This window comes from Chrysemys picta, chromosome 15 (assembly GCF_011386835.1).
Source record: "Chrysemys picta bellii isolate R12L10 chromosome 15, ASM1138683v2, whole genome shotgun sequence".
In the NCBI taxonomy this organism is placed as follows: Eukaryota; Metazoa; Chordata; order Testudines; family Emydidae; genus Chrysemys; species Chrysemys picta.
Genome location: NC_088805.1, coordinates 1,357,422 through 1,591,014, shown reverse-complemented (window position 1 = coordinate 1,591,014; position 233,593 = coordinate 1,357,422). Strand labels below are relative to the sequence as shown.

The following is a 233,593-nucleotide window of genomic DNA, read 5'->3' as shown; positions in this document are numbered from 1 at the left end:
AGGTTAGAACGACAGCAAAATGTTGTTGCAACAGAGACGCAGGAATGGAGCATCAGCTGCAAAGCAGATAAGATGTTATGTAATATAATAAAAGGAGATTTTTACAAAAAAGGACGGTTAGATTTTTTTTTTTTCCTGTGGAAGATGACAATGCAGCCTGTAACTTTTCTTTTCCAGTTCACTGGCAATTGGAGGGCTCTGAGTATAGCAATAATTTGTACATGTATAGTGCTTTCCACCTGAGGATCTTAAAGTACTTTGCAAACTTGAGTAAGTTAAACTTCCCAGCCCACATGTGGTGGGAGAGGCAAGTATCACAATATGCAGATGGAATAGATGAGGCCCAGAAAATGTGTGATTTGTCTAAGTTCACACAAAAGTCCATGCCAGAGTAGGGAATAAAGCCTAGAACTTCCATGTGACCTTTGTGTCTAAGAGCTTGTGTACATGGGAGAGTTATGCTAGTATAAGGTAAGGTGTGAATATAAACCAGTTTAGTTATACTGCTATAACCCCTTGTGTTTAATATCAGAGGGCTGCCTTTGCTTTAGCTTTTGTTGGCCAGGAAGGATTTTAAACTAAATCAAATCAAGCCACTCTTATTCCGGAATAACTGGGCATGTAGGAGTGTATACTGGTATAACTATATTGGCTCAATTATGCCAGTGTAAGTATACTGGTATAACTGGCAAAACTTTTCCATTTGGACAAGCCCAAAGGCAGAGAGAAACATCCAAAAGTTACTTAGCTTTCAGTTTCAACTGTGCAGTTCTTTTGGGTGCAAAAAGCACAAGGACAATTCTGGCTATCGCAGTAATCTGTAAAGATCTGATCCCACGCCCAATCTGAGAAATCATTTAAAAATAAAACTCCTTTCAGTGTGGCAGACAATTGGAGTATGACTTTTTCTCCAAAGTGTTTGTATCATGCAGATCAAAAGTCTGTGGCTGTGCTTAGTACATAGCAGACTTCATCTTCAAAGCACTTTTACAAACAATTAAACCTCCCAACCCTATTGTGAGGGAGGTGGTATTATCCCCATTTTACAGATGAATAAACGGGAACAGAGAAGTAAGTGTGGGAGCCATGAAAGTATTTAGGTGCCTTAATCCCGTTTTTAGGCATAACTGTTATGCAGAAAAGTCCCACATGACTGCCGTTTAACCCTGTGGGCTACTAAAGTTACTTTGCACCTAAGTTTTTGCAGTAAAAGTTTCCTAGGTGCCTACATTTCTGCCTCTAAGCAACCACACTTGCTGCCTCATTCTAGGCACCTGGGCACTTAGCTCCTGCCTAGCCCCAGAGTGATCCAGGCACAAGGGAACAATAGATGTTTGGCCACCTAAGTTGCATGGAGGGCCTGATCTAGTAGGCGCATTGGAGGCCACCTAGTTCCACACAAAGAGCTGGAAAGAGGAGGTCATTCTAACTCTTTCTCTGTCCCAATTCATAGTAATTTAAAGTGGAATAGTTTCAATGGGAGATTGAGGGATGCCCCCGACATCAGCATCTTCCATAGCCTAGTGCTAGCAAATCCCTTCAAATCTTTTCTCCCACTCTGGCAGAAAAGGGACTTGAAGTGGTGTCTTCTATAGCCTGAGTGAGTACCCTAACTCCTGGACTAAAGGTTACAAAGGGGGACTGCCTCTTTCCCCACACTCATGGCTGTTTCATGTGGAGTTAAGCAGCTGCTGATGGACCCACACACAACTTGGTTGGGTGGCAGAATGCTTCTCTTCACCAGGTTCATGAGTCACAAGCAGAGCAAGGTGCCTCTTTGAAATCTGGATTTAGATGCCCAACTCAGAGAGGGGTGGGCCTTAGCACACACCCCTTTTGTCTGCATCCCCTACTGGCTAACTTAGGCGGTTTGTATAGGTGCCTAGGCGCCTGACTCAAGTTTGGTGGATCTCAGTGCTGTTCCTGTGATTTTCTAGGCACCTAAAAATTAGGTGTTGTGACACTCAGTATTGCAGTCCCTGAGTCCCCTTGTGGATCATGGCCTAAGTGACTTTCCCTAGAACATAGAGGGACTTCGTGTCCAAGTCAGAACCAAAATGTTCCTGGTTGCCAGGCCTGTGCTCAGAGCCACCAGGTCACACTCCCCTAACATCTTTTTTCACAACAACCCTTTCATTGTAAACCGGTGTCACAAATGTTCACATGGAGTGAAAATGCAGCTGGTGTATAATACAAAAATAAATGTCTCCTATTCTGTTACAGGAAGACACATGGGGATCTGGTTACCAGAATGACAGCCAGTGCCTATCATAATCAGATATCTGCAGTTAAACTTTCCACCCACTGATTTCTTAAACTTTGTTTTCTCTCTGGTGTTTGAGGCAATTACTGTACAATACAAGCCTGACCTTGCAGGACAAGTACCATTCTTGTCAGTTAACACATGCCCAACTGAAGTTAAAGAACAGGTTAGGCTTGTCAAGCTTATAAACACACACTAAACCCAGAGGAATCAAATTCCAGAACTAACTTTAACATTGGGGAACCTGTTACAAGCAGCCTTCTGGAGAGCAAAATATTTCCATTTCTGAAAGCTGGATTGTTGGCAGGTCCAATACACTTTTTTAACCAGACACACAATTCTACTGTCTTTGTGGAATTTCAAGAAGTAGTGTTGCAACTGGTGGTGTGAGGAGGAAGAAGAGATATCTGATGATGATGACTAGATGCTGCTGGATGCTGCAGATAAAAATGTTGGGTTGCTGTTGGCATTCACAGAGTATCTTCATGGGGATTGGTGCTTCTGGGGCTGAGAAGAGAGCACTGACTGGTGGGATTGCATCGTAATGCAGGTTTGGGATGATGAGCAGTGGCTGCAGAACTTTCGGATGCACAAGGCCATATTCCTGGATCTGTGTGCCGAGCTCATCCCAGCACATGAACACCAAAAGAGAGCTGCATTGACAATGAAGAAGCAAGTGGTGATCATGCCTTGGAAGCTTGCAACACCAGAGTGCTACAAGTCAGTGAGCAGTCAGTCCAGAGTTGGAAAATCCACAGTGAGGGCCATTCTCATCCAAATGTGCAATGCCATTAAGCATATCCTGTTGCACAGTGCATAACAGCTATTAGAAGAGCCAACCATGGAGCTGTACAGCTAAAGAAGGCCTAAAAAGAGCATTTTAACAGTCAGTCATAGTAGTGTTGTGTGATACTTTTATGAATTAGTGAGCCTAGTGTGTAAAGATCTTAAATATGGATAGGTTATTGACTCTTGTAATGAACTTTGTAAAGTGTCATTTATGCTTGGTATAAACTAATAAATATTCTCTGAATTTCCAAACATATAACTTTATTGTGTGCAAAGAAACAGGAAACAAAGTGCAAATATACAAGTTAAAAACAGTTTAGCAGCACCGTAAGAATATGACTAAGGCTACTATTTTATTACAGAGGCTGCAGAAGTCTCAGAATCTGTGACTTCCAAAGACCTCCATGACTTTAGCCTGCAGGCGGCTGGAAGCTGCAGGATACCCCCGCCACCCAAGGCAGTGGGGCCCCCAAGCTCTGAGGCAGTGGGGGTATGCCACAGCTCCTGGCCACTGCAAGTAGTGGGGGACCCCCGCAGCTCCCTGCCAACTCCACAGTTCCCCGCTGCTGGGGGTGGCAGAAAGATCTCTGGAGCTCCCAACTGCTATGAGTGGCAGGAGGGACCCGGCAGCTCCCAGCCGCTGTGGGCAGCAGGCGGGACCCCACATGAGAGACACAGAGACAGAAAGAGACTGACCTCAAGTAGTTGCATTCCTGGGGAAGATCCCGTATTTCATGCCTCCTCTTGGAGCTTGTCACATTTCTTGGAATGAAAATTCTGCTTTTGTGTCTTAGCACCAGCCAAGCCAGGAGTGTTTTTAATGCTCAGTTGGAATCTAGGAGATTAGTGGTATATATCTGTCAAAAACCTAACAGTGCTACTGAAACCAGGGCACTCTTCCCAGGCTTTGACTTGTGACATCTTGATAATCTCAATGGTTACATTCAGTCCTGAATAATTTCCATCCACCTATGAATTATCTCAGAAGAAAGATCCCTTTTGATAAAAGCCTTTTTTCCCAAAGTTCAATAGTTTGAAGAAGTTCTCCGCTTAGGGTCTGATCCAAACCCCACTGATCCCAATGACTTCAGTGGGCATTGGATCAGTCCCTTAAAAAGGAATTTTTCTGTGGACCTCAGCAGTCTGTGAGCTGTTTTTAATGTTTTGTCATAGATAGACAGACAAACTGGGGCCAGTGGCTGCACATAGATTCACGCTGGACTGTCAGGATTTAAGGGTTGTCTTATATCATTGGAAAGGTGATTTTCCCTAGATATGCAATAATATCTTAGATTTGATCTATGGCTTCAACGTCATCAGGCATTAAAGACCAAAGTAAACAAATGTATTTTTTTTGTTTGTAGAATTGCTTGAATTCTATTCATTTGTAAAATTAAATTCAATTAGCAGAACTCATACATTTATATATCTACATGTCATATTCAGACGCCTTTGAAGGAAAGCTTCAATCGTTCATAACACCATCGAAAGACAAACACATAACACACAGATGACCAGATAAGAAAAAAAAAAGCATATTGAATCAAAATGGACACTAAGGGTATGTCTACACTACAACTGGACACCTCCAGCTGGCCTGTGCCAACTGACTCAGGCTCACAGGGCTCAGGTTAAGGGGCTGTTTAATTGTGGTGTTTGCCAAATAAAATTAAACATTAATAATTCATGTTTTAAAATTCATAATTTAACAGACATGACAGAAGTGCTGCTAAGATTTCAGCTTTCCAAATAACCTATCACATTATTTGAAGGGGAAGTCGACTGAACTTTCCAAGAGTTTACTCTAGTCACACTTTCCAGGAAGAAAATGTTGGCATGTTAATAATTAAATATTGAATATGGAAACATTACAAATGCTAATAAAACCATCAGCTTTTCCTAATGTCCTAACACAAATCATGCAGATATTTAACCCTACACCATCCTCTCCTTCCTATGCCTATACAATGGAGGGCACACAGGATGTGTACACAGAGGAAAACAAATTTCAGACCAGTACTCAAGTGACCTCAGGGTCTTAATTTGCTTAAGGGTAGAAGGCAGACAGTGTGTTTCTCAACTCTCATGGGTAGTCCTGCCCCTCCTCCTCCTCTCCGTCCCTCCCTCCCTGCCCTTGCGAGGGAGGGGCTGGGGGAGGAGTGGAGTCAGTGTACTCGCTGCTCCCAGCGGAGGCAGAGAAGAAGTGGGAGCAGGGCCTTGGGCAGGGCCGGCTCTGGCTTTTTGGCCGCCCCAAGCAAAAAAAAACAAAACAAAACAAAACAAAAACCTGTGACGCAGCCGGAGCGCGGGTGCAGGGGGACCGGCTGGGGCGGGAGGGAGAGGGAGCGGGCGGGAGCGGGCGGGAGAGAGAGAGAAGGGGGCGGCCAGGGCTACAGCAGGGGTGCTGCCACGGGGCCCCTCCCGCTGCGCCGCCTCCTGCCGCGAGGGCTCCGCTCCGGTCGACGGGGAGGGAAGGAAGAGGACTGCCCTGCAGGGCGCTCTGGTTCTCTGCGCCACCGTCCCCTACAGGGCCGGAGCGGAACAAGAACAACAACAACAACAAAAAGTGGCCGTGCCGCCCTAGGATTGGGCAGAATGCCGCTTCGAACAATCTGCCGTCCCAAGCACCAGCTTGCTCAGCTGGTGCCTGGAGCCGGCCCTGGCCTTGGGGAAGAGGGGTGGTGGAATGGGGCAAATCCCCTCCAGCCCCCTGCTGTGAGCATCCGACGACCCCAGCCCACACCCCCTGCCCTCCGCCCTGACCCCCCACACACACACCCAGCCCTCTGCCCTGAGCCCTGCAGCCCAGGACACCCTCCAGGCCTGTGCCCTGAGCCCTGCACCCCGCACACCCTCCAGGCCCCTGCCCTGAGCCCTGTACCCCCCTCACACACACCCAGCCCTCTGCTTGACTCCTTCACCCACCCATGACCCCAGCCCTGACTCTGGCACCCCCACACATACCCAGACCCCCCAAACACCATGCCCTGACATCTGCAGCCCCCTCACATGCCCCCAGCCCTTTGCTCTGACTCTTGCACCCCCCCCACACCCCATACACCCCCCCACATCCTGACTCTTGCAACCCCCACATCCCCACCCCCACCCTGAGCACCAAACAGGAGCTCCTGCACTCCCCCTCCACATTCCCACCTGCACCCCTCGCAACAAATGGGAGCTGCCCAGGTAAGCACTCCACACCCAAACCTCATTCTAGCTCCTGGCTACACCCCAAACCCCAGCCTGCTCCTTCACCCCATGCCCTGTGCTCAGTGCAACAAGCCTGGTATATATCAATTTCTTTGTTAAATTGACAAACTCATATAAGTTTGCAGCATCCAGGGGGCATAACTGGACACTGCAAGACAGAGGTTCCTAGGGTTGTGTTTGGGACCAGAGATATTGGCTAGTGTCATTTGGTTGCACAATCCAAGGAGCAGCTTACATGCCAGAGGGTGTGTGTGAACAGCCCTGGAGTGGGGGTTCTCACTGCAGAGCTGGATGAGGCTGGCTCACAGACTCAAGGATTGGAGTGAACTAGCAGATCAGCGGTCCAGATAGCACCAGAGGAGAACATCACAGGGTTCTCTCTGCAAAGGCTCTGGCGCTTGCTCCCCTCCTTAGTCTGACAGCCCAAATTTGGTGGCATTCCAAGCACACATCAAAAGACACCTGTTTGATATGTTTTTTGGAGACAGTTTTTGGTTTGTAATTTTCACTCCATGCATCTGAAGAAGTGTTTTTTTTACCTACGAAAGCTTATGCCCAAATAAATCTGTTAGTCTTTAAGGTGCCACCGGACTCCTTGTTTATTTTAGCTTAGGGTATGCCTCCCAAAATGATGAACTGGGGGAAGGAATTTTTTAATAGGTGGTCTACTGGCTGAATTCTTGTTTGAGCAATCATTTTAATGCTGCTGGGATTATGTAGTTTTACTAATTATGTGATAAGGTGCCTAAAGTATTTAAATATAAATACAATACATATTGTACTCCTTCCTGGGTAGCCTATGAATGAGACAGCCTGGCCCCGGTGATACCTGTCACCTTTCTTCCTCTCTCATCCTCCCTCCCAGGCCTGTTTTCATTTTCAGGTTTCTTTGATGTAGCTGACTTATTATCATACCAAACACCTTCCCCACTCCCACACACAGTGATGCATGCAGGTATCTCTGCAGCAGAGGATATTATCCTTTTCCTTTTCATGCCCTGTCCATTGCATATTTTTTTTAAGTCTTCGCTGTTATAATCATTGCACTTGGGTATAAACAAGTTTTAAGAGGCTGGTTTTAACTCCTGTTACCTGTGTTCCTTTGAAAGTATATGGCTGACTTACAAATAACATTTGCATTCCCTACCTTCTAGACAATGGTTTGTTGTTGGAAGAATCCCTTTAAAGATGCTAATTAACCTCCTTTCAAATGTTTACTATCCCTGAGCAAAGGCCCTAACCTAGAAAACCATTCACTGCATGCCTTGCATCCCAGTTCATAGATTCCAAGGCCAGAAAGGACCATTTGTGATCGAGGTTCTCAAACTTCATTGCACTGCAACCCCCCTTCTGACAATAGGGTGACCAGACAGCAAGTGTGAAAAATCGGGACGGGGGTGGGGGTGGGGGTAATAGTAGCCTATATAAGAAAAAATTCAGGACTGCCCCTATAAAATCGGGACATCTGGTCACCCTATCTGACAACAAAAAATTACTACATTATCCTGCGGAAGGGGGGCCGGAGCTTGAGCCCTGTTGCCCCAGGCTGAAGTCCTCAGGCTTTGGCTTTAGCCTCTAGCCCCAGCAAGTCTAACATTGGCCCTGGCGATCCCATGAAAATGGGGTCCTGAACCACAGTTTGAGAACCGCTGTAGGTCTGACCTCCTGTATCACAGAATCCATATTCTATGGAATATCAGGGTTGGAAGGGACCTCAGGAGGTCATCTAGTCCAACCCCCTGCTCAAAGCAGGACCTAATCCCAACTAAATCATCCCAGCCAGGGCTTTGTCAAGCCTGACCTTAAAAACTCTAAGGAAGGAAATTCCACCACCTCCCTAGGTAACCCATTCCAGTGCTTCACCACCCTCCTAGTGAAAAAGTTTTTCCTAATATCCAACCTAAACCTCCCCCACTGCAACTTGAGACCATTACTCCTTGTTCTGTCCTCTGGTACCACTGAGAACAGTCTAGATCAGAGGTTCCCAAACTTATTTGGCCTACCGCCCCCTTTTCAGAAAAAAAATTACTCAGCGCCCCCCTGGAAATCTACCTTCTTTAAGCGAACAAACAGAAAGATGCAGTGACAAATTTGCATTCTTTTATGTATCTATATTTCTACCTACGTCCTACAATATAGTAAAGAAAGATGTGTTATTAGAATATCGCCCACGACATCAGGTATACAGTGGTTTTTGCGTAAGACGGCAAAAGACAACCAAACTAAAATAGTAATGAAACTAATAAACTGTGTTTTGTTCTTTGCTCAGTATTAGATATATGTATTTGATATTAAATTGTCAAATATCAAACTAAATTTATCAAGAAATAATTAATTTTAAAAATAATCAATATGCAATTAAAAATCAGTTAATAGTTTTAATTTAGTTTGCCCTTATTTAAATAATTGTCCCTTATTAACACACGCTTTATTTACCAATTAACACAGATGATTCGATAGATATAAATAAATGTTAATAGTTAACAGTTTTTTTACGATTTCATTCCCCTGTTTTCGTTAATATTGTAATAAAAAATATGACAAATATATTGACTGTACACTTCAAATAGTACTGTACTGACACAAGCCTGTTACGATTTTATTATTAGTAAGCACTAGAGACACAGAAACATACGGTAGATATGTAAGAAAATGTATAAAAATACTCACGTGTAAATTGCTGTTTTATTGAAACAACAATAATACAATTTGCTTTGTATGTGATCCGTAATCCGTAAAGATCGAAGGTATCGAATATGAATAAAAAATTTTAAATACTTATTGCACTACTGTTAACTGCTTTTTCATAGAATCATAGAATCATAGAATATCAGAGTTGGAAGGGACCTCAAGAGGTCATCTAGTCCAACCCCCTGCTCAAAGCAGGACCAATTCCCAGCTAAATCATCCCAGCCAGGGCTTTGTCAAGCCGGGCCTTAAAAACCTCCAAGGAAGGAGACTCCACAACCTCCCTAGGTAACGCATTCCAGTGTTTCACCACCCTCCTAGTGAAATAGTTTTTCCTGATATCCAACCTGGACCTCCCCCACTGCAACTTGAGACCATTGCTCCTTGTTCTGTCGTCTGCCACCACTGAGAACAGCCGAGCTCCATCCTCTTTGGAACCCCCCTTCAGGTAGTTGAAGGCTGCTATCAAATCCCCCCTCATTCTTCTCTTCTGGAGACTAAACAATCCCAGTTCCCTCAGCCTCTCCTCATAAGTCATGTGCTCCAGACCCCTCATCATTTTTGTTGCCCTCCGCTGGACTCTTTCCAATTTTTCCACATCCTTCTTGTAGTGTGGGGCCCAAAACTGGACACAGTATTCCAGATGAGGCCTCACCAATGTCGAATAAAGGGGAACGATCACGGCCCTCGATCTGCTGTCAATGCCCCTACTTATACAGCCCAAAATGCCATTAGCCTTCTTGGCAACAAGAGCACACTGTTCACTCATATCCAGCTTCTCGTCCACTGTGACCCCTAGGTCCTTTTCTGCAGAACTGCTACCTAGCCATTCGGTCCCTAGTCTGTAGCAGTGCATGGGATTCTTCCGTCCTAAGTGCAGGACTCTGCACTTGTCCTTGTTGAACCTCATCAGGTTTTTTTCGGCCCAATCTTCTAATTTGTCTAGGTCCCTCTGTATCCGATCCCTACCCTCTAGTGTATCTACCACGTCTCCTAGTTTAGTGTCATCTGCAAACTTGCTGAGAATGCAGTCCACACCATCCTCCAGATCATTAATAAAGATATTAAACAAAACCGGCCCCAGGACCGACCCTTGGGGCACTCCGCTTGAAACCGGCTGCCAACTAGACATGGAGCCATTGATCACTTCCCGTTGAGCCCGACGATCTAGCCAGCTTTCTATCCACCTTACAGTCCATTCATCCAGCCCATACTTCTTTAGCTTGGCGGCAAGAATACTGTGGGAGACCGTATCAAAAGCTTTGCTAAAGTCAAGGAATAACACATCCACTGCTTTCCCCTCATCCACAGAGCCAGTTATCTCATCATAGAAGGCAATTAGGTTAGTCAGGCACGACTTCCCCTTCGTGAATCCATGCTGACTGTTCCTGATCACTTTCCTCTCCTCTAAATGTTTCATAATTGATTCCTTGAGGACCTGCTCCATGATTTTTCCAGGGACTGAGGTGAGGCTGACTGGCCTGTAGTTCCCCGGATCCTCCTTCTTCCCTTTTTTAAAGATGGGCACTACATTAGCCTTTTTCCAGTCATCTGGGACCTCCCCCGATCGCCATGAGTTTTCAAAAATAATGGCTAATGGCTCTGCAATCTCACCCGCCAACTCCTTTAGCACCCTCGGATGCAGCGCATCCGGCCCCATGGACTTGTGCACGTCCAGTTTTTCTAAATAGTCCCGAACCACTTCTTTCTCCACGGAGGGTTGGTCACCTTCTCCCCATGTTGTACTGCCCAGTGCAGCAGTCTGGGAGCTGACCTTGTTTGTGAAGACAGAGGCAAAAAAATCATTGAGTACATTAGCTTTTTCCACATCCTCGGTCACTAGGTTGCCTCCCTCATTCAGTAAGGGGCCCACACTTTCCTTGATTTTCTTCTTGTTGCTAACATACCTGAAGAAACCCTTCTTGTTACTCTTAACATCTCTTGCTAACTGCAACTCCAAGTGTGATTTGGCCTTCCTGATTTCACGCCTGCACGCCTGAGCAATATTTTTATACTCCTCTCTGGTCATTTGTCCAATCTTCCACTTCTTGTAAGATTCTTTTTTGCGTTTAAGATCAGCAAGGATTTCACTGTTTAGCCAAGCTGGTCGCCTGCCATATTTACTATTCTTTCTACACATCGGGATGGTTTGTTCCTGCAACCTCAATAAGGATTCTTTAAAATACAGCCAGCTCTCCTGGACCCCTTTGCCCTTCATGTTATTCTCCCAGGGGATCCTGCCCATCTGTTCCCTGAGGGAGTCAAAGTCTGCTTTTCTGAAGTCCAGGGTCCGTATTCTGCTGCTCTCCTTTCTTCCTTGTGTCAGGATCCTGAACTCGACCATCTCATGGTCACTGCCTCCCAGGTTCCCATCCACTTTTGCTTCCCCTACTAGTTCTTCTCTGTTTGTGAGTAGCAGGTCAAGAAAAGCTCTGCCCCTAGTTGGTTCCTCCAGCACTTGCACCAGGAAATTGTCCCCTACACTATCCAAAAATTTCCTGGATTGCCTGTGCACCGCTGTATTGCTCTCCCAGCAGATATCAGGGTGATTAAAGTCTCCCATGAGAACCAGGGCCTGCGATCTGCGATCTACACAATTCAGAAACAATCTAAATTAGATTTCATACATGTCGCCTATTTATAGTATCGTATTGTAAACAAGTCATTACACGTACGTATTCCTGCCGATGCATGCTGGACTTCCCGACAATGCGTGACACGCTCGCCTGCCAACACTTGCTTGTTAAGAGCTGTTGGCGGACTTGATACCTGATCGGTTATAATTTGTGAATTTATTTGGAAAATAAAGTAATCACTACAACTTTAACTCTATGTTACACAACAGATGAAACATGTACGAACGGTTTTTCAAAATTTTCTTATATTCTCTTCTTTCTTTATGCTTCCACCACCCCCTTATTTTTATTCAACGCCCCCCAATTGTACCTGAGGCTACTACTGCCCCCCTGGATCGTTCCAGCGCCCCCCAGAGGGCGGTATCGCCCACTTTGGGAACCTCTGGTCTAGATCCATCCTCTTTGGAACTCCCTTTCAGGTAGTTGAAAGCAGCTATCAAATCCCCCCTCATTCTTCTCTTCTGCAGACTAAACAATCCCAGTTCTCTCAGCCTCTCCTCATAACTCATGTGCTCCAGCCCCCTAATCATTTTTGTTGCCCTCCGCTGGACTCTTTCCAATATTTCCACATCCTTCTTGTAGTGTGGGGCCCAAAACTGGAAACAGTACTTCAGGTGAGGCCTCACCAATGTTGAATAGAGGGGAACGATCACATCCCTCGATCTGCTGGCAGTGTCCCTGTATCACATAGGCTGTAGCAAGCATTTCTCCAAAATAATTCCTAGAACAGATCTTTTAGAAAAACATCCAATCTTGTTTTTAAAATTGGCAGTGTTGGAGAATCCACCACAACCCTCGGTAAGTTGTTCCAATGGTTAATTACCATCACTGTTAAAACTTTATATCTTATTTCCTGTCTGAATTTGTCCAGCTTTAACTTCCAGTCATTAGCTCTTCTCTGCTACATTAAAGGACCCATAGTGACACAGATTTTTGCAAAGGTTCTCCTGTCCTTTGCAAACAACTCTCACCTGAGACCTGACAAATTCACTACACCAAACACATGTCTTACAGGACATTTATCTGTAAAGAGTAATATGTAAGGTACCTACAGAAAGTTCATAATTTGTCAAGATTAATAATCATTGTGATATGTATATATGGGTAGTATTTAAGGAATAATGTATTTATATTGAAAGGAGGCTTTAGGGACTGTCTGGCAGTAAAAATTAGTCATCAGGGGATAATGTGTCTCGATGATGGCCCATTCAGGCAGGAGGGAGTTGTCACCTGGCCCTGTTTACCAAGTAATGCAATGCAAGGCTCAATTGTTAAACCTTTCTCAATCTCCAGATTTTCAATGGAAAAACAGAGACTACAAACAGTTGAAACCTTTTGAAGGTACAAAAGAATCTTTATAACAAAGTGGGGGTTCACTCTGTCTAGGAATAGAAACAAAAATCTGTTTCAATGTAAGAAAGGAGGGAGAAAGATCCTTTGCACGAAATGAGGTGTTAAAAATTGGATCCTGGTTACATACAGCGCTGCAGTGCTTCTGGTGAAGACACTCTATGCTGACAGGAGAGACACGTGCGCTTATGTCGGAGTAACTTATGTCGCTCAGGGGGGTGGTTTATTCATACCCCTGAGTGACATAAATTATGCCGAAAGCAACAGAGGGTCCTGTGGCATCTTTAAGACTAACAGAAGTATTGGGAGCATAAGCTTTCGTGGGTAAGAACCTCACTTCTTCAGATGCAAGTAATGGAAATCTCCAGAGGCAGGTATAAATCAGTATGGAGATAACGAGGTTAGTTCAATCAGGGAGGGTGAGGTGCTCTGCTAGCAGTTGAGGTGTGAACACCAAGGGAGGAGAAACTGCTTCTGTAGTTGGAAAGCCATTCACAGTCTTTGTTTAATCCTGATCTGATGGTGTCAAATTTGCAAATGAACTGGAGCTCAGCATAATGACATAAATTTGTTAGTCTCTAAGGGTATGTCTACACTACGAAATTAGTTCGAATTTATAGAAGCCGGTTTTATTGAAATCGGTTGTATACAGCCGATTGTGTGTGTCCACACATAAAATGCTCTAGGTGCTCTAGTCGGCGGACCGCGTCCACAGTACAAGGCTAGCGTCGACTTCCGGAGCATTGCACTATGGGTAGCTATCCCACAGCTATCCCACAGTTCCCGCAGTCTCCGCCGCCCCTTGGAATTCTGGGTTGAGATCCCAATGCCCGGATGATGCAAAACAGTGTCGCGGGCGGTTCTGGGTACATGTCGTCAGGCCCCTCCCTCCCCCGTCACAGCAACGGCAGACAATAGATTTGCGCCTTTTTACCTGGGTTACCTGTGCAGACAACATGGAGCCCGCTCAGCTCAGCTGAGCTCACCGTCACCATATGTCCTCTGGGTGCCGGCAGACGTGGGACTGCATTGCTACACAGCAGCAGCTGCTAACTGCCTTTTGGCGGTAGACGGTGCAGTAGACTGGTAGCCTTCATCGGCGATCTGGGTGCTGGCAGCCGTGGGGCTTGCCTTTTGGCAGTAAATGGTGTATTACGACTGTTAGCCGTCCTATTACAAGTCGGGTCATCGTACGTTAGCAGAGTCTTCCCTGAGCAGCCGATTGTGCAATAGGCCTGAAGACCATCGTCATACACCGCCCCGTATTTGCTGCCAAGCACCCAGAAAGATGCCGAGGGCTATCAGTCACGCTGCACCGTCGTCTTAAGATGTAAAAAATAGATTTGCTCTGTATTCATTTGCTTCCCCCTCCCTCCGTCAAATCAACGGCCTGCTAAGCCCAGGGTTTTCAGTTTAATCTTTGGGGGGACCATTCTGTGTGACAGTTGTTTGTGTTTCTCCCTGATGCACAGCCACCTTTCTTGATTTTAATTCCCTGTACCTGTACCTGTACGCCATGTCGTCACTCGGCCCGCCCTCCCTCCTTCCCCTAGTCCGTCAGATACTACGTTTGCGCCACAGCTCAGAGAGCCGAGAAGCGCCTTTCACGCCTTTTCTTTGAATTCTGGGTTGAGATCCGAATGCCCGGATGATGCAAAACAGTGTCGCGGGCGGTTCTGGGTACATGTCGTCAGGCCCCTCCCCCCTCGTCACAGCAACGGCAGACAATAGATTCGCGCCTTTTTACCTGGGTTACCTGTGCAGACAACATACCATGGCAAGCATGGAGCCCGCTCAGCTCAGCTGAGCTCACCGTCACCATATGTCCTCTGGGTGCCGGCAGACGTGGGACTGCATTGCTACACAGCAGCAGCTGCTAACTGCCTTTTGGCGGTAGACGGTGTAGCATGAGTGATAGCCATGGGGCTGGCAGCCGTAGGGCTGCATTGCACCAGCCCCTTGCTAGGAGATGGTATATTATGACTGGTATCCGTCATCGTCGTATTGGAGTGGCTGTCAATCATGGCCACCTGGGCAGACATGCTACCGTTTTGATGATGATGGCTACCAGTCGTAATATACTATTTTCTGCCAATTGCCCAGTATTGTCTGCTAAGCACCCAGAACAGGCTGAGGGCGATGCTGGGTGCTGGCGGACGTGGGGCTGGCAGACGTGGGGCTGCATTGCTACACAGCAGCAGCCCCTTGCCTTTTGGCAGACGATGGTATATTATGACTGGTAACCGTCGTCATCGTACTGGAGAGGCTATCACTCATGCTGCACCGTTGGCTGCCAGCTTAAGATGTAAAAAATAGATTTGTTCTGTATTCATTTGCTTCCCCTTCCTCCATGAAATCAACGGCCTGCTAAGCCCAGGGTTTTCAGTTTAATCTTTGGGGGGACCATTCTGTGTGACAGTTGTTTGTGTTTCTCCCTGATGCACAGCCACCTTTCTTGATTTTAATTCCCTGTTCCTGTACCTGTACGCCATGTCGTCACTCGGCCCTCCCTCCCTCCCGCCCTCCTCCTTCTCCTGTTCCATCAGATACTACTTTCGCGCCTTTTTTCTGACCAGGCGCCATAGCTAGCACTGGGATCATGGAGCCCGCTCAGATCACCGCGGCAATTATGAGCACTATGAACACCACGCGCATTGTCCTGGAGTATATGCAGAGCCAGGACATGCCAAAGCGAAACCCGCACCAGGCGAGGAGGCGATTGCAGCGCGGTGACGAGAGTGATGAGGAAATTGACATGGACATAGACCTCTCACAAGGCGCAGGCCCCAGCAATGTGGAAATCATGGTGTCACTGGGGCAGGTTCATGCCGTGGAACGCCGATTCTGGGCCCGGGAAACAAGCACAGACTGGTGGGACCGCATCGTGCTGCAGGTATGGGACGATTCCCAGTGGCTGCGAAACTTTCGCATGCGTAAGGGCACTTTCATGGAACTTTGTGACTTGCTTTCCCCTGCCCTGAAACGCCAGGATACCAAGATGAGAGCAGCCCTCACAGTTGAGAAGCGAGTGGCGATAGCCCTGTGGAAGCTTGCAACGCCAGACAGCTACCGGTCAGTTGGGAATCAATTTGGAGTGGGCAAATCTACGGTGGGGGCTGCTGTGATCCAATTTGCCAGGGCAATGAAAGACCTGGTGATAGCAAGGGTAGTGACTCTGGACAACGTGCAGTCAATAGTGGATGGTTTTGCTGAAATGGGATTCCCAAACTGTGGCGGGGCCATAGACGGTACCCATATCCCTATCTTGTCACCGGAGCACCAAGCCACCGACTACGTAAACCGCAAGGGGTACTTTTCAATGCTGCTGCAAGCCCTGGTGGATCACAAGGGACGTTTCACCAACATCAACGTGGGATGGCCGGGAAAGGTACATGATGCTCGCGTCTTCAGGAACTCTGCTCTGTTTCGAAAGCTGGAGGAAGGGACTTTCTTCCCGGACCAGAAAGTGACCATTGGGGATGTTGAAATGCCTATCGTGATCCTTGGGGACCCAGCCTACCCATTAATGCCATGGCTCATGAAGCCGTACACAGGCAGCCTGGACAGGAGTCGGGACCTGTTCAACTACAGGCTGAGCAAGTGCCGAATGGTGGTGGAATGTGCATTTGGACGTTTAAAAGCGCGCTGGCGCAGCTTACTGACTCGCTCAGACCTCAGCGAAAAGAATATCCCCATTGTTATTGCTGCTTGCTGTGCGCTCCACAATATCTGTGAGAGTAAGGGGGAGATCTTTATGGCGGGGTGGGAGGTTGAGGCAACTCGCCTGGCTGCTGATTACGCGCAGCCAGACACCAGGGCGGTTAGAGGAGCACAGCAGGGCGCGGTGCGCATCAGAGAAGCTTTGAAAACGAGTTTTGTGACTGGCCAGGCTACTGTGTGAAACTTCTGTTTGTTTCTCCTTGATGAACCCTCCAAACCCCCCCCCGACCCAGTTCACTCTGCTTCCCTGTAAACCAACCACCCCACCCCACCCCACCCTCCCCTCCCGCTTGCAGAGGCAATAAAGTCATTGTTTTTTCACATTCATGCATTCTTTATTAGTTCCTCACAGAAGTAGGGGGATAATTGCCAAGATAGCCTGGGATGGGTGGGGGAGGAGGGATGGAAAAGGACACACTGCATTTTAAAACTTTAACTCTTATTCAAGGCCAGCCTTCTGATGCTTGGGCGATCATCTGGGGTGGAGTGACTGGGTGGACGGAGGCCCCCCCCACCGTGTTCTTGGGCGTCTGGGTGAGGAGGCTATGGAACTTGGGGAGGAGGGCTGTTGGTTAAACAGGGGCTGTAGCGGCGGTCTCTGCTCCTGCTGCCTTTCCTGCAACTCAACCATACGCTCGAGCATATCAGTTTGATGCTCCAGCAGACGGAGCATTGCCTCTTGCTGTCTGTCTGCAAGCTGACGCCACCTATCGTCTTCAGCCGCCACTTGCTCTGTTCATCCCGCGATTCAGCCCGCCACCTCTCCTCTCATTCATATTGGGCTTTTCTCATCTCCGACATTGACTGCCTCCACGCATTCTGCTGTGCTCTATCAGCGTGGGAGGACATCTGCAGCTCCGTGAACATATCGTCCCTCGTCCTACGTTTTCTCTTTCTAATGTTCACGAGCCTCTGCGAAGGAGAAACATTTGCAGCTGGTGGAGGAGAAGGGAGAGGTGGTTAAAAAAGACACATTTTAGAGAACAATGGGTACAGTCTTTCATTACAAGGTCGCATATTTCGGCTTGCAGGCAGCCATGATAGGCCACAGTGTTTTGGCTTTTTTAACCTTCTTAACATGCGGGAAAGGTTGCAAACAGCAGCGCATTTCCCATATCAAGGATGAATTGGGTTGTCCATTTAAAATGGGGTTTCAATGTAAAAGGAGGGGGCTGTGGTTTCCCGGTTAACATGCGGCACAAACACAAGTAAACCACCCCCCCCACACACACGCACGATTCTCTGGGATGATCACTTCACCCCTCCCCCCACCGCGTGGTTAACAGCGGGGAACATTTCTGGTCAGAAGAGCAGGAACGGGCGCCTCTGAATGTCCCCTTAATAAAATCACCCCATTTCAACCAGGAGAGCTTTCTGGAGATGTCCCTGGAGGATTTCCGCTCCATCCCCATACACGTTAACAGACTTTTCCAGTAGATGTACTGGCCGCGATTGCCAGGGCAAATTAATCATTAAACACGGTTGCTTTTTTTTTTGTAATGTTTACAAATATTTACAAAGTTACACTCACCAGAGGTCTCCTGTGTGCCCTGAGGGTCTTGGGTGAGTTCGGGGGTTACTGGTTCCAGGTCCAGGGTCACAAACATATCCTGGCTGTTGGGGAAACCGGTTTCTCCGCTTCCTTGCTGCTGTGAGCTACCTACAGTACCTCCATCGTCATCTTCCTCGTTCCCCGAACCGTCTTCCCTGTGTGTTTCTCCAGTGAGAGAGTCATAGCACACGGTTGGGGTAGTGGTGGCTGCACCCCCTAGGATCGCATGCAGCTCCGCGTAGTAGCGGCAAGTTTGCGGCTCTGCCCCGGACCTTCCGTTTGCTTCTCTGGCTTTGTGGTAAGCTTGCCGTAGCTCCTTAATTTTCACGCGGCACTGCTGTGTGTCCCTGTTATGGCCTCGGTCCTTCATGGCCTTGGAGATCTTTTCTAATACTTTTCCATTTCTTTTACTGCTACGGAGTTCAGCTATCACTGCTTCATCTCCCCATATGGCGAGCAGATCTCGTACCTCCCGTTCGGTCCATGCTGGAGCTCTTTTGCGATCCTGGGACTCCATCACGGTTACCTGTGCTGATGAGCTCTGCGTGGTCACCTGTGCTCTCCACGCTGGGCAAACAGGAAATGAAATTCAAACATTCGCGGGTCTTTTCCTGTCTACCTGGTCAGTGCATCTGAGATGAGAGTACTGTCCAGAGCGGTCACAATGAAGCACTGTGGGATAGCTCCCGGAGGCCAATAACGTCGAATTCCGTCCACACTACCCCAATTCCGACCCGCAAAGGCCGGTTTTATCGCTAATCCCCTCGTCGGAGGTGGTGTAAAGAAACCGGTTTAAAGGACCCTTTAAGTCGAAAGAAAGGGCTTCGTCGTGTGGACGTGTCCAGGCTTAATTCGGTTTAACGCTGCTAAAGTCGACCTAAACCCGTAGTGTAGACCAGGCCTAAGGTGCCACAAGTACTCCTGTTCTTTTTTTGGAGCTCAGCAGTTTCTCTTTGGAGTCTGGTCCTGAAGTTTTTTTGCTGTAAAATGGCTACCTTAACATCTGCTATTGTGTGGCCAGGGAGGTTGAAGTGTTCTCCTACAGGTTTTTGTATATTGCCATTCCTGATATCTGACTTGTGTCCATTTATCCTCTTGCGTAGTGACTGTCCAGTTTGGCCAATGTACATAGCAGAGGGGCATTGCTGGCATATGATGGCATATATAACATTGGTGGACGTGCAGGTGAATGAGCCGGTGATGTTGTAGCTGAGTTAAATTATGCCAACATAGGCTGTAGTGTAGACATAGCCTAACTGAGCTTTTGGGGGGAAATCTACTTTATTAGTCAGGAAAAGGAACAATTGATAAGTGTAGATCCAGGTTTGCATTTGATAATTTTGTTTTGCATTGTAGCCATGTATTTCCATTACTCTCTCTTGTTTCTAATACTTCTTTCTTAAATAAACCTACTTTTTTTTATTATAAGTGCTCACAAGTGCTGTGTGATTTACAGAAGTGCTGGTTTAAGGGAAAACTGATACCTTAGCCTGACCCTGAACATCTACACAGCAATTAAACAGTCCCCTAGCCTGAGTCCTGTGAGCCTGAGTCAGCTGATATGGGCCAGCTTTGGGTGTTTAATTGCAGTGTAGACATACCCTTAGTGTCCACCTCATAGATCAGAAAATACTGCATTAAAACCATCTTCTGGAAAGAGTTCTGTGACAGGATACCTTACTTATCTGTAACCTAGTAGCAGCAGGAAGAAAGTCCCAGAGTTCCTGTCTAATAGATCCTGTCTACACAAATAAATTGGCCAGCATAGCTATTCCAAAATAAGATATTCAGGAATACCCATTCTATTCTGTAATAGAGTGTTCACATGGGGAGCTATTGAAGTAGTTTATTCTGGAAGACCTATGCTGGTCAATTTCCCCATGTAGACAAGGCCTATGATTCTGTTCTGGGAGGCAAGGGTTAATAAGCAAAAATCAAAATCAGCTGGAGTCCATTAACCTTCCAGGAGACCAGCCTGGTGGTTATAAAAAGAGGAAGAGCAAATTAATGACTTGGCTGGTGAGTCAAACAGCTCATGTGATGGGGGGGAAAAGGGTCTCTAAAGCAACTACCTCACTTGTTCACTTTAATCCCAGAGGAAAGGTGACTTTGGAGCTTTAATCCTGAAGAAAGGATGAATACAGGTTCTCCCCCCCCCCCCCCCCCCCAAGGAAAGAGGGGAGGGTGTTAGGATTTGCTTTGTTTGCCTGAACCATTTTCTTAGAGGAAAAGTGATTTTGAAATTGCTTGTCTGATCCTGGAAGAGGGAACTTTAGAAGTGTTTTCCACCCTAAGAAGAACCTGTTTATTTTAGTTCTATAGGTTGCCTGGGATTCTTTCTGGTTGAAGGACTTTTTGCAAACAGGCTCAGGATGACTGTATGGTATGTGTAGTATGAGAACCTTTGGTGGGGACTTAATGGCTTGGGGATCAATACTGGCCTCAGTTTAGAGTTTTAACAGTGCTAATTCAAATCTGGTTTAATTGTCTGAAGGCCATTATGTTTATTATTCTGTGAAATGTGGATCTCAGTTTATATCTTGGATAGGCGTCTATATTACAAAACCACAAACACAAATAACCCCTTTAGAATTATGTAGAGAAGAAAAGGCTTGAACTAAGCTGTGGAAACAGAATTCCTCTTTCTATGTTGGAGGGGCAAGGACTAAATAGGGCAAATTAGGGGAAGGCCATGCTTTGCAGACCACTGTTCAGCACCTTCCACCAGCAGTTAACTTTAAATGTTTAGAAATATATAGTTAACTTTATTTTATTTGCATTCATGTCTTGCAGATTGTTCCGAGGCTGGGATTTTGTTTAATATGCTGGGGAAATTGATAAAACCCCTAGCCTTTTCTCACAAGGGCATCAGTTATTTGTAGAGGCTATTGTACTGGGCACTTATACAAACATAAGACACACTCTACCCTAAACCACTTGTGTAAGATAGCAGGTAGAGACCAGAAAGCAATGAGCTAATACTGGTCAGCATGATGAGTAGTGGTTACAGCACACTAGTTGGCTAACTATTATTGAGGAGTTTTGTAGGCCTTGTGGCAAAGGAGACCTTTTTAACTGGTTTGTAACTGTGTGTGTCCTGTGAGGGTGGAAAAGTTATGGAGACAGAACAATAGGACTGTTGCTTTATGGAATACACTAAAGCTGGGAGAAGAGACCACGGGCTTGTTTTGCACAATTATAGGGGCTCTTGGTTTCTCCTATTCACAAATGTAACACTTCAAGGATTTGGGGTCACACATAACCAGGAGAATAGATGTCACTTGTGATACTATTTGGATAAGAGTCTACAGCTATCCCTTTGCATTCAATTCCCTTGGGGACTGCTGTGTAATTTCTGCTGCATAAAGAATGTGTCCGTGGCCAACCACAGACCTAGACATTTAAATCTCTCTGGCAAGAGTGAACTGGCAGACTGGAATGGCTCTGACAAATTGATCTTGGTTTCTCTAACGGCAGGGGCTGTAGATTTAGTTAGTGATTTTTAAGACTTGTATAAGGGTTGAAACCCACTCAAGAAGCTTTGTTAGTGCAGGAAGTGGCGTTTCCCAGGCTTGAAGAGCGCAAAAAGTAGCGCAAATGTAAGGCTATTCCCTAATCAAAGGGGCCTGCCTGGCTATTTAGGAGACTGGCCTTTGTCCTCCGAACCTCCTGGGCTGCGTAACACGTGCTTTCCCCTCTGATTACAGATGTTGTTAATCACGGAAGCTCTCCCTGGGCCTATCGCTATGGAGAGCCGGAGGGCTCCGGGGGTCGGTGCTTGACGCCCCGCTGTGGGGGACAGGGAAAGGAGCGCCGTGCCACCCGCCTGCGCCGGCTGGGGCTGGGGGCAGGGAACAAACAGGGACAGCTCTGAGGACCGGCCGGGGGAGGGCGGTGGCGGTGCCGGTCCCGCCCCTCTCGCTGGCCGCGCGCCGCCGCCGGTCCCGCCCCTCGCCCTGGCCGCCCGTGCCCGCGCGCTGTGCGGCCGCCATGTTGTTGTGGTTGTGAGGAGGCGGTGGCAGCGGAGAGGAGCCTAGCGACCCCGACCCGTCGCCCCCGCCCCAGGCAGGAGGCCGTGCCCCGGGGCGCTCCGCGCCATGCCCCGTCGTACGGTAAGGAGACACTCGGCTGGGACAGCAGCGGGGCCTCCACCGCCTGGCGCCCGCCGGGCCTGGCAGGGGAGGGAGCTGCTCGGGCTGTCAGCGGCGGCGGAGCGGGCTCCTCGCGGAGGCCGGGAGCTGCGGACCAGGCACGGGGCCCTCCGCTTTCTCGTCCGCCCCCCACCCCGCAGGGATCTAGGCTCCCTCCCCCCCGGGCCCGGTGTGCGGGCCAGGCTGCCGCTCGCCCTGGGACGGGCACGCCCCTCCCCACGTCTCGGCTCCTGCAAGGGGCTCGGGCTTCCTCTCCGCGCCCCGGCAGAGTTGCCCCTTAAGGGGGGGGGGGGCACTGGGCTCCATCTCCCCTGCCGCTCCCCGCCCCTTGTCCGGGGCGGCGGAGAGATTCTGCCTGGGGCAGAGTCATCTCCTGTGCCCCCAAGACCCCTTATAAAGGAAGGTTGGCTTTTCTCTCGCGCGCGGAGCAGGCACCCTCTTTGGGGTAGTGAGGCATGGGCTGCCCGCCCGCTGTATCCCGTCAGCAGCGACCCTGGGGTCCAGCCACCGGGGTTCTGAGCACCTGGCTTTCCCCTTGCTCCTGCACCAGTTACTCCATCGCGTGTGTGCGCGTGCGCTGGGGTCACAGGGATTCTCCTAGAGGTGGGTGGTGTCCAGGCTTCCTTCCCACGTGGCAGAGATACCCCTATGCCTCCTATAGAGCAGTCTCTCTCAATCTTTCCAGACTACTGTACCCTTTTCTGGAGTCTGATTTGTCTTGCCTACCCCCAAGTTTCACCTCACTTAAAAAAAACTACTTGCTTACAAAATCAGATGTAAAAATACAGAAGTGTCACAGCACATTGTTACTGAAAATTTGCTTACTTTCTCATTTAACAATATAATAAAATAAATTGGAATAATCATATTGTACCTACAGTTCAGTGTATAGTATAATATAGAGCAGTATAAACAAGTTATTGTATGAAATTTTAGTTTGTACTGACTTTGCTAGTGCTTTTTATGCAGCCTGTTGTAAAACCAGGCAAACATCTAGATGAGTTGATGTACCCCCAGCAAACCTTTGCATACCCCCAGGGGTACATGTATCCCTGGTTGAAAACCACTGCTGTAGAGGGAGACTGGTGTGTGCCTCTTTATGCATTGGGCCTGCGTTGTCCCCCCTCTAGCCCCTTTGTTTCCCCACCATACCAAGGATCCAGACTCAAGTGGGGGTTGCTCAGGTGTTTATTGCTTACTGTGTGTGGAGCCTTGACTGCCTCTCCCACTTCCCTGAACAGAGGTAACTGTCCCCATGTGTCAGGGGAATCTAAGCAGGCACTCCCTGTCCTCTGTGGGGAGCCTGACTGAGCTGTGGCGTCTGAACTTTTCCTGTATCAGAGATGTCCCTTCTCCCATCCTCTTCCTTGAGGGAGCCAGGGCTTGGCTTCCCTTCCCCACCCTCCCCGCAAGAGACCGCCCATACTTTTCCATCCAATGTCCAAGTTCACCACATGATAGATACCTGGTGAAAGGAGAAGTCGGGTTCCTCAACCCTTTCCCTTAAGGCAGAGATGACATCTTTGTCTATTTGCCACTTAAAAATAAAAAAATAACTTCCTGACAAGACACGCTTTCCCTTCATTCCTTCCACTCCACCTATGCAGACATCCCTCTTTTCCCCTTGTGTGGTAAGCCTGTGATCCATGCACACGTGGTAGGGATGCAGGTTTTGGTTCAGAAGCAAGAATGGGGCCCGCGCCTGCCTTCCTGAATCAGATGGAGTGTTGATGTGATGGGGCATGTGGCACAGCTTGGCTCTGATGGTGTAGATGAGGGAATGTTTGGGAGTGGCTGGGAAAGAGTATTAGCAGAGTACAGAAATGTGAGTGCAGAACTATGCTATTTTATGAGGTGCTATTGTGAGGGGCCATTTGGGGTAGAAAGGGGAGAATGCTTCTAGAATTTATGTGGCACAGGATTGTGCCCCACTGATTGTTCTTGAGGCAAGTGCTCTAGATTACTGTGGTGTTTGGAATGGCAATGTTGTGTTTTCGAGGGAGGGAGGTTGGGCTTGAAAGGGGACACTTCCAGATTGAGTCTTGAGAGGTAGCTTGTGGCATCTCAGTGGTTAGAGTATCATCTGACCCACATGGATTTTGGGAGAGGCAGTGAGGGAAAGGTTGGCTTCAAATTATAAACACTGGGGCCTCCTGTAGATTATTCTTAGTCCAGGTAATAGAGAAGATGGGGGTGGGGAGAACCTCTAAAATAGCTCATGTCAAATATTATAATATGTGTAATGTTGGTTTAGCATTTTAACGTAAAGCTGTAGTATTTCTGTATGTTATGGAGTTTCTCTAGCATTTAGGTATGCAGGTCCCCCTTCCTAAATTCTCTAAAGGGATTTAGATTTTTAGCTTGCTTATTGTTCCTGAAAACATAAGCCTAGATTTTCCCCCCCCCGCCCTCTCAAGTGTTGTTGTATGATCCTACCCTGGAGCTCCATCAGTACTACCCATCTGCATTGTTGCACTGCTTTAAAGATTCAAAGGCCAGTATTTAAGTGGTTACTTCTTATGCAGGGAATTATGTTGTGCAGACTGTGAATGATGTGTAGTATTCCTCGTGGATTGTATTTTCTAAATGGACAACCAACCTAATTCTCAAATTACTGAGGGACAATCTCCACTCGATTGCACAACCAAATCTCTGTACAGCTTTTCATGAGTCATGTACCCAAGTATTTGAATTCTAATTTCTAAACTGTATTGTTAAATCTGTTCACCTAAATTTGAGTTATTGCTGATTATGTACTCTATGTAGCATATGACATTTAAAAAACTAACTTTGTATTTGTGAATAATCTAAGCACTATACCCAGATGTACAGACACTCTTTTCCCAACCTATGTACTATATAATTTTTGTAAACATTAGCTTTAATAAATTTTTTAAATTTGTTGATGGCAGTTGCAGCTTGAGAGAAGTTGTCCATTTATATGGGTTAGAAAATGGCAGTATCTCATTCCAGAAGATATAGGAGATGGGTGTCTCCAAGTTGCTGAAGGTAGAGGTAAAATGCCAGATTATCACAGTATCAGAAGATCTCATCCATCTTATATGTCATTGAGGGTGATGGAGAGGCACTTCTCCAAGAGTCTAAGGAGCCTGGAAGAACAGTGCTGTGTGGTGTTTTGCTGTGAAGGGGGCAGTGACATGGCATGGTGCTCCTATTGCAGTGGTTCCCAAACTGGGGTTTGTGAAATGTTACAGGGGGTTCTCAGGAAAAAAATCCCTAATTGTGGACAGAGCTGTCCCTAGGGACAGCACGGGGCGAGCAGCACGGAGCCCCTGGACTTCCAAGAGCTAAGCCGATGAAAGCAAGCATATCTATCAAACTTCAAGACTCCTCATAAGAAATAGAAAGGGAGGTGGATATTTTTTTGCTGTTTTTAAAATTAAATAGGTAGCTAGTCTCGTTTTTTAAATTATTATGAAGAACAAGTTTAAGCTTCGTTGTAATGTGCGTTGTTTGCCTGGACTGCTCAAGACCTGAATGCTTGTGTAGGAGGAATTCTTTGAGTTGGCTTCTTAAATACCTTCATGCTCTTTCACATCTTATACTCCTTGATGAAACATAGGAGCCTTGTCTTATAACAGGCTCATTCAAAGTGATACAAGCTACGAAAGTGAGATCTTGGAAGAGTGTTGCCATTTTCATAATGTAATAAAAATACTGTAATGATAAATAATAATTAATGTGTAATAAGCAAGTCTTAAAAACAAATTTTATATTTCCAAGATCACTGCCTTTATAATTTATACTCAGGTAAAGGAGAAAATCCCTGAAAATATTCATTTTGAGGAGGGGGTTCGCGAGACTTGACATTTTAATGAAAGGGGTTCACAGGTTGTTAAAGTTTGGGAACCACTGTCCTATTGCTATATTACCAGAGTTAGATAGGGAGGATCAGTAAGTGCTGTGCCATTTCATGTGGTGATAAACAAGGTATTTCTGTTACTATAGGGATGGAAAGGATGGAGCATTTTAAAAAGTTTTACTGGATGTATAGGGAAGGATGCAAAACTGATACTATTGTGTTTTCAGAGCAAAATTGTGGTTAGGCTTATGGGATCACCTTATCAGGTATGAAGAAGAGACATGACACCTCTTCTCTTGCTAATTTAAATTACAGAACTATATTCCAGTGCATGTGACTCCAATTGCTACAATATTGCTGATTATATCAGAAGAGGTGGTATTTTAAGCTAGAGCTACAGGTCCTTGTAGATATACACTGATTCCTTCTTAATTTTGTCTGTAGTTAGCTTAGTTAATAAAGTGTTACTTTGGTTCGGAAACAAACTTTGATTTAAGTATCCATGTTTATATCACCCACATGTTCTTTACTATACTTGTGTACACTTATTACAAAACAAGTAATAAATTCAGCATTTTAATTTTATTTTGTGCCAAACATTTATACTTTGCTAGCTGCTTTGTTTAGATTGTGTGAGGAGTTGGAGGCTGACAAGTATTGATTTCAGAACGCAGTTTTTTGTTTGAGAGTCCGCTGTAACTTTAATAGCCTGACCAGTGATCCCCAGAAAACTGTAAATATAACTTTGTATTGCTCTGGAAACTGCACTGGGGTATGCATTGAACTGAGGAAATGTGCTTCTATCTCTGTAATTCCCTGTGTGGTGAAATCAAATACTATTAGTTATTGAGAACTTGATATCTTTGGTGTGATGCCACAAAATTGCTGGTAGGTTGAGGGTAATTGCCAATAGACACAAGGGTGGTTTTGTGCTAATTCAAACACTTGAAAAATTAACTTGGCAGTGAAAGGCTTTTAATGGCAAGTATGGGTCTGAAGATATCCGAATTCAAGCTTTAACTTCTTTAGGGTGGGATGGGGAATTTCCTGCCCTTATGCTGGCAAAATATCCCTTCCAAATGCAAACTGAATGTAGACTGGCACAGTGATCTGCCGGAGACTGCAGAAAGCCCCAGTGCCTCTGCTTGTAGTTCTGGCAAAGAACAGTAAAGTGAGACTAGACTTCTATTCATACTGGTGTTGGTAGCAGCTGGGAAACTGTCAAGAATATTTTTTTGTGCTCCAGCTGCTCAGGAAAGCTGTGAGTAGCACAGCACTTGGCAATGGAGGCTGGAGGAAGTGTAGAGTAGCAGAGATTAGTTTCCTTTTACTGTTAATAGGGGTGTAGGTGTAGGGTAGTGGAGACTTATGTATCAGTCAGGGAAGTTCTACAAGTAAATAACTAATTTTCCCTTCCAGCTGCTGGGCTAGGGGTGTGGAGGCCTTAAAATGTCCCATGGCCAGAAGCTGAGATGAAAGGCAAAGCCACCTAAGTAGTATCCAGGGACAGTAACTTGATTGGAATCCCTCATCATCCTTCACCTTAGTCTCTGGGAGAAATCTGCACTTTTTTCTTGCCATTTTTTGGCAAGTTTCTTGTGTGCTGGGACCTGGAATCAACATTTTGGAAACTATGGTGTTGGGGAGAGCAGGACTAGGCCTTAATTAGCCCTTTTGAGTCTTAATTAGTTTTTGTTCATCTGTTAATGGACACAAATCTGACATCAGGAATTATAACATTCAAAAACCAGTAGAACACTTTAACCTGTCTGGTCATTCAGTGACGGACCTGCGGGTGGCAATTTTGCAACAAAAAAGCTTCAAAAACAGACTCCAACAAGAAACTGCTGAGCTTGAATTAATACGCAAATTAGATACAATCAATTTAGGTTTAAATAGAGACTAGGAATGGCTGAGCCATTACAAACATTGAATCTATCTCCCTATGTAAGTATTCACACTTCTTATCAAACAGTCTGTACTGGGCGATCTTGATTATTACTTAAAAAGTTTCTTTTCCTCTTACTTAATTGGCCTCTCAGAGTTGGTAAGACAACTCCCACCTTTTCATGCTCTCTGTATGTGTATTTATATCTCCTCAATATATGTTCCATTCTATGCATCCAAAGAAGTGGGCTGTAGCTAGGGTGACCAGACGTCCTAATTTTATCGGGACTGTCCCGATATTTGCTGCTTTGTCCCATGTCCTGACTAATGTTTGGTCGGGACACTGGACAAACAAGAAATTTTGCCCTCCCCAAGGCACACTCCGCCCCCTTCTTCCCCCATTGGCTCCCTCCCCAAATCCCTGGCCTGGCCCCGTCTCTTCCCCAACTATGCGGCATTCCTCCTCCCTCCCAGGCTTGCAGCTGCATGGCGGCGCAAGCCTGGAGGGAGGGGGGTGGTGGCGGCACCTGGATCCTGGAGCTGGTGAGTCAGCTCCGGCACATGGGCACCCGGCGGGCAAAGGGGGGCTGGCAAGGGAGGGAGACAGGGGGGTTCAGCTCTGAGCCCCCCACTGTGCCAGAGTGCTCCTGCCTGGCCCCCGGGCTGCTGCACACGGGCCCGGGGCCTGGAGTGCAGCGTGGTGGCTGTTTCAGCCTGTGGGGCAGCACGGTGGGTCCGGGCGGGGGCAGCGCAGAGCGGGCAGGGGCCGGGTGGGCGTCACGGGGGTGTGGGCCGAATCCCCGCTGCTGCTGGGAAGCCCCGCGCCTCTCCCTCCCGCTCACGGCTGCAGCTCCTTCCCGGCGGGATGTGCCCCATGGCCAGACCCGGGCACATGTGGCGCGCGTCCCGCCACTGGCGGGGAGCCCGGCGCCTCTCCCGCTCGGCTGCGCTCCAGCGGCTCCTTCCTGGCGGGAGGGAGACTAGGTGCAGGGGACGTGTGCCGCATATGCCCGGGGTGGCAGGAGGCGCGTCCTGCCGGGAAGGAGCTGCAGCCGCGAGCGGGAGGGAGAGGTGTGGGGCTCCTCGGTAGCAGCGGGGATTTGGCCCGCGCCGGCCCCTGCCTGCTCCATGCTGCCCCCACCTGGAGGCACCGCATGCCCCTGGGGCAGGCCGGGGGGCGGGAGGCTCCATGGGGAGGGCAGCGTGCGCGGCTGGGGCCTGCTAATGCCCCTAGCCCCTTTGAAACTCCCTTTTTTGTTGTTGTTGCTCCGACCTCCCCACATCCCGACTATTTTATATCTCTATTTTAAGCTTATGCTTAAATAAATTTGTTAGTCTCTAAGGTGTCACAAGTACTCCTGTTCTTTCTGTTTCCTTAATTGACTCTCTTAGAAGGCTGAAATTTCACTGTTCCAAGAACAGCTGTTTCCTTTCATTTTTATTTCTGTTCTATTAAAAGCATAATTTGCCTGTAACTAAATGTAATCCAGTATACAAAATCTAATGTATAGATGTCACATCAGTTCTTGGGAAAAGGTACTTCAAAATCTCTGACCTACAGAATTTGAGGTTAAGAGCAGATGGGTTGGCACACAAATCTAGCAACAGTGGGTCAGGTTGTTGACTGGAACCATATACATCCCACTTCAGTGTTCTCTCAAAATAGTTATTTGGATAACAATACAATATCTCATTTAATGAGCAATATCTCATTTAAACAAATCCTGTTTTATCAAACATAAACAAAGTTAGTCAGCAAAGTTAGTCAGCACAGAACCTGGCTTTAGCACTCTGATAGTCTCTAAAGGTTCAATGAACATGTGTGTATATATACTTTAATGAGACTCAAAAACTATGCTATCACTAACCTATAAGAAAATAATAATATATGGAGATATACCAATCTCATAGAGCTGGAAGGGACCCTGAAAGGTCATCAAATCCAGCCCCCTTCCTTCACTAGCAGGACCAAGTACTGATTTTGCCCCAAATCCTTAAGTGGCCTCCTTAAGGATTTTACTCACAATCCTGGGTTTAGCAGGCCAATGCTCAAACCACTGAGCTATCCCTCCCCCTCATATTTATAATGGATAATATAGCATTCAGTTTGTGGATTCATTCAAACTGTTTGACAAGAGATTCTTTGAACATGATTTAGTTTTATAGAAGCTCTTGGAAGAGGATGGGCAAGCAGAACCGGACCACAAATGACTATTAACTAATTGCCTCTGTTTAAAGCTGTACAGATGAATTTTTGAATTTAAATTTGATACAGTTTGGGATTGATGAGTACAATAACAGGACACTTCAAACTGAAAAAAGTTGAAGTAGTGGTGGTTGGAGTTTATCAAAGTATTAGTTATTAATGGAACTGGGAATAGAGAAATTTGTGTGCAGTATGTGTTTGGGGTTGGCCTTTTTACACAGGAGTAGGGGGGAGTAAAATATTATAGAAGGAAAAATATAATTGTAAAACACTGTATAAGAGTTCAGAGGCAAAGGGTGGTACCTCAGACTACTCAACTAATATTTTTTTAAGTTGATATGTCCCTTAAGTGGTAATGGAACATGCCTCTGAAAAGATAGGAGTCCTTGTGGCACCTTAGAGACTAACAAATTTATTAGAGCATAAGCTTTCGTGGGCTACAACCTCACTGTGATGCTCTGTACCTCAGGGGAGCACCCTGCACCCCCATGTTCATCCTTTATAATATGATTGTATGGTGTCCAATGCAAAGTTTGTCATGTTGGGTGTCTTCGGAAGACTCCGAAGCACTGAGCATTGTTATAGTAATGTTATAGGTTGTAATTTCATGTATATAGTTAGGCTGAAAATGTGTCCTCCTGGCTTAAAACAAGCCCAGGCAAAAACTCTCCAGGAGCTGAGAGGCAGCTCACACCTCATCAGGGCATATATGGGACAAACCCAGCCCAGCCTCGCAGGAACAAAGGATGCTGGCCTAGGCAACAACAAAAGAATCTGTCAAGTATCAGAGGGGTAGCCGTGTTAGTCTGAATCTGTAAAAAGCAACAGAGGGTCCTGTGGCACCTTTGAGACTAACAGAAGTACTGGGAGCATAAGCTTTCGTGGGTAAGAACCTCACTTCTTCAGATGCAAGTCAGATGCAAAAGAATCTGTTAGTCTCTGAGTGAGTCACTCCCCTTCCTTTGGTCATTTTGGGATTGCAATGAGGTAACTCTAAATTTGGAAGGACGTTGAAAGTGTTAAGATCAGCTTAGAATACATTTTGCTTTTATTTTCTTTGAACAAATCTGACTTGTTGTGCTTTGACTTAGATTTTAAGTGATTAAATCTTTTGTAGTTAATAAATTTGTTCGTTCTACCTGAAGCAGTATGTTTGGTTGGAAGCATGTCAGAGACTCCCCTTGGGATAACAAGCCTGCTATATATCAATTTCTTTGTTAAATTGACAAACTCCTAAGCTTGCAGTGTCCAGTGGGCATAACTGGACACTGCAAGATGGAAGTTCTTAGGGTTGTGTCTGGTACTGGAGATATTGGTTAGTGTCATTCGGTTGCACAATCCAAGCAGCGGCTGGCCAAAAGTGCTCACTCCTGTAGCTGGGAGCAGCTTACATGCTAGAGGCTGTGCATGAACAGCCCAGGAGTGGGGGTTCTCAGAGCAGAGCAGGGTAAGGCTGGCTCCCAGAGTCGAGGATTGGAGTGACCTAGCAGATTACCGGCCCGGATAACACCAGGGGAACGTCACAATCACTGAGCAATAAAACATGTACAGTGTTGTTGTCTTGACTCAAAATCAAATGAAATTGTTATAGGGTAAAATAGAAAATAGACTTCTGGTTTCAATTTCTACTTTAAAATATAAACATCAATTAAAATGTTTTGTGAGTTTGCTCCTATGCTGCCAATTGAAATCTTCACAGGTACCCAAAAATACCTGTAAAATTGTAATTAGAAAGCAGTAAGGAAACATGAGGTCAAGGGACCTAGATCTAAAGTAGACTTGCAGTACAGAAACAATCAGCAGGTAAATTTGGAAGAAAATATCTAATTTGGCCTGCTTGCTTGCTTGTCCATGTCTTGCTGTGGTTTTCAGTGCTCTCTCCTGCCTTTTTTAAAGAGGGGGGGGGGGGAAGAGTAATGACAGTGAAATCTCTAACTTCTGTAGCTCTGCAGACTGCCTTGTGTTATCTTTAGCTTTAAAACTGTGTGAGTAGTCATGAACTTCCTTACTGGTGATGCTGGCTTAGTCTTCCTGTTTCTTCTGTGATATTTTCTTCAGATTGTGTTCCAATGTATATGAATAGTGTGATAGTGGCTTGTTGGGGATGTGCATCAAATTCTGTTTAGAGGGATTAGGAGACTAGTCTAAAAACACAAGCTTTAGGGCTGGTCTACACCGGGGGGGGAGCGTCGATCCAAGATGCGCAACTTCAGCTACGCGAATAGCATAGCTGAAGTTGAAGTATCTTGGATTGAATTACCTGGGGTCCAGATGGCGCAGGATCGACGGCAGCGGCTCCCCCGTCAACTGCGCTACCGCCGCTCGCTCTGGTGGAGTTCTGGAGTCGACGGTGAGCGCGTTCGGGGATCGATATATCACGTCTTAACGAGACGTGATATATCGATCCCGGATAAATCGATTGCTACCCGCCAATACGGCGGGTAGTGAAGACGTACCCTTTGTGTAACTTTTTGTCAAGTAAAAGTAGTCCTATCAGCACTTTGCCTCTAAACTGAAGTAGCAACAGAGATCCATGTTCATATAGTTCTAGATTGTTTTGGACCATCACTGGGGACAGAACTGGAAAATTAGATTTTTATTTGGGGAACTGGTATGCAGAATTAAGTGAACATCTGAAATTATTCACACAGATGGGTGAATGCTACTTTGAGATCAGAAAATAATCCCCAATTTTCTAGAGGTAGATACTAGTTTGTGGGCTTACTGTACTTCTGCCCTTGTTCCTATGTTCTGTTGCCACAACTTTATTGTTGACTAAATGGTTAACATATAAAAAATGAAGCTATTCACTAGTTTGTCTGAATTCAGTCTTCCCTACTTCTCCTTAAACAAATCCTTAACTTTTGTTTTCATACACATCCATTTTTTTAATAGCTTGGCTTTTTATTCATTTAGAAATGTTTGATACACCAGAAATCAGATGTAATGGTTTATCTTGGAATTTTAATTAGCCATCCAGTGAATCAGTGTACATATTAACTGCTACAGGAAAACGCTTGTCTTGAAGAAATGTCATTAATGAGCTGTGTACAACAGCTTCTGAATTTGTAAGCAGACTGTGTACCAGAATACTCATGCTTTGTTTCAGCCATGTTTTCTTGGTGAAGCTTCATGAGTAATCTATACATCATACAGTGCCATCAACGGGGCTTGAAATGTTTTTACCCAGTACTTACTGGATAGGGGGACAAACTGTCATCCTGTTCACAATTTTATTATTTTAAATTGCATACATTCAGGTTTTTTAAGTTCTCATTTCTTGCCATCCATTGAGTTAAGTTCAAGTTCAAGTTCCTGGTCTTCGCCTCCAAGGTCCTACATAATGTTGACCTTGCGTACATATGACCTCTTCTCTCCCATATTTTTGCTTTTGCCTCTTGTATTGTACAATCACATTCACCTTGAACAGCGTCTTCTGTTGAAATCCCTCTGCCCTGACCTTGTTTAACTGTTCCATGTTCTCCCCCTACCTGGGTGCCATCTTTCTCTGTCCTAAAGAATGATTTAAAGACCTTTTCTCCTTTGTAAGGCTTGCGTAACTTGCACTATAATAGGAAAAAACTAACTTTTCAGTTTTACTTTTATATATATATATTTTTGGTTTGGGGATTCTAACTATCTTCCAAGCCTATTTGTAACTTAGCTAATAACAGACACTGTAGCATTTGGCCCTTTCCCCACAATCATGCACTCAACTTAAAACCCCAATAGGAAAAGAGGAGATCAAAACCTTAATGACTGAGGTGTTTGTCAAGTGACTGACATGAAACTATTCAAAAGGGTAATATGAACAAAACTAAGAGCATGAACTGACAATACAGTAACAAAGGACAGGGCATGAAGGGAGTTTAAGAGCAGTTTATTTGCACAGAAGGTAATCGTGTGGAACAAACTATTCATGATTGTAGTTCCTATTATGGCCTTTAATATATTTTAAAAACAGACAAATATAGGTTCATCTGCACAGTACATAGATGGGATGATCATAGTTTCATTTTTATCCTCAGATACTGATGTTATTAAATTAACAGTAACATTTCAGATTTTAGTTTTCGATGCACAGAGGGAGTAAGCAGCTGTCTTCACCAGTTGATCCATTGTCCAAATGACTTAATTTGATGGGTAACAATCACCTTTTAGCACTTTAACTTGAGTGTTGAACTGAGGCCTAGTTGTGGCATCCTCCAGCTTTGGTAGCAAATCCTGGAGAAGACTCCAAGTAGTTTTTTCTCTAGTGGGTGGGGACCATGAGCCACACTTCCAGCAGTCTTCCTCATGCTCTCAGAAGTGGTTCCTGGAAGAAGAGGCCAATAGCAGCTTGATCACTTCCTTTAATCCCTTGTGGCAGCACTGGATCTAGGAGTGTGTGCCAATGGCATCTCTGTTCATTGAATTTGAATTGGCAAATGTGTTGCTACTCATTGAAACTTATATCAAAAATAGATGTGGGATGCCACATAGCTTTGCCAGCCTGGTTATAAAACTTTATTTAGGGCATTTATCTGGTCAAGTATATGATGATTGAGACCTCTGCATTCATAGAATCATAGAATATCAGAGTTGGAAGGGACCTCAAGAGGTCATCTAGTCCAACCCCCTGCTCAAAGCAGGACCAATTCCCAGCTAAATCATCCCAGCCAGGGCTTTGTCAAGCCGGGCCTTAAAAACCTCCAAGGAAGGAGACTCCACCACCTCCCTAGGTAACGCATTCCAGTGTTTCACCACCCTCCTAGTGAAATAGTTTTTCCTGATATCCAACCTGGACCTCCCCCACTGCAACTTGAGACCATTGCTCCTTGTTCTGTCATCTGCCACCACTGAGAACAGCCGAGCTCCATCCTCTTTGGAACCCCCCTTCAGGTAGTTGAAGGCTGCTATCAAATCCCCCCTCATTCTTCTCTTCTGGAGACTAAACAATCCCAGTTCCCTCAGCCTCTCCTCATAAGTCATATAGTCATCTTCACATATAGTCAACACTGATTTGTTACAACTAATAAAATTAGCTACAGTGTAGTATGTCTAGAGCACATGCTGTTCTCCTGTGATTAGTTTCAATGCCATTACACTCTTATTTTGAAGATTCTCAGTTCATTAACCTACTTAAAGTTTATAAGGAGGACTAGAGGTGACTTTCATGAAAATCCATTGCTCCAGAGGTGGAGCCTACTGAGTTCAGCTGCACCCACTGTGTCCCAAAGGCAGCTTTGCTGAAAAGTTCTTCCTTGACCTGTATCAGAAGCAATAGCAGGGTTTCTTGGTTGAGCAATAGATCTACAACAGAGCAGGACTGTTGTACTACTTGAAACCTTGTCTCTCTAGTACTTAGACAAGTAATTAAACTTTAATAAACTGGCTGAACCTGTTGTGTTTAAAATGTTTTGATTTACATCCCCACCACATGTGAAGGTCAACAATCATGTGCCCTTGTTGGACGTTAAGTGAATGTATTGATCTGTAGCTGCAGCATTTTTGGCTTTTTTTCATTGTTCTCGTCTAAATATTAAACAGCTTTTTTGCATTTCCTTAAGAATGGATAAATCTAACTGCACTATGAGTGAGTATTCCATGTAATGATCAGAAAGGCAAACTCTCTGAAATCTCTGAGCATATTGGGTTTGTCTTTCAATTATATGGTGGAATGTGGACCTGTTAGTCATGAGTCTAAGCAAATAGCATATTTGGGGAAAGTTCAAGTACTGAATTTTCTCAGTCACCACTGCTGTTCATACTGCTGGTGACAGCAAATTCCAGTCAATGGGTCATTACATTCTGGTTGGATACCCATTATAATTAAATCATCCTCTTTGTCTGTATTCAGTGAACCTTCTTTATTAGACTAACGCTCACAGGAAGATAATGTACCTTTTCATTTTGGAGAGAGTCCTAGTGGTGTCTCTTTGGCAGGGGCAAGGTAAACATTTTGATGTCTGCATTCTAGCCACTGACATTTCTTGTAGGTTTTGGTTTGTGGATTGTTGTTTGGGTACATGGTGCTGCATTGTAGAGTACAGTAGTTTTTGTGTGGTGTGTTTTTGGACTGGAATCTTGGTTAATCCCTTTGTATTCCAATGCGAGCATTGTATGATTTGGAGGCGTTTAGTTCACACACTGCTGCAGAGCTTCTCCTTTCCCTCCAGTTTTGATCTACTATGTTTGAAAAAACTGAATCTGGGAATCTTCAGTCATGGAAATATACACATCTGTTGAATTCTTAATAAGTTGCTTTGGGGTTCCCCTCATGTTTCAGATCTCTCCCGTTTGTAAAAACCTGCATCTCATACAATCATTTGTGATACTAACTTTCTTAGCATTGCAAAACTAGTCTCCTCAGTAAAAACATCTAAACTGGACTTAGAGTGGAAATCTAATTGAAGTTTGGCTCTGTTCATATTTCACATTTCTAATATTTCACTGTTCAAAAAAATTTCCCTTTTCCAGAAAAAGGAGACCACCTGCCAGGTGAAAGGAACATTTAAAAAAAATGTAGTAAAGAGGTGTGATAAATATTATGTTGTCCTTTTAAAAGTGACACTTAAAATTCTATTGCCATAAGTAGGTTTGCACAGATGTAACTGAGTGAAACTTGGTAAACAAGTATGATGCATAACAGAATACAATCCTGCTCTTGTGTTGGCTCTGGAGTTCTAACAGGAGTAAGGCCATGTAGCTAGCTTACACAGCTGTATGCTGTAAGATTGCTTGTGTAGCCACTCTGTGCTGACGGGAGAGAGCTCTCCTGTCCTTATAATAAAACCACCTCAATGAGCAGCAGTAGCGATGTCAGCGGGAGAAGCTCTCCCACCAACATAACGCTGTGCACACTACCACTTATGCCAGTAAAACTTATGTCGCTCGGGTTGTGTGTTTTCACACCCCTGAGTGACATAAGTTTTGCCGACATAAGTGGTAGTGTAGACATAACCTAACTTTGCTTGGGTGAGTACCTTCAATAGTGGGCTCCACTCCTAGGACATCTCTGAACACTGAGGCTGCTTTTTTCCTATTTTTGTGTGTGTTTAAAGTGTAATTAGAGTATGGCTCTTAAACTAAAGTACATGGAGATTGTGGTGGGGAGACTCTAGTCAGTAATGTGCTTTGTACCTTGCTCGCTATGCCAACTGGAGAATCTCTTGCCTTTCCAACCAATGTTTCATTACAGGGCAGTTTAAGAGGAATTGTTTAGCTTTCAACCACTCTGCCATTCTGAGCGCCCTCCATTGTTTGCATTATTGTTTAGGCAATTTTTGTATGAGCAGTTGGGAAGGCTTACAATAGAGAACTGTTATCTGCAGTCCATGCATTGGTCATGAGCTGGGGTTACTTTCTTCCATCCATTCACCCCCTTTGGAAAGGCACCATTCCAAAACTCTGAGCTTTGTTTACTTTTTCATAATGCTATTTGTAGTAGCAAGCTGACCCTGAAACTCCTGTTAGCTTGGTTCATTATGTTGTTGTCTTTCTCCTCTCTGAGCCTTGCATTAAGGAAATGCCTAAGTTGATATTTTAAACTGAATAAAACTTTTTATTGTTAAACTCCTGAATCTTCTCTTTAAATAGTACATATTCTACAACTAGAAATCTTGTTTTGCTGAAGACTTTTGACTCTGCTCAGCCTGTTTATCCTTCATTTTTCTACATCTTTAATGACACCATGATTTTCTGGCACGGACTCTAGTGTTTTCTGCACTTCGTTTTCAATGTGGGTTTTACCCTCTTTTTGTGTCTCTTGGTTTAAGATGTATTGTTGTTGATGTATAGATGGAAGTTCCTGTATTGGTGGGCATAATAGTAGTGTTCTTCCACCAGCTTATTGCTTGTTTGCCTTTCTGATAAATGTAAACCTTGGAGAATTGTCACTTATGTGGCAATCATGTTGTCCTATCTTTGTCTCTAAATTTACAGCTTTATAGAGAAATAGGACCTTTTTCATCTCACAAGTACTTGGCTATGATTAAAGGAGACTATTATCTGAGTCGTGTAGAATTCTGACACTGCCAAGATGTGGTGTACACACCAGTTTTGTACCGATGCAGCTATTTCTATTGGTGTTTTTGTTTTATATAAAAAAAGGCAATATAACTACAGTCCTTAGTGTGCAGTTATACTGGTGTAAAGATACCTTATACCATTATAGTGTGTTCCCCTTTTTTTGTACAGTAATAGCTATACTGGTATAAAGCACCTTTTAAAATGATATAACTGCATCCACACTGGGAGGGTGATTGTGTTGCGCTATACTGGTATAATTAAAATGGTGCAGATTGAGCGTGGAGACCTGAAACTAGAGTAGTCATGTAGAACAAATTAGTTGCATGGGACTGAAAATACTAGAAATATACCAAGTGAAGTAGGTGGCAAAATGCATCAGCTGCAGAAGTTGATGGGACAGCAAAGAATATGTAATTAGCGAGTCAGTTCACTTATAACATTCAGCTGTCCCAAAATGCTGGTATGTTGGCAGCAAATTTGAACAAAAAGCAACTTGTTTTGACATGGAATGCTGTTAGACATATTTACAAATGCCTTTTGCTTCACATGCTCATGTGAAAACTGCTCTCATAAGAGCCAGATAAGGAACTAAATAGCCTAGTAGAGTTAAGTCTCTCTTGATTTTGAGCTGCATGGTGTGTTATCTGCCTTTTGGACAACTCATGTGAAGGCACTTGTCCTCTGGTGCCATAGCCACTAACCACTGTGATTTTGGTGTCTAAACAGCTCTGAATCCAAATGAATACTTAGTCTGTGCTCCTCCCTAATACATGTTGTTTCTGAATGATGAAGGTTTTACTTCCTGGTAATATTCTTGTTGTCATGTGAAATAAAGTCTAAAGGTAAAGATGCATGCTTTTTAGGGATGTGTACACTTATATCAGTTGTCTGGGGATTTAGAAAGGCAGCACAAAGTGCGAGTTGACAAACAGTCATGGGGAAAAGTATTTCAGATCTTTTGAGAGTGCAAGTTTTGCAAAGAGTTGTAACTACTACTAACATCTCCTTTTTGAAATAGAAGAGATTGGGATTCATTGCATGGTTAGTCTGAATTGCATTGAAACCTCCATAGTAAGAGTATACTTTAGTATGTACACATTTGGAGTCATGGCCTGAGGGTCTTCTCTCCTCTACTTCCCCCCCCCCCCCCCCCCCACACACACACACAAAAAGCCTGATCACTTACTTTTTTTTGACAAGGTTGGCTAATGCTGCCATATGAGGACAATGGAAGCATATTTCTCACTTTGTTTCAGGATAGCTTTTTAATAAGCTGCTGGTATATCTTGCAAAACTTAGTCTGTGCTCCTCCCTAATTGCTTGGGTGTGATACTTGGGATGGGATCATCTGAGAGCTTTCACTCAAAACTGAATAATGGTCTTGTGTCCTTCCTCCGGTTGTAGCTATTCTCATTTAGTACTCAGTCATCTTCAAAAATTTACCTGATGCCTACTAGTCTGAGAACTACATTTACTAGTCACGATTAAGGCTACGATTTAGTCACAGGTATTTTTAGTAAAAGTCATGGACAGGTCACAGGCAATAAACAAAAACTCACGGCCTGTGACCTATCCATGACATACTATAAATACTCCCGACTAAATGGGGGGGTGGCACCCCAGGGGCTGTTGCTGCGGAGGAAAGTGCAGTGCTGCTGGAGCAGCTGCTGCTCCTGCTGTGGTGGGGATTGCTGCCAGGGGCCACCCACGCAGTGGCTACTCAGGTGGCCCCTGGAGCCAGCCGCAAGGGCCACTGCTCAGGTGGTGCCGGGGCCAACCACCCTGGCAGCTGCAGAAGTCATGGTGGTCAGGGAAAGTCATGGAATCTATGACTTCCGCGACCTCCATGACGAGACACGGAGGCCTAGTTATGATGGGAGAGGAAATAACTTGTTGTCAAGCCACCTAAATACACACCACGTGCAATCTAAAGGAATACGTTGTGTACTGTTGTGCCCTGTATTTAACTGTTACACATTTCCAACTTTCTAATATCTTAAAAATGCTATGCTATTCTAGCCTATCCCAGCAGCTTGTATGTGTGACTTTGCCACCAGATTCATGGTATCCAGTGCTGTTAACAGGTGGCTTCCCAGATCCAACACCTCCTAATAATCACGATAGTCTCCTTCCTTGAGGTAAAGCTATTGGACAAAGCAGAAGTTGAACCTACAGATAGCACTCCCAGTCTCAAAACAGAATTCAATCCCTACTATAAAAGAGGCATTCCTTTCAAAGCTACTATGCCTTCCACTTTGAGATATCCACTGTAACAGAGAGCAAAGCAACAGATCTAGGGTCATTGGATAGCTACAGTGTAGTCAGACAATCCCCAATTCTAAAATGATGGCTGACTTTCCCCCTCCACTATCTGTCTGATGGCCTGGTTCCCCAGAAACTGACTCTTAATCTCCGTTTTATCCAAATAAATAGCAGTCATGACTTTGCTGGGCCTTTTTTGTACCTGAACATGTCAGGACTCCAAAAGTTAAGATGATAATCCTGAAGTTCACCTTGATAACTTTCTTCAGGTCTGTCTCTGATCAACCTCATGAAAGACTATCTTCATCCTTGCTTTGGTACATTCAAGAAATTCCTCATGTTTTCCCATGGTCAAAATTACTCCCAGTATGTAGCTCTAGCTTTCAGCCTCATTAAATCAAACAATTAATAAAATCTTAGCTGCTGTATTTGTTGCTCTCAGAGAGAGATCCATGTTCACCCATTATTTGGTGTTTTTTTTTTTTTTTTAATAGATGATCTGTATCCACAAGAGTAATCTTAAGACAGTTGTCTCCAAAGTGGGGTGCATGTACCCCATGGGGTGCGCAAGAGGATCCTTCAGGGTGTGCGCCGCTTCGGCAATTCGGGCGCTTTTTTTTTTTTTTTGCGCTTGGGGTGGCGCAGCAGGGTGTGTAAGCTCAAAAATTTTCTTACTGTTGAGGTGCGCAATCAAAGAAGTTTGGAGACCACTGATCTAAGACATGTGTTGCTATTTTCCCCCCACCCTCCCCGCCCCAGACTATGGATTCTTGATCAGTTTTTCAAGTTACCTTACATGTTTTCAAATAATTTAGGACCCTAGTTATCAGGCATTAGGTTGCATAGGATGCTCATCTTGGAGAGATGTCTCAAGATACTGTCAACAATTCATCAGCTATGCTTCCAACAATGATCCACAGTAAAAACCTAGAATCTCCTTTCCCCAGCTATTTGGGCTCAGCGCTCCTTCAGACTGTCAGCTGCTTCCTGCCCTTGGCTCATGTAACACGAAATAATTTTGCCCCATCAAGCCTTTGAAAAACCTCATTGTGGTGGATGAAAGTTTGAGGACATATGTCCGTGTAGTCCAGAAACCATTGTCACCCTAGAGAAGACTTCAGGAACCTCAGTTGCTAATGTGATGAGCAATGAGATTCTGTGTGCAGAGGTACCAACACGCTAATCATGGTGAATACTATGATGGCATTGTGCATCACCAGATATGACTGCCTTATATAAGATAGGAAGATTCTCTTTTTTTAGTTGATGAAGAGAAGCCAAAGCTGGCTGGCTGATCAGACAGTAGGTGGACGAAGAGTGTGTGGAGCACTTTGAGATTCATGAAAGCAAGCAGGCCTAAGAAATTTTAATATCTAAAATCTGTTCCTGTCCCTCCTTACACAAGATCTAGGTGTATTGGCTCAGCAGTTGACTTTGAATTCATTTTCTCTTGTCACGTTCTGGGACGGGGAGGACAAGGAGGAGGATGGGTGTCTGGGCAAGTTTCTAGCATGAAAGCTCACAAAATAAAGCCCTTTCCAAAACATTAATGTAAACAAAAGATGGTTGCTTGAATGTTTATTCATGTGGGGCAAAATTGACACTAGTATAAAATGTTCAGATGGAATTGCAATTCAGGAGTAACTAACCAGCTCATGAATAAACTTTTTCACTATTTTTCCAGCTCCACTTTAGAGGCTGGGCTACATTTTATATACCAGCCTAGTAAAAATATCCTTGAGTTGAAAGTTTGGGACAGTAGTGTGCTCATTTGTTATTTTTACTGGTCACTTGAAACCGTTCTTTTGAGGCTTACTTTAATAAAATGTAATGTTTAGATGTCTGTCATTATCTGAACATTTTGTTTGTCAGAATTTTAAATGTGAAATGGACAAGCTGTGCTTGCATTTTTTCGTTACTGCTTACACAAATGAAGAGTAAAACTTCTTGTCCAGAGACCCTATATTAACAGTATAAGTGAATGTTTATTGATGGACAACATGCAGGGACTTTTGTGATTGCATTCACACTCTTGCAGTGTGAGGTGAAACCCCGTCCCACAACTAAGGATAACCATCTAATATCTGGACATAATAAGGTTACCCTGCCCTATCTATCCTGTTATGAATAGGACCTGGAGACCTTAAGAGCTGTGAATCTCTATGCTAATGGTTTCTGTATACATTATTTTTTATTCTGTTTGAGGCCATTTAGCAGTACAGTATTTATAGATTTGGCCTGCTAAGAGATAAGGCTATCACACTGTTATCTTGATATCTGGAAGGGACTTGAGTATGCTTTTTGGCCTCTGTTCAGAAACCTGCTACAGAGCATAGGCAATGAATGCAAAGTGTTGATAATCCAAACTTGTTTCCTTAAGCAGTGGGGAAAGTCACCAGGCCTAAGAAAATCTGGTCTGAGCCAGTCTTATGGGACTCTTGACACAGTTTATTTTTCTTCTGGTGTTTATAGTAACAGTTCTGCTACTGTTAGTCCTATTTTGTAAGAGGGAGTGCATGCAGTAGAAATGTCATGCCAAGCCGCTGCCTTCCTATCATACTGCTCTTCTTCAGGTTTCCTCAGTCTCTAAGGAGTTCTGCTGTGTTGTCCAGTATAATGCTCTGAAAAGAGATCCTGTCTGGTTTTTGTTTGTCTTATCGTTTATCTTCATTTTTTGTAGGCAACAGTGAAAATGGATTGATTAGTTCTAAGGTCAGTCAAAATATAACTAAATCCCAGTCTTTTCCTCTTATTACTATTGGCATAATCATCTTCAAGGTTTTAAAAACCACCAACAAAAAAACCCTCTGGTGGTAGTCAGAGGTAGACCTGAAAGATTGGATAGGGCAGGTGCACTCAGGAGCAATCTACATTCAGTTCACATTTGGAAGGCTTCTTTTATAACCAAAAGAGATGGAAACCTAAGCTTAATTTGTAAAATCATATAATATTAGGGTTGGAATGGACTTCAGGAGGTCATCTAGTCCCAACCCCCTGCTCAAAGCAGGACCAATCCCCAGACAGATCTTTGTCCCAGTTCCCTAAATGGCCCCCTCAAGGGTTGAACATTCAACCCTGGGTTTAGGAGGCCAATGCTCAAGCCACTGAGCTATCCCTCCCCCCTGGGAACTGATAGTTTAGCACCCAGTATGGAATGTTTCCCTCTGACTACTGGTGAGTGTCTTTTTTTTTTTTTTCCCAAACCTAGCTCTTTACATGTGATTTTTTTTTTAATTTTTTTTTATTTTTATATATATAAAAAATATGTAACTTGGATGCTGACAGGCTTTTTCCAGTAAATATCTTCCACAGAAAAGGTTGGCTGCATCAGAAAAACCATTTCTGTTAATACTCAGCTTCTATTTGGACTGGCTTTGCAAAAGGTATGTCTTCAGAACTGAAACAGTTATAAAAGCAAGAACATACAGTAGCTATAAAACACTTTAAAATTTAATACAAAAGCATGTTTAGCAAGAATGTCGTAACCCAGTCCAACAAATAGGAAGAGTCAACTTCAAGAACAAAGTGTATAGTAGACAGAGGCTTCACACCAGGAACAGGAATTGCCTTCTATTAGCAGGGCCGCCAAGAGGGGGGGGGCAAGTGGGTAATTTGCCCTGGGCCCCGTGAGCCCTGGCTGAGAATCCCTTTCCTGGCTAGAGGTGCCTTTTTACTTACCTGGTGGCGGTCTGGGTCTTCGGCGGCATTTCGGTGATGGTGGGGCCCTTCAGTTGCTCTGGGCCTTCTGCGGCATTTCGATGGCGGGTCCTTCAGTGCTGCCGAAGACACGGAGCAACTGAAGGACCCGCTGCCGCAGACTCGGAGCGCCGCCAGGTCAGTATGTCCGCTCCCCCACTGCCCCAGGCCCCCTGATTCCTCTGGGCAGCCCTGTCTATGAGGAGATAACTGAGTCTGTGGATGAGGGGAAAGCAGTGGATGTTATTCCTTGACTTTAGCGAAGCTTTTGATACGGTCTCCCACAGTATTCTTGCCATCGAGTTAAAATAGTATGGGCTGGATGAATGGACTATAAGGTGGATAGAGAAAGCTGGCTAGATCGTTGGACTCAACGGGTAGTGATCAATGGCTCCATGTCTAATTGGCAGCCAGTATCAAGCAGAGTGCCCCAAGGGTCAGTCCTGGGGCCGGTTTTGTTCAATATCTTTATTAATGATCTGGAGGATGGCGTGGACTGAACTCTTAGCAAGTTTGCAGATGACACTAAACTGTGAGGAGTGGTAGATACGCTGGAGGGTAGGGATAGGATACAGAGGGACCTAGACAACTTAGAGGATTGGGCTAAAAGAAACCTGATGAGGTTCAACAAGAACAAGTGCAGAGTCCTGCACTTAGGACGGAAGAATCCCATGCACTGCTACAGACTAGGGACCAAATGGCTAGGCAGCAGTTCTGCAGAAAAGGACCTAGGGGTTACAGTGGACAAGAAGCTAGATATGAGTCAACAGTGTGTCCTTGTTGCCAAGAAGGCTAACAACATTTTGGGTTGAATAAGTAGGGGCATTGCCAGCAGATCGAGGCACGTGATCATTCCCCTCTATTCGACATTGGTGAGGCCTCATCTGGAGTACCATGTCCAGTTTTGGGCCCCACGCTACAGAAAAGATGTGGAAAAATTGGAAAGAGTCCAGCGGAGGGCAACAAAAATGATTAGGGGCTGGAGCACATGACTTGTGAGGAGAGGCTGAGGGACCTGGGATTGTTTAGTCTGCAGAAGAGAAGAATGAGAGGGGATTTGATAGCTACTTTCAACTACCTGAAAGGGGGTTCCAAAGAGGATGGATCTAGACTGTTTTCAGTGGTACCAGAAGACAGAACAAGGAGTAATGGTCTCAAGTTGCAGTGGGGGGAGGTTTAGGTTGGATATTAGGAAAAACTTTTTCACTAGGAGGGTGGTGAAGCACTGGAATGGGTTACCTAGGGAGATGGTGGAATTTCCTTCCTTAGAGGTTTTTAAGGTCAGGCTTGACAAAGCCCTGGCTGGGATGATTTAGTTGGGAATTGGTCGTGCTTTGTGCAGGGGGTTGGACTAGATGACCTCCTGAGGTCCCTTTTAACCCTGATATTCTATGATTCTATAAACACAAGTTAAGGGAATGCTTTCAGGTAACTTAAGTCCCCCAGATCTAGCTTTTGGAAACAAACTTACAAAACTTAAACTATTTAAAAATAGTGAATTAAATATTTACATTCTAAACATTGCCGCAGCATTTTATTTCACATGAGCACCTGAAAGTGAAATTTACTTGTCTTTTCATCCAAGCTCAGGGGGAATACAAAAATATAAAGAGCATAATCAGCAAAATAAGTTAAATGTTTAAAGCTTTCAGTTTTAACTGGGAATTGTAAACATCTATGGCTTTATGGGAACTTTTCGCCTCACACTGTCCCTTTAACTTTTAAATGTCCTTTATCTTTTAAAAAATTTTTTACAGCTCAGAATACACACAAATTCTGATCAGTTTCTCAACCTGTAACTGTTTAGAAAGTTCTGTTTGTGGATCTCAAAGCACTGCAGCTCTGGTGAGGTAGGTAAGAGTTACTGAGGACAGATTAGCAAACATGCACTGATACTCTGTCCAAAGTCTGTCAGTCTGTGGCAGATCTGGGAATAGGAACCAAATCTCTCAGCTTTAATCATGATCCTTCCTTCCTTCCTTCCTCTTTGCTACTTACGTTTTGTTCCTGCTTGCTATTTCACTTTTTTCTCCCCCCTCTCAATTTTGTCCATTTATGTTTTGGAGACTTGTTCAGCTATCTATGGCATGGTTTGGTGGCTTCTTCAGATGGGTTGATACCTGTGAACAATCCAGGAGATTCCTTCAATGTCTCCAACAGATTAGACAGACTGCCATTTCACATCTTCTCTGCTTAAACAACTGTTTAAATTCCAAGTTGTATTTCTGACTCCAATTTGTTGAGCATTTTGCTTCCACCTAGGGTTACCTGTGAAACTTTCTTGTCCAACTGAAAAATAGTGGATTTTTTGGGGGGTGAAGTGGGAACAACTGGAAAAAGGTTTTTAAAGTTGAATCACATGTGATTCAACTTTCAATATATTTTTCAGACATAAAGGTACAATCAGTACAAATGAAAACCTTGCAATTCTGAAATAAAACAATACCCATGGTTTAGTCTCCTATAAGCAATATAGGCCTACTTATCTTCTCCCCCCCCCCCCCCCTTTAGCAACTTGCTTGATTCTCTCCCCCTCCCCCCCCCCCCAGCCCACCTGATCCTGGCAACTCAACACCCCAAATGTGCTCCATCATAGAGTATGCAAGAGGTGGTGGGCCTTATTGGCCTTGGGGGAGAAGAATCTGTGCAGACACAACTCCGATTCAGCAGAAGAAATGTAGACATCTATGAAAAGATTGACCAGGGCATGGAGGAGAAGGGCTACAGCAGGGACATGCAGTAGTGCAGTGTGAAAATAAAACATCAGCAACAGTACCAGAAGACAAGCGCGGCGAACAGTCAGTCTGGTTCTGTACCACAGACCTGCCGCTTCTACAATGAGCTGCATGCAATTCTCAAGAGCGATCCCATCACTGCCCCCAAATGCAGCATGGATACATCCCAGAAGTCTGAGCCCCAGGCCACCTCAGGCAACAAGGACGAGGGCAGTCTGGAGGAGGAGAATGAGGGACAGGCGAGTGGTGGATCTATTCTCCCCAAGAGCCAGGAGCTATTTTTAACCCTGGACCTCAGCAGGTCACAGGACAGCGTGGTGGCCGAGCATGATTCTGGAGAAGGCACCTCTGATAAGTATGCAATTTTAATTAGACTGTAGGGATTATGTGCACTTTTATATTTTGTTTAATCTGAAGAATAAGTGAGGTGTAGTGGGTATCTGCTTTGTAGTGGCTGCTCCAACTATGTATAGGGTGCCCCCTGGAAAAGATTGTTTATCTGCACAGGGATGGCCATGGAATTATCCTTGGAGATCTCTCAGAAATTTTCACGGAGGTACTCTGCAATCCTTTGCAGAAAGTTTCTGGGGAGGGCTGCCATTTTTCTTCCACCACGGTAGGACACTTTCCCATGCTACTCCAGTATTAACTCTGCTGGCATCATTGCGTTACACAGCATAGCAGCATAAAGACCAAGTCTGTACACAGAGGCATGCAGCATCTACTCCCTTGCTGCCTCTGTTACCCTCAGGAGGTTGATATCACATAGGGTCACCTATGGGAAATGGAGGAAGCTTTCATTACAAGTGCTTGTCCTGCAAACAATAGAGCATGTGATCCACTGCCCATGGTGAGTTTCAGGACCCTCAACCATGCTTTCCCTAACATGCTGGTGATTTGGTTGGCAGGGATCAGCGTTGACCTCAGATTCTGCAAGTCCAGGGTGACTACTACCAGCAGCATTAAGGGGGTAGGGGGTGGGCTTCCTGTGGCCGCAACCCTCCCGGAGCTGCTCTGACAAAGACAGCAGCTTGGGAGGCTTAACGCTGGTCCCTGGTCTCATAGCAACGTCCATGTTGCTAGGCGGAGGGAGCATTGTCCACCTGTAGCAAACCCGTGTCAGGACTACAAGGTTCAGCACAAGGTCCGTCACCCATGTCGCGGGGCCATAGTCACAATGGCTGGTACAGCAAACCTGTTTACTGAATAGCTAGGGATTCTGCGTATGTTCGGCTTGCACTTCAATGTAATAAGGAGTGTGGTGTAGTGGTTTTTTTTTTTTTTTTTTTTTTAAATGACTAGCAGCCTTGCACCAGACTTGTGCTTTGCATGCCTTACGGAGGAAAGCTTGGCCTTTAGTGCATACACCACACTTGTGGCTAGGCTTTTGCAGATTAGAAGGTGGAAAAAGAGGACATGTGATGACATGTTCAGTGAGATAATGAATGCCTCTGGGGCAGCTGAGACAGAACTAAGAGCCTGGAGGATTTCATTGTCTGAAAACTGGACGTGGAGAGCATCCCGGGAGCATGAGCATGCCACGCACGATGAGATGCTGTGGATTATGAAGGACCAATTAAACATATTGAGGCATCTGGCTGAGCTTTAAGGAAAGTAGCTTGAGGCTAGACTCTGTCTGCAGCCCCTGCAGAACTGCCTGCAAGCATCGCCTGTTCTCAATCCCACTCCCCCAAATGTTCTGGGGGGAGCATTCAGTGTTCCTTCCACTCTGTACTGTGGGAGGATACCAAGAAGAAAGGGTGGCCATTCAATGATGTCTGATGGTAAAGACTACTGTACTTTCACAGGCAAGCTGACTTGGTTTCTCCCCTCCTAATTTTATTAGACTGTTTGCCCAAGATTACATTATTTTCCTGTTTTCAGTGTGTGTGTGCGTGTGTGCACTAGAAGTAAATGTTTTGAGAATGAAATGCTCTTTATTCCAATCATGGGACTTAGGGGGAAGTACAGGGAAACTGATGCAATGGAAGGGATGGTATGGGAAGGCAGATCACTGAAACAGGTTTTCATTTTCTTCCATTTTCTCCTTGCTGGCCTCTTCTTATTGCCCTCGTATCAGGTTGGCAGCTAATTTTGAGCAGCCAATCTGCCTCCACCCCCCACCCTTGCAGAAACTTCTCTCCCTTTGCCTTACAGATAACAATGGGAATATTACTTTCACTGAGGTCTAACCTAGCAAGCAAACTCTGCCAGTGACTCTTAGAAAATGCTTTTGGATGTTTAATCACTATTCTGCACTTGCTCAGCCTATTGTTGAATCGCTCCTTACTGCTGTCCAGGTGGCCGCTGTACAGCTTCATGAGCCATAGGAGCAAGGGGTAGGCTGGGTTTCCAAGGATCATTACTGGCATTTCAATATCAAGTTATTTTGCGATCTGGAAAGAAAGTCCCTGATTGCTGCTTTCTGAACAGGTGTGGTTCTAAAGATGCACGTCATGCACCTTTCCTGGCTATTCCATGTTGTCATTGAAACTCCCCCTGTGATCCACCAGCACTTGCAAAACCATTGAAAAGTATCCCTTATGGTTTATGTACTCTTTTGCCAGGTGGTCTGGTGCCAAGATAGGGATATTACATGCCTTCTATTGCCCCAACACAGTTAGGGAACTCCATTGTGGCAAAACCATCCATTGTCCTGCACGTTGCCCAAAGCTGCTACCCTTTTAAGCAGACGTCAATTAATGGTCCTGCATACTTGGATCACAACAGCTCCCACTGTGGATTTACCAACGCTGAATTGATTTCCCACTGACCAGTACCAGTCTGGTGTTGTAAGCTTCCACAGAGTGATTTGCCACTTGCTTCTCTACTGTCAGAGCAGCTGTCACTTTAGTGTTGCTGTTCTTCGGGGCTGCGGAAAGCTCTACACAAAGTTTCTGGAAAGTGTCCTGTATTCAAAAGTTCTGCAGTCAGTGCAGAAAGCCTTCACTGTATATATATCCTGAAATAACTTTTTAGGAAGGATGGATTTTCAAAAGCAGTATGACATTATCAGTGACTGTTTTTAGAAAACTTTTAAAATTGTGACTTTTTCTGAGCTTCTGCATACCAAGCTCAATATTGGAAGTGAATGTTGTGCCCAAATCAAAACCTCCATGACATCCAAAGGTAGCTATGAAACAAGATCTAGACATGATATTCATCAGTAGATGAATGGGTTATATCTGTCAAATGTTTCCATGCTGCCTCTTTTTTTTCTTGTTTTCTAATTTTTTTTAAACCTCAGCTTTCTCAGCTAGGTTGGTCTGAGACACAAGGTTTTGACTTGTACAAAAATCAGTAGTTCATGGTGGTATCCTAGTTCCTAGTCCTTTGCTGAAAGCATTACTACTTAGCCCAGGGGTCAGCAACCTACAGCACATGAGCTGATTTTGAGTGGCACGCTGCCTGCCCACTGAGAGGAGGAGGAGGGGCCGGAAAGTGCCATGCTGGGGGAAGAAGGGGGAGGAGGGAAGCTTGGCTGCTGGAGGACCAAGCTTCTGCCTCCTGCCCTGCCAGGGGAGAGTGGGGGTGGGGGGTCCCAGCCCCCTACCCCACTCAGCCCCCCACCCCCATTCTCCCCAGCAGGGGCAGGAGGCAGAAGCGTGGTCCTGCGGCAGCCACACTCCCGTTTGTTCCCACAATGTGGTGCATTCCGGGCCTTCCTCCTCCCCCCTCTCCCTGCCGGGCGACAGAGCGGAGCCGAGCCGAGCGGCAGCGTGCTCGCTGCCCCGTAGAGGAGGCAGAGAGAGGTAGGGACAGGCCTTGGGGAAGGGGGTGGAACAGGGCATATCCCTTCCAGCCCCCTGCCCTGAGCAGCTCAGGGCAGGGGGCTGGGAGCACCCCCCCCCACGAGCTGAGCACCCCGGCCCTCTGCCCTGCACCCCCCACACCCTCCAGCCTTCTGCCTTGTACCCCCACACCTCCCAGCCCGCTGCCCTGATCTCCCCCCAACACCCAGCCCTCTGCCCTGCATCTCCACACCCAGCCCTCTGCCCTGATCCTCCCCCCCCCCCCCCACACCCAGCCTTGTGCCCTGCACCACCCCTCTGCCCTGATCCTCCCCCCCACACACACCCAGCCCTCTGCCCTGACCTTGAGTTGCCCCGCTCAGCCCACTGCAGGCCTAGGTGAACAGAACCCCAGGCTGGAAGTGGGCTGAGCAGGCTGGCAGCGTAAGATCAGCATTTTAATTTAATTTTAAAGGAAGCTTCTTAAACATTTTGAAAACATTGTTTACTTTACATACAACAATAGTTTAGTTATATAATATAGACTGAGACCTAAAAAACATTAACATGTATTACTGGCACATGAAACCTTAAATTAAAGTGAATAAATGAAGACTCGGCACACCACTTGTGAAAGGTTGCCTATCCCTGACTTAGCCTAAACTAGCTATCAGGTAATCTCCACAACTGTTTCAACTGAAGGTCTTGCACCAAAGTGAGATGAACTGGAAAGTCATAGTACTACTGTCATGCTTTTTAAAAAGGAAATAGTTCTTGGTACAATAGTTAGGGATTTTTCTCCTGAAAGTTCACAGGCTGGAAAGGAACAGCATTTCATTCTGCAGGTCCACCAACCTGACAGTGAGAGATGAAACTTGCATATGGATGTGTGTCAGTATCATTTTTAAGGGAAAGGTAGCAGATCATGTATCCACAGTGATCCCATTTGTTCTAAGTTTATTTTTGCACAAAATGAATGGTATGACACTGAATAAATACAACATGAAATTTACACATTTAGCCAAAAGACATCACTAGTTAGTGGGAGTCAGGTCACCCACCCTCTCGCAAGGACTGGATCAGAGATTTGCAACCAATACTTCTTGTACATAAAACTACCTACAGAGTGGGAGGGCAGATTAGAAGAATTTAATTTACTCTGGGATCTCTTCATTGCATTAACAACTATTGTTAAAAGCTAGTCCTGACTCTCTCATGACTGACCTGCAACTTTGAAGAAAACTGGCTAGTTTCATTCTTTTGAATTTAAAGCATTGGACTTTCATACTTAGTGTGATGGATATGGAATTGCTATGTATTAATGTATGAATTCTGATAATTTTGTGAACATTGTATGTGACCTGGTCAGTGAGGTACAATTACTGTATAACTGGTGGATTATTGGAATTTCCTATATGAATGTATTGATTTGTCTTAACAGGGGTCTGTGGGAAGAGGAAAGGAATGCAAGGGGTCTAGATAAGGACACCCCAGCACACACTTGAAAAACAGGGCAAACTGTTAGCTTCAAGGTGCCAGTCTCCATCAAGATGCATGCCTTGTTTGCCAAACCTAGGAGCTTGGAGATCAAAAGAAAACACTTACAAAGCCCTTCACGGAGCAGGGAGGGTGGCATTTGCCAGAAGCTGTCTAGGGAGATATGCTGCCAGAGTGAGAGAGAAAGTGAGAGACTCTGTGGAGGGAGTCTAAAGCAATTAGGCCTTTCCGGATCCAGGGATTGGTAACCCTTAGGGCAGGGGCAGGCAAACTTTTTGGCCTGAGGGCTGCATTGGGTTTCTGAAATTGTATGGAGGGGTGGTTAGGGGAGGCTGTCCCTCCCCAAATGGCCAGGCATAGCCCAGCCCCCCCCTTGCTTCTCACCCCCTGACAGCCCCCCTGGAACCCCTGCCCCATCCAACCCCCCCATTCCCTGACTGCCCCTGGGACCCCTGCCCCCATTCAACCCCCCATTTCCCACCCTCTGACCGCCCTGCCCCCTAACCCCCCCCAGACTCCCCTGCTCTCTATCCACTTCCCCCCCATCCCCTCCGCTTCCTGCCTCCTTACCACGCTGCCTGGAGGCAGAGAGAGGTAGGGATGGGCCTTGGGGAAGGGGGTGGAACAGGGCATATCCCTGTTCCACCGCCTGAGCCGCTCAGGGCAGGGGGCTAGGAGCACCCCCATGAGCCAAGCACCCCAGCCTTCTGCCCTGCACCCCCCAAGCCCTCTGCCCTGATCTCCCCCCAACACCCAACCTTCTGCCTTCCACCCCCACATCCCTCAGCCCTGAACCTCCCCCCAACACCCAACCTTCTGCCTTGCACCCCCACACCCCCTCAGCCCTGCACCTCCCCCCAACACCCAGCCCTCTGCCCTACACCTCCACACCCCCCTGGGACCCCTGCCCCCATTCAACCCCCTGTTTCCCGCCCTCTGACTGCCCTGACCCCTATCCACACCCCTGCCCCCTAAGCACCCCCCCCCAAACTCCCCTGCCCTCTATCCACTCCCCCCCCCCCCCTCCTGCCTTCTTACCACACTGCCTGGAGCACCGGTGGCTGGCGGCACTACAATCCCGTCGCCCGGAGCACCGGTGGCTGGCGGCACTACAACCCCGTCGCCCAGAGCACCGGTTCAGGCTGGGCTCTGCAGCTAGGGTGACCAGACAGCAAATGTTAAAAATCGGGACTGGGGTGGGGGGGTAATAGGAGCCTATATAAGAAAAAGACCCAAAAATCGGGACTGTTCCTGTAAAATCTGGATATCTGGTCCCCCTATCCGCCGCTGCACTGCCTCAGGAGCTTGCAGCCCTGCCACCCAGAGCATTGCGCCGGCAGCGCAGTGAGCCAAGGCTGCTGGGGAGGGGGAACAGCAGGGGAGGGGCTGGGGGTGAGCCTCCCAGGCCAGGAGCTCAAGGGCCGGGCAGGAGCATTCTTTGGGCTGGATGTGGCCCGCAGGCTTGCCCACCTCTGCCTTAGGGGAAAGCTAGATATGTTTTATTGTTTTAAGATTTTTTTTCTGAACTGTTTTTGTTCTAAACAAATACTGTACTTTAAGGAGACTGCCTGATCACTGTATAAACCACTAACAAGAATTTTAGGGTAACTGCTTGTTAGGCTTGCTAAGGAGATTACAGATTAGTACCAGGAGTCTACTACCTAGAATGGTGGTCCCCAAATTGTGGGATGCAACCCCATAGGGAGACATGGAGGAATGTTAGGGTGGGTATGGCGGGGCCCTGGCTAGCTCCCATGGGGGGTGGGGAGGGAGCTCCACCCAGCCCTGTTCTGCCCCCAGGTCTGCCTTGCTTCTAGCCCCAGCTGCAGCTCCTGCCACCGCCTCGGCTCCTGGCCTTCGCCTCAGCTCTTGACCCCAACGTTGGCCCGGCTCTGGCCCCAGCGGTCCCAGCCCCAGGCTCTGACCATGGCCCACTCCTGGCCCTGCTCCCAGTTCTGGCTCCTGGGCAGGGAGGGTGGGAGGAGAGACAGACATATTCTGTTATGGGTAAGGGGAAGCGTGACCAAAAAAGTTTGGGGACCACTGATCTAGACCCTGGTCTGAGAGTGGGGAGAATTCCCCCCAGAGCTAGATGATGACCAGAGGCCTGAGACCAGAAGGCAGGGAGGGTGCTTTCAAAGAAACCTGGAGGGGTCAGAGGTGCAATTAGGTTGGTAACTGTGATTCTTGGTAATACTATGCCAAGTTTCAAGTAGTTAAGATACTGAGAACTATAATATTATACAGATTCTTAATTTTACCTCTGTGCTTTTTTAATATGTTGCTCTATGTTAGGGCAAGAGAATGATAGAGTTTATGATTTTAGCCTGGGATTTTTAAAGGCACTTTACTTCAGTGATATTTGGGGACTTAACTCCCTCACTCTCCTTTGAAAGGTAAAGCCCTAAACACTAATTCTGGAATGTGCCTTTCGTTTAAAACTCTGCTATGAAACTCAATAAAAATAAATAATAAAAATCCCTAGGTAGAGTCAATGTACCTTGTTAAAGAAATCCTGCAACTCTTGTTCTGTTTTTTTAAATAAAGGAGTGTAACGCTACATTCAAGTGAACAATAACTTTGTGGGTATATGTTTGTGAGAGAGAGGAGGGGAAGTCACTAAGAAAACAAGTTATTTAAAACAAATTACTTGGTGTTCAGACTACAGTGGGTGCTTTTATAAAATAAAACATTAACAAGCTTCAGTGGACTGCTTTGTAAACCCTTTAACCTTTCATAAATACCAAGTAATTGGGCTACATGCAGAAATGAGGGTGGTTGGAGATGATTCACCTTCCGCCCCAAGAGCATATGATACATGGGTTAAGGTTGATTTAGTGATTACAGAGAGTGTGATCTAGTTAGATGAGGATTCCTGTGCCTGCCACTAGGCTCTTCACTCCAGCCTATGTGGATATATAGCCACACCCCTTTTTCATAACCCTGCAGTCTGCTGCTCCCCCATACAGCCCCAGTCCAGGCTTTAAGCAGTATGAAGGGCCTTCAGCTGGTCTTTTGCACCACAAATGAATTTTAACTGTGGAGAAATTTAAAATACCTTAATAGTATCCATATTAAAAAAACCTAGTTTTTAATCCAGTAAATGTTTGTCATTGAAGTGTAGTATATAATTTAATACCTGTACGATCCTTGAGACATGTGAGTAATAAGAATGTAGTTTGCATAGTTGCCCTGGATGTTAATCCTTGTTTATTTTCGGGCTTGTGTATGCAGTGTGGCAATGTGTATGACAGGTCTGATTTCTGAAGTACACAGAAATGTTGTACATTAATTGCTCCATGTAGAGACCCTGCTGATGCACACCAAAAATTCCCCAGTGTGTTAATGTAGCAATAGACAAGCCATCATTAAATGTATTGTGGCAGAGCTCTGACCTTGTCCCCGTGGGTCCTGCGCTTCTAGGCAGTATATGCTAGCCTCAGTGGCTCTCTGTGACTCTCCACGTAGCCCTTCTCTCTCTAGGGCCAGGGTTACAGTCTACTGAGCCCTTTTCATCATAAGCCAGCAAGGAGGTTGGTGAGAGAACTCCCACAGTCTCTGTTGTCCCTAGGGCTTGTTTTTAGAACAGTTTAGCCTCCTGTCCTGACAGGGGGCTGACTTCCCCTCCCAGGAGGTGTTCCTGTAGTGGTGGGTTGGGGGGGGAACCCGGGCCCGCCCTCTACTCTGGGTTCCGGCCCAGGGACCCTAATGGTAGCAGCTGTTGGTAGCCAACCTTTCACTGGCTGAGTTGCTACATTTCCCTGGGCCACTTCCCCCACAGCTCTCCTGCTTCTCCCTTACCTTAGGACTCCCTTATCAATAACTTGAGGGTGTCTTCATTAACCAGTCCTTCAGCCACCCTGGCTCTCCTCTGCCTGACTGGAGTGAGCACTTTTTATAGTATCAGCGGGGCCTTAATTAGAGTCAGGTGGTCACATTAGCTTAATGGCCTCACCTGACTCTTTGCAGGTTAATGTTCTCATTAGCCTGGAGCAGCCCCTGCTCTGGTCAGTCAGGGAACAGAAAACTGTTAATCCAGTGGCCAGTATATCTGCCTTCTGCTATTCTGCTGTACCCAACTGGCTTGGATCTATCACAGTATGTTCATCTCCCTAAAGTGTCATTCATGATCTTCTTAGAAGCCACTGAATGAAATGCAAGTTAATGAATAGCACAATAGAAATTGTTTCATTATATCCAGGATGGAAAAGAGCCATCTAATTCTTGGATGTGATGTCAGACTTGAGAGTCAGCCAATTAGAAACTTACTCATGCTTCCACTGCTCAAACAGCTGCCACTCTGGTGGCATTCCCAGGGCAAGCTGCTCAGCCTGCATTGACAGTTCAACCCAGGCTGCCAGAGTTTTAGCACAAAGCTGCTCTGGTGTCCGTTTTAAGAAGAGTTAAGAGGAATGCACGGTAGTATTGATCAGAAGCTTAAAGGAAGATGGCATCAAAGAGGGAATGGAGACATCTGTAGTGGAACAGGGAGGGTTGTATAAGCAGGTCATGTCTGTGAAAGTTTTAACATGGATCAAGCAAAAATAATGCCATTTTTTTCAATTATTAGTTATTCCATCATGATTTTTATAGTGTTAGGAGGCAAAGATAAAAAGCTGTCCCCCAAATCCACCCTCAAAATGTCCTATCTTTTTCATAATAGTATGACCTGTCTATACACTCTTCTTTTTACCAATAGTCATAGATAGACATTTTTATCTCAAATTAGTTTTTAAAGAGGTGAGAAGCTTGAAGTATGTACCTCTTTTTCTCAGAAGACTCTAACTTGAAACAGATATTATAGGTGGATTCGATAGCAACACATTGTTAAGGCTGACTGACATTTTCCATTATACGACCCTGTTTTCACTTGCTTACAACTTGTCAGAAATTGAGTTGTTCAGGCTGAAATTTTCAAAATTGGGTGACTGCCTCAGGTGGATTATATAAAAAATAAGGGTTCAGCAAACGTAGTCTAGCCATTCTGAGAATGAAGTTAGGAAAAAACGTTACAAAATTCTTATAATTGTGTTGAGACACTCCTGTCTAGTGCCCCTATGCTTGGGAGCAGAGATTCAAAATTTAGCAGAGAAACGCCTTTTGTCATTCCTGAGAAAATCCACCCAAATTTGTCTGAATTGTTAGCCTCTGAAAATTTTCATTTGCCTGTGCTCAGTATAAGTTTGTTAGAGACTAGCAGCAAAACTATCCAAATATTCCCTCTCCGCTGAGCATGTTCCACCCCCAAAGAGGTTACTGGACATGCCCCAGCCTGGGACTGAGCAGAACATTTCCTGCAAATGCTCATCCTAGATGAGGGGCACGCTGTACTGCCAGGCACCAGAACTGAGAGCAAGGTAATTGTATCTCCTGTCCTGTCAGTACTTCCACAGCTAGAGCTCATGCAGTCTTTGAGGAGAAGGATGCAGCCTGATTGTCGTGCAGGAGTGGACAGATTGGTGGTGGGACAGGAATAGCAGGGGGTGGGAATAAGGATGGGGAACAGGAGCAGAAACAGAACAAATCCGGCTGGGGGGAATAGAAGCAAAGGAGGATAGATACAGGGAAAGGGAGGTAGGAACTGACGGGATATGAAGGGGCGACAGGGTTTATATAAACACTCTTCTCCAGAATCTGGAATAGAACTCAGGGTTCTTGAGTCTCAGTGTTCCTCTGCTGTTAGCAAATATTTGTGAAACCCACTGTCAAAGTATATGTCTCCTCTTCCTTTAGTGGCTGACCCACAAGGAGGATATCGACCTCCTCCTTCTCCTATGGCTTATGTGTTAGGGCCTGTGATGTAAATCTGAAGGTTTTTACCATACTGATAACTTGTGTGGGGTCATTGTGGTTCCATATGATATGGTTTTGTTTAAAAAAAAACAAAAAAAACCCATGGTAAATTCATTTTAAAAAACTACATTAAAAGAATATTAAAGTTGCAAAATCAAGCATTCAAAAATTAGGAATGCCAGAATTATAGTTGCTCATACAAATTTAATTTCAGCCCCCTTATGTGTTTGCATTATAATACAGCCGTTAATTACATGACTGATTTTTCCACAGGACCTCTGCCTTTTTGAGTGCACAGGATGGGTGGTGTTCAGGGATTGAATCCGGGTCATGTTGTGAATGAGGCTATTGTCTGTAGGACCACTGCCTTATTTGTTGTGGAAACAGGAAATTATGAAGTGATTGGGGGAGGCAGTGGGGAGAGGGTTGGTCTCGTCTCATGGCTAAAGCATGTGATTGTCATCCTGGAGAACTGGAATCTATCCTAGCCTCTGCCATAAAGTTCCTATATGATGCTGGCCTAGTCATTTAAATAAAAATTTTCCACAGATGACCACTGTGTGTTCCTCATTTTTTGGATGCCTAACTAGAGACATTTGGGCATGTTTTGCAGAAGTACTGAGCACTCAGCTCTATGGGAGCTGTGCTTTTAACATCAAAGTGCTGCAAAAATGTGAAGTACTCTGAAAAAACCTAAGTAGCTTGATTTGGGCACCCAAAATTAGTGGACAGTTGAGATAATTATTCTCTATATCTTAATTTCCTGTCTTTAAAATGGGGATAGTACCATCACTTTATCTCACAGAGATGTTGCAAAGATAAATTAATTAACATTTTTGAAGCACAATGGGGCTAAGATGATGAGCATCATATGAAGCCCATGAGGAAATATCTTTATTCAGTGCAGAGTTTGAATAGTGTGAAGTAATTAAGGCATGGGTTCACACAGTGAATGATGAAGATAGAAAGAAATAGCTTCCCATTCAGTTGAGACCTGACCATCCAGTGCACTGAGTAATGCAGGTGTCCTGTGGAAAAAATTGTATGTGATCATTAAATACTTTAGGCATACACACAAGAGGGCTGAATTAAAAGTTGTACAGGCAAACTTAATTTCTGGCATTCCTAACTTTTTGAGAGCTTGACTTCATAACTTTAGTATTCTTAAAAAATTTTTAATGTACGTAAAATAGAAATTGAATTAATCTGGAAATGTGTATTATGGTGAGTTGTTGCAGTCTCATTAATATACAGATTCATAGATTTTTCATGCAGTCAGCTTTGTGCCTCCCTCCATGTATATTTGCTTCTATTGTGATAGTACCCATAACAACACCAACTTGTAGTCCAAAAATGCATCACAAAAGCATGTCCACCCAACCCCGGATCCTTTCCTGTGCAGCAGGTTCTACATGTTAATGTTCAGATTTGTTGAGCTGCTGTCTATCAGGAAGTGAAATCTGGAAGCAGTGAGTACGCCTCTGTCTCATGTCTTTCCCAGTAGATCTGATATCCTTGGTGCTGAAATGGTAGCTGGAAGAAATTAATACATTGTTTACTAATTTTAATGTTATATTGAGATTGAACATAAAAATTGTTGGTAGCGGAAGTGCTAGTCTATGATTTAAACCAGGGGTCTCAAACTCAGTTTACCTTAGGGCCAGGGCCAGTCTTCAAATCCTCTCAGCGGGCCAATAATGTCACTGAAGATGGTGTTCACGCTACCTCCCGGCCCGTTTCCCACCCTTTTCCCTTGCTCCCTTGGCCTCATACCACCCCTGCTGACTCTGCCCGGCGACTAGTGATGCTGACTCTGCTTGGCGACTAGTGATTGTATCTGTCTCTCTCCCCCAGCCAATGAGAGCTGTGGGGGGCGGCGCATGGCTGCATAGATCTCTCCTCCGCAGCTCTGCCAGCAACAGCAGGGATAGGGAACCACCTGCAGGGAGCCAAGTTGCCTGAGGTTAATGACACGTGCTGAGTGTAACCCCTGGGAGGATTCCAGGAGCAGCAGGATGGAGCAACATTGGGATGAGGGGCATGTGAATCTCTCTTCTCTCCCTCCCCCCCCCCCTTTGGTCAGCAGCCCTGAGGATGAAAGAACTTTTTTAAAAGTTTCCGCGGCCTGCAGTGGGGAGCTTCTTGGGCTGCAGATGGCCCGCGAGCCGGGATTTTGAGACCCCTGATTTAAACAATTATACTAATGGAGATTGTATTTTGAGAGAAAATGACAAGATTGTAGAAAAATGCAGTTGTACAGGTACACCTCTACCCAGATATAACGCTGTCCTCGGGAGCCAAAAAATCTTACCACGTGTTATAGGTGAAACTGTGTAATATTGAACTTTCTTTGATCCGCCGCAGCGTGCAGCCCCCCACCCCCAGAGTGCTGCTTTACCGCGTTCTATCCAAATTCATGTTATATCGGGTCGCGTTATATTGGGTTAGAGGTGTATCACAATTTCAGATCCAGTTGACAAAAGTATACTTCTAGGTGAATGGAAAAGAGATGCAGTCCATGTGGTATTTTAAGGAGCTAATCTGTTCATTGATTCTAATTTAGTTTACAGTCTACTTAGAAGATTTTTCATCCAGGATCATTACTTGGCATGCTTTAGAACAATGGTTCTCAAACTGTGGGTTGGGATCCCAAAGTGGACCTTGAGCCCATTTTAATGGGGTCACCAGGGCCAGGATTAGACTCCCTGGGACCTGGGACTGAACCTGAAGCCTCAGTGCTTTAACTGAGGGCAGTGGGGCTTGGGCTTGGGCTTGGGCTCTACCCGCACTACCTCCCTCCCCTGGTCATGTAGTAATTTTTATTGTCAGAAGTTTGAGAACTGGTACTTTAGAATATAATATTTGGGTGGTAGATTGTTCCCAGGGCAATACTGTACAAGCATTGTTGGTTTCTGATGTAGATCCAGAAATAAGAGTACTAAATTTATATAGAAAAATTAAAACCAGGGCTAAGTAATTTTAGTGTATTATTGGATGTGTGGTGATGTTTCTGCAGTGCTGTTTTGCTTATATATAATAGAAGCAATTTTTCTTAAAATTCTGATATACTGTATGTTTCAGAGGGGTAGCCGTGTTAGTCTGCATCAGTACACCCTAATTGAATTGGCCTTGTTAGCACTGACCCCCGACTTTGGTAAGGCAACTCCCATCTTTTCATGTGCTATATATTTATTCCTGCTTACTGTATTTTCCACTCAATGCATCTGATGAAGTGGTTGCTTCGTAGGTTGCTGACCCCTGGGCTAGGATTTCTACTATGATGCTGTCCCTGGACCCTAATTGTGGACTCTGTCTTTCATATAACCCCTTGGCAGGTAAATGTCAGAAATCTAAGTTTTCCCAGAAATCTAAGTCTTCCCTCCCTCCTCACTTTCCTTTTTTCTGCCAACTCAGGTAGACGAGATGGCATTGGTCACACTCAACTCATATTTGTGGAGTGTTCTTCACAACCATAAGGACTAGAAGCTTAATTTTTGTTTTGAACGAAATGATAAATTCTAAACAAATAGATATCAAGGTGGCAGATATCAAGGTATGCATCCGAAGAAGTGGGCTGTAGTCCACGAAAGCTTATGCTCTAATAAATTTGTTAGTCTCTAAGGTGCCACAAGTACTCCTGTTCTTTTTGCAGATATCAAGGTGTTGGTTCTAGACCGGGTATTTCCATACCAGCCTTTTGCTGGTAGGTGTCTGAAATTTGAGGTCCGCTTTCCACCCTACTCCTCCTGGCTGATGGAATAGCCCTCTTAAATTCCCTCCTCCTTCCCACACACTCCAGAGTTTCCTGACTTATAGGGGAGAGGGTCGTCTGCTAGTCTAGCTCTTCATCTTTGAATTGTCCTCAACAAGAAAATACTGAAAAACATGCTGTACCTAAATAGACTGGCCTGAATATGCATTATATGCCCATTATTGGCCAGCCAGCCATATTTACTCAAAGGTGTAGCTCCATCAAGGGTAGCATCCTCACCTAGTCAACCCCTCTGAAGTGCTAAGGTCATTTATATTAAGAAACCAGAAACATAGATGTGGATTATTCAGCTTCTTTTTGCCTCTATATCAAAAGTGGTCTTGACTTTTTTTAGTTAAAAACATATGCAGTTATGTAGGGAAAGTAAAAATGGACAAATGTTTCCTTAGCTATAATTTGCAATTCATATTTCCTGTAAATTTCATAGTAATGTTTAACTACACATATAGCACATTCCCTAAATTCAGAATTGCATGATAGATGAAATCATGGTTTTTAACATCTGGGTTGTGACACCAAGGATGACTTTGAGTAGATTTCAGGGCGTCATGACCCCCTTCCTTTCTTTATTGCTAGGTGAGAGGGGAGTCCCAAAACATATGGAAGGGAGGGAGGTTCCAAATCTTTTCTGTTGTAACATGAGGGTCACAGAATGGATAAAGTTGAGACCCACTGGACTTAATGTTCCACAAAAAGCTAATTTGATTTATTGCATAGGGCTGTAAGAGCACTTGAGAATATTTAATTGATAAATATTACAGTTTATCAAAGATAAATAATCAAGTCAGTATCTTTAAAAAAAAGTCTCTAAATACATATTTACTTAGCCCTAATTGCTCAAGTAATAGCTGCTTTCAACTACCTGAAAGGGAGTTCTAAAGAGAATGGATCTAGACTGTTCTCAGTGGTAGCAGATGACAGAACAAGGAGTAATGGTCTCTAGTTGCAGTGGGGGAGGTTTAGGTTGGATATTAGGAAAAACTTTTTCACTAGGAGGGTGGTGAAGCACTGGAATGGTTTACCTAGGGAGGTGGTGGAATCTCCTCCCTTAGAGGTTTTTAAGGTCAGGCTTGACGAAGCCCTGGCTGGGATGATTTAGTTGGGGATTGGTCCTGCTTTGAGCAGAGGGTTGGACTAGATGACCTCCTGAGGTCCCTTCCAACCCTGATATTCTATGAAATAATGAGTCTTCAAGAATCACTTAAACTGAATCCACATATGTAAATTTGAGTACATAAATATGCATTTTGCAAAGGTGCCCTAAACACACTTTTTAAAAGTACCATTGGAAGGTTTGGAAACTTACCTTAATTCCATTCCCACAGAAATGGAACACATACACAAACTGTTTAAATATTAAAGGTTTGATTACATTTTCTGAATCCAGAAAATTTAGATTTTACACTGATACTCTGTTCAGTCTAAATTCCTGACTTCGTAATTTAGCTCAGTTTACAGATGTTTGTATATTATTATAGGTACAAATGATTTCCCCTTTCTCTGCCTATGTTGTCATTTATAGGGTCCCTTGTATGTTTAAATTGTTGACTGCTGATAACTATTTTGTTTTTTACCTGCAGTACCTACTGAATGTGTATTTTGGTTGAAGAATTCCACATCCAGATTTGTTATTTAAAAATGATATAGTCAGTTTGTGACGTTTGCATCTGAAAATGTTGTACTTTTTCCTATTGCAAGTAAACTGTAAGATTATTGTAAATAAAAGAGATGGGAAAGAAAAAAAAACACTTATTTTTCTTTTTTCAGTTTCCTTCCATTGTGCATTTTGTGTGTAGTAAGTTTAACTAATGATAGAGCATGCCTTTCTTTCAGCCTGCAAGAGGGGGTGTTTACCAGTGATAGCAGCAGCAGAGTTTAAACTGAAGCTGTAGGGTGACAAGTAAGCAGCAGGCAGCTTTGTGCACAGAGAGAAAAGAAAACTGGTTAGCCCTAGCACAGTTAACTTGAGCTGATGTTGCTCTCAGGTCTGTCTTAAAGATCTTTCAAAGAGAAGCAGAGGAGCAGAAAAACTGTGTGTGTGTAACAGGGTTAAAAAAATAACCAGGACAGGTTTAAAGAGTGCTATATCAGAAAAGAAAAACAGAAGTTGACACTGTCTTTATGAAAAACTTTTCCTTGTATGCTTATATATGACAAGGTCACATGCATACATTTCTGTTTAAAGGAGATAACAGATACTTCTGGTTAAAAGAAATGTTCCTGCAGGGCATTTAGAATTGAAGCAGGCCAAGCAAGTGATGGTGGGCTCTTGGCCTTTTTATTGTAAGGGTGGATGACACTATGGAACAGGTATTTGGACTGATTTCTAGCAAACAGAATGGTTTTAGGGATCTTAATAGAACCAGCCTGTTGCTTGGTTAATTTCCAAAATGCAAAATTTTACTACTAAGTTAATCAGGATGGTAGATGCTCTTGTGATTTCACACTTACTGGCTGTTTGTACTAACTTTTTCCCTGTGAAAGTGACTCTTAACTAATGCAAGGGAAGAGAGAATTTTTGTTTTAAAATTTTATGAAAAGAGAATCCAAACTGTTTTTTTTCATTTGTTAGCTTTTGACTGCTTTTCATCCAGCTTTCTTGTCTGTGTATTGTGATTGTGACTAAAACAATGTAAATGCACAGTACTATGTAAATACTTTGTAGTGGCTTTGGCCAGGCCAAGCATACTTTTTCCATCTATGCTTACATACAGTGGCAACCTTTTCTTTCTGTTATGGTCCTTGCTCCAGTCAGATGATGCCTTTGTCAGCTCCAAGTTGCATCACTGAAATGTGCTGTTGATGGGGCTGGCTATACCTGAAGACAACTTAGAAGATTTTTCTGGTACAAAAGACAGCTCTGTACTTCCTTAACAGTTCCATGCAGGGAGCAGGAGGTGTATGGATTGTACTGGCATTCAGTTTGTTTCCGACTGTAATTCAGGGTGTTGATTTTGAACTATAAATCCTGCTATGGTTTGGGTATTGAAATGCAGATCCTCAGCTGGTATAAGTGGATTTATACCAGCTGAGTATCTGCAACGGGTACGTGAAACACTGCCTTTCTCTCTCCTTGTTTTATCTTGACATTTGGCAGCAGTTGTCATACTCAAACTACCTGTCCCCAGATTCGTACTGCGGAATGATAGGACAGGACATTCTCAGTAGTGGACCTTCAGTTGTGGAATTTCTCTTTCACTAAGCAGCACCGCAGTCTGATACAGCCAGCTTAATTTTCAAGTCATGCTCATCTGTTTGTTCAAGCTTCTTCAGGGAGGTGTTGAGAAAGTATTCTTTAATTTGATGGATGGTACAGATTTTTACAGAAGAAGTCAACTGAGAAAATTAATTAGAAAAATACTAAGGAAAATACTACACTAGGAAAGTGCAGTAATGAATTTCATTATCCTAGAAAATATTTTTACAATATTTCTTAGCATATCTGAATATTTAAAAACTAGCTGTATTAGCTCCCACTTTAAAAAGAGATCAGAGGTCAGATTGTTCAGTTTCATTCAGAGGGCCAGAGTTGGTAAACCAAGATATGATTAGTTCTTAAAGAGGAAGCTTTTCCTTACTGGAAACCTGGTTGTGTCCTTATTTAAAAAGAATAATTAGAGTGTGCTAGAAGAGGACGCAAAGTACATATGTCTATTGTGTATACAACATGAGTTATAGGGTGATTACTTACTTCACATGTTGTAGAACAGTTCTAGAAAGCGGAGTTACTTTGAGCACTGGACGTCCCTAACAGTAACTTTGACTGTACAATTAAATTATTATGCATCTTCTGTAAATCACTTTGTGATGTTTTAGCATATTATTTATTGATCATCTTATAGGTGCACTATACCATGCAAACACACTAAACAAATTGCAGTGGTTCACCAAATCTTAACAGTTTTCTCTCCCCCTTAGACTCTAATTGAAATTAAAAAGGGACAGTGCAAGCAACATCCAGAGTGATTGACAGCTTTATAAAGTTCCAGTGCTCAGTCAATCACATCGCTTGAAATGATTAACATTCCTAACCCTCTAACTTAGAAGAGTGTGCCTTATCCATTGAGTAATGTAAGTAATAGCCTGAGATTGTACCACTGTAAAAATGTGAGCTATGTGTTGTTCAGCATTTGTGAAAATCAGGCCACTTATTTAGGTGCCTGAATATACATTTATAAGCCCCTAACTGTAGGCAACCATTTTTTTAAAAACTTGGCCTAAACCCATCCTCACAAAAATAGCTCTATGAGGAAAGCTCCTATAGGCAACTTAGCACCAGGTACTAACAAAGTCCAGAGGACTCCTCAGAACAAAGTGGCTTCAGAGGCCCAGCATTCTTAATTTAGTTCATTTTCAGATATATCATATTGGGTTACTTTGTTTTAGTCCCACTTCTGGGTTCAAGTGAAATAAAAGCTACAGGAAGTCTGCTCTGGTGTGCACTGCATGCTGCTACTGCAGAGAGAAGCATTTTAGTAAATCTCTATGTTCATCCAGTTCACAGAACGGAAGAGGACACAGAGTGGAAGAGGACACGAAGAGTGGTATTGGAGAGATGGAAAAGACAATGGTTACTGGTGGGCCTGCAAGTAGCAAGCTGCTCCTCCCTCCTCCCCTGATCCTGCTCTATAGGTTGATCATATTTTTAGAGAGAAAAAGAGAGACACTGTGGTTGGGGGCAGGGATGGCACAGGGAACTACTTTGGTGGGGAATGAGGGAGGTTGGTGGAGAAGTGGGAAGAAAAAGGGGTATCGTCTTTCCTCTCCATCTTCCTTCCCCTCTCAGAATGCAAAGCTGGGACACTACACAATAAAGGTCAGGGTGGGAGAAAGTGTTTGTCCCTCTTTCCACTCCTTTACTTTTCTCTCATACTTTTACCTCTCTCCCTTCATCTTAGCTCTGCCCCACTTTGTCCCTTAATTGTTTCTGTCGGTCCTCCCCACCCCCCACTGATCGCCAATTGACTCCATTTGCCCCTATTAACCCATCCTGTCCTCTTCTCACCTTAGAGTCTTCCCAAACCCAAACCCCTTCAGTTCCTTCCAAACTAATCACTATCTGCTCAAAAACATTTATATACCTATACGCTAAGTTCAGATCCCCTCTTCTCCTGTCTACAGGTCAGAACTACCCACACAGTTCTGAAACGTGACATCCCCAGGCTCAGAATGCCAACACAGTGTGAAGAGAGCAGAGAGGGAGAACACAGAATAGAGGACGAGGGAAAAGGAGAAACAACAGAATAGATTAATAAAGAATAAATTAGACCTCCAGTGCCCAGTGGATCTGCAGTGCGTGTCAGGGAAATTATATCCCACTTTGTACACAACTGCTCACATTCACAATACAATATTCTGTTGGCTTCTAAAGTATTGAATCAATGAAAACCGCAAATCATGAGAGAGGATGTGAAATTTCACAGGGGAAGTGAAAGATTCTTCCATTTTTCTGCCCTAATGGAAGCTTGAAGCTGTTGGGGTGTTTTCCCCAGTGTTGAGATGGATGCAGGAGAATCCTGGTACACGGGGTCTTAACTCCAAATAGAGATTTTCTCTAAAGTATCAAAGTAAAGTGGATCTTAGTGTAATCCCATTTAAGGCTGAAATAATTGTTTAGCATATGATTATTTGCGGCAGATTATCAATTTGGAAAAAATATAGATACTTTCTAATGAAGGATTCTGCCTTTGCTCTCCCTTTCCATTGCAATGATAAATTTCAAACTGCTTCTAGCTGTTAGATAATATGACAGTAGTGGTCTGGGCTGTGCTTTTGTCTGACTCTTCTCTCATTTGAATCTTTGCTTGCTGCCTGAGACTTCAGAATTTTCTCCATTGGCAGTTACTTCTGAGTTCCATTTCTTAGGGAGATGTGAGAGGTAATCTCAAATTTCAACCAGAGTGCAAAGATAAATCAAGATAATCATATTAATCAAATGACTTTTTTAAAAATGTGGATTAATGCCCAACCCTAACTAGGAATTGCTGGGAGTTTAGGAAACTATCATATCCCCATTTTCACAGAGTTCTACAGAGAGCCAAATCAGTCACCACTAATGCTTTGAGATTAGCAATGCCTGGATTTAATCTTGAGTAACTGTTGAAAGAGGCTTCACCAAGACAAAACCTTGTAAAAGCTCTTGAATTTGTAGACATAAAATATATTTTTTTCTTGGTGAGGCTGATCATCTAGGAAATTTTGTAGAAAGACAGGAATCCAAGAGAAGTAAAAGGCTCTTTAGGTAGTATCTGAGTTACAGAAATTGCCTAAAACCTGAGTTTGGAGGAAGGAAATGCAGTGTGGCTGAATGCTCTTTGTTCATTCTCTGTCACCCGATTTGTTCATGTGTATATGTCTAGCTACTGGCCCAATGGACACTATTTTCTAAACTGGGAAACCAACTCCCTAACTAATCCAGGGAGGTGTATCACAGAGTAGAACCGTGCTGGAATAAAATAGTAACTATTTCCTGGAAAGCCTCCTGCTTTCCCTCCCTATCTATGTGTTTTAGGGTTTTCTTTAGATAGCAGCCTCAATATATCCAGTTGCAGGAGAAACTCTTGGGTATGGGCCTGCAGATTCAAGGGTCTCTTATCTGCTGCTGTGGTTTTCAGCTCAGCCACAAGACCACATGGAGCCCAATTCCAGAGCTTTCACCATTCCAAGGAATATGTAACCTTCTGATGTTTTGAGGACTTGGAATAAGAAGCTGTGAGGGGAATAGGAGTAAAAGGAAACAAGAGCAGGGGAGAAATAAACAGAAAAGAGGGAAAGTTGAGAGTAAGGAAAACAAAGTGGACAAACAAAGGAGAAAAAGTGGCAGGTGTGCCATTACATGGACAAAAAGAAAGGGGGGAGGTGCCCATTTACCATACTTCCAAGGGATGTGTGTGTGTGTGAGCCACTCCATTAAAGTATTTAAAAATAAGAACAAAATAAGGAACTTCTTATATGAAACCATATTTACATAACATTAGGTTGCAACATAACATGGCACAATGAAAGCAGAAATGCTATACTTGAGCAAGCAAAAAAACCCCAAACCCTTTCTTAAAGATGATTGTCAAAGAAAGAAACAAAATTATGCATCTTCTTTTTTGCTTCTTCATGATGAAGGCTAAACAAGATTTGGGTTTGTTGTTTTTTTTTTTTTTCTCCAAAAGCTCTTCCCCTCACTCTGTCTTGCCTTGTAAATATTAGGAAAGTAAAATCTTGCCTTTTGATTTTTTGCTGGAAGTTTCTTTGGAGGTTCAGAGAAGTGGATTGGGAGCTTCCCGGGCCTTTAATTGACAGGGCAGATGTAGGGTTACCAGATAGCAACTGTGAAAAAACGGGACGGGGGTGGGGGGTAATAGGCACCTATATAAGAAAAAGTCCCAAAACATGGGACTGTACCTTTGAAAACAGGACATCTGGTTACCCTAGGCAGATGGGTTAAATTTTTAACTAAGATATCTTTTCTCCCAACAGTTTGTCAGAATTTGAATTAAATAGCTGTTAACAAAGGAATGATTAACTAAAAATTCCATCTGTTCATAGTTCACTTCCATGGTGTTTGTGATGTCATAATGCTACTATTTCTTCAGTTCTCTATAGAGTCTTTCAGGAAAAACGTGGTAAACAAGACCTAAATTTCTAAATGTAATAAATAACTAGAATAAAAACAGTTTGGCAGGTGGGTGAGGGTGAGTCTTTCATAACTTCTTTATATATCTGAAAGAAGAAAAACAGAGAGAAACAAACTTACTTCTTTTCCTTTACAAGTCATCTTTAACTTCTTAGGGCTCAATCCTACAGACTCTTGCTCATACGAACAATCCCATTGAAGCCATTGACAGTACTTGTTGAAGTTGGACTTCTGCAGGTGAGTAAGGTTTTGTACAATCATGCCCTTTTTTATGCACTCAATTGTGCCTATGTATTGCAGATGATAAGAGACTATCTCTGAAGTTTTAGCCTCATGATAATTAAATTAATCATATATTTTAAGTGTGTCATCACCTGGCCACAGTGTGCATGTAGGAAATTAACACATCCCCATTTTTAACATAGTTGAGACATACCAATCCATAGCATAATGAAAGGTTTCAGAGTAGCAGCCGTGTTAGTCTGTATCCGCAAAAAGAAGAACAGGAGGACTTGTGGCACCTTAGAGACTAACAAATTTATTAGAGCATAAGCTTTCGTGGACTACAGCCCACTTCTTCGGATGCATATAGAATGGAACATATATTGAGGAGATATATATACACACATACAGAGAGCATAAACAGGTGGGAGTTGTCTTACCACCTCTGAGAGGCCAATTAATTAAGAGAAAAAAAAAAACTTTTGAAGTGATAATCAAGCTAGCCCACTACAGACAGACAGTTAGATAACAAGTGTGAGAATACTTACAAGGGGAGATAGATTCAATGTTTGTAATGGCTCAACCATTCCCAGTCCTTATTCAAACCGGAGTTGATTGTGTCTAGTTTGCATATCAATTCTAGCTCAGCAGTTTCTCCTTGGAGTCTGTTTTTGAAGTTTTTCTGTTGTAATATAGCCACCCGCAGGTCTGTCACTGAATGACCAGACAGGTTAAAGTGTTCTCCCACTGGTTTTTGAGTATTTTGATTCCTGATGTCAGATTGGTGTCCATTAATTCTCTACGCAAAAGAATTAATGGACACAAATCTGACATCAGGAATCAAAATACTCAAAAACCAATGGGAGAACACTTTAACCTGTCTGGTCATTCAGTGACAGACCTGCGGGTGGCTATATTACAACAGAAAAACTTCAAAAACAGACTCCAAGGAGAAACTGCTGAGCTAGAATTGATATGCAAACTAGACACAATCAACTCCGGTTTGAATAAGGACTGGGAATGGTTGAGCCATTACAAACATTGAATCTATCTCCCCTTGTAAGTATTCTCACACTTGTTATCTAACTGTCTGTCTGTAGTGGGCTAGCTTGATTATCACTTCAAAAGTTTTTTTTTTTCTCTTAATTAATTGGCCTCTCAGAGGTGGTAAGACAACTCCCACCTGTTTATGCTCTCTGTATGTGTGTATATATATCTCCTCAATATATGTTCCATTCTATATGCATCCGAAGAAGTGGGCTGTAGTCCACGAAAGCTTATGCTCTAATAAATTTGTTAGTCTCTAAGGTGCCACAAGTCCTCCTGTTCAATCCATAGCAGTGTACTACTATACATTATCACAGTATTATAGACTAGAGTATCAAATGAGATGTAGCTTCTTTATGCCACTCAGGTGGGGCAAAAAGGCCAGAATCTGGAAATGGCCAGCAGGAAATTCTCTTGATGGCATGAAGCGGACCCAGCTGGCTCCTATGCCATCTGCCCTCTGTCCCATTGTAGGGGCATATCATAGATCAGCATCAGGGGAGGGTAAGTAGTGGAGTTATGCCTATTCTCCACTGCTATAGTGTCCTTAATGGTATAACTTAAAGCAGCCATGTAGGTGCTCTAACTCTCGTTGGGGTGGGACCAGCACAGACTGGCGTTTAGAATTTGGGAGCTGAAACTAGTTTTCTGGCCCTTTCATCTCCTGGGTCAAATGGAACTTGTGTGCCAGAGAGAATCTGTCAGTATTAATTTCAAATGTGACATTATTTAAATAAACTTTATTATGTTAAAAATAAATCACCAGCTGTAAGAATACTGTATATCCAATCACTCTCATACATCAGAAACTGAGACTGTTACCCTCTCTGCTGGTTGGTATTTGTAAGATGATAGCTTAATTCAGAGTGGTGTTTCTTGGTATAGCCCAGAAGTATAGCCACATCCGGGCCGCGGGACCCTCCTGCCTGGCCCCTGAGCTCCTGGCCCTGGAGGCTAGCCCCCAGCCCCTCCCCTGCTATTCCCCCTCCCCTGCAGCCTCAGCTCACTGCACTGCTGGCGCAATGCTCTGGGCGGCAGGGCTGTGAGCTCCTGGGGCAGCACAGTTGCAGAGCCCGGCCTGACCCAGTGTCTGTGCTGTACCATGGCGTGGCTGGCTCCCACCGGGCGGCGTGGCTGCCTGTCCTGGGCTCTGGGTGGCACAGCTGTAGCGCCTCCAGGCAGCGTGGTAAGGGGGCAGGGAGCGGGGGTGGGGGTGGATAGAGGGCAGGAGAGTTCGGGGTGGTAGTTGGGGTTGGGGGTGTGGATAGGGGTTGGGGTGGTCAGAGGGTGGGGAACAGGGGGGTTGAATGGGGGTAGGGGTCCCGGGAGGGCAGTCAGGAGGGGGGTGGGTTGGATGAGGCAGCAGGTGACAGTCGGGCAGGGTTCTGGGGGAGGTCAGGGGACAGGGAGAAGGGCTGGTTGGATGGGGCAGGGGTCCCGGGGGGTCAGTCAGGAATGAGAGGAGGGGTCGGATGGGGCGGGGGTTCCGGGGGCGGTCGGGACAGGGAGTGGGGTGGGGTGGGGTGGATGGGGCAGGAGTCCCAGAGGGGCTGTCAGGGGGTGAGAAGCGGGGGGGGGGGGGGGTCAGATAGGGAGCGGGGGCCGGGCCATGCCTGGCTGTTTGGGGAGGCACAGCCTCCCCTAACCGGCCCTCCATACAATTTCAGAAACCTGATGTGGCCCTCAGGCCAAAAAGTTTGCCTGCCCCTGGTATAGCTTGTTGTTTTTTGGCTCAAGTTGCTGACTTAGGAAGTGATAACATTTTAGCTGCTTATCTATGACCAGCAGCTTTACAGAGGAATGCTAATGAATCTGTCATGAAGTAGTTTCCAAATACTGCCAGAAATAAACTTCTGTAACAAACTTGGTCGGTCTCCATGTGAAACCAAGTTTTGTGCAACTAAGCAACTGTAAAACTGAGCTTTGTGCAGTAAGCTTGACTTGCTACTTGGTAATCAGGTCGTGTTCTTTTTGCTTCATATGTCACTGCTAACCATCATCAATCATAAAGACTCTGGAATTGGAAATTAACCTGCAGTTTTGCTCAATTGTGCAAGGCATAATAAAATACAGTTTCTCTGTATCCTACTTTAGCCTGTTTGTTTTAATAATTGTGATTATTAGTGGCACATTTATCCTTTCTTGTATCTACTATCAAGATAAAACATTGATAGGGCAAGATTTTTTTTTGTAGCTGAAAGTTAATGTAAGTCTGTGTTCTTCTCTAAAGTATATTGACTACATACTGTTTTGAAACTCCTTGCGCTTGATAGACTTTGCTCCTATGTTTGTCATTTTATTTTTCAGTGTTCTCCTCCCAGCACCTCAGACCTAAAATTAGAGATCCCTGTTTTTTGTGTACTGGAAGTATTATTTTCTTTTTTTATTCTTTCCGGTTGTAAAGCACCAACTAATTTAGACAATACATATGTAAGAAAATAGAGATTTTTAACTAGAATCTGATTGAATCTGATTGAGGGGTATATCTCCATTGATAGAATGTCACATTGATAGACTATTACCATTGGTAGAATGGTATTTCTGTTTAATTTAGATTTTCCTGGCTCATATGCCTCTGGCATGCCATTAGGGTGGTTTAAAAGTTATTGTAAAGAACAACACAAGTAGTTCACTAGGTGCGTGGAAGTGGTATGCCATCTGTTTGGTTACTTTCATTTTTCTAGAAATTGCTGGTTTCAGACAGGAGTTTTAATTTTGGGGGTCCGGTATTCAATTTAGCATACAGTTTTTTAGCCTCATGTGATTTCAGTTGTCAGAGTAATCATTCAAATGTGATGAAAGATGCCTGTGGATACGAGGTGAAGTCATTGGATAGGAATGAGGCAAATTAGACCTTTCACCCTTATAACGGCTGGGCTTTTGCATAGTTGGGGCAAAAATATTTTACATTAATACTTTCAAAGGTATCTGTTTGCACAGTTTTAGGTAACTTAAAAAAATTGAGATTAGGAAGAAATTTCTTATATGGAGATAATTGTCCACTTGGGAACAGAGAGTCCTGTGGCACCTTTAAGACTAACAGATGTATTGGAGCATAAGCTTTCGTGGGTGAATGCCCACTTCGTCGGATGCAACGGCTACCCCTCTGATACTTGTCCACTTGGGGTTTTTTACACTCTCTGTAATGCATCTGGTACTAGGCCTGATCAAAGAGAAGATAACAGATTAGATGGCCACCGATCTGATGCAGTACGTCCTCTCCCATTAATGGTTTTTTTCTTAATTTGATTTTTTTTGTAAAAAGCCAAATCTGTTGCAAGTCTGGTATAGATACTAGCTTTCTAAAAGTCTGTTACTGAATAATATCTTCTAATACTTCCCTGTTGGGAAGAGGGTTGAAAAACAGTTGAGATACCTTATGGGCAACTTTTCTGACCCATACCCTTCCAAGAGTCAGACTTTAATGGGAACCCTGTGTGCTTCATAAATCTGTATGACCCCTTCAAAGCTTGTTGCTTTCACCAATAGAAGTTGGTCCAGTAAAAGATATTACCTCACCCCCCTTCAGGTATATTGAGATCTGGCTAATTATGAGGTCTCATGCAGTAGCTAGCAGTTGTTGACTTTTCATTTTTAAACTGGTAAGAGTTGTGTGGTAATTGAGTTTGTTTAATATCCTGTTTTTGAAAAAAAGAAATGCCTTTTTGATTGAAGACTTTTAAAGTACAGTCTTTGATTTTGCAGCTTTTAATGTGAAGTGTCAGAAAAGCAACATCTGAAACTTGCTGGGACAAAGAAGACTCATTTGTTACCTATCACTATTTGGTAAGTTTATAGATTTTATCTAGACAAGTTTTGCTGCTGGTTTCCACAGCTATGATTGATTACTCTGTTCATGAAATAAAAGAGGCAAACTAAGGTCAACATCCTAAGACATTGGGTAGGATCCAGTAGTTTTTTTTGCAGCTGTGGAACTTACCACAGACTTGTTCTCCAGAATCTTTCACTTTAAAAAAGTTTTCTAGCCCTTTTGGTTGTGAAAAAAAAATCTTCCAAATGTGAACCAGTATAGTTTTCCTGAGTCTGTATTAACAGAGAAATCTAAAGATGGCAACATAAATGTCAGTAGTGCTAACTATTTCACTGCTGAACAGTTTTGCAGAATCATTTAGCAAATTTTAGATGCAGTGGTAGACATCAGGGAGAGGGCAGTAGGACAGTTACTGTTAAGGGTTGCTGGGAGGGAAAACTGGAAATTCAGCCCCCTCTCAAAAATATTTTCAAGTCATCTCTGCCCTCATGGTGGAAGGTAAAAGATTTGTCCTCTGCCCAGTGTCAGCTGTCTCACCTGCCTCTTAGGCCATGTCTACACTACCACTTATGTCGACAAAACTTATGTTGCTCATTGGTGTGGAAAAACCCCCCACCCCCCTGAGTGACATAAGTTTTGCCAGCTTAAGGGGTAGTGTGGTCAGCGCTATGTCAGCGGGAGAGGTTTTCATTGGTACAGCTGTGCCATTGTAAACTTGCTAGTGTAGACATGGCGTTAGATAAAAAAAACCCAAACCATCTCCTGGAGTGCTTAATGCCCCCATCTTGCCACTTTTTTTTATCAAAACCTTCAGTTTCCTACCTGCAACTTCTACAGTGCACTTACGGGTTGTTGGAACAAAAATCTGTATTACACTGGAAATTTTGGGGCAGTACAAAATCTATGTTAATACCAAAATAATGAAATTCAGGTGCTGGGAAAGGAAGGAAGGGAAAGAGTATTAAATACTGGGATCTCTCTCTCTTTCCCTTTTTCTTTCTCTCCTACTTTCCTTTGCTCTCAGCACTAAGCAGATATCTTTACATATCTTTAAATGTGAGATTATAAACTTTACTAGGCATCTTGCTCTTTCAGCCAGGACATGAGGATGGAGAAGGTAATAGGAGAAACATGAACACCTTACTTTGTCAGAAATTAACAGAAATATCGCTACAGTAGAAAGGATAGCCCCATACTTTGAAAACTTTATAGCAGAACTGGTGAGCCACAGAATGAAGTTTTATTTTTAAGAACAAAGATTACTAGCAACCAGCTGTCTAGGAATAGGGATTTGAACTTGAGAGTCAGGGTATGTCTACACTACGAAATAGGTCGAATTTATACAAGTCGTTTTTTTAGAAATCGTTTTTTACAATCGATTGTGTGTGTCCCCACACAAAATCCTCTATGTGCATTAAGTCGGCGGAAAGCAATCATTTCGTGCCTTTTTTCCTGGGTTACCTGTGCAGACTCCATACCACAGCAAGCATGGAGCCCGCTCACCGTCACTGTACGTCTCCTGGGTGCTGGCAGACGTGGGACTGCATTGCTACACAGCAGCAGCTCATTGCCTTTTGGCAGCAGACGGTGCATTACGCCTGGTAGCTATCGTTGTCATACTCCTGGCTGCTCTTTTAGCCGACCTCGGTGAGGTCGGTCAGGGGCGCCTGGGCAGACATGGGAGTGACTCAGCCAGGTCATTCCCTTTTTAAGTTTCGTGTCCTGGAGACTCAGTCCTGCCAGCAGTCGTACTGCACCGTCTTCTGGTGAGCAGCCAGGAAATGACGATGGCTAGCAGTCGTACTGCACCATCTTCTGGCAAGTAGCCAGGAGATGACAATGGCTAGCAGTGGTATTGCACCATCTGCTGCCAGCCTAAGATGTATAAGATAGATGGAGTGGATCAAAACAAGAAATAGACCAGTTTTGTTTTCTATTCATTTGTATTCATTTGCTCCTCCCTCCCTCCGTGAAATCAACGGCCTGCTAAACCCAGGGTTTTGAGTTCAATCCTTGATGGGGCCATTCTGTGTGACAGTTGTTTGTGTTTCTCCTTGATGCAAAGCCACCCCTTTTGTTGATTTTAATTCCCTGTAAGCCATGTTATCAGTCGCCTCTCCCTCCGTCAGAGCAACGGCAGACAATTGTTTTGCGCCTTTTTTCAGCGCAGACACCATAGCACTGGGAACATGGAGCCCGCTCAGATCACCGCGGCAATTATGAGCACTGTAAACACCAGGTGCATTATTCTGCAGTATATGCAGAACCAGAACCTGCAAAAGCAAAACCAGGCGAGAAGGCGACGGCAGCATGGTGACGAGAGTGATGAGGACATAAGAACGGCCGTACTGGGTCAGACCAAAGGTCCATCTAGCCCAGTATCCTGTCTACCGACAGTGGCCAATGCCAGGTGCCCTAGAGGGAGTGGACCAGCAGGCAATGATCAAGTTATCTCTCTCCTGCCATCCATCTCCATCCTCTGACAAACAGGCTAGGGACACCATTCCTTACCCATCCTGGCTAATAGCCATTAATGGACTTAACCACCATGAATTTATCCAGTTCTCTTTTAAACGCTGTTATAGTCCTAGCCTTCACAACCTCCTCGGGCAAGGAGTTCCACAAGTGGACTATGCGCTGCGTGAAGAAGAACTTCCTTGTATTTGTTTTAAACCTGCTGCCTATTAATTTCATTTGGTGACCCCTAGTTCTTGTATTATGGGAATAAGTAAATAACTTTTCCTTATCCACTTTCTCCACATCACTCATGATTTTATATACCTCTATCATATCCCCCCTTAGTCTCCTCTTTTCCAAGCTGAAGAGTCCTAGCCTCTTTAATCTCTCCTCGTATGGGACCCGTTCCAAACCCCTGATCATTTTAGTTGCCCTTTTCTGAACCTTTTCTAGTGCCAGTATATCTTTTTCGAGATGAGGAGACCACATCTGTAAGCAGTATTCGAGATGTGGGCGTACCATCGATTTATAGAAGGGCAATAATATATTCTCAGTCTTATTCTCTATCTCCTTTTTAATGATCCCTAACATCCTGTTTGCTTTTTTGACCGCCTCTGCACTCTGCGCGGACATCTTCAGAGAACTATCCACGATGACTCAAAGATCTTTTTCCTGACTCGTTGTAGCTAAATTAGCCCCCATCATATTGTATGTATAGTTGGGGTTATTTTTTCCAATGTGCATTACTTTACATTTATCCACATTAAATTTCATTTGCCATTTTGTTGCCCAATCACTTAGTTTTGTGAAATCTTTTTGAAGTTCATCACAGTCTGCTTTGGTCTTAACTATCTTGAGCAGTTTAGTATCATCTGCAAACTTTGCCACCTCACTGTTTACCCCTTTCTCCAGATCATTTATAAATAAGTTGAATAGGATTGGTCCGAGGACTGACCCTTTGGGAACACCACTAGTTACCCCTCTCCATTCTAAGAATTTACCATTAATTCCTACCCTTTGTTCCCGGTCTTTTAACCAGTTCTCAATCCATGAAAGGACCTTCCCTTTTATCCCTTGACAACTTAATTTACGTAAGAGCCTTTGGTGAGGGACCTTGTCAAAGGCTTTCTGGAAATCTAAGTACACTATGTCCACTGGATCCCCCTTGTCCACATGTTTGTTGACCCCTTCAAAGAACTCTAATAGATTAGTAAGACACGATTTCCCTTTACAGAAACCATGTTGACTATTGCTCAACAGTTTGTTTTTCTGTGTGTCTGACAATTTTATTATTAACTATTGTTTCGATTAATTTACCCGGTACCAACGTTAGACTTACCGGTCTGTAATTGCCGGGATCACCTCTAGAGCCCTTTTTAAATATTGGCGTTACATTAGCTAACTTCCAGTCATTGGGTACAGAATCGGATTTAAAGGACAGGTTTCAAACCTTAGTTAATAGTTCCGCAACTTCACATTTGAGTTCTTTCAGAACTCTTGGGGCAATGCCATCTGGTCCCGGTGACTTGTTAATGTTACCTCAGATTTGTCACCTACAAAAGCCGGCTCAGGTTTGGGAATCTCCCTAACATCCTCAGCCGTGAAGACTGAAGCAAAGAATCCATTTAGTTTCTCTGCACTGACTTTATCGTCTTTAAGCACTTCTTTTGTATCTCGATCATCAAGGGGCCCCATTGGTTGTTTAGCAGGCTTCCTGCTTCTGATATACTTAAAAAACATTTTGTTATTACCTTTGGAGTTTTTGGCTAGCCATTCTTCAAACTCCTCTTTGGCTTTTCTTATTACATTCTTGCAAATAATCTGGCAGCGTTTATGCTCCTTTCTATTTGCCTCACTAGGATTTGACTTCCACTTTTTAAAGGAAGTCTTTTTATCTCTCACTGCTTCTTTTACATGGTTGTTAAGCCACGGTGGCTCTTTTTTAGTTCTTTTACTGTGTTTCTTAATTTGGGGTATACATTTAAGTTGGGCCTCTATTATGGTGTCTTTAAAAAGCGCCCATGCAGCTTACAGGGATTTCACTTTAGTCACTGTACTTTTTAACTTCTGTTTAACTAATCCCCTCATTTTTGCATAGTTCCCCCTTTTGAAATTAAATGCCACAGTGTTGGGCTGTTGAGATGTTTTTCCCACCACAGGGATGTTGAATGCTATTGTATTATGGTCACTATTTCCAAGCGGTCCTGTTATAGTTACCTCTTGGACCAGCTCCTGCGCTCCACTCAGGACTAAATCTAGAGTTGCCTCTCCCCTTGTGGGTTCCCGTACCAGCTGCTCCATGAAGCAGTCATTTTTAAAGTATCGAGAAATTTTATAAAAAGCAACCTCACCCTCCCTGATTGAACTAACCTCGTTATCTCCACACTGATATATACCTGCCTCTGGAGATTTCCATTACTTGCATCTGAAGAAGTGAGGTTCTTATCCACGAAAGCTTATGCTCCCAGTACTTCTGTTAGTCTCAAAGGTGCCACAGGACCCTCTGCAGAGCACCTCACCCTCCCTGATTGAACTAACCTCGTTATCTCCACACTGATATATACCTGCCTCTGGAGATTTCCATTACTTGCATCTGAAGAAGTGAGGTTCTTACCCACGAAAGCTTATGCTCCCAGTACTTCTGTTAGTCTCAAAGGTGCCACAGGACCCTCTGTTGCTTTTTACAGATTCAGACTAACATGGCTACCCCTCTGATACGAGAAATTTTATGTCTGCATTTCGTCCTGAAGTGAAATGTTCCCAGTCAATATGGGGATAAACTGAAATCCCCCACTATTATTGGGTTCTTAATTTTGATAGCCTCTCTAATTTTCCTTAGCATTTCATCATCACTATCACTGTCCCGGTCAGGTGGTCTGTAATAGATCCCTAATGTTATATTCTTATTAGAGCATGAAATTTTTATCCATAGAGATTCTATGGAACATGTGGATTCACTTAAGATTTTTACTTCATTTGATTCTACATTTTCTTTCCCATATAGTGCCACTCCCCCCCTGCATGACCTGTTCTGTCCTTCCGATATGTTTTGTACCCCGGAATGATTGTGTGCCATTGATTGCTCTCAGTCCACCAGGTTTCTGTGATGCCTATTATATCAATATCCTCCTTTATCACGAGGCACTCTAGTTCACCCATCTTATTATTTAGACTTCTAGCATTTGTGCACAAGCACTTTAAAAACTTGTGACTGTTTCTTTGTCTGCCCTTTTATGACATGGACATAGACTTCTCACAAAGTACGGGCCCCGCAATGTGCACATCATGGTGTTAATGGGGCAGGTTCATGCCGTGGAATGCTGATTCTGGGCCTGGAAAACAAGCACAGAATGGTGGGACTGCATAGTGTTGCAGGTGTGGGACGATTCTCAGTGGCTGTGAAACTTTCGCATGCGTAAGGGCACTTTCATGGAACTTTGTGAGTTGCTTTCCCCTTCCTTGAAGCGCCAGAATACCAAGAGCAGCTCTCACAGTTGAGAAGCGAGTGGCGATAGCCCTGTGGAAGCTTGCAACGCGAAACAGCTACCGGTCAGTCGGGCATCAATTTGGAGTGGGCAAATCTACTGTGGGGGTTGCTGTGATGCAAGTAGCCAACGCAATCAAAGAGCTGCTGCTATCAAGGGTAGTGACTCTGGGAAATGTGCAAGCCATTGTGGATGGGCTTTGCTGGAATGGGATTCCCTAACTGTGGTGGGGCGATAGATGGAACCCATATCCCTATCTTGGCACTGAAAGGGGTACTTTTCAATGGTGCTGCAAGCACTGGTGGATCACAAGGGACGTTTCACCAACATCAACGTGGGATGTCCGGGAAAGGTGCATGACGCTCGCATCTTCAGGAACTCTGGTCTGTTTCAAAAGCTGCAGGAAGGGATTTTCTTCCCAGACCAGAAAATAACCTTTGGGGATGTTGAAATGCCTATAGTTATCCTTGGGGACTTAGCCTACCCCTTAATGCCATGGCTCATGAAGTCATACACATGCAGCCTGGACAGTAGTCAGGAGCTGTTCAACTATAGGCTGAGCAAGTGCAGAATGATGGTAGAATGTGCATTTGGACGTTTAAAAGCGCGCTGGCGCAGTTTACTAACTCGGATAGACCTTAGCGAAACCAATATTCCCATTGTTATTATTGCTTGCTGTGTGCTCCACAATCTCTGTGAGAGTAAGGGGGAGACGTTTATGGTGGGGTGGGAGGTTGAGGCAAATCGCCTGGCTGCTGATTGCGCGCAGCCAGACACCAGGGCGTTTAGAAGAGTACAGGAGGGCGCGGTGCGCATCAGAGAAGCTTTGAAAACCAGTTTCCAGGCTATGGTGTGAAAGTTCTGTTTGTTTCTCCTTGATGAACCCCCTCCCCCCCTTGGTTCACTCTATTTCCGTGTAAGTTAACCACCCTCCCCTCCCCCCTTCGATCACCGCTTGCAGAGGCAATAAAGTCATTGTTGCTTCACATTCATGCATTCTTTATTAATTCATCACAGAAATAGGAGGATAACTGCCAAGGTAGCCCGGGAGGGGTGGGAGAGGAGGGAAGCACCGGGTGGGATGAGGGAGGAGGGAAGGACAAGGCCACACTAAAACTTTAAAACTTATTGAATGCCAGCCTTCTGTTGCTTGGAGAATCGTCTGGGGTGGAGTGGCCGGAGGCCCCCACACTGCATTCTTCGGCGTCTGGGTGAGGAGGCTATGGAGCTTGGGGAGGAGGGCGGTTGTTTACACAGGGGCTGTAGCGGTGGTCTGTGCTCCTGCTGCCTTTCCTGCAGCTCAACCATACGCTGGAGCATATGAGTTTGATCCTCCAGCAGCCTGAGCATTGACTTCTGCCTTCTGTCAGCAAGCTGACGCCACCTATCATCTTCAGCCCGCCACTTACTCTCTTCAGCCCACCACCTCTCCTCGTGTTCATATTGTGCTTTCCTGCACTCTGACATTGTCTGCGTCCACACATTCTGCTGTGCTCTGTCAGTGTAGGAGGACAGTATGAGCTCAGAGAACATTACATCCCGAGTGCATTTTTTTCGCGTTCTAATCTTCGGTAGCCTCTGGGAAGGAGAAACATATGCAGCTGATGGAGGAAAAATAAGGGAGAGTGGTAGTTAAAAAGACACATTTTATAGAACAATGGGTACACTCTTTCACGGTAAACCTTGCTGTTAACATTACATAGCACATGTGCTTTCGTTACAAGGTCACATTTTGCCTCTGGTTTGGTGTGAGAGATCACTCACGGAGGGCCGGGCAACAGAATTCGGCTTGCAGGCAGCCATGGTAAGCCACAGTCTTTTGGCTTCTTTAACCTTCATAACATGGGAATGGTTTCAAACAGCAGTGCCCTCTTTTCCCATACCAAGTGGCCGTTGGGTTGGCCATTTAAAATGGGTTGGCAATTTAAAAGGAGGGGCTGCGGTTTCCGGGTTAACATGTAGCACAAACCGAATTAACCCTACTATGGAGAACGGAATAAAGTTGCCCTCCCCAGAAACCTTTTGTAAAGGCTTTGGGGGTACATCCAGGAGAGCTTTATGGAGATGTCCTTGGAGGATTTCCGCTCCATCCCCAGACACGTGAACAGACTTTTCTAGTAGCTGTACTGGCTGCGAATGCCAGGGCAAATGAATCATTAAACACGCTTGCTTTTAAACCATGTATAATATTTACAAAGGTACACTCACCAGAGGTCCCTTCTCTGCCTTCAGGGCCCAGGAGCCCGCCTTGGGTGGGTTCGGGGGGTACTGACTCCAGGTCCAGGGTGAGAAACAGATCCTGGCTGTTGGGGAAACCGGTTTCTCCATTTCCTTGCTGTGAGCTATCTTCCTCATCCCCAAAACCCTCTTCTGTGTTGCGTTCTACTCCATTGATGGAGTCAAAGCATGGACATCATACCAAAAGGACTAAAGGTAAAAAATCCATTACAATCTACATATCACACAGACTATGCTGAGAGACTGTGTCACACACTCTCAAAGAAACTGCGAAATCACCTGATCAGCATCCTATACAGCAAACAGGGAAAGATTAAGAATGAGCTCTCAGAACTGGATACTCTCATAAGAAACCAACCTTCCACACAAACTTCCTCATGGATAGACTTTACAAAAACTAGACAAGCCATTTACAAGACAAACTTTGCCTCTCTACAAAGGAAAAAGGACACTAAACTATCTAAACTGCTACATGCCACAAGCAGCCACAACAGTAGTTCCCTTAACCCACCCAGCAATATTGTTAATCTTTCCAGCTATACTCTTAGCCCAGCAGAAGAGTCTGTCCTATCTCGGGGCCTCTCCTTTTGTCCCTCCAGACCCATGAATATGATACAGTTCTGCGGTGACCTAGAATCCTACTTTCGACGTCTCCGACTCAAAGAATATTTCCAACATACCTCTGAACAGCATACTAACCCACAGAATCCTCCCTACCAGCACTACAAAAAAAAGGATTCTGCGTGGACTCCTCCGGACGGTCGAAACAACAGACTGGATTTCTACATAGAGTGCTTCCGTCGACGTGCAAAGGCTGAAATTGTGGAAAAGCAACATCACTTGCCACATAACCTCAGCCATGCAGAACACAACGCCATCTACAGCCTCAGAAACAACCCTGACATCATAATCAAAAAGGCTGACAAAGGAGGTGCTGTCGTCATCATGAATAAATTGGAATATGACCAGGAGGCTGCTAGACAGCTCTCTAACACCACATTCTACAGGCCATTATCCTCTGATCCCACTGAGGATTACCTAAAGAAACTACACCATCTGCTAAAAAAACTCCCTGACAAAGCACAGGAACAAATCTGTACAGACACATGCCTAGAACCCCGACCAGGGGTATTCTATTTGCTACCCAAGATCCATAAACCTGGATATCCTGGACGCCCCATCATCTCAGGCATTGGCACCCTAACATCAGGCTTGTCTGGTTATGTAGACTCTCTCCTCAGACCCTACGCTACCAGCACTCCCAGCTATCTTCGAGACACCACTGACTTCCTGAGGAAACTACAATCCATCGGTGATCTTCCAGAAAACACCATCCTGGCCACTATGGACGTAGAAGCCCTCTACACCAATATTCCACACAAAGATGGACTACAAGCTATCAGGAACAGTATCCCTGATAATATCACAGCTAACCTGGTGGCTGAACTTTGTGATTTTGTCCTCACCCACAACTATTTCACATTTGGGGACAATATATACCTTCAAGTCAGCGGCACTGCTATGGGTACCCGCATGGCCCCACAATATGCCAACATTTTTATGGCTGACTTAGAACAACGCTTCCTTAGCTCTCGTCCCCTAACGCCCCTACTCTACTTGCGCTACATTGATGACATCTTCATCATCTGGACCCATGGAAAAGAAGCCCTTGAGGAATTTCACCATGATTTCAATAATTTCCATCCCACCATCAACCTCAGCCTAGATCAATCCACACAAGCGGTCCATTTCCTGGACACTACTGTGCTAATAAGCGATGGTCACATAAATACCACCCTATACCGGAAACCTACTGACCGCTACACTTACCTACATGCCTCCAGCTTCCATCCAGGACACACCACACGATCCATTGTCTACAGCCAAGCTCTAAGATATAACCGCATTTGCTCCAATCCCTTGGATAGAGACAAGCACCTACAAGATCTCTATCAAGCATTCTTAAAACTACAATACCCACCTGCTGAGGTGAAAAAACAGATTGACGGAGCCAGACGAGTACCCAGAAGTCACCTCCTACAAGACAGGCCCAACAAAGAAAATAACAGAACACCACTAGCTGTCACCTTCAGCCCCCAACTAAAACCTCTCCAGCGCATCATCAGAGATCTACAACCTATCCTGAAAGATGATCCTTTACTCTCACAGATCTTGGGAGACAGACCTGTCCTCGCTTACAGACAACCCCCCAACCTAAAGCAAATACTCACCAGCAACCACACATCACTGAACAAAACCACTAACCCAGGAACCTATCCTTGTAACAAACCCCGATGTCAACTCTGTCCACATATCTATTCCAGTGACATCATCATAGGACCTAATCACATCAGCCATACCATCAGGGGCTCGTTCACCTGCACATCTACCAATGTGATATATGCCATCATGTGCCAGCAATGCCCCTCTGCCATGTACATTGGCCAAACCGGACAGTCTCTACGCAAAAGAATTAATGGACACAAATCTGACATCAGGAATCAAAATACTCAAAAACCAGTGGGAGAACACTTTAACCTGTCTGGTCATTCAGTGACAGACCTGCGGGTGGCTATATTACAACAGAAAAACTTCAAAAACAGACTCCAACGAGAAACTGCTGAGCTAGAATTGATATGCAAACTAGACACAATCAACTCCGGTTTAAATAAGGACTGGGAATGGTTGGGCCATTACAAACATTGAAATCTATCTCCCCTTGTAAGTATTCTCACACTTGTTATCTAACTGTCTATCTGTGCTGGGCTAGCTTGATTATCACTTCAAAAGTTTTTTTCTCTTAATTAATTGGCCTCTCAGAGGTGGTAAGACAACTCCCACCTGTTTATGCTCTCTGTATGTGTGTATATATATCTCCTCAATATATGTTCCATTCTATATGCATCCGAAGAAGTGGGCTATAGTCCACGAAAGCTTATGCTCTAATAAATTTGTTAGTCTCTAAGGTGCCACAAGTCCTCCTGTTCTTCTTTTTGCGGATACAGACTAACACGGCTGCTACTCTGAAACCTTTCATTATGCAAGGCACTGCATTTAGCCGTATGGAGTGGAAATCCATCAACCTCATGAAAAAACTCGTACAGATACAGACAGACATCATCTTCCTTTCCAAATGCAAGCAGATGGACATCATACCAAAAGGACTAAAGGTAAAAAATCCATTACAATCTACATATCACACAGACTATGCTGAGAGACTGTGTCACACACTCTCAAAGAAACTGCGAAATCACCTGATCAGCATCCTATACAGCAAACAGGGAAAGATTAAGAATGAGCTCTCAGAACTGGATACTCTCATAAGAAACCAACCTTCCACACAAACTTCCTCATGGATAGACTTTACAAAAACTAGACAAGCCATTTACAAGACAAACTTTGCCTCTCTACAAAGGAAAAAGGACACTAAACTATCTAAACTGCTACATGCCACAAGCAGCCACAACAGTAGTTCCCTTAACCCACCCAGCAATATTGTTAATCTTTCCAGCTATACTCTTAGCCCAGCAGAAGAGTCTGTCCTATCTCGGGGCCTCTCCTTTTGTCCCTCCAGACCCATGAATATGATACAGTTCTGCGGTGACCTAGAATCCTACTTTCGACGTCTCCGACTCAAAGAATATTTCCAACATACCTCTGAACAGCATACTAACCCACAGAATCCTCCCTACCAGCACTACAAAAAAAAGGATTCTGCGTGGACTCCTCCGGACGGTCGAAACAACAGACTGGATTTCTACATAGAGTGCTTCCGTCGACGTGCAAAGGCTGAAATTGTGGAAAAGCAACATCACTTGCCACATAACCTCAGCCATGCAGAACACAACGCCATCTACAGCCTCAGAAACAACCCTGACATCATAATCAAAAAGGCTGACAAAGGAGGTGCTGTCGTCATCATGAATAAATTGGAATATGACCAGGAGGCTGCTAGACAGCTCTCTAACACCACATTCTACAGGCCATTATCCTCTGATCCCACTGAGGATTACCTAAAGAAACTACACCATCTGCTAAAAAAACTCCCTGACAAAGCACAGGAACAAATCTGTACAGACACATGCCTAGAACCCCGACCAGGGGTATTCTATTTGCTACCCAAGATCCATAAACCTGGATATCCTGGACGCCCCATCATCTCAGGCATTGGCACCCTAACATCAGGCTTGTCTGGTTATGTAGACTCTCTCCTCAGACCCTACGCTACCAGCACTCCCAGCTATCTTCGAGACACCACTGACTTCCTGAGGAAACTACAATCCATCGGTGATCTTCCAGAAAACACCATCCTGGCCACTATGGACGTAGAAGCCCTCTACACCAATATTCCACACAAAGATGGACTACAAGCTATCAGGAACAGTATCCCTGATAATATCACAGCTAACCTGGTGGCTGAACTTTGTGATTTTGTCCTCACCCACAACTATTTCACATTTGGGGACAATATATACCTTCAAGTCAGCGGCACTGCTATGGGTACCCGCATGGCCCCACAATATGCCAACATTTTTATGGCTGACTTAGAACAACGCTTCCTTAGCTCTCGTCCCCTAACGCCCCTACTCTACTTGCGCTACATTGATGACATCTTCATCATCTGGACCCATGGAAAAGAAGCCCTTGAGGAATTTCACCATGATTTCAATAATTTCCATCCCACCATCAACCTCAGCCTAGATCAATCCACACAAGCGGTCCATTTCCTGGACACTACTGTGCTAATAAGCGATGGTCACATAAATACCACCCTATACCGGAAACCTACTGACCGCTACACTTACCTACATGCCTCCAGCTTCCATCCAGGACACACCACACGATCCATTGTCTACAGCCAAGCTCTAAGATATAACCGCATTTGCTCCAATCCCTTGGATAGAGACAAGCACCTACAAGATCTCTATCAAGCATTCTTAAAACTACAATACCCACCTGCTGAAGTGAAAAAACAGATTGACAGAGCCAGACGAGTACCCAGAAGTCACCTCCTACAAGACAGGCCCAACAAAGAAAATAACAGAACACCACTAGCTGTCACCTTCAGCCCCCAACTAAAACCTCTCCAGCGCATCATCAGAGATCTACAACCTATCCTGAAAGATGATCCTTTACTCTCACAGATCTTGGGAGACAGACCTGTCCTCGCTTACAGACAACCCCCCAACCTAAAGCAAATACTCACCAGCAACCACACATCACTGAACAAAACCACTAACCCAGGAACCTATCCTTGTAACAAACCCCGATGTCAACTCTGTCCACATATCTATTCCAGTGACATCATCATAGGACCTAATCACATCAGCCATACCATCAGGGGCTCGTTCACCTGCACATCTACCAATGTGATATATGCCATCATGTGCCAGCAATGCCCCTCTGCCATGTACATTGGCCAAACCGGACAGTCTCTACGCAAAAGAATTAATGGACACAAATCTGACATCAGGAATCAAAATACTCAAAAACCAGTGGGAGAACACTTTAACCTGTCTGGTCATTCAGTGACAGACCTGCGGGTGGCTATATTACAACAGAAAAACTTCAAAAACAGACTCCAACGAGAAACTGCTGAGCTAGAATTGATATGCAAACTAGACACAATCAACTCCGGTTTAAATAAGGACTGGGAATGGTTGGGCCATTACAAACATTGAAATCTATCTCCCCTTGTAAGTATTCTCACACTTGTTATCTAACTGTCTATCTGTGCTGGGCTAGCTTGATTATCACTTCAAAAGTTTTTTTCTCTTAATTAATTGGCCTCTCAGAGGTGGTAAGACAACTCCCACCTGTTTATGCTCTCTGTATGTGTGTATATATATCTCCTCAATATATGTTCCATTCTATATGCATCCGAAGAAGTGGGCTATAGTCCACGAAAGCTTATGCTCTAATAAATTTGTTAGTCTCTAAGGTGCCACAAGTCCTCCTGTTCTTCTTTTTAGGGTTGGGGTAGTGGTTGCTGCACCCCTAGAATGGCATGCAGCTCATCATAGAAGCGACATGTTTGGGGCTGTGACCCGGAGCAGCCATTTGCCTCTCTGTTTTTTTGGTAGGCTTGCCTGAGCTCCTTAATTTTCACGCGGCACTGCTGCGAGTCCCTGTTATAGCCTCTGTCCTTCATGCCCTTGGAGATTTTTTCAAATGTTTTGGCATTTCGTTTACTGGAACGGAGTTCACCTAGCACGGATTGATCTCCCCATACAGCGATCAGATCCCGTACCTCCCGTTCGGTCCACGCTGGAGCTCTTTTGCAATTCTGGGACTCCATGGTCACCTGTGCTGACCAGACGCCACGCTGGCCAAACGGGAAATGAAATTCAAAAGTTTGCGGGACTTTTCCTGTCTACCTGGCTATTGCATCTGAGTTGAGAGCGCTGTCCAGAGCGGTCACAATGGAGCACTCTGGGATAGCTCACGGAGGCCAATACTGTCGAATTGTGTCCACACTACTCCAAATTTGACCCCGCAAGGCCGATTTCAGCGCTAATTCCCTCAGAGGATGGAGTAAAGAAATCAATTTTAAGAGCCCTTTAAGTCGGAAAAAAGGGCTTCGTCGTGTGGACAGGTGCAGGGTTAAATCGAGGTACTGCTGCTAAATTCAACCTAAAATTGTAGTGTAGACCAGGCCTCATGTTTTCTTGAACAGTGAGGACCTATTTGGGGAAAATGTTATTAAACCACAGTAAACCACTGGAGATTTGCTAACTGTAGTTAAACCAGACTGGAACTTTTACTCCATTCAACTACTAATCAGGGAAGATTAACTCAGGTCCTGTGTGAGAGAGAATGGATTTCTTTGGACAGTTTGTGCTAATCTCAGTTTGTACTGAATTGCCTTGGAATGTGGGATGATGTGTGGATTGACATCAGTGAAATCCAACAAAGCTGTCTGTTAAGAAAAGACTAAAGTTCACAGAAACAAGGTTTCATTTTCAGAGTATTGCTGATAATTTTTACAGCCAAATCTTTTTCAGTTCAGAATCCTACTTCTAGTCTATAAGAAATATGTTGCTTGTTTCCAGGCATATGACACCTTATTGAAAATCTGCTCACTCTTTAATTCATCTGATCTTTAGCAGTGAGAACTGCTAAATCAGTTCTGATCATAGTAATTTTCTGATCATAGTGATTGAACACCGAAATGGGTTTCTGTAGGCAGATTTGTAAACAAGTTGTGTTCAGATTTTTCAGCCAGAGGGTCAATCATATTAATTCAGAAAGGTCAAGGGACTACAGTCAATACCTTTAGACAGATTTTCTGGCCCACTTTTCTCCTTTTGCATCCCTCAGATGGTACAAAGGAAGCTGAACCCCCATCATTACTGGTGATGCACCTAATGTGATGGCGTTCCCGGTGGGTGTAATGCCCGCATATTTGTTTCCCTCGTTGTCTCTTGGGGACTGTCGCAGGGCAGGTGCACCCCATCCCCTTTTGGGATGTGGTAAGATTTGTTGTCGCCCCGTGGCTAAGTCTGCGTGATCACACTGGAGCTCGGGGCAGTGTGACCCAATGGCCAAAGTCTAGATGGTAGCCCTCAGGTGTGGGCTGCATGGCCAAATGGCCAGAGTCTATATATAAGACTACAGTTTAGTCATGGGTATTTTTAGTAAAAGTCATGGACAGGTCATGGGCAATAAACAAAAATTCATGGCCTGTGACCTGTCCATGACTTATAGTAGGAATACCTGTGATTACATCTTGGGGGGGGAGGGGTGCGGGACCGCTGCTGGGGGCATGGCATTCAGGGGGCTGCTGCTAAGGGGGGCCAGGGGACCACTGCTGGGGGTGGGGCACCAGGGGCCAGTGGCACCAGCTGCTGGGGGTCGTGGACCACAGCTGTTGCGGCTGGCCCTGGACCGCTGTCGAGGCCAGTGGACTGCGGCTGCTCCGGCCGGCCGGGGACCACTGCCGAGGCCAGCCTCCCTATCGGGGTAGGGTGGCCTTCTGGCCGGAGTCAACATCTCTTTGTGTCCCAGCAGCCAAAGTCAATATGGCTGCCCTCTTCAGCAGGTCTGAGTGGCCTAGTGCCCTGTTGCGGGAGTGGGCCACCACTTGGGGGGTGGGGGGGTGGCTAGGGTAGGGGGATCTGGGCCCTCCCTGCTCCACCGGGTCCCAGCTCAGGGCCCTGGCAGCGGGGAATATGACTTAAGCACGCTGATGCCACCTGGCACAATGACTAGTCCCACTGAGCTACTTCCTACCTTGTACCTAGTGCAGTGGTCCAGATGTTGCCAGGGTCTGTGGGCTCTTCAGCCTGTGCAGCTCTCAGCAGCTCTGACACTCTTTGGGCATCCGCCTGGGCTTTGGCACCTCCGGCATCTGCCGCCAGGGGCCTCGGCAGTTCTTGGGCTGGAGCCTGCAATGTGTGTCCTCCCTTCTCAGCAGTCCACCCGGAATGAGCTGGGCTGCTCCCTTTTATATCTGGTCTCCAGCTGGAGCGTGCCCAGCAGGGCTGAGGGGGCAATGCCTCCTTGTCCCAAAGGGAGGAGTTAACCCCTGCAGTACCAGTGCGGGGCAGGCATGCTCTGTCACCATAGGGACCATAGCCAGCTGTTATAAATTAGAACATACCCCAGGCTGCTCTGACTTGTGCCAGAACGGAGGCAAAAAATCAGGATGTTGTTTCTCAGCCTCTCTTTTTCTCTTTCCGTGTGCTGTCCTGCTTAACTGTAGTTTGTATTGTGAAGGCGGAGCCATCCTTTGCTAGTAGCTCCCATAGGATCAGTCAGAACTATCCTGCTCTCTCTGGGGTACTCACAGATTGGCAAGAATTAGGCAATGGAACATCAGACATACTCTCCTGCAGTGCAGCTGGTGGCCTTCAGGCAAGCTGATGAGCAGCTGCAGCAGGGAAGGAACAGCAGTCTCCAGTGCTTTCAACTCACATGCACCAGAGCTGCTGCTGGGGTTATATGGGAAGCAGTGAGAGGCAGTTAAGGAGGTGGTGCCACCATCCTCCTCTTCATAGGGGCTGATTCAAACACTGTAGTTCAAAAAATCACAGGACACCGCTCAGTTGCTTTCAAATACTTATTTTTTTCTGAACTTCTTCTGGGTAACAGTTTAGAGTCGCGAGGGCCACATGTAGGACACCACTACTGTAGACTACATGATGACTAATTGCCTTCTATGAAAAGATAACTGGCTCTGTGGATGTAGGGAAAGCAAGGGACGTGTTATTCCTTTACTTTAGCAAAGCTTTTGATAGTTTCCCACAGTATTAGGGGGAGGGATAGCTCAGTGGTTTGAGCATTGGCCTGTTAAACCCAGGGTTGTAAGTTCAATCCTTCAGGGGGCCATTTGGGGATTTAGTTGGGGATTGGTCCTGCTTTGACCTCCTGAGGTCTCTTCCAACCCTGATATTCTATGATTCTTGCCAGCAAGTTAAGTTAAGAGTGTGGACTGCACTCTCAGCAAGTTTGCAGATGACACTAAACTAGGAGGCGTGGTAGATACACTAGAGGGTAGGGATCGGATACAGAGGGACCTAGACAAATTAGAGGATTGGGCCAAAAAAAACCTGATGAGGTTCAACAAGGACAAGTGCAGAGTCCTGCACTTAGGACGGAAGAATCTCACGCACTGCTACAGACTACGGACCGAATGGCTAGGTAGCAGTTCTGCAGAAAAGGACCTAGGGGTCACAGTGGACGAGAAGCTGGATATGAGTCAACAGTGTGCTCTTGTTGCCAAGAAGGCTAATGGCATTTTGGGCTGTATAAGTAGGGGCATTGCCAGCAGATCGAGGAACATGCTCGTTCCCCTTTATTCAACATTGGTGAGGCCTCATCTGGAATACTATGTCCAGTTTTGGGCCCCACACTACAAGAAGGATGTGGAAAAATTGGAAAGAGTCCAGCGGAGGGCAACAAAAATGATTAGGGGTCTGGAGCACATGACTTATGAGGAGAGGCTGAGAGAACTGGGATTGTTTAGTCTCCAGAAGAGAAGAATGAGGGGGGATTTGATAGCAGCCTTCAACTACCTGAATGGGGGTTCCAAAGAGGATGGATCTCGGCTGTTCTCAGTGGTGGCAGATGACAGAACAAGGAGCAATGGTCTCAAGTTGCAGTGGGGGAGGTCCAGGTTGGATATTAGGAAACACTATTTCACTAGGAGGGTGGTGAAACACTAGAATGCGTTACCTAGGGAGGTGGTGGAGTCTCCTTCCTTGGAGGTTTTTAAGGCCTGGCTTGACAAAGCCCTGGCTGGGATGATTTAGTTGGGAATTGGTCCTGCATTGAACAGGGGGTTGGACTAGATGACCTCTTGAGGTCCCTTCCAACCCTGATATTCTATGATTCTATGATTCTATATGTATAGTCAGGATGTTTTCCAATGTGCATTACTTTGCATTTATCAACACTGAATTTCATCTGCCATTTTGTTGCCCAGTCACCCAGTTTTGAGAGATCCTTTTGTAGCTCTTCGCAGTGTGCTTGGGGCTTAACTATCTTGAGTAGTTTTGTATCATCTGCAAATTTTGTCACCTCCTTGTTTACCCCCTTTTCCAGATCATTTATGAATATGTTGAATAGGACTGGTCCCAGTGTAGACCCCTGGGGGACACCCCTATTTGCCTCTCTCCATTTTGAAAACCGACACATTTATTCCTACACTTCGTTTCTTATCCTTTAACCAGTTATCAACGCATAAGAGGACCTTCCCTGTTCTCCCAAGACAGCTTACCTTGCTTAAGAGCCTTTGGTGAGGGACCATGTCAAAGGCTTTCTGAAAATCTAAGTACACTATATTCACTGGATTCCCCTTGTCTACATGCTTGTTGATCCCCTCAAAGAATTCTTTGTATGTTCATCTATGTGTCTGACAGTTTTGTTCTTCAACCAGTTTGCCCGGGACTGAAGTCAGGCTTACCGGCCTGTAATTGCCGGGATCACCTCTGGAGCTCTGTTTAAAAATTGGTGTCACATTAGCTATCCTCCAGTCATTTAGTACAGAAGCTGATTTAAATGATAGTTTACAGACTATACAGTTAGTAGTCCTGCAATTTCACATCTGAGTTCCTTCAGAACTCTTGGGTGAATACCATCTAGTCCTGGTGACTTATTACTGTTTAGTTTATCAGTTTGTTCCAAAACCTTCTCTAATGACATCTCTATCTGGGAAAGTTCCTCAGAATTGTCACCTAAAAAGAATAGAGACCAATGGAAATAATTCATTTAGTTTCTCTGCAATGGCCTTATCATCCTTGAGTGCTCCTTTAGCATCTTGATTGTCCAGTAGCCCCACTGGTTGTTTAGCAGACTTCCTGCTTCTGATGTACTTAAACATTTTTTTGCTATTACTTTTTGAGTCTTTGGCTAGCTGTTCTTCAAATTATTTTTTGGCCTTCCTAATTATATTTTAACACTTCATTTGTCAGGGTTTATGCTTCTTTCTATTTTCCTCACTAGGATTTAACTTCCACTTTTTAAAGAATGCCTTTTTGCCTCTCACTGCTTCTTTTACTTTTTTATTTAGCCACCGTGGCACTTTTTTGATTCTCTTACTATGTTTTTTAATTGGGGTATACATTTAAGTTGAGCTCTGTTATGGTGTCTTTAAAAAATTTCCAGGCAGCTTGCAGGGATTTCACTTTTTGCACTGTAACTTTTAATTTCTGTTTAACCAACTTCCTCATTTTTGTGTAGTTCCCCGTTCTGAAATTAAATGCTATAGTGTTGGGCTGCTGTGGTGTTTTCACTTCCACAGGGATGTTAAATTTAATTATATTATGGTCACTATTACCAAGCTGTCCAGTTATATTCACCTCTTGGACCTGATCCTGCGCTCCACTTAGGACTAAATCAAGAATTGTCTGTCCTCTTGTGGGTTCCAGGACTAGCTGCTCCAAGAAGCAGTCATTTAAGGTGTCAAGAAACTTTATCTCTGCATCCTGTCCTGAGGTGACATGTATCCAGTCAATATGGAGATAGTTGAAATCTCCCATTATTATTGAGTTTTTATTTTAATAGCCTGTCTAATCTCCCTGAGTATTTCATAGTCACAATCACCATCCTGGTCAGGTGGTCGGTAATATATCCCTACTGCTATATTCTTATTATTAGAGTATGGAATTACTATCCATGGAGATTCTGTGGTAGAGTTTGGTTCATTTAAGATTTTTACTTCATTTGATTCTATGCTTTCTTTCACATATAATGCCACTCCCCCACCAGCACGACCTGTTCTGTCCTTCCAGTATATTTTGTACCCTGGTATTACTGTGTCCCATTGATTATCCTCATTCCACCAAGTTTCTGTGATGCCTATTTTATCAATATCCTCATTTAATATGAGGCTCTCTAGTTCAGCCATCTTATTATTTAGACTTCTAGCATTTATATATAAGCACTTTAAAAACATGTCACTTTTCAGCTGTCTGCCATTACATTGTGTAATTGAATTTTATTATTTGACTATTTTTCATCAGTTTCTACCTGTATTTTATCATCTTCCATCCTCTCCTCCCTACTAGGACATAGAGGATCTCCATTAATAGATCCTCCCTTAAGGGATGTCTCTGTCCGAACCACATGCTCATCTGCACTTGGGGGGGAGATAGATCCTTCAAGGATTGAACTCATTGGCCTGCTAAACCCAGGGTTGTGAGTTCAATCCTTGAAGGAGCCATTTAGGGATCTGGGGCAAAAATCTGTCTGGGGATTGGTTTGTCTTTGAGCAGGGGGTTGAACTAGATGACCTCCTGAGGTCCCTTCTAACCCTGATATTTTGAAAAAACCTCATTAGCTTTCCTCCAGCCCTTAGTTTAAAAACTGCTTCACAACCTTTTTAATTTTAAGTACCAGCAACTGGGTGGATTTGATTTAAATCAAATTGATTTAAATCATGATTTAAATCAAATTGATTTAAATCATGATTTAAATCACTAGTAAGGAAGACTCAATTTAATCATGGTTTTCTACATAAAAGTGCTTTCTTGTTGGTTGTTATACCCTTAATACATATTCTTCTTCAAGTGATTTGTCATGTGTATTCCACAGTAGGTGTGCATGCTCGCCACGTGCACCGGTGCCGGAAGTTTTTCCCCCTAGCAGTATCCTTAGGGTGGCTCCCCCCCCCCCCACAGTTCCTTCTGGCCGCCAGTGAAGGTGCGTCGGAACTGCTCTGCTCCAGCTTCGCTGTAGGTCGTGCCCAGAACTGTTCATTCGTTTAGTACCTGTAGTTAGTTAGCTGTTTAGTTAGTCAGTGAGCCCTGGCCGGGGCATGCCTCAAGCCCCGGGATTTTAAGTTGTGCGGTTCTTGTCGGCATTCTATGCCAAGTAGCGACCCGCATACAGACTATTTGCGCTGTTTGGGAGAGACCCACATCAGCGAAAGGTGAAAATTTGCAAATCATTTAGGCACTGGACCAAAATGGAAGGAGACATTAGGCTCTGGGCCAGTCTGATGGAATTGGTGCTGACTCCTGACCCCGATCCCGGCATGCTGCCCCGAGCCGGTACTGGGTACCGCGGTGCCTTCGACCCTGGAAAAATCATGGAGCATGTCCTCAAGGAGTCATTTCTGAAGCACTTAAAGGAGAGGAAAGTGATCAGAAACAGTCAGCATGGATTCACCAAGGGCAAGTCATGACTGACTAACCTAATTGCCTTCTATGAGGAGATAACAGGGTCTGTGGATGAGGGGAAAGCAGTGGATGTGTTATTCCTTGACTTTAGCAAAGCTTTTGATACGGTCTCCCACAGTATTCTTGCCGGCAAGTTAAAGAAGTATGGGCTGGATGAATGGACTATAAGGTGGATTGAAAGCTGGAGAGGAGATATATATACACACATACAGAGAGCATCTTAATTGGCCTCTCACAGTTGGTAAGACAATTCCCACCTGTTCATGCTCTCTGTATGTGTGTGTATATGTATCTCCTCAATATATGTTCCATTCTATATGCATCCGAAGAAGTGGGCTGTAGCCTATGAAAGCTTATGCTCTAATAAATTTGTTAGTCTCTAAGGTGCCACAAGTACTCCTGTTCTTTTTGCAAACCAGGGATGACGCCGGGTTCGGCAGGGCCGTCCTCCGTCCTGGGAACTTGTGAACTCCTACCCACCTCCAACAGATACAGCTTGGAATCACCTTCGAGTGATTGCTCATGTGTATTCCACAGAAGAGGAAAAAACAGTTACCTTTTCCATAACTCTGTGCTCATCAAGATGCATTACTCATGTCTATTCCACATCCCACCCTTCTTCCCCTCTGTCGGAGTTGTCTGGCAAGAAGGAACTGAGGGTGAGGGGAGCACGCAGCTCCCCTTATACAGTGCCAGGCAGGCACCACTCCAGGGGTCGCGGGGGCGCTCCCCCCCCCCCCCCATGGGTACTGCTAGGGGAAAAACTTCCAGCACTGGTGCACGTGGCAAGCACGCACACCTACTGTGGAATACACATGAGCAACACATCTCGAAGAACACCAGTTATGGAAAAGGTAACTGTTTTTTTTTTTTCACAACTCAGAGATAGATGTAGGTTTCATTTTTAGAAGGTATACACTATACATTTTTAAATAGTGATTTATTTTTAAAACTTTTCAGATTAGTTTTACAGCTATATCAGAAAATGAATGATTGGTTATTTCAAAGGTAATTGAAGCAGATATGTCATTGGGAGGTGAACTAGCTCCAATTCAACAGGTTAATCATTAATATTTGGAGGATTTTCTTGCCATGTTGTATTAGGAAGAGAACATCACCAGACAGACATTTAAATTTGTTAAATATTCTGGATTTTTTTCTTCAACAGCAAACGTAATATTTTAAGAAAACAAGCATATGTCCCTCACTTCTCACATTTATCTCCAGATTTCTTCTTGTCCAGATGTATTCCGCCCCCAACAATCTTCTATTCATTGAACTTCTTTAAACTTTGCACTTTTAGAGAGAGGTAAGGGATTGACTCTATGTGCACAAATTTGCAGAGGAACAATAGAGTGTTATTTCTCACCTCTCTCTATATTTATGTATTTAAAAATTATTTTTGCTGTTAACAAGCATGTTACCTCTGGAGACATAAATCCACAGTTTGAGAACTGCAAAACTAAGCATCTCTGATGGTATCTTCTAGACTGAGCACTGAGTCCCATTGGGTAGATAGAAAGATTAACCTAAATAATCTATACAGAAGCCTCTGGAACCCTATTAGATGGTGTCCCTAATCCATGAACTATTGGAACTCATTTACAAAACCTTTCTTAAACATTACATGAATATATTGTCTCATACTATAGAATTAGAATTTATAATCCTTATTCCATGATGAGATATCTTTGAGCCATAATGTAGTTTAATAAAACTATCTTTAGATAGGTTTTTTCCCTCAAAAAGCATTTTATCAAAAAAAAAAATCAGATTTAAATTTAAAAAATCTGTTTTATTTATTTATTTTTTTAAAAAATCATTGATTTTTATTCACCCTGGCCAGCAATCTGGTTCAATTTTGGTTTAGGTGGAGCCCATCCTTCCTGTATAGGAGGGGTGGCCAACCTGTGGCTCCAGAGCCACATGTGGCTCTTCAGAAGTTAATATGCGGCTCCTTGTATAGGCACAGATTCTGGGGCTGGAGCTACAGGCGCCAACTTTCCAGTGTGCCAAGGAGTGCTCACTGCTCAACCCCTGGCTCTGCCACAGGCCCTGCCCCCACTCCACCCCTTCCCGCCCCTGAGCCTGCCGTGCCCTTGCTGCCCCCCTCCCCACCGCAGCCTCCTGCATGCCTCGAAACAGATGATCAGGAGGTGTGGGGAGGAAGGGGGTGGCGCTGATTGGCGGGGCTGCTGGTGGGTGGGAGGAACTGGGAGCGGGGGGAGGAGGGAGCTAATGTGGGGGCTGCTAATGTATATTACTGTGGCCCTTTGGCAATGTACATTGGTAAATTCTGGCTTCTTCTCAGGCTCAGGTTGGCCACCTCTGCTGTATAGGCTCCCCCTTTCCCAAAAGTTTCCCCAGTTCCTAATAAATCTAAATCCCTCCTCTCTATACCATTGTCTTCAGTCTCTTACCTAGCAGCCTAAATTTGGCCTCCAGACCCACTCTCCTATCCTTCCCTATGTCATTGGCACCTACATGTACCACGACCACTGGCTCCTCTACAGCACTACACATAAGTCTATCTAGATGTCTTAAGAGATCCGCATTTTTTGCACCAGGCAGGCAAATTACCATGTGGTTCTCCCGGTCATTGCAAATCTATATTTCTAATGATTGAATTGCCCATTACTAATACTTGTTTCTTCCTAATAACTGGAGTTCCCTCCCCCGGAGAGGTATCCTCAATGCAAGAGGATACCACAACATCACCTGGAAGGAGGGTCCCAACTATGGGATCGTTTCCCTGCTCCAGTTGGATGTTCTCTTTCCCTGAGACTTTCATCCTCCTCAACAGCACAGAGGGTCTCAGACCGGGGGTGGGACTGTTCTACTGTGTCCCCGAAAGTCTCATCTATGTACCTCTCTGTGTCTCTTAGCTCCTCCAGTTCAGCCACTCTCATCTCCAAAGCCCGTACACTGCCTCTGAGGGCCAGGATCTCCTTGCACTGAAGGCACACATGCGCCACCTGCCGATAGGGCAGGTAATCATACATACTGCATTGGGTGCAATAAACTGGATAGCCTCCACTCTGTTGCTGGACTTCTGCCTGCATTCTCTTTTTACTCCTCAAGCTTGTTCCTTTGTTGTTGTTTTTATCAGAGGGTGTTTTTGTCTTTAAGTTTAAAGAAGTTTAAGGAATGTTAAGTGTATCTAGCCCCCCTCGCACTCTCCCCGTAAACTCTCTCGCAAAACTCCCCTGTAAGCCGCTCCTGTTCACTAGCTCCTCTGGTCACTTAAGAGGGGGCCTTTTAAAGCACTGGTCTTCCTGAGTAGCCTCACCCCTGGTTAAGGGTTGATGGGTGCTAAAGGGCTTAGGGATCAAATCCTCATCAAGAAGCTCTCAGCCTTGACTAGCAGACCGCTAGGCTCAGCACACACAGTCAGCACACGTCCCCCAAACAAACAGATCACACGGTATATTTCAGTCAAGCAGCAAGCACATCACAAACACAAACACACACTACAGACAACAAACTTACCCCAAGGGTCACGTAATCGCTTGTCCTTCACCTGGAGAACTCCCTCACCAAAGTCCCCTGTTAGCTGCTCCTGTTCGCTAGCTCAAGTCATGATCTGCCCCCAAACTCCAAAGGACTGGTTCCTTTGTCGTCTTAGCTGGAAGAGCAAGACAGAGAGATGGACATAAATAGACTGGGGTAGTTTTGCCTCTCACTTTTATAGTCCTGTCCCCCTTTGAAGTGGGTTCTTCTGAGGATTACCCCTCAAAGCACAGCTTATTCAAACAGTAAAGAAGGCTATGTGGAGTCTGGGGTGAAGGTGCCCCCATGCTCTTTCTTCTCCCCTGTGTATGTTGAAATGCAGATTTGCTCTTGCAGTCTCAGAGACCCTGTTTACTACTTTTAGGTAAATTGAAATAAACATTCCTTTGTATAAGATAGACCTACTTAACCAATCCTGCCTAATCAGAGCTGCATGGGTTTGTACATGTACTACCAGCTTCATACAGGGAGGATTCATAACTTAACATATAATGTTGCTACATACATTTCACCATGAAATTATTGATCAGTAAGTTATTAGTTTTTTGATGATACCACACAAGGCATATTTTGTACAAAGATCAGTATAAAAGTGTGTGTGGTGTGAATACAGGGTTCATTCAGTCACAGACAGTAACTCCTCACTTAACATCGGCCCGGTTAACGTTGTTTCGTTGTTACATTGCTGATCAATTAGAGAACATGCTCGTTTAAAGTTACGCAATGCTCCCTTATAACGTTGTTTGGCAGCCGCCTGCTTTGTCCACTGCTTGCAGAAAGAGCAGCCCATTGGAGCTAGCTGGTGGGGGCTTGGAACCAGGTGGGCCGGCAGCCCCCCTATCAGCTACCCTAAGTTCCCTGTGTGGCAGCTGCCCAGCAGGCTATGAATTGCCAGGCAGTTCAACTTTCCCTCCCTGCTCTGCCGTGTGTTGCTCCTGCCCTCTGCCCTGGAGCTGCTCCTGGGAGCCTCCTACTTGCTGTGTGTGTGTGTGGGGAAAGGGGTGCTAATGCTCCTTTAACCCACCTCCACAGAGCCGGGGGGGGGGGGGGGGGGGAAGAATGGGAACGCTACACTGCTTCGGCAGTTTTCCCACCAAACAATCCCTTCCGCCCCTCTTCTAGCACCCGTGTCTGGGTACTGGATTATGCCAAAGACGTTGGGATTCAAAGTCTGTACTTCCTGCCCTCGCTCGTTTTCCATCAGTGACGAGCACCAATGCTGTTTGAACTGTTTGGGGAAAGCCCACACAGGGTCTAGGTGCAGTATCTGCCTGTCCTTCCTTGTGCATGGGTCCGGAATTGGATCCTGGCCAGGGAACCCCCCTGCACATCGACCTGAACAATCTAAGAGAACTCCCCCTACCATGGAGCTTTGGTCCAGCTCCTTTTGTACCAGTGGTATGTACCCCACGCTGGAGCCTAGCCATGAAAGCATGCGCATAAGCATGGCAGTAAATCTCCAAATCCAAGAAGGATGCTGCACCCTCTATAAGCTCTGACCACGGAGGAGTAACACATTCCATGACAAGAAGTATCCTCCAGTCCCGGACCTGTGTATCCCTCCTGCTTCTGCTCTGCCTGCATCCTGTGAATCATCGGTCCTGAGAAAGATCCTGTTACCAGTCCCTGTTATACAGCTATAACGACTAACTATGACGAATAAGTAACGAACTATTTACAACTATTTAACAGTGAAGACTGAAGTGGACACTGCCAAAAGTGCTTGCAATGTAAGAGCGACAGTTGTTCCAGCTAGCCGTCACTGGTAGTAAGAAGGAACTGAGGAGGTGGGGGGTTGGCAGGGCCCTATATTGGGCGCCAGGAAGGCGCGACTCCAGGGGGCGCTCAGGCCAACCCTACAGACGCTGCTAAGGGAAAAATCTTCCAGCTGGTATGCACATACTGTTTGCCCTGAAAAGAGTGAGGTCTCTGTGTGTTCTGGTGCACTAATCTGCTTGGAGGGCCCCACCTTCTGCGTTAGGTCTACCACTTGCTGGCCGTACCCCTTTAATGCATGCTGTTCTGATGGCTCCATTGGTACCGCTATTTGTGCAGGACTCCAGTTCCTCTGAGTCTGAGGATTTGGATGTTCGACATGGTCTGCAGCTTCCATTCCAGAATACGACTACCAGAGGGTTATGGCAGCACCATGGCAGTTCCCTGTTTTACTGCAGCCAAGGAGCCACTGCTATCTGGCTCCTTGCAAGCAGATGGACTCCAGGCTGCACAGCCTAAAGGACTCCAAATCTGTGTTGAAGTCCTCAGAGCTTTATACACTGGCATCACAAAGAAACGTTATAAGCCTCAACCGGCCTCTTGATTCCTCTCGTCACCTGCCCGGCAGCACTCTCACAGGAAGAGGAGTAGGGGCTTTAGGAGAATACCTCCTCCCCAGTCTTCGTCCATATCTATGCCTGCACCCCCAGATGCTCTGGTGGGTCCAAGATGGGACGCCTGGGGCTGACGTACGAGGACAGAACTTGGATCCACACGTCCCCAGTATTTGCGGATTGTTTATCCCATTTCTATCAGGGGTGGGCCCATATTACAACAGACCGTTGGAGGCTAAGCAAGATAGCAGTGTGATTATCCTTCAATTCAGTTCCCCCCTGCCCTGTCCCTCTTCAGTCCCCATTCTCATGAGCAACTTCTAGCCCAAGAGATGCTCCTAAGGTTGGGAGCTCTGGAAGAGATTCCACCAGTGTTAAGGGGCCGAGGGGTTATACTCCCGATATTTCCTAATCCCAAAAACCAACGGTGGTCTCAGACTGATTCTGGATCTGAGAAATCTCAACAGATACACTAAGAAGCTAACGTTCCGCATTGTCTCCTTGGCTTCCATCATGCCCTGCCTGGGTCCAGGGGACTGGTACACTGCCTTTGATTTGAAGGATGCTTACTTCCATATCTTGATTATTCAGGGACACAGACGGTTCCTTAGGTTCATTGTGAACCATGTGCACTACCAATATGCAGTTCTCCCATTCGGCCTGTCAGCAGCCCCTCGAGTGTTCACAAAGTGCATGGTGGTCATCGCAGCCTTCCTGACGAGACAGGCGATTCAGGACTACCTTTACCTTGACAACTGGCAGCTCAGAGGTTAGACCAAGATCCAAGTGGAGTCTGATATAAAGTTAATCCAGTCAACATTCCAGGACTTAGGTCTGCTGATAAATGTGCAAAAGTCTACCCTCTCCCCGGTTCAAATGATAGAGTTTATCGGGGCGATCCTCGTCTCTGTCCAAGCCAGAGCCTTCCTCCCAGAAGCGTGGTTCCAAGCAATAGTGATGCTTATAGAGCGCCTCAGAGATCACAACAGTGAGGAATTGCTTGACGCTCCTGGGCCACATGGCCTCATGCATCTGTGTGGTGCAGCATGTGAGACTTAGACGCCAGCCACACCTGGAGAGATCGTAGTCGGTGTACTCACCAAATCGACACTATTTAGACACAGTTATCACAGTTCTGCCATCGGTGATTTCCTCCCTCAACTGGTGGCTAGACCCAGTGACGGTGCACATGGGAGTCCCATTCTCAAGACCCCAACCATCAGTGTCTCTCATTACAGACTCTTCAGCGATGGGCTGGTGTGCTCACTTGGGTTCCCTCAGAACTCATGGCTCTGGAAGAGCTCTCGCTGCACATCAACATCAGGGATCTCAGGGCGGTTCACTTGGCTTGCCAGGCATTCCAGCCCCATGTGGCAGGTAAGAACGTGTCAGCTCTTACAGACAACATGATGACGATGTTTTATATCAACAGGGAGGGAGAAATGCGCTCCTATCACCTGTGCCAGGAAGCACTTTGCTTGTGGGACTTTGGCATAGCCCACTCGATCCACCTCAAGGCTTCCAATCTGCTGGTTTTGCAAAGTGAGCTAGTGGATCACCTTAGCAGATCCTTCTCCAACCACCACAAGTGGTCCATTCGTCCAGATATCGTGAACACCATTTTCCAGAGGTGGGGGACTCCCCAGATAGATCAGTTTGCAACAAAAGCACAACAGGAAGTGTTTCCAGTTCAGCATCCTCCTGGGTCACAGCCCCGGATCTCTTGCAGACGCCTTCCTCCTCCCTTGGATGGGTCATGTCTTCTACGTGTTTCCTCCCATTCTTCTTGTATGCAAGATCTTGCTGAGGCTCAGAAGGGACAAAGCGTGAGTCATCCTGGTAGCCCCTGCTTGGCCCCACCATTGGTTCGCCACATTTCTAGACCTCTCAGTGGAGATGCCAATCCTACCTCTGTGTCCACACCTGATCTCTCAGGACCACCTCTGTCTGCATCACTTGAACCTCCAGTCCCTTCATCTGACAGCCTGGAAGCTCCATGGCTGAACCCCGCAGAGCTAGCATGCTTGGGGCAGGTCCACGAGGTCCTACTAGAGAGCAGGAAGCCGTCCACTAGAGCGACTTGTCTGGCAAAGTGGAAGAGATTCTCAATCTGGTCTATGCAGAAGGGTCTCTCCCCTACACAATCATTAATACCATTCTTTCTGGACTACTTGCTACACCTGAAGCAACGAGGTCTAACTGTGTCATCTGTTAGAGTCCATTTGGTCGCAATCTCAGTTTTTCACCCATGGGTGAATGGCCATTCCGTGTTTTCAAACAACATCTGTGGTTGGTTTCTTAAGGGCCTTGAGAGATTGTACTCCCATGTATGTCAAACAGTCCCTCCCTGGGATCTCAAAACTGACAGGACCCCCATCTGAGCCACTGGCAACATGCTCTCTGCTCTACCTGTCCTGGAAGGTGACCTTCCTAGTGTCCATTACTTCTGCCAGAAGAGTATCTGAGATCCGGGTCCATGGTATTTTTCAAGTACAAGGTCCAATTGTGTCCTCATCCAGCTTTCCTTCCAAACATGGTTTCAGAGTTCCATAGTAACCAGGGTATCTTCCTGCTGGTCTTTTGTCCGAAACCACATACTAATAGGGAAGAGCACAGGCTCCACTTGATAGACGTCAGACATGCAGTGGCCTTCTACATAGAAAGGACTAAGCCATTTCAGAAAACCACTCAACTATTTGTAGCTGTTGCAGACAGGATGAAAGGTCTTTCCATCTGAGCCCAGAGAATTTCATCATGGATCGCATCCTGCATCTGTACGTGCTATGACCGGGAAAAGGTTCCTGCCCTAACAGCACATTCCACAAGGACCCAAGCATCTATGGCAGCATTTGTAGCACAAGTTCCTATCCAGGACATTTGTAAAGTGGCAATATGGTCATCAGTTCACACTTTCACATCTCATTACACCATCACCCAACAGGCTAGAGATGATGCTGGATTTGGCTGAGCACTGTTGCAGTCAGCATGTCGATAAACTTTGAACCTTACCAATCAATGATACCATTCTTCAACCAGCACGACACGCCCTCTGGCATGCCCGGGCCACATTCGCCCCCACCCCGAAGGGGGCTAAGGAAAGGTACCAAGTCTCCATCAAAAGGTCCCATTTTTTATTTTCACACCCTCCAGCTAACTCCCTGGTGATCCAAGCAGCCATACCCATGCTCCACCCTGACAGACAGGGAGGGCAAGAGACTAGACCTTATAGGTCGAAAGGTTTTCTCTTCAGCTGGACTACAGTTCTGGATCTCTAATTAAATTGGCACTAATGGCCAAGTATGACTTTATAAACTATGGATGGCAGAGTTTGCAGATTAATTATCTTGGCAGGATCATTTATAACAGTGGCAACAGTTCCGCAAATGCGTGGAATGGCTGCAGATACCACAGGCTCAGATCCCTTCAGCAACAGTTCAAAACCACTCTTTGCTCAGCTTCCCCATAGACTCAAAATCCGTCTGTCCCCCACTCCAGCTCATCTTCCACAGTGTACCTCCCCCCCCGCCATCTCAGAACCCCTTCATACCTGTTGAGGGTCCTGGAGAAGCAGAATCTGAGACCGTAGAAAGAGATCATATTTGCAGGCAACAGAGGACTCTATATTCTTGTCTTTGAGAAGCTAATCTGAGTTAGCCCCTCAGGTGCCTAGTCCCACCAGTCTGCGCCTGCTCTGTCAGTGCCTGTAGCCCATATGCGCTACCCTAGGACTCAAGTGAAGTTGAAGCAGCTAAAGCTACATCAAGAGTTCCACAGTGGTAGCAGATGGTACTGCACCCTGCAGTGCACAAAACAACACTATAGACACAACAGTTGCTTTTTAAAAAATCTGTTTTTGAACCAGTCAGTGTCTCTTTAAAAATATTAATTCAACTAGGGACAGAGCTCTTCTTGACCTGCTGCTCACAAATAGGGAAGAATTAGTAGGGGAAGCAAAAGTTCCCCTTGCAAAAGGATGGAAACCTGGGAGGCAGTGACCATGAGATGGTTGAGTTCAGGATCCTGACACAAGGAAGAAAGGAGAGCAGCAGAATACGGACCCTGGACTTCAGAAAAGCAGACTTTGACTCCCTCATGGAACTGATGGGCAGGATCCCCTGGGAGAATAACATGAGGGGGAAAGGAATCCAGGAGAGCTGGCTGTGTTTTAAAGAATCCTTATTGAGGTTGCAGGAACAAACCATCCCAATGTATAGAAAGAATAGTAAATATGGCAGGCCACCAGCTTGGATACAGAGGGACCTAGACAAATTGGAGGATTGGGCCAAAATAAATATGATGAGGTTCAACAAGGACAAGTGCAGAGTCCTGCACTTAGGATGGAAGAATCCCATGCACTGCTACAGAGTAGGGACCGAGTGGCTAGGCAGCAGTTTTGCAGAAAAGGACCTAGGGGTTACAGTGGACGAGAAGCTGGATATGAGTCAACAGTGTGTCCTTGTTGCCAACAAGGCTAATGGCATTTTGGTCTGTATAAGTCGGAGCATTGCCAGCAGATCGAGGGATGTGATCATTCCCCTCTATTTGGCGTTGGAGGCCTCATCTGGAGTACTGTGTCCAGTTTTGGGCCCCACACTACATGAAGGATGTGGGAAAAATTGGAAAGAGTCCTGCGGAGGGCAACAAAAATGATTAGGGGTCTGGAGCACATGACTTATGAGGAGAGGCTGAGGGAACTGGGATTATTTAGTCTGCAGAAGAGAAGAATGAGGGGTAATTATTAGATGAAAGAACAAGGAGTAATGTTCTCAAGTTGCAGTGTGGGAGGTTTAGGTTGGATATTAGGAAAAACTTTTTCACTAGGAGGGTGGTGAAGCACCTAGGGAGATGATGGAATCTCCTTCCTTAGAGGTTTTTACGGTCAGGCTTGACAAAGCCCTGGCTGGGATGATTTAGTTGGGGATTGGACCTGCTTTGAGCAGCGGATTGGACTAGATGACCTCCTGAGGTCCCTTCCAGGCTGAGATTGATGGTGGGGTGGAGATTGTTGAAATTCTGGTGGAATTCCTCAAGGGCCTCCTTCCTTTGGCTCCAGATGATGAAGATGTCATCAAGATAGCGCAAATAGAGTATGGGCGTTAGGGGACGAGAGCTGAGGAAGCATTGTTCTAAGTCAGCCATAAAAATGTTGGCATATTGTGGGGCCATGCAGGTACCCATAGCAGTCCTGCTGATTGTGTAGATTACATTGGCCTCATTAGTACTACAAAAGCGATTTCCATCCCTTCTTGTCAACTGTTGAGAATAGCCCACTTCCACCTTAATTGAATTGGCACGTTAGCACTGACCCCCCACTTGGTACGGCAACTCCCATCTTTTCATATACTGTGTATTTATACCTCCCTACTGTATTTTCCACTCCATGCATGTGATGAAGTGGGTTTTAGCCCACAAAAGCTTATGCACAAATACATTTGTTAGTCTCTGAGGTACCACAAGGGCTCCTCGCTGTTTTTACTGATATTAATGGGACTATTTAGGTGCAACAGAGGTAGTAGGTCTGGGTTTGCCTTTGTCTCTGGGCATTTTTGCATACTGAAATGTGTTTTGCTTTTGAAATACATGCATCCACTGCTGTTTGGTGGTGTTGTCCCCCTATCCCCCCATAAATATTCTGTACAATATACAGTGTGCAATTAGTGATATTGCAATATCATTGTGTCTGTGCGCTGGTGAATTCAGTATGGCTTCCTTCATCAACCACAGTGCTGAAACTTCCAAATATAAATGGAAGGGCAAATGAGCTTCAACACTGTTGAACACTGAACATAATTTCAATGTATTTTACTTGTATCCTTTTTTGTGATGTGGGTAGGAAAATCCATAATATATTTGTATAAAAAAATAAGAAATAGATGGGAAGAGTCTGCATCTACAAATGACTCACGAATGTTCTCAGGGCAGCCTGGAAAGCCATATGTTTAATTTAAATGAGACAAACAGATTAGTATAATTGTTACATTCAACTATTATTCTCCTGGCAGTCTGTTCACTGGTGATTATTGAGAATGCATTAAAGCAGTCAGGCATATTTCATAATGGTGTGTGCTTGTAAGGCAAGTTAGTTTGTATTGACTTCATCTGTTCATTGATGTATAATTGGGGTTTTCTTCTAACTAGAGTCTTGGTCTTTAAAATTAACTTGCATTTAAAATAATTTATTTGCCACCAGAAGATAAAATGAATTTGTCTTCACATTTACACTTTGCCATTTTGTTTTCCAGCTTTTACTATTACGGAAAGAAGAGCCTCAAAGTGTTGTGAGCAAAGACGAGGATTTCTCCTCCTAGCCTGGGTCTGTCATGGTAAGCACATGGGTTTTGTCAGGACTGACCAAAACAAAGCAGGCTGCAGCACAAGAAGGATGAGAGAGTTGGTACTGTGTGATAATAAGAGATACTATTCTCAATACCTGACATACATGTCACTCCAGGCTTCCGGTTGAACTGAAAAGATAGTTTTCATTGCCTTTTTATTTATCTTTGAGCAATTTGTGTTTTAATTTTGTGATGATCATCATCATTATTCCATGTGTACCATCTGCCAGCAGTCTGGCATATAAACCAAGGCAGTATTCTTCCATCCAAATTCAGATTAATTAGCCATGTACTGTTCATGGCATTTAAGTCAGATTTATTGCAAGGCTGTTTGAAATTAATTTGCTAGGACAATTTTATTGATACACTGTGTAGAGCAAGACTGTTTAAATTGTGCAGGAAAGGTGCAGATTTGTGTAGTATAAGGACTGAGTTAATTTCTGTAAGGCGGTCGTGGTTCTCTCCCCGCCTATCAGGGAGGGAGACCAAGCCCCCTTGCTGTAATGCTCCTAGAGCGACTCCGTTCAGGGAGAATTAGCCAGCAGTTACTAGGCCCTAGCCTTCAGTCCAGGCTGGGTATCAGTTGGGTCTAGTGGCCCCGACACTCAGCCAGAGCGGGGCTGCCCACATATAATGGGCCTGGCCCGCAGTCGAGCCGGGTGGTGGCAAGTCTATAGCCCAGAGCCCTCACTCAGGGTGGGGCAGCAGTCAGGTAAGGGGGCTCTGGCCTGCTGTCAGGCAAAGCAGCACAACAGTCTCAGGGGAGATTAGCTCTCCGATGGGAGAGCCAGCTAAACCGTCGGCGTCCTAGCTCAGGTGGGCATCAGACCAATGCAAGTACGGTGGCAGGGGGTAGGGGGACTCAGGCCCACCCACTCCACTGCGTCCCAGCCCAGGGCCCCAACAGTAGCAGAGTGGTCCGTCAGTGGGGAATCCAGACGCAACATAGAATCATAGAAGATTAGGGTTGAAAGAGACCTCAGGAGGTCATCTAGTCCAATTCCCTGCTCAAAGCAGGGCCAACCCCAAATAAATCATCCCAGCCAGGGCTTTGTCAAGCCAGGCCTTAAAAACCTCTAAGGATGGAGATTCCACCACCTCCCTAGGTAACCCATTCCAGTGCTTCACCATCCTCCTAGTGAAATAGTGTTTCCTAATATCCAACCTAGACCTCCCCCACTGCAACTAGAGACCATTGCTGCTTCTTCTTTCATTTACCAGCACTGAGAACAGCCTAGCTCCATCCTCTTTGGAACCCCCCTTCAGGTAGTTGAAGGCTGCTATCAAATCCCGACTCACTCTTCTCTTCTGCAGATTAAATAAGCCCAGTTCCCTCAGTCTCTCCTCGTAACTCATGTGCCCCAGCCCCCTAATAATTTTCATTGCCCTCTGCTGGACTCTCCAATTTGTCCACATCCCTTCGGTAGTGGGAGTATTGGTATACTCCATATGTGGCCTCACCAGTGCCAAAAGAGGGGAATAATCACTTCCCTTGATCTGGTGGCAATGCTCCTATTAATACAGCCCAATATGCCGTTGGCATTCTTGGCAACAAGGGCACAATGCTGATTCGTACCCAGCTTCTCGTCCACTGTAATCCCCAGGTCCTTTTCTGCAGAACTGCTGCTTAGCCAGTCGGTCCACAGCCTGTAGCGGTGCATTGGAGTCTTCCTTCCTAAATGTAGGACTCTGCACTTGTCCTTGTTGAACCTCATCAGATTTCTTTTGGCCCAATCCTCCAATTTGTCTAGGTCATTCTGGACCCTATCCCTATGCTCCAGCTTATCTATCTCTCCCCCTAGCTTAGTGTCATCTGCAAAATGGCTGAGGGTGCAATTAATCCCATCATCCAGATCATTGATAAAGATGTTGAACAAAACCGACCCCAGGTCTAACCCCTGAGGCACTCCGCTTAATACCGGCTGCCAACTAGACATGGAGCCATTGATCACTACCCGTTGAGCCTGATGATCTAGCCAGCTTTCTATCCACCTTATAGTCCATTCATCCAGTCCACACTTTTTTAACTTGCTGGCAAGAATACTGTGGGAGACCATATCAAAAGCTTTGCTAAAGTCAAGATATATCACATCCACTGCTTTCCCCATATCCACAGAGCCAGAAATCTCATCATAGAAGGCAATCAGGTTGGTCAGGCATCAGTTGCCTTTGGTGAATCCATGTTGACTGTTCCTGATCACCTTCCTTTCCTCGAAGTGCTTCAAAATGGATTCCTTGAGGACCTGCTCCATGATTTTGCTGGGGACTGAAGTGAGGCTGACTGGTCTGTAGTTCCCCGGATCCTCCTCCTTCCCTTTTTAAAATATAGGCACTATATTTGCCTTTCTCCAATTGTCTGGGACCTCCCCTGATCGCCATGAATTTTCATATACAATGGCCAATGGCTCTGCAGTCACATCAGCCAACTCCTTCAGCACCCTTGGATGCATTTGATCTGGACCCATGGACTTGTGCACATCCAGCTTTTCTAAATAGTCCTTAACCTGTTCTTTGACCATTGAGGGCTGCTCACCTCCTCCCCATACTGTGTTGCCCAGTGCAGCAGTCTGGAGCTAAGTACTTCAGCTTTTTCCACATCATGTGCCTCCCCCATTCAGCAAGGTTCCCACACTTTCCCTCACCTTCTTGTTGCTAACATACCTGTAGAAACCCTTCTTGTTACCCTTCACATTCCTTGCTAGCTGCAACTCCAATTGTGCCTTGGTCTTCCTGATTACACCCCTGCATGCCTGAGCAATATTTTCATACTCCTCCCTAGTGATCTGTCCAAATTTCCGTTTCTTGTAAGCTTCCTTTTTGAGTTTAAGCTCACCAAAGATTTCACTAAAAAGCAACAGAGTCCTGTGGCACCGTAAAGACTAACAGATGTATTGGAGCATAAGCTTTCGTGGTTGAATACCCACTTCGTCAGATGCATGTAATGGAAATTTCCAGAGGCAGGTATAAATATGCAGGCAAGAATCAGTCTGGAGATAACGATTTCACTGTTAAGCCAAGGTGGTCGCCTGCCATATTTCCTATTCTTTCTGCACTTCGGATTGGTATGTTCCTGCGCCCTCAATAAGGCTTCTTTAAAATACAGCTGGCTCTCCTGGACTCTTTGCCCCCTCATATTAGCTTCCCAGGGGATCCTGCCCATCAGTTCCCTAAAGGAGTCAAAGTCTGCTTTTCTGAAGTCCAGGGTCTGTATTTTGCTACTCTCCTTTCTTCCTTTTGTGAGGATCCTGAACTCAACCATCTCATGGTCACTGCTGCCTAGGTTGCCACCCACTTCTACTTCCCCTACCAATTCTTTCCTGTTTGTAAGCAGCAGGTCAAGAGGAGCAAGGTCCCTAATTGGTTGCTCCAGCACTTGTACCAGGAAGTTGTCCCCATCACTCTCCAAAAACTTCCTGGACTGTCTGTGCATTGCTGTATTGCTCTCCCAGCAGATGTCAGGGTGATTGAAGTCTCCCATTAGTATCAGGGCCTGTGATCTGGAAACTTCAGTTGTCTGAAGAAAACCTCATCTACCTCATACTTCTGATCTGGTGGTCTATAGCACACGCCCACCATGACATCACCCTTGTTGCTCTCACCCCTAAACCCAAAGACTCTTAACAGGCTTTTCTCAGTGCTGGCTGGCTTGCAGTCAGTAACCCAGCCGAACCCTATTCGGCTTCCCTGGGCTCCTTCCTACACTCCCAGTTCGAGGGTACCTGGGTTCCAGGGTTGTCGTTGATCTCACTGGAGTAAATGACGAGTGGCAGCCCAACAGCTCCCCGGTGTCTGGCAGCTCTGGCAGTCCCTCCAGATCTCTGGCACTGTAGCAGCCTTTATCAGGTCCACGCTCCAGGGCGTGTCTGCTGGGGGGGAAGAGACGTCCTGCTCCTCTGGCAGCTCTGCCCCAACTGAGCTAGAGGGCCGGCCTTTTATAGTTCCGGTTCCTGTCCCACCCCTCTGCGTCCAGCGGGGTGGCCACTGATATCCCGGTTCTGCACACCAGGGAGTGGTCCTGGTTCTCTCCCCACCTGTCAGGGAGGGAGACCAAGCCCCCTTGCTACAATTTCTTTAAAATTGCATTTAAAATTGAAAGGGAAATACTTTGCTTCATGTTTTTGTGTTTAACAAAGGAAAGAGGTCCCAAATCTGTGTTTTACATTGCAAAGTTGTGGGCCACTAGTAATGTAAAATTGCAACTATGATGTCACTTCTGTGGGTCACTGGTAGCTGAATTCTCGTAATAGTTCATCGTGTCTAAATCTTTCATTGGTCACTGGGAACTCTTCATGCCTTCTGTCAATGGAGAGGTCTGCTGTGAATGGGTAACAGTGTTGAAATTAACTGTAGAGTTTTGTTTCTAGGATGAAGAGACTCAGCACAGCCTTGAATGCATCCAGGCTAATCAGATCTTTCCCAGGAAGCAGCTGATCCGAGAGGATGAGAATCTTCAGGTAGTCACTGGACCACTCTTTGCCTTTACTGCACTGAAAGATGTGCAGATCTGTTATTGCTCAGTCTAATCAAGATTACACAGTAGAGCAGCTGAGCTGTTTGAGTTGGCCTCTGGCATAAAAGTTGCATCCAAAGTTCCATACAGTGATAGGGAAGATGATAGTTTAAGAAAATAAATCTTTTCTTTTGAAGCATATAACTGTGCCAGACAGAGAGATCATGCCTTGTGGTGTCCAAAGGGTTTCCTTAGAGGGCACGTCTTCACTACCCACCGGATTGGCAGGTAGCAATCGATCTATTGGGGATCAACTTATCGCGTCTAGTGAAGACGTGATAAAATCGATCCCTGATCGCTCTGCCATCGACTCCGGAAATCCACCACGGCAAGAGGCGGCAGCGGAGTTGACGGCGGCGCGGCAGCGGTCGACTTTCCCGCGTCCTCACAGCCAGGTAAGTGACCTAAAATACTCAACTTCAGCTACGCTATTCACGTAGCTGAAGTTGCGTATCTTAGGTCGACCCCCCCCGCTGTAGTGTAGACCTAGCCAGAGTTTCTGAAAATTATAGTCAGTGCTCACTAAGCTTACACAGGGACTTTTCAATCACTTAGAAATTTTAATTTCTTCTCTTCCACCCAAATCTAGTAAAGGGTTTATTTCTTAATAGGAGCTGTTTATGTGAAATGCTGGAATTATTTCTTTATCCATTTTTGTTATTAGTAAGACAAAAAGTCTTACAATGCATAAAGTGTATTTTTATAACTCCAAAGTGTTGTAAGGAGTTTTCATTACGTGGCTTTTAAACTGATTTAGTTAAGCTGGTGGCAAGCCCCATGTAGACACTCTTAGGCTACGTCTTCACTACCCGCCTGAATCGGCAGGTAGAAATCGATCTCTCGGGGATCGAATTATCACATCTCGTTGGGACGTGACAATCGATCCCTGAATCGACGCTTGTACTCCACCAGTGCAGGTAGGAGTAAGCGCCGTCGACGGGGGAGCCGCGGAGGTCGATTTGCCGCCGTCCTCACAGCGGGGTAAGTCAGCTCGGATACGTCGAATTCAGCTATGCTATTCGCGTAGCTGAATTTGCATATCTTAAATCGACCCCCCCGCATAGTGAAGACGTAGCCTTATTTTGGTTTAAGAGTGTTTTATTTCAGTTTAACTTAAACCTATTCCTAATATCTTTACTCTAAACTGATACAAACCAGGTTTGTATCAGTTTAAAAGTGTTCACACAGCCTTTTGCCGTGGCTTAACTAAATAGATTTTAAATTCATAGAGTAAATAATAATAATATAATATATGGAGATATACCTATCTCATAGAGCTGGAAGGGACCCTGAAAGGTCATTGAGTCCACCCCCCCTGCCTTCACTAGCAGGACCAAGTACTGATTTTTGCCCCAGATCCCTGAGTGCCCCCCTCAAGGATTGAACTCACAACTCTGGGTTTAGCAGGCCAATGCTCAAACCACTGAGCTATCCCTGCCCCCCCCCCCCCCCCCCCGATTCACAGATTCCAGGGCCAGAAGAGACCATTGTTATCATCTAGTCTGACCGCCTGAATAACAAAGGCCATAGAACTTCCCCAAATTAATTCCTAGAGCAGATCTTTTGGGAAAACATCTGAACTGCATTTAAAAATTATTAGTAATGGAGAATCCACCAGGACCCTTGGTAATTTGTTCCAGTGGTTAATTACGCTCACTGTTAACATTTTTTTTTGCCTTATTTTTAGTCTGAATTTGTCTAGCTTCAACTTCCAGTCATTAGATTGTGTTATACTTTTCTCTGCTCGATTGAAAAGCCCATTATTAAATATTTGTTACTTGTACTTGTAGACTGTAATCAAGTCACCCCTTAACTTTCTCTTTGTTAAGCTAAATTGATTGAGCTCCTTGAGTCTATCACTATAAGGCATGTTTTCTAATCCTTTAATCATTCTTGTGACTCTTCTCTGAACCTGCTGCAATTTATCAAAATTCTTCTTGAATTGTGTTTACCAGAACTGGACACAGTATTCTGTCAGTGCCAAATATAGAGGTAAAATAACCTCCCTACTCCTACTTGAGATTTCCCTGTTTATGCATCTAAGGATTGTATTAGCTCTTTTGGCCACAGCGTCGCACTGGGACTCATGTTCAGCTGATTATCCACCACAACCCCCAAAATCACACCTTTAGTTAAATCCGTGCAACTTTGTTTTTTGTTATAAACCCATAAGTATAATCTTCACCAAGGCTAGGTAAAAGGAGCAAGAGCACATGATTTTACAAGTTTACAGTGGAAAAAAAGGCAAATGCTTAATTTTTAAAATGAAAGTTTAGAATTTGAAGAATCTCAAGAAGTCCTGAAACCACAGGATTTGTATTTTTTTTTTTTTACTTCCAATTTTCTGCTGTGCTTGATAATAAGTCCGGTTCTTCTTCGAGTTCTGTCCCTGTGGGTGCTCCATTCCAGGTGACGGTGCGTCCCGGTGCCGTTGACCGGAGCTCTTCGGTAGCAGTGCCTGGTCGGGATGCACATGCTCAGCTGCTGTCTCGTGGCGGCGTTAGGGTCTGCCTGAGCGTGCGCATCTTGCACTCCCCCTTAGTTGCTTCTCAACCGTCCTCAGCTGAAGATGGGACTCAGGGCAGTGCTGAACCTCTTCCCTGGTCACTGAAGGAAATAAGTAAAAAGATATAGAAATAGATAGAAATATTCCAGTTCTCTCCCTTCCTTTAGAATAGTTTGTTAGTTTAAAAAAACCCAACCAAACAAAAAAAAACAACCCTTTTTCTCCCACTTTTGTCTCCCGTTGAGACTCTCCCCCCAGGCAATAATAGTTCAATGATTCCAGAGTCCCCAGGCTTTAAGAAATGCCACTCCTGCAAGGAGCCTATGCCGCAGTCTGACGGACACGCGAAACGCCTCGGCGACACACACTTCCCCGCTAATTGTCACCATTGTACCAGCCTGAAAACCAGGGCTCGTCATAACAGGGACTTGCGACTAAAAATGCTCCTGATGGAGAAATCTCTGCAACCGCCTATGGAGACAGGCACAAGTTAAACCCTCTCGCTCATGCTGCCCTGCTAGGTCTGAACCGATAGGGAGCGCGGCTTCACCCTCTCAAGCGAAAAGGCAGGAAGCCGCAAGGTCTCTGCACAGAGACTTTCAAAAGGGTAAAGGGGTCTCCTGCGAGATCTTTACTCCCGGTGTTGACAGCGCCAAAAGCAGGCACCTCCGACCACCGCAGCACCTCAAAAGCAGGGACCCGACTTCCTGCAGTAGGAAGTTCTTGGCACCGGTCCCATCGGCACCGAAGATAGACCTGGACCGGCAGTGCATTCTACCCTGGTGCTGACAAGAACGTCGGCACCGAGCCTGCCCATCATCCCCGCAGCAGACGCGGACCCCCTGCAGGATGCCTATAAACGGCCCGCAGCACCCGTGAAAGCTAAACAAAAGTCACTGCGAGCTTCCGCTCACACTTCGTGCCCCGCAGGACCACAGCCCATGGAGTAGCAACAATTTTTGCATCAAGTTGATATCTCCGTGGCCCCTGTGCCTGACTCTCCACTCCTTGACACACGACACTCACTGTTTGAACAGCCGCTCTTGCCACCTGACCTCGCTACCTTCACTGACAGCGAGAACAACATGCAGCAGCAGGCAGAGTTCTCTCCCCGCCTGATTCTCCTCCTCCACCGGAGCCATATATATCTCAAGGCATGGCACCTCACAAGAACCAGCCTCAGTTTCCCTACTTTGTCCCCCCATGGGCGGGAGCTCACTTTTCTTACACTATGCCTTGGCCTCAGTGGTACCCTTGGTCGGCTCCTGCTGCCACTCCTTGTGGCCCTTCCACCAGACCGCAAGCCCGTTCTGCACGTCTGTCTCTAGCTCCATCTACATCTAGAGCTCCTGAACCCCCTCCTGAGCAGGTGAGCTATGAACCTTTCCCTGATTCACTGACTCCATCAGCTGTAGATGGAGCCCTCATGCCTCTACCTCCACAAAATGTGGATGACTTTAAGCAATTCCAGAAACTTTTCAAGAGGGTGGCACTCAGCCAGGACATCCCTTTGAAGGAAGTCCAGGAGACACAACAGACTCCTCAAAATCCTCCAACCCTCTGTGCTCTCAAGGATCGCGCTACCCATAAACGAAGTCCTCCTAGAACCAGCTGATACTCTTTGGCAGACCCCTGCCGCCATCCCAGCAACATGCAAAAAGGCTGAACTTAAATATTATGTTCCCGCTAAAGATGTAGATTTTTTATTTTCCTACCCACAACCAAACTCTCTTGTAGTGGATGCAGTGACACACAGGACAAAACAGCCACAATACCGGCCCACCCCACAAGACAAGGGCTTCAAACGGTTTGACCTCCTGGGCCGCAAGGTTTATACCTCCTCCACTTTGCAATTTAGAATTGCAAATTACTCCGCCCTCCTCACAAGCTATGATTACAACTACAACAAGCTCTTTGATTTTGCCTCCCATATCCTAGAGGCCAGGAGAGCGGACTTTAAGTCAGTCCTTGTCGAAGGTCAGTTGGTGTCCAGGACAGTGCTACAAACATCCCTGGACATGGTGGACATAGCAACCTGCACTACCGCAACTGCGGTGGTGATGCTCAGGTCTTCCTGACTGTCTGCATCCGGTATCCCCAAAGATCTGCAGAACAAAGTGGGGTACCTTTCCTTTGACAAAGATAAACTTTTTTCTAAAAAAACCGATGAAGTCCTTCACACTATGAAAGACTCTAGAGCCACCCTGAGCACACTGGGCATATACCCGTCCCTCCCCAGGAGACAACGATATTAAACTTATCAGAGACCCTGCGCACAACAATATCACTGGCCCCAGCCCAGACCGTATGATATTGGGAGGAACCGCAACTGACCTTCTAGGCGCAGACAAAACCATGCACAACCAGCTATCTTCCACCCATCGGGAAACAAACAGCAATTTTGAAGTGTTGGTCGGTGGTCTGCACGATCACCCCTTGATTCCGCCACCTATTTGCCCATTTGACCACTGTCTCCAAGTTTTCCACCATGTCTGGCAACAGGTCACACAGGACCCCTGGGTCCTGGAAATAGTTAAGTCAGTTTACTCCATCCCTTTCATATCCTGCCTGCCCACCCTTCACCCTTCCCCATCCCTCTTCAGGGACTCCTCGACCGAGCACCTACTTCACGTAGAAGTGGCTCATCTTCTACAGCTACATTCAGTGGAACCTGTATCACGCAACATCGGGGAAAAGTGTTCTACTCCCACTACTTTCTGACCCAAAAGAAAGGCGAGGGATGGAGATCTATACTAGACCTACTCCGACTGAAGAAATTTGTACGTGTACAGAAATTCAAGGCCTCACCAACACCAAATAGAGGGGAATGATCACATCCCTCGATCTGCTGGCAATGCTCCTACTTATACAGCCCAAAATGCCGTTAGCATTCTTGGCAACAAGGGCACACTGTAGACTCGTATCCAGTTTCTCGTTCACTGTAACCCCTAGGTCCTTTTCTGCAGAACTGCTGCCTAGCCACTTGGTCCCTGCTCTGTAGCAGTGCATGGGATTCTTCCATCCTAAGTGCAGGACTCTGCACTTGTCCTTGTTGAACTTCATCAGATTTCTTTTGGTTTAATCCTCTAATTTGTCTAGGCCCCTCTGTATCCTATCCCTACCCTCCAATGTATTTACCACTCCTCCCAGTTTAGTGTCATCTGCAAACTTGCTGAGGGTGCAGTCCACGCCATCCTCCGGATCATTAATGAAGATATTGATCAAAACCGGCCCCAGGACTGACCTTTGGGGCACTCAGCTTGATACCGGCTGCCAACTAGACATGGAGCCATTGATCACTACCTGTTGAGCCCGATGATCTAGCCAGCTTTCTATCCATCTTATAGTCCATTCATCCAGCCCATATTTCTTTAACTTGGTGGCAAGAATACTGTGGGAGACAGTATCAAAAGCTTTGCTAAAGTCAAGAAATAACATGTCCACTGCTTTCCCCTCATCCACAGAGACAGTTATCTCGTCATAGAAGGCAATTAGGTTAGTCAGGCATCATCTGCCCTTGGTGAATCTATGCTGACTGTTCCTGATCACTTTCCTCTCCTCTAAGTGCTTCAAAATTGATTCCTTGAGGACCTGCTCCATGATTTTTCCAGGGACTGAGGGCGGGGGAGGCTGACGGGTCTGTAGTTCCCCGGATCCTCCTCCTTCCCTTTTTTAAAGATGGGCACTACATTAGCCTTTTTCCAATCATCTGGGACCTCGCCCGATTGCCATGAGTTTTCAAAGATAATGGCCAATAACTCCGCAATCACATCCGCCAACTCCTTTAGCACTCTAGGATGCAGGGCATCCAACCCCATGGATTTGTGCTCATCCAGCTTTAGTAAATAGTCCTGAACCACTTCTTTCTCCACAGAGGGCTGGTCACCTCCTCCCCATACTGTGCTGCCCTGTGCAGTAGTCTGAGAGCTGACCTTGTTCGTGAAGACAGAGGCAAAAAAAGCTTTGAGTACATTAGTTTTTTCCACATCCTCTGTCACTAGGTTGCCTCCTTCAGTAAGGGGCCCACACTTTCCTTGACCACCTTCTTGTTGCTAACATACTTGTAGAAACCATTTTGTTACTCTTAACATCCCTTGCTACCTGCAACTCCAAGTGTGATTTGGCCTTCCTGATTTCACTCCTGCATGCCTGAGAAATATTTTTATACTCCTCCCTGGTCATTTGTTCAATCTTCCACTTCTTGTAAAATTCTTTTTTGTGTTTAAGGTCAGCAAGGATTTCACTGTTAAGCCAAGCTGGTCGCCTGCCATATTTACTATTCTTTCTATACATTGGGATGGTTTGTTCCTGCAACCTCAATAAGGATTTTTTAAAACACAGCCAGCTCTCCTTTCCCCCTCATGTTATTCTCCCAGGGGATCCTGCCCATCAGTTCCATGAAGGAAAAGTCTGCTTTTCTGATGTTCAGTATTTTGCTGCTTTCCTTTCTTCCTTGTGTCAGGATCCTGAACTCAACCATCTCATGGCACTGCCTCCCAGGTTCCCATCCACTTTTGCTTCCCCTACTAATTCTTCCCTATTTGTGAGCAGCAGGTCAAGAAGTGCTCTGCCCTTATTTGTTTCCTCTAGCACTTGCACCAGGAAATTGTCCCCTATACTTTCCAAAAATGTCCGGAATTGTTTGTGCACTGCTGTATTGCTCTCCCAGCAGATATCAGGGTGATTTAAGTCCCCTATGCGAATCAGGGCCTGTGATCTAATAACTTCTGTTAGTTGCCTGAAGAAAGCCTTGTCCACCTCATCCCCCTGGTCTGGTGATCTATAGCAGACTCCCACCATGACATCACTGTTGTTGCTCACACTTCTAAACTTAATCCAGAGACTCTCAGGTTTTTCTGTACAAACCCAGCAGACACAGCTTCTGCATGACGCTAATTCCGCCAGCGAACGTATTGGCCTCCCTACAATGGTGGACGTAACCAGAAAACCTATGCACTGGCATCCCCTTCCATGAACATTTCCCAGTGCTCATGCTCACCACTTTGTTCTGCAGATCTTTGGAGCACACGTAGGGGAACACACGACACAGAGCCGCTGGTCCCTATCAGAGACGCATCTGCACATAAATCTTCTAGTGCTCAGAGCAGTCAGATACGCCTGCCTTCACTGTCTCCCCATCATAAGGAACAAATGCATTCAGATCCTGACGGACAATGTAGCATATATGTTCTATATCAACAGGCAGGGGGGAGCATGATCGCACTCCCTATGCACAGAAGCCATCTGGTTATGGAATTGGTGCATACAACATCACATAGAAATCACCACTTCCTACCTGCCTGGGTGTCGCCACACTACCGCCGACACACTCAGCAGACACTTCTCCGAGGAACACGAATGGGAATTGCATCCTACGAAACTACGACAGCTCTTCTCCCACAGGGGCACCCTATCGATAGACCTGTTTGCCACAACTCAGAACCACAAATGCCATCTATTTTGCTCCAGAGTGGGACTCGAGACCGCATCCCTAGGGGATTCGTTCCTCATTCCGTGGAACAAATCCCTCATGTACGCTTTTCCGCCAGTCCCACTGATACACAGCGTTCTACGCAAGATCAGAGAGGACAAGGCCAGGGTCATACTTATTTCCCCAGCTTGTCCCAGACACACATGGTATCCTTACCTACTGTTCATGTCCATCCGTCCTCCAAGGACTCTCCCCAACAGACCAAATCTGCTCTCCCAGGACAACGGTTGGCTTCTCCAGCCGCAGCTCCAGAAACTCCATCTGATGGCGTGGTTCCTTCATGGTTTCAAACCCACAAATTTGCCTGTTCGGAGCAGGTCCAGTATGTCCTCCTGCACAGTAAAGGAGACTCCACTCGTAAGACTTACCTGCAAAAGTTGAAATGCTTCTCCATATGTTGCTTCCACAGATGCTTGACACCTCAGGCCGCAACCCTCCCTGAAACCTTAAACTACCTTTTAAAACTAAAACAGGACGGGCTATCAGAGTACATTTCGCAGCTCTCACCCCCTTCCATGATCTGCTGTACGGATATTCATTTTTTGCCCACCCCACCATAAAACGCTTCCTCACGGGCGTGCAAAATCTCTACCCTGAGATTCACCTACCAGCAGCCTCCTGGAATCTCAACCTAGTTCTCTGAGGTCTTATGAAACCTCCCTTTGAGCCCCTGGCTACCTCATCCATGCTCCACATGCCTATGCAAGTAGCTTTCTTGGTTGCCATAACTCATCGAGAAGGGTCGGTGAAATAAGTGACCTGATGGCCTACCCTCCCTACATGATTTTCTCTAAAGACAAGGTTACAATGTGACCTCACTCCAAATTCCTCCCCAAGGTGGTGTCCACCTTCCACCTCAACCAGCCAATACACTCACGTGCATTCCATCCTAAACCTCACAAGACTCCACCGGAAGCGGCATTACATACCCTCGACGTCAGATTGGCAGTTGCATTTTATCTAGACAGAAATAAGGCATTCCATAAATCGCCTTGGTTATTTGTGTCCACTACTGAGAGATCAAAGGGTGCTGCTATCTCTAAGCAACAACTCTCCAAGTGGATCTCTGACTGCATCAGATCTTGCTACCAGACTTAGAATGCTCAGCCACTCAAGGGCATCAGAACTCATGCTACTCGGGTGATGTCAACATCCATTGCATTCCTCGACAATGTACCTATTACCGACGTATGCTAGGCGGCCATGTGGATATCTGACCACACATTCGCCAAACGTTATGCTATCACACAGGATATCATGGCAGACACCATAGTAGGCCATACAGTACTGTCTACCATTATCACAACTCCAAAATCCAACCAACCATAGTGGGTACTGCTTCACATTCACCTGGAGTGGAGCACTCACAGGGACAGCACTCAAAGAAGAAGAGATGGTTACTCACCTTGCAGTAACTGAAGTTCTTCGAGATGTGGGTGCTCCACTACTCACCCTCCTCCCCTCTACTTTGGAGTAATAATCAGTGAACTCTGTGGTAGAGAAGGAACTGAGGGGGATGAGGGACGCGCGTGCTCAGGCAGACCCTAATGACGCCGCGAGAGAGCAGCTGAGCGCATGCATCCCGACCAGGCACTGCTACTAAAGATGTCCGATCAACGGCACCGGGATGCACCGTCACATGGAGTGGAGCACCCACAGGGACACACATCTTGAAGAACTTCAGTTACTGCAAGGTGAGTAACCTTCTCTTCTTTTTTTGTTGGGGGGAAGGAGGGCGGGGGTTGAAAGAGTTTGCTGAGTGTTTCAATCAGAAAAATGTATGCCAAATTTGGATATTTTAGTTCATTTATTTTTGTAGTTACTCATAAGCAAATAAATCTAACACTTTTCAGCCTAAAATGTCATTCTACTCTGAAAAGTGACTGTAAAAAAAGACATTGGGGTTGTCCCACGTTTACTGTCTTATAGACTCATGAACTTTAAAGTCAGAAGGTTTCAGAGTAGCAGCCGTGTTAGTCTGTATCCGCAAAAAGAAGAACAGGAGTACTTGTGGCACCTTAGAGACTAACAAATTTATTAGAGCATAAGCTTTCGTGGACTACAGCCCACTTCTTCGGATGCATATAGAATGGAACATATATTGAGGAGATATATATACACACATACAGAGAGCATAAACAGGTGGGAGTTGTCTTACCAACTCTGAGAGGCCAATTAATTAAGAGAAAAAAAAAAAGTCAGAAGGGACCATTATGATCTTCTTGTCTGACCTCCTGCACAACGCAGGCCACAGAATCTCACCCACCCACTCCTGTAACAAACCCCTAACCTATGCCTGAGTCATTGAAGTCCTCAAATAGTGGTTTAAAGACCTCAAGGTGCAGAGAATCCTCCAGCAAGAGATCCTTGCCCACGCTGCAGAGGAAGGTGAAAAACTTCCAGGGCCTCTGCCAATCTGCCCTGGAGGAAAATTCCTTCCCGACCCCAAATATGGCGATCAGCTAAACCCTGAGCATGTGGGCAAGACTCACCAGCCAGACACCCAAGGAAGAATTATCTGTAGTAACTCAGATCCCACCCCATCTAGTGTCCCATCATAGGCCATTGGGCATATTTACCACTAATAGTCAAAGATCAATTAATTGCCAAAATTAGGCTATCCCATCATACCATACTCTCCATAAATTTATTAAGCTTAGTCTTGAAGCCAGATATGTCTTTTGCCTCCACTGCTCCCCTTGGAAGGCTATTCCAGAACTTCACTCCTCTGATGGTTAGAAATCTTCTTCTAATTTCAAGTCTAAACTTCCTGATGGCCAGTTTATATCCATTTGTTTTTTTGTCCACATTGGTACTGAGCTTAAATAATTCCTCTCCCTCCCTGGTATTTATCCCTCTGATGTATTTATAGAGAGCAATCATATCTCCCCTCAGCCTTCTTTTGGTTAGGCTAAACAAGCCAAGCTCTTTGAGTCTCCTTTTATAAGACAGGTTTTCCATTCCTCGGATCATCCTAGTAGCCCTTCTCTGTACCTCTTCCAGTTTGAATTCATCCTTCTTAAACATGGGAGACCAGAACTGCACAACTATTCCAGAAGAGGTCTCACCTGTGCCTTGTATAATGGTACTAACACCTCCTTATCTCTACTGGAAATACCTCGTCTGATGCATCCCAAGACCGCATTAGCTTTTTTCACAGCCATATCACATTGGCGACTCATAGTCATCTTGTGATCAACCAGTACTCTGAGTTGCTTCTCCTCCTCTGTTACTTCCAAGTGATGTGTCCCCAGTTTATAACAAAAATTCTTGTTGTTAATCTCTAAATGCATGACCTTGCACTTTTCACTAGTAAATTACATCCTATTACTATTACTCCAGTTTACAAGGTCATCCAGATCTTCCTGTAGGATATCCTGGTCCCTCTCTGTATTAGCGATACCTCCCAGCTTCGTGTCAACTGCAAACTTTATTAGCACATTCCCACTTTTTGTGCCAAGGTCAGTAATAAAAAGATTAAATAAGACTGGTCCCAAAACCGATCCCTGAGGAACTCCACTAGTAACCTCCTTCCAGCCTGACAGTTCACCTTTCAGTATGACCTGTTGTAGTCTCCCCTTTAACCAGGTCCTTATCCACCTTTCAGTTTTCATATTGATCCCCATCTTTTCCAATTTAGCTAATAATTCCCCATGTGGAACCATATCAAATGCCTTACTGAAATTGAGGTAAATTAGATCCACTGCGTCTTAGTGATTTGGTGAGCATATGTGTGTCATGATCCATGGGTCTTGAGCCCAGGGCTGCAAAGTTTATGGGAGCAGCCATGTTTCAGCCCTCCATCCAGCTGGTAATAGCTTACCTGAGACCCATGAAGCCCAAGCCCAGTGTGAGGCTCTGCCCCTGAGGCTCGATTGGCAGAGTCCCAGAACGGCTGATTGGCCCACTGGCCCTACTTAAGCCAGCAGCAGGAACAAGAAGCTGTCTGAACAGCTGGGCTTCACCCTGCTCTGGACTGTGTGCTTCCTGCTCCCTTCTCCTGTCCCTGCTTCCCTGACTTGATTTCCTGGCATTCTGACCCAGCATGACTCCTGGCATCTGACTTGTGGTTTATGACCTCCAGTTTGTCTGCTGCCTTTAACCCCCTGGTATCTTGACCTGGTCTGACTCTTGTTCCTGTCTTGTGGGTCTGATCTCCAGTTTCTCTCCTGCTTCTGATCTCCCGATATCCTGACCCAGCCGATTCTTGACTACTGTCATGTGACTGCAGACTCTGGTTCTAACTACTAGGTCTGGCTGCCCATGACCTGTTTGTAACAATGTGTGCTTGTTTTACAAGTTATAAGATATTCTTCATCAAGTGATTTTCTGTATTTATTCCATTTCTGAGGCACCTGTGCCCTATGCCCTTAAAAGCAGAATATTTTTGAATAACAGTGTTCATTCTCATTGCTTTTCCCCACCAAGATGCTGGTGACAGACACATCCTCTCTTGAATAGGGAGCTTATCTGGATTCTTTGGTCCCTCAAGAAGTGCATCTCTTCGTAAAAGTCCTGGAACTACGAGCTGTTCACCTAGCATGCATAGCGTTCCTATCCCTACATTGAGGAATCACCATACAAATACTGATTGACAATGCTACAGCAGTGTACTTCATCAGCAATGAGGGGGAGAATGCTCCTTACCTCTCTGCTAGGAAGCAGTTCTCCTTTGGGACTTGGTGCATCAGCCATCAAGTCACACTGGTATCCCTTCACTTTCTAGGCCTACAGAACTCCCTAGAAGATCCGCTTATTAGATCAGAAGTTCTCAAACTTCATTGCATTGGGACCCTCTTCTGACAACAAAGTTACTACATGACCCGGAGGGGGGAGGCGTGGAGCCCGAGCCCTGCCACCCCGAGAAGGGCGAGAGGGGGCTGCAGCCCAAGTCCCGCCGCCTTGGGTGAGGGTGGAGCTTGGGCTTCAACTTCAGCCCCAGGTCCGAGCAAGTCTAATGCTGGCCCTGGCGACTGCATTAAAATGGGGTCACGACCCACTTTGGGGTCACGACCCACAGTTTGAGAACCACTGCATTAGACAATGATGAATTGTAGACCAGGAACTCCATTCTACAAGACATCTTCTGCAAATGGAGACGCGCAAGGGTAGACCTGTGCCACAGATCAAAACAAGAAGTGTCTGATGTTCTGTTCTGGGGTGGGGGAAACAGCTCAGGCTCTCTGTCTGATGCCTTCCTCTTCTCTTGGACGCCAGAACTCATGTATGCGTACCCTGCCATTCCATTCATACTGAGGGTTCTGAGGAAGCTCTGGCAGGATGCAGCTTTGATGATAATGATAGACCTGGTCCAGGCAATTTTGGTACGTAGACCTGATGAGCCAGTCAATACAGCTTCAGATGTGAAATCCAACCCGTACCTGGGCTTCAGAACCCGAGCTTCAACATCTACACAGCTGGTTTTAGCACTATAGCATGAGCCTGAATCTGTAGACCTGGGCCTGAATCTTGCTGCCATGGGTTTTAAAATACAGTATAGGTATACCCTTAGTGGCTAGAACTTCAGCCAGAAGAATAGGAGTGACACAGTTCCTCACAGGATCACCATATGAAGTATTCCATAAGGACAAGATGACTGTAAACATCACCCAAGGTTCTTGCCTAAAGTTGTCTCAGATTTTCAACTGAATCAAGTTATCCACCTGCCAGTTTTCTTTCCCTAGCCTCATGCTAATCAAAGAGAAGCTAAACTACACCACTTAGTTATTGTCAGGACTCTTCTGACAACAAGATCATTCAGGAATTCTAGCCTGCTTCTGACCTTTGCTGATAGGATGAAAGGTCAGCTTATATCCACACAAAGACTAAATGGATTTCGTTCTGTATTGGAAATTGCTATATGACAGTATGTTTGGATTCACGTACACAGATCAGGGCCTATTACACCAGAGCTCAAGCAGCTTCTCCAAGAGACATTCTAGTATCTGAGCTGGGTTGAGCAGCTGCCTGGAATTCAGTTCCTATTTTCTTTCAGCACTACTCCTGGGTAGAAAACTCCAGATCTGACAAAGCTGTCTTACAGTTATTGTTTCAGTAGATTGAGTAGCCATCATCAGGACATGCCTACTTGTAAGTCACCAGAAGTGGAATTCATTTGAACAATCTCTCAAAGACAAAATAACAGTTCCTTGCTCACATGCATTCTATGACCTGCCCTCCTTCCTTGTTACTGTGGAGTCCTGTATTCCCTGAGTTCTATTTTAGTGAACAAATCGAAAGGCAGTTGTGGCTGCCCCTCCCTTTATGTTTCCAGAGAGCATTCAGGGTGCAGGCATGACCGCAATGGACTTTGCTTTTCCAGAAGATTCCAGTCTTACATACATGGGGTGCATGTGCAGCAGAATCATAGAATCATAGGACTGGAAGAGATCTTGAGAGGTCATCTAGTCCAGTTCCCTGCACTCTTGTCAGGACTAAGTATTATCTAGACCATCCCTGACAGCTATTTGTCTAATCTGCTCTTAAAAATCCAATGATGGAGATTTTACAACTTACCCAGGCAATTTATTCCAGTGCTTAACCACCCTGACAGGAAGTTTTTCCTAATGTCCAACCTAAACCTTCCCTGCTGTCCTATCCTCAGAGGTTAAAAAGAACAATTTTTCTCCCTCCTCCTTGTAACAACCTTTTATGTACTTAAAAACTGTTATAATTTCCCCTCTCAGGGTATGTCTACACTACGAAATTACTCCGATTTTACAGAATTCGATTTTTGGCAACAGATTGTATAAAGTAGAGTGCATGCGTCCACACTAAGCACATTAATTTGGCGGTGTGCGTCCATAGTACCGAGCCTAGCGTCGACTTCCGGAGCGTTGCACTGTGGGTAGCTATCCCATAGTTCCCACAGTCTCCCCCGCCCATTGGAATTCTGGGTTGAGATCCCAATGCCTGATGGGGCAAAAAACATTGTCGCGGGTGGTTCTGGGTACATGTCGTCAGGCCCCCCTCTCCCTCCCTCCCTCCCTCCCTCCTTCCGTGAAAGCAATGGCAGACAATCGTTTCGCGCCTTTTTTCCTGGGTTACCTGTGCAGACGCCATACCACGGCAAGCATGGAGCCCCCTCAGCTGACCGTTACCGTATGTCTCCTGGGTGCTGGCAGACGTGGGACTGCATTGCTACACAGCAGCAGCTCATTGCCTTTTGGAAGCAGAAGGTGCATTATGCCTGGTAGCCATCGCCATCATACTCCTGGCTGCTCTTTTAGCTGACCTCGGTGAGGTCGGTCAGGGGCACCTGGGCAGACATGGGAGTGACTCAGCCAGGTCATTCCCATGTTCTGGCAAGCAGCCAGGAAATGACAATGGCTAGCAGTCGTAATGCAGCATCTTCTGCTGAGCACCCAGGAGATGACGATGGCTAGGAGCCGTACTGCACTGTCTGCTGCCAGCCTAAGATGTAAAAGATAGATGGAGTGGATCAAAACAAGAAATAGACCAGATTTGTTTTGTATTCATTTGCTCCCCCCTCCCACCGTGAAATCAACGGCCTGCTAAACCCAGGGTTTTGAGTTCAATCCTTGAGGGGGCCATTCTGTGTGACAGTTGTTTGTGTTTCTCCTTGATGCAAAGCCACCCCTTTTGTTGATTTTAATTCCCTGTAAGCCATGTCGTCAGTTGCCCCTCCATTCATCAGAGCAATGGCAGACAATCGTTTCACGCCTTTTTTCAGTGCAGACGCCATACCACAGCAAGCATGGATCCCACTTATCTCAACGCAGCAGTCATGAACATTGTAAACACCTCGCGCATTATCGTGCCGTTTATGCAGAACCAGAACCTGACAAACCAGGCGAGGAGGAGGCGACGGCAGCGCAGTGAAGAGAGTGATGAGGACATGGACAAAGAATTCTGTCAAAGCGCGGGCCCCGGCGCTTTGGAGATCATGGTGTTAATGGGGCAGGTTCATGCTGTGCAACGCCGATTCTGGGCCCGGGAAACAAGCACAGACTGGTGGGACCACATAGTGTTGCAGGTGTGGGACGATTCCCAGTGGCTGCGAAACTTTTGCATGCGTAAGGGCACTTTCATGGAACTTTGTGACTTGCTTTCCCCTGCCCTGAAGCACCAGAATACCAAGATGACAGCATCCCTCAGAGTTGAGAAGCGAGTGGCGATAGCCCTGTGGAAGCTTGCAACGCCAGACAGCTACTGGTCAGTCGGGCATCAATTTGGAGTGGGCAAATCTACTGTGGGGGCTGCTGTGATGCAAGTAGCCAACGCAATCAAAGAGCTGCTGCTATCAAGGGTAGTGACTCTGGGAAATGGGCAAGCCATTGTGGATGGGCTTTGCTGCAATGGGATTCCCTAACTGTGGTGGGGCGATAGATGGAACCCATATCCCTATCTTGGCACCGAAAGGGGTACTTTTCAATGGTGCTGCAAGCACTGGTGGATCACAAGGGACGTTTCACCAACATCAACGTGGGATGGCCGGAAAGGGTTCATGACGCTCGCGTCTTCAGGAACACTAGTCTGTTTAAACGGCTGCAGCAAGGGATTTACTTCCCAGACCAGACAATAACTGTTGGGGATGTTGACATGCCTATAGTTATCCTTGGGCACCCTGCCTACCCCTTAATGCCATGGCTCATGAAGCCATACACAGGCAGCCTGGACAATAGTAGGAGCTGTTGAACTATAGGCTGAGCAAGTGCAGAATGATGGTAGAATGTGCATTTGGACATTTAAAGGGTCGCAGGCGCACTTTACTGACTCGCTCATACCTCAACAAAACCAATATTCCCATTGTTATTGCTGCTTGCTGTGTGCTCCACAATCTCTGTGAGAGTAAGGGGGAGACGTTTAGGTTGAGGCATATCGCCTGCCCACTGATTACACACAGCCAGACACCAGGGCGATTAGAAAAGCACAACAGGGCGCGGTGCGCATCAGAGAAGCTTTGAAAACCAGTTTCATGACTGGCCAGTTCTGTTTGTTTCTCCTTGATGAAAACCCGCCCCCTTGGTTGATTCATTCCCTGTAAGCCACCCACCCTTCCCCCTTCGATCACAGCTTGCTTGCAAAGGAAATAAAGTCACTATCATTTAAAAATCATGTAGTCTTTATTAATTGATTATAAAAATAGGGAGATAAGTGACAAGGTAGCCCGGGTGGGGTGTGGAAGGAGGGAAGGAAAAGGCCAGTTCAAAACTTGTTGAATGACAGCCTTCTATTGCTTGGGCTGTCCACTGGGATGGAGTGGTTGGGTGCCCGGAGCCTTCCCCACCCGCGTTCTTGGGCGTCTGGATGAGGAGGCTATGGAACTTGGGGAGGGGAGAGGGCAGTTAAACAGGGGCTGCAGTGGCACTCTGTGATCCTGCTGCCGTTCCTGAAGCTCCACCAGACGCCAGAGCATGTCCATTTGATCACGCAGTAGCCACAGCGTTGCATCCTGCCTCCTCTGATCTTCCTGCCGCCACCTCTCATCTCAATCGTCCCTCCTGTCCTCACGTTCATCCCTCCTGTCCTCACATTCATTGGCTGCTTTCCTGTACTGTGATTCTGTACCCTTCCACACATTCAGATGAGCTCTTTCATTGTGGGTCGACTGCGTGATCTCAGAGAACATTTCATCATGCGTGTGTTTTTTTTTTTGCCGCCTTATCTGAGATAGCCTTCGGGACGGAGGAGGGAGGCTTGAAAAATTTGCAGCTGCGGGAGGGGAAAAAGTGAGAAAAGTATTTAAAGATATACATTTTACAGAACAATGGGTATACTCTTTCATGGTGAGCACTATTCACATTACATAGCACATGTGATTTTGGTACAAAGTTGCATTTTGCATCTTATATTGAGTGCCTGCGGCTTTGGTGTTAGAGATCACAGACGCAGGGCCGGGCAACAGAATTCAGCTTGCAGGCGGCCATGGTAAGCCATAGTCTTTCGGCTTCTGCAACCTTCATAAAAGCAGCGCCCTCATTTCCCATACCAAGCAAAGCCCATTGAGTGCTGCAGTTTTCGTGTTAACATGCAGCAGCAGAAACCAAACTAACCCCCCCATCCAATTCTCTGGGATGATCGCTTTACCCCTCCCCTCACTGCATGGCTGGTATCAGGGAAGACCCCACACACACACCGCTTGGCTAACTGCGTGGAGGATTTCTTTTCAGCCACTGGCAAACAGCCCAGTAGGAACAGTCACCTCTGTCCCCTTCATTAAATTCCCGTATTTCAACCAAGTTACCATGAATGATATCACTCTCCTAAGGATAACACAGAGAGAAAAAGAATGGATGTTACTTGAATGCCAGCAAACACCGGGACCATATGCTGCCAGGCTTTGTCATGCAATGGATACCACATTACTTGCTACTAGCATAGCATGGTAAAATGTCCTACCATGGAGGACGGAATAAAGCTGCTCTCCCCAGAAACCTTCTGCAAAGGCTTTTAGAGTACCTCCAGGAGAGCTTCATGGAGATGTCCCTGGAGGATTTCCGCTCCATCCTCGAACACATTAACAGACTTTTCCAGCAGCTGTACTGGCCGCGAATGCATCCCAAGTCCTCAGGGCAAATTAATCATTAAAAAATGCTTGCTTTTAAACCATGTATTATATATACAAAGGTACACTCACGGGAGGTCTCTTCTATGGCTTCATGGTTTAGGATACCGCCTTGGGAGGGTATTTCAGTCAGGGTGAGAAAAAGATCCTGGCTGTTGGGGAGAACGGTGTGCTGTGTGCTCTCCTCAAGCTCATTCTCCTCCTTCTCTTCTTCCCCGTCTGCAAAATCCTCAGGCATGGCTGAGAGTACCCCCTCCTCGGAATCCATGGTCAGGGGTGGGGTAGTGGTGGCGGCCCCACCTAGAATTGCATGCAACACAGCATAGAAGCGGCATGTCTGCGGCTCTGCCCTGGAGTGTCCGTTTGATTCTTTGGTTTTCTGTTACGCTTGTCTGAGCTCCTTAATTTTCACGTGGCACTGTGTTGAGTCCCTGTTGTGGCCTGTCTCCATCATGCCCTTTGAGATTTTTTTCAAATGTATTGGCATTTCGTCTTTTGGAACGTAGTTCTGATAGCACGGAATCGTCTCCCCATACAGCGATCAGATCCAGTACCTCCCGTACGGTCCATGCTGGAACTCTTTTTCGATTCTCAGACTGCATGGTTACCTGTGCTGATGAGCTCTGCATGATCACCTGTGCTGACGAGCTCGACTGGCCGAACAAGAAATGAGATTCAAAAGTTCGCGGGGCTTTTCCTGTACACCTGGTCAGTGCATCTGAGTTGAAAGTGCTGTCCAGATCTGTCACAATGTTGTACTGTGGGATAGCTCCCGGAGGCCAATACCGTCGAATTGTGTCTACACTATCCTAATTTGAACTGGCGATATCGATTTCAGCGCTAATCCCCTCGTTGGGGAGGAGTACAGAAATAGATTTTAAGAGCCCTTTATGTTGAAGTAAATGGCTTCGTTGTGTGGACGGGTGCATGGTTAATTTGATTTAACGCTGCTAAATTCGACATAAACTCGTAGTGTAGACCAGGCCTCAGTCTTTTCTTTTCCAGACTAAACAAAGATTTTTTCAATCTTCCCTCAGAGGTCATGTTTTCTAGACCTTTAATCATTTTTGTTGCTCTTCTCTGGACTTTCTCCAATTTGTCCACATCTTTCCTGAAAGGTGGCACCCAGAACTGGACACAGTACTCCAGTTGAGGCCTAATCAGCACAGGGTAGAGCGGAAGAATTACTTCTCGTGTCTTGCTTACATCACTCCTGCTAATGCATGCCAGAATGATGTTTGCTTTTTTTGCAACAGTGTTACACTGTTTAGGGTGACCAGATATCAAGTGTGAAAAATCGGGAGAGGAGGTGTGTGTGTGTGTGTGTGGGGTAATAGGAGCCCATATTAAAAAAAGCCCCAAATATCGGGACTTTCCATATAAAATCAGGACATCTGCTCACCCTACTCATATTTAGCTTGTGGTCCACTATGACCCCGACATCCCTTTCCGCAGTACTCCTTCTTGGGAAGTCATTTCCCATTTTGTATGTGTGCAACTGATTGTTCCTTCTTAACTGGAGTACTTTGCATTTGTCCTCATTGAATTTCATCTTATTTATTATTTCAGACTATTTATCCAGTTTGTCCAGATAATTTTGAATTTTAATCCTATCCTCCAAAGCACTTGCTACCCCTCCCAGCTTGGTATCGTCTGCAAACTTTCAGTGTGCTCTCTATGCCATTATCTAAATCATTGATGAAGATATTTAACAGAACCTGACCCAGAACTGATCCCTGCGGGACCCCACTCATTATGTCCTTGCAGCATGACTGTGAACCACTGACGATTACTCTCTGGGAATACGCAAAAAGAACAGGAGTACTTGTGGCACCTTAGAGACTAACAAATTTATTAGAGCATAAGCTTTCGTGGACTACAGCCCACTTCTTCGGATGCATATAGAGTGGAACATATATTGAGGAGATATATATACACACACATACAGAGAGCATGAACAGGTGGGAGTTGTCTTACCAACTCTGAGAGGCCAATTAATTAAGAGAAAAAAAACTTTTGAAGTGATAATCAAGATAGCCCAGTACAGACAGTTTGATAAAAAGTGTGAGAATACTTACAAGGGGAGATAGATTCCATGTTTGTAATGGTTCAGCCATTCCCAGTCCTTATTCAATCCTGAGTTGATTGTATCTAGTTTGCATATCAATTCCAGCTCAGCAGTCTCTCGTTGGAGTCTGTTTTTGAAGTTTTTCTGTTGTAAGATAGCCACCCGCAGGTCTGTCATTGAATGACCAGACAGGTTAAAGTGTTCTCCCACTGGTTTTTGAGTATTATGATTCCTGATGTCAGATTTGTGTCCATTAATTCTTTTGCATAGAGACTGTCCGGTTTGGCCAATGTACATGGCAGAGGGGCATTGCTGGCAAATGATGGCATATATCACATTGGTAGATGTGCAGGTGAACGAGCCCCTGATGGTATGGCTGATGTGATTAGGTCCTATGATGATGTCACTTGAATAGATACGTGGACAGAGTTGGCATTGGGCTTTGTTACAAGGATAGGTTCCTGGGTCAGTGTTTTTGTTCAGTGATGTGTAGTTGTTGGTGAGTATTTGCTTTAGGTTGGGGGGGTTGTCTGTAAGCGAGGACACGTCTGTCTCCCAAGATCTGTGAGAGTAAAGGATCATCTTTCAGGATAGGTTGTAGATCTCTGATGATGCGCTGGAGAGGTTTTAGTTGGGGGCTGAAGGTGACAGCTAGTGGTGTTCTGTTATTTTCTTTGTTGGGCCTGTCTTGTAGGAGGTGACTTCTGGGTACTCGTCTGGCTTTGTCAATCTGTTTTTTCACTTCAGCAGGTGGGTATTATAGTTTTAAGAATGCTTGATAGAGATCTTCTAGGTGCTTGTCTCTATCTGAGGGATTGGAGCAAATGTGGATATATCTTAGAGCTTGGCTGTAGACAATGGATCGTGTGGCGTGTCCTGGATGGAAGCTGGAGGCATGTAGGTAAGTGTAGCGGTCAGTAGGTTTCTGGTATAGGGTGGTATTTATGTGACCATCGCTTATTAGCACAGTAGTGTCCAGGAAATGGACTGCTTGTGTGGATTGATCTAGGCTGAGGTTGATGGTGGGATGGAAATTATTGAAATCATGGTGGAATTCCTCAAGCGCTTCTTTTCCATGGGTCCAGATGATGAAGATGTCATCAATGTAGCGCAAGTAGAGTAGGGGCGTTAGGGGACGAGAGCTAAGGAAGCGTTGTTCTAAGTCAGCCATAAAAATGTTGGCATACTGTGGGGCCATGCGGGTACCAATAGCAGTGCCGCTGACTTGAAGGTATATATTGTCCCCAAATGTGAAATAGTTGTGGGTGAGGACAAAGTCACAGAGTTCAGCCACCAGGTTAGCTGTGACATTATCGGGGAAACTGTTCCTGATAGCTTGTAGTCCATCTTTGTGTGGAATATTGGTGTAGAGGGCTTCTACGTCCATAGTGGCCAGGATGGTGTTTTCTGGAAGATCACCGATGGATTGTAGTTTCCTCAGGAAGTCAGTGGTGTCTCGAAGATAGCTGGGAGTGCTGGTAGCATAGGGTCTGAGGAGAAAGTCCACATAACCAGACAAGCCTGATGTTAGGGTGCGAATGCCTGAGATGATGGGGCGTCCAGGATTTCCAGGTTTATGGATCTTGGGTAGCAAATAGAATACCCCCGCTCGGGGTTCTAGGCATGTGTCTGTACAGATTTGTTCCTGTGCTTTGTCAGGGAGTTTTTTTAGCAGATGTAATTTCTTTAGGTAATCCTCAGTGGGATTGTAGAATGTGGTGTTAGAGAGCTGTGTAGCAGCCTCTTGGTCATATTCCAATTTATTCATGATGACGACAGCACCTCCTTTGTCAGCGTTTTTGATTATGATGTCAGGGTTGTTTCTGAGGCTGTAGATGGCGTTGTGTTCAGCATGGCTGAGGTTATGGGGCAAGTGATGTTGCTTTTCCACAATTTCAGCCTTTGCACGTCTATGTAGAAATCCAGTCTGTTGTTTCGACCGTCCGGAGGAGTCCACGCAGAATCCTTTTTTTTGTAGTGCTGGTAGGGGGGATTCTGTGGGTTAGTATGCTGTTCAGAGGTATGTTGGAAATATTCTTTGAGTTGGAGACTCAATATCCCTCAGATAGAGACAAGCACCTACAAGATCTCTATCAAGCATTCTTAAAACTACAATACCCACCTGCTGAGTGAAAAAACAGATTGACAGAGCCAGACGAGTACCCAGAAGTCACCTCCTACAAGCCAGGCCCAACAAAGAAAATAACAGAACACCACTAGCTGTCACCTTCAGCCCCCAACTAAAACCTCTCCAGCGCATCATCAGAGATCTACAACCTATCCTGAAAGATGATCCTTTACTCTCACAGATCTTGGGAGACAGACGTGTCCTCGCTTACAGACAACCCCCCCAACCTAAAGCAAATACTCACCAGCAACCACACATCACTGAACAAAAACACTGACCCAGGAACCTATCCTTGTAACAAAGCCCAATGCCAACTCTGTCCACATATCTATTCAAGTGACATCATCATAGGACCTAATCACATCAGTCATACCATCAGGGGCTCATTCACCTGCACATCTACCAATGTGATATATGCCATCATTTGCCAGCAATGCCCCTCTGCCATGTACATTGGCCAAACCGGACAGTCTCTACGCAAAAGAATTAATGGACACAAATCTGACATCAGGAATCATAATACTCAAAAACCAGTGGGAGAACACTTTAACCTGTCTGGTCATTCAATGACAGACCTGCGGGTGGCTATCTTACAACAGAAAAACTTCAAAAACAGACTCCAACGAGAGACTGCTGAGCTGGAATTGATATGCAAACTAGATACAATCAACTCAGGATTGAATAAGGACTGGGAATGGCTGAACCATTACAAACATGGAATCTATCTCCCCTTGTAAGTATTCTCACACTTCTTATCAAACTGTCTGTACTGGGCTATCTTGATTATCACTTCAAAAGTTTTTTTTCTCTTAATTAATTGGCCTCTCAGAGTTGGTAAGACAACTCCCACCTGTTCATGCTCTCTGTATGTGTGTGTATATATATCTCCTCAATATATGTTCCACTCTATATGCATCCGAAGAAGTGGGCTGTAGTCCACGAAAGCTTATGCTCTAATAAATTTGTTAGTCTTTAAGGTGCCACTAGTACTCCTGTTCTTTTTGCGGATACAGACTAACACGGCTGCTACTTTGAAACCTTTCAAAAGATAATCGCTAATGGCTCAGATATCTCCTCAGTCAGCTCCTTGAGTATTCTAGGATGTATTTCATCAGGCCCTGGTAACTTGAAGACATCTAACTTGTCTAAGTAATTTTTAACTTGTTCTTTCCCTATTTTAGCCTCTGATCCTACCTCATTTCACTGGCATTCACTATGTTAGAAGTGCAGTCCATGTGGACAATGAACATCTCGAGAACCGTAGTTACTATAGGACAGCTGTTCTTTTTCTGGCTGCCAGTCCTGCAAGTTCAATTTCAGATCTGAGTATCAAGCTGAGTTTTCCTTCTTGGTCATCATCACTAATAATAAAGGTTCTTCAGGTCAAATTGCGTGCTGCATAGTCCCATTGTCTGATGGGTTTGTGCCAATGTAATTGATTGGAGCTTAGTAAACAGTGCATTTGCTGGTGTTCAAGAAGGAATGAAATATTTCTCTTAGCTATATTGGTTCTGCACAGTTAACAAGAACAAAACTTTTGTGACCCTAAGTAAGCAGATAGGACTGTGAATATACACAGGGAGCAGTTTCATTGAGTACTATTTTTATATTGTCTCTTTTCAGAGCAGAATTGCATCTAAAAAAGATACATAGTTTTAGTTTTTTCATAACTCAGACATCTCAAGGGATTTTGCTAAAACTTCCAAAAATATTTCACCTTTGGCTGAGATCAAGCATGGACGTTTTGAGCCCCAATGGATATCATTATGAGACAATTGTGAATGTTAAAATAAGGCTACAATGGACATCTGCACAAAATCGTAACTGGCTTCACTGCCAGTTGTAACAGCCTCACACATACTATGCAGTGTTTCAAACCCCCCTTAGGGAGTGTGCATGAATAGCTTGAGTGGATATTTGTAAGCAGGAATACATTTGTAGCTCATGTTTTCTAAAGGGTTCTTTCTCCTTCTGTTCTGAAGGTCCCTTTCCTTGAACTTCATGGTGAGAGCACAGAGTATGTGGGACGAGCAGAGGATGCCATCATTGCACTTTCTAATTACAGACTGCACATCAAATTCAAGGAGTCTGTTGTGAATGTAAGTTTCATTCATACTACCACCATGATACAGGCATTCTGAATGAATTCAGATATTGTTCACTCTGCTTATGTGTTATAACCCTTCCACTCCTGTGTATATCTTGTCTATTTAGATGGCTAGCTCTTTGGGGCAGGGGCTGTCTGCTATTCTGTGTTTGCATAGTGCTTAGCACAGTGAGCCCTATTCTTGATTGGTCTTTAGGCACCATCGTAATAACCGTCATTAAGGCTACAAATCTGTCACGGAGATAATGGATTCTGAGTTTTTATGAAACCTCCACAACTGTATGCACTGCTACAGGCTGGAGACTGACTGGCTAAGTGGCAGTTCTGCAGAAAAGGACCTGGGGAATACAATAGACGAGAAACTGGATATGAGTCAACAGTGTGCCCTTGTTGCCAAGAAGGCTAACAGCATATTGGGCTGCAGTACTAGGAGCATTGCCAGCAGATCGAGGGAAGTGATTATTCCCCTCTATTCGGCACTGGTCAGGCCACACCTGGAGTATTGTGTCCAGTTTTGGGCCCCCCCACTACAGAAAGGATGTGGACAAATTGGAGCGAGTCCAGTGGAGGGCAATGAAAAGGATTAGGGGGCTGGGGCACATGACTTACGAGGAGAGGCTGAGGGAACTGGGCTTATTTAATCTGCAGATGAGTGAGGAGGGATTTGATAGCAGCCTTCAACTACCTGAAGGGGGGTTCCAAAGAGATGGAGCTCGGCTGTTCTCAGTGGTGGCAGATGACAGAACAAGGAGCAATGGTCTCAAGTTGCAGTGGGGGAGGTGTAGGTTGGATATTAGGAAACACTATTTCACTGGAAGGGTGGTGAAGCACTGGAATGGGTTACCTAGGAAGGTGGTGGAAGCTCCATCCTTACAGGTTTTTAAGGCCTGGCTTGACAAAGGCCTGGCTGGGATGATTTAGTTGGTGTTGGTCCTGCTTTGAACAGGGGTTGGATTAGATGACCTCCTGAGGTCCCTTCCAACCCTGATATTCTATGATTCTATTGAAAATCCTAATAATTCAGCCCTGTATGGCTCTGGGTTGCAGAGGTTGGACTTGAGCCCTGTGGGGCTTGGACTTTGGCTTCAGCCCTGGGCAGCGGGGCTTGGACTTCAGTACTGATGTAGTGAATACTGCATTACTGTGTGTATTTCCATGATTTATTGTTCTTTGCCCGCATCCTGTCCATGAGTTTTATTAAAAATACCCATGCCAAAATCTTAGCCTTAACCATGTTTAATAATAATATGGGAATTTAGAATGAAGGGTGCAATGAACCTTCTCTTTAAGTTACCTGAAGGGGATAAAACAGGTTAGGATGGCAAGAGCATTCTCTACAGAGAGCAAATTCATACTTAGTTACTAAAATAAGAAGCCTAATTTTCAGAGGTGCTGAGCACTCAGCAGTTTCTGTTGACTTCAGTAGAACTATGGATGCTCAACATCTTTCCAAATCCTATTTAGAAGCCTAAGTTTAGGCACCCATTTTTGAAAATTTTGTCATGTGTGTCCAGGTTCTGACAATATAAAACGTGATTTACATAGCTTTTGTGCAGTCTTAAGTTACTAAATACAATGCTGACAAATAATCTGTGTAGTCTGACTGGCTAAAATATCAGCCATTAATTATATAGAACTACCTGGTACTTTGCACACAGTACAGAAGCATATACATTACACACTTGTGATAAAACAAAACCAGCAAATTAAATAAATATCAAAATGCTTAATTTATGAATCACCTCCCTAGACATTTCCTGAAGATTGCCTGGCTGGAGTTAATGTCATCGACTGCTGCGACCTAATCAGGAAATGCCTATTGCTGAGATGGTTGTTAAACAGCATAAGTAGTAATGTTGTTATTTTAGTGCTGACAAAAAAAACAAAGAAATTCAAACATAAGTTTGACAATTGTCCTCCACTCAGTTAATTGTAGTACATGTCACAAAGTAATCTGGGACATCTGCCGTATTTTTTGGATACATAACTTTGGTTCTTGATGGTATGTTAGCTTTATTTTATGATGGTATGTCAGTCTTAACTTTGAGCGTTTCTTTTATCAGTTTGTGGCAGAGCCAATAATGTTACTTAATTTTTTTTTAATCGTTTGCATGAAGCTTTTTACCAGTATTCTAAAACTAAAGCTTCATGCAAATATATATTATACTAGGTAGATTATAATAGCTCTAATAATGTACATATGATTTGTGAATTTTTAAAAACTACTTCAAAGACATAATTATAATTGATTGTGTAAATTTTTTTAGTTCATGAATTGTGGACATGAGAAACTATACTGGTATATTTGTCAGACTAGCGTAACTTCCATCCATGTACTCTGTCCATGTGCTAAAAATAGCAGTGCGAGGGTTTTGGGGGAAAGTGTCTCTTTGTTTTTCTGGGTTTAGTATATTTTCCTCACTATAAGGGCAAAAATTTGCAATAAGGGTCAGATCTTCAGTTGCAGCTAAGGAGCACGCAAGACAGAGATGTATGAGTGTGCATGTGCACAAAGTTAGTGTAAAGTTTATTTTTCATTTTGGAGCCAATCTTTTAATGTAAATTAGGAGCAACCTTTGGGATTGCTACTAGGTTGCTACAGCTGTTAATAATCCACATGGAGCAGAATGATGGCCAGGGATCAGCAAGACATAGAAAAGCCTCAGCTGCACCCCTTTTGCTTCCACCAAGCCACCCTCTCTCCTCTGTGCTGGCAGCAGAAAGGGAGGAGTGACATAGGAGCTACACTGCAGAAGATTCCCTGACACTGAATAACCCTCCTGGGGTCACATAAGCTAGCTTTGTGGCTATATTCTGTTGGTGGTGGTACAGAATGGCTTCACTGGCTTTGCGAACAGGGGCTGCTGCTTTGTGAACAGGGGCTGCTAAAAGGGAGTTTCGCAAGGGAGTTTGGAAGGGGAGTGGGAAGGGAGCGAGGGTCCCTTGCCGGTTCTGTTTCTCTTTATTCCCCTTAAAACCTATAAACCAAACTACACAGGAGAGATGGGCTCCACCTAAACTAAATTGGAACCAGACTGCTGGCACTAAACATTAAAAAGGTTGTAGAGCAGTTTTTAAACTAGGAGATGGGGGAAAGCCGACTGCTGCAGAGGAGCATGTGGATCGGACAGAGACCTCTCTTAGGGGAGAGTCTAATGATAGAGAATCTCTAGGTTATAGTCAGGAGAAGAGGATGAAAGAGGATAATGTAAGGGCCACATTCATATAAAAAAGAATCGGACATCAGAAAAGGGCAGACAAATAAACAGTGACAAGTTTTTAAAGTGCTTGTGCACAAATGCTAGAAGTCTAAATAATAAGATAGGTGAACTAGAGTGCCTTGTGATAAAGGAGGATATTGATATAATAGGCATCACAGAAACCTGGTGGACTGAGAGCAATCAATGGCACACAATCATTCCGGGGTACAAAACATATCGGAAGGACAGAACAGGTCATGCAGGGGGGGAGTGGCACTATATGGGAAAGAAAATGTAGAATCAAATGAAGTAAAAATCTTAAGTGAATCCACATGTTCCGTAGAATCTCTATGGATAGAAATTTCTGGCTCTAATAAGAATATAACATTAGGGATCTATTATAGACCACCTGACCAGGACAGTGATAGTGATGATAAAATGCTAAGGGAAATTAGAGAGGCTATCAAAATTAAGAACTCAATAATAATGGGGGATTTCAATTATCCCCATATTGACTGGAAACATTTCACTTCAGGACGAAATGCAGAGATAAAATTTCTCCATACTTTAAATGACTGCTTCATGGTGTAGCTGGTACGGGAACCTACAAGGGGAGAGGCAACTTTAGAATTAGTCCTGAGTGGAGCGCAGGAGCTGGTCCAAGAGGTAACTATAACAGGACCGCTTGGAAATAGTGACCATAATACAATAGCATTCAACATCCCTGTGGTGGGAAGAACATCTCAACAGCCCAACACTGTGGCATTTAATTTCAAAAAGGGGAACTATGCAAAAATGAGGGGATTAGTTAAACAGAAGTTAAAAGGTACAGTGACTAAAGTGAAATCCCTGCAAGCTTCATGGGCGCTTTCTAAAGACACCATAATAGATGCCCAACTTAAATGTATACCCCAAATTAAGAAACACAGTAAAAGAACTAAAAAAGAGCCACCGTGGCTTAACCACCATGTAAAAGAAGCAGTGAGAGATAAAGAGACTTCCTTTAAAAAGTGGAAATCAAATCCTAGTGAGGCAAATAGAAAGGAGCATAAATGCTGCCAGATTAAGTGCAAGAATGTAATAAGAAAAGCCAAAGAGGAGTTTGAAGAACAGCTGGCCAAAAACTCCAAAGGTAATAGCAAAATGTTTTTTTAAGTACATCAGAAGCAGGAAGCCTGCTAAACAACCAGTGGGGCACTTTGATGATCGAGATACAAAAGGAGCACTTAAAGACGATAAAGTCATTGCGGAGAAACTAAATGGATTCTTTGCTTCAGTCTTCACGGCTGAGGATGTTAGGGAGGTTCCCAAACCTGAGCCGGCTTTTGTAGGTGACAAATCTGAGGAACGGTCACAGAGTGAAGTGTCACTAGAGGAGGTTTTGGAATTATTTGATAAACTCAACATTAACAAGTCACCCGGACAAGATGGCATTCACCCAAGAGTTCTGAAAGAACTCAAATGTGAAGTTGCGGAACTATTAACTAAGCTTTGTAACCTGTCCTTTAAATCGGATTCTGTATCCAATGACTGAAAGTTAGCTAATGTAACACCAATATTTAAAAAGGGCTCTAGAGGTGATCCCAGCAATTACAAACCGGTAAGTCTAACGTCAGTACCGGGCAAATTAGTCGAAACAATAGTTAAGAATAAAATTGTCAGACACATAGGAAAAACAAACTGTTGAGCAATAGTCAACATGGTTTCTGTAAAGGGAAATCATGTCTTACTAATCTATTACAGTTCTTTGAAGGGGTCAACAAACATGTGGACAAGGGGGATCCAGTGGACATAGTGTACTTAGATTTCCAGAAAGCCTTTGACAAGGTCCCTCACCAAAGGCTCTTACATAAATTAAGCTGTCATGGGATAAAAGGGAAGGTCCTTTCATGGACTGAGAACTGGTTAAAAGACAGGGAACAAAGGGTAGGAATTAATGATAAATTCTCAGAATGGAGAGGGGTAACTAGTGGTGTTTCCCAAGGGTCAGTCCTTGGACCAATCCAATTCAACTTATTCATAAATGATATGGAGAAAGGGGTAAACAGTGAGGTGGCAAAGTTTGCAGATGATACTAAACTGCTCAAGATAGTTAAGACCAAAGCAGACTGTGATGAACTTCAAAAAGATCTCCCAAAACTAAGTGATTGGGCAACAAAATGGCAAATGAAATCAAATGTGGATAAATGTAAAGTAATGCATATTGAAAAAAATAACCCCAACTATACATACAATATGATGGGGGCTAATTTAGCTACAACAAGTCAGGAAAAAGATCTTGGAGTCATCGTGGATAGTTCTCTGAAGATGTCCGCACAGTGTGCAGAGGCGGTCAAAAAAGCAAACAGGATGTTAGGAATCATTAAAAAGGGAATAGAAAATAAGACTGGAAATATATTATTGCCCTTATATAAATCAATGGTACGCCCACATCTCGAATACTGCTTACAGATGTGGTCTCCTCATCTCGAAAAAGATATACTGGCACTAGAAAAGGTTCAGAAAAGGGCAACTAAAATGATTAGGGGTTTGGAACGGGTCCCATATGAGGAGAGATGAAAGAGGCTAGGACTCTTCAGCTTGGAAAAGTGGAGACTAAGGGGGGATATGATAGAGGTATATAAAATCATGAGTGATGTGGAGAAAGTGGATAAGGAAAAGTTATTTACTTATTCCCATAATACAAGAACTAGGGGTCACCAAATGAAATTAATAGGCAGCAGGTTTAAAACAAATACAAGGAAGTTCTTCTTCATGCAGCGCACAGTCAACTTGTGGAACTCCTTACCTGAGGAGGTTGTGAAGGCTAGGACTATAACAGCGTTTAAAAGAGAACTGGATAAATTCATGGTGGTTAAGTCCATTAGTGGCTATTAGCCAGGATGGGTAAGGAATGGTGTCCCCAGCCTCTGTTTGTCAGAGGATGGAGATGGATAGCAGGAGAGAGATCACTTGGTCATTGCCTGTTAGGTCCACTCCCCCTGGGGCACCTGGCATTGGCCACTGTCGGTAGACAGAATACTGGGCTAGATGGACCTTTGGTCTGACCTGGTACGGCCGTTCTTATGTTCTTATTAGTCAACCTAATTACTGCAGTGGTTCATGTCCACACTTGGATCGGTGGTACGCATCCTCACCAGGGAGCGCTTCCACCAACCTAAGAAGGACAGTGTGGGGAGCTGAGATCCAGGTCTCTCAGCTCTGCAGACAGCTCCCTGCTGGGAGCCTGGCTGCCTCACAGGGTCCCGGGATCCCGGCGGGCTTTCCCCCTCCTACCCTGTTCCCTGCCGGAGGTTGGGGAAGCCACCCACAGCTTTTCCCCTCCCCTTTCCTCGCTCAGAGTGTGGGAATGCTCCCAGGGTCTTGCCCCCAGGGAGCAAGGGCCAGCTGCCCTCATTTCCTTCCCAGCCCGCTCCCCCTCAGCCAGGCAGCTGTCTTGAGCTGTGAAATTGACAAGGCTGCTTGACTCCCAGCTGAGAGCATGGTCCATTCTCCCCTGGCTCCCAACCAGGAGCAGAGGGGCGGAGAGGGATGGGCAAAGCCGCCAGGGCTTTTCGCCCTGGCTTCCAGCTGGCAGTGGGGCGAGGGAAACACCTGTGGCTCGCTTTGTACCACCCTGTTGCCCACCTTGTTCAGGCATATTCTCAAACCTGTTTCTATGGAGACTGGCAATCCTGGGGCCTTATTGGGGGCCACCTCCAGAATTTTTTAATTAACCCTCCAAATAAATCAAGGATCTCTGGCAGATGGTAGACTCCCACAGGCCTCCTGGTCAAAGGTGGGTTGTCTGCCACCCCAGGGACCGTAGTCAGATGTCCCTGGGCTACTTCCTACCCTTCCCTTGGTGTGTACCTGGATCTCTGGGTTGTCCTCTGGGTTGCCCTGTCGTGTCCCCCCACACTCTGGGGAGAGGGAGTACAGAGGAGGGGAACACCCTGACATCAGTCCCTCCCTCTCCCTGCTCTGCACAGCAAGCAGAGGCTCCTGGGAGCAGCTGGTTAGGGGTTCCAAGGCAAAGGGCAGGAGCAGCACTGCAGTGGGGGGCGGGACACCTGAAGTGCGCGGCACTTGATAGCCTGCTGGACGGCCGCCTGGCCGCGCAGCTTAGAGGGAACTTAGATTGTCACTATGTTAAAATAAAATTGAGGGTCGGAGTGGTTTATGGGATTGATAATAGAAAGTAGATAAAGGCTTTCACCTCATGGTCACCAGTTTAATTCTAGCATACACTGGTAGTGTCTGAAAATTATCGTCTGACAGCTGTCTTGTGGCATGCAAAATTGGTGGGTAATCTGATCATTTCCTAGCAGGCTGCTTGCTGGCCTTGTTATAAAATGTGTTACCACAGCGAGGCATCAGTTTAGCATCTCAGCAGAGAAGCCAAGGACTTGAACCCCTAGAATTGGCCACTGGATCAGGGCATGTGTAAATGCTTGCACTGCCCCTGCCTGTCTGTGGATAAATACAGGATTTCATTTGCAAAGACTGTCAGTTTAGCTGTTTTCATGAATGCCACTACACAATTGGCTGTCATGTAGGTGCCAAAAGCTTTAGTGGCATAAGATCACCAGTGATGGATATAGACTGAATATCCAGCCAGACCGGCTTAAGGACCGAGTTAAGAGAGTGATCCAGGTGGGCGCTCGATGCAATGAGGCTATGCCATTTTGGGATTTTCCTTGATGATGATGATGATGATCAGCACTGAAAGTTTGTTTTTAAACCAAAACCTCACTGTTTATGATCAGAAATGAGTCTACAAAATTATGTTGGTATTTCCATATTTATTGTGCCTCAGTGAGTTTTCTATCTGGTCGGTTCAGTTTACAAATGACAACAGTTTACTGCCAGTCAAAACTGCAGACTCCACCTGATTCCTCAAGTGATGTTAGTTCTACTTCATATATTATCATTAATCATAAGAATTCAGATGACATTTATGTTGATGATGTAAGAAATAGACTAGAATGCTTATTCTTCTGCAACAGAATTTGATCTTCTCTGCTAACCTAGTGCTCTAGGTAGAAAGGACTTAACATGGAGGATAGAAGATAAATGCAATGATTAGGCACCATTTTTAGTGTCGTAGTTTGGGACAGTAAATACTTCAGCTATAGAAGATAGGGATAGCTCAGTGGTTTGAGCGTTGGGCTGCTAAACCCAGGGTTATGAGTTCAATCATTGAGGGGGCCACTTAGGTATCTGGGCAAAAATCTGTCTGGGGATTAGCCCTGCTTTGAGTAGTGGGTTGGACTAGATGATCTCCTGAGGTCCCTTCCAAGGTTGATATTCTATGATCTGCACAAATGGTGCATCTATAATTTGAAAGTGTGCTGTGAACTGTTGACCCTACTTATCTCCATTGTTTCTTTAAATCAGAATTGCCCTTTAAAAAAGAACTGGTTTAGCATAGGAAGGGGCTTTTCATAACTTGGAGGTTTACCAATTTTGTAAGCTTTATTTTAATTTTGAGCATATCATACTGTCAGAGGGTGGCTGGTCCCTTAAGGCCCTAATCCTACCGTTGACAAGCTTCACTCCTCTCTTCAGGATGTAGGTCATGTAACTGGTGGGTCAGGAGAGCCAATCAGACCTGCAGTAGATAAGGAAGAGGCTGGGAGAGCAAAGGGGCTGCAGGTGGATGTTAGCAGATGGAGAAGTACTCCTGCCGTGGGCGAAGACACCAGCTCAATATGTAACAGGGAGTGCACCTACCCTGTAGCACCACCTGTTGGCCAAGTGTGGCTCTGCAGCACTCTGCCTCTCTTTCCCCTTTACTCAGGTTCCTCAATAACTCTACAAAGGCTTGTATCCTATTCAGTGCCCCTTTTTGGGGGTCAGGTTTATTAACATAAAATAAACACAAAAATAAAGTTTTTCTGCCGCAGTCTCAGAGAGGGTCAGTCTTTTTAAAGTTCTTTTTTTTTTTCACCCATGTCCCACGCTGGGCATAACCCCTCCTTCTAGAGGGTCTGCCTTCTTTCTCTCCGAGCACTTCTTACCTGTCATTTGACCCTGTCTGCCTTCTCCACAGGCCTCCTTCCCCAGCAGAGTCTCTCCCGCTGACTCAGTGCCCGGCAGCAGCCTTATTACTCCCTGCAGCATCTACAAGCATCTACCAACACCCACATACAGCCCCTTCTCTCCCCAGCCTCTTCTTTATTTACCACAGGCCTGATTGGGTCCTCTGACCCACCAGCCATATGATGAGAGATAAGCTTGTCACAGGTGGACTGAGGCCCATCTCCCTTTAAGGGGCCACTACCTGTGACTCGTACATTCTAATTTGTGTAAGACTTAATATCCTAAATTAGATGTTGGTACTCTGAATGAGATAACAACCTTCCCACCTCACTGAAGAAAAATACTTCTGTGTATGAGACAGGACCTCTTACAAAAGTACCCGCTTGTAGCATGTTGTGTTGGATGCAGTATTCTCAAATGGAATGAATTCCCAGAGCCTGATTCCACAGCTGCTGCATGCAAGCAACTCCTATTGAAGGAAGTGCAAGCTGTTCCCATGCAACAGCTGAAGAAGTGGCCTTCCAGAGAATGCAGTATGCATGCCAATTCTTGGACTTTTGCAAGGGGCAGCTGTGTGGAGAAGATGGAATCCAGTTAAAAATACCCAAACCCAGTCTTCGTCTTTTATCTTAATCTTGGTTTTTTGTTTACAATTCAAAAGACTGTCAGTCAATCTGATGCTTGTGAAATCTCAGTAAGTAGCACAATGATTCTAGATCACTTGCTGCACCTGTGCTTTGACCAGAAAAAAATTGTGTTGATGATGCTCACCTTGCAACACAGCAGAGAAGGGCTGTATGCATGAGTCCTTTCACTGGATAAATTGATAGATCAGCATAGCAATAGGAACATGGGGTTTTAAGTGGAAAAAGAAAAGGCCCAGCAGACCACACATAATCTGATGAAACTATGACTGTCAAAAGTGTTGACTTATATTCATCCAAGGGATCATTAGTAAATTCAACGATGGCATTTTGAGTGCACATCAAAACTTGAATTCCCAGGCTGATATCTCTTGATTTAATTTTTTTAAGGAAAGGCTGAAACTATTACTCCTGAGGGCATTCTGTGCCAAAAAATTAAAAATCCTGCTACAAAAAAATAAATAAAAATTCTGCACACAGTATTTTAAAATTCTGCAAATTTTATTTGTCAAATAAATGTGGAGGCTCCAGCATGGCACTGAGGTACACAGGCCACTGGCTGCACAGAGGTGGGAGATCACTGTGCAGCTCCTCTTCCTCTCTCCCCCGGGGACACGGACTCAGTGGTGAGGACCCAACCCAAGGACCACGCCTACCCCAGAAACACCTCAGGGCCCTGCCTCTCCATGCCAGGTGCACCAGGTATGGGCAGGCAGGCACAGCAAGGCAAGATCCAAGTGTGGAGAGACTTAGTGTGGGGGATCCACATGTGGGTTGAGAGGGTTCTGTGGGGGGGGATCCACATGTGGGGCAATCTGGGTGTGGAGTGGATCTGGATGCACAGGGGCTTGTTGGGGGATTTTGTGTGCAATGGTAATGGGACTCTGCAGGGTGGTCTAGATGAATGAGTTGGGGCTCAGTAGGGGGCTGTCGGGGTGTGGGGGGTCCAGATGTTGGGGGAGTGGGACTCAGTGGGGTGGGGATCCAGGTACAACTGGTTGGGGCTCAGTGAGGTGGGGATCCGGGTGTGGGTGGCTCATTGGTGTGGTCCAGGTGCAGAGGGAGTGGGGCTCATCGGTGAGATTCTGAGTATGGGGGGCTGAGGCTCAGTGAGAGGGTCTGGGTATGAGGGGGTCTGGATGCACGGGGGTTGGGCAGATGGGGGAGCAGCTACCTGTTCAGGGATTCCACACCCTGCAGCTGAGGAGCAATGGTTGCAGGAAGTGGGGTGGTGGGAGGGAGGGAGTTTGCAGAGCTTCCTGCAGCTGTGGGAGAAATCTGGGGGTGGGTCTGGCCTGGCCCTGGATGCTGTGCAGGGGAAGAGGAAGTCCCATCCTCCCCAGTCCACACTACCAGCTGAGCCGGGCACAGGATAGGAACCACCACCTGGGTCTTCCCCAGTCCCGCCTCCTGCCCCACAGTGATTTACCTCTCTGATGGTTGCCCTGGGCACCTGAAACATACTGTTGAGGAGAGTCGCGTGACCGCTCTTGTGGCTTCCCTTTGTATCCCCGTAAGAAAGTAGTAGGACAAGAAGTAATGGGCTTAATCTGCAGCAAGGGAGATTTAGGTTCGATATTAAGAACTTTCTAACTGTAAGGGTAGTTAAACACTGGAATATGCTTCCCAGAGAGGTTGTAGAATCCCCATGCCTGGAGGTTTTTAAGCACAGGTTTGGTGAACATCTATCAGATTTAGGTTTACTAGGTCCTGCCTTGGCACAGGGGGCTGGACTTAATGACGTATCAAGGTCCCTTTCAGCCCTACATTTCAGTGATTCTATGAAGTAATACTGGCTGAGTGGGAATTATTTTGTAGTTTTAATTATTACATGAATCTCAGTTGGGTCAGTTGATGTTTTCAGATTTTCCCCATCATATTTATGTATTACTATTCTTTTTCCCCAGACATAATGTTGCCATTAAGCCACAGTCAGCTTCAGGAATTCAGAAATGTGGGAGAAACTTTATTTAATTTTGATAATGTTTTCCAGAGTTCTAAAGTGTTGCTAATGTTTGAAGGGAGATAACGAACTATAGCAGAGACAGTTGAGAAACTAAGATACTGCGAGAGCATGATGCTGCGGTACCCTCTATACTGTGACATTGTTGGGCTTTGATAGCAATGCATGGCTGTTTTTTTAAAAAGTTGCTTCTCTGCTGCTATATTTAGATAGACACTATTGTATGTTGTACTGCCTGCAAATATAACTTACGGCTCTTTGAAGAGTAGACTAACTGCACTGAGTGAGTCTGATTTGCAGTGTGCTTCAGCATGAAAAAAGAGAGCTTGATGGAAACGAAAGGTCATCTGTGAGAAAGGATGGGAGAATAAGGAAAGATAATTTGGCAGGGAAGAGTTTTATAGGGCGAGTAATAAAGGATGGAAAGAGGGGCTGAAGAGGAAATGAAGGTGGACAAAGACTAGAGGATGGATTGTACCGAAAGAGAAGGAAATGAAATTGATATGAAGGGTTGCCTGGAAGAAAGGATGACAAATTGCTCAGAAAGAAATGTGGAAGGCTGAGTTACTAAATAAGGCTTGTCAAAAGGGAAGAGACTTGTTGCTGGAGAAAAGGTGGATTGGAAGGGAGTAGAACTGATGGATGATTTTGAAAGAAAGAGGCAAGAAATAGTGTAGAGTTGGTCTTGGAGACTGAGGAAGGAGGAGTAATAATGAGTGGTCAGGGTCTGGAGGGTAGGAAGAGGAGACATGAAGCAATGTAAGGGGCATAGAGCATTCAGTGAGGAAGGGTTGTCTATGTAAGATTAGGTTTGGAAGGAGAGTGGTGAAGAAAGGGATGAACAGATACAGAGATGGACAGATTGTCTGAAAGGGGAAATCACCTGGATTGTAAACAATCTTTTGGCACCTAGATTGTAATCTCATATTTGTTTGTAAAATGCCATGCAGGTTCATGGGTGTTTTACAAATAATTAATTATAAATGAGGCTATCTGGTCAAAAAGGGAGGACTTAGAAAAGCTGCTCCAATTTAGAATGAAACAGGGTTTTCCCATCAAATATCCCCATCTCTTCATTTATTATATGTAACCTTCATGATAATCCTTCTGACTTGCATGCTAAAGTCAATGGGAGAATGATAGGAAGAGATTTATTATTTTAAAAGCAACCATGACAGCAACATAAAACATTTGTCTGTCTATGGTACTTTTTTAGTCCCCCTAACTATATTATCTGAGTGCCTCACAATCTTTTATGTATTTATCCTTACACCATCCATAGGGTAGAGAAATGCTATTCTCTCAATTTTACAGGTGGAGTGCTGAATCACTGAGACTAAGTGACTTTCCCAGGGTTGCACAGGAAGTCTGTGGCAGGGCAGGGAGTCTCCTGAGCCCCAGGCTAGCACTCATGCCTTCACATATACTCCCTATCCTTTAGTCTTCACCATGATATAACCTGTGTGAGACCAGCTGAGACGTTAGTGTCGTGTGGTCTTATATGGTTTCTCAGCTGAGAAACAATGGAGTAAGGAATCGTCTCAAATACAGCAATACACTGCATCAGAACTATTGATTTAATTATATTTAGAGCTCTCTTTCTCCACAAAGCCCTCTAATAAGTGTCTATGGGACATGCTGAGAAACTGCAGTGTCAGTGCGTTTTGTAATAAGGTCATTTAATCTTTTTAATTACAGGTTCCATTACAGCTTATAGAAAGTGTTGAATGCCGAGATATATTTCAACTTCATTTGACTTGCAAAGACTGCAAAGTTATCAGGTATGTACAAACTACTTTGTAGGTGGAAGGGTTGCTTCATCCAGGAAAGTATGAAATCTAAGCAAGGTAACCTTGCGCTTCTTCAAATTATGGATGGCTGCAGCATTTTAGGGGAAATGGCCCCTCTCTTCCACCCCCCTGCCCCCGCTTTTTGTGCACATGCTTTCTCCAAAAGATTCCTTCTGTTCTTGCTGTGTACTGTAGCTGAACATTTTAGGAAGGAGGATGGTGGTTACTGCGTCTGCATTCTTGTAGTACAATATATTTTTTAGAAATCTTTACTATGCTGGAAATTGATCAGCCAAATAGCTTTGGACGTAGAGATGTTCTAGCCCTATGGAGCAATACATTTTTTAAGATTATTTTGAAATTAATTTCAGTTTCATGTGGTTTTCCCCAGTGTAACAATGGTCTCACCAAAATACAAAACTAGACACAAATCAATAAATCATACAGCTTCTTAGACCGACGCCGGGTGAGTAAAAATTAGAAAGGCGCCTAAGTTAGGTGCTCTTCTTTAGGGTGCGGGGCCCTCTTGGGCGTGGGACCCGATTCAGGGGAATTGGCCTAAAGCCAGCCCTGAGCGGAATAGCACCAGCCCCCACGTGTTGGACTCAGAAAATGTAACATGCCAACTGCTTCCTGGGCCATAGCATTGTGTTGAGGACTGGTTTGATTTAGTAGATCATAGTTGGTTGTTCAGCTTGAGTTATATATTTAACTTTCTCTTTAACCTGTAGCTCTTAATGTTTTCAGATTTAGCTTTTCTCTCTAGATCGCATGTATTTGACTTTTCTCTCAGTTGTAGAGTCAATACTAGCTATTTAGCCTGCATTAGGAAAATTGGTTTCACTCTCCCTATAAAATTCCCTTCAGAAACGATAGCTTCAAAAATCTTGCTATATTTTATTTTCTTTCCTTGGACTGTTTTTGGAAAGGCTTCAAAACAAAGTTCTGAAATATGCTTTCATGCACTGAGCCAGTAGAAGGCAGTGTGCTCTAGACCTGATGTACCAAATGCATGCAGGGTTAAAAAAGGGAAAGGTTTAAAACATGCAAACTATATTTTTCATGGGAAAAATACAGTCTTTTCATTTGTAATTATAATGTTGAAATGAAACTAGTGATGGGGTGATTAGTACCAATTTTATATGAATGTTTCTACAGAGTGCAGGACTCAGAATCTGCAAAGTCAAGACCTTAATTAATTTAGGGGACACAACTGCTGTCTTTAACCATCAGTGCAACCGGAGTATTATCTGGATGGCATTCAGATAAAATTGGTACTAATCACACCACCACTAGTTTCATTTAAACATTATAATTACAAATGAAAAGACTATTTTCCCCATGAAAAATATAGTTTGCATGTTTTAATCCTAAGAGTAAATTTTATTTATGTACTCTGGGGCCACCTGTTTATAACTGTAAACTCCTAAATAAATTTGTACAAATTTGGGCAAACCCGTATTTCACCATGCTTGTTCTGAGTCCTATTCCATAGTGAACAGGTACCAATTTGGAAATGCTAAGCTACTGTTGTAATTATGGAATATTATTTTGCAGACTAGTGGCTCTTGTGGTCAGGATACTCTAATTAGTCTTCCATTACTGTTTCTTTCCTGCTGTAATGTGAAAACAAAGCTCAAATGAAAGAAGCATTGTTTATACTTGCCCTCTGGTAAAATATTAGTAAGAGAAGAAACAGTTTAGCATTTGAGGGAGATGTAGGACTACAGGCACTGTGACTTGTCCACCTTGGTTTGAAGTAAGTTCATTGTTCAAATGGAATACAGTATTTACTTTGTATCTGATCAGAAGATATGTTTTTGTTTGTAGGGATACACATTAATAGATTGCAATTTATGTTATGTATTTCTGTTTTGACTCCCTTTTGAGGCCCTGATTCAGGAAGATACTTTAAACACATTCCTTACTTTGAGTATGTGAGTAGGCTCATTGAATGGGACTACTCATGAGTTTAGACATGTGCATAAGTACCTTAATGAATCAGGGCCTGAGAAACTAGGACAAGATAATACTGGTTTATTTAATAATTCCAAAATTATGCTCTTTATACATCGGGCCCTACCAAATTCACAGCCATGAAAAACACGCCACGGACTGTGAAATCTGGTCTTTTGTGTGCTTTTACCCTATACCAGGGGTCTGCAACCTTTTAGAAGTGGTGTGCCGAGTCGTCATTTATTCACTCTAATTTAAGGTTTCGTGTGCCAGTAATACATTTTAATGTTTTTAGAAGGTCTCTTTCTATAAGTCTGTTAATATATAACTAAACTATTGTTGTATGTAAAGTAAACAAGGTTTTTAAAATGTTTAAGAAGCTACATTTAAAATTAAATTTAAAATGCAGAGCCCCCCGGACCGGTGGCCAGAGCGGGGCAGTGTGAGTGCCACTGCAAATCAGCTCGCACACGTGCCATAGGTTGCCTACCCCTGCCCTATACTATACAGATTTCACGGGGGAGACCAGCATTTCTCAAACTGGGGGTCCTGACCCAAAAGGGAGTTGCAGGGGGTTCGCCAGGTTATTTTAGGGGGGTTGCGGTATTGCCACCCTTCTGCACTGCCTTCTGGGCTGGGAAGCCAGAGAGCGGCAGCTGTTGGCTGGGCATCCAGCTCTGAAGGCAGTGCTCCGCCAGCCACCCTTACTTCTGTGCTGCTGCCTTCAGAGGTGGGCAGCCAGAGAGTGGCAGCTGCTGGCTGAAGGCCCAGCTTTGCAGGCAGCAGTGCAGAAGTAGGGGTGGCAATACCATACCATGCCATGCTTACTTCTGTGCCACTGCTGGCGGCGGTTCTGCCTTCAGAACTTGGCTCCTGGCCAGCAGCCGCTGCTCTTCAACTGCCCAGCTCTGAAGGCAGTGCCACTAGTAACAGCAGCACAGAAGCAAGGGTAGCAGTACCGCAACCCCCTCTACAATAACCTTGAATCACCCCCCCCACACACACACACACCCCTCTTTTTTGGGTCAGGACCCCTACAATTACAACACTGTGAAATTTCAGATTTAAATAGCTGAAATCATGAAATTTGCTATTTTTAAATCCTATGACTATGAAATTGACCAAAATGGACCATGAATTTGGTAGGGCTCTATCTATACATATGGTTTAATTTGACTTCATGTTTGATATATCTTTCAGTATGATGTTAGCAAGAATCACAGACCATTTTCTTTACAGTGATGATGAATTTTTCCCTGGTTATTGTCCCTGTGGAAATTCAGAGAGCCAAATCATAGGCAAATACAAAAGATATAAGGTTATGGGGGAAGGACAACTCCCTAGGATAATTACATTACTATCTGAATAATTATTTTTACTATCCATTACAGTTTACACAACAGCATCTGAAATAGAAAGAGCAGTTTATTCACATCTCTGGTTTGCACAGAGGTTAATCACTCATCACATTTTATGACCTGATATCTCTGCATGAAAATTAATAAATGTATGTTTGGTTCTGGGACAGGTGTCAGTTCTCTACCTTTGAGCAATGTCAAGAGTGGCTTAAGCGACTGAACAATGCCATTCGCCCTCCTTCGAAGATAGAGGACCTTTTTTCATTTGCATACCATGCTTGGTGTATGGAGGTGTATGCCAGCGAAAAAGAACAGCATGGGGATTTGTGCCGGCCAGGTATGCAGAAATACTTTGGCCTTTAGCTGCCTGTCTGCTGCCCCTTTATCTTGTGATTCCTGGAATGCAGAATTCGCGAGCTTGCAAAAAAGTGTATTGACAAAGTGTGAATTCTGTGCTAATGTTACCCTTTACTTGAATACCCAGTTTTAAACAACTTCACATGAATTGTCTAACTGAAGTACTGTATTAACTTTGTGCTCTTATAAGGTGACCCTTCGCCAGTCCAACATTGGTATTATCATGTCAGAATTCCATGTGTGCAAACTCTTAACATTTGTTCTCACCAAGGCTTTAAAGATCTCGGGGGGCTGTGTATGAGTTAACCAAGCAGAGCTGGTGTATGGGAGTTGTGAAGGATCCTTTTGCCCCTCGAGATCCAGGTTTGAATCCTCACTCATGTCCCAATTAGAATTGAGTTTAATTTCATTCTGGTTCCCATTTGTACCCATTAAAAACTCACAAAATTTAACACAGTTAAATGTAAATGGCAATTTCTGTTCAGTTGGGGTCCAGGATATTACCAATCAAGTTTCATTTAAATTGGCACTGTCATGTGGAGAAAGCCTGCATAACTCTTTCTCCCATTTTCTTTCTTCAGCCAGCACTGTTAGCACTTTATTTTCATGAATGCTGCACTCACCTATAGATTAAAATAGAGAAATAGCTAAATAACAAAAGAAAAATAGAGACCTCTCTTTCTTCCAAGCTGAATATCCCAGAGTAGAAACAGTGGTTCTTCTTCAAGTAGTGTCCCTATGCATTCTCCACTGTAGGTGTGCTTGTGTCCCTGCACTGCAGATCAGAGAACTTCCGTAGCAGTGTCCCTTAGGCCCATGCATGCACTGTCTCCCTTCCTGACTCGCCTCAATGCTAGTCAGTGCACTCATCCTCTTCCTCAGAGATCTCCCTATCCATTAACAAGGCCATTCTGGACCTGCCAAGGACTATCAAGCAGACCACAGCGCTCGTGGTACCTATTTGCAAATGGGTGAACAAAAAATATTATGTCCCAGCGTGGGAGACTGAGTTCCTCATCTCCCATTCTCCACCCAACTCCATTGTGGTGGACGCTGTTAATTCCCATGGCTGTCAGTACCCGATGAGGTCCACTCCCTATGATAGAGACTGGAAGTGTTTGGACCTTTTCGGAAAGAAGGTATACTCCTCAGTCATGCTTCAGTTGCGAATCACCAACTACCAAGTCCTGATGGTGAAATATGATTATGTAAATTATTCTAAACTGATTTTACTGAGCTGCTGCCTGAGTCACATCGCAGCCAATTTAAAGCCATTATTCAGGAGGGACAATTAATAGCAAAAACAACGTTACAATCTGCCCTCAATGCAACCAACACAAGGGCCACATCCATCTCCATGGCTGTGGTGATGCGACGTGTTTCATGGCTCCATCTCTTGGGCTTCCTGAAGGAGGTACAGTCAACCGTCAAAGACCTTCCCTTTGAAGACGCTAAACTCTTTGCAGAAAATATTGGTGCCTTTCTTCACACCCTGAAGGATTCTTGAGCCACTCTTCATTCGCTGGGCATCTATACACTATGACAAAAGAGGAAGTTTAGTCCACAGCCCTAGCACAAACCACACACCTCCCAATATCCATCTCAATGCTAGTACAAGCTGCAGAGGAAGAAAGAATACATTTTCAAGGTGTAAACCATCTGGCCCGCAACGTGTCTTGTCCCAGGTATCTACATCCAATCTCCAATTTTGACATGTTAGTCAAGGCATCGATAGACTCCCCACAACTGCTGCAGCCAGCCACGGCTATCCACCATTTGGCCACCGGTTGGCAGCATTCTGCAGCACCTGGGAATGCATAACATCGGAACAATGGATCCTAGAAATCATTCACAATGGGTACTCTATCCATTTTACTTCTTCGAGTGATTGCTTCTGTGTATTCCACAGTAGGTGTGCATGCTCACCACATGCACCGGTGCTGGAAGTTTTTCCCTTAGCAGTACCCGTAGTGGGGGAGCAGCGCTGCGACCCCTGGAGTGGCGCCTCTATATCACGCTATAAGGGGATCTGCGCACTCCCCCCACCCTCAGTTCCTTCTTGCCGACAGTGAAGGTGGTCGGAACTTGGTGCTCCAGCTCTGCTGTAGCACTTCTAGCCTTAGTAGTACAACTCTTCTTAGTAGTCTGAATCTCTAGTTAGTTGCCTGGCTCGGGGCATGCCCCGTGCCCCAGGCTTCAAGTCGTGCCACTCCTGTCACAGTTCTATGCCCAGAAGCAACCCACACTCTCAGTGCCTTCGCTGTCTGGGCGAGACTCACGTAAGTGAGTGTTGTAAAATTTGCAGATCATTCAAACCAAGAACAAAACGTGAAAGGGATATTAGTCTCCGGGCCCTAGTAATGGAGTCGGCAGTGGCCCCGCACTGGCACGCCAACCCAACTCGGTGCCGGGCATGTCGTTGGTGCGGAGCGACGCCCCATCAACCAGTCGGCACTGCTCCCCCACTAAGAAGCAAGGGAAGACTCAGCGGCGCCGAAAGAAGGACAGGGGTGAGGCCACAACCGAGTTGGGCAGCCCATGATCCCCCTCGGGACCCAGACCTCCGACTCGTGCTGAGCGGAGTAGTCTGGTCCTGTCCACGTGTGCCTCTCCTGCGGTGAGAATACCGTAGACGCCGGAGGCAGCACAGGCAGCGCGTGACATCCTTGCCCTTCTGGTGCCAGGCGCGCCGCCCGAGACAGGCCCTTACTCCCGAGGGAAGCCGCCGCTGGGAGCTCATCAACCCTCCCTGGTCCGGCATAGCCCCCGTTCCGAGGCTGAGGTGCCTACCCGTTCTGCGAGGCCATCTCGTAGCCCATGTCAGACTTCCACTCCATTGGCCGATTTGCCTGAGAGGGAGTCTCGAGTGTCCTCCACTACGCAGAGGGGTTGCAGGCACCGAGACAAGAGGTGTAAACGCGCCTCTTCCTACCGGAGTTATAGGAGCAGGTCTCGCTGCCATCGGCACCGATGCTCAGATTCGAGTGTTTGCTCCGATAGGCGTAGTTCACGAAGCACCCCTCGGCCGTCACTGGCACTGAGGCGTCGTAGCCATGGTCGCCGGGGGGAATCTGGAAGCGGTACCTCTGACGGGCACAGGCCTTCTTCGTCGAGATCTAAATCTCGAGGCTGGCACTGACACGGCCGTGGACGCTCCCGTCACTCTTACAGTACCGTGCACTCTTCAGCGACTTCGGCTTCGGCACCCAGCCGCCCATCCCCAGGCCGCGCCCGTCCCACTCGATCAAGCGGCTCCGCTAGGTCCCCAAGTGGGTCACTGGCAAGGGGCACCCTGGCAAGGGCAGTGGTGTCAGTGGGCACCTTGGCCCCAACTACCAGCACCGACAAGACCCCGTTTGGTGGCCGGGGAATAGCAGGTACATTTGACGTCCCCGCCTCGGCACCGGGAAAAATCAATGGGCACCGAGACAGCGGCACCGCACCCGAGCTCGGACTTGGGGGTTGAACCACCGGTACCGCTCGATGCCCTGGGGGCAGATCCGGTCCCATCACTGACACCGGAGGAATCCATTGCGGTGCCACCACCCGCCTTGCAGAAAGATTTTAAGGCTCACCAGGAGCTCCTTAGGCGGGTCGCCTCGAATCTCCAGCTCCAGGCTGAGGAAATGGAGGAGCCGTCGGACACTTTGTTCAACGTCTTGTCCTCCTCGGCACCGGACCATGTGGCCCTAGCTCTCCACCAGGGGGTGACCAATATCTCGACTTCGCTTTGGCAAACCCCGGCGTCCTTGGCACCTATTTCTAAAAAGGCGGAGAGAAAGTACTTTGTGCCAGCAAAGGGGTATGAATATTTGTACTCTCAACTGGCACCCAACTCTCTGGTGGTGGAGTCTGTAAACCACCAAGAGAGGCATGGCCAACCCACCCCCACCCCCAAGGATAAAGGCGCCAGGAGATTGGATACTTTCGGCAGGAAGGTTTATTCATCGGCAAGCTTCCAGCTCAGGGTGGCAAATCACCACGCCCTCCTGAGCCGGTATGATTTTAACTTGTGGGGGTCTCTGCCAAAATTCAAAACTCTTCTTCAGGAAAAGGACAAGAAGGAGTTCAGAGCTTTGGTCGACGAAGGCGCTGCAGCGGCGAAAGTGGCCCTCCAAGCGGCTTTGGACACAGCAGATCCAGCAGCGCGTTCGATGGCCTTGGCTGTTGCCATGCGCAGGGCGTTGTGGCTCTCGCTGTCAGGACTGTCCGCGGAGTCCCAGTCCCTCATGCAGGACTTGCCTTTCGACGGGAAAGCCCTGTTTGAGGATCAGACCGAGACCCGTGTGTACGGGATGAAGGATTCCCACACCACCCTGCAAACTCTGGGCCTATATGTTCCACCAGCTAAGGACAAACCCAGGCCACAGACCTCGGTTCCTCCGGCTAGAGGCAGATATGAGCCCCCGCCTAAGAGGCCGAGGGAGCAGAGACTCAGGTCCTAGTGTCAGTCCTGCCCGGCCCAGCGACCTGGGCCCGCCCAGGGGAAGAGGCGCTTTTGACACTTTGAGGGGGGCCACCAGGCCTGTTGTCAGGGAAACCCCCAGTTAATAAAGTTTGTGTTCTGCAACCGTTTATCTGCCTTCCGAGTGCAATGGTCCCGTATAACGTCGGACCAGTGGGTCCTCAGCACCATTTCCAAGGGCTACATGTTGCAGTTCGCTTCGTCCCCCCTCCCCAACGCCCACCCCCGGGGACCCGGAGCACGTCCTCCTCCTAGACCAGGAAGTGACATGCCTCCTCATCCTAGGTGCGGTGGAGAAGGTACCTCAGGAATTTGGTTTTTACTCCCGGTATTTCCTGATCCCGAAGGCAAAAGGTGGGCTCAGGCCTATCCTCGACCTGCAGAACCTCAACCAGTTTATGGTCCATTACAAGTTCCGTATGCTTTCCCTGGTCACTATTATTCCATCCCTAGACCCGGGGGATTGGTTCGCAGCCCGGGACCTCCAGGTTGCGTATTTCCACATACATATTTTCGAAGGTCACGGGAGCTTCCTCCACTTCCCGGTGGGGTGGGACCACTACCAGTTTACGGTCCTTTCTTTTGCCCTCTCCATGGCCCCCAGGGTTTTTACCAAATGCATGGCGGTAGTGGCAGCCCACCTCAGGAGTAACGGGCTGCAAATTTTCCCCTACCTGGACGACTGGCTGCTCAAGGGCAAGTCTCGGTCCCAGGTGCAGGCCCAGCTGAAATTCTTACTGGCTACATGCGAGAGTCTAGGCCTAGTGGTAAATGAGGACAAGTCCACGCTAGTTCCGGTTCAGCACATACACTTCATAGGAGCGCTGTTAGACTTGGTGGTGGCCACGGCCTCTCTCCCCCGGGACAGGTTCGAGACGCTCAAAAGTCTCATAGCCTCAGTCACGTCCTTCCCCGTGACGACGGCAAAGGGGTGCCTTCAAATCTTAGTCCACATGGCAGCATGCACCTACGTGGTGTGACATGCCAGGCTCAGAATGAGGCCACTCCAACTCTGGCTGGCCTCCCAATATTCCCAGGCCAGGGACGGCCTGGACAAGGTTGTCACGTTACCTCCCAATGTAGTGGCCGACCTGCAATGGTGGTCCCTCCTGACCAACATGTTACAAGGGATCCTCTTCCGAGAGACCCCTCCCTCACTAGATCTGGTGTCGGACGCCTCGGACCTGGGGTGGGGAGCCCATGCGGGGAGCTTCCAAACCCAGGGCAGATGGTCGACCTTGGAATTGTCCCTGCACATAAACGTCAGGGAGCTCAGGGCGGTGCGCCTGGCGTGCTTAGCCTTCAGCCTACACCTGCGGGGGGAAGATGGTCAGAGTTCTCACAGACAATATGGCCGCGATGTATTACATCAACAGGCAAGGGGGCACGCGCTCCTCAGCCTTGTGCCAGAAAGCCTTGGACCTATGGGAATTCTGCATAGCCCATGATATCTCTCTCAGAGCTTTTCACCTACCCGGCACGCGCAATACGTGAGCTGATTGCCTCAGCAGGGTTTTCTCCCATCAGTACGAGTGGTCACTCCACTGGGAGGTCGCCCGGCAACTCTTCTAAGAGTGGGGAGCTCCCCAGGTAGATCTCTTTGCTACCGCCCAGAATCGTCTCTGCCCTCAGTTTTGCTCCAGGCCAGGGGCAGAAAGGGCGGCGATCTCGGACGCATTCCTCCTCCGGTGGTTAGGCCAACTGTTCTGTGCCTTTCCACTGTTTCCACTGATAGGCAAGGTCCTGCAGAAAGTAAAGGCAGACAGGTCGAGGGTTATTCTCATAGCCCCGGATTAGGCCCGCCAGCATTGATACGGGACCCTTCTGCAACTGTTAGTGGCCCACCCGCGGAGGCTGCAGCTCCGCCTGGATCTCCTCTCCCAGGAGAGGGGATGCCTTCTCCATCCCAACCTGGCCCCTCTTCACTTGACAGCGTGGTTGCTCCATGGTTGAACGAGGAGGAGGGAAGGTGTTAGGAGGATGTCAGAAGAATTCTGCTGGAGAGCAGAAAGCCGTCTACATGACGGACCTACTTAACCAAATGGTTTAGGTTTTCTAGGTGGGCGGGAGAGCGGGGCGCCTCCCCGTCTTACGCACCCCTCCAGCTTATTCTAGATTACCTCCTGTCCCTTAGGACCCAGGGTCTAGCTCCGGCCTCCGTCAGTGTACATTTAGTGGCCATTTCAGCCTTTCACCCTCTGGTGCAGGGTCACTCGATTTTTTCCCCATGAGATGACTTCCCGCTTTTTAAGGGGACTAGACCGTACGTTTCCGTATGCCAGGGCCCCGGTACCGCAATGGGATCTGAATCTAGTGCTATCCCTCCTCACAGGCCCTCCCTTTGAGCCCTTGACCACGTGTTCCTGGTCCCACCTGTCCTAGAAAGTGGCATTCTTGGTGGCTATCACCTCAGCCCGTCGGGTCTCGGAGCTTAGAGCCTTGACCTCGGAACCCCCGTATATGGTCTTCCATAGGGATAAGGTCCAGCTTCGCCCACACCCTACGTTTCTCCCCAAGGTCGTCTCCGCCTTCCATATGGATCAGGACATTTTCCTGCCAGTACTCTGTCCTAAGCCCCATTCCTCCAACGAGGAACATCGCCTACACACGCTAGACATACGTAGGGCGCTGGCCTTTTACCTGGACCACACCAAGCCGTTCAGGAAATCCTTGCACTAGTGGCCCCTGCCTTGGCCCTTTTACCCCGTCCACCCCTCTGCCCCAGGCCAGCTCGGGGGGGAGGGAGGGTGCAGACAGGAGTAAGGGGAGGGCTTGACCCTGAAAAGTTTGTGGGCCACTGGACTAGACAAACCCCAGTAACTACCCACCAGGGTCAAAAACTATTTGGGCTGGTGGAAAGACCCAGCAAAGGGATTCCCTTCTCGCAAAACCCTGCATTGTTGCTTTCCACCCCCGATGCATTGCTCCGAGGGTGAGTGCACATCTAAACGACCTCATGACACAAGGCAAGTGGTCACCCACAGAGATATCTCTTTACATCAACCTCCTCGAGCTAAGGGGAGGGTCAGGAATGTCTGTGCCCACTTCCTCCTGCTGATCAAAGGATTGCACACGAGTCCTAACAGACAATGTAGCCTGTATATACGACATAAATTGACACAGAGGAGCCAGGTTGCCCTTCCTCTGCATGGAGGCAGTGAGACTATGGAACTGGTGTATTGCCCACGACCTTACCTCCCAGGCACACAAAACTCGATAGCAGACAGTCTCAGTTGCAGTTTCCCACACAACCACAAGTGGGAGCTAGACCCAGTAATACTTCACCATCTGTTCAGGCGATGGGGGATGCCAACCACAGATCTGTTTGCCACTTACCTGAGCAAGAAATGTCCACACTACAACTCCACAGCAAGGATAGGACAACACTCCCTGGGCGATACTCTCCTCCTGCCCTGGGATGGGGATCTTCTCTATGACTTTCCTCTCTTTACCCTACTGTTGAAAGTCCTGCTGAAAATAAACAGAGACGGAGAACACGTCATATTGATTGCTCCCACTTGGCGGAGACGGACCTGGTACTCTTACCTGTCACAGCTCGCCATATGCCCGCCAGTCCCTCTCCCAGTCACTCCATACCTCCTCTCGCAGAACAACAGACATACCCTACATTCCAACCTGGGTCTTCTTATCCTCAAGGCATGGCTGCTTCTTGGTTCCAACCGAAAAAGCTCCTGTTTGAAGGAGGTACAAGAGATATTATTACACACTAGAAAGTTCTTGATACAACGTACTTACCTGCAAAAATGGTCCAGGTTTTGGATTTGGTATACTTCCCACAAATCTCTGTGACATCTGTGACTCTTTCACATATGCACTGACCCTAAAGAATCATAGAATATTAGGTTGGAAGAGATCTCAAGAGATCGTCTACTCCAATTACCTGCTCAAAGCAGGACCAACACCAACTAAATCATCCCAGCCAGGGCTTTGTCAATCCTGACATTAAAAACCTCTAAGGAAGGGGATTCCGCCACCTCCCTAGGTAACCCATTCCAGTGTTTCACCACCCTCCTAGTGAAATAGTGTTTCCTAATATCCAACCTAGACCTCCCCCACTGCAACTAGAGACCATTGCTGCTGCTTCTGTCATTTACCAGCACTGAGAACAGCCTAGCTCCATCCTCTTTGGAATCCCCCTTCAGGTAGTTGAAGGCTGCTATCAAATCCACCCTCACTCTTCTCTTCTGCAGACTAAATAAGCCCAGTTCCCTCAGCCTCTCCTCGTAAGTCATGTGTCCCAGCCCCCTAATCATTCTCGTTGCCCTCCGCTGGACTCTCCAATTTGTCCACATCCCTTCTGTAGTGGGGGGACCAAAACTGGATGCAGTACTCCAGGTGAGGCCTCACCAGTGCCGAAGGGTATGTCTATACTCCGGGATTAATCCAAATTTATATAATTCGAATTTTGGAAACCGATTGTATAAAGTCGAATGTATGTGGCCACACTAAGCACATTAATTCGGCGGTGTGCGTCCATGTACTGGGGCTAGCGTTGATTTCCGGAGCGTTGCACTGTGGGTAGCTATCCCATAGCTATCCCATACTTCCCGCAGTCTCCTCCACCCATTGGAATTCTGGGTTGAGATCCCAATGCCTGATGGGGCCAAAAACATTGTCGCGGGTGGTTCTGGCTACATCCTCCCCCTTCTCCAGGGAAGCAACGGCAGACAACCGTTTCGCGCCTTTTTCCTGGGTGAACAGTGCAGACGCCATACCATGGCAAGCATGGAGCCCGCTCAGCTCAAGACAGCAGTCATGAACGTTGTAAACACCTCACACGTTATCGTGCAGTTTATGCTGAACCGGAACCTGGAAAACCAGGCGGCGAGGAGTAGGCTACAGCAGCGCGGCAGCAACAGTGATGAGGACATGGACATGGAATTCTATCAAACCGCGGGACCCGGTGCTTTGGAGATCATGCTGTTAATGGGGCAGGTTATAGCCGTGGAACACCGATTCTGGGCCCGGGAAACAAGCACAGACTGGTGGGACCGCATAGTGTTGCAGGTGTGGGACGATTACCAGTGGCTGCGAAACTTTCGCATGCGTAAGGGCACTTTCATGGAACTTTGTGACTTGCTTTCCCCTGCCTTGAAGCGCCAGAATACCAAGATGAGAGCAGCCCTTACAGTTGAGAAGCGAGTGGCGATAGCCCTGTGGAAGCTTGCAATGCCAGACAGCTACCAGTCAGTCGGGAATCAATTTGGAGTGGGCAAATTTACTGTGGGGGCTGCTGTGATGCAAGTAGCTAAAGCAATCACTGAGCTGCTGTTACAAAAGGTAGTGACTCTGGGAAATGTGCAGTTCATAGTGGATGGCTTTGCTGCAATGGGATTCCCTAACTGTGGTGGGGCGATAGATGGAGCCCATATCCCTGTCTTGGCACCGGAGCACCCGGGTACCCAGTACATAAACCGCAAGGGGTATTTTTCAATGGTGCTGCAAGCACTTGTGGATCACAAGGGACGTTTCACCAACATCAATGTGGGCTGGCCGGGAAGGGTTCGTGACGCTCGCATCTTCAGGAACACTAATCTGTTTAAACGGCTGCAGCAAGGGACTTACTTCCCAGACCAGAACATAACCATTGGGGATGTTGAAATGCCTATAGTTATCCTTGGGGACCCAGCCTACCCCTTAATGCCATGGCTCATGAAGCCATACACAGGCAGCCTGGACAGGAGTCAGGAGCTGTTCAACTACAGGCTGAGCAAGTGCAGAATGGTGGTAGAATGTGCATTTGGCTGTTTAAAAGGTCGCTGGCGATCGTTACTGACTCGCTTAGACCTCAGCCAAACCAATATCCCCATTGTTATTGCTGCTTGCTGTGTGCTCCACAATCTCTGTGAGAATAAGGGGGAGACCTTTATGGCGGGGTGGGAGGCTGAGGCAAATCGCCTGGCTGCTGATTATGCGCAGCCAGACACCAGGGCGATTAGAAGATCACACGCTGCACATCAGTAAAGCTTTGAAAACCAGTTTCATGACTGGCCAGGCTATGGTGTGAAAGCTCTGTTTGTTGAAAACCCGCCCCCTTGATTGACTCATTCCCTGTAAGCAAACCACCCTCCCCCCTTAAATCACAGCTTGCTTTTAAAGGAAATAAAGTCACTATAGTGTAAAAATCATGTATTCTTTATTAATTGATTATAAACGTAGGGAGAGAACCGCCAAGGTAACCTGGGTGAGGTTTGGGAGGAGGATAGGAGGGAAGTAAAAGGCCACTGAAAAAATTCAATATAATGACAGCCTTTTGGTTGGGCTGTCCACTGGGGTGGAGTGGGAGGGTGCACGGAGCCTCCGCCCTCCCCCCTCCACCACCCCCCGTGTTCTTACACGTCTGGGTGAGGAGGCTATGGAACATGGTGAGGGGGGAGGGAGGTTATACAGCGGCTGCAGCGGCATCTGTTATCCTGCTGCCATTCCTGAAGCTCCACCAGACGCCGGAGCATGTCCGTTTGATCACGCAGCAGCCCCAGCATTGCAGCCTGCCACCTCTCATCTCGAGCGTCTCTCATGACCTCACGTTCACTGGCATCTTTCCTGTATTTAGATACCGTGTCCTTCCACTCATTCAAATGAGCTCTTTCATTGCGGATGCATTCCATTATTTCCAAGAACATCTCGTCTCATGTCCTCTTTCTCCGCCGCCTTATCTGAGATAGCCTTCGGGACGGAGGAGGGAGGCTTGAAAAATTTGCAGCTGCTGGAGGGATGAAAAAAAGGAGAGACGTTTTTAAAATGATACATTTTACAGAACAATGCTTATACTCTTTCATGGTGAACAACACTATTCACATTACATAGCACATGTGATTTCAGTACAAGGTCGCATTTTCCATCTTAATATTGAGTGCCTGTGGCTTTGGCGTTAGAGATCACAGACGCAGGTCCGGGCAACAGAATTCAGCTTGCATGCGGCCATGGTAAGCCATTGTCTTTCGGCTTCTGTGCCCTCCTTTCCCACATACCAAGCAAAGCCCGTTGACTGCTGCGGTTTTCCTGTTAACCTTCAGCAGCAGAAAACAAACCAACCCCCCATCCCCCAATCCAATTCTCTGGGATGATTGCTTTATCCCTCCCCCCACCGCGTGGCTGGTATCAGGGAAGATCCCTGCAGAAACCAAACTAACCCCCCGCCTCCCCTCCCGCCATGAATTATCTGGGATGATCGCTGTACCCCTCCCCCCACCGCATGGCTGGTATCAGGGAAGATCCCTGCTAGCCAAAGGTGAAAAGCTCAGCGCCAATTCTCGCCCCCCCCCCCCCCCCCCGCGCTTGGCTAGCTGCAGGGAAGGATTTCTTTTCAGCCACAGGCAAACAGCCCAGTAGGAACGGCCACCTCTGTCCCCTTAATTAAATGCCCATATTTCAACCAGGTTACCATGAGCGATATCACTCTCCTGAGGATTACACAGCGAGATAAAGAACGGATGTTGCTTGAATGCCAGCAAACACCAGAACCATACGCTGACAGGCTTTGCCATGCAATGATACCAGATTACTTGGTACTAGCATGGCGTGGTCAAGTGTCTTACCATGGAGGACGGAATAAGGCTGCACTGCCCAGAAACCTTCTGCAAAGGCTTTTGGAGTACCTCCAGGAGAGCTTCATGGAGATGTCCCTGGAGGATTTCCGCTCCATCCCCAGACACATTAACAGACTTTTCCAGTAGCTGTACTGGCCGCGAATGCATCCCAAGTCCTCAGGGCAAATTAATCATTAAAAAACGCTTGCTTTTAAACCATGTTTTATACTTTAAAAGGTAAACTCAGCTGAGGTCCCTTCCATGGGGTCATGGTCTTGGGTACTGGCTTGAGAGGGTACTTCAGTCAGGCTGAGAAAAAGATCCTGGCTGTTGGGGAGAACGGAGTGCTGTGTGCTCTCCGCAAGCTCGTCCTCCTCCTACTCCTCTTCCACGTCTGCAGAATCCTCAGGTGTGGCTGAGATTACCCCTGCCTCGGAATCCACGGTCAGAGGTGGGGTAGTGGTGGCGGCCCCCCCTAGAATTGCATGCAGCTCAGCGTAGAAGTGGCTCTGACCTAGAGCAGCCATTTGCCTCCTTTGTTTTCTGATAGGCTTGTCTGAGCTCCTTGACTTTCACGCGGCACTACTCTGAGTCCATCATGCCCTTGGAGATTTTTTCAAAAGCTTTGGCATTTCGTCTTTTCGAACGAAGTTCTGCTAGCACTGAATATCCTCTCCCCGTATAGCGATCAGATCCAGTACCTCCCGTATGGTCCGTGCTGGTGCTCTTTTTTGATTATCGGCCTGCATGGTTATCTGTGCTGATGAGCTCTCTGTGGTCACCTATGCTCTCCTGTGCTGGGCAAACAGGAAATGAAATTTAAATGTTCGCGGGGCTTTTCCTGTCTACCTGGCCAGTGCATCCGAGTTCAGATTGCTGTCCAGAGCGGTCACAATGTTGCACTGTGGGATAGCTCCCAGAGGCCAATGCCATCAAATTGCGGCCACACTAACCCTAATTCGAAATGACAATATCGATTTTGGCGCTACTCCGCTCGTCGGGGAGGAGTACAGAAATCAATTTTAAGAGCCCTTTATTTCGAAATAAATGGCTTCGTTGTGTGGACGTGTGCAGGGTTAATTCGATTTAACGCCGCTAAATTCGAATTAAACTCATAGTGTAGACCAGGCTGAATAGAGGGGAATAATCACTTCCCTCGATCTGCTGGCAATGCTGTTAGCCTTCTTGGCAACAAGGGCACATTGCTGACTCATATCCAGCTTCTCAACCACTGTAATCCCTAGGTCCTTTTCTGCAGAACTGCCTCTTAGCCAGTCGGTCCCCAGACTGTAGCAGTGCATGGGATTTGTCCTTCCTAAGTGCAGGACTCTGCACTTGTCCTTGTTGAACCTTATTAGATTTCTTTTGGTCCAATCCTCCAATTTGTCTAGGTCACTCTGGACCTTATCCCTACCCTCCAGCATAGCTACCTCTCCCCCCAGCTTAGCGTCATCTGCGAACTTGCTGAGGGTGCAATTAATCCCATCATCCAGATCATTAATAAAGATGTTGAACAAAACCAGCCCCAGGACTGACCCCTGGGACACTCTGCTTGATACCGGCTGCCAACTAGACATCGAGCCGTTGATCACTATCCATTGAGCCCAACAATCTAGCCAGCTTTCTATCCACCTTATAGCCCACTTATCCAATCCATACTTTTTTAACTTGCTGGCAAGAACACTGTGGGAGATCGTATCAAAAGCTTTGCTAAAGTCAAGATATATCACATCCACCACTTTCCCCATATCCACAGAGCCAGTTGTCTCATCATAGAAGGCAGTCAGGTTGGTCAGGCATGACTTGCCCTTGGTGAATCTATGTTGACTGTTTCTGATCATCTTCCTCTCCTCCAAGTGCTTCAAAATGGATTCCTTGAGGACCTGCGCCATGATTTTGCCGGGGACTGAAATGAGGCTGACCAGTCTGTAGTTCCCCGGGTTCTCTTTCTTCCCTTTTGTAAATATGGGCACTATATTTGCCTTTTTCAAATCGGCCGGGACTGTCAGAGTCCACCTGACAGCTATAACATCCTTCCACCAATAAAAGGTTCCTCAAGGGTATAGTAAACCTCTTCCCGCAACCTCGACTTTCTGCTCCCACGTGGGACCTAAACCTGGTATTCAAAGCACTGATTAGGCCTCCCTTCGAACCCATGGTCACCTGTTCAGTTACATACCTCTAAGTGAAAAGAGCCTTCCTGGTAGTGATTACCTTGGCTAGGAGAATAGGAGAAATATCGGTTCAGATGACACGTCCCATCTACATGGTATTCTTTTGGGACAAGGTTATGCTCAGACCACACCCGAAATTCACTCCCAAGATAACCTCCCTATTTCACATGAATCATTTGATTCACCTTTCAACTTTTACCCCAAGCCTCACCGAGACAACAGGGGGGCTATACTCCATGCTCTAGATGTCAGGCGAGCCCTAGCCTTCTACCTGGACATGATGAAGGTTTTCAGGAAGTCCCCATGACTTTTCTTCTCCATTGTGGAAAGATCCAAGGGCTCAGCAATATCAGCCCAAAGACTGTCCAAGTGTCTCGAACTGCATCAGATAATGTTATCAAGTTGACAGTATAATCCCTCGAGATACTCTTTGTACACACTCCACAAGGTCGATGTCCTCATCCGTTGCTTTGTTCAAAAATGTCCCTATCTGAGAGATCGGTAGAGTGGTGACATGGTCGTCAGTCCACACCTTCGGAGAACACTATGTGATCACTGCAGACTTCGCCTCTGATACCATCTTCAGCTCCACAGTGTTGTCATCTGTAACTGACCCAAATCCAAAGTCCTAGTCCTCCAGTGGGGTTACAGCTCAGGAGTCACCTACAGTGGAGCATTCATAGGGACACTACTCAAAGAAAAAGTTACTCAGCTTGTGTAGTTATGATTGTCCTTCGAGATGTGTGTCCCTATGGGTGCTCCATAACCTCCCCTCCTCCCCTCATCGTCAGAGTTCTTGTGTATGACCCCGCAGTAGAGAAGGAACTGAGGGGGTTAGCATGCACGTCCTGACTAGCCTCATGGTGGGGCATGAGAGGAGGCTGTGCATGTGGAGGCCTAACAGACACTGCTACCGAAGTTCTCTGATCAGCAGCATAGGGATGCAAGCACACCTACAGTGTAGCACCCATAGGGGGACACATCTCGAAGAACCATCGTTACTGCACAAGGTAACTTCTTATTCTGCTAAATATTCTTTATCCAGGGTCGTGATCTTTTCTGACCAATACTTGGAAACTGAAAATAATAGAAAGTAATAGAAATGAAGACACAAAAGTAGTAGTATTTATAGAATTATAAAATCATAGGACTGGAAGGGACTTGGAGAGGTCTTCTAGTCCAGACCCCTGCACTCAAGGCAGGACTAAATATTATCTAGACCATCCCTGACAGGTGTTAGTCTATCCTGCTTTTAAAAATTTCAAATGATGGAGATTCTACAACCTCCTTAGGCTATTTATTCCAGTGCGCTAAAGTCCAACATAAACCACCCTTGCTGCAATTTAAGCCTATTGCTTCTTGTCCTAGCTGCAGAGGTTAAGAAGAACAATTTTTCTCCCTCCTCCTTGTAACAACCTTTTATGTACTTGAAAACTGTTATCACGTCCTCTCTCAGTCTTCTCTTCTCCAGACTAAACAAACCCATTTTTTTCTATCTTCCTTCATAGATCATGTTTTCTAGATCTTTAATCATTTTTGTTGCTCTTTTGTGGACTTTCTCCAATTTGTCCACATCTTTTCTGAAATGTGGCATCCAGAACTGGACACAGTATTTCAGTTGAGGCCTAATTAGTGTGGAGTAGAGCAGAATTATTACTTCTTGTGTCTTGCTTATAACACTCCTGCTAATACATCCCAGAATGATAAGAACATAAGAACGGCCATACTGGGTCAGAGCAAAGATCCATCCAGCCCAGTATCCTGTCTACTGACAGTGGCCAATGCCAGGTGCCCCAGAGGGAGTGAACCTAACAGGTAATGATGTTTGCTTTTTTTACAACAGTGTTACACTGTTAACTCATATTTATCTTGTGATCCACTATGACCCCCAGATCCCTTTTCACAATGCTCCTTCCTAGGCAGTCATTTCTCATTTTATATATGTGCAACTGATTGTTCCTTCTTAACTGGAGTACTTTGCATTTGTCCTTATTGAATTTTATCCTATTTACTTCAGACCATTTCACCAGTTTGTCCATATCATTTCAAATTTTAATCCTATCCTCCAAAGCACTTGCAACCCCTCCCAGCTTGGTATTATCTGCAGACTTTATAAGTGTATTCCCTATTCTCTATGCCATTATCTAAATCATGGATGAAGATATTAACCAGAACTGGACCCAGAACTGATCCCTGTTGGATCCCATTTGATATGCCCTTCCAGCTTGACTGTGAATCACTGATGATTTCTATCTGGGAATGGTTTTCCAACCAGTTATGCACCCACCGTATAGTAGCTTCATCTAGGTTGCATTTCTCTAGTTTGTTTATTAGAAGGTCATGTGAGACAGTATCACAAGGCTTACTGAAGCCAAGATATACCACATCTACTGCTTCCCCCTATCCACAAGGCTTGTTACCCTGTCAAAAAAAGCTATTAGGTTGGTTTGACATGATTTGTTTTTGACAAATTCATGCTGACTGTTACCTATCACCTTATTATCTTCGAGGTATCTGCAAATTGATTGCTTAATTATTTGCTCCATGATCTTTCCGGGTATTGAAGTTCCCTAGTAGTTCTGTTCCCCGAGCAAGCATGGGTGCAGTCTACCATTAATTTAGAGTATACCACAGCATTTACTCCTTGATTAACTTTTACTGGTCAAAACTACTTCTCCGAAAGTGTAACCTATCCATTGGAAATCACTGGATCCTATTAATTTTCTCATTTTATCCTTTGTGACAATTTCCCCTTCCCCTGGGTTTCACTTATTACTGGTGATGGTTGTTTTTGTACTTTAAGAGTTGAATTATAGCTAGAGTAGATTAGTGGTAGACACCCACTAAGTTAAGGGTATAATGAAGGAAATTGCTTCACTACTTTATATTTTATTTCTTTTTATGGAGGTGCCCCAAGGTTTGGCATAATTGGTGTAAGAATGCTAAATTGCACTGAAATGTATCTAAATACCAGAAAACCGAAATAAAAGAAATAATAGAAAGTAGAATTCTGAAACCTATTTAATGCATGGAGTATTAGAATAGATTATGGCTCAAGATCAACTATAAAAATCTGGTGTGCCCTTGTTGCCAAGAAGGCTAACGGCATTTTGGGTTGTATAAGTAGGGGCATTGCCAGCAGATCGAGGGACGTGATCATTCCCCTCTGTTCAACATTGGTGAGGCCTCACCTGGAGTACTGTGTCCAGTTTTGGGCCCCACACTACAAGAAGGATGTGGAAAAATTGGAAAGAGTCCAGCGGAGAGCAACAAAAATGATTAGGGGGCTGAAGCACAAGAGTTATGAGGAGAGGCTGAGGGAACTGGGATTGTTTAGTCTGCAGAAGAGAAGAATGAGGGGGGATTTGATAGCTGCTTTCAATTACCTGAAGGGGGGTTCCAAAGAGGATGGATCTAGACTGTTCTCAGTGGTACCAGATGACAGAACAAGGAGTAATGGTCCCAAGTTGCAGTGGGGGAGATTTAGGTTGGATATTAGGAAAAACTTTTTCACTAGGAGGGTGGTGAAGCACTGGAATGGGTTACCTAGGGAGATGGTGGAATTTCCTTCCTTTGAGGTTTTTAAGGTCAGGCTTGACAAAGCCCTGGCTGGGATGATTTAGTTGGGATTAGGTCCTGCTTTGAGCAGGGGGTTGGACTAGATGACTTCCTGAGGTCCCTTCCAACCCTGATATTCTATGATTCTATGAAGGGTGTAGACCCATGAAATACTTGTCTTAATTTTCCCAGTCACAGGAAATATAGTCTCAGTTGAGAACTAGGCATCTCAGAAAGAGTATCCTCCCATTCAGAATAGAGGGAGTCCCCTGGCTTGGAGCTGCATCTGTGCAGAGGAAATCACCGGATACCGTCTGACTAAAAACTAATTCTATTGCATTATAAGGAAAAATTAGTGTCTCCATGTATAGTAGTAGATACAAAATCTGCACTTCTCCACTGTCTGGGATGCTCCATTAGTTACTAAGAGGTTGTCTTCTTCTCACTCCATATCTCACACAGGTAGGAAAACAATTGTAGTCTCACTAAGAAAAGTATCTACGCTAGCAGGAAAGGTTTTGACACTGTACAAACTGATGCAATAGAAGAAAGTTGTTCTTTCCCAGAAGGATCTTAAGTTTTTAAGCTAGATGGCTTCAGTCATATTTTCTATTGGCAACAGCTTGGCTATATATTCTCCACAGGTAACAATGTTTTATTTAAGTGGTGACTGAAATATTGCTCACTATGTGAAGCGTCACCAGATCTTCCTTAACTGATGAAGTCTGTAGTTATGATGAGTAGCTCGTATGAAACATAAAAGCATATTGCAACCAGGAAACAATTATATGGAAATGTTTGGATTTGAAAGCTGTCAGGCTGGCAATACATAAGAACATAAGAATGGCCATACTGGTTCAGATCAATGGTCCATCTAGCCCAGTATCCTGTCTTCCAACAGTGGCCAATACCAAGTGCTTCAGAAGGAGTGAACAGAACAGGTAATCATCAAGTGATCCATCCCCTGTCACCCATTCCCAGCTTCTGGCAAACCGAGGCTAAGGACAATTCAGAGCATGGCTTTACATCCCTGCCTATCCTGGTTAATTGCCATTGATGGACCTATCCTCCATGAACTTACCTAGTTCATTTTTGAACCCTGTTATGGTCTTGGCCTTCACAACATCCTCTGGCAAAGAGTTCCAGAAGTTGACTGTGCGTTGTGTGAAGAAATACTTCCTTTTGTTCGTTTTAACCTGCTGCTTATTAATTTCATTTGGTGACCCCCCTAGTTCTTGTGTTACGAGAGAGAGTAAATAACACTTCCTTATTTACTTTCTCCACACCAGTCACCATTTTCAAGACCTCTATCATATCCTCCCTTAGTCGTCTCTTTTCCAAACTGAAAAGTTCCAGTCTTATTAGTCTCTCCTCATATGGTAGCCATTCCATACCCCTAATCATTTTTGTTGGCCTTTTCTGTACCTTTTCCAATTCAAATATATCTTTTTTGAGATGGGGCGTGCAGTATTCAAGATGTGGACGTAGCATGGGTTTATATAGAGGCAATATGATATTTTCTGTCTTCGTTATCTATCCTTTTCTTAATGATTCCCAACACTCCGTTAGCTTTTTTGACTGCCTGTGAGTGGATGTTTTCAGAGAACTATCCACAGTGACTCCCAAGATCTCTTTCTTGAATGGTAACAGCTAATTTAGACCCCATCATTTTATATGTATCGTTGGGATTATGTTTTCCTATGTGCATTACTTTGCATTTATCAACATTGAATGTCAATTGCCATTTTGTTGCCCAGTCACCCAGTTTAGTGAGATCCTTTTGTAGCTTTTCACAGTCTGCTTGGGACTTAACTATCTTGTGTAGTTTTATATCATCTGCAAATTTTGCCACCTCACTGTTTACTCCTTTTTCCAGATCATTTATGAATATGTTGAACAGTTCTGGTCCCAGTATAGACCCCTGGGGGACACCACTATTTACCTCTCTCCATTCTGAAAAGGGTCTATTTATTCCTACCCTTTGTTTCCTATCGTATAACCAGTTACTGATCCATCAGAGGACCTTCCCTCTTATCCCCAGGACAGCTTACTTTGCTTACGAGCGTTTGGTGAGGGACCTTGTTAAAGACTTTCTGAAAATCTAAGTACACTATATGCACTGGATCCCCCTTGTCCACATTCATGTTGACCCCCTCGAAGAATTCTAGTACATTGGTGAGGCATGATTTCCCTTTACAAAAAACATGTTGATTCTTCCCCAACAAATCATGTTCATCTATGTGTCTGATAATTCTTTTTTTTTTTTTTTAACCAGTTTGAAGTCAGGCTTACCGGCCTGTAATTGCCGGGATCACCTCAGGAGCCCTTTTTAAAAATTGGCGTCACGTTAGCTATCCTCCAGTCATCTGGTACAGAAGCTGATTTAAATGATAGGTTACAAACTACAGTTAGTAGTTCTGCAATTTCACATCTGAGTTCCTTCCGAACGCTTGGGTGAATACCATCTGGTCCTAGTGACTTATTACTGTTTAGTTTATCAATTTGTTCCAAAAGCTCCTTTAATGACACCTCATTAATTTGGGACAGTTCCTCAGATTTGTCACCTAAAAAGAATGGCTCAGGTTTGGGAATCTCCCTCACATACTCAGTCTTGAAGACTGATGCAAAGAATTCATTAAGTTTCTGTGAATGGCCATATCTTCCTTGAGTGCTCCTTTAGCATCCTTTCTGGCTCTCAGATTCACTTTTTTTATTGTCTTGAATTTTTTTCAACTGTATTGAGATACTTTTTCAAAAGGCACTGTACAAAAATAAATTGTAAACATTCCAGTTGCCATAATGTATTGATTTAGGAATTTGTATGGTCCTCGTTACAGTAATATCTAAGAATAATAGAATATCAGGGTTGGAAGGGACCTCAGGAGGTCATCTAGTCCAACCTCCTGCTCAAAGCATGACCAATCCTCAACTAAATCATCCCAGCCAGAATCTGACAATTGTTAATAAATTTTAACCTCAGAACACCACTGTGAGGAAGGGATGAGAAACTGAGGCTCAGGGTAAATTAAGTGACTTGTCCCAAGGTCATACAGGAATGGCTGAATTGGGAATTGAGCCAAGGTCTCTTGAGTTCCAGGTTAGTGCCCTACTGCCCTATCCATTAGACCAGGGGTTCTCAAACTTCATTGCACCGTGACCCCCTTCTGACAACAAAAATTACTACATGACCACAGGAGGGGGGACCGAAGCTTGAGCCCACCTGAGCCCCGCAGCCCTGGATGGGGGGCCAAAGCCCGAGTCCCACCACCCAAGGCGGACAGGCCAAAGCCGAAGCCCACGGGGCTTCAGCCCTGGGTGAGGGGCCTGTAACCCGAGTCCCGCCACCCAGGGCTGAAACCCCCGAGCTTTGGCTTCAGTCCCAGGTGGTGGAGCTTTGGCTTCGGCTTTGGGCCCCAGCAAGTCTAACGCCAGCCCTGGCAACCCCATTAAAACGGAGTCGCGATCCACTTTGAGCTCCCGACCCACAGTTTGAGAACTGCTGCATTAGACCATCTGTTCCTTCGATCTGGGAATCAGGCAGACCAGAGCTTAGTTTATTTCTCATTGATACAAAACTCTCCTGAGCTCAGGAAAGGAGACATTAATAGATCTTGTCCCTCTGTGGTAGATTGTATTCTGGACTTCATTAGAGCATACTCATCTAAATTATACTTGTTTTTCCTAATGTGTTTGAATCTGGTCTGCTATCTACACAGCAGTTTGGTGTTTCCTGTATGAATCTACAGGGACTTAGAATCGATACTGTTAAAAAAAAAATTAGTTATTCTTTACTGTGTGGCGAGTCAATTACTGAGTGTCATCAAGGGAAACAGTTGTACTCTTGCTTGATATCGATTTTTCAAAGTGGGGGTTAAAAATGTATACAGGTGTCCTGCTGCACAGTGCCTGTTACTTTCCTGTTTCCTGAATGAGTGCAGTGGTGTCTTTCTCAACCTGTTTTGGAAAGTAGGAACCTTTCCTTGTGTTTCTGATTTATTTCCTCTGTCTGCCTTTGGTATCCAGGGGAGCATGTAACTTCGAGGTTTAAAAATGAAGTTGAACGGATGGGTTTTGATATGAACAATGCCTGGAGGATATCCAATATCAATGAGAAATACAAGTAAGTTGTATGGATCTCTGTAGACTGTTGCTTCACAGCCAAGTGCCCTGTCAAAACACCAATCCTCATGTAGCAGATCACTGGAACTTTTTAAAATTGAGACGTTCTACAATGAAAGATAATCTGCAAAAAGGGAAGAATAAGCTTATGCCCTTTTTGCTGATTTATGTATTTATAAATAATGCCTTAAAGTGGGCTTTCAAGTATATATTTTTTTAATTAGAGATATCAGGTCTTGATTTTCTGTTCTTCTTGCTGGAAGACTCCTCGGAGGACAGGAGAACTAGAGGGACTGTAACATTACAGAAGAGTGAAACCTGACCAAATGAGAAGGGAATTGATTCTTATTCAAACTGTTTAAAATATTTTGCTTTTGTTAGCAACTATTTTCCTCCAACACCTAACAAAAATGGGGAAGAAAAACTCTTTGTGGAAGATTCAAAGACCCAGGCTTATGAACTGAGATCTGAGAAAGTTCCCACTCCAGTTCTCTAGTTTCACAGGAGTCTTCCAACAAAACTAGGGAGACTAGACTAGATATTCTTGACATGTGTAAGGTTTTTTTAAAAAGGAAAAGAGGCCTTTTTTATTTATACATAATAAAGAAGCACAATGGAGAAAAACCGTAATTTTTTCCCCTTTGGCATTTTTAGAGTCTGAGGAGTAAATTCAGGAAAGTCCTGTTCAGGAAAACACTTATGCATGTACTTAAGTGCTTTTCTGAATAGAGATAGACTTAGGCACATGCTTTATGTGTTGCCCTGAATTGGGGGGAAAATGCATAACTTTTTTTTGTAACTACTTCCACTTTTGTTACCCTTATTGGAAGAAAATATTTTCAATTCCCTGCAATTTATCTCAAGCTGTGGAAGACATTCTTTATGGGCTCACAATTTTTCTCCTAGAAATCTGCTTAAATTTGGGTGAGAAATGAAACACAATTTTTAAACATTAAGGTAAGGGTTCCCAAGTGATGGTCTGTGGACCACTAGTGTTGTCTGTGTAGAGCTGGCTGGCTTATCGTGCTGTTTCTCCTTGTCTCCTGCTGCTTCCATAGTTGTACAGGCTTTTTGTTACAGAGAAGAGTTAGGCAGCCTGAAAAGCAGCCTAAGACAAAGATGTTCCGTCATTCCAGAGTTCTGTTTGGTTAGAATTATAACCTTGCTGTTATGGTTCATTCTTGGAAGGTTCCTTTCAACCATTGGTCAGATTGGAGGGGGTAGGGAGAGGAGTGTTGGTATTCTCTTATACCAGGGGTAGGCAACCTATGGCACACTATGCCGAAGGCGGCATGCAAGCTGATTTTCAGTGGCACTCACACTGCCCAGGTCCTGGCCACTGGTCCGGGGGGGCTCTGCATTTTAATTTAATTTTAAATGAAGCTTCTTAAATATTTTAAAAACCTTGTTTACTTTTCATACAACAATAGTTTAGTTATATGTTATAGATTTATAGAAAGAGACCTTCTAAAAACATTAAAATGTATTACTGGCACGCGAAACCTTAAATTAGAGTGAATAAATGAAGACTCGGCACACCACTTCTGAAAGGTTGCCGACCCCTGCCTTATACTCACTGAGATTCAGTGAGAACCCACGCATAGTAGATTGAGCTGATCTTCAAAATATGAGTATCCTTTTTTTTGCTTGCAAGTTTGGGTTAGTGGCTAAGTAGTTACCAAAGTTGACATTTATATAAACATCAATTGGTCTAAGAATTAATATACTATAGCAATGAATGGGAACTGTTCACACCTCTCCAAGCTAAGCTTACAGACAATTTGTGTAATTTCAGCACACATCACTCTTTTCACTAAATTCTAGAGCACAAGATGGCAGCCCACAGGGAAAAGTACCATTTCGCCAGATCACCACACATCAGCACAATCCAGTTCCTACCTTCCAAAAGGGATTGATAGGTTGATTCATTGGTCCAGTTTTACACATATATCCTCTGCTGACCGACTCTGCGAGACTATAATGACTCCATTCCTAGCGGCTTTGTGATATGAGCTTATAGAAGAGAGTGGAATTACTAACTCTTTGGTATTGAAAGATGAGGAATTTCTCTTCTGTGTTTTGATGCGTTCCTGGCAGCTGGAGTTAAATAACCATTGGGTTAAAATTTTCCTAAGGAAACGCTGGGTCAGATCCTCAAATGGTGAAAGCAGCACTACTCCATTGATATCAGTGGAGCTATGCAGACTTACACCAACTAAGGTTCTGGTCCACTGTATTCTTTAATGTCTGATAAAGAGGATTGTAGCTGCATATATGATTGATCAAAAGCTCACAAAATAGTATGGGTTGCGAAATGAACAGCACTTAGTTTGCTTGTACTGCCTTTTATTTTATATTGTCAGTAGGTTATGTATCTGCTATTTGTCTGCTACATTTAACACTTCACTTCCTCTTTCCACTCAGGCTCTGTGGTAGCTACCCACAGGAGCTCATAGTTCCCGCCTGGATCACGGACAAGGAGCTGGAGAGTGTGGCAAGCTTTCGGTCCTGGAAGCGTATCCCGGCTGTGGTTTACAGGTGAGACTCTAGACCAGGAGCATCCACTGTCACCAAACTGAGGATTGGGGCTTTTCGGGAAATAAAACCGTAGCTTACTTGGAACTGGGAATCTCAGCTAGTAATGAAACATGCTCAGGGTGTTAATGTGCCAGGGCTCAAAATGAGTGCAAGTAACTACAATGAAGGTAATGAACATTTCAATAGATTCTGTAAATAGTAGGAAACACCAGAGTTACAGCAGTGCCTGGTGCCCCTAGTTTCTGAGTATGCATAATCAAAGGGGTGTTGTGTGCATACATGAGAAGCTTTGCTATATTTTGATTCCTTGTTACTCTGTAACTCTTCCAGCTATGAATTACTAATACCTTCACCTCTCAACTTTTGTTGTTGCAGAACTCTTACATCGGACTTCAGCGTGTAACTCACCTTGTCAGTTTTTGACACCCCCCCCTTTTGGTTTTTACACCCCCATACAATAATTGCGACACACAAGGGCTCTGGAAAGAGATTTAGTGCTTGTATTGACTGACATTTTAGGCTATTTGTCTCTGGTATATCTGTGATAACTTTGTAAATACTGTAAGTTTTTTCCTTGCCAGTCTTCCCAGGACTTTCAGTAGAGTCCTTATGCAGCATCTAATTTGAGCAGTTGATTGTGGCAAATTAGAGATTAATGTGATTAGATATGTTACAGTCTCCTAAATCTCTGTAATGCTTCCTGTGTGGGAGGTCTTTACAGTTCTACAATTACCTCCATGTTATACACTCCTGTGTATGTAACCCTTCCTGTTCGACTAGGGTCCCTATGGGCGTTCCACTGTAGGTGTGCTTGTGTTCCTGCATTGCGGATCAGAGAACTTTGGTAGCAGGGTCTATTATGCCCACGCGTGCGCTATCTCTCCTGGTGCACGAGGCTAGCCAGCATGTGTGGGCTAACTCCTTAGTTCCTTCTCAACTGCCCTGGCTAGAGATGGATCGATTAGCAGTCCATTTCCAACCATTACCTTCTTTTACATTTCTATAGCTAGTTAGTTTCCCCAGTCTTAGTTGTAGTTTTTCTCATTTTACTTTCTTCGCAAAGAAAACAAAAAGACTTTGTTTCCCCCCTTTTTCATCAGGGATTCTTCCACCAACGGGGTATGCCCTGTTCACCGGGCTTCAAGAAGTGCCTTTCCTCCAAAGAGGCTATCCCCGTAGCAGGCAAGCACTCCCGGTGCATACGCTGCCATGGGGAAGGACACATTCCACAGAAATATTGTCTCTGCCAGTAACTCAGGCCCAGGTCTTGCGAGGACAGGGAGTTGAGACAGAAGATCATCTTCATGGAGGCAGCCCTCCAACTGTTCCCGGACCCATGCCAAGAGTCACCTGGCAGATGTGAGTCTTCCCCACAGCCCTCAACATCCAAGGACTGTGGGTTGAAGAAATCAGTTGCTGACTCCTCTCGTAAGTCATTGAAAAAGAGAGTAGGAAGTCCCCAGAATGAGCCCCAAGTCAGCCTTAAATATTCTCTAGCACGTTCGGCACCATCAGTACAAGACAGTCCCAGCCTGTTATCATGGCTCACAAAAATCTGGAGTGCCAGGTGTCATTCATGTGCCTAAGACCTGATGGGTACAGGCATAGAGTCAACGGCACCCAAAGACTCACTCCACTAAGAAGACACTGCCAGTACACATGGTTCCATCAGCACTGTCATCGATGCCCCATCAGGCACTGGAGCAGTTGGTGTGGGCAAGATCACCAACCCCCTCAATACCACCAGTGGCACCGAATCGGTTGGTACTGCTGGAATTCTGGCTCTTGAGAGACCTCCATGTATCCGACGTACTGGAGTCTCCTCTTCTTGGGACCGGGACTTCGGCACCGAGTCATCTTCTGGCATGGGAAACTTCCCCGCAGCCCTGCCATGCTCCCCGAGCATACCCTCAGACAGCCCCACTGGGTCTTGGAAATTGTTTGCACTGGGTACTCCATCCATTTTACCGCCTTACTCCCTTCACAACACTCTTCCCTCTCCCTCTACAGTGACCCTTCTCACAAGAGTTTAGTATGACAAGAAATAGACAGAGCGATAAAACCAGTACCTCTACGAAGCAAAGGTTTTTACTCTTGCTATTTCCTAATACCCAAGAGGAAGGGAGGTTGGAGACCCATACTAGACCTCAGAGCACTCAAAAAATATGTCAAAGCTCAAAAAATTAAGATGGTCACTCTAGCAACGATTATTCCAGCCTGAAACAGGGAGACTGGTTTTTGGCCCTCAACCTTCAGGACGCTTACTTTTGATCTCAATCTTGCCCCACAGACGGTTCCTCAGACCTACCCTAGGACATGACCACTACCAGTACAGAGTACTCCCCTTCGGGCTGTCATTAGCTCTGAGAGTATTCTCCAAGGTTCTCTTAGTAGTGGCAGTACACTTACATTCCCCGGGGATCATGATTTACCCCTACCTGGATGATTGTCTCCTCAGAGGCCAGTCCTTCCAAGAGGCTCGCCTGATTCACCGGATCCACAGTAGACTTGGTAATGAAATTGGGCCTACCGATCAATTCCCAGAAATCAACCCTCACTCCAGTGCAGCTCCTGGAGTTCATAGGCACTGAGCTTGACTCATTACAGGCCAGAGCCCTCCTACTTCAGCACAGATTCCTCTCTTTGACCATACTCATAGAGACCGTTTAAAACAGCCCACAAATGTCAGCCAAACACTGCCGCAAACTTTTGAGGCATATGCCATGGGCACAGCAGAAGTACCGCATGCCAGGCTTCACATGCGATGACTTCACTTGTGGTTCAGCTCAGTCTACAGACCAAACAGAGACAGGCTAGACAAACCCCTGTCACTACCCACCAGAGTCAAAAACTCCTTGGAGTGGTGAAAAGACCCAAGAAATGTCTGAAAAGGGATTCCCTTTTTGCAAACCTCTCCGTCTCTGCTTCTTACCACCAACCCATCCCTCATAGGATCGGATGCACATCTAAATGACCTGACAACACAAGGCAAGTTGTCATCTACAGAGATATCCCTCCACATCAACTCCCTCGAACTCAGGAGGCCTGCACTCATTTCCTCCCACTGATCAAGGCATTAGACATGAGAATCCTAACAGACAACATCGCGTGTATGTACTACATAAATTGACAAGGAGGAGCTAGATCATTCTCCTTCTGTGCAGAAGCAATGAAACTGGTGCATCTCCCACGATGTCACACTATCAGCAGCTTACCTTCCAGACACTCAAAACTCAATAGCAGATAGTCTCAGTTGCAAATTCCTACACGGCCATGAGTGGGAGATAAACACAACGATACCTCATGACCTATTCAGGCAATCGGGAACACCAACCACAGACCTGTTTGCCACTTACCTGAACAAAAAATGTCCATGCTATTGCTCCAGAGCAGGGATGGGGCAATGCTCCCTGGGTGAGGCTCTCCATCTCCCCAGGGCAGGGACCTTTCTATGACTTTCTTCCATTCCCCTTACTGGCAAAGGTCTTACTAAAAACAAAAAGAGAAGGAGCACATATCATATTGATTGCTCCCACTTGGCTGAGACAGAACTGATACAATTACCTTTCACATCTTGCGACATGCCTGCCGATCTCTCTCCAATCCACTCCAGGCTGCCTCTTGCAAAACGAAGGATGCACCCTACATCCCACCTGGGAATTCTTTGCCTCAAGGCGTGACTCCATGGTTTAAACGTATATAGAGCTTCTGCTCGAAGGAGGTATTACTATGCAGTAAAAAGTCCTCAACACACCATACTTACCTACAAAAATGGTCCAGGTTTTGAAATTAGTGTACTTCCCATCAAATCTCCCCAACATCCATCACTCTTCCAAAGACCTAGGCTATGTACTGACTAAAACATTCAGGACTATCTCTCAGTTCCCTCAGGATCCACCTGGCAGCTATAGCAGCTTTTCACCACCAAGTAGAGGGATACTCAGTGCTACCAAACCCGACCACTAAACGATTCCTCAGGGGGTATAATAAACATTTCCCCACAATCCCAACATCTTACCCCCTTGTGGGACCTGAACCTGGTATTGAAACGCCTGATTAGATCTCCCTTCGAACCCATGGCCACCTGCTCTCTTACACACCTTTCAGTAAAGATGGCCTTCCAGATAGCAATCACCTCAGCCAGGACAATAGGAGAAATGGCAGCTCTGATGGCACATCCCCCCTACACAATATTTTTTCGGTACTCTTAGACCACATCCAAAATTCATCCCCGTTCCACATGAACCAATTGATTCATCTTCAATCTGCTGGCAGTGCCCTAATTATACAGCCCAAAATGCCATTAGCCTTGGCCACAAGGGCACACGGTTGACTCATATCCAGCTTCTTGTCCACTGTAACCCCTAGGTCCTTTTCTGCAGAACTGCTTCCTAGCCACTCGGTCACTAGCCTGTAGCAGTGCATGGGATTCTTCCATCTTAAGTGCAGGAATTGATTCCTTGCTCCATGATTTTTCCAGGGACTAAGGTGATGCTGACTGGCCTGTGGTTCCCCGGATCCTCCTCCTTCCCTTTTTTGAGCATTGAGCATTGACTGCAACACCTCTTCTTGGCAGCATCCACCTCAGACAGAGGCTTTTTTTTTTTTTTTTTAATGACAACTTAAATTCTGCAGAAAGTGATAGTGCCACCAGAGGAGTGATAGTGCTGTATACCAGAGTACAGGCTCTAGACTTCCCCAGATTCTAGCCTGGTCATTTGTGAATGAAATCGCCTCATGTACAGAGCAGTCCAAAGGAAGTATCATTCAGACTATTCAGAATATACAGGGGCAGATCCTCTGTTGGTGTAAACTGGCATAGCTCCATTGGTGTCAGTGGATTTTCACCAGTTGAGAGTCTTGCCCTCAGTCTAGAAACATAAGAGAATAGGAATACAAACACTCACAACTTCTACATACTTTAAACATTTTGTTTTAAATGATCCGTTGGTCTCTTCTTTACCAATGAATCCAGCTGTTCTCATCATGAAATTGCCTCTCTGCACAATTACTCACGGCATCTATTGTAGTAATTACAATTTTGCCTCATCTGTTTTTTTTCAAATACTCTGGGGCCTGCCTCTTAACACATTGAACCATCTTTCTAGTGTTGCTTAGCCTCCCAGTAGATGTCAAAAATCTCTTCCAAAAATCAGATGACAAAGGGATTAGAGAGATAATGAATACTGATAAATCCAGTAAATCTGTCCAGTCGTCCATTCAGCCTGAATAGAGGGAAACTAAACAGCTGCTTTTCATACAGACAGTTACATTTACAGATCAGCAAAGCGTACAGAGATCTTCATGTGCCCGATCTCTGAGTTTACCAGTCTTTACTTTTAAAAAAATTAGCCCATGAAGATCATTCCTAGTTTGAGATTTACTGTCTCATGAAAGGGAAACAAGATCATTCAAGGAATCACACATTAGCCTCTGAGTCGTCTTACATTTCCTCCTTTTTTTCAAGTAAGAAAGTAGTTATATGCTCCATGTACATTTCAGGGGCCTCATCCCATATACTGTTCTGGGAACAAATATATCCTTTACAGCACAGACTAACTTTTAAGACCTTACTCATTTGATTTTTAGGATGAAAAGTCCCTAAATAAAATGTGGTATATCTACTTTTTTATGGTTTTATATACAGGCTTGAACCCAGAATACATTTAGAATTAGATTGTGCCTTTCACATAAGTGTGTCACAGCAGGCAGTGTAGGAAACATTGCAGAGGTGTGCAAGGAAAGCATACTTATTTCACTACCACTTAGGAGAATGCAGCATCTATGTATGGGAAAATAGCCAAGTATCTGCCCCCACACCTCCTCCCCCCGGCCTTTTTGAGGTGCCTTGCATTACAGGGGCACCAACAGAGATCGATTGTTCACTTAGGAGAGCACAGGGACTCAAACTGAGGTTGGCCCATGCATAAAGAGTACAACAGGAAGAAAAGGCTTCTCCCCTCCTATATACCTGCATGAAAACTACGCATAATCTGGTCCCCACACCCTTTCGTATTCTACACCTTCATAGAATCTGTCTGTGTGACCACTCAGTATTTTATTTTTAAAATTAAGCCCAGTGGATAAAGCTTTCTCATGTTTGTTTTTTCTCCTCTATATAATACAAAAGGCCTCTTGAGATTTAGTGACAGATTTTGAAGGGATTTAATGAATCATTGTTTGAATACCCCAGTAGCGCATAATCAACCAATGATAGGGGTAGCAGTAGCCTTTTTCTTAGCTTTAGAAAAGAGAGAAACGGAACCCCACTGATGGGGCTTTTCTTTCGACCAATGGTTTTCAATCTTTTTTCATTTGCGGACCCCTAAAAAATTTTGAATGGAGGTGCAGCGCCCTTTGGAAATTTTTGTCTGCAGACCCTCAGTGGTCCACGAACCACAGGTTGAAAACCACTGCTTTAGACGGTTAGAGATGTTTTTATGACCACTAATCTCATTGCCTTCAAGTCAGACTTAAAGATACATCTCCACCCCTTTGGTTTTCCCTCATCAAAAGTAATAATGATTATTAAAATCCTTCTAATAACTGATCTCAAATACTCCCTTATACCATAGGATTGTGTGTGTGGAGGGAGGGGGAACTGTTCATTTTCTTTTCTTGTGAAGCACTTAAATGAAGAGGCCAGATTTCCCAAGTGCTCTGCACCCAGCAGCTCCCATTATTCTCAAGTGCTGAGCACTTTTAGAAATCTAGATACCTACTGAAGTGCCTAAATGGAAGCTGTTCGGTGCTGAGCACCTTTGAAAATCTAGCCCTCAACATACTTTGTACAATTTGCTTCTTTGGGGGTCAGAAAATCAATAAACAATCAGAGCCAAACAGCGTGCATTTTGGGAGCAAATACTGAGATAGTTTAAAGGGTTTCATCCCCTCCCCACATACTTGTTTTCCTAAAACCGTGGGAACCTATCTGGGAGGGAGAGATACTGAATAGTCTTTTGTCCATTTCACATTCTCCGAGGTCACCACCTATACAAGTAGCATGATTTTTACTGTTGCAGGAAACAGGGGTACTTAGAAATTGGACAGATCCTGTACTTGCTAAATTATGTGGGGAGTGGATTGCAATAATGATTTGTTAGGTTGTTAGTTGTAGCAGTTATTTATCAAAACGTTGCTAAAGTCAAGATAGAAGAAGGCACCTAGTGGGTTTATTGTGCTCAAAGAGGTTGCTCTGACATGAGGAGGAAGATAACCTAATGAGTGACTATTATCAAGTCCCTGTTTGGAGGGCTGCATATTGGTTAGGCTCCAGAAGGGTAGGAAGTTAAAATTAAATAATTTTTGTTCTCTTTCCACTAGTGGATGGTTCAGCTCTTTGAAAACTGACTGTAAAAATGGCATCATCTTATTCAGATGTGTTCCCTGTGTGAATCGGTCAGATTTTAGTGACAAATCTAGTTGTTTACTACTTTTTATTTCTGTGGACAGCAGACAGTTAGGTGGGCATGAGCTGGCTTGGATTCCTTTTTGTACATCACCCACAGGACTGTTTGGTAATTTCCAGTTACAGGGGAGTCAGTTACACCTGTGCAAACTAGTCAGTAGTATTAGGGTTTTACATTTGTTAATGAGCCCACCCTTCAGCCTACAGGTTCTTTAATACTAGTGATGATACACAGTGAGGCAAGAACTCAGTCACAGATAAAAAAGCAGGATTGTTGATGAACGCATGAAAAATTATATATGTTATATATTATATATATCATGTGTATAATGATGAAATCTGAGGCCACATATAGAGGAAGGTGAATTAGCTTATCTCTTAAATGGTAGAATTAGATTCTTCACATACATTAAAAAATGTTTTTCATTTTTTCTTTTTTTTTATTGTTCAAAAATATGGTAAGAAGATGATAAGCAGAAAAGGACCTGGGGATTACAGTGGACGAGAAGCTGGATATAAGTCAAGAGTGTGCCCTTGTGGCCAAGAAGGCTAACGGCAATTTGGGCTGTATAATTAGGGGCACTGCCAGCAGATTGAGGGACATGATGGTTCCCCTCTATTCGGCATTGGTGAGGCCTCATCTGGAGTACTGTGTCCAGTTTTGGGCCCTACACTACAAGAAGGGTGTGGAAAAATTGGAAGGAGTCCAGCAGAGGGCAACAAAAATAATTAGGGGGCTGGAGCACATGACTTATGAGGAGAGCGGAGGGAACTGGGATTGTTTAGTCTGCAGAAGAGAAGAATGAGGAGGGACTTGATAGTTGCTTTCAACTATCTGAAAGGGGGTTCCAAAGAGGATGGATCTAGACTGTTCTCAGTGGTACCAGATGACAGAACAAGGAGTAATGGTCTCAAGTTGCAGTGGGGGAGGTTTAGGTTGGATATTAGGAAAAACTTTTTCACTAGAAGGGTGGTGAAATACTGGAATGGGTTACCTAGGGAGGTGGTGGAATTTCCTTCCTTAGAGGTTTTTAAGGTCAGACTTGACAAAGCCCTAGCTGGGATGATTTAGTTGGGGATTGGTCCTGCTTTGAGCAGGGGGTTGGACTAGATGACCTCCTGAGGTCCCTTTCAACCCTGATATTCTATGATTCTGTGATCATTAATAAAGATGTTGAACAAAACCAGCCCCAGCACCGACCCCTAGGGCATTCCTCTTGATACCGGCTGCCAACTAGACATAGAGTCGTTGATCACTACCCATTGAGCCCGACAATCTAGCCAGTTTTCTATCCACCTTATAGTCCATTTATCCAATCCATACTTTTTTAACTTGCTCGCAAGAATACTGTGTGAGACCGTATCAAAATCTTTGCTAAAGTCAAGATATATCACATCCACCGCTTTCCCCATATCCACAGAGCCAGTTATCTCATCATAGAAGGCAATCAGGTTGGTCAGGCATGACTTGCCCTTGGTGAATCCATGTTGACTGTCCCTGATCACCTTCCTCTCCTCCAAGTGCTTCAAAATGGATTCCTTGAGGATCTGCTCCATGATTTTTCCAGGGTCAGAAGTGGGGCTGACTGGCCTGTAGTTCCCCGGATTCTCCTCCTTCCCTTATTTAAAGATGGGCACTATATTTGCCTTTTGCCAGTCATCCGGGGCTTCCCCCGATTGCCACGAGTTTTCAAAGATAATGGCCAGTAGCTCTGCAATCACATCAGCCAACTCCCTCAGCACCCTCGGATGCAGTGCATCCGGCCCCATGGACTTGTGCATGTCCAGCTTTTCTAAATAGTCCTTAACTTGTTCTTCACCACTGAGGGCTGCTCACCTCCTCCCCATACTGTGCTGCCCCATGCAGCAGTCTGTGAGCTGACCTTGTCTGTGAAGACTGAGGCAAAAAAAGCATTGAGTACTTCAGCTTTTTCCACATCATCTGTCACTAGGCTGCCTCCTTCATTCAGTAAGAGTCCCATACTTTCCCTGACCACCTTCTTGTTGCTAACACACCTGTAGAAACCTTCTTGTTACCCTTCACATCCCTTGCTAGCTGCAACTCCAGTTGTGCTTCCTGATTACACCCCTGCATGCTGGAGCAATATTTTTATACTCCTCCCTAGTCATCTGTCCCAAGTTTCCACTTCTTGTAAGCTTCCTTTTGTGTTTAAGCTTACCGAAGATTTCTCTGTTAAGCCAAGCTGTTCACCTGCCATATTTGCTATTCTTTCTGCACACCAGGATGGATTGTTCCTGCGCCTCAATAAGGCTTCCTTAAAATACAGCCAGCTCTCCTGGACTCCTTTCTCCCTCATATTAGCCTCCCAGGGGATCCTGCCCATCAGTTCCCTGCGGGAGTCCAAGTCTGCTGTTTTGAAGTCCAGGCAGGGCCGGCTCTGGCTTTTTTGCTGCCCCAAGCAAAAAAAAAAAAAACCTGCAGGGCGGCCGAAGCCAGGGTGCAGGGGGACTCCCTGCACTGCAGACATGCCCCGGCTAGCGGGGGGGGGGGGGGGGGGGGAGGGGCGGGAACGGGGGGAGAGAGAGAAGGGGGGTGGCCAGGGCTTCAGCGGGGTGCTCGCCATGCGGCCCCGACCACCGTGCTGCCTGCCGGGAGGGCTCCACGCCACTCCGGTCGGCGGGGAGGGAAGGATGCAGGCTGCCCTGCCGGGCTTGCTGCAGACCTGGTACCGTCTGGGGCAGACAGAGCGCGCAGCCCACTCCCAGCAGGGTACTCCCCTCCTCCGCGCAGCCGCACCCTACAGGACTGCTGGATCAGTGAACAAAAAAAAAAAAAAAAAAAAAACGGCCGTGCCACCCTAGGATTGGGCAGAATGCCGCCCCGTAGAATCTGCTGCCCCAAGCACGAGCTTGCTCGACTGGTGCCTGGAGCTGGCCCTGAGTCTAGGGTCCGTATTCTGCTGCTCTCCTTTCTTCCTTGTGTCAGGATCCTGAACTTGACCATCTCATGGTCACTTCTGCCCAGGTTGCCACCCACTTCTACTTCCCCCACCAATTCTTCCCTGTTTGTGAGCAGCAGGTCAGGAGGAGCACGGCTCCTAGTTGATTCCTCCAGTACTTGCACCAGGAAGTTGTCCCCAACACACTCAAAAACTTCCTGGATTGTCTGTGCATTGCTGTATTGCTCTCCCAGCAGATGTCAGGGTGTTTGAAATCCCCCATGAGAACCAGGGTCTGTGATCTGGAAACTTCTGTTAGTTGTCTGAAGAAAGCCTCGTCTACCTCATCCTCCCTGTCTGGTGATCTATAGCAGATGCACACCACGACATTTCTAAACTTAACTCTAAACTCTCGCCTCTAAACTTAACCCAAAGACTCTCAACGGGCTCTTCTCCAGTTTCATACTGGAGCTCTGATGTCACTGGTAGGCTTCAAACTTACTTTTAAATACAGTAACTCCTCACTTAACGTCATCCCAGTTAATGTTTAGTTGTTACATCGCCGATCAATTAGAGAACATGCTAATTTAAAGTTGCACAATGGTCCCTTCTAACGTTGTTTGGCAGCCTCCTGCTTTGTTCACTGCTTGCAGAAAGAGCAGCCCATTGGAACTAGCTTAGGGTTACCATATTTCCACAAGCAAAAAAGAGGACACTGCGGGGGGAGGAGCCCCACTCTAGACCCACCCCTGCCCCACCCCATCCACTCCCTCCCACTTCCCACCCCCTGATTGCCCCCCTCAGAAACCCCCCCCCCGTTCCTTGTCCCCTGACTGCCCCCTCCTGGGACCTATGCCACTAACTGCCCCCTAGGACTCCACCCCCATCTAAGCTGCCGTGCTTGTCCCCTGACTGCCCCCTCCTGAGAACCACCCACCCTCACTGCCCCCCTACGACCCTACCTGTCCCCTGACTGCCCCGACCCTTATCCACACCCACACCCCATATTCACCCCCCCGCCCCCAGACAGACCCCCGGGGACTCCCATGCCCTATCCAACTGCTCCCCGCCCCCTGACAGGACCCCCAGAAGTCCCGACCATCCAATCCCCTCTGCTACCTGCCTGCCTCAACCCCTCTTCACACCCCTGCCCCCCTGACAGCCCCCCCAGAACCCCAGACCCATCTAACCCCCCCTGCTCCCTGTCCCTGACTGTCCCAACCCCTCTCCACACCCCTGCCCCCCTGACAGCCCCCCCAGAACCCCAGACCCATCAACCCCCCCCGCTCCCTATCCCTGACTGTCCCTACCCCCCGACAGCCCCCCCAAAACTCCCGACCCATCCAACCCCCCCTCCCTGTCCCCTGACCAGGGCCGGCTTTAAAAAGCCCAGGAATCGGGCTGTGCTCTGGCCGGAGCTCCGGCCGGGGTTGCGGGGCTTGGAGCCGGACTGGAGGTGCTTGGCCGGGGCTGGGCTGGCGCGCTCGGCCGGGGCTGGGGCCCGAGCCGGGCCAGTTTCACTGCTGGGGCCCAAGCCGGGCTGGTGCCTGGGGTGCTCGGCCGGTGCTGGGCTGGTGCTGCTGGGGCCCGAGCCAGGCCGTGCCGGGGTGCTTGGCTGGTGCCGGGGCCGCCGCCCTGGGGCCCGAGCCGGGCTGGGGCCGCCGGTCGCCGCTCGGCCCGGGCCGGAGGGAGCCGTGCGGCCAGGGCCGCGCCTCCCCGGAGATCTCCTCTTCACGCTCCCCCCCCCTCCCGCCCCAGCTTACCTGCTGCTGCCTCCCGCTTGCCCCTGCTTCTTTTCAGACTTCCCGCGAAGCTCTGATTGGCGGGAAGCAGGGGAGGGGGAGGAGCAGGTGGGCGGAGCGTTCAGGGGAGTGGAGGAGAGGGAAGACAGCTGCGGGGCTGGACAGCGTGGTAAGGCTGCAGGGGATGGGAGGAGCCGGGAAGGGGCTTTGGGTGCCCAGTGGCGCTTGGCCGCCGCTTTTCTGTCTATAAATAGCCGACCGGGGGGAAATCCCGGACATTTTTAGATTTTTAAAATCCCCCCCGGACGGCTATTTATAGACCGAAAAGCCAGACATGTCTGGGGAAATCCGGACATATGGTAGCCCTAAACTAGCTGCTGGGGGCTTCGAACCAGGGTGGGCCGGCAGCCCCCCTATCAGCTCCCCTAAGTTCCCTGTGTGGCAGCCGCCCAGCAGGCTATGAACTGCCGGGCAGTTCAGCTGTCCCTCCCCCCACTGCCCTGTGCTGCTCCTGCTCTCTGCCCTGGAGCTGCTCCCAGGAGCCTCCTGCTTGCTGTGCAGAGAGGGGTGAAAGAAGGATGCTAATGTCAGGGTGTCCCCGTTCCCCTGCTCCTGTACCCCACCTCCACAAAGCGGGGTGGGGAGGGACACGCTTTGGCAGCAACTGCTGTCTCAACTTGCTGATCTACCTAAAAAGGCAATGTAGTTAGAGTGGGGTCAGCATACTTAAAAGGGCAATGCGCACCACACACACACACACACAGTCTCTCTCTGCCATGCTGTGTCTCCTCCCTCCATTCGTGCTACCTTGTAGAGTGTGAGGGTACGTTAACAACACTGTGTTAACCCTTGAGGGCTCAGTCGAGTGCTAGTTCATCATTTAGCAGTAAGATATTCCCTGGGAAATATCCCACCCTCTGACTTCACCACCTCAACTAAGTTTCACAGTATAGTCTTTTGTCTGTCGAAAAAAAATTCCCTGGAATCTAACCCCCCCTATTTACATTAATTCTTATGGGGAAATTGGATTCGATTAACATCGTTTCACATTTTTCAGGAACATAACTACGACGTTAAGCGAGGAGTTACTGTATATCAGTAAAACCACATGTTCAACAGATGCCTATATATATTGTGGCTAGGGAAACTTAAAGTTCAGCATTTTATTTTAATCACAGAAAAACATGGATTTTTATGGTTTTTTATCAGAGAATTTGGGGTGGTTTTTATCACATAAAACTAGGATTCCTGATTATAATGGAAACATGTTTTCTCCCTGCATGTGGGCGGTACCTGTTGTAAATCTAGCTCCATTCCAATGGTCTCTGCTTTGTTTCTAGTAATGGTTGCTGTTTTTTCCTTTCAATATATGAATGTTATTTGAAATAATTACAGAAAGAGCTATCAAGATACAATTTTAAAGTGCAGTGTGCCTCCACTTCTCCCAGAATATATTACAATCTTAGGATATGGCAAATGTGAAGCCTAAACAGGTTGTCAGAGTTTCTAAACATTTAGCATGAAGCAACCTGTGCCAGCTCCTGGTTTGGTCTAGTAGGGACACTACAGTGTTTGTTACCTGTAACAACTAGTTGACACAAATTTAATAACCCTGGGAACACATTTTAAACAAGTTCATTTCATCTGCCTGAACATGTCTCAGGGTATGTGTTCACTGTAGTTAGACATCCACGGCCGGCCCAGGACAGCTGACTCGGGCTCACAGGGCTCGGGCTAAGGGGCTGTTTGAATCATAGAATCATAGAATATCAGGGTTGGAAGGGACCTCAGGAGTTCATCTAGTCCAACCCCCTGCTCAAAGCAGGACCAATTCCCAACTAAATCATCCCAGCCAGGGCTTTGTCAAGCCGGGCCTTAAAAACCTCCAAGGAAGGAGACTCCACCACCTCCCTAGGTAACGCATTCAGCCTCTCCTCATAAGTCATGTGCTCCAGCCCCCTAATAAAAAATAAATTAATGGAGATATCCTATCTCCTAGAACTGGAAGGGACCTTGAAAGGTCATCAAGTCCAGCCCCCTGCCTTCACTAGCAGGACCAAATACTGATTTTTCCCCAGATCCCTAAATGGCCCCCTCAAGGATTGAGCTCACAACCCTGGGTTTAGCAGGCCAATGCTCAAACCACTGAGCTATCCCTCTACTGATTATAGTGTAGACACTCAGGCTGCAGTGAGCTCTGGGACCCTCCCACCTCGCAGTGCCCTAGAACCTGGGCTCCAGCCTGAGCCGCCCTGAGTGTCTACACCGCAATTAAACAGCCCGGAATAGAAGCCCCATGAGCCTGAGTCATCTGGCACAGCCCAGCTGCAGATATTTAATTGCAGAGTGGACATACCCTAAGAAAGTTGAGGTCTAGGCCAGGAGTTCTCACAACAAATTTTTTGGTGGCCTCAGAGTGCAGCCTCCAACTCTCACTGGTGGCCGCACTGACAATTTTTTCCTAAAACACTTAATTAGTTTTAGAAAAAAAAAACAATTAAATATGCACAGATTCACATCCAAATCATTGTAATGTATATTTGTAGGGTTCTTTGGCAGACTCAATAACGAAAATAATGCTGCCTCCCCCTTCGGCCCCCCCGGCCAGGGCTTAGTGGGTCCTGGGGCTTGCTGTGAAAAATGATATTTGTATATTTGTTAATATCACAGCATATTTACTAGCTACCTGGGAGGCTATGGAAAGTGATAAGTGATATTAACGAACATAGAAGGATCACTTTTCACAGATAGCTAGTAAGTCTGCTGTGAAAAGTGATACTTGCATGTTTGTTAATATCACTTTTCTCAGCAAGCCCCAGGACCCATTAAGACCTGGATGGTGGGGGCCGAAGCGGTTAGGCTGCAGGGGCCAGAGGCAATGGGTGCGGAACAGGGGGGCCCCAGGGCAATGGGGGGGAATGGATGCAGGGCTGGGGCGGCAGCAGGAGCCCAGGGTAATGGAGGGGGAAGGGGTGAATGCGAGGCCAGGAAAGCAGCAGGGTCCTGGGAGGGGGAGATGGATACAAGGGCATGGGAGGCAGCGGGGGCCAGGGGCAATGAGGGTGGATGATGAGCCCCACTGTTGCGTGGCCATAGCCAGGGCCTGGTGTCTGCGGCCATGCAGCCAGGGCCAAGGCTCAGTGCCCACAGCCAGAACCCGGAGCTAGGGACAGGAATTGCATGGCTGAACCCAGGGATCAGAGCCTGCTGCCAGGCAGCTGAAGCTATGGGTCAGCACCCAGGGCTAGTGCCTGCCGCCACACGGCCAGAGCCCGGAGCCGGGTGCTGGAGCCAGGAGTCAGTGCCTGCTGCTATGTGGCTGGAAACAGCACCTGCTGCTGCGCGGCCAGGGCCAGGGGTCGGCACCATGTGGCAGGAGCCTGGGGACAGAGCTGTGGGTTGACGCCTACTGCTGTGCAGCTGGGGCAGGGGATCAGCACTAGGCCCACGTGGCTGGAAACTGGGGCCAGCACCTGCCACGGCATGGCCAGAACTGGGGGCCAGAAGCCGACTGAAGCTCTGCGGCTGGGGGTCAGTACCTGCTGCCCTGCAACCAGAGCCAGGGGTTAGTGCCCAAAGTCCCGTGCTTGGTTGGAGCCTGCTGCCGTGCGGCTGGGCTGGGGGTCAATGCCTGTGGCCAGCGCCTGCCACTGCGCGACCGGAGCTTGGGACTGGAGCCGGGAGCCAGCACCTGATGCCACGCAGCTGGAACCAGGGGCTGGAGGCTGAAGCCCCGCAGCTGGAGGCCGGGGCCATGTGGCCAGAGCCAGGGGAGGGGGGTGTCAGTACCCGCTGCCCCACGGTCCGAGCCTGGGGCCGGAGCCAGGTTCCTGAATTCCCACTACTGGAGCCTGCCGCCCAACCCCCGCTTCCTCCAAGGTGTGTCAAGAACTCACCTTGCTCCTCCAGTGTTGTGCCCCAACTCTCTCCAGAGGCAGTGCAGGGCTACGCATCCAGGAGCAACAAAGAGGGAGGGGGAGGGGCCGATGCTTTGCTTCCCTGCCCCCATCACCGCCCGGGAGGTTGTGGTGGGTGCATTTGAGAAATGTTGGTCTAGGCAATGGTTACAGACCTGCAAGTTCAGGTAGGGCTTCTTGCTGATAAAGGGTATTATAGATCTGCAGGTTTACTTTAGATTTGGCCTAATGATTCAAAACATTTATAGGCCTACTGTTTCATGCAATTTGCTATTTAGAGGGGATTAAAAACCTGTTGGTCCAAGTGAAGCTTGTTTCTGGCAAGAAAATTGGTAAAATACCTTCCTTTAATGTGCCTTAAGAAGATGAAACTAGAGTTGATGCATGCATGCTTTTCAAACGTGGATTCTAGCTCTGACAGTGCTCCTTGGCATATGTGGCCTTGCTTTAGGGGAACCTTGTTTAAGGAATGTGTATCTGCAATTTGCCTGAAATGAAACAGAAATAAACTCTATGTAAATAAGTAGTAGTGTGATCCAGTGGATACAATACTAAACTGGTGGTCAGAAGACATGAGTCCTGTTCTTGAATTCTACTTTGGGTTCACCATCTGCAAAATGGTAATAATGATACTTAAACCTCCTTTGTTAACATGCATAGAGATCCTTTGAATGCAAAATATTAGTGAAATTCAAGGAGAGTTTTGTAGAGACTATCTAGCCAGATGTAAACCCTTTGATGGATGGAAGTGAGAGTATGTATCCCATTGGCAGCAGTAGGATGCACCAGCACTTAGAAAATAACAAAAAGGCAAATGTCATTATATTTAAAAAAACAAAACACTTTTGAATTTTTTGTTTATACAGGCAGTGGAAGTGGTTCTCCAGAAGCTTGTTTAAAAACAACATGTTTGTGGTGGTCAGATGCCTTCCCTTTATATCAAAATCTTCGCTTTATTTGTAATAAAATTGAAAATTAGTTGAGACTTTAAAGTAAACTGTTGTTCATATTTACAAAGATTATATAGACTTGGAGAAATTTTGTTGTAAATAAACAAAACTAATTTTACTGTGAGTTTGTCATTGCCCAATAAGCACCAGATAAACAGCCACTTTCAATCACTCCTTTCTTCGGTGATCTCACTGTCACATGACATACTATATTGATAGTGTCACCTCTCTCCCTGACTTTCTAGTCCTCTGCACCATTATGCATACACAGAGCTTTTATAGTTTATATCACTTGCATTTTAGAGGCAGTAGAAATATCCCAGTAACAAAGAGTATTTTATTCTTTAAAGTTTGCTGGTTGACATCTGTAGCAAATTTTACTGCTGAGGTGCTTTGTTACTTACAAACTAAATCTTGCACACATCCAGTTCTAGGATCCTGCTAACCCTTACTCACACAAGGAGTCCTTACTCATGCACATACATCCACTTAGGTCAATGGAACTGCTTGAGTGAGTAAGGACTAATCACATGAGTACAGGTGTACAGACTCAGGCTCTTAATTTTCCATAATGACACTTGTTTTCTTGTGACTGATCTGTCCTCATGAAGCACGTGAAAAGTTTAGTTGCAGCACAACACTGAATACAGGGAAATCTTGTCTCTGCAGCACCATCACCAGCCTGGTACGAGAAGCCCCCAGATTCAGGAAATGTCTGTGTTACTTTTTAAACAACTCTTGTCATATTGTGATCAGTGTTGAGAGGCTACAAAGGGAACCCCATCCACCTGCTGTCTGTTAGAGAAATGGTAGTATTTGTCATAAAGGAATCTTGAGAAAGGGGAGTAGTCCTGGGAGAGACAGGGCAGGGAAGAATATAATACGGAAAATTCCCCTTGTGCTTTTATAGTCTCCAATCTAGTTTCTCTTATAATTACTCAGAAGCATTTCTCTTCACTGACAGGAATGTGGAGGGTATGTCTATACTGCAATAAAACACCTGCAGCTGGCCAGTGTCAGCTCACCTGGGTCAGCCACAGGTGTTTTAATGCAATGTAGACATACCCTTAGTCAATATTTTCAAACAAGGCGCATATAACAAGCCTCAGAAAAAGCCAAGCTATAGATATTTAACATCCCTTGTGAAAAGGTGGGAAATGAGCTATTTTCCTGTTGCCAGTGCAATAATACTTGCAGTACAGAACCAATGCAGAATCTGTATGTCTTTACAAGAACACCCAGGGCACAGTGAGGGCTCACAAGAGGACACTGTCCATGCACAGAAATAAGTCTTCAAGTTATGCTTAGGCATAATCATACAGCAGGCACACCAAGGTCTACAGGTTCACCCCCCTTCTGAGATCTGGGGTATGTCTACACTGCAATTAAAAACCTGCAGCTGGCCTGCACCAGCTGACTCAGATTCATGGGGCTCGGGCTGCAGAGCTGTTTAATTGCAGTGTAGACATCTGGGCTTGGGATGGTCTCCGTGCTCGGGCTGAAGCCTGAGCCCGAACATCTACACTGCAGTTAAACAGTCGTGTAGTCAGAGCTCTGTGAGTCCGAGTCAGCTGGCACAGGCTAGCTGCGGGTGTCTAACTGCAGTGTAGTCATATCCCTGGGCACCAAGAGTGACTTATGTTTGACTGTCATATTTAATCCTTTCATATTACAGCAATTGACTCAACTATCTTACAAGTGTGGAACACGTTCCTGTGGAGTATCCTTGGATTCTATATAAATCTGTAGGGTATATGTGCCTCTAAAACACTGATATGATGTAAAACTCTGCAGTGAGCTAGTTAATTTCTAATGTTCTATGTGGTTTAGTTTCTACTGAGTCTTTTATTTAGGGCACTAATGTGATGGGTATAGTTAGCTGTTCTTACTCTTTCCTGTGTAGGCACCAGTGTAATGGGGCAGTAATTTCCCGTTGTGGACAGCCCGAGGTCAGCTGGTGGGGCTGGAGAAATGCAGATGATGAACACCTTGTCCAGTCAGTGGCCAAAGCATGTGCCTCAGACGCTAGGTCCAAAAGCAGCAAATTAATGAATGGAAACTGTTCCAGAGACTTCTCCAATGGAGGGGACCTCTCTGATGTGGAATTTGGTGAGTTCATCAGCCCATCCATTTCTGAAATGGCTAGAGCTTTGTATGTGAGTGTGATCTCCTGTGTATAGTATAAGATATGTGGGAGTGACTGTGTGTTTATAGAGTGTGTAGGATTCCTCTGTGCACAGTGCATGCACAGTGTGGTTCCTGTATGACGTTGTTGCAGATAGTGTTAAAAGTATTTGTTTAATTACTCTTTGGTTATCCTTTTTCTTTCCACAGATTCCTCAATTTCTAATGCTTCAGGAGCAGAAAGTTTGGCCATCCAGCCTCAGAAGCTTTTGATCTTGGATGCACGTTCTTATGCAGCTGCTGTGGCTAACAGAGCCAAAGGTGGCGGCTGTGAGTGCCCAGGTAAGTAGTGTTTATATCACTTTCATATCAGTTTATAGATCAGCTTGACAAAGCTCTGGCTGGGATGATTTAGTTGGGGATTGATCATGCTTTGAGCAGGGGGTTGGACTAGATGACCTCCTGAGGTCCCTTCCAACCCTGATATTCTATGATTCTATGATTATATGAAGGTAGTCAAAAGGACAGATACACATTTAAAGGGACATGGGGCTCGTCTACAGCAAGGGGTTTTGCACCATGAAGTGTAGTTACAACAGTGTTGCAAGCCTTTAGAGTCACATGGCTGCAAGCCAAAACTTTTTACACTGGTGTAATGCATTGCATGAAAGTTTGTATCAATATAGCTATCAGTGATCATGAAAACTCAATGTAGTCAGCCTGTACTTACTTGAAAGGGACAGAGTTAGTTGCCAGTTGATGCTGTGCTTCAAAGTGTAAGACTAAATCAGTAACAATATACAATTAACACTGAACTATGTACAGTATGTTGAATAGTCTTTCTTCACTGAATCATATATTTAAACTTACATGCAATATAAAAACACACTAAAGATTAATGTATAGACTAACTATAAAAATACAAGAGAAAACCCAAAACAAAACTCAATAAACCATAGTGGGTAATAGTGTTGCAGGATTGTTATACATGGGGAAACTTCTTTGCAGAGACACAGCACTCTTAGTATTTCTGGAACAGCTCCCATATATAAATGTAATTAAAATACTTATTTATCCTGCATTTGTGAAGTTTACCAAGGATTATTACGTTCCATGTTCTTTGTCACCATTTGTGAATTGTGGGTAGTATGAGCAGGAAGCTTTTTGATGACCATTAGCAGATGGGAATACATCCTGGTTAAATTCCATCATTGGAGAATATGGGAGAATACCAGACAGGAAAATTACAGGTAGGAAAGGCAAAGCTATTTCAGTAATATCTAAGGTGGCCCTCTGAGATCTTTGACCAGAATAGCTGCACTTTGGGGCATAGCTGCTGGTGGTGAGAGAGGAAGTTTAAATGTCCATGTAGCTTCCAAAAAGTATAAAGGAACTCATGATTAATGGAATGAAATGTCTAAATGGAAAGCACAATGCAGTACAGCAACTTACCTTGAGTTTCAAGATGAGGATGCTTGAACAGTTTGTAGGGAATTTCCAGACAGCTATGTTAGCTTCATTAAATTTGATACCCACATCTTGGTCACATTTTTAATAAAATACAGTCAATCCAACAGTACACTCTGGAGATGAAGTCAGAATACAACCATTAAGTGTAACAGCCTTTGTAAGGAGCAGTTTGTTGGCCTTTCACAGACCATATGCTTCATCTTCAAATATTGATGACTTTAAAAAAATAATTTGGATATTGTCTTCATGGCTCAGAAAGGGCCACATTATCCCTGGCTTTAGCATGGTGATTAGAGGTGGTAGAGGAAAGATGCCTTCTTCCTCGCTCTACGCAAGGGCTAGGGATTGTGCGCTCCATGCACTCATAGGATGCAATCCTTCCTAAAGAGGTCCCTGAAGAAGAGGGGCCCTCCGCACTGCCTTTGGAGCTAGCAAGGCATGGCAGGGTGCAGGGAGGGCACATTACAGGAAATGGTTCATCCTGTGCACTCTCCTCCACATCAGGGCATTTGGTGGGGAGCGGAAGATGGTGCCTCCTGGAGCTCCTCATGGGGCAGTACTGCTCCACACCATTCCCAATGTAGATCACTGGCTAAATGGCACCATCTGGTTCTAAAGTTTAGCCTGAAAGATCTGGGATATGCGTACAATACTATTTACGTTCGGATCAGCAATTAACCCTGTTGAATTTTGTGGATCTCTCTCCTCAGTTTGTAGCAGAATAAAAGAGTATAAAGTCAAAGAGTTGCACGCAATATTTACTGGCTTGCAAATTGCACCAAATCATCCAGGCTGTGTGAGCTAAAGGGTAGATCTCCAGGAGCTCTGGGATCTAATTTATGTGGTCTACAGATGCAAGCACAAAGTTGGAGGCATCTGTTAAAGTCCTCTGTGTGTGTGTCAGATGTGCCTGTGGTCCAGGAAGAAGACCATACTAGTAGGCCAAACGTGATAGAACTGCAGCCTGATATTATTTAAAGTCCATTCCCTCAGGACATAGAGTGTATTTCATATAAGGCAGTTTATTTAATCTGCCAATCAACTGGTCAGATGCATAGTACAGAAGTAAGATAAACTTAGGGATGGTCATCTAAAGGGCATGATCCTGAAACATGCTGAGCCTGAGCACTTCCTATGAGTATCTGCACTGATTCTGCCAACCCATCTAGGGTGAATAGTTTGAGTATAGACTACAGGTTTGTCCAGAGGAAAGCTTCTTAGGACTTGCAGAAATAGTCCCTTCCATTCTCTGTCTACTGCAGCCTTGAGTATTTCTCATCTGAGTAAAAAGAAGAACAGGAGTACTTGTGGCACCTTAGAGACTAACAAATTTGTTAGTCTCTAAGGTGCCACAAGTACTCCTGTTCTTCTTTTTGCGGATACAGACTAACACGGCTGCTACTCTGAAACCTCTCATCTGAGTGACACTTGTCACTTCCACAGAGTAGATGGGGTGAAGTAAATAACCTCTTTGGTCTTTCCAAGAGGTAAGGAGAAATAAATCATCTTTAATTTTAAGGTTTAAGGACAATCATGAATTGACAGTCATTTTCAGATTGCTCAGTCTTTTTAGAGCATTGTATAACTTCTAGCAGTGTAATACCACTACCCCTATGGGGAGCTGTCTGTGCACTGCTTCTTGTGGTATGAAATGGAACAGTAAAAAAACAAACAACCTTTTGCCAATAGACGTCTCTCTGGACCTGAACACCGCTACTATCCTGGCCCTGGCCCTCTGCTTAATAGACATTGCCAGACATACACCAAATTGTGTGCTAGTTCTTTTATGGTGTAAGTCAGTTTGGAAACCAGTTCTGCAGAGGTGAAAAGATAATGCATTAACCTGTTGTTTCACCTAATAGCAGACAGCAAGGAAGATTCATAAGTCTGCACAGTGACTTAGATCTCCATCATAAATTCAGTAGAGAAGCAAGCACATGTATTTTCTTTATATTGTCACAATAGTTACCAGTACTTTCAGTTTTTCCACCATTTGTTGTAATGTCTGGAATACCAGCTGAAGTCCAAGCACAAATTTTTGTCTACAGGGATTGTGTTAAACACCACTATTTCATCAGTCCACAACTGCAGCAGTTTGTTTTTATAGAAAAGCTGCTTTTTTAACTTAATATTCATGTTGTTTTTAATTCCTCCTCTTGGTTTTTATAATTTTCTACAGAGTATTATCCAAATTGTGAAGTGGTGTTCATGGGGATGGCAAACATCCATTCTATCCGGAAGAGCTTTCAGTCGCTGCGCTTGCTCTGCACACAGATGCCAGACCCAGGAAAGTAAGTGGGCATTTGAGTCTTAAATTATATATTTGTGTCTAACTCTCATTCTTCCCCTGATATTTTCTAGACTGAATTAAGCAGGTGTTTGTTCTTCCACAGCCTTCTCTTTGTAAACATGCTACAGTTATATTTTTCACTTCATATAGCTTGAGCAAAAGGAAGTTACTGACTCATTAATTCTAAAATGGAGATAGCAAATAAGACTGGGATCAAAATTGGATCCTTTGCTTTAATATTAGAGTGTATTACTGTCAGGTGGGCTTGGTTAGTCTCATCTGTGCATCCTGCAATATTTCAGCTTTCCCCTGATTTTCTAAAACTGCTATTGTAACATGCTATCTAACCCCAGAAGTGTGTAGCAGCCTGACTTTCCTTTGAAAGGCACTAGTGTTGCTCCATGAACTTACCACATGCCTAATATCCTCACCCTGGAGACCCAGCCCATCATTTCCATGGTATAACTGACCTCCAGTGACAATAATTGAGGGGTCTTCTGACTGTGAATCTTCCCCAGAACACTGCAGCATTTCAACGCTCTTTCCTCTAACAGTTTCTCCTGGTTCTTCATTTGCTGCCATGAACCTTTCACATTCACTGTCTGTATTCACTGTCTGTATTTCCTGCAAACTTGTGAGAGCATTAACAAGATAATTTAAGTGAAAAATAGATTCAAGGAAAGCATTATTTAGTACTATAATAGGAGTTTAATTATGATCACTCTAATTTTTTTTAATTCAAAGATCTCAGCTGGGAAACATTAAAGAGAGCAAAAAGAACAGGAGTACTTGTGGCACCTTAGAGACTAACAAATTTATTAGAGCATAAGCTTTCGTGGGCTACAGCCCACTTCTTCGGATGCATATATCATCCGAAGAAGTGGGCTGTAGCCCACGAAAGCTTATGCTGAACTAAATTTGTTAGTCTCTAAGGTGCCACAAGTACTCCTGTTCTTTTTGCGGATACAGACTAACACGGCTGCTACTCTGAAACCTGTCATTAAAGAGAGCATAAACTATCCTCCCTTGGTTTTTCTTTAGTTGGTTATCAGCACTGGAAAGTACCAAATGGCTGCAGCACTTGTCTGTGCTTCTGAAATCTGCACTATTGGTAGTGCATGCAGTAGACAGAGACCAGCGACCAGTCTTGGTGCACTGCTCGGATGGCTGGGACCGAACCCCACAGATAGTGGCACTGTCCAAACTGCTGCTAGATCCATATTACAGGACCATAGAGGTTTGTAAACCATCCATTGATGCATGGGAGGACGGCTGAGTTTGGGTTTCTTTGCAGATTAATAGGGAAGGCTATGAATGATTGAACTCAGGTTTCCTCATCTGAAAATGTACTAATGTTATCACCAGTCTTGCTGCATCTGATGGATGCTATTGAGTGATATGGTGGGTTAATTGTGAAGGGAATTAAATAGAAGAAAAGCAAGTTGAAAGAAAACATGATTAATTCTGAAAAGAAATCAGGTATATTAAGCATGAATACTTCCCATGAGACATCTCAGACTGTGTCCTGGAGAATTGTTGCATTTGGACTGACAAAAAATCTGGAGACCTTCAACTACACTTTCTTTCCCTCAGGGTTTCCAGGTGCTAGTGGAGATGGAATGGCTGGATTTTGGCCACAAGTTTGCAGATCGCTGTGGCCATGGTGAGAATTCGGATGACCTAAATGAGCGCTGCCCAGTATTTTTACAGTGGTTGGACTGCGTCCATCAGCTCCAGAGGCAGTTCCCTTGCTCTTTCGAGTTTAACGAAGCATTCCTTGTGAGTTGTGGCTTGAGAGATTACTGTTTTATTAAATACTTCTAAACCAGTAGACAGAGCTAACACACTGAATAGCCCTGAGGGGTTTCCGATTTTCCCATCTACCTTATGTCACAGTGCAGCCTGATAAACAGATGTGACAACTGTTGAGCCTTGTCTGGCAGACAAAACCACTTGTCTTCATGGAATCTGTGATCAGTTCTCTCTGAAAGCAGGGATGGGGCCTTTTAGGACTTCCTTTAAACTTTAAATAAAGAAAGAAATCATGTCCTGGATTCAAATGTCCACAGAATAGGGACAGCCCAGGTAATGGCAATGCAAACTTCCCCAGCACTTCTCCGCTACGCTATTTCATCCTGACTTGGAGAAGATGTCTCTAAGAGCAAGAAGGAGTTTCCATTCTCTTTCTCTGCCTAGAAAGTGTGGCTTTTCTGATATTGACAACTGTCCTCTGAGAAGTTTGGCTAAGGCTACTGAAGTCCCATCTCAAGGGCACCAAGCCAGTCACATCCTTATTGTTAGTCACAACTACATGGATGGATTTGAACTGGCAATCTAGAGGAGAAAGTTTCTATAATGTTTCACCAATCCCCTGCGTAATTCCATCTTCTGGTCTTTTTAGAGCTGAAGGCCCTAATCCAGCAAAAACAACAAGGAGTCTGGTGGCACCTTAAAGACTAACAGATTTATTTGGGCATAAGCTTTCATGAGTAAAAACCTCACTTCTTCGGATGCATAGAGTGAAAGTTAAAGTTACAGGTCTGTAACTTTCACTCTATGCATCCGAAGAAGTGAGGTTTTTACTCACGAAAGCTTATGCCCAAATAAATCTGTTAGTCTTTAAGGTGCCACCAGACTCCTTGTTGTTTTTGTAGATACAGACTAACACGGCTACCCCCTGATACTAATCCAGCAAAGCAGTTAAGCATGTGTTTAACTTTTAACACAAGTAGTTCTGTTGAAGTCATTTGGACTATTGACATGCTTAAAGATAAGTACATTCTTAAGGGCTTTGCTGGATTGAGGCTATAGTGTGGAGTGAGCTACAATCTAGATTGGATGAGCTTCCTGTGTCTCCATTTGTGCCACAAGACAGAAGATGGTGTGGACTGCACTCTCAGCAAGTTTGCAGATGACACTAAACTGGGAGGAGTGGTAGATACGTTGGAGGGTAGGGATAGGATACAGAGGGACCTAGACAAATTAGAGGATTGGGCCAAAATAAATCTGATGAGGTTCAACAAGGACAAATGCAGAGTCCTGCACTTAGGATGCAAGAATCCCATCCACTGCTATAGACAAGGGACCAAGTGGCTAGGCAGCAGTTCTGCAGAAAAGGACCTAGGGGTCACAGTGGACGAGAAGCTGGATATGAGTCAACAGTGTGCCCTTGTGGCCAAGAAGGCTAACAGTATTTTGGGCTGTATAAGTAGTGGCATTGCCAGCAAATTGAGGGACGTGATCGTTCCCCTCTATTCAGCATTGGTGAGGCCTCATCTGGAGTACTGTGTCCAGTTTTGGGCCCCACACTACAAGAAGGATGTGGAAAAATTGGAAAGAGGGGGCTGGAGCACATGACTTATGAGGAAAGGCTGAGGGAACTGGGATTGTTTAGTCTGCAGAAGAGAAGAATGAGGTGGGATTTGATAGCTGCTTTCAACTACCTGAAAGGGGGTTCCAAAGATGATGGATCTAGACTGTTCTCAGTGGTACCAGATGACAGAACAAGGAGCAATGGTCTCAAGTTGCAGTGGGGGAGGTTCAGGTTGGATATTAGGGAAAAAAATTTCACTAGGAGGGTGGTGAAGCACTCGGTTACCTAGGGAGGTGGTGGAATCTCCTTCCTTGGATGTTTTTAAGGTCAGGCTTGACAAAGGCCTGGCTGGGATGATTTAGTTGGGGTTGGTCCTGCTTTGAGCAGGGGTTGGACTAGATGATCTCCTGAGGTCCCTTCCAACCCTGATAGTCTATGATTCTTTGATAACCTATTATTGCCAGCTCTGTGCTTTTTTACTTTATTGATGTTATGTGACAGCTGTGTCAAAAATTCCCTTCTCTACCATTTCCTCCAGGGCCCTGGTTTCAGTATGTAAGTTTTAGACACAGCATGTAAATAAACATGCAACCTTTAGGTTCTATTTCCTCCTAACATTTTATATAATTCAAATATGATGGTGCATAATGGAGAGGAGCCCATTGTGCTGGTATGTTCTTGTCATTAGCTTTCTAAGAAGGCATGCAAAAAATGCTAAATAGATGTATATGGCATCCTCCACAAAAGCGTTACATATACAGCCTCACATGAATGGTAGATTAATTGCCTCTTAAGCATGAAAGTTATATCTTTCACATACACCATATATGCTGCCGTATGACTCTATCTGTATTGGTCTGTACAGGTCAAATTGGTGCAGCACACCTACTCTTGCCTCTTTGGTACATTCCTGTGCAACAATGCGAAGGAGAGAGGAGAAAAACATACTCAGGAAAGGACATGTTCTGTCTGGTCTCTGCTGCGGGCAGCAAACAAAGCCTTCAAAAACCTGCTTTACTCCTCCCAATCAGAAACTGTATGTATCATTCATTCCCCACCACCTGTGGGAGAGTCCCTTTAGGGATTCTGCATTACAACTGTGGGAGTGGGGGAAAGTGACTGTCCCAAAAATATCCACCTCAAGGAAGCATCCCAGTGATTCCTGTGGGTGATGATTTGACTTTGCCTGTTGCATGAATGTACTGCCTAAAGATAACTGTGAAACTCCTTGCCAGAGGATCTTGTGAAAGACAAGATTATAACAGGGTTCAAAAAAGAACTAGGTAAATTCATGGAGGATAGGTCCATCAATGGCTATTAGCCAGGATGGACAGGGATGGTGTCCCTAGCCTCTGTTTGCTAGAAGCTGGGAATGGGCAACAGGGGATAGGTCACTTGATGATTACCTGTTCTATTCATTCCCTGTGGTGCACCTGGCATTGGCCACTGTCAGAAGACAGGATACTGGGCTAGATGGACCTTTGGTCTCACCCAGTATGGCCGTTTTTATGTATATTCTTATGGATATGCCTCAACTTACCCAGTGGATAGTTACCATTTGAGTGCCATAGCAAGGTTTTATGTTTGAATAGCCTTAGCTAACCTCTGCTATGCCATGCATTCCCACACCACCAGAGCCATCTTTCTGAAGCATTTACATTACATTGTCTTCAGCAGACCACTGGGACATACCAAATGCAGCCATAGAGAGTATCTCTATGTCAGATATATGCTGTATTCCTTGTAATAAAATATTTTGTGTGCTTGACAAGATATGGTTACCAACAAGAGATCTCTGTCAAGTTACCCTGGGGGGATAAGAGTTGTGTCATAAGATATCTTAAATTCCCAGATAATTTTGTCAAAAAACTGGCATAACAAAAAATGTTATGGAAGTCTTTAAACATATCTAATTTCATCACATTCACTTTTTCAGTTAGTTCTCCCATAGTAAAAAACTCTCACGAGGGACTTGGGGGAGAGAGGCACAGTCATCTTTATGTATATTTGATAGAATAATATGTTAGGCATTCAGATATTGTGGTGATGGGCATGCTATAAGAACCTGTAGAGAACTGTTAAAATGTCATCGTGTTTATGGAAGTAAAGATTTTTCTATGTTATTTAAACCCTTCCCCTCCCAAAATCCCCATATCTGAAGGAAAGGATAACAACTTGATAGCTACGAGTAAATTATTAAAAATGCCATTGTTGCTACTTAGACCCCAAATCCAGTAGAACCTCTGGACTGCGAACCTGAGCTGTAAAACTAGAGTAGCAAAATTCCTGGAGAGAGACAGGTTAATGTTCCTAAACATGAACATGCCACATTTTCTCTTTCTAGGTGCTGTATCCAGTGTGTCATGTGCGTAATTTAATGCTCTGGAGTGCTGTTTACCTACCATGTTCTTCCCCCTCCACCCCTGCTGATGACACCTGTGCCCCTTACCCAGTTCCAGGCTCCAGCCCTGAAGATCAGTCTCTGGGCAGGTGAGCCTAGAGCCCAGAAATCCCATCCTGTAAAGTAAGATCAACAGAGAATGTTGTGGGATTTAGGGAGAGGAGCACTTGGTGTGGGAGGGAGGTGTGGGACTGTTTAAATGACTAACAAAACCCCTGTGTGGTCATTTCAATTTTGAAAGTATTCAGCTTCTTGGATTGTTGTGTAACAAACACATTAGAGTAGAAAATAGGTTTGAAATAAATTAACAGATAAAACACAGTTCAGTATACGGAGTATCCCCAAATAACATCCCAGGTACTGTCCCCAGTTGCAGAATTTATTCTGCTTTGGTGTACTGCCTCTGTATTGTGGAGGCCAGAAAATATGGGATATAGCACCTTCAGGGCTGCCTTGCATTCGTTGTGCACACTGCTTTTTTCCTTGTATTACATTCATGTAACTACTGCTTCCCTTCTCTTTAGAGAAGCCTTTTCCAGTCAGATGATTCTGGGTGCATGCTAGTTAGGAAGTGGAGCTTTGGTGTGGAGGGATGATTCTGGGAACGTCTGAAGATTAGTTGAAGAGATTTTCTTGATGGAGAGAGAAGGCCAGATGGGACGGTGCTGGAGCAGCTTTGAACCATAAATGATCAGACTGTACTGTTAGATAAAACCGTAATGCATTGCAGAACTCCACGGTAGTGAGTGACTGGTTGTGATTTCAAAATGGGGAAGCTCATTAATAATAACCTGTGTAATTAAATATTTTAAAAAGTAACTTTTGATTCTGATTTTGTACCTCTGTAGGCTACCAAAGACAAGATCGTTTGACAATCTGACAACAGCCTGCGACAGCAACGTGCCTACAACTAACCGACGTAGTAGTGATCCCAGCCTAAATGAAAAGTGGCAAGAGCACCGTAGGTCTCTGGAGCTGAGCAGCCTTGGTAACCCAGGGGATGATCCATTTGATGGGGACAGCCTGAGCAAACAAGGCAGGGCTCTTGTTGGAGCAGAGCTTTCAGTTGCAGCTGGCGTGGCAGAGGGACAGATGGAGAACATTTTGCAGGAGGCCACCAAAGAGGATGTTGGTCTGGAGGAGCTCTTGAGGGGTACCCTGGAGACAACAGGCAAAGAGGATGAGGAGGAGGTTATCCTGGGTAAGGAGAACAGAACTGAACATCTTGATGGCTATGTTGATGGCCTCTATGAAAAGACTGAGATGGATACAGATAGTTTAATAAACAATCCAGTGTCCAATCCACATCCAGTTTCACAAGGTTCTTCTGAGCTTAAAAGACAACAGGAGGAGCCTATGGATCTCAGTAACAGTATCCAGAAGTTACTTCAGGTGAAAGGACTACAAACTGTCCCCTTGCAGAGTACTGTAAATAGTGACATTCAGAAGAATGTGGAGGAAGGTGTTAGTAGACTTAATATAGAAGCAGAGAGCCCTCCATTGCCCATCACAATCCAACATGAGGCAAAAACATCCAACATGGAAAGTTCTACCGAAACCTTGACAGAGAATGGAGCAAAGCAAGAGCTGATTCAGAAAGGCCCTCGCCACGGACCTCGTCTGATGGACAACAGTGCTGAAGAACTTTCTCAAACAACTGAAAACAGACCGGAGGGGGAAAACATGATAGAGCTACACAGACTGGGAACAAAAGTAAACAGGACTTCTAACAGCAGCAACACATACAGCTCAATGCCTTCCCCTTGTGCCTTGCCTTTAACTGAATGTAAAGATGAGATTGTGTGTAATGGGGAGCTGGAGACTGAGAACAAGGTGACAGAGAAACCTGCAGGATTTAGTATTACCCAGAAATACCCTGCAGCAAATGGACACTGTGTGAATGGAGAGGATGATAGGATCAAAGACTCTCTGAGCTGGCAGGTCTCTACAGCTAGTTGTAGTTCTGCTCAGTTTCACTTGAGGAACTTGCACCATAAGTGGGTGCATGGCCATTCTGGGAGGCAACAGACAGTTAGCAGCCCAGACCAACCCACCAGGAGCCACTTGGATGATGATGGGATGCCAATCTACACTGATGTTATCCAGCAGCGCCTGCGTCAGATTGAAACTGGGCATCAGCAGGAAGTGGAGATATTGAAGAAGCAAGTGCAGGAGTTGAGGAGCCGGTTGGAGAGCCAGTACCTGAATAGTTCACTACGTTTCAATGGCGATTATGGGGACGAAGTGGTAAGTGTAATAGTAATTCAGCCACTGCTGACAATAATGGATTGGTTAATCACATTTCTGGAGCCCACAGGACTAAGTCAGCTGTTTGGTAAGAAATATTGTTGTTTGGTTAGACAGTGAATTTTGGTTATGGTAATATTTTTTTTAAAGTCTCAGTCATGCCATGAGTGCAGGGGACTGGACTAGATGACCTCTTGAGGTCCCTTCCAGTCCTATGAGTCTATGCTGAAAAGAGCATGCTGTTCTCAATTTCAGGTGCAATCTCTTTATCGTGAAAGTGCAACTTACAAATGTAGATTTTTTTTTTCACATAACTGCACTCAAAAACAAAACAAGGTAAAACTTTAGAGCCTACAAATCCACTCAGTCCTACTTGTTCAGCCAACCACTAGACAAACAAGTTTGTTTACATTTACAGGAAATAATGCTGCTCACTTGTTATTAACAATGTCACCTGAAAGTGAGAACAGGCATTCGCATGGCATTATTGTAGCCAGTGTTGCAAGGTATTTATGTGCCAGATATGCTAACTATTCATAGGCCCTTTCATGCTTTGACTTGTAGATTGCACTATCTTTTATTAATCTTTTTTACAGTGCAAATATTTGTAATAAAAAATAATAATATAAAGTGAGCTTTGTATTCAGTTATAATTGAAATTAATGTATTTAAAAATGTAGAAAAACATCCACAAATATTTATGATAAATTTAAATTGGTATTCTTTCATTTAACAGTGCGATTAAAACTGTGATTAATCGCGACTATTTTTTTAATCTCGTGATTATTTTTTTTAATTGTTTGACCGTCCTAATTTACACACACCGTTGGTGTGCTGTAGAATGAGGCTAATCACGGTGTCTTTACACAGTTTTTGCTGTGCCCATAAAATGGTTGAGAGAACTTTTTAAACATTTACCTATAATTTATTGGGCCAGATCTATAGGACTGGCTGGAATGATTTAGTTGGGGTTGGTCCTGCTTCGAGCAGGGGGGTGGACTAGATGACCTCCGGAGGTCTCTTCCAACCTTGATATTTTATGATTTTATGACTGGTCTTCGCATAATCAATGAAATTCAACGTTGATAAATGCAAAGTAATATATGGAGATAGATACCTATCTCATAGAACTGGAAGGGACCTCGAAAGGTCATTGAGTCCAGCCCCCTGCCTTCACTAGCAGGACCAAGTACTGATTTTTGTCCCAGATCCCTAAGTGGCCCCCTCAAGGATTGAACTCACAACCCTGGGTTTAACAGGCCAATGCGCAAATCACTGAGAGGTGGGTGCAAAGGAGGTTGTTCTGGGAGCTGGGAACCACTGAGGCACAGGGATGTGGGCCATGTCCCCTTCCCTCAAAGATGTGGCCTACACTAGGCTCAGTAGTGGTGGCGACTTAGAGTTGCTATGCCGCCTCTGCCACCCAGGGATTTCCCTTACAAAAGGGGAGTCTTCAAGTGCCAGTAAAGCCAGCTTTTATAGCTTTGCCACATTAAAGCTTCTTAAAGCAGCTAGAATAGACCTGAATCTTGAGCATAGTTTGAGTGTAGTATGTTTGCTACAGCTAGACTACATCATGTATGTAGTTGTTGCAACATTATGGATACTATAAAAAGATTACAAATTGTGTAGTATTCACAAGTTTGTAATTGTAAATATATAATCTGTAGGTAAAGCAAATACATTGGGCACATGTGGGTGTGGTGAATTTTTAAATTCCCTTCAATCCTCCTCCCCTTACCTATTTTTGCCTACCCTTCCGGTTTGAATTAAACTGCAGTAACAGGACTTCAAAAAAGAAGCCAATGCACCTACCTCACTCTGCTTCTTGGCAGTAGCGTAGCTTCAAAAATCTAACAGCAGGAGCCACTGGAACTTTGAAGCCCCACTACCACCAAGCAGCTGTGTTTGTGGTGTCTTTTTTCAGAGGCCTGTCAGTTTAGAGAAGGGAAGGGAGAAGAGTTAGAGAGAGGGAGGTGGAAAGCAGCAGAGAAGGAATGGGGGAGGGGATGGAAAGGATGAGGATGGTAGGGGAGGCATAAGGGAATACTCAGATTGTAAACTCCTTGGAGCAGGGACCATGTCTTCCTATGTGTTTGAACAGCACATAGTACATTGGGATACTGATCCTGAATGAGGTCTCTGAACACTACCACAATACAAATTACAATAATAATGAAAACTTCACTCTCTATACACACATGTAGTGTGTCAAGTATCAGAGGGGTAGCCGTGTTAGTCTGTATCCACAAAAACAACGAGGCCTCTGGTGGCACCTTAAAGACAGATTTATTTGAGCATAAGCTTTCGTGGGTAAAAAACCCCACTTCTAGGTGCCACCGGACGCCTCGTTTTACATGTAGTGTGTATATTTTGTACAGCTACAGAATTATAAAAGATTTACATTTACAATATTTACAGGTTTTACTCCTGGGGGGAATTCTGTGCAAAAAAATTAAAAATTCTGTGCACAATATTTTAAAACGCTGCATAATTTATTTGTCAAAATAATATTATAGAATCACACCAGTTTCAATTATTCTGAATATCTGTCAGCAACTATGTCTATAACAATACAGACAACAACAAAAATTCCCCCAGGACTAGAGAGTTAAAGAAAACCCTACGACAACCCAGTTCCTGCTTCTCTGCGCCTCCAGCCAGGGACCCAAACACCTGCACACCCCTCCTCCCTCCCCCCAAAGCCCAGCCACAGGGTGCCTCCACAGCCCAGACATCTACATCCCCTACCCCCCAGAGCCCAGCCATGGGTCGTCCCCCAGCCCAGACATCTACACCCACTGTTCCGAGCCCAGACACCTGCACCCCTACCGCCCAGCTGCAGGGCACCCCCAGCCCAGACATATGCACCCCCTGCCTCAGAGCCCAGCTGAGGGGTGCCCCACATCCTATACACTCACACCCCCAGAGCCCAGGGATCCAGAGAAAGAAACACCCTGATGCTGGGTCCTGGGCTTGTACGGAGTTCCCTGTAGTGCATACCATGTCCTTCTTTCAGGGTGTGTCGGGGACTGCAGCTGCCAGGAACCCTCCAGCTCCTCCTTCCCCTGGCAGTGTCTTCTATTTGCAAGCTGGGGAGCTGGGCTCTGCTGGGTCTAGTGGCCCCTAAAAGTGGTGGCCAGCAGCTCTGCAGAACCATTTCTATGAGGGAAAAAGGAAATTCTGTGCAGAACATAAATTCTGCATTGCACAGTGGTGCAGAATTCCCCCAGGAGTAATATTTATAAGCATTCTTTGGACGTTGCAAAAGGGTCTAGTTGACAGAGGGGCTGGATAGTCCTAGGCGCATTCATTGGGAAAGACTTGCATGAACTTCTTGGGCCACTGAGGTTGCAGCTAATATAATAATTGCTAAATGCTGATTTTGTGACTGCAAGGTCTGCTGAGCATCATTCAAAATGGTCTTTTCTCATTAGCTGGAGCTTGGGTTCTTGACAGAAATGTGACCCAATTCAAAGTATTCTTATTGAGATAAGGGCCTTCACAATGTGTAATGTATGGGCAGATTGAAATGGATTTTCAAAAGCACTTAGGTGCCTATCTACATCTTTAGGCACCTACAGACCTTTACAAGCCTGGGTCCTAGTCTCTATCTTTTATTTCTGCCTGATCTTGATAGGTATATTCTCTAAGCTAGCATCAGAGGTACCAGCTCTCCAGCACTGAAAGGTGGAGAACAAAAGTTCTTGAATCTCTCATGTCTGGAAGAGCTGTCATGTGTGTCCTTTGACCAAAGTCAGTTGAAATAAAGTTCAACCTGGCAAGGACGCATCAGTCCAAAGACTTACTTGTGGAAGTGGGCTCTAATCCTTACCTCTACATATTTGATTTTAACTTGCATCTTCCCAAAGGAACAATCAGAAGCAGCAAGGCATACATATTATAAATATTGTTTTTTAAAGTGAAAGAACTTTGGAAAGGAGATAGGGCTGAGAAATTGGATTGACAGGGTACAGCTGTGAAATTTGTGAGGTGCCCACTGTTAATCATTTGCTATGTGTCCGGAAACTTGCACATACACTGCAACAGGTAGATTTTAACCCCATGTCCAGCATTAAAGGGTTAACAGTTTCATTCTGTCCTGTTGCAGTACACCGTTACGCAAGCTGCCTCACTTGTTGCACATTTAGTCCCATCCCAGATAGAACTCTTGTCTGTACTGGCACAACCTAAATTATAGGTATGTAAGTATATCTGACCTGAGCCCCTCCAGTCCAAGCATAATCTATCTTTTCCTAGCAGGAGGTGCACAGATTCCCCCTTCCCAACTTTTTACTTCTGGTTCGTGTGGAAGTGGGAGTATGTGCAGGTTCTGTTCAGCTGTGTTTGTTTGCCAACAGACTTCAATACCCGACTCGGAAAGCAATCTGGATCAGAACTGCTTGTCTCGCTGCAGCACAGAGATTTTCTCTGAAGCCAGCTGGGAGCAGGTGGATAAACAGGACACAGAGGTACAGACTAAATCTCTGTCTGTGATATTGCTCCCTCTTTCCTTCTGTTAGGACATGATCTCTATAACATGGTTATACTACAGCCCCATGGTCACACCAGTTCTTGTAAACTATCCCCCTTGCCCTCACTTATCTCTAACACTTCAAATATCCGTGTCGAGGAGCCCTCTGCAGTCAAGTGTCTATGAACAATTTTTGAGAAACCATGGAAAGACAATAGCTGAAGGAAACCTGGACTAACACGTTCCCTGTAAACATGTTTGGCTTGGGTACCTTTGAAGTATAGAAAGAAATCAGTGAGCTATAAATTAGGACTTCTTCTCTGCGTGGCTGGAGGGAATTTGGTAGATCACTTTCCGAGGAGAAGATTTGTGTCTTCTCTTTCTTTCAGTATTGCCAGGATTGACTCTGTCCAGTTTAAGTAGCAGGGGGCACGTGTCCGTGTCTGTGCTCTTCATGGGCTTTATACGCTCAGTCCAGACTGATTTTTCAAGGGCTGTCTCCTTGACAAATTTGTCTTTGTGTTCTTTGTTTCACAGGTGACACGATGGCTTCCAGACCACCTAGCTGCACACTGCTATGGCTGTGACAGTACATTCTGGCTTGCCAGCAGGAAGCACCACTGCAGGTAACCTGTTCCTAGAGAGTTGAAGATGAAAGGGGAAGCAGCTGAACAGCGAGGCTGTCCTGAGTTGAACTGACCATTCTGTTTCTCGTAAATGAGGAAAGACTAGGAAGGATATCTGGATAAGAGAAATTCTAGAGTAGGAGGACCATATGCACTGCTGAAGCAAGGAATCCGGCCTTCTTTGGGAAAACAAGGCTGGTTTTGCTCTTGGGTCCCAATTTATTTGCAATGTCTATTTCAAAAGCCAAACCTGCTATCAGCTCCATACCCGTTCAAACAGAGTCAGCCTTCCTTTTCCCTTAAATTGTGATTCAGAGACAGTCTGCTCTTTGCAGGCATATTTTTTTAAGTAAATGTAAATGTTATAAAATATTGTCTAAACCTTTTCCCATTCAGTACAACCAACATAGGAATCACATCTTTTTCAGTCATTGGCAGGGAATCTGCTACTTTCTGTCTCTTTTTCCTCTGCTCTGACATTCCCCCCTCCACTCCCCCCCAATTGCTTGTGTAAAGGATTCTGAAATGGACGCCTGCCTGAAGTACAAGCTCATTGGATTAGCCTGAGCCAAACCTATTGCTGTTAGGGGGCCATGCTAGATAGCACCAGGTGGCACTGGCCTATTGATTAAGTAGCATCCTGGCTTGGGACAGAGAATCCCAGGTTCTTCTTTGAGTGATGGCCCCTATTGTATTCCACTGAGGGTTATGTGCATGCATCTGAAACTGGAGCTTTCAAAGTAATATCACTTGTTGGTCCATGTATGTGCCCTTGCACTAACTTGTGGTTTCACACAAGGTGATAAAGGGTGGGGCTGCATCTCCTGTTCCTTCTCACTGCCACATGGTCCAAGTCGGAGCTTCTGCTGTCCTCTTGTCCTGGATGATGCATTTTTCCAAACTTTTTAGAAAAACTGTTTTTACTCTTGTTCATAGTTAAGATTTTATTGTTTTTTGTAGTAATTTTTGCCACATCAGCGGTTTTCCCTCCAAACAATCCTCACCTCACCTCCCTTTCAGCACCCGGGGCTGGTAATAGATTATTCCGAAGATGTTAAGTCTGCGCTTCCTGCCCTCGCTCATTTTCCATCAGCGACAAGCACCAACACTGTTTGTGCTGTTTGGAGGGGAAGCCCACACTGGGTCCAGGTTCAGTATCTGCCTCTCCTTCCCTGCCTCTACACAAGAAGGCCGAGCTCTCCACCTCAAAAAGTACCTCATGGAGGTCGCTATGGGGCCATAATCAGATCCTGGCTGGGGAACCCCCCCATACATCAGCCTGAACAATCCACCGTCAGTACCAGTGCTATGGACCCCGCGCCAGAGCCTAGCCATGAGCCATGAACTTTGGGCGATACGCAAAGTGGTACACTTGTTCTTATCAGCTATCCATTATTGTCGTATCTTCATCATGTTGGACAACACCACCACAGTATACTACATAAACAAACAAGAGGGCATGAGATCTCCAACGCTGTGTACAGAAGTGGTATGCCTATGGAAATGGTGCATTGCACATCATATCCTTTTGTTGGCAGCTTACCTACCTGGTACCCAGAATGTGATTGCCGATGCTCTCAGCAGGAGCTTTGTAACCAACCACGAATGGGAGTTACACGACATGGTAGTCGCGGACATCTTTGGTTGCTGGGGGACTCTGATCAGGGACCTTTTTGCATCCCACACCAACACCAAGTGCACTCACTATTGCTTAAGATGGGGACTTGGTGCCTGTTCACAGGGCGATGCTCCGGTCGTTGATTGGTAGACTAGACAAACTATACCTTTCCCCCCAACCACTCTTACCGCATGTCCTCTACAAACTCTGGTGGGAGAGAGCAACGGTCATTCTGATTGCTCTGTTCTGGCCCTGCCATCTTCTCTGCATGTCAAAACGTCCTCCACTCCTGCTCCAGACATTTCCGGAACTGCTAACACAACACAACGGCAGACTCAAGCACGCCGATCCATGGATGCTTCACCTGACAGCTTCTTTTTTGGATGGACACGTCTGTTAGCACAAGAATGCTTGTTACCAGTACAAGACATCCTCTCCAGTAGCCGGAAGGACTTTATTAGACGCTCCTATCATGTCCTGGGTACAACAACAAAGCCTTGCCTCTGAAGCTGTGGGCATTCCACTGCTCTTAGACTATTTCTTCTGTCTGAAGACCTCGGGGCTCGCTCTCAATTCCATCAGGGTTCACACAGCGGCCATTAGCGTTTTCCACCCTATAGTGGAGGGGCATTAAATTTTTACCCATCCTTTGATGGCCAGATTCTGGAAGGGCTTTATATGTAAATACCTGCCCATTCAGCCTATCACCCCTCAGTGAGACCTCATTGCCATTACCTCAGCGAAGAGGGTTGGCAAACTGTGGGCCATGATGGGAAAACCTTCCGTTCACCACATTCCATAAATATAAGGTTTCAGTGAAACTACATCCCAGATTTCTTCCAAAAGTGGTTTCCCAATTCCACCTCAACCAACCCATCCATTTACCTACCTTTCCCCCAAACCACACGGCTCTCATGGGGAATGGCAACTCCATTCCCTCCATGTAGATAGGACCCTGGCCTTTTACTTACAAAGGATGAAGCCATTTCAAAAGTTGCCCAGGCTATTTGTTTCTGTAGTGGAGAGAATTAAGGGACAGGCCATCTCCACTCAGAGAATCTCCAAATAGGTCTCAGGATGTATTATACGCTTCTATCAATTGTTGGGATGATCCCCACCTGAGGGATATGAGTCCATTCCATGAGACTGCAAGCATCAACCACAGCTGCACTCCACTTCGTGCCCCTTGTACACATAGGTAAGGCAGCCACGTAGAATTCGGTACACACCTTTTCCTCTCACTATACTCCAGTATATGATTCCGCAATGGACGCCTCATTCAGCATTCGGTGCAGTGGTCCTCCATTCCATGGTTCCGTCATCTTCCTCGCTCCCGCCTCCTATATAGGTACTGCTTGATAATCACCCTCAGTGGAATACAATAGGAACTGTCACTCAAAGAAGAAGAGGAGGTTACTTACCTGTAACTGGAGATTCCTTGAGATGTGTGATCCCTATCTGTATTCCAATCCCACCCTCCTTCTCCTCTGTTGGGGATCTGGTATGTCTACAGTGGAGAAGGAAGTGGAGACGCGGTCGGTCTGCCTTACCCTTTATCGCCTCAGGCAAAACTACAGGGTGGCACAAGGGCGCATGAGCAGACCAACGAGTAATACTACTTAGAAAAGCTCCAGCTCTGGGCACATGCGCATAATCCTCAGTGGAATACAGTTAGGGACCACATATCTTGAAGAACCTCCAGTTACAGGTAAGTAATCCCCTCTTTATAAATCATATTTTCATGCTTCAGGGAATGAAGGTGTATCCCTATATTACTGAATCCCATTGTTGGATATATCGGAGCAGACAAGATGATCAGAGAAGATAGCACTTAAACAGATGGTGATCATCTGTTTTTGATGCTGTATTGCCCTTTGAAGCAGCAATGATTAAAGCATCTGCTATGCTTTGTGTCCATTTTTATATTTTGTTCTTTTGAGAAGATGAACAAACCCATTAAAGAATGACTAGAATAAGTTGAGCAGTTTTGATTTTCCCAAGATTCCTCATCTGTGTGTGTGTGTGTGTATATGTGTGTATATATATATATAACTTACAGCTTCAGATGAAAAGTATAAATGCTAGGTATTAAAATTACATACATCTGACATATTTGGTGAGAATTGAGCTCTGCTGTTTTCCTCTGTCCTTTCTCTAGTGGGTTTGCTTATTTTAGTTATCCATTGCAAAGCGTTTCCCATTTAGCATTGACATCTTGCTTCCTCTGTCTCCCTGGAATCGCTTTGCCACTTAGCCTACAACTTTCCAGGCCTAGGCTCTAGAGGGCTCCTGTTCGGTGTGTACACAAGACATGCCTAAGGACCCTGGGAATTATAATCCCTTCAGGGATTCAAGTTTTAATGCAAATTGCCATTTAGTTCCTGCATTGCATGCCATTCTCAGAGTTTCCAACCTGGTTGGAACAGGCCATCCATATTGGTTGAGATAGCTTTCAAGGGACTAGTAAGAAATAAGTGACCTACAACAAGAAGATCAAATGTTTTCATATCTTAATGTTTCATTAATCCTACTGCACAGGGTGGACCTGCTCACCCTGTCCCTGTGAGGGCAAAAATGAGGTTGAAAACCACATATTCTGTACTCTTGAGCAAGTTAAAGAAACTTCAGTGTCCCTTGTTGGCACCATTTGTGTCTTTTACTAGTTTCCCCTCTGAGCTCTTTCTCCCCTCCCTGCAGGGACATTGAACGTGTTGATCAAACCTGGTGAGCATTTGCAACAGCCTCTGTCTGTTGTCTATCTGCATTTCTTTGATAACTTTTCCAAACTAACTTTATTTCTCCCTGCCCTCATCTTTGTTCTTCACGTGTCCAGAAAACACCAGAAATGAATCCTGGGTGGATAATACAGCCTGTCAGGTGTTTAGTTTCATATGACTCTGATCAAGCAGCTCTTTCCACAGAAAGGCATTTAGGACTAAGCTTTTTGTTATGTAATCCACATCACAGTTCAAACTAACCCCCACTTCAGTGAGTGATTTGTTTGAGAAACAAGAAACAAAATTCAGACTGAATATAAGGCATACATTTTTAACAGTGCAAGTAATTAACCCTTGGAACAACTTACCAAGGTTCGTGGTGGATTCTCCATTGACAATTTTCAAATCAAGATTGGATGTTTAAACCAAGATTGGAATTATTTTGGGGAAGTTCTACAAGGGGTTATTCAGAGGATCAGACTAGATGATCATGATAGTTCCCTCTGGCCTTGGAATCTGTGAATGCTTCACTTCTAATTGCAAGGAGCAACCTACAGATTTAGTTGTTACCAGTTTATTTTGAACCCTTTTCCTTTATGTCTGAGTATTTTGTGAAGTGTGAATGATATAGGAGAGTGCTGGTGTGGCTGTGCCATTTTATCAGTAGAAAAAAATACCGTGGGGGAAGCAACTAAGTAGAGCCTGGTGGAGAAAGGGTAAGGGTAGATGTTTATTACTTGGCAAGAGAAGGTGGGAGTGACAGCAGGTTGTTGGGAAAGCAAAAGTCAGGTCGTCTCTCAGAGGAGGAATATGACATTTTCCATTGAGCCTCTGGTGTCTGTTAAAGAGGCAAGATGGATGAGATTGAATGAACCTCTAGCAAAGTACAAGGCCCTTCAGGAGTTAGGGGGAGAACCCTAAGAGAAAACAGATCAGGTGTGTGAGACAAGCTGCTGATCTAAACAGATTTAAAAAAATGTTTTGCTGCTTTTCTCCAGAAAACCATTTTGTTCTAGTCTGTCAAAAGTAAGTTTCTGCTGGATAATTGTCCTTTCTGAAACAGAGCTCTAGAATATCTGAACTGCTTTCCTGCCGGGCTTCTCGGTATTGCATTGCATTAAACTGTTTTCACTCCTGCGGTTTTTTCTAATAGCAGTTTCTAATGGAGTCCATACGAAGACTTCAAAAACCACTGTACGAGTCTAGCCAAAGTGAGTTTCCTAGTGCTAAGGTTAGAGCTTTATAACCAGAAGCTGCTGTGCAGAGCTGGGGAAATTAGCCCATTGAGGTGAGAAATGGGATTTCCCTTTGCTGTCTGTCACTCCACCAGTTACTAGCATCAGGAAATCTTGTCTCCTGGCATTGAAAGATTAATCAAGGCTGCTAGACACATTGAGACTTTTCTGCCCATCAGTCTCTAGGCAGCAGGAAATCAAGATCTCCCCCCATAAGCCCCTACCGGCACAAAATCCTAACACCAAAGAGTTAATGAGAAAAACATAAGCCAAGCAGATAAACTCTGGAAACTTCTGTGTAAAATTTGAAAATTTCAGGTCCCTGAAGTACAGTGTTAACGTCTTAATAATGCCTGCCTAGTTTGGAGGGCAGGGGAGTGAACTATAGTGCTCATCAGCTTAGAATGATCAGAGCCAGGATTTGGGCGGGTGGGGGTGAAAAATGTAATCATTTTCAAGATTCCAAATTTATCCATGACTCCCCTGAGGTGCATGAGCCAGCATGCCTCCGCCAACTGACACCTGACAGGAATGTGTATAAGACTGCTTGTTCTGCTGCACTGTTAGTGTCACTTTCTAAGCATGGAATACATGGCTGCTCATCCCGTGGCTTTGCATGGTTCTGGTTGATTTTCACATTTTCTGTGTGCGGAAGTATGATGCCGCTATGGTTCCACTGAGCTACAACCATCGCAGCACAGACCTTTATTGGATCTTGGAGGTAGTGGGTAGACTACATTTGTTAAAGTTTTATCGTATTTTCTCTGGCCCATTTTTAAATCTTTCAAAGCATATACGTGTAAGAAACAAGAAAAAAGGCTTAGTTACCCCTTTGTACTCTCACTTCCCAAAAAGGAATACTGTAGTGTTAGAGGATTATGGGGACGTGAAGCCTTTAGGTCACTGTTTGAAATATGGACAAGATTGGTAGTAAACAGAAGCTTCACCATCCAACAGCTCTTTGACCTACTTCCACTGAGTGGGGGGTCTCAGTCCAGTTCCTAGTGCACCCCACAATTGAACATGAGGATAAAATTTTCAAAGTCACGTGACTAAGGGCTAGTCTTCACTTACCGGCTGGTCCGGAGGCACGCAATCGATGTTCTGTGATCGATTTATCGCGTCTGGTTAAGACGCGATAAATCGATCCCGGATCGATCCCGGAAGTGCCCACAATCGGCGCCGGTACTCCAGCTCTCCGAGAGGAGTACGCAGCGTCGACGGGGGGAGACTTCCGGCCGCGTCTGGACCCCGGTAAGTCCGGACTAAGGTACTTCGAATTCAGCTACGTTATTAACGTAGCTGAATTTGCGTACCTTAGTCCGAAGTCCGGACTAAGTGGGGACCAGCCCTTAGGCTATATCTACACTAGCACGTACTGCGGTGTAACTTATATCACTCAGGGGTGTGAAAAAGCACCCCCTTTCTCCCCCCTTCCACCCCAAGCGATGTAAGTGACACCGACCTAAGCATCAGTGTAGACAGCACTGTTTGTGGGTTACATTAGGGAGCTTACAACGTTGCAAGCTGCATCAGTGCAGCTCTGCCACTGTAAACCCCCTAGTGCAACTGTAGTGTTAAACGCCTGTGAGTCCCACTGAAAATGGGACATAGCTGCCCAAGTCACTTGGGGTAAAATTTCAAAAGCACCTAAGTCTTAGTAGAGGCCAGTGATTGAATCACAAATGGGAGACTCAATCTCTTATCTGCTTTAGAGGTGGTCCCATCAGTGGTGAAACACAGGGGTGTGGTTGGAAGGGGAAGCTTGCCCTGCCTCTGCTCTGTTGTCTAGAGAATACCTGCAGTCTCCAGGGCTATCAGTCTGACCCCTTTCACTAGCACTTCGTTCACCTGCAGAGGCACACTGTAATATTAAAACTTGTCGCGCTAAATCAAATTACTTCTAATTGTTTTTTCTTCCATTTCTCTCCTCTCTTTCTGTTCTTGATCCAAGGAATTGTGGGAATGTGTTTTGCTCCAGTTGCTGTAACCAGAAGGTGCCAGTTCCCAGTCAACAGCTCTTTGAACCCAGCAGAGTCTGCAAATCTTGCTACAGCAGCTTGCATCCCAGTAGTTCCAGCCTTGACCTTGAACTGGATAAACCCATCGCTGCCTCTTCAAATTGAAGCTCCAGCCTAGAAGGAAGGGTGAAAAAGACCATGTTGACTCTTCTCCTAAACAGACATGCTTGGTGGACAGAGGCTGGTAGGACTGGAGAAGCCGTGCACTTTGGAGTTTGGGCATGGATCACTGCTCAGAGGGACAGAACTCTAGGACGTACCACTGGATTGTGGAATTCTTCTTTTCCAGCTATTCCCCCCTTTCCTTTTTATCCTGTTGGGGGGTGTGTGTGTGTGTGTGTGTGTGTGTGTATATATATATATATGTATGTATTTTTTTTTTGTTTGTTTTTTCTGGAAGACTGGGGAGGTGGGAAAGGGGCTGGGCCCAGGACCAGATCTCCCTCATTCTTCTAGCTGCACCACCATTGAACTGTGCTGCAGACAGACTTCTCAATTTTATGGAGGAAAGGAGAGGAGGGGAATCAGTCCAGAGACAGCGTGCGGAGTGTGAATACCTGTCATGTCAGTGCTAGTGCTTTCAGTCACTCCTGTTACTTCCAAACAAGAAACTGCTGTTTGGGAAACTGTTGCTGCTAGAAAAAATGGGAATCTCTTTCCCAAGAGAGGACTCTTCCTCTGTTCTTAGAGTGGGTTTAGTTAGCCTCACTGCGTGAAAGGGGAATCAATCACAGATTACCATACTCAGCGGCTCTGTATTTACATATGTAATCCACATCTTTTATTGCCATTAGCCAAGCCGGCTGTGGCTTTGAGTGGAAACACCTGGACACCTTTGGCTAAGGAAAGTATGTGCTTGTTTAAGGGAAGTGAAAGGGAAGAGCATTGAATGGCTTCCTGTTCAGGACTGGTTTTACACAGGTGCTTCTATGTAAGGTTCTGTAAATGTAACTCATCATAAAGAAAACTGTGTCAGAGAAATTAGTAGACCTTTAAACTACTACCCTTGTCCCATTTTTTTAGAATAGTTTATCCAGAATACAGAGCTGGTTCATTGATCGGGCACTCACTGGTGCATTCAAACATAGACTGAATGTCATACTGATGATCAGACTCACACTTTAATGAGAGATTTCAAAGCAACTATAGAATGGCTGTGATATCTTGCTGAGTAAAATTTCACTGGCCTGAGGCTACCAGTCAGTGAAAATAAGTACATTGATGTTTGTCATGTCTGTGGAACATTTCCTCCTTTTCATTCTGTGATCTGTATACTGTAGACTTGATAATCCTGAACAAGCATATAATCAAGAACCAAAACAAATAATGGATTTCCCCCCCCCCCCCCCAATTTGAAAGCAACTTTTAAACCCACCTCATTAAATTGTGAGTCTTTTGAATATCTATTTCTTAATGAGACCATTTGGTACTCTCACACACCCTTTTCCTTTTGATACAGTATGCTTAATGCAGTTTGGAGAAGGAAGAAAAGTACATTATAATGTATAATATATTATCTAGGCTAAGCTGTGACAGCTTCTACTTCTGACATGCTCAAGTAGAACAGATTCCCTTGGAGTATGTAAAAGTTTCTGAGTACAACGGTGCAAGGAATTATAATGGGTCTTGGGCTAGAGGGGTACTTGCCTTCAGTAGAACATCAAAATGACACCTCCTAGAGTGAACTTCATAAAGAGAGAAGCATCTCCGAATAGCTGATAGAACCTTAGGGGAAAGACATGTCAAAGTATTTTATTTTTGATGTCTGAACTTTTCACACTGCTTGTGAAAGGCGCATACACTACTGTAGTGTAAGCTGAAGATTTACAAGATGAAAATGAATGTTCCAAGATGCTGGTTTAGCATAGGAGCCCATGTGCTTAGAGGGCAGGATGTCTGGTGACAATGCTCTTTGGGCTCCTCCCTGGTACATGTTTTGAAACACTTGGAAATCATCATCAGGGGAAAAGCAAAGAAAAATCTAGGGTCTCCAATTCGAGTTTTATCGAAAATGAATTATTCCTGGGAAAATGCAGTAAAAATCCTGACTAGAACTGCTACAGTGGTTACAGTTCCAGGTACAGCTGAGAAGGTTGGAACAGAAACCAGCTCCTATCTCTCTGGTTTTTCCTTTGAGGCTAGTGATTAGAAGCTTGACCTTAGTGGACATGGTGTAGTTCTACACACTAACATTGTGTGGTTTTGTGGTGCAGAGTCCGGAATAAGTCAGATTCTGCAGTTCCTAATGACAGGTGCCAAGAGGTTATGATACGGGTTTTTTGGGTATGTGATATATAGTGTGAATAAATGCTTGCAGCTCTTAGTCTTTTATGATCAATGAAGCACTTTTTTATTAATATTATTTTTCTTTGTATGTAAAGGGGGAACCGATATCTCTCCATAGCTGTATATATAACCCTTCTCTCCTAAGGAGGAGTAAAGTGCTCCTATATTTTTCATTTTTGTCAAAGCAAGAAGTAAATACTTTAGAAATGTTAAATATATAAATAAAGGTGAATAAAGTTTAGAGTTTTGCATGGGAGCATTTGCTAATACACTTCCTAATTTATTTTTCTTGCTGTCCTTCGTAGGTGAAATATTTGAGGTTCAACAGAAACACCAAGAAACCTTTCATAAAGGAGCTTGTCATAAGCCTCCTCTTGCTTTCTTTTCCACTGAGAGTCTTTGCAAGGAGCACACTGGTGCTCTTAAATTTAGAAGAAAAACATTAAACTTAGTTTTTCTGGTATGAAAACATATGGAGCATCAGGTATTGCTCCATAACAATCAATACAGTTTTCTCTTGGGCAGGAGTACTGGGTGTTAAGAGAGTTAAAACTACCTTTGTACCTCAGATTTCTCTTACCCTGAATGGACCATCAAATTTCAGAGTTTGAGCCAATGACTTTATTACCACAACCACATCAGTGTAGAATGGCCTAGGTCACCACAGTCTTCACATCCGGTTTCAGTGGAGTTTGGAAACAGGAGATCTGTGCATTTCTATCCTCTGCAGTAACCATGCTGTAACATTTACCATTTGACAATGTTGGTGGGGAAGTTAAAGCTCAGTTCTTACTTGCAACCTTTCTCCTTATTCTCAATGTTGATGGTGCAGCTGTGGCTCTTTGGGAACAAACCAAACGGACTCAGGTTTAACGCTGAAAACTCTCTTCATCTCTCCCAAAGGTGGAGAACTCATCTGCTAGTTCTGCAAATCTAACCTACTTAGGGGCCTGAGTAATGTTCCTCCATTAGGGCAGCTAGTTCATTTCAGCACCCCAGGCTTACATACATACCTAGTCACTTTCCATCACACAAACTTCTATTCCTTTTGTTATTATTTTTGTCTTCCATATTTTAAGTCAGAGAAGGGATTATTTTATTGAACTCTCTGGGAGACTGAAGTATTCTCTGAGCATCTCTTGGTTATTTAGGGACATCCCTGTTCTAGTCACACAGGTGTGGTGCACAGTTGTTTTATAAGTTTTTCTTATTGCCTTTTCTTTGAAAATTAAATAATACTGCAGATTCGGGACAGAGCAGGGATCAAAACCATTGGCTGTATCTCACAGCTTCAAGAACAAAATAAAAAAGCCCATATAATATTGTGCGCTATTATGGGTGCGAGTTTGTCACAGAAGTAATGTATTCCGTGACCTCAGTGACTTCTGCAGCGGCCAGTGCACCTGGCTCAGGGGCAGCTCAGGCAACCCCTGCTCCAGTCACACCGGCCACTGCTGGGGAAGTCGCAGGCCACCGTTTCTTCCCTCCCCCCACCCCAGCAGCAGCAGAGTTTGGGTGTGTGAGGGGACAGGGGTACGGGACGGGTGCTGGGCGGCGCTTCTTCGAGTGATTGCTCATGTGCATTCCACAATAGGTGTGCGTGCTTGCCACATGCACTAGTGCTGCAAGTTTTTCCCCTAGCAGTACCCGTAGGGGAGCGTCCCTAGCAACCCCTAGAGTGGCGCCTCCATGGCGCGGTATAAGGGGCGCTGCGCACTCCCCCCACCCTCAGTTCCTTCTTACCGCCAGTGAAGGTGCTTCGGAACTGCTCTGTTCCAGTTCTGCTGCAGTTCTCCTCCAGAACCCTTGTTTGTTTGTTCTAATCAACTACTTAACTACCTGTACTTAACTACTTACAGTTAATCTAATCAACTACCTGTAGTTAAGTAGTTGATTAGATTAGTTTAGTGCAGCCAGGCCGGAGCATGACCCGTGCCCTGGGTTGTAAGTAGTGCCACACTTGTAGGCTCCCGATGCCAGTGAGTGATCCGCACACGGACTGTTTACACTGTTTGGGTGAAACCCATCTCAGTGATCGCTGTAAGATTTGCAAGTCTTTCAAGCCTCGGACCGAGAGAGACATTCGGCTCTGGGCCATCCTGATGGAGTCGGCATTGACCCTGACTCCGGCGCGCCGCTCCAAGTCGGCACCGGGTGCCACGCTTTCAGTGCACAGGGACCCCCCCGGTGCCATCTACCAGTCGGCACCGCTCCCCGTCCACTGGACACACCAAGAAGGCTAAGAAGAGGCCTTCGCCACCGCGGCACTGGAGCAAGACTGGGGGAGAGGCTAGACGTATGTTGGGTAGTCCTCGGTCCCCATCAGCCTCTAGGTCTCCGACTCAGGTCAAGCGGAGTAGCCCTGCCCATTCGGAGCAGGCTTCCCTGGATGTCTGGATGCCCTCCATGCCAGAGGCTCTGCAAGCAGCCCGGGATGTTATGTCCGAGCCGGTACCAGGAGCACCGCCAATGTTGGCCCCACGGTCCAGAGGCAAGCTGCCTCTGGGATCTCCGCAGTCGCCCCTGACTCGGTACCGGTCATGGTTGAGGGAATGTTCCCAATGCCATTCGCCACTCAGCAACTGTCCCATGCATAGTCCACACAGTCACCGTTGACCACCATCAAGTTGTCTGGCTGGGTTCCAACTGACAGAGACTGCAGGCACCGCTCCGCCTCGAGGAGTGGACACCGATGGGACCGAGGCAGACGACGCCAAAGGTCCTCGTCTCCGAGGGTCTATTGTAGCCAGTTGTGACACGAATGTTGACGCAGCTCCCGTTCGTCGTCTCACTCCAGGACCCCGCCCCGGCACTGCTCCCGCTACCCTGGGTGTCGATCGCCGGCGCCTTGCCATCGCGGATCTGCCTGCCAGAGGCAATCACCTAGCAGCTGCTACTGGCAGTACCATTCCTCCACATCAGGATCACGATCTCGTGGTCGGCACCACTTCTGGCACTACTGCTGCTCCTGGTCCAGGAACAGCGGCAGGTCATAGGTCAGCCCGGCCTCCCTTCGTAGTCGTTCATCAATGGGACAGGCCAGCCAGGCCGAACAGCTGGCTTCGCCGGTGCCACAGCAGGTGCAGTGGCACCGGCACAATGGTACAAGTGGCCACCATGGCCCCGACACAGCCCCCAGTGGGGGCTCGCTCAGTGGCCAGAGCCTTGGAACAGCTGTAGGCCTCCCTCTCCCAGCCTCCGAGGAAGGATTCGGTGGCACATACATCTTCGGCGCTGTGCCCGGAGAGCAACCAGGTGGTGGATCCTCCAGTGCCGGTGGACACGCAAAGTACCGCACCCGCCTTTTCACCCTCCTCTGCTGAGGCAATTATGGTCCCTCCTTCCTCCGTCCCGCAGGAGGACTCTAAAGCCCACCAGGAACTATTGAAAAGGGTGGCATCAAACCTCAACCTTCAGGCAGAGGAGGTGGAGGAGCCCTCGGACTCCCTCTTTAACGTCCTGTCCACCTCGGTACCGGGCAGGGTGGCCTTTCCACTCCACGAAGGTGTGGCAAAAATTTCAAATGCCTTGTGGCAAACCCCAGCCTCATTGCCCCCCATCTCTAAGAGAGCGGAATGAATCATAGAATCATAGAATCATAGAATATCAGAGTTGGAAGGGACCTCAAGAGGTCATCTAGTCCAACCCCCTGCTCAAAGCAGGACCAATTCCCAGCTAAATCATCCCAGCCAGGGCTTTGTCAAGCCGGGCCTTAAAAACCTCCAAGGAAGGAGACTCCACCACCTCTCTAGGTAACGCATTCCAGTGTTTCACCACCCTCCTAGTGAAATAGTTTTTCCTGATATCCAACCTGGACCTCCCCCACTGCAACTTGAGACCATTGCTCCTTGTTCTGTCGTCTGCCACCACTGAGAACAGCCGAGCTCCATCCTCTTTGGAACCCCCCTTCAGGTAGTTGAAGGCTGCTATCAAATCCCCCCTCATTCTTCTCTACTGGAGACTAAACAATCCCAGTTCCCTCAGCCTCTCCTCATAAGTCATGTGCTCCAGACCCCTAATCATTTTTGTTGCCCTCCGCTGGACTCTTTCCAATTTTTCCACATCCTTCTTGTAGTGTGGGGCCCAAATCTGGACACAGTATTCCAGATGAGGCCTCACCAATGTCGAATAAAGGGGAACGATCACGTCCCTCGATCTGCTGGCAATGCCCCTACTTATACAGCCCAAAATGCCGTTAGCCTTCTTGGCAACTAGAGCACACTGTTGACTCATATCCAGCTTCTCGTCCACTGTGACCCCATTCGGTCCCTAGTCTGTAGCAGTGCATGGGATTCTTCCGTCCTAAGTGCAGGACTCTGCACTTGTCCTTGTTGAACCTCATCAGGTTTTTTTCGGCCCAATCTTCTAATTTGTCTAGGTCCCTCTGTATCCGATCCCTACCCTCTAGTGTATCTACCACGCCTCCTAGTTTAGTGTCATCTGCAAACTTGCTGAGAGTGCAGTCCACACCATCCTCCAGATCATTAATAAAGATATTAAACAAAACCGGCCCCAGGACCGACCCTTGGGGCACTCCGCTTGAAACCGGCTGCCAACTAGATATGGAGCCATTGATCACTACCCGTTGAGCCCGACGATCTAGCCAGCTTTCTATCCACCTTACAGTCCATTCATCCAGCCCATACTTCTTTAACTTGGCGGCAAGAATACTGTGGGAGACCGTATTAAAAGCTTTGCTAAAGTCAAGGAATAACACATCCACTGCTTTCCCCTCATCCACAGAGCCAGTTATCTCATCATAGAAGGCAATTAGGTTAGTCAGGCACGACTTCCCCTTCGTGAATCCATGCTGACTGTTCCTGATCACTTTCCTCTCCTCTAAATGTTTCATAATTGATTCCTTGAGGACCTGCTCCATGATTTTTCCAGGGACTGAGGTGAGGCTGACTGGCCTGTAGTTCCCCGGATCCTCCTTCTTCCCTTTTTTAAAGATGGGCATTACATTAGCCTTTTTCCAGTCATCTGGGACCTCGCCCGATCGCCATGAGTTTTCAAAAATAATGGCTAATGGCTCTGCAATCTCACCCGCCAACTCCTTTAGCACCCTCGGATGCAGCGCATCCGGCCCCATGGACTTGTGCACGTCCAGTTTTTCTAAATAGTCCCGAACCACTTCTTTCTCCACAGAGGGTTGGTCACCTTCTCCCCATGCTGTACTGCCCAGTGCAGCAGTCTGGGAGCTGACCTTGTTTGTGAAGACAGAGGCAAAAAAATCATTGAGTACATTAGCTTTTTCCACATCCTTGGTCACTAGGTTGCCTCCCTCATTCAGTAAGGGGCCCACACTTTCCTTGATTTTCTTCTTGTTGCTAACATACCTGAAGAAACCCTTCTTGTTACTCTTAACATCTCTTGCTAACTGCAACTCCAAGTGTGATTTGGCCTTCCTGATTTCACTCCTGCACGCCTGAGCAATATTTTTATACTCCTCCCTGGTCATTTGTCCAATCTTCCACTTCTTGTAAGCTTCTTTTTTGCGTTTAAGATCAGCAAGGATTTCACTGTTTAGCCAAGCTGGTCGCCTGCCATATTTACTATTCTTTCTACACATCGGGATGGTTTGTTCCTGCAACCTCAATAAGGATTCTTTAAAATACAGCCAGCTCTCCTGGACCCCTTTGCCCTTCATGTTATTCTCCCAGGGGATCCTGCCCATCTGTTCCCTGAGGGAGTCAAAGTCTGCTTTTCTGAAGTCCAGGGTCCGTATTCTGCTGCTCTCCTTTCTTCCTTGTGTCAGGATCCTGAACTCGACCATCTCATGGTCACTGCCTCCCAGGTTCCCATCCACTTTTGCTTCCCCTACTAGTTCTTCTCTGTTTGTGAGTAGCAGGTCAAGAAAAGCTTTGCCCCTAGTTGGTTCCTCCAGCACTTGCACCAGGAAATTGTCCCCTACACTATCCAAAAATTTCCTGGATTGCCTGTGCACCGCTGTATTGCTCTCCCAGCAGATATCAGGGTGATTAAAGTCTCCCATGAGAACCAGGGCCTGCGATCTAGCAATTTCTGCTAGTTGCCAGAAGAAAGCCTCGTCCACCTCATCCCCTTGGTCTGGTGGTCTATAGCAGACTCCAACCACGACATCACCCTTGTTGCTCACACTTCTCAACTTTATCCAGAGACTCTCAGGTTTTTCTGCAGTTTCATACCGGAGCTCTGAGCAGTCATACTCCTCTCTTACATACAACGCAACTCCCCCACCTTTTCTGCCCTGCCTGTCCTTCCTGAACAGTTTATATCCATCCATGACAGTACTCCAGTCATGTGAGTTATCCCACCAAGTCTCTGTTATTCCAATCACATCATAGTTCCCTGACTGTACCAGGACTTCCAGTTCTCCCTGCTTGTTTCCCAGGCTTCTTGCATTTGTGTATAGGCACTTAAGATAACTCATCGATCGTCTCTCTTTCTCAGCATGAGACAGGAGTCCTCCCCTCTTGCACTCTCCTGCTTGTGCTTCCTCCCAGGATCCCATTTCCCCACTTACCTCAGGGCTTTGGTCTCCTTCCCCCGGTGAACCTAGTTTAAAGCCCTCCTCACTAGGTTAGCCAGCCTGCTGGCGAAGATGCTCTTCCCTCTCTTAGTTAGGTGGAGCCCGTCTCTGCCTAGCACTCCTTCTTCTTGGAACACCATCCCATGGTCGAAGAATCCAAAGCCTTCTCTCCGACACCACCTGCGTAGCCATTCATTGACTTCCACGATTCGACGGTCTCTACCCAGGCCTTTTCCTTGCACAGGGAGGATGGACGAGAACACCACTTGCGCCTCAAACTCCTTTATCCTTCTTCCCAGAGCCACGTAGTCTGCAGTGATCCGCTCAAGGTCATTCTTGGCAGTATCATTGGTGCCCACGTGGAGAAGCAGGAAGGGGTAGCGATCCGAGGGCTTGATGAGTCTCGGCAGTCTCTCCGTCACATCGTGTATCCTAGCTCCTGGCAAGCAGCAGACCTCTCGGTTTTCCCGGTCGGGGCGGCAGATAGATGACTCAGTCCCCCTGAGGAGGGAGTCCCCGACCACCACCACCCTCCTCCTCCTCTTGGGAGTGGTGGTCGTGGAACCCCCATCCCTAGGACAGTGCATCTTTTGCCTTCCAATCGGTGGAGTCGCCTTCTGCTCCCTTCCCTCAGATGGGTCATCTAGTCCACTCTCCGCATTAGTACCTGTAGTGAGAACTTGGAAACGATTGCTCACCTGTATTTCCATTGCTGGTGCATGGACGCTCCTCTTTCTCCTTCTGGAGGTCACATGCTGCCAAACCTCCTCACAATCCTTCTGTCCCTGCTGCGCCTGCTCTGAATCTTCAGAACATTGCGGCCGTAGAAGCATCTCCTGACGTCTGTCCAGGAAATCTTCATTTTCCCTTATGCAACTCAGAGTCGATACTCGTTTCTCCAGCCCTCGAACCTTCTCTTCCAATATGGAGACCAGCTTGCACTTTGTACAGACAAAGTCGCTTCTGTCCTGTGGAAGAAAGACAAACATGGCACAACCTGTGCAGGTTACAACAGCTGATGGCTCACCTTCCATATCACCGTCCTCTTAAGAGCTTCCTCAACTGTTGCAGGAACTACTCAGAGAAACCTGCAGATGAAAGCCTCAGTGCGCTCTCCCCACGCGAGCTCCCAGGCAAACTCCCGCTGTTAGCCTCTGCTGTTCGCCGCTCAGCTGGTTCGCTGCTGACTGCCCTTATATACCAGTCAGGCCCACTCAAGGCCCACCTCCTCTTGGACAGCTCCCAGGCAAACTCCCGCTGTTAGCCTCTGCTGTTCGCAGGAATGCAAGTATTTTTTTTTCCTGCCAAGGGGCATGAATACCTATACATACACCCACCCTGCCCCAACTGCCTCGTGGTCAAGTCGGTCAACCACAGGGAGCGGCAGGGCCAACCAGTCCCTACTCTGAAAAATAAAGACTCAAGGAGGCTGGATTCATTTGGGAGAAAAATTTATTCGTCCTCAAATTTCCAGTTATGGGTGGTGAGCCATCAGGCTCTCCTGGGCCGATATGAGTTAAATCTGTGGGGCTCTCTGCCCAGGAGCGGTGCCAGGGTTTTTGGCCCCTAAGCGGGGGTCCTTCCATGCTCCCAGTCGTCGGCGGCAATTCTGCGGCGGGGGGGTCCTTCCGCGCTCCCAGTCTTCGGGGCACTTCAGCGGCGGGTCCCAGAGCGAGTGAAGGACCCGCCGCAGAATTGCCGCCGAAGACCTGGAGCGCGGAAGGAACCCCGCCGCCGAGGGTGGCAAAATGCCATCCCCCCAAATCCTGGCACCCTAGGCAACCGCCTAGATCGCCTAAATGGAAGCATCAGCCCTGTCTCTGCCCCGTTTCGAGGACTCTCTCCAGGAGTGTGACAGGAAGGAGTTCAAAGCTCTGGTGGAGGAGGGTAGAG

General features: G+C 45.6%; 2 protein-coding genes across 31 annotated transcripts; one reads left to right on the top strand and one right to left on the bottom strand.

The window, feature by feature from the left end:
• Window positions 1-17,340: 17,340 nt before the first annotated feature.
• LOC135975823 (myb/SANT-like DNA-binding domain-containing protein 2) lies at window positions 17,341-20,365 on the bottom strand. The gene is made up of 2 exons (XM_065568447.1): window positions 18,188-20,365; window positions 17,341-17,591 (listed from the first exon to the last, which is right to left on the bottom strand). The coding sequence occupies exons 1-2, from the start codon at window positions 18,723-18,725 to the stop codon at window positions 17,425-17,427; spliced, it is 705 nt and encodes a 234-aa protein (XP_065424519.1). The 5' UTR covers window positions 18,726-20,365; the 3' UTR covers window positions 17,341-17,424.
• Window positions 20,366-22,147: 1,782 nt separating this feature from the next.
• MTMR3 (myotubularin related protein 3) lies at window positions 22,148-225,445 on the top strand. 30 transcript variants are annotated; one of them, XR_010592866.1, is made up of 23 exons: window positions 22,154-22,320; window positions 69,554-69,635; window positions 74,373-74,453; window positions 108,324-108,404; window positions 112,781-112,870; window positions 137,630-137,746; window positions 151,284-151,366; window positions 154,860-155,026; window positions 176,817-176,913; window positions 179,337-179,450; window positions 198,271-198,476; window positions 198,702-198,833; window positions 202,141-202,252; window positions 203,293-203,488; window positions 203,845-204,030; window positions 206,430-206,600; window positions 207,909-208,054; window positions 208,814-210,212; window positions 214,574-214,684; window positions 215,224-215,312; window positions 219,628-219,654; window positions 219,764-220,858; window positions 222,837-222,977. XR_010592866.1 is itself a non-coding variant. In XM_065568422.1 (23 exons), exons 5-23 carry the CDS (start codon window positions 108,402-108,404, stop codon window positions 223,006-223,008), a joined length of 3,618 nt encoding a protein of 1,205 aa, XP_065424494.1. In that variant the 5' UTR covers window positions 22,154-22,320; window positions 46,793-47,333; window positions 69,554-69,635; window positions 74,373-74,453; window positions 108,324-108,401; the 3' UTR covers window positions 223,009-225,445. The 30 variants fall into 30 exon arrangements, 29 of the variants coding, with proteins under 29 accessions (XP_065424498.1, XP_065424494.1, XP_065424506.1 ...); XM_065568422.1 differs by lacking the exon at window positions 219,764-220,858 and adding an exon at window positions 46,793-47,333 and having other exon boundaries at window positions 222,837-225,445; XM_065568434.1 differs by having other exon boundaries at window positions 220,801-220,858.
• Window positions 225,446-233,593: the final 8,148 nt, after the last annotated feature.

Excerpts from the sequence above, each read along its gene's own strand:
- LOC135975823 (XM_065568447.1), bottom strand. The coding sequence starts at position 18,725 with ATGGAGTCCCAGGATCGCAAAAGAGCTCCAGCATGGACCGAACGGGAG. Across the intron at positions 17,592-18,187 it reads GGGCACACAGGAGACCTCTG|CTGCAAATGTTTCTCCTTCG; the intron begins GTGAGTGTAACT and ends CTCCTCCACCAG.
- MTMR3 (XM_065568426.1), top strand. Across the intron at positions 155,027-176,816 it reads TGGGGATTTGTGCCGGCCAG|GGGAGCATGTAACTTCGAGG; the intron begins GTATGCAGAAAT and ends TTTGGTATCCAG. Across the intron at positions 198,834-202,140 it reads TGGCGGCTGTGAGTGCCCAG|AGTATTATCCAAATTGTGAA; the intron begins GTAAGTAGTGTT and ends AATTTTCTACAG.